Source organism: Pongo abelii, chromosome 12 (assembly GCF_028885655.2).
Source record: "Pongo abelii isolate AG06213 chromosome 12, NHGRI_mPonAbe1-v2.0_pri, whole genome shotgun sequence".
Classification (NCBI taxonomy): Eukaryota; Metazoa; Chordata; class Mammalia; order Primates; family Hominidae; genus Pongo; species Pongo abelii.
Window position 1 is genome coordinate 105,828,786 of NC_071997.2, and position 286,024 is coordinate 106,114,809.

The window sequence follows — 286,024 nt, forward strand, 5'->3', positions numbered from 1 at the left end:
GGAGCTCATGCGTGGGGCATGTGGGTTGAGGTGTCTCACCATAGAAGGATTGCATGGGAACTGGCCAAATTATTACCGGATCCCTCAAATATCAGAATATAAGTATTTTCTCCTCAATGGGGTCAGGAGTCCTAAAGGGAACTCCTAAAGAGTTCTCCCAGTCAGCTTGCCTAGAGAGGGATCCTCAGATTTCTTGCCTGGGGGAATACAGTTCTCTGTATTGGTTATGGTAGACGGCATGGGAAGGAGGCTGGGAATAGGCTGATGTCACTGTTCAGTGTTCTGTCCTTCTCTAAATCCACCTAAATTCATCCTCTCCCCTTGGCAGCCTGAAAGAGAGTGGGATAGTTGCTTGCAGGAGCTGGGGGATCTATGGGTCCAACTGCTCCTCTCAGAGAATTTTAGCCCGTCATCCTGATTTCACTCTCTGGCCTTTGGAGATCCCAGGAGCTGCTACTGGGGATTCTTTATTGGGCTCTGGGGAGCTAAATGGCTTCTCATTGATTGCCCTCATGGCAGGCAGTCATTTCAGCTTTCTCCACACTGCACCCGCTCATCCATTTATTTTATACCTTCCAAATTTTGTTGATATCCCTCATAAGCCATAATCTCATTTCCCATTATCTTTTCCCATGTAGCTTAACCCTTCTTTTTAAATGTCACTTTGGTGAGGATTTGAGAGGGAATATAGAGAAATAGGTGTGTTAATTTGCCGCATATAACCATTAATCTACTCATTGATTTTACGTTTGTTTTGTTTGAAAAGTGCATAAAGCTCTAAGTTTAACTCTAAATGACATTAGCTAGATACCATACATTTTATGTTTTGTATGAAAATATTTCTATTTTGTATAAACATGTCACAATTTACTTGTATGTTTCCTTAATGGTTTCTTGATGTTGTAGTTTATTTATGTCTAATTTCATTGCAATGTGAGCAGAGAACAAAGTCTGTGAAATATTAATACTTTGGAATTTTTTGAAACCTGCTTTGTGGTTTAGTAAATAGTCAATTTTTATAATATAATTCTTTAATTGTGGTAAAAGACATGTATCGGCTGGGGGTGGTGGCTCATGCCTGTAATCCCAGTACTTTGGGAGGCTGAGGCAGGTGGATTGCTTGAGGTCAGGAGTTCGAGACCATCCTGGCTAACATGGGGAAACCCCGTCTCTACTAAAAATTAGCCGGGCGAGGTGGCACGTGCCTGTAGTCCCAGCTACTCGGGAGGCTGAGGCAGGAGAATTGCTTGAAACCAGGAGGCGGAGGTTGCGGTGAGTGGAGATCATGCCACTGCACTCCAGCCTGGGCGACAGAGAGAGACTCCGTCAAAAAAAAAAGAAAGCCTGGCTGCTGGAAAATTGAAGTTTGAAGAAGCCTCAGCAACTCCCACATGTGGTGGCTAGTCCTAAAATACCCGTGATGGAGCCTCCAGATTTCCTCTTCTGTGCATGCCAGGAACCCTTCTGTCAGATGAGTGCAAGATGGGAAGGGGCCGTCAAAGCACTGCCACTGAAGTTTCCTTCCCTTTAGGACTCAAAATACCCACCGTCCTCCCCAAGAGAAGTTGTTCTCCAGCGGCTCTGATTCCTCAGCAGTAAAGGGATCAAAGACTATCCCCAGGGGAAGTCTATTTTACTGAAATTAACCCCTGCAGTGTCTTGAAACTTGGCGGCATTGGGGACTGATCAAAAGACAATAACTCCCTTCAGGGTAAACTTAGACTGTAAAACTTCAGAGGATTTTTTTTTTTGAGACGATGTTTTACTCTGTCACTAGCCTGGAGTGCAATGGCATGGTCTCGGCTCACTGCAACCTCCGCCTCCTGGGTTCCATTGATTCTCCTGCCTCAGCCTCCTGAGTAGCTGGGACTACAGGCATGTGCCACCACACCCGGCTAATTTTTGTATTTTTAGTAGAGACGGGGTTTCACTATGTTGGCCAGGCTGGTCTTGAACTCCTGACCTCGTGATCTGCCCGCCTCAGCCTCCCAAAGTGCTGAGATTACAGGCATGAGCCACTGTGCCCGGCCCAGAGGATATTTTAAAATCAAGAATTCCAATAAAATGAGGCACAGTGGCTCACGCCTGTAATCCCAACACTTTGGGAGGCCAAGGCAGGAGGATCGCTTGAGCACAGGAGCTCTAGACCAGCTTGGGCAACATAGGGAGACCTTGTCTCTACTATAAAATTGAAAAATTAGCTGGGCGTGATGGCTCATGCCTGTGGTTCCATCTACTCTGGAAGCTGAGGCGGGAGGATCAACTGAGCCCAGAAGGTTGGGGCTGCAGTGAGCGGTGATTGCGCCACCGCACTCCAGCCTGGGTAACAGTGGCAGACCCTGTATCCAAAAGAAAAAAAATTCCAATAAAGCAAGAGGCACTGAGCAGATGATGAAATTTAAATATGCATAATTGTAAGCAACTGTTTTCAATGTGAAGCGATCTTTTTTCCCCCTCGAGGTGATAAATTAATGCAGAATGTGAAATCAGGAATTTTGGATATTGCATAAATGATTTCAATGAGAATTTGAGTTTCATGGCTAGAAATATTCCAAAAGGAAAAAAAATTTGAGTTTCTGCACTAAAGCTAATAGCTAAAGCTTTTTGTAAATGTGATGTAAAATGTGGGATTTTGATAGCAGTATAGGATATTGCTACTGAAACGCATCACAGTTGGAAAAATGTGTGCTTTATCAATTCGTTCAATAAAACTCACATAATCTGAAGTTATATAAATCAATAGAGAAGCTTCAACAGCTTTCTGGGTACCATTAAAATAATAAAGTATACTTTCTTAACAGTTGCTTATTAATTTTACCTGGTTAGTCTCTGTTTTGTTTTTTTTTTCCTAGAATTTCAGATTGGATTTTGGAAGTTTGGACTTAAATAGCTTTAAGGTAATGGATACTTGTTATTCGAAGCCTTCACAAAGTTGGTTATGTAGTTAAAATGAGCCTCTCTGTGTGTCTGCATGTAAATGCATGTGTGTGTGTGTGTGTAAAGCCCTGAATTAAAGCCTAAATTTTGACCCATGAGTCAAGAGGATTTCAGATAAAGCCTCAAGAGCTCATATTTATGTGAATATTTCTTGTTACTGCTATCTTTGTGTCTTTGTGCCCCACAGGCAAATAGTCTTTTTTTTTTTCTTTTCTTTTTTTTTTTTAGACAGAGTCTCGCTCTGTTACCCAGGCTGGAGTGCAGTGGCGCAATCTCCATTCATTGCAGCCTCTGCCTCCTAGGTTCAAGCAATCCTCCCACCTCAGCCTCCCAGGTAGCTGAGATTACAGGTTTGCACCACCATACAGAGATAATTTTTTTGTATTTTTAGTAGAGACAGGGTTTCACCACGTTAGCCAGGCTTATCTCGAACTCCTGACCTCAAGTGATCTGCCCAACCTTGGCCTCCCAAAGTGCTGGGATTACAGGTGTGAGCCACCACGTCTGGCCAAAAGTCTTATAACTGATACTGAATTTCAAAAAATTCCTAACTGCGAGAATCATCTAGCAAACAGCTGAAAAACTTAGTATAGCAATACAAACCATATTTAGTTGCTTAAAGAAGTCACATACTGTAAAAAGAGAAGCTTTTAGCTCATAAAAGGGAACATATAAATTTAAAAAGGTAGATCAGACTTTAGCCAGGTGATGAAAGTCAATATCATCAGTAATAGGTCATTTTCATAGTATATACCCTTGATGTGATGTGATATGAGGAAAATGGCACCTTGCTTTTATGGTCTTCCTTTTAAAAACTCTTAACACCAACCTAACCATTTAGGAAAACAACAGATAAATTCCAGTAGAGAGTATTCTATAAAATCTCCGAACAATATTTCTCAAAACTTGTCAAGGTTATCAAAAACAAGGGAAGTCTGAGAAACTGTCACAGTCCACAGAGCCTCAGGAGACATGACAACTAAATGTAATGTGGTGTCCCGGAGGAGATCCTGGATCAGAAAAGGGACATTAGATAAAAACTTAGGAAATCTGAATAGGCATGGACTTTAATTAATGATAATGTATCAATATTGGCTCACTGATTTTAACATGCTAATATAGGATGTTAGTAATACGGGAGGCCGGGTGTGGAGTAGATGGAAACTCCGCACTATCTGTGCGGCTGTAAATCAGACTTTTCTAAAAAGTAGTCAATTTAAAAAAAGCCACACAAGGACAGAATGTGTTGCTTTAAATGTAAGGAAACCTTAAAATACAAAGGATCTAATTTATTCAAACATTTTTAAAGGAGGCAGAACTCACTTGGCTAGAACTGATATATACGCACATTGCACTAATAACTGTCCATTCAGTCATTGTAGATGACCAGGTAGTGGTAAAGTGAAAATTAGGTGCACTGGAAATTTGAGATTGGAGTGGAGCTGGTAAGCAGAACTTCCTTGCACCCTCTAGGAGTTGACTTGTCATCAAGAAAAGACTTGAGACCAGGTGCGGTGGGTCACACCTGTAATCCTAGCACTTTGGGAGACCGGTGGATAGCCTGAGTCCAGGAGTTTGAGACCAGCCTGGGCAACATAGGGAAATCCAGTCACTACAAAAAATACAAAAATTAGCCAGGCGCAGTGGTGCACACCTGGGATCCCAGGTACTCTAGAGGCTGAGGTGGTAGGATCACCTGAGCCTGGAGGTCGAGGCCACAGTGAGCTGTAATCGCATCACTGCACTCCAGTTTGGGTGACAGAGCAAGACTCTGTCTCAAAAAATAAATAAATAAAATAAAAAAGAAAAGACTCAAAGCTAAAGCCCAGTGAGAGCTTATAACTGGCAGGAGGTATAGAATTAAGAAAATAAAAGTTTTTAAAGAACCAAGCCCATAGTGTCAAAATTTTTGTATTAAGAGGAAATCTGGGCATATTTGGTATTTTATTTATTTCTATGAGAACTTTTTGGGGTATTAAAGTAAGCATCTCATAATTAACTTAAAATGTGTAACTTGGCCAAGTGCAGTGGTGCACACCTGTAATCCCAGCACTTTGGGAGGCTGAGGTGGGCAGATCACGAGGTCAGGAGTTCAAGACCAGCGTGGACAACATGGTGAAACCTCATCTCAACTAAAAAAACAAAAACTAGCTCGGCATGGTGGTAGGTTCCTGTAATCCCAGCTACTCAGGATGTTGAGGCAGGAGAATTGCTTGAACCCAGGAGGCGGAGGTTGCAGTGAGCTGAGATCCCTCCACTGCACTCCAGCCTGGGCGACAGACAGAGCAAGATTCTGTCTCAAAAAAAAAAAAAAAAAAAAAAAAGGAAAAAAGTGTAACTTAAAACTTATAAGTTGAAATATTGTTTATTCTTAGCATCAAAACAACTAATAAAGTGTTAAGCTCAGTATATTTATAAGTTTAATTTATTAGATTGGTAATAATTATTTGGTACTCAGGAAAGGTATTTAAAAGGGAAATCGAATTTTAAATGTAGTTGAAAATGTTGCAAGGTGTTTAAGTTCATAACGGAATCAAAGGCACCTTAAAAGCAAATGATAGAATTTGGTAGGCTTACAGCTTTTAATGGAACAATGAGGTCTACGAGGCAAACTGAAAAAGCTTAGAAAAGCATTCCCCGGCCTTCCCCACCCTGTGGCATCCCTGGCTACTGAGACTCATCAAGCCTCCAAGAGCTGTGTGAAGACGCAGGGCTTGTCATGCAAACTCCTAAGTCACCACCCACTGCGGAAGGACCCCTCTTCCGCATCTCTTACGATGCCATGTCTTGTCTTTCAGCAATGGAAAAATTTTTAACTCCTGGACAGGCACAGTAATAGCCCAATGAATGTATATGTATACAGAAAGTGACCATGCAATTTATTACACAAACCACGTCATGTTTGACACAGTGAAAGTGGACACTGTTAATAATTATTCTGGGGCAATAGACTTAAACCAGGATTGCCCTGAGCAAACCAAGACATCTGGTCCCTCTAGGTCTAAATGTATGGTTGTAAATCCACAAGGGAAAGTAAAGAACTCACTTTCCATCATGAGACAGTACCCAGTGTCAGCAAAATGCCAGATCCTTTACTGTTCTACTGCGAAAGCTCTAAGAGCCCTTTCAAATGTATGTTGTTACAACACTGTCAACTAGCCCGTTATTAACTTAGGACTCTAAGGTCTACCAGCCCCTACATATCATGAGGTTTCTTCTTCACACCTGGGTGTCATGAGACCCTGTGTCTTCCACTGACTAAAAAGCAATTAATTTTTTTTTTTTTTGAGACAGTATCGCTTTGTTGCCCAGGCTGGAGTGCAGTGGTGTGATCTCACTGCCACGCTCGGCTAATTTTTTTGTATTTTAGTAGAGCCTGGGTTTCACTGTGTTGCCCAGGCTGGTCTTGAACTCCTGAGCTCAGGCAATCCTCCCGCCTCAGCCTCCCAAAGTGCTAGGATTACAGGTGTGAGCCACCGCACCTGGCCAACTACAAAGCAATTCTTAGCGTTAGTCTCTACCCGTGTACAGAGGTCAGTCTGTAATTCTGAGTTAGAAAATAGAGACTGGTGGCTGCCTAGCTGCTGACTGGTGTGGTTTCTCCAAATCCAGATTCTCATAAATGATCAAGCCTTATTTTGAAGTCTGAGTCTGTGGTCTCTGATTTTTCTACTACATACATAAAAAGGCACCCTATGTCTTCCTGGGTATCTTTTATTTTTTCCCTGTAGACTGCCTGATAGTGTGCCAAATGTGTGGTCATATTTTTTTTTATCCAAACCCAATGGATTTTTGGCAGTTAACCCAATTCTGGTGTGCTCTCCTGTTGTGGGAAAACAGGGTAACAGACACTTTGGCTCAATACATTGCAGGGACTCGGCATCAATCTCAAGCTGGCAAATCCATCTCAACCTTCGAATTTTAATGTTAAGAAATAAGTACAGTGACCCCATAGTACTAGAAGCCACAATTTTTTTTTTTTTTTTTTTTTTTTTTTTTTGAGACAGAGTTTCGCTCTTGTTGCCCAGGCTGGAGTGCAATGGCGTGACCTTGGCTCACTGCAACCTCCACCTCCCAGGTTCAAGCGATTCTCCTGACTCAGCCTCCTGAGTAGTTGGGATTACAGGCGTGCACCACCACACCTGGCTAATTTTGTATTTTTTTTTTAGTAGAGACGGGGTTTCTCCATGTTGGTCAGGCTGGTCTGAAACTCCTGACCTTCGGTGATCCATCCGCTTTGGCCTCCCAAAGTGCTGGGATTACAGGCATGAGCCACAGCACCCGGTCTTAAAAGCCACAATTTTACCCTTTATTGTGAAAGAGTTTAATCAGATAATCCTCCCAACATCTGACTGAGCTCTAGAGGGAAGGTAGAGTGGTCTCAACGCAATGGATGGGGCTGAGAGTACAGAGGGCCAACCCCAAAAGCGGGGTTCTAGACAGCCGGAGAGCAGCTGGAAGGTCCTTCAAAGGCACACTGGCCTTGGGACAGCTCTTTGTCTTGTGATTTTTTTTTATGAGGCCATCGTTCCATCAGCCAAGTGTTCTGCCGAGTGGAGAGGTGGCCATGGGCTTCCAAAATGGTAGCCAAGAGAATAGGTGACTGCAGGTAGATGGAGTGAGTCTAGTTTTTTTCCCTTTAGCATCTAATTCTTCCTCCTAATTATTTCAGATAATTTGGCAACCTTGTCCCTGGAAATCTGGCACCACTGGGGCTCCTGTCTCTCAGAATTTAAAAAAAAAAAAAAAAAAAAAAAAATCCAGTCTCTGCACAGGCCTCCCAATGAGCTGCCACCCAATAGGAGAGACAGATCAAAGCTGCCTTTTCTTAGCAACTGAAGCCTTGCCCAGCCACCGTAGAAGAGATCTCTGCCAAACTCCCTCCTCTTTGAAGAAACACAACAGAGTCCAAGTGAGAAGTAGCTACAGTTTAATACAAACCTGCACCAGAACACAACGTGTCGGGCTGTTTAGTTTTTGCCTCAAACGGTGGCCAAAGCACAGGACCATGTGTCATCTTGGGGTTGACACAGTCTTAGCACCATGACATTTACAGGGGAGTGGGGAAGTCACCTGGGTGCTGGGGTGCTGGAGGCTCCATCCCGACCCCAGGCTGTGCCTGCGACTCAGCAGCTGGAGGGGGTTTGGGTTTCCTTGTGGTTCTGTGACTTCTGGGTCAGTATCGGAAAAGCCCTCATCACGACATCGGCTTGACAGAGACCTACTGTGGACTCCTAGCACTACACACACGCACGCACACGCACACACAGTAGCACAATTTTCTGGCAACTTAACCCCACAAACCTAGAGAGCAGCTAAGGCAAGAACAACAGTATTTATTCAGCAAGTACAAGACCAGTTTGAGAGCTGCATTCAGTGCAACCAGAGACCCTTTCATTCCAACCAGGAGCCAGTGGGGCTGGTGACGAAGCTGGCTGGAGCTCTGCACGGGGCAGGGAGCGCATGGTGGGGGCTGACTGCTCATTCGACTCCTTGAATCTCTCTCTGATTTCCATCTAGAAGCTCCCGGGCAAGGGTAGGGCCTATGTAAGGACTGGGGGTGGATGAAGCGATGGCCTACAGTAGACCACTCCAAGATGTGGTTCCCCTGTGCCACGGGTCACGCATCTCTCGGGCGGAGGCACTCAGAGAAGGTAAAGCTTTCCTAGCCCGAGCAAGGATGCTCTGCCCAGCTGGCCACCACCGCTACTGCTGGGCTCTTTGGCATCTGCCCAAGGCCCATGACCCAGTGAGGGCTGACAAGGACAGAGATGGTGTGCACTGCACCAGGAGGCGGTGTCATGGTTTCCCCCATCCCTGGTGGCTTTCCCAGGCCTGGGTCCTCACCCCTGTTCCAATGGCTGCCACTTGCCATGAGCCCCTTCGCCACCTCTGCTCCCTGGCTGACCACCTCTGTCCTCTCAGCCCCTGAGTGAGGAAAGGGGGAGTGAAGGGAGAAGTGAGGGTGTGGACGCAGCTCACACTGCACGGTTAGCCCCCAACAGGTGACTAGTCTTGGCTCAAACACAGAATGTGCATGAGGTTGTTTATAAGAAAGATGAGAAAAAAAATCTATCTACCTGTGCAAAACAAAGCAGGCTGCCTACCAGGAAAGTAAGTCTTCTCATTGGTTAAACTCTCAGGTGGGATCTACAATAGATGTCACCCCAGACCTCCTCTCCACAGCTGGGGTAGATAGCCAAGGTTGGGAGGGTCATCACAGACACTTCTGGGGTCAGAGGACCTCAACTTTCTGGGCCTTAGTCTCCTCATCTGTACAACGGGAAGAATAATAAGTGCTCCACTGTCATGAGGACCAAGTGAGAGGGCATATATGGAAGTGGTTTGAATACATGAAAAGCACTACAGAGATGTGCAGGGGCTGACTTTTTTGTTTGTCTGTTTTTTGAGATGGAGTCTCACTCTGTCTCCCAGGCTGGAGTGCAGTGGCATGATCTTGGCTCACTGCAAGCTCCGCCTCCTGGGTTCACACCATTCTCCTGCCTCAGCCTCTTCAGTAGCTGGGACTACAGGCGCCCGCCACCAAGCCCGGCTAATTTTTGTATTTTTAGTAGAGACGGGGTTTCACCGTGTTAGCCAGGATGGTCTTGATCTCCTGACCTCGTGATCCACCCGCCTTGGCCTCCCGAAGTGCTGGGATTACAGGCATGAGCCACCGCGCCCGGCCAGGGGCTGACCTTTAACTGAGGGTCCAGAAGCCTCGCGCAAGCCTCGGAGGCTGAAATCACATGTGCAACATGAAGTCACTTCCCACAGGGCAGACAAGGCTTAACAAGGGCAGGCGGCTGGGTCACTTCCCAGATCACTGGAGGTGGGAGACACCCAGCCTCTAGTGTTTCCATGGGAACTTCTGTGGGGCTTCAGAAGCAGGGAGGGCCCACCTGGACGGACAGGGGAGAAGATGAGGCCATGAGCCGGCGAGGGCCTGGTGCCGACCACAGGAGATCACGGCACCTGAGCAGCAATGAGGGTTCAACAGCCAGGTCCTGTGGGCCTGGGGTCTCCCTCTCTGGTGTCTGGCGAGCCCCTCTCCCACTCCTCCTCTCTCAGCAGGCATGAGGCCTCTTGCCAGTCACACAGGAGGAGAGCTGAGTCTCTGTCCAGCATGAAGAAGTTATAGGAAGCTGTGTGTGTGTGTGTGTGTGTGTGTGTGTGTGTGTGTGTGTATGGTGGCAGGCAGAGACAGGGGAAGGCAGAGGGAGAGGGAGTGCTGGGAGTGATCAGGGGCAGAGAGGGGAAAGGAAACCTGCTTCCTGAAGGGCTGGCATCTCCGGGGCTAGCATCCCAGGCCCCCTTTTGGAATGTGGAAAACTAGACAAGGAGGGGAGGGGAAGGGGAAAGGGCCAGGGTCTCCGGCAGCCTGGAAGACCCCAGGCGGGGAGAAGAGAGGCCTGTGAGCCCAGCCCTCTCCACTGCCCCTGCCCTGTGCTGTCTGGTTGGTGTCGAGTGCAGCGTCTCCTAAGGACCACATCTATTCCTGTTGCTATTCTATGCTAGTGACACAAGCACCGTTATTTTTCACAGGATGCACAAACAAGTCAAACCAAACTACTGCGCAAACCAAACGTGCAAAACAAAACCATTTACACGCGCCTGGCACCAGCCTCGAGCCCCGCCCAGCTACCCTTCTGGGTCTGTGACCCTCCGAGGGTGTGGGCGGGGCGCAGGAGAAGCTGGCAAGGGGCACCAGGTGTCCCAGCCACCCCCATCCCTGCCCCTACACAGGGCCAGAGGTGGGTTGGGGGAGATGGGACGTTCTGGGCATGGCTGGGAAGCTGACATCTGTCTGACTTGGGAAATGTCACCGCGGGGCCTAAGGGGTGGGGGAGGAGGCCTTTACTTTGAAACCACATCTGCTAAAGTGCTCTGGACAACTGGCCAGTCAGCCAGGGGGCAGGGCACTAAAGTCTGGGCTTTCCCAAAGCCAGTGGAGGCAGGAGTGAAAGGAAGGGCTGGCCAGGGCTCTATGCATTGGGCTCTGTGCATAGTGTGGGCTTCCTGGGCCCCAGAAAAGCCCGCCGAGACCAAGGCAGAAAGGACTACAGCAGGAGGAACACATTTCAAAGTGCCTGTTAGAGTTGGCTTGAAGCACAGTGAATCGCTTTGCAGACATAGGGAAGGCTCCGTGGGTCCTGGGGCCCCCCTCGGGTGGTGTGCTGCCCAGCCCAGCCTCTCCTGCCCCTGCAGCTGCGGCCGGAGAGTTGCGGGCTGGTGGCGGCGGTGCGTCCTCACTCGGGGGGCTGGGCAATGCCTTTACCAAATGCCACTCGACCTGCCTCCGGGAGGAGCGAGGATCCGAGCTGAAGCTCGCTTTGGAACATGGTCATCGATCTGAGAGCCTGCAGGGAAGGAAGCACAGAGGGTGAGATGGGCTCTTGTGCCTGCTGACAAACCACAGACACCCTCTCCTGGAGGCTCACTGTGTGCACGGCCTGAGTGAATCCTCACAGCCACTCCATCCCATTTTACAGACGAGGAGACCGAGGCTCAGGGAAGTTAAGTGACTTGCCCTGTGTTGCAGTGTGTAAGTGGCAGAGCCTGGACTTGGACCCAGGTTTTCCTGATTCAGAGCCTACCTTATTAACTGCCCACTGTGCTAACTTCACTGCCCCATGCCTGGGCATACAGTCTCTCGTGCATGCAGGTCATTGGCCAGCCTGTTGGCACATGGGCCTTTGTACATATGCCTCAGTGAGTAAGCGAGAGAGAAAAATGAGGGTATGCCATTAAACAATGGAAAATGAAAGAACCACAGCCCAAAGGCCCTGCATCTTGAAATCCCATGACTTAGTTACAAAGGGAGGGTCTATACAGGAGAAGGATTGAAAAAAAAAAAAAAAAACAAAAACAAAACACAAAGGGAGGGAGAGGGAGGGTCTAGTGTCCCGGAGAGCCCAGTGGGACATTCTTCAGCCTGGCCTGCTTAGAACAGACAAGATTTGGGGTGGAGAGGAGGGGACAGGCTGCCTGATGTTTGCTGTCTGGGCAGGTGTTCTGCCCAGTCTTGGCTCTCAGGCAGGAGAGGAGGAGGCTGCTGGTCAGCAGGGGCCCTGCAGCTCTGGGGTCTTTTTGCCTCTCGTGGGTCTGGCTGCAGGAGGAAGGCGGTGGGAGTCCACGCCTCCGGGACTGGCAAGACCTGAGTGTGCATAAACAAGTCTTCCATGCCAGGGTCCCTTTCTGACTCCACTCATGGCCCGCCACTGGTGGGAGTGGCAGTGGCCCTCAGAGTAGTGGAGCCATCATCTCAGCAATGAGACTGGTCCTGAGAGAGGACCCCTCCCCATGGGCTACCAGCACCTCCAACAGGGACCTCATTTCTTCTGCCACAAGCTGCGCCTGGCCCAAAGCAGGGCACACAGGAGCCTGGGCAGGCAGGTGCTGCCCCGTTGGCATCCCTCTGGTTTAGCCCTCTGCTCTCACAGCAGGATGGTTTGTGTATGGGGCTTGTCTCCCCCAGTAAGCTCCAGGCTGTGGGTGGAAGGACCAGGGTCTTGCGCCTCTTGCTGTGCCCATCCCAGCACAGCCCTTACTGAGTGGGTGCTTGGTCTCTCTCTGGGCTTATCCTGAAGGCAGCCTGAAGGCAGCTCAGCTGTGCTCAGGGAGACCCAGGGTCCTAGCCCCCTGCAAGTGGTGGTGACAGTTCCCAGCTAAGCCGCCTGGAGGCCCGAGGCATCTTACAGCCTCTGCTTGTTCTCCACTGAGGGTCATCATTTATGAGCCCGTGGCTCGCAGGGTGATGGGTGGGGGGCGGGGCGGGAAACTGCGGATCATGGCTTTAAGAACTGGGATCGGACCCCCCAAGGAAACCAGAGATTCCGCAGAAGGACTGGGGCCAGGACCCAAAGGACAGAAAGACAAGAGAAAAAACTGGGCATCAGAAGTCAAGAGAAAATATTTTACTTAAAGTTAATAAAATATATACAATACAATTCCAGGTAAAAAAGAAGGTGAAGGTGGGGCAAAGGCGGGAACAGGTGTGGGAAGGTCAGAGGAGGAGGGGGGTAGCAGAAGGAGCACAAAGGCTGGTGAGGAGTGGGCTGGGGCAGGCGAAGGGCCGGTGGGTGCAGTCCCGTGAACCATAGACAGGGCTGACTCTTCTGAGCTCAGGGCATCTCTGGAGCACCCACTGTGTGCACAGCCCTCAAGATGTTTCAAGGGACAAAAATATCTGAACTTAGAAACCCCGAGGAGAGCCCCAGGTGGGCCATGGCCTATTAGAGCATCTGTGCCCAGGGACCAGGACAACCCTCCTGTCCCCACTAATGTCTGTGTGAGTCTAATATCCAAACCAGCACTCATCCCTGGAAATAGGCAACGGGAGGGAGGAGAGGACACAAAAGAAAAGCAGGCGTAAGTCCCACTGCCTGGGTGGGCCACTTCTCCCAGACCCCCGTCCTCCTCCCGTGGCCCCCTGACTCTTACCAGAGAGGCTGAAGCTGGATTCATGAAGGTCCCTCATGCCCCCATGCCGGGTGACAGGCCGGGTAGGAGTGTCTGCGAGTGGGGTTCCCATCTCTTTTTTCCCAGGGTGCACGACAACAGCGACATCCCCCAGGTAGGGAGTGCGGTCCACTCCTCTAACCTTTAAAGTCTAGGGAAGGATGGAGGAAGAGCAGAAGAACAGGACAACACCATCAGAGCTGAGTGATACAACCATGGCCTCCCTGGGGGCCGGTGGGACATTAGACACTGCCACTCTGCCCAAGACCCAAATCACTGCAAGTGACCAAGGCTTCTTAAACCTTGAGTCCAGGGGCTGGAGTTTTCTCGTACCTCCTAAAAAGCATGTGCATATGTGTACGTGTGTGCATGCGTGCATGTATGTGAGTGCACGTGTGTGTGCATGCATGTGTACGGGAGAGATACTGGCTCCCCCTCAACACTGGTGGAAGCCTCACTGAGGTAGCAGGTAGACATCTGAGGAAGTCAACTTTAACCGAATTTCTTTTCTTTTCTTTTTCTTGAGACAGAGTTTCACTCTGTCGCCCATGCTGGAGTGCAGTGGCGCAGTCTTGGCTCACTGCAACCTCTTCCCCCACAAAGTGATTCTCCTGCCTCAGCCTCCCAAGTAGCTAGGATTACAGGTGGCTGCCACGGTGCCTGACTAATTTTTGTATTTTTAGTAGAGACGGGGTTTCACCATCTTGGTCAGCTGGTCTTGAACTCCTGACCTCGTGATCCACCCACCTCGGCCTCCCAAAGTGCCGGGATTACAGGCGTGAGCCACCATGCCCAACCGGAAGTCAACTTTAGAGAGCGCCCTCCCACACAGCACAACGTTATTCCCCACCTTAGGTTCCCACGAAGCCACACTCTTTACTGGTCTGACAACTCTGAGGGAACAGAGGCTAAACACAGCCCCATCTGGAGACGAGAGGCCCCCAGTAGCAATACTAGCTAATTCTGTACTCACAAAGGCAGTAGAGTTAGGAGTCTATATTCTACAACTAGACTGCCTAGGTTCCAATCCCAACTCTGTCACTTGTAAACTGTGTGGCTTTGTGCAAGTTACTTTTCTGTGCCCACAATACTAGTACCTACATGAGAGAGTTGCAGGAGAGCAGATGAGTTAATATGTGTAAAGCTGTTCCAACTGCTCCGGCACATGAGAGGCAACACAGAAGTATGAGCAGTTATTACTGCAGAGGTCATTTATGGTCCTACATCGTATTAAAAAGTGTTATTGGGCCGGGCGCAGTGGCTCACGCCTGTAATCCCAGCACTTTAGGAGGCCGAGGCAGGCGGATCTCTTGAGCCCAGGAATTTGAAAGCAACCTGAGCAACACGGTTAAACCCTGTCCGTCTCTACAAAAAAATAAACATTAGCTGAGTGTGATGAGTGAGAGACCCTGAATTTGCTTTTGGATTTAGCCCTGCGATCACGAAAGTCACGCTTTCTTCATTCAGGCAGCCCAAGCCTGCGCCCCCACGGCAGACCTGGCAGTGGATTTCTTCACTCATTGGCGTCTGGGAGAGAAGGGTCCTTGGTTTCTCTGAAAGCTCTGAGCCCTCTCGTGCGCTCTGTGTGCCAGCAGTGTGGGCCTCCCGTGTTCAGGTGCCTGCTCCTCCTGTGCTTCAGACAATGCTTTGCAAATGCCAGCTCTACCCCCGCTTGCTTCATCAAGAGTGGGAGGGAGCCGAGCCAAAGCAGTATCTCCAGCCCCCAGCACCTCCTCCACCCCAAGCCTGCGTATCCAGAGGAGCTCAGCGGTCGCACACACTCACATTTCCCACTTGTGCCCTCAGCAACTCAGGACTCCTGCTGCCTGACCACTTAAAATGCCACTCGGTAATCAAAGACGGGGAACAGAAATCAGCATTTTCTGACTCTAGCGTTCCCTGGCCCTGCCGCACCCTCCCCTCTCAACGCTGGTGAGAGGGCAATGGAATTGGGTCGAAAACTGGAGTGAACATCTCTTTGAGATTTAAAACAGTCATGGAGGATGTTCCCCGGCAGGGGGCGCCAACACCCCTGCATCTTCCTCCTCCCACCTCACCTTCTCTCTCTGGACCAGCTTCTTGTAGACAGTGTCTGGGAAGGACCTCAGGGGACAGAACTTGCCGGTGCCCTCGGCGCACATGAAGACGCCGTTCTCATACACGACGCGCCCCCGGCTGATGGTGACCAGTGGCACGCCGTGGCAGCGCATGTTCTCATACAGGTTGAAGTCTCCTCCCTGGACCTGCGTGCTGGCTGAGATGGTCCTGGTGGAGAGGCAATGGCGGGAGAGAAAGCGCTGAGGACAGGTCAAAATGTCACAGCTCCATGGGAGGGGTGAGCCCCAAAGGCTGGTTGTTATGGGTTGAATTGGCTCCCTTCAAAATTCTTCTGCTGAAGTCCTAACACCCAGAACCTCAGAACATGGCACTATTTAGGGCCTTTAATGTAATCATTGAGATAAAGTGAGGTCATATAGGTGGGCCCTAATCCAATCTGACCGGTGTCCTTATAAGAAGAGGAGACAGACACACCAGACATGTGTGACACAGAAGAAAAACTGTGTGAAGATGGAGGGAGAAGATGGCCAACTGTAGGCCAGGGCCATATTTTGTGCTAGAAATAGTGCAAAATTATATGCTTTTGGAGATCTGTAATGCAAGTCCTCTTCAAAATCCCAAGCCCCTCTAGCCCTGGGGACGAGCAACAAACTTTACTTTGTGGCTTCTGGGTCCCACACCACCACATCAGCATCGGCTCCGGGGATGATGCGGCCCTTGCGGGGATACAGGTTCAGAAGCTTAGCTGCGTTGGAACTGGTAACGGCCACAAAACGGTTCTCATCCATCTTTCCTCCAACCTGAAATGTTGCAGAAAGTGTCAAATCAACCAGGCTCTGAGGGTGGGTCTCAAACCCTTGGTCACCTTTGATGCTGGCCCATGGACTTAGGGCTTAGGTGGTCAGGACAGTGGTCACAAAGGGACAAGGCCGTGAGCACCATCTCAGATGAGCCAGCCTGCTTGGCTGGGTCCCAAGTGCTCATTTATTCCTTTCTCCCTTCACCCAGCAACTATGGTGAGTGGCCAAGGTTCCATTCAGGCTTCCTGCCCAGGGGCAAATCTGCCTCCTGTTTGTAAAACCAGCTCTGCTCTTGTGCCCACACGGATGAGTCAGGAACCTCCCTTCATCTACTAAGGGTGATATTTTCAAAGGGTTATATACGCTCTAGGAAAACATCTTACTGCCCCACCCATGAGAATACTGTGGACTCTCTTCAAGGGGATTTCCTGAGCCATCTCCTTGGCCTTCCATGAGCTTAGTCTTGAGAACTTCAAATCTCTTTGGGGCTCATACTATTTTGAATCTAATCTGAGATAGATCAAGACCAAAAATACTTATTCTTCATGTGCAGAACAGGTGGTATTCAAATGAAGTCCCAGTTCTTATCTTTTCTGAAAGCAATTAGACAAAATATATCAAATCAAGAGCCTTAAAAATGTTCACATCCCTGGGCCTAAAAATCCACTTCTAGGATGCGGTCTTAAGGAAATAATCAGAAATAATAATCAGAGGCCAGGCGCGGTGGCTGATGCCTGTAATCCCAGCACTTTGGGAGGCCAAGATGGGCGGATCACGAGGTCAAGAGATCGAGACCATCCTGACCAACCAAAATGGTGAAAACCCGTCTCTACAAAAAATACAAAAATTAGCTGGGCATAGTGGCGCACGCCTGTAGTCCCAGCTACTCGGGAGGCTGAGGCAGGAGAACCGCTTGAACCCGGGAGGTGGAGGTTGCCGTGAGCTGAGATAGCACCATTGTACTCCAGCCTGGGTGACAGAGGGAGATTCTGTCTCAAAAAAAAAAAAAAATAATAATAATAATAATCAGAAATGCTGACATACACTCCTGAACAAAGAGGTTTTCCACAGCATTATTTGTAAGTGCAAAAATTAGAAACAGCCAAAAGTCCCAAACATCAGGGAAGGATTAAATAAAGTATGGTACTTTCATTGGAGAAAATATTCAGCCATGAAAAAAGATGTTTTTAAATAATTTTTACTGATATAGGGAGATACTCAGGGTATAGTGTTACATGAAGAAAAAAAATCCTGGTTAGTATAGCAGTTGGTAAAAGAAAAAAATATGAAGCCAGTTATTAAAATAATGTATAGCTGGGTGTGGTGGCTCACACCTACAATCGCAGCACTTAGGGAGGCAGAGGTGGAAGGATAGCTTGAGCCCATGAGTTCAAGACCTGCCTGGGTAACGTAGCAAAAAAGGAAAAAAAAAAAAAAAGTACAGTACATGCACAGAACTAAATGAAAGAAATACACTAAAATGTTAATAGTAGTTTAATTTCTAGGCATGGAATTAAGGGTTTTTTTTCTTATACTTTTCTGTATTTTCCAAATTTCCATAATAGGTCTTACTACCTTTCTAATAGGGGGAAAGACCTTTTGTGTTTTGTGTTTTGTTTTTGAGTGAAACAAAGAGCTGGGATTGAACCAGCCCTTCTAAGAACATTCTTTGACAGGATCTGAGGAGTGAAAACACTTATTGGGATTAGAACGGGGATGAAATGGGGATTAGAGCAGGGATCAGATCGTTGTGGGGGGGGGGTGGCTCTAGGAAACGTACCACTCCTCTCTCCCAGATGACGCTCATGCGGTCCTGCACACCACTCACTCCATGTGGGATCTTGGTGAAGTCTTCCTTGCCCATAGCTTTCTGCTTTGTGGTGAAAGGCCGGTGATCTGATGCCACGATGTTCAGAGTGTCACTGGGTAGAGAAAAGGAGGTGACCAGTAAGGGGAGGGGAGGTGAGGAACCTAGAGGGTGAGGATAGATATAGGGAAAATCCGCCGTGTGGGAACCAGGCAAAGCCGACTCCAATTTCAGCTCTGCTGCTTAGGCCATGTGGCCTCTCATGAGTTACTGCATCTGTGTGAACCTCAGTTTACTCATCTACAGAATGAGTGTGGCACAGTCTGTCTGTGTCACAGGAGACTTCAGTGAAGGCCTTGGGATAGCAATGTTTAAGAGTGAAGATAGCAGAGAAAAGCCGAACTTAGAGTCTAGCTGAAGTGAGATGGTGGAGGTGGTTCTACTCTCATGGAATTGTATGCCAATTCCCTCTCATCAGCTCTCCAACCCCAACCTGCTGGCAACAAGCATTCACAAGTTCAATGTTAAGCTTTGTTGAATAACTTGGACTCATAGCCTTCCTTGGATGTGGGGATTCTAATGGCCCAGAAGGGGAAGGAGGGACAAGCTAGAAGCCTGACTTAATAGACCGAGAGTGGTATGCAAGCCACTCTGTTCTTCCACAATGCCATTCATGACTACGGTCCTCACACATATATTAAGGCTGTCCTCGGGCCAGGTGCTCATGCCTATAATCCCAGCACTTTGGGAGGCTGAGGCAGGTGGATCACTGGAGGCCAGGAGTTCGAGATCAGCCTTGGCAACATGGTGAAACCCTGTCTCTACTAAAAATAGAAAAAAATTATCTGAGCGTAGTGGTGGGTGCTTGTAATCCCAGCTACTCCGGAGGCCGAGGTGAGAGAATCGCTTGAACCCAGGAGACGGAGGCTGCAGTGAGCCAAGATCGCCCCACTGCACTCCAGCCTGGGGGACAGAAGGAGACTCGGTCTGAAAAGAAGAAAAAAAAAGCCATCCTCCATCCAAGGCTGTGGGTGGCTAAGGGACAGGCAGGCCCTTGAGGGGCTCCTGGGTCAGAGAAGACGTAGGGAAGAACAGGGAGAGAGGGCTCATGGCAGCAGATCCTTTGCCCAATGAGGGAGGCAGGCAGCTGGCCCGGATTCAGAGATCTCTACAGGCCAAGGGCTCAGAGGCAGTGAGGGGCGGAGGAGAGAGAATGCCCACGCAAACCAGGCCAGGGAAACCTCAGGAGGAAGTGGCTTTGCAGGGGCAGAGAAAGGCCTGGCTGGAGCAGGGGGGTCAGGTTGGGGAGGGGATGACTGCTGGGACCACACTGTGGGTGCCCTGAAGGTCAGGGGCAGGGGTCCCATTGTACTCTGTAAGAGGCCCCAGAGCCTTGTGAGTGCCTGTGGGCCATCTAAGATGCCCACTCCAGGAGACTGTGGGGGCAGAAAGCATTATCTGACCTGGTGAGGAAGCATATTCTTAAGGCTCTCAGATGATGGCCAGTTAGCTCCATAGGGCTGTCTCCACGGGGGACCTGGCGGGGCTTATCAGTCTCAGCTCCCACCCAGTGACTAATGTCTTTGGCCAAACCCGTGGTGAAGATGCATCGCTCTTCCTGTGCAGTAGGCTGGGCCTTCCCTGGGCCAAAGAGGCTGCTCTGGCCCTTGCAGAGACTCTTTGCAAGAGATTCTCCCGCAGAGCCCCAAGGCTCCCCACACTCTCTGGACCTGCAGAAGCCCCAACAGATGAATGGAATCTTTAGGGTTTCCTTTCTCCTGAGGGGCCCTCTGGATACCTGAGCGGGGCTCAGGGCAGAAGATGCCCATTGTAGTCATGAAGGGCAGGTCAGGGACCCTGAGAGCAACAGGCTCAACTCCTGCTCTTTAACCAGCAAGTCTTCCTGAGCACCCAGCTTTCTGAAAAGGCTCCTATACAAAGGTGCCCACTAAGCAGCCGTGAATGACGGTAGTTACATTCTAGGAGGCCCTCTGAGCTCTCTCAGTGCTGCCCTGAATCTGGGAGATAGGAAGCCCCCATCCAAACCATTTAAAGTTTAAAACATGACTGGCTTTGCCAAGTACTGTACAATTTTATATGATCAAATGAAAAAACTTCTTGTCCCTTTAAGAAGCCAGACTTTAGGCCAGGCACAGTGGCTCACATCTGTAATCCCAGCACTTTAGGTGGCCGAGGCGGGTGGATCAGTTGAGGTCAGGAGTTTGAGGCCAGCCTGGGCAACATGATGAAAAAATACAAAAAATACAAAAATTAGGCTGGGCACAGTGGTGCAGGGTGGCTCGTGCCTGTAATCCCAGCACTTTGAGAGGCTGCACTCCAGCCTGGGAGACAGAGTGAGACCCTGGCTCAACAAACAAACAAACAAAAAACGAGCCAGCTGTGGTGGTGCACATGTGTAGCCCCAGCTACTCAGGAGGTTGTACCACTGCATTCCAGCCTGAGTGACAGAGCCAGACCCTGTCTAAAAACAAAAAACAAAAAACAAAGAAGCCAGAATAAAGCATAAATAGTTATATCTATAGATTGTACTTTTTTATTCCTGTAGGGCCTAACAAATCACAAATCATGTCCTAAAGTAGATAATTAGGAAACAGCTCATATTTCTTATGGGAATAATAATTGGTGTCTGAATTTTCTATCAAGTATCTTGCATCATATAAATTATAACCAATAATGTGTTACAAAAGCAAAATTATAGTCATCATAAATTTCTATAAATAATTAAAATATTAAAATTATGCTCCAAATCCTATAAAGTAGCACCCATTTACAATATGCACTGATTAAAAAGGGATTCAGACTATTCTCATAACACAAAAACTACATTTCTATTTAAATAAATAGAATTAATTTAAATAATTAAAATACATTCGACAAAGTAGGCTAGATATAAAAACTTAAATTATTCAATGATACTTATTCTCCCCCAGTCTATTTGAATTTGTGTGGGTTTGGGCGCTGTAATTTGGGTGGGTTGAAGCACTTATTATCTTTTTTGTTCTTTCAGTAAATTTGCTTGTAGCAAGCAGGGGTGTTTCAAAAGATTCTTGACCTTGGAACCAAGCCCACATTATTATAGTGGAGTCTTGGTAATAGTTTCTTTTATTGTATTGCTGATGATGAAAAGGAGGTTGATTTTTCTCAAAACAAGCTTTTTTTTTTTTTTTTTTTTAAATGAAGTCTTGCTCTTGTTGCCCACACTGGAGTGCAGTTGCGCGATCTCGGCTCACTGCAACCTCCGCCTCCTGGGTTCAAGCGATTCTCCTGCCTCAGCCTCTGGAGTAGCTGGGATTACAGGCATGAGCCACCATGCCCAGCTAATTTTTGTATTTTTAGTAGAGACAGGATTTTACCATGTTGGCCAGGCTGGTCTCAAACTCCTGACCTCAGGTAATCTGCCTGCCTCCACCTCCCAAAGTGCTGGGATTACAGGTGCGAGCCACCATGCCCAGCCAAAACAAGCATTTTTTAAGAGTAAGAGCTGATCTAGCATTTCTCTCTTCATCTTTACCCTCCATATTTATTTACATAATGTAAATATGTAAATATTGTAAGAGCTGCCACCGCCTGGCACCCACCAAGGCTATGGGACAGAATACAATGACCATCCCCATGCCATGGTGCTTACTGCCCTCCACAGAGGTCACTTTCGTCCACGCCCCTATCGATGGCTCTCCACTCCACTCGCATTGGCTAAGCCCCTGCACCCCCCAACTCTGTTTAGGTTGTGAACATAACGGGATGAGAGTGGGAGTTTTCCAGTGGTTGGCAACCAGAACTGAAAGCTAAGGACATGGATGAGACAAGCACCTTATTATGTAAGAGAGCCACCTTCAGTGGGGCCAGTCGCTTCCCTCCACTGCCCCTGCACCATCTTAGAAGAGGCAAATCCCCACCCCCCAGGTCTAGAAAGTGGGACCCTCGGAGGGAGACTGAGGGGTTGGCAGGATGGAGAGTCCTGGCATTCCCTCCCCTCCTCTTTCCTGAGTTGAGTGGGGCTTCCATACCCTCTCCCCACCAGTCCACCCTGAAGACAAGGAGGGCATACTTCAAGAGGTTCACTTATGGAGAACAGAGCTGAGAGCAGTGGGCATCTGCCTGGGCTGTGGGCTATGGACCTGCCTCTGAGCCACAGGGAGCAGAAAGGCCGTGTGGGCTTCCTCTGGGCCTCAGATACTGTAGAAGGTGGCCAGGCATAAGTTGCCTTGTGTGGGTCCTTGTTCACAGAGGCATTGCTAGTGCTGCAAGCTAGGAGGGATGCATGCTTGGGTATGGAGAAGAATCCCCTCGCCTTTTGTCCTAGTCCTCCTACCCCAACCCAAGCTGAGCTGGGGATCAGGAGGGAAGGAGATGGAGTCTTAAACTGGATGGAACTTTAATATCCAAAAGTGAAGAGAAAGCAACGTCTTCTCCCCCAATTTTTTTTTTTTTTTGAGATGGAGTCTTGCTCTGTTGCTGGACAGGCTGGAGTGCAGTGGCATGATCCTAGTTCACTGCAACCTCTGCCTCCTGGGTTCAAGTGATTCTCCTGCCTCAGCCTCCCAAGTAGCTGGGATTACAGGCACACACCACCATGCCTGGCTAATTTTTTGTATTTTCAGTAGAGACAGGGTTTCACCACGTTGGCCAGGCTGGTCTTGAACTCCTGACCTCAAGTGATCCACCCACCTTGGCCTCCCAAAGGGCTGGGATTACAGGCGTGAACCACTGTGCCCGGCCCCAAAACGTTAATAGGAGAGAGAAAGAAGCTGCAAGCAGTTATTGGGATAAAACAAAAACCCTTCCATGATTGGGTCCCACTGAATTCAGACTGTTTCCTTTAGATTGGGATTGCATGGGAAAAAGCAGTGTCAGAAATAAAAGAGCTGGAGAAAGGAGATCTGGAGGAAGGGTGTGGGAAGCAAAGGGGGAGAAAGTGCAGAAGAAAAAGGGAAAGGGGAAGGAAAGGAGGAGAAACCCACAGAAGGAGGGATGTACAGACAAGGGGCACACGGGAGCCAACGAGAAGAGGGAGACGTGAAAAAAAAACAGAAAGGACCCCTACATTCTAGGATAAGTCACAGGCCACGTTTTGCAGCTCCCCACTGGGCTTTAGAGTAAGAGATCAATGTCCTTTGAAATTCCGAATAACCACTGTTCACAGTTCTATATGTGCTCTTCACTCTTACACTTCAGAAGATCTCACTCCATATCAAGCGGTCATAAAATCCCAATAGGATGGCAATTATCTGATGGGCTCAGAGAAGGTAAGAAAAGCACAATCATCCCATGGGCACAATGAAATCAAACCTAGCTCAGATTTGTTTCCTGGGCCCTCTATGATGTCTTCCTAAAGATGTACACATCCCTGCAATGTGCTGCTGAAACGCCTTACTTGGCCAGCAGGCTCATGAGGTAGGTGGAGGTGTTGGTGTCCAGTCTCAGGGGAGGCACCGTGACAAAGGCAGCCGCGTGGGACCAGTCCTGGTGGTAGTAGTGTAAGCCTGTCAGCGTGGCATGTGCAGTGGTGGTCTCAGCCAGCACAACCTTCCCTGGAAGAAGAAAGGTCAGAACCATAACCAGGAAGCCACCGAACCCGAGAGGTGTGCGCCTCTCATTTTACAGGTTTAGGAGCTGAGGTCAGAGAGAGGAAGGGACCTGCCAAAGCTCACAGGGCTTTTGAGAGCACAGCTGGGTTCAAGCCCAGAGAGCTTCCCTATTCTCCTGCTGACTTAGGCAAGGAGGACAGAGGGACATGGGCACCAAGGCCCGGCAGGACCAAGCGGCACTTTGAGGAGTCTGGTTTGGACGGAGCACGGGTGTGTGCAGGGTGCTGTTGGCAGACGGAGCTTGACGGTGGGTGAACAGGCACGCAGGGCCATGAATGCCCGCTAAAGAGCAGTCTAGACTGTTTTCTGGACAGGCAGGTGCTGTGAGCAGATTCAAGAGAATGGTTGAGGTAGGACAGGGACGGCCATAGCAGGGCTGGAGGACAGGGAGACAGGAGGTAGGAGCAGTCACCAGGCTGGGACGACAGTCTAGGTGAGACCCTCCAAGGGTCTTCAGTGAGGGGAGAGGCAGGCGGCGGGATCTAGAGGGTGATAGAGTTGAAGGCCGGGATGCCCTTGCTTCTGATCGATTATAGTTGAAGGCTGGGATGCCCTTGCTTCTGATCTGTATCCCCAGGCTTGTGACTGTGACTTTGTTTCTCCTGCTGCCAGCCCCTCACCAGCACCTGGGGCGGGGCTGGACTCCAAGCATCTGCAAGCCTTTAGGTACTGCCAGGCGATCCGCAACAGAAGCCATACAAGTGCCCCTCGGACTCATACACAGGGTTCCAGGAGGCTAGAAAGGAAGCTGGGCCCACACACTGTTCTTTCTTTAGGGACTTCCCAAACAGCCCCTGAAATGCCCACTGAAACTGGTCCAGCATTTTATGTTAGTTGCCAAGGCAACTGCTAGTAAAATCTATGAGGCCAAAAAAACACTAATTAATGAGTGGGTTTAAAACTTGGAAAATTTTACCAGACCCAGGAGAAGTGACAGACACTTCCGTAAAGCTGTTATGCACACAAATTTGCAGAAGAAAAAGCTCATGTTCTAGCAGACTAAAGCCAGGATAGCACAGGGCGGCTCTGAGGAAGACGGTGGCAGATGAAAGGGAAGGGCTGGCTCAGGTCCTGGTCTCAGGAGCTGGGGCCAGGAGTGAGCAGAGCTGATGGGCCCCGTCCGTCTCCAGTCCCTCCACTTGACCTACTCTGTCCAGCCAAGTCTATGGACTCACCTTGCATCTTAGCAGCTGCGATAACGTCACCAGCCGAGATACTGGACACGTTGACCAGGTAGATTGGACAGTGAGTCTAAAGACAAGAAACAGTGGGAAGTAGGGAGGGTTGACCCATAAACTTCACAAGCATCAGAATAACCCCAGCAAAGTCAGCCCTGGCACCAGCGCCTCCCCCTGCGTCACTCAACCCCACCCTCAAGGTGAGAGTCCTTAAGCAGGGAATGCAGGGCTGGCAGTCAGGGCGAGGTTGCAGGAACTGGATGATAGGGGGAGGCAGAGAACAGCCTCCAGCACCAGAACCCACCAGGAAGCCCAGCCTGTGAAGTTCAAGACTGTCAAGTCTGAACCTCACATTTTCTCCCATCTGACAACCATGACTGTAATTTAAAAGGGGGGAACTCTTTTTCCTATTTTAATTTCCTATTCATTAACATGATGACCTAGAGTTAGTTGTGTATTCTGTATCTAAAATTACGATGCCTGCTGTCTGAAGGCTGCTTATCAGTAGACAGAATGCACCCTGGAGATGAACAAAATACAAGGGGGTTAGGGTTTAGAGTCTAGGCAAGAGAAGGCCGACCTTGCAAATGGACACCTGGACTGTAATACTGGTTAGCTTTTTCCCTACTAAGCTGTGCAACCACTGTCCATGGCTTAACTCCTCTGAGCATATGCTTGAGCTAAAAGGCAAGGAACTGCCTTTTTGTTGTTTGGCTCTTTCCTTATTCTGGGTTAAGTTCCATCAGGAAGTAATTGATAAATAACTATTGTCATGACAATGAAACAATGTCCTTGTCCAGCGGCCAGAGCTCTAAAGTACAATTGGGAAATTCTGTTTCCCCAGATGTTATTCCGATTCTCTTTGCTTATCACATTAGGAGGATGTAGAGTTTAGGAGCTGGACTGAGTTTACATGTGAGCAATGAACTGAGCTTCAGCAGGCTCGGCGGGATGGAATGGAAAGCTGGTGGCGAGAAGGGTGAATGCAAGGACGGTGGGCATGACAGCGCTCAGTCAGCAAACAGTTCTGGGGTCCTGTGGGCCAGACATGGTGCTGGCACCCAGAGCAGAATGGGGCTGCATCGTAGAGGCTGGTTTCGTTTCTTTTCCCTCCCTCCCTCCCTTCCTTCCTTCCCTCCCTCCCTCTTTCTTTCTCTTTCTTACTTTCTTTTTTTTTTTTCTTCAGAGTCTTGCTCAGTCACCCAGGATGGATTGCAGTTGGCGTGATCGTGGCTCACTGCAACCTCCACCTCCTGGGTTCAAGCAATTCTCCTGCCTCAGCCTCCTGAGTAGCTGGGATTACAGGCGCATGCCACCACACCCAGCTAATTTTTGTATTTTTAGTAGAGATGGGGTTTCACCATGTTGGCCAGGCTGGTCTCAAACTCTTAACCTCAGGTGATCCACCCGCCTCAGCCTCCCAAAGTGCTGGGATTACAGGCGTGAGCCACCATGCCTGGCCGAGGTTGGCTTCTAATCCCACAGTGGAGATCGGTGGACTTACCCTGTTAGCAATGGTGATAACACGATGAGTGGCTTCAGCTTCCAGCTGTTAGAAACAAAGGACAGGAGGAAACCAAACTTCACCATCTCCTCCAAGGATACCCACACCATACTCTCCCCTTCGTGGAGCAACTGCACCCACAGGGGTTGGCTCGGGGCAAAGCCTGGGCAGAGGCACTAACCTCCAACCACCTTGGCTCACAGTGAGGGAGAATTCTAGGTCTTACAATATCAGGCACGTCCTTGCTGGATGCTACTTGGGGCTTAATTAAAAGGCAAGGAAACAAAAGTAAATAAAAACCCAAGGTCATGTCTCTCCTTGTTTTCTGGTGTATTCTCTCCATAGCCAACTCAGAACTGCAGCAAAGGAGAAATAGTGGCTGATTTGACTCCGGAAATTAGCCTAGATTAGGGTTTCTGCGCATGGTACTATTGGCATTTGAGTTGTATAATTCATATATATAATATATATTTTTTTTAGATAGGGTCTCACTCTGTCTCCCAGGCTGGAGTGCAGTGGCATAATCATGGCCCACTGCAGCCTCCACCTCTAGGGCTCAAGCAATCCTCCCACCTCAGACTCCTGAGCAGCTGGGATTACAGGCATGCACTACCATGCTTGGCTAATTTTTTTTTTTTCCAGACGGAGTCTTGCTCTGTCGCCCAGGCTGGAGTGCAGTGGCGCAATCTTGGCTCACTGCAAGCTCCACCTCCTGGGTTCACACCATTCTCCTGCCCCAGCCTCCCGAGTAGCTGGGACTACAAGCGCCCGCCACCACGCTCGACTAATTTTTTGTATTTTTAGTAGAGACAGGATTTCACCGTGTTAGACAGGATGGTCTCCATCTCTTGATCTTGTGATCCACCCGCCTCGGCCTCCCAAAGTTCTGGGATTACAGGCATGAGCCACCACATCCGGCCCATGCTTGGCTAATTTTTAAAAATTTTTTGCAGAGATGGGGGGTCTCCCTTTATTGCCCAGGCTGGTCATAAACTCCTGGGCTCAAGTAATCCTCCCGCCGCAGCCTCCCAGTGCTGGGATTACAGGTGTGAGCCACTGCATCCAGCCGAGTTGCGTAATTCTTTATGGTGAGGGGTGTCTGCGCATCGCAGGATGTTTAGCAGTATCCCTGGCTTCTGCTCACTAGATGCCAGTAGCATCTGCCCTGCCCCCCAGGTTGGGACAAGCAAAAATATTTCTACATATTGCCACATTTCCCCTGGGGAGCAACATCTCCCCTGGCATAGACCCAGGGCCCCACCACCTTTAACCAATAAATAATGGCGGTGATAATTATTGGTATTACGACCACAGCCAAAGCCTTGCTCTTTCCCTTGTATTAAGTAACAAAGAAAGTCTAGTGTGTGTGTCCACCCCTTGCTCTCTCCTGTTCTCACAGGCACACCCTCTGTGTTTCAGTCAAATCTGGTGTGTGTTTCTCTACCAATTCAGAAGTGCCAAACAGGACCTATATTCAAGGGCTCTGAAACACAGGCACAGATCAGGATAGTGAGGGGGGACTCCTCAGTGGACCCACTGGTGGGCCAACTTGGTTTCTGGGTAATGGCAGTGCCACCACATCCTGTGTCCTGCTCCTTGTCCCTCGAGGCCTCCCCCTCAATCCCTCATGGATAACCAACCACCCATCTGCATTTTTAGGCTTCGAAGAAATGAGAAGTTTCTCCCCCTCTTCTAAAATAGTAGAGAATGTGTGAACAGGGTAATAGGGCAGGAAGGCGTTATTCGTCTAATGTGGTCCCTCCAGAGCAGAATTCTTTAGCAGGGGGATTGTAGGGGATTTGTGTCAATGCCATGCAAAACTGTGCACAGGGATAAAGCCAGAGGGCAGGCGGAAAACAGAGCTTTGAATGACCATCTCAGCAGGTAATGAGGGGGAGGAGCATAGACTTGTATGTGTCTCTTGTTTCTGGTGGAAAGGGTCCAAAGCAGCAGTCCCCAACCATTTTGGCACCAGGCACTGGTTTTGTGGAACACAATTTTTCCACAGACCAGGACAGGGGTGGGGCAGTGGTGCTGGGGAGTGGGGAGGGATGGTTTCAGGATGAAACTGTTCCACCTCAGGGCTGGGCACGGTGGCTCACACCGGTAATCCCAGCACTTCGGGAGGCTGAGGTGGGTGGATCACTTGAGGTCAGAAGTTCGAAACCAGCCTGACCAGCATGGTGAAACCCCGTCTCTACTAAACATACAAAATTAGCTGGGTATGGCGGCGCATGCCTGTAATTCCAACTACTTGGGAGGCTAAGGCAGGAGAATCGCTTGAACCCGGGATGCAGAGGTTGCAGTGAGCCGAGATTGCGCCATTGCACTACAGCCTGGGCAACAAGAGCGAGACTCCATCTCAAAAAAAAAAGAAAAAAAAAAAACAAAGAAAGAAACTGTTCCACCTCAGGTCACCAGGCATTAGTTAGATTCTCATAAGGAGCGTGCAACCTAGATCCCTCACATGTGCAGTTCACAATAGGCTTCACACTTCTATGAGAATTTAAGGCCACCACTGATCAGACAGGAGGCGGAGCCCAGGGGGGGTCTCAGCTTGCCCGCTGCTCACCTCCTGCTCTGCAGTCCCTTACCGGTTCATGACCTGGGGGTTGGTGACCCCTGGTCCAAAGTATTCCTCACATGCCCAAAGGAATGTCATCCCCCAAAGGCAGAGTTTATAGTTTGAAATTTCTTCTAACACCTGAAGGCCTTTTCAGTCTGTCTTTTGTCTCTTGATTCAGTTTTGGGCACAGCAACCCCAGGTGTGCTGACATTGTATCCCCTAGATCCTGGAAATCAGAATCAAATGGGAATTTCACCCGTGGAGAAAATGATGCAACATATATATATATATATAGACACATACATGTATGTGTGTGTGTGTGTGTGCGCATATATATATGTATGTGTGTGTGTGTGTGTGTGTATGTACATATATGTGTGTATATATATATATACTCTATCACCTTGGCTGGATTGCAGTGGCATCATCACGGCTCACTGCAGCCTCAACCTCCCGGGCTCAGGTGATCCTCCTGCCTCAGCCTCCCAAGTAGTTAGCTGGGACTACAGGTACGCACCACTATGCCCAGCTAATTTTTTTTTATATTTTTAGTAGAGACAGAGTTTCACCATGTTGCCCAGGCTGGTCTTGAATTCCTGGGCTCAAGCCATCTACCCACCTCAGCCTCCCAAATGTTGAGATTACAGATGTGAGCCCTTGTGCCTGGCTAATTTGTATGTTTGATGTCTCCTCCATCCTGGAAGATTCTGTCAATCTACATGAGAGATGCTGACAAAGGCTACAGGAAGTGTTTCTCACCTCCTCTGGACGGCTGATCTCAATTCCTTCTGGGCCTGTGATCCCCAAATCTAGTGCCTCCTTAGCACCCTGGATAACAGCAAGAGAAAGAAAATGGAGAGAATCACAGAGACACCGTGTAAGAAAATACTGAACCCAAGGGACAGTGAAATATGCTAGACACAGCCTGTTTCAATAGGCTTGCTTCTTTTCTCACTTCTGCAGTGTTTGTCGTCTAAAGAAGGCAGAGCATGCACAGGCTGCCCATGCAGTGGGGCTCTCCTGATTCTCACTTCATAATGACTGAACATATCTTGTTCTCTTAAAAATACAGTTAAGTATTATAACTAGCAACAGGCCTGGGACACCAAAGACAAGCACTCTTTACTGATGTCAAACTCAGAATTCCCTCTCTGGAAATCGAGACTAAGCTCTAGCTTCCAGCAACTCCTAGGCTAGCCCTTACCCCAAGACCTAGGAGAATGCACCAGAGGCTTATCCTTCCTGGTGCCATGAATAGATCACTTTAATGTCTCAGATCCTCTGAAGAGGCCAAATGGAAAGCGGATTCTTATTTATTCTGTATATCAAATCTCATTAAAAATATGTCTGAGAGGTGCTCCAAATTCTCTGCTATAATAGAATTTAAATCTCATATCATTAGAATTAAGACATCATCACCTAAGACTTAGAAGCCTTTTTGAACCATAAAAAGAGATTTGTTTTTTACAGACAGTAGTAAAGTTTGGATTTTCTGACCAAGATCTGACAGCTGGGGTGTCCACACCTCACACTTTAACAACTGATTTTGTCTGAATCCTGTGGGATCAGTGACGGGTAGTCAGGAATCCCCTGAGAACTGTCTCCACTGGTGTCCCTCCATCCAACATTCTTGGCTGCAGACTTGCCTCGGCCACAAGCTCCCCATTTTCAGCATGGACGCGGGCGATTGCCCCAATGTCCTTGCAAGCGTGCAACACTTGGTACAGCTCACTGTCTCGAAGCATGTACAGGTCCTTGTAGGTCATGAACATCTGGAACGAGTTGACACCCTTCTCCCTCACCAGTGTCTCCATTTCTGCTTTCACCTGGAGAACAAGTAGAAAGGCAATGCTGCGTGAGGGCAGACACCCAAGAGGCCGACTGGCAGGCACCGGCCCAGCATGGGGGAGATGTGGGGCCTGCCCCAGCTCAGTCTGTCGGGTGACCCCCCACACCTCTCTATCTCACTTTCCTCCCACCCCACAGGCTGCTGTGAGGTCACCTGAGTAGATGGATGCTGAAGTACTGTGAAAATTGTCATCATGACACAGTTTAGGAGCCACATTGTTACCTTATAGGCACGTTTCTCCTGTCACTTAGGCCTGTCCCCTATGTCTGTCTCCAAACCAGCCTTAATGGTAAACATAGGAATAATGATTTTAATTTCTGTGGGCTGTTCCCTGGAATTACAAAGAAGGCCTACTAATGCTAAAAATCCAGAGGTCCTGGGAAAACCGAATTTAGGAACAAAGCCAAACATGAACAAAGTTATGAGAGTTAAGATAGTCCTAACAACATTATTTGTACTAGGAAAAACATAGAAGCAACACTGGCCTGATAACAGGAAAATAAGTTCAGGCTCATCCACTTGGTAGAATATTAAGTGGCCATTATATTGCTGGTCATGAACTTTGCAGCAAAATAGAAAATATTCACACCTATGCAAAATAACTACTCTGTGAAAGCGTGGATGAAAAAAGATGGGAAAGAAAGAAGTTTAACAACAGAAATGGTGTTGGGGGTTACTGGATTATGTACTTCCTTTCTTTTCTATTTTTGACATCTATAATTAGAAACATTTATTTGATTATTATAAAACAGAATTTTAAATTCCTGATGCATGAAAGTCGCCATAAGCTCCAGGAAATTAGGGAGGGTTGGCCTGCCTTCTGTGCTGCTGGGAACCTGAGCAGACCCTCTATTCTAGGCCAGCTCCAGGGGAAGTAGAGAGTGGCTTAGAGGTAGAGGCCCCTCACCCAGGAGAGTGTCCAAAAAGGAGACCCCCATTTGAGATAAGGAATGGCTGACATTCAGTGTGATCTGCACCTCTGGCCCAGAACCGGGAGGAGGTCTTCTATAAGGGCCAGGTCAGAAATAATGAAGAAACCGGGTGAGCCCCCAGCTCAAGGCTAAGACCCGAGGGCAGAAATATAGTGAGGCTTTAGATTATCATCTCAGAAGGGTGTTAGGCCCTTTATACCAGAGCCTGCAACTGAAGAACTTCGTAAAACTTCTTTTTTTTTTTTTTATGATTAGGAACAGAGTTTATTCGAGCTCAAAGCTTGAGGATGGCCACCTGGGAGCACAGAGTCAAGCTGCCCTGAATATACACTCTGATTAGCAGCAGTTACAAGTGGGTTTTTAACAGAAAATGAAGAGGCAGTTCCTAAATTGGTAAAACTAATAATGCTTATTATTTTTATGATTCTGGGGCACCCATCAAAGTACTGGTACATGGGGCTTAATAAATAATTGATGAAAGAATGAACATCCAGACTGCTACCCTGGGCAAATAAGCAGAAAAACCCCAGAAACAAAGCCAAATCGAAATGCCTGTACATCAGGAAGAGCAAGGAAGTGGGAATCCGGGGAGAGGAGTCTGGACTCTGACCCTGGGGCCTGGGCAGGGGGAGGACAGGAAAGCCAGAGGCCAGGGGCACAGACACAAAGGAGGCACAGAGGCTGAAATGAGAAAGGCTCAGGGGGCGCCAGCCTCAGTCACAGACCAGGACAGCCTCGATGCTTCTCAGAGCAGAAGGTGGGCCCCCAGTAGGAAAAAAGCATACCACCTTCCATTCATTCCAGACAGTAATGAGGCAGGATGGGAGCCTCAGTTCGGAGACCTCAGCGCAGTGTGGTGGACTCTCAGTAAACATAGGATATGGGATATGACCCTCTGCACCTGAGCCCTGCTCAGGCCACTGCTCAGCAGCACTGCCCATGACCTATCAGTGGTGCCCCACATTGACACGAGATGGTAAGAGCCTCATGGTCAGAGCAATGAAACTGCACCCCCAAGGCCTGGGCTCTGGCCTTGGCCTCTCTGTGCCTGCCAGAAAATGGCTCCTTAAGTTAAGCAGCACAGGCCCACCCACTCCCCTTATGGAATCCCAAGTGTGTTTTCTTTTGGCATTGTGGGGAGCTAGGATGGTAGTGGGAGGGCTGCCCCACACAAGCAGGAGGCACTGCACCCCAACCAGCCCCTCTGCCTACAAGACCACTTGTGCCTTCTTCTGGGATCCCACCAGCACTGTTACCTTGGGTGCCCACCAGGTGATCCCCACGTGGAGGGCGTAGTCACAGCAGACCTTGGGGTCGGCCAGACCCCGGCACTTCTCATAAGCATCCACAAGGGAGGTCTCCTTGTCGGGCAGGACGTGGCCAATGATCATGGTGGTACCTCCGACGAGTGCTGCCTGGGAAGATGGGAAAAGGCAGTCTCATCACAGCCCTGCCTGCCCCCGAGTCGATGACGTGGTGAGACATGGTCCTCACGGTCCATTCAAAGACAGGCCCTGCCTCACAAGAGGCTGTGAGGACCAAGGGCAGCGAGGTTTGGGAAACTGTAAAGAGCCATGTGGAAGGGCAAGAGCCAGCGCGACCTTCATCATGACCACAGGTCCCCAAACCTGCTTCTTCCTCAGCCAGGGTTTCAGCTTGGCGTGCTGGAAAAACCACATCGTGGGTCACCAGGCCTAAGGCCTATCTTCCCAATGAGGAGATTCTCTCCCCAAACGATTTTTAGCCAATTGACTCTATAGATAACTTGATAAAATGTCTGTATGTAACTATAATATAGTGTTGTATCATATAATAACATAATATTGATTGCATAATCAAATGTCTGTTTATATAATTTACTTAGTTACACACGTATATTTGAACCACGATATATAAAATGTTAATTTGGATATATTGTTTTGTTTTATGCTCTCAAATTTCATGAAGCAATTTTGTTCAAACATTTTGCATGCATCTTCAACCTCAGGGTCTTTGTCTTCAGTTTTTCTAAGCATAGGGGCTTCATTTTCATCTATCTTGTTTGAGACAGGCATTTTTTAGATGCATGTGTGATTTATCAGTGAAAACTGATCCTATTCACAACTCTGCAAGATACCACTTTAAAAAGAAATTGTTAAAAAGCCTCACTCGCAATCATAGAGTGAATCCCCAGGAAAAATGACTAAATCTGTATTAGAGATTCCCCCACTCAACTTTTTAAAAGTGAATTTCATCAGGGGACTTCTGTGACCTTCCAAAACTAGCATCTTTCAAAGGCTATTTCAGGCTAATGTGTTGTTCCCAAACAAAACTTAAAATAGAATTAAAATAAGTGAAAGTGGGTGCGGTGGCTCACACCTGTAATCCTAGTACTTTGGGAGGCTGAGGTGGGTGGATCACTTGAGGTCAAGAGTTCAAGATGAGCCTGGCCAACACGGTGAAGCCCCATCTCTACAAAAATACAGAAATTAGCCGGGTGTGATGGTGGGTGCCTGTGATCACAACTACTTGGGAGGCTGAGGCAGGAGAATCGCTTGAACCTGGGAGGTGGAGGTTGCAGTGAGCCAAGATCGCGGCATTGCACTCCAGCCTGGGCAACAAGGGTGGAACTGTCTCAAAATAAACAAATTAATTAAATTAAATAATTGAGAGATAGTCCTATAACATGAGAGTCTTTGTGAGGGCTCTAAGACAAAGTGACTCTTTTTCTGGTGAAAAATGGTTTGAGTCCTTACAGTGCTTCATAGCTCCAGGTTCAAGTCCCTGCTCTGCTCCCTCGTGGTTGGAATAACCTCTGCCAGGTTACTTAACTTCTCTGGATGCAGAGTCTTTACCTACACAATAGGGTGGCTTCCTTGTTGGGTAGTTGTAAAGGTTAAGTAAAACATTGCTTATGGAACAAATGTGGTAAAGTATTGTCCTAACATGTGTGTTTAGTTACTCAGAACTTAGGTTTTTGTTTTTGTTTGAGACTGGGTCTCGTTCTGTTGCCCAGGCTGGAGTACAGTGGTGCAATCATAGCACACTGCAGCCTCAAACTCCTGGGCTCAAGTGATCCTCCCACCTTGGCCTCGCAAAGTGCTGGAACTGCAGGCATGAGCCGCTGCACCCAGCCAGAATTTAGGTGTTTATCTGTTTTCTGTAGGGGAGAAAAAGAGCTCCATGAAATTGTCTTAATGGTTTCATGCTTCTCTATTCAGTTAAATCCTTGATCACAAATCAAAAATATTGCTGGGGAATAAGGGACTGAAAAAAAATTAGCTTAGTGGCCCAACAGCAATTAAAATGAAAACTCTCACAGCCTTGATGTTCCATGACGCAGGCTGGGCCAGCGAGACTGTTCCCAGTTGTCCTGGGGAACTCAGTGGTTTGACTGCTTGCATAGCTTAAAGCAACCAACAGAGGGTGGTAGTTCTGTGGTACCTGCAGGAGCTGTGATGGGGGCAGCAGAGGAATCGGGAGAAGGAGAGCAGTGCAGATTGTAGCTTTACTAGCAGGCTTCTATTTCCAATTTTGCTGGATCGTGCCAGGCTGATTCATCCTCACAGCAGGTGGTTGTACTCTATTTTGTCCTGAAATGCATCTCTTGCTTTTACACGTGCACATGGGGGTGTATATTGGAGCTTTACACACTAAATTGTTTCATTTTTCTGTGGCTCTAGATTGCTTTCCTTTGCACCCCCACAGTACCTCTACAGGCTTGGATAGGAAAAGAGGACCCTGGAAACAGCACAGTGAGATAAAAGAGCCAGGACCAGTCCTCATAGTGTGGGTCCCAGGGCAAGAGGAGAAAAGGAGGATCATGTGCTGATTCTCTAAACACTCAAAAGTTAGATCAAGCTAAAAAACCGTTACACAGAATATACTCTATCCTCCTACTCTGTCAAATATATCTTCATAAAGGCCAAAAGGGCCTGGCCCTTAGAATCTTCAAGGTCCTTAAAATTCTGAGCTATACTTTAGGGATAGTTGGCCTCAGCCTCTGTGCCTGCCCCCAGCCCACACGCGCCTATCCTGAATTGATCCTGCAGCCTGCAGACCTAAGCTCTGTCCACCTTCTGCAAAAATCCTGTCCTTGAACCTAGTATGCACGCATTGGTGGTCTGTCCCCCGGGAAGAGAGATTCGGGGTTTTGTAGGCTCTGGAATGCTCAGGGCTGTTTCTCAGGGAATTCCAGGGACCCAGAGTGTAGTTTAGGAATGGGTGAGTGGGGTCTGGGTAGACACAATCCCCAGACCTACGGGGCAGGGGTACAAGTTGTTGGAGGGCCCGAAGAGGACCCTAAAGTCCAGAGCCCTGGGAAGAGGCCCCTTTTGCCTGGGTCTAAGGACAGGAACTGAAAAGAGTTCGGGAAGGAGTTGGAAGCATAGGAGGTGGTCTTGACTTTCCCACGTATTGGTTGTAATCTAGGAGCAGCCACGTGTCCCCCGACCTGCACCTTACTTCTCGGGGTCCCCAGAGGGTCAGGTGGCAATGGATGTGAGAGCATCTACGAGCTGGGAGGGGCATGCACATAAGTATTTGGAATAATTATTACCGTTGTTACCCCAGGCCTCGAAACAAGAGTTTCACTGGATCAGCAAACTCTCCCCCAGCTGCAGGCTCGCAAGCCCACACCACACACTGATGTTCAAGCACTTGTTTCCTCTTAGGCAAGACATACATAGAGTTGGCTTTTTGAATATGTACCGTTCCAACCCACAGGATGAATGCTGACAAGCACAGGAAAGTGGTATCACAGATGTGACAGATCTTTTTAGTGTCATCCCCCACAAAACAGCCTTGTAGAAATCGGCAGCAGGGCACAGCCCAATTCTGTTCCCGAGGCTTTCAAAAGGATGATGTTTAGGAACATGTGATTGCTGAACGCTCATGACTTTTTATACAAAAAATGGTGTTGGTTAAGTACGCTGCAGAAGATCTTTAATGGAAGTCAATAAAAATGATGTTCACTAGAGATGGGGTTTCACCATGTTAGTCAGGCTGGTCTCGAACTCCCGACCTCAGGTGATCCACCTCGGCCTCCCAAAGTGCTGGGATTACAGGCGTGAGCCACCACGCCAGGCCAAGCTATTCTTTTAAAGTAAGCTTCCTGACAACATGAACTAATTGGGGGTTTTTGTTGTTTAGTTACGTTAGGTTTTGCTATATCCCCGGGCCAAATAGCATGTGACACAGGACAGCCATAGTATAGTGTGTCACTCGTGGTTGGTGTCCTCTCATGCTTCTGCCCTGTCAAAGGTCCCTATTTAAAATGTGTTGTAATACAAACAATACAAGGAAGCACATTGTGTACAAAATACTTATGTATTTATGAATTCATGACCAAATTAAATATGAAACCTTATATTAAAAAAATGATGTTCACGAAGGCTGTCATAACACAGAAAAAGTTTTATACTGTAATGAGTGAAAAAGGCTTGATTCAAAATGCTTGGAACCATGTTTAAACACACATACTCCCCACACAAGAAATAAAAATGCAAGGAAATAGACCAAAATATTAACAATGGTTTGTTTGTTTGAGACAGAGTCTTGCTTTGTGGCCCAGGCTGGAGTACAGTGGTGCAATCTTGGCTCACTGCAACCTCTGCCTCCCGAGTTCAAGTGATTCTCCTGCCTCAGCCTCCTGAGTAGCTGAGATTACAGGCACCTGCCATAATGCCTGGTTAATTTTGTATTTTTAGTACAGATGGTGTTTCACCATGTTGGCCAGACTGGTCTTGACCTCTTGACCTCAAGTGATCTGCCTGCCTTGGTCTCCCAAAATGCTGCGGTTATCGACGTGAGCCACCACGCCTGGCCAACAATGGTTATTTTTGAGTGATGAGATTATGAGGAATTTATTTTTTCTACTTTTCCAAAATTTAACAGAATATATGAGTTTTATAATGTACACTTAAAAATAAATTTGGAGGAAGTTAAAACTGCAGTATTTAAAATTTTAGCCATTCTTAATGTGTTTAAAATATTTTAAAGTTATGAAATATTTCAGAGTAAAAATACAGAAAATAATAAAACATATACCCATATATACACTACTCAAACTCAACAGATGTTAACATTTTTGCCATGTTTACCTCAGATGCTTTTTTTTAAAAAAAATAAAATGAAATATTTCTGATACAACTAAAGCCCTCCATCCTATTCCCATCCCTCTCTTCCCTGAAGATGGCATACATTCCTCCCATCTATGTTTTTATGCTTTTACTATGTAAACACATAACATTTAAAAATTTATACAATTAAAAAATTTTACAAATAATATCTATCGTACTGTCTATATTCTTTTGCAACTTGCTTTCATGTACTCAATATTATCTTTAAGATTTATTTATGTAGATTTATTTCATTCCTTTTAATTGATTCATTGTATAAACATGCCTCCACGTATGAATGCATTTCCAAGTTCATGGACATTTACAGCTTCACACAGTGCTTGAGCATTCTTGAATGCGTATGAGCAGAGACTACATTCCAGGTGGACACTGCCAGGAAGCAGAATTGCAGCTTTGTAGAACATCCTCATGTCCAGCTATTACAGACCTGATCATGGAACAGCTGATCTCACAACAGCCTCCTTGAGCCTGGTGGCTGACCAAAAGTGCCCATTTATCAACCCAAGCCCTTATTTTTAAAAATATAAACGTTTAAAAAAATCTGTCCAGCTAAGCATTTCCCATTGTGTAGGTGGAAATTTGTTTTTATCCTGACATCTCTCACTATTAAATTAACAGAGACATTAGGATCATTTGTTTAACCAACAGACACTGCACTATTATATATTATTTGGAGGAATATGAAACATCATTTTACAATTTCAAAGGGTCGCTATTATTTTGTTTTTGACATTTATAACATACTGCTGGGTAAAGCTGGATGTATTTGATGCTCATTTGTTCCCTATGAAGACTCAATATATTTAATGGTAATCCATTTTATGACAGTTTCCAGGCACACACTTGGCAAGGTGCAGGAACCTGTACTAGAACTCAGCCTAAACCTTTTATAAACACCATCTTTATACTTCAGAAGTTCATCAGACCACTGTAGGGCTCATGGGGGTCTCCACATTGACCAGGGTCCTGCTCAGCAAGTTGGAAAGACACTTCAGATACTTGTGGCCCTTCAGATAAGATTTATTTGCTCACATCACGGCATTGGAGAGAACAATGCGTTGGTCACTTCCAGCTTTATCAGGACAAAGACCTTTGAAGAGTCACTCTCTTACCATCTTCTACAGGACTGCCCTGCCACTCCAATATGTTTTGCTGAATTTCCTGCAGCGATTGCTCCCCAGCAACCCTGCCCACAAGATTTGGTTCTCTTGCTTCAAGGCCAAGAACCAACTGGTCAAGGCACAAACTTTGTGCTCTGCTATTGAGAAGGCACTTGGGCTACAGCCAATTCATGGAGTTTTTCATTGAGGAAAGGGGAGAGACTTCCTAGAGTATATCTTCATACGAAAATATGCATGGAAAAGGTGTGTATCTTTGAGGAGGCGACTGGAATCAGAAAAGCAGGATCTACTACTACTGGGATGTATATAGATTAAGGCTAACTGAATCTTTATAGAGGGAACAACACTGCACTGAGAATCAAATGACGAGTGGATGTGCTCTGTAAACTGGTAAGCGCAATGCAAACATGTCTGCAGTTCTTAATGCTGCTGGAAAAGCTATCATTTGTTCAGATGGATCTGCCTCTCTTGGAATTGCTGAACCACTTCCTTTTCTTTTCACATTAAAATTATCTTCCATCTTTTATTCTCATCCTCCCGAAGTACCAGAGAAAAAAAAACAACCAGCCCGGTAATTTCTCTATTGCTCATGGTAACTTCCTTCATCTTCAGCGTTCTGTTGGCTACTTATTGGCCCTCTGGAAAGCAAGCTCTGAACATCACCATGGGATGTGAGCAACCCCCAAAAAGGGTCCAAGCATTTCATCAAGTGAGATGATGCATGTATGGTACCTGGAACCATGCCTGGCACGCAGCAAACACCTTTCCCATTCTGAATCACAAGCCCACCATCCAGGCCCGGCTCCACGGGCACGTCGCCCATGCAGCTGCACAAGGCCCTACATTTAGAAGGGCTCTGCACTTGCTTTTTTTTTTTTTTTTTGAGACAGACTCTCGCTCTGTCACCCAGGCTGGAGTGCAGTGGCGTGATCTTGGCTACTGAAACCTCCGCCTCCCGGGTTCAAGTGATTCTCATGCCCCGGCCTCCCAAGTAGCTGGAACTACAGGCGTGTGCCATCGTGCCTGGCTAATTTTTTGTATTTTTAGTAAAGACGGGATTTCACCATGTTGGCCAGGCTGGTCTCGAACTCCTGACCTCAAGTGATCCGTCCGCCTTGGCCTCTCAAAGTGCTGGGATTACAGGCGTGAGTCACTGAGCCCGGCCATTCTGTGCTTGTTTTAATGTTCTGTCACCATCTGGAAATTCTTAATAATTTTTAAACAAGGAGTCTCACATTTTCCTTTTGCACTGGGCCCTGCAAATTATGTGGCCAGTCCAGCCATCAGCTTATCACCTATGCTGGCCTGATGTAGGGGGATCAGGCCTTACACTGGGCTTCATTGTCAACTCAGCTAATTCACGTGGGTGGGGGGTTGCTGAGGACACTTGACCACTTGACCCTTTCTCTGATGATCCCCTTCCAGGCAGCTTGCATGCTGACCACCACTCCATCCTCTTTGCGCCACCCCCTAACCCCACACCCAACCCCAGCACCTTCTGTCAAATACTCCTTAAGAAAACAGCCTCTTCCAGGGCATCCGAGAGATGCATGATTTGTTCTCCGAGGCCCCACTCTCTGTCCTGGCTACAAACAGCCCTCAGGCCTTATCTTGACTGATAATTTGCAGGCTGTTGAGCTCATCCTGAAGCTGACAGGTTTTCCCTAAATTGCACATTTGTAATTGATTGCACTCCTAAACTTCCTTTTACTTTCCACTCCTACCTTCTGGGTCTACAGCCTTTACCACATCATCCAGGGCATGGTCCCACTTCCTGACCTTACTTTGCTCTCACTATAGTATCCTGACAAGAATCAGACATTCAGGTAGGCAGATCTAGGTTTAAATTCCAGCTCCATCACTTATTAGTTGTAAGATCTTCAGCAAGGTACTTAATCTCCTGGAGCTCCATTTTTCCATTTGTAAAACAGAGATAGTAATACCTCCCTCATGGAGTTACTATGAGAATTAAATGACATACAGCATATAAGGCACCTAGCCCAGTGCCTGCACATAGTAGGAGCCCAGTAAATATTCATGAGGAACAAGAAGCATAATTTGTAGGTAGCACTAATGCGCACACTATGTGCCCTCTATTTTGTGTATCAGATGCTCCAGAAGAAGAAATGTAAGCATCTTAAGGAGCTTAGAGTCCAGCTGGCAAACAGGAAAGGAGAAAATTTCAGTTTTAATAGAAATGACTTCAAAATACTGTGAGACTACAAGGCAGCAAGAGATAGTATTCCTCGATGCTGATGGAGAGCAGCAAGTGCAAAAGCAGCCCAGTGGAAGGAAAGGTCACATTAGGATAGGAAGGCTGTGAGCGGTGGATAGGCATGATTTGACCAGACCAGGATGCTCCAGGGTAGGAAATGGTGTAGCAAAGTCGGGGACACAGCCAGAAGACAGAGAACAGGCTGAGGTTCGGGCTGAGGCAGGTCTGATTAGGACCAGACTGTGGGGACTTTGATTAATCGGATTCCAACACATCGGCAAAGTTTGTCAACTTGTGTGGGTGGAGGTGGTGGTAGTGAGGGAGTTTAGGGAAAGTGAAGTTTAGGAGCACATTTACAGAGAGGAGTTGGGCCACATTGCCATCCCTGGACATGTCTGGCCCAGGATGGGAGGCTGTTGGGGGAGCTGGGATGCACTTGATCTCTGCTGTAAGCCATGTGCAGCCACAAGCAGGCTCTGGCCAGAGGAAGAACATGAACACCGGACTTTACAACATTACTCTGGCTGTAGTGTGCAAGCTCAAGGGCAGTGTTGGGATGATGGACCTGACTGGAGGCTGGGTTGGAAGAGACATGTGTGATTCATGTTTCTTGGAAGAAGCAGCAAGCTTTGATGACAGACGAGGAGGTGAAAATAAATAACGGGGGAGGTTTTATGCTTGGGTGGCTGAAAAAATGGCATCAGGAGAGGGAAAATCAAATTTAGGGGGAAGGGAATTTTTAGACACATGGAGATAGAGCTGATTAAGAGACATTCAAGTGTTGATGAAAATTGCTAATAATTAACATCATCAAGCACTTCCTGTGCCAGTTTAATTCTCCCCCAAATAGGGGCCATTATTATCCTCATTATTCAGATGAGGAAACTGAGGGCTCACATTCTCATCTATTAGGCTGGAGGGACCTTCTTCCCATTCATTCAGGAGAAGGGTGGCTAAAGATGGAGGTGATCAGAGGAGACTGGGAGGAGAGCTGAGGAAGCACAGGTCCTTTGTCCCAGACTTCTTAGCAGAACAGGAAATAAAGCCAAAATCCCAGATGGAAGGTTTTGGGGGGAAATCAGGAGTGTTGATCTGAGCCAAGGTGAGGCTTAGGAAAACCGTTTGGAAAATGCACCGCAGAGTCAACCCAGAGAGGCAGTAACAGGGCTTGGCTGAAGTTACCATGCCGTTGTAATGCGCCCACTCTGAACCAGGAGCTGAGGCAGAGAAAACACTCTGGAAGAGCTGAGCGGCTGGGAGCCCAGGGGTCAGAGATGGCCAACAAAGGGGTCCAGGCAGAAGTCCAGCTCAGCCACAAAATGGAAAGGGGTCCCAGGGCATGCTGAGTTTGGTTTGGGGATCAGAGTGACATTTGCATTACTCAGTTTGTTAGAAATGCAGTTCAATTCTCCAATGGTGCATGGAGGCAGGGGCAATGGTGGGAGAAGCCTGAACTGTGGAGCCTGACAGACCTGGGTTTGGTTTCTGGCTGTATCCCTGAGGAGTCCCCTGGTCTTTAGCAAGTAGGCCTGGCTTGGGTGGATGGGGTACCATTCCCTGCAGGAGATATCCCTGGAAGAGGAGTGGGGTTGTATGGAGGACACGGAGTGTGTTAGGTTAGGCTTTGGGGTATCTGAGGCACAATGTCCAGTAGGGAGGTGCACAGAGGTGGCTGGGCTGCAGCTGTAAATGGGAGTCATCAGTAACAGATTACGTAGCGGGAGAGGGTGGGTAAGAGGAAGAGACACTCTGGAATAGGACCCTGAGAGGGGAGAGGATGGGTAAGAGGAAGAGATACTCTGGAATAGGACCCTAAGAGGCCACAGCATAGGAGAGCATCAAGATTAAGACAAGACCAGGAAGGAGACTGGGAAGGAATTGCAAAGAAGTAGGAGGAAGCCCAGGGGGTATGGGGTTATGGAAGCCAAGCAAAGCCTCTTACCAAGGCACAGAAACTTCCTGGGCTCACTGGCTTCAAGAAGAGGTTAGCTCCCCTTAGAGGTTAAGATGCAGGCTCTCCCTGGGAGTCCTGAGTTCCTGCTCCCCATAGGTGAGTAGCCCAGGGACCTTTCTTGTCCCAGGGACAAAGAACACATCTGTTCAGGAAGCCCTGATTTCAGCCTGCCCTGGCTCCTGCTCAACAGGTGGATAGATCCCAGGTGCACCCCACACTGCCAGCAGCCACTGCTGAGAAGTGAGAGAAAGGTCTGTGATTCTGTGTGAAATCCCTGCTTCCCCTCCTCCCTTCAGCCTCATCAATAAAGAACAGGCCTGATTGGTAAGCTGTAGGGAGAAGCCAGGTCATGCATGGGTCAGGAGGCTGTGCAAAAGCCCCTGCCCCTCCTTCCCTTCTGTCACAAATTCCTAAGTACAAAGGGGCGCTGGCTCCAGGGCTGCCCCAGCAATGCCTGGAAAAACTAGAGACCCCCCAGGGAAAGACGGTTGCCGAGGTCTGCGATTCTCACCCCTGGAGGGCTTCAAAGCAGCAAGGGGGTGCTCCTTATAGAAGGCTCTTGGATGAAACTAGACCCAGAGAGAATCTACTGGAAGGGTGCAGACCAGCCCAAAGACCTGGTCCCTTTCTGCCTCCTGCATCAGCGCAGTGAGGTACTCTCCCATCTAATCTTCACAGCCATGTGAAACAGACATGGTCATCTCAGTTTTTGAGAGACCAGCCAAGGCTGCCATCCAGGTATTTTTACTCCATATCCTGCATTCTTCTGTAATACTGAAAACTGGTCTGATGCTGCTGCTGAAATAGTAACTCGGCACAGAACCTCCCAGCCTGGGCGATCCCACCCTAGCTTCAGGGTCTCCCAGAGGGTGTACTTAAAATAGAACACTGATAAGTTAGTATATATATATCAGCTCTAACACTTTGTTTTTTACATTTTGGAACTAGAAATACATGAACACCCACTGGTGAGAGAAATGTAAAAGCATGCATGGTTTTTATGGTGAGACACGAGGCACATTTCCATGCTGAAGACATTTCCTTTAAGCCCTGGAATGAATTGGGCGAATTCCCAGACATGGCAGATCAGCGAGTCCCAGGGATACAGAAGCAGCCTGCTAGCAAAAGTGACATCACTCTCACTGAAGTCATCAGGCCACTGTGGCATTAGCTCCTGGGTTTAACACACTTTCAGGAAAGAAATTAACATTTACCGACAGCCTACTATGTGCAATGTTCTTAATATTTATTATCTTATTTGATTCTCAAAATGACTCTGTAATGGAAAGCAGGAACTCAAATAGGTATTTGTACACCCATGTTCATAGCACTCACAGCAGCCAAAAGGTGGTAGCAACCTAGGTATCCATAGACAGATGAATGGAGAAGCAAAATGTGGTATCTACATACAATGGAGTATTATTCAGCCTTAAAAAGGTAGGACATTCTGACACCCGCTGCAACATGAATGAGTCTTGAGGACCTTATGCTAAGTGAAACAATCCAGTCACAAAACAACAAATACAGTATGATTCCATTTATATGAGGGACCTGGAGTAGTCAAATTCAGAGACAGAAAGTAGGATGGTGATTGCCAGGGACTAGGGGAGGGAGGAATGGGGAATCAGTGTTTAATGGGAACTTCTCATTCATTCACCCTCATCAATAGAGAGCCAGTGGGGAAGATGAAAATGTTTTGGAGGTGGGAAGTGGTGATGGTTGCACAACAATGCGAATGTACTTCATGCCACAGAACTGTACACTTAAAAACAGTCAAAACGGTAAATTTTATGTTGCATGTAGTTTACACAATAAATACTTTTTAAAAATAACTCTGTAGGGTAGGGGTTACTCCTCTCATTTTACAGATAAGAAAACCGGGGCCTGAGAAAATCACATAGCCAGAGTCTAGAGCCCCCTGGTTTCCTTTACACAATGCTTGAGTAGCCCTGGACTGACAGAGGGGCTCCCCAGCTCCAAGATTATTCAAAGAATGAAGAAAAAACCAAGTGAAATCGGACCTAACTGCAGCTTAGAAACAGAGGGGTAGGTGTGGCTTGGGCTTGAATTACAGGGCAAAAACTGAGAATTGTGCCAACATTTAAAATGATGAAATGAGGAGCTCCAGGCTTCTCTCTAATCCAGAATGATTATCTTCACTGCCGAGCATCCAATTTAAATTCATTGTGTTTAATACAAAGCCACAGTACGGAGCCGGCTGGCTCCCGACATGCGGTTTCCATGGAGACTGGAGAGGCTCCTCAGTGGAGCTGTGTGGCATAGGGAATGTGGCTGCCAGCTTCCGGAGAGCTGCTCTGAAACAGAGCCACACTGAGAGGCCCTTTGTCACCCACATCCTTAGCAAAGCCCCTTCTAACCCCAAAAAGGGACGTTTACAGGCCAGCAGGCCATGATGATGTTTATTAAACATCCAGGCTACCCACGGATGCCAGAGAGCAATAAGACACATGTAACTCCGCTTTCTCCATCCCTCAGCTGCCTCAACGTGGCAAGACCCTCATTTTAGTCCCAAAGCTAAGGTGTGACAGTGCCATAAAGCTGCCAAGAGGCCACCCTGGAAACGTGGTCTCCAGGAACGGGGGCTGCCAGTCAATGGGCAGCAGACAGGCCTGCCCTGCACTTATTAGCTTGGCAAGTTATTTCACCTCTCTGGGACCCTGCTTTCTGCCCGCAAAGGAAGGATGATAAGATCTGCCCGAGGGGCCTTCAAAGATCAAAATAAGTGATGAATGGGTGTGAAAGTGTTCTGATGGGTGGGCCTGAGGTCTGGGCCTGACAGCTCAGGTGCATCCGGATTGCAGAGGGGTTGGGGGATGGATGCCTAACCTCAGGTCCTGTGAGAACCATGTGCTGCCATGCACCAGCTCGGGGTCTGGGGTCCCAGATCCCCTCAGGGGCTGAACACACCCCATTTTGAGCACTGTATTTTCCACCTGGTGGGAAAAATATACTCTTTGATGGCCACTGAGTCTAGGGCTTTGAGATTGGGAGTCAAAGTGCTCTCCTAAACCTAAGTCCTGGAGTGTGTTTTGCCTGGCAGTGTGAGAATCAAGGCACTAAACCAGAAAAGAGAAGCTGTAGCCCAGGCCTGACGGTAACAAAGCATACTGTAAAGAATGGAAACCTGACTGAGGGAAAGGGGGTGGGGCGATGGCTCAGTGGTTAGATTCAGTCCAGGAAAAGTTTAATCCCAATCTAGTCCTCTCAGGAGCCCCAGCCTACCCCTCTTCTCCACCAACTCTAAATTTAAGGCAAGAGGAAGCATGAGCTCTTCCCCTTGATGTCATTGTAATTTACTTTAAATTAGACATGGATAATATGAAGACAATATATTTACATCAATATTTATAATCATGTCATAGATTTTTCCCTCCAAATAACTTGAGAAAATTTTAAAGAAAATTCCTAACTTTTAGCCAACAGAAAGGGACCATGTTAAGGACTGAGAATGTTTATCAAGTGCGTGGTTAACGCATTCGTTTCTCTATGTTTTTGATTTGCAGCCTGCACTAAACTATTTGCTTCCAAGGACATAAAATAGTCATACAACTTTGAAAAAGAACAGAGTTGGAAGACCTACACTGCCTGCTTTCAAGACGTACTGTAAAGTTACAATAATTAAGAGACTGTGGTATTGGTGTAAAAATAGACAAACAGATCAAAAGAAGAGAAGAGTCCAAAAATAGGCTGGCACATGTATGGTCAATTGATTTTTGACAAGGGATAATCTTTTCAACAAATGGCTCTGGAACAATTGGATAGCCATTTGCAAAAAAAAAAACTGAACGTAGATGCTTACCACATACCATGTATAAAAATTAACTTAAAATAGATCATAGACTGAACTGTAAAAGCTAAAATTACAAACTTCTAAAAGAAAACATAGGAGAAAATCTTAGAGACCTTGGATTCTGAAAAAATTTCTTGATTATAGCACAAAAAGCTTGAAGTAGAAATAAAAAAATTGATAAATTGGACTTCAAAATTAAAAACTACTGCTCTTCAAAAAACACTTAAGAAAATGAAAAAGTAAGTAACAGACTGGGAGAAAAATTTGCAAAACATATATCTAATAAATGGCTTGTAATTAGACTATATAAACAACTTTTGGGCTGGGTGTGGTGGCTCACACTGGTAATCCCAGCACTTTGGGAGGCCAGGGCAGGCAGATCAACTGAGGTCAATAGTTCAAGACCAGCCTGGCCAACATGGTGAAACCCCGTCTCTACTAAAAAAAAAAAAAAAAGAAGAAGAAAGAAAAAAAGAAAACAACTCTTATATTCAGATTTTTAAAAGCCAACAACTTATTAAAACATGGGTAAAAGGGGTGAGCAGACACTTCACTGCAAACATATAGAAGGCATATAGGCATATGTAAAGACATTCAACACTAGTCACTAAGGAAATGCACATTGTAACCACACTGAGATACCACTACACACCTATTAGAATGGCTAAAATTAAAAAGACTGACCACAAGTGGTGGGAATGATATGGAGTGACTACTGATGGGGAAAAAAAAATTGTTACAACCACTTTGGAAACCAGGTGGCAATTTCTTAAAAAGCTAAATGTAGACCTACCATACAACAGACAAATTCCACTTCTGGGTAATTACCCAAGGGAAATAAAAGCCTATGTCCACACAAATATGTGTATATGAATGTTCACAGTAGCTTTATCTTTAACAGCCAAAAACTTAATACTACTGAGCAAAAGAAACCAGACAAAAAAAGGAATGCATATCGCATTATTCCATTTATATAGAAATGGTAGAAAATGCAAACTAATCTATAGTGACATAAAACAGTGGTAACCTGGGGTGAGAGTTGGGGGAACATTACAGGAACACAAAGAAACTTTCAGGATGATGGATATGTTTACTATATTGTGATGACTTCATGATGTATGTATATGTCAAAATGTATCAAACTGTATACCTTAAAATGTGCAGCTTATCAAACATTAATTATACCTTTTTTTTTTTTAAAAGGTGGCTTCCCAGGTTACCTAATCATGTTCTCCTCTTTCTATACATACTCTTCTCAACAGTAGAGTTCATTGACATTTACCTTTTTTTTTTTCTGTTTTTAGACAGGGTCTTGTTCTGTCACTGGAGTGCAGTGGCATGATCATAGCTCACTGCAGCCTCAAACTCCTGAGCTCAAGTGAGCTCAAACTCCTCCTGCCTCAGCCTCCCTAGTAGCTAGGACTATAGGTACACACCATCATGCTTGGCTAATTTTTGTATTTTTTGTAGAGATGGGGTTTCACTATGTTGCCCAGGCTGGTCTTAAACTCCTGGCCTCAAGTGATCCTCTTGCCTTGGCCTCCCAAAGCTTTGGGATTACAGGCGTGAGCCACCGAGCCACTGAGCCCCGCCTTGTTTAATTTTATTTTAAAATATTAATTGAGAATACTGTGGATCGTTTAAGTCTAAACAGGAAAATTATTTATGAATTAGGGGTAGTATTTATTAATCTCTAACGGTACTTCCAGCTCTAAAATTGTGTGTGTGAGAGTGAGTGTGAGTGTGAGATGGTGTGTGTGATGTGTGTGCAGTATGAGTGAGAAACAATGGTCAGTGAGAACGTTCTTACAGTAGTTGGCCCACAGTTTTATATTCATTTACTTACTAATTAAAGATCCTTATAGGGCTTCAGTTTTAGTCAACAAGAAACAAAAAAGCATCAGAAGGAGAGAAAAATGTGGCTGGCTGCAGTAATAACCCAAGGAAACAATGAGGCTGAAACTATCCAGGGGAGAGGATCCGGCACTTACACAAATTTCTACCTGTAAATGAACCAAGATATGTCCCTTATTTTCAACACAAATATGGCAACTTCAAAGGTAACCTCTGCGAGGTTTGGGAGAACAGATATTTCCAATTGAGAAAAGGCCATATTCAAATATTTCTTGAAATATTAAAAAAGATATGAGCTTAATTTAAGAAAAGAAAAAGAGGAAGAAGGGAGAAAAATGGCATTCATGTGCAATATGTATCATTGAAGTGCACATACAGTATATATTTTTCTTCTTCCTTTTTTCCTTTTGTAAATTCCAGTGGATGACAGCATAAAGCAAAGCTTCTTGTACTAAGCATGAAAGATTTCCAGGACACTTGGCCTCAATCACAGAGGGTGTATTTATTTTATTCTGAATCAAAGGTTTTAAAAATGCAATAATCTGTATTGATAAATTCTTTGCAAACACTATTCTAGAAGTTGAGGAGCTGCTTGGTCACCATAGGAGGTTTTTTTCCAATACTAGAAACAGAAATTTATAAGAAACGATAGATCTCCTCATTCACATCAGTTCTAAGAAGGATCAACCTGGCCTACATTTTGGCCTACCAATTAATGTACACATAGAATGAAAGTTGCCAGCAAGGTTTTGTTAAGCAAGTAGCTGGTTTGAAGCAGGACACCTTTAAATAGCTCCTGATGCCTGCAGGGTTTATTACTGGCTATTTCTGCCTTTAAGAGAAAGACAGAAGACAGAAAATTATCTAGAATTTATCACTATTACTATCAGACTCCGTTCGAAATCTAAAACACACACATATTCTAACGGTAGGAATGAAATCCAGTTCTTTTAGTTCCTATTTGATGCTTAACTGTTTTATATGTATGCTCATGAGGAAACTATAGTACAAATGGATTTTTAAGGGGTCTGACTTTGATCAACATGATCTATTTATTTATTTAACAAACACTCACATAATGCTTAATAAGCACCAAGTATTCTTTTAAGTTCTTTACAAATAATAACTCAATTAGCACTTATAAAGACATACGACAATGGAGGAACAGAGAGATTAACTTGCCCATGTGACATAGTAAGTGAATGTGGAGCTGAAATCCGAACTCCAGCATTCATAGCCCCAGTCTGTGCTGATAACTCCCACTGCATGCTGACGTCCATTTCTTGGATGCCGACTACACCGTTAGGGCTATGTGAGCTCTGTGGCGAGTCACAAGTTAAATCGTGGTCTCTGCTCCTCAAAGGGTCTTCAATCTTGTTGCGAAACAAACTTAACATGGGAAACAATTTGAAAGCCCTAGGATGACAAGTTATTTCAGCTGGCGAGAAGAAAGTGACATCCTGGAGCTGGGGTAGCTGGAGGAGGAGTGCGATGAGAGGCTGTTCGCCTTGAAGGAGGGGCTCTGTGCAGGGGCGGAGAGAGATGGCAACAGGCAGCATGGGATGTCCATGCAGGGCATCTTCCTGATGGATGGGTGCGTGTGGGGAGCAGCTGGCCATGAGGGGTCGATGGAAGGGCAAGGTCAGATCGGGGGTTGCCCAGTGGGAAGATCCATACATCCAAACTTGATGTCTTAGACAACAGGGAGCCATTGCAGGGACACGGCATCAGGCATAGAGAGAGCTGTGAGGTGAAGGGGGGCCAAGGTGATTGTGTATTTTAAAAATGTAAATGTGGGCTAGGCGCAGCAGCTCATGCCTGTAATCCCAGCACTTTGGGAGGCTGAGGCTTGTGGATCACCTGAGGTCAGGCGTTCGAGATCAGCCTGACCAACGAGGAGAAACCCCGTCTCTACTAAAAATACAAAATTAGCTGGGCATGGTGGCGGGCGCCTGTATTCCCAGTTACTTAGGAGGCTGAGACAGGGGAATTGCTTGAACCCAGGAAGTGGAGGTTGCAGTGAGCCGAGATCACACCATTGCACTCCAGCCTGGGTGACAGAGCAAGACTCCATCTCAAATAAATAAATAAATAAATAAATAAATAAATAATGTAAATGTGGAGTCTTAAAAAGGTTTAAGCAGGCCGAGCATGATGGCTGACGCCTGTAATCCTAACACTTTGGGAGGCCGAGGCAGGAGGATCGCTTGAAGCCAAGAATTCAAGACCAGCCTGGGCAACATAGCAAGATCCGGTCTCTACAAAAAATAAAAATAAAAAACTTAGCTGGGCACAGTGGCATGTGCCTGCAGTCCCAGCTACTCAGGAGGCTGAGGTGGGAGGATGGCTTGAACCCAGATGGTTGATGCTGCAGTGAACTATGATCATGCCGCTACACTCCAGCCTGGGTGACAGGGCCAGACTCTATCTCTAAAATAAATAAATAAATTATGATTTAAGTAGTTTAAGCAAAATAGGTAGAGTGGGGATGTACTAGGGCAAAATGACTATAGGATAGCCATGTTTTCGCATGTGACTCCCTGGGGTAGGCAGAATTCTAAGATGACTCCCAGTGACCCACACCCCTGTATAACTGCATCTCACTGAGTGTGGGAGGGATCTTGTGAATAAGATGGGAAAATGTACCCATGATTAGGTTATATTCCATGGCAGGAGATTATCCTCAGTGGGTCTGGGCTAATCAGGTGAGCTCATAAAGGTATGAGTTGGCTGGGCACAGTGGCTCACGCCTGTAATCCCAGCCCTTTGGGAGGCCAAGGCAGGCGGATCACGAGGTCAAGAGATAGAGACCATCCTGGCCAACATGGTGAAACCTCGTCTCTACTAAAAATACAAAAATTAGCTGGGCGTGGTGGCAGGCGCCTGTAGTCCCAGCTACTCAGGAGGCCGAGGCAGGAGAATCGCTTGAACCTGGGAAGTGGAGGTTGCAGTGAGCTGAGATGGTGCCACTGCAGTCCAGCCTGGTGACAGAGCAAGACTGTCTCAAAAAAAAAAAAAAAAAAAGATATGGGTTTTTTTCTTGGTGAAAGAGATTCTAGTCAGAGATTTGAAACAGGAGAGAGACTTGAGGTGAGTCTGTTGCTGGCTTTGAAGATGGAAGGGGCAGGTGGCAAAGGGTGCTGGCAGCCTCCAGGCACTGAGATCCGCCCCAGGCTGACAGCCAACAAGGAAACAGGGACCTCAGTCCTTAACTCCAAGAACTGGAATTCTGCCACAACTACACGAGCTTGGCAGAGAACCCTGGACTCCAGATGAGAATGCAGCCCACTGACACCTGGATGGCGGCTTGCGAGGCTCTGAGCTGAAGACCTAGTCATGCCGTGCCCAGATTTCTACCTACAGAACTGTGAGTTAATAAATGGGTGTTTTAAATTGCTGAATTTGAGACAATTAGTTACACAGCAGAAAACTAATATACCCTCTACAAGCAGACTAAGTACCGATGGAGGGGGTAGAGGGATGTCCTCCCGGTGGCGGGGGAGGGGAAGTCACTTCGTGAAGGCTTCACAGGGCTCTTCACAGCCTACGGATGAGGCACAGAAGAAAGTGGAGAGAAGAGCCCAGCTATGCTAATCCCAGCCCCCACAGCTAGGCCGGAGGGGTGGTGGGGCAGCAGGAAGAACGAGCATGGAAAACGAGCTGGGAGGTGAGGGCCGATTCCCAGAGAAGGCCTGCCAGGGTGCCTGCTGGCCAAGCCCAGGGACACAGGTAGCATGGGCACTCGGTGCACAGTGGAGCAATTTCATCGTGAAGCCAAAGTGGGTGGATCTTTTCTCAAGGAACTGGAAGAAAAGAGCCTGGGGTGCAAGCAGGTAGTCCCAGCCTGGGGGCTAGCATTTATTTTATGTGTATTCTGCGACAGGGACTATGTGAAGCATTTGTCATGCATCATCTCATCTAATCCTTACAAACACCATTTATACATAGTAAAAACTGTTCAGCTCTAAGGCGCTGACATCAGTTATTCCTGCAGGGAGGAACGGCATTTCATAAAGCTACTGTCTTGGGCAGGCAGAGACTTCGCTCAGCTGCCTGCCTGATGCAAATCCATTCTGAGACACCCTCATCTGGTCTAGCAAAATTTGGGGCCACAGAATAGCAAGAGAAATATTTGCATACAGCCAACCAAGAGGCCACAGGCTGAAAGGGGTGATTGTTCAGTCCTGAGGTCTCAGGAGGCTCCGAACAGGGTGATGAAAGGCTGAGAAACCTGTCTTCTGGTCCAACTGGCCCTACGATGTGGGCTACTCATGCATCCTCAAACTCCTGTTTTTGTTTTTGCTTTGAGACAGGGTCTCACTCTGTCACCCAGGCTGGGGTGCAGTGGTGCAATCACAGCTCACTGCAGCCTCAACTTTCCTGGGCTCAGGTGATCCTCCCCACTCAGCCTACTGAGTAGCTGGGACCACAAGCGCACACCACCACACCTGGCTAATTTTTGTATTTTTTGTAGAGATGGGGTTTTGCCATGTTGCCCAGGATGCTCTCAAACTCCTGGGCTCAAGTGATCTTCCCTGCTTGGCCTCCCAAATTGCTGGGATTAGTGGCATGAGCCACAGCACCTGGCAGGTTCATGCATCCTTTCTGGGTCTCCTATCAATGGGTGGGTGGGACTAGGTGATTTCTAAGGTGCCATCCAACTTCTTGCAGGGATGGAGAGATAAGAAAACTTGAGAACATCAATTAATAAGCAAGACCATATGAGTCTGCATCCCCATGAGCAGGAAGTGTCATTGCAGAGCTTAAAGACAGGAAAGAAATTTTGGCCAGAATTTAACAGAAACAGAATACTGGAGTTGAAGAAAAAGAAGAAAGGAAGTGAGCCACATTTATAGGCTTCATTCCACGACAGCGCATTTTGAAGACAAAAGTAGCAAAAGCAACCTGCCAAGCGGACAAACAGGATCCTTGGTGAGGAAGTTGGCAGGGCTGGGCACCAAAAGGAATTTATTTATGTCCTAGCGGCGCATACCTCAGGGCCCCACCAGATGGGGTCCAGTCCTCTGCAGTGGGAGGGCAGGGAGGGGCAGGATCCTCCATGGGGGTGAGGGGTGGCAGGCCACCCTAGCCTGCACGACTGGCTGTACCCTAGGCCGATCCCATGCTGCACAAGCACTCTTGATTAGGATTTGGCTTCTGCCACAGGTTGACTGTAAGATACCCCAATGCTAATTTTGAGTTGGTGGGAAGCTGTCTCTGGGACCAGATAGCCTCTGGCACAGACAAGAGGGAGTCTCTGGACCCTCACAGAAGAGGGCCAGCCCCAAATGGACTTCTGTTTGATGGCATCTCTGCCACTGCCAACTTCTCTCTCACTGATGATTGCCATAGGTACAGACAGGAAGGTAGGACACCGGGTTAGGGAACTTAACAAGCACAGAAGCTCTGGGCCCCGGGCTGGGGTTTGGGAGCCCAACTAGGGGGTGTTGCAATGTGAATAGAGAGAAGCAAATAAGAAAGAGCAGCAAGGTCAAAACAAGACAGGCCCAAGCTTCCCCAAGGCAGACCCAGGGGATTCGGATGTCAGCCCTGGCTCACAAGGTGAGGGTCAGACGGGCAACAGGAGTACAGCCTGTGCCACTCAAACCCCTCAAAGTTCCTCAGAATCACCAAGGATGATGGGGAGGACACAGACCTAGAGTTAACTGGGCTGGGCTGGGGACCGGACACTGGATCTTTCAAAAATTCCCCAAGTGGTTCTGTTCCAGGAAAGGGATCCCTATCCAGACCCCAAGAGAGGGTTTTTGGATTTTGTGCAAGAAAGAATTCAGGACCAGTTTACAGTGCAAAGCAAAAGCAAGTTTCTTAAGAAAGTAGAGGAATATTTGGGAGGCCAAAGCGGGTGGATCACAAGGTCAGGGGTTTGAGACCAGTCTGGTCAACATACTGAAACCCCGTCTCTACTAAAAATGCAAAAAATTAGCCAGGTGTGGTGGTGTGCACCTGTAATCTCAGCTACTCGGGAGGCTGAGGCATGAGAATCGTGTGAACCCAGGAGACAGAGGTTGCAGTGAGCCGAGATCTCGCCATTGCACTCCAGCCTGGGTGACAGTGTGAGACTTCATTTCAAAAAAAAGAAAAAAAAAAGAAAGTAGAGGAATAAAAGAATGGCTACTCCATAGACAGAGCAGCTCCAGGGCTGCTGGTTGCCCATTTTTACGGTCATTTCTTGATGATATGCTAAACAAGGGGTGGATTATTCGTGCCTCCTTTTTTTTAGACCATCTAGGGTAACTTCCCGATGTTGCCAGGGCATTTGTTAACTGTCATGGCACTGGTGGCAGTGTAGCAGTGAGGACGACAAGGGGTCACTTCTTGTGGTCCTCTTGGTTTTGGTGAGACCTGGCCAGCTTCTTTACCGCAAGCTATTTTATCAGCCAGGTCTTTATGACCTGTATCTTGTGCTGACCTCCTGTCTCATCTTGTGACTTAGAATGCCTTAACCATCTGGGAATGCAGCTGAATAGGTCTTAGCCTCATTTTACCCAGCCCCTATTTAAGATGGAGCTGCTCTGGTTCACACGTCTCTGACAGTTCTGATATAATTTGCTTCCAAAGGGTGAAAATCACTGGCCTACACAGCGGTTCTTAAAATATGTTTGTAGGGATAGGGAGGCAGAAAAGGCACATAGGAAGCTTGTTCAGTTGCACGTGTCTGTCCTCTCTATCAATATCTTAGTGAGGGGCTGGTACTTACATTTATTTTTATTTTGCCACATACCTGGTTTGCTTATGAATGCTTGTAGTTTTAAAAACCTGATTCTGATATTTTCACCTGGCCCTGGAGAGCCATTGGTGGGTGGAGCTCAAGAGCCTGTAAGAACATTCTTTACTCTGTAATACTAGATACGTATGAAAGAGACTAAGTGCAACATCTACTAAGCAGAATAATAATAATATGAGACCCCGCAACCAGACTAAAATTCTGGTCTTTCTGAACACAGTTGGTGTCACTGGCTCTCCCTCCTCACTCCCTCTCCCCCTGCCACCCCACGGAGATAACCTCCTTTTTGGAATGAGGTCCGTATTGTTAGCCAGCAGGTGGTCCTGGCACCGTCTGGAAACCCTAGTTCTGGGCGGGGTCTGCAGGTGGTGGGGTGTTGTGGGGGTGCTGCCTGGGGCAGGGAGGAGGGTCAAGTGACCAGGCTGTGAGCAGGGGAGCCAGGCAGAGCCTGCCACAGCCTCTTTTAGTGGCCGGGGCCAGCGAGGCGTGGGCTAAAGAAGTACTGGAGAGAAATCCCCGGAGACCAAGTACAATGGAGGCCCAGATGTTCTCGGAAAGGCCAGGCTTTCAACTGTTTTGTTTTCCTAGTCCGGCTGCTGCTGCTGCCAAATCAACAAGCAGACGCTAGCTGGGGTGGGGCGGGGCGGGGGTGGGGTGTTGTGTGCAGGGTTCAGGGCCCCGCGATCTGTCTGACAAGAACAAAAAGATGCAACTTGATCTCTCCTTCTTTCTTGGCTAATCGTTCGGGTGAGATTTTCCTTGGGATTACTGTTCTATTATAAACCCAGATGCTTAAAGTGAATCAACCTTTCTTAGAGCATACTAAGTAGGTCAGTGGCGGTCCATCAGGGTGCACAGCCTCTGCACGGGTGCCACAGGCGGTGTGAATAATTAAATCCACCCGTCCCCATCAGCGTTTCAGTAGGAGAGCATTTTCTCTGCCCGGGAGATTTTCAGAAACTGGGAAGCCACACCATTCGGCTGCAGGAGCCACAATGTAAACGGGAAATCTTGGTGTGGAGTGGAGGGGTCAAGGGCAGGAATTTCAGGACTCTGGGCAGGATCTACTAATGGAGTCCAGGTAGAACGAGGCCACCACGACAGAGGCTTAATGTGAGGGCTGGGGCACAAGGACAATTACAATCTTGCTTAGGGCATGGATATAACAAAGTGTCAGTTTAAGTGATACCAGCTGCCAGGGTGGCTTGGGGTCTGTGGTCTCTTAAATTCCCTACAACTAGGGCCTGACATGGACTGGGGCTCCTGAGGCAGCCTGAACCTGCAGAAATGGGAGATCTGGGGCCTTTCGTCACACAGGGGCCTTTAGATGTTTTTTGGAGGCAGCTGCTTGCATGGATGAGAAGCAGAAAAGATCAAGAGTTACCCACCACCTTGCAGAAAGACACGTGTGCAGAGCTCTTCATCAGCTGTAAAGAGCTGATGGTTCTCAGGGCAAAACCAGTCACTCTTGGCTAATGAGGCCCAGCAGATGACAATGTGGAAAATGAGACAAAGGAAGCCAGTCTGCCCACAGCGAGGCTGGTAGACAGCATAGTGACAGTGTGGCATCTGACCCTGGCCTAAAGGAATCCTCAAAACAGGGACAGTAACTAGGAAGATGCATTTTTTAGTGCAAGGCCTGAGCATACTACGGAATGGACCCCAGCATAGACTGGTGATGTCAGTGTTAAATACTGTGGCCTCGCTTACGCTACTGCTGGGAGCATAAATTGTTACAACCAGTCTGGAAAACTATTTGGCATTACCTATTAAAGCTGAACCTAAGTGTACCCTATGGGCCCTGCAATTCCATTCCTAGGAGTATGTGCCCAACAAAATGTGTACAGACATGTTTGCTGAAGATATGTACAAGAACATGTTCATAGTGACAATGTTTGTAATATCCTCAAACAAGCAATGACCTAAATGGCCACTGACAGAGAGATAATTGCTATGTGGTATATCACACAGTGGAATAGTATTAAGCAATGAAAGTAAATGAATTTATGAATTTTTGAGCAAAAGAAGCTAATACGAAGGTACATACTGCTTCATTTCATCTACATAGACAAAACCAAGCTGTGATAAATATACCAAAACCACTGACTTACACACTTTAAATACGTGAATTGTATGATACGTAAATTATATCTCGATTAAGCTGTTATTTAAAAAAGCCTATTAGAAGTCAGGACAGTGGTTATTCCTGGTGGGAAACTGTGACTGGAGGAGCTTCTGGGTGCTGGTAAAGTTTGGTGTCTTGACTTGGGAGCTGGTTACAAGTGTATTCAGTGGTGGCAATTCTGTGTACTTACAATTTCTGCACTTCTCTGTATATATGCTATACTTCAGTGAAAATGACAACAATAACCGCAGGCCTGGCCTGGCTCAGTACATGAGGATGGTGAGCTGGATATGCTCACTCACTTCAGAAGGGTCCCGACTGTCACCAGGCACCCTGCAAGAGGATCCTGAATTTATGAGGATGGGGCTCCCCATTTCATAATCAAAACATCACTTGCAGTGCCCGGGGGAATTCTCAGAGGAGAAAGCAAGGAGAGTCGGCCTACGACCTCTCTTCCCTGGACTTGGCTAGAGTGAGCAGGTGTAGCCCTGATGCCAGAGGGTTAAGCCAGGGAGCATCCTTGCCTTGGCACAATTGGGCAATGGCTACTGTGACTCCTCATAGCCCAGCCTTCCAAGGGTCTGGTCTGCAGCCCCTGGATTGGGAAGGGGGCCTGTCCTCAAGGAGACCTTAAGGGCCATCCGCTTGAGGTGGGACTGGTCCATCAAGCTGTGTCCCCAGGCCCAGCCTCTGCCTGCATACTTACGGGACAGCTACTCTAGTTCCAGGTCAGTCCAGGCTCTGGGAAAGCAGAGGAAAATGGCCAGGCCTTGCCCTCAAAGAGCCCACAGTCTGATGTCCAGGGAGAGGCCAGCATGAGAGAAAATCACAAGGAAGAGGGATGACAACAATGACAGAGGTGTCTGGAGCACATGGGAAGGGTAAAAAAGCCCATTCATGGCTCTTTTTGCAGAATGTAGTTTCCTTCTAATTTTTCTTCTGAATTTTTGTACTTGGCGCTCAGGAACTGACAGTAGCTCAGGTCCAGCTCAGTAACTGTTAAATATTGTCCATGGTAACTCACTCTGAAAAGAGAACCCACCACCAGCAATTTTCCAGTTGTTTTTAAAAATAACAAGCAAGCTAGGAGAGGTAATAGAAGCTGTCTCATCATCTAGAAGAAGCAAATTTGTCTTTCAGTCTTTGGGAATTTAATTCAGTTTATCATACATAATGAAGCCCATCAGACCAACCCACTCCCCTACGTAATAACAAACACCAGCTTATTCTCTTCTTCCTCTAGGTTTGTATTACATGACATAAAAATATAAAAATAAAATCAGTTCTCAGCCTGGGTACTTGGGTAAATGATCTGATTAGCAAAACCGGCCTAAATGCCTCCTTTTCTGTAATCATGGAAATCTGTGACGTTAAGCTGGAAATCCCTATTGTAGTTGCCATAGTGGCCCTGACACACCCTTCTCCTGCCAGCGATACACTGGGAGCACCTGGCTCACATGAGTCTAGTCTGGAGCAGCCCCAGAAGCAGAATAAAAAAACCAAAGAGGAAGCCACCTTTGGCAAACAGGAGCATTACCTTGGTCCCATGGTAGAAGTCGTCCACGCACGTGGCATTCATGAAGGTCTGGTGGAAGTGGGTGCTGGTGTCAATGCCACCAGGGATCACCAGTTTCCCTGTGGCGTCAATCACCTTGGCCCCGCCAGGGATCATGAGCTCGCGGCCCACCTGCTGGATGATGCCATTCTCGATGTAGACGTCAGCCTCGTGGGTGCAGTCATCGTTCACCACCTTGCCTCCCTTGATGAGGATCCGCACGCTGGCTGAGTTGGCAAGCATGTTCCTACAAGAAGGTGAGCATGGTCAAGGTCAAAGTCCCTTCTCACTGTTTCCAGTTTCCCATCCCTCCTATCAGAGCCCAAATTCCATGGTCAGGGTAAGTGAGCAGAGAAGAGGAGGAAGTTTCCCCTACAGCCAGTGGGAGTCACAAGCCTCTCACTGGCTTCCCAGAGGGACTTATTAAGAATCAGGACATGGTGGCAGTAAGGGAGAAGCTGGGGCCTACAGAAACATCATGTTTTACTTTCCCAAAATGCTATGTGAGTTCCAAAGCATTTTCACATCTACTATCTCATTTTCTATCTCTCATATGTCATTTCTCATATCTCTACTATCCCCAAAACAACCCAAGGCATTTTACAGATGAGAAAGTTGAAATTGCTAAGGAATTTATGGTTTTCAAGTAGCCAAGTCGAACCCACATGTCTTATACAACAAATGTCTCCCTTACACTGCACGGTATCCTGAAAACACCAGAGCCTCCGGGGGTGTGTCTCAGAGCTGAACTCTCCAAATCTCACAGCTGTTTAATTCATGACATTCCTCAGATGGATTCTGCTTCCTTCATGCTTCTATTTTGGCTTCAAGAAGTCCACAACCAACACTTAGCTCCACAGCTGGTTGCACATTAAGCTCACCTGAGTAGCTTTGGACAACTATGTATGCCCAAGCCCCAGAGATTCAGATTTATTTGGGCCAGATTGGGTCCCCAGCATCAACAGTTTTCAAAAGCTGGAGAAATTTTTCAAACATTTAAAGAAGAATTAATACTGATCTCATCCAGAAAACAGAAGAGAAGGAAACCCTTCCCAATTCATTTTATGAAGCCGGTATTAGCCTTATACCAAAAACCCGACAAAGACACTACAGAAAGAAAACTACAGAGCAATATCTCTCGTGAATATAGATATAAAAAATTCTTGACAAAATATTTGCAAACAGAATTCAGCAACATTTAAAAAGAATGAGACACCACACAAATGGGGTTTATTCAAAAAATGCAAGGCTGGTTCAATATTTGAAAAACAATCAGTGTAATCCACCATCTTAATAAACTAAGGAAGAAAAATCATAAAATCGTATCAACTGATGCAGAAAAAGCATTTGACAAAATTCAACACCCATTCATGATAAAAAACTCTCAGAAAAGTAGGGAGGGTAGCTTCCTCAACTTGATAAAGAACACCTACAAAAAAACCTATAGCTAACATCAGATTTAATGGTGAAAGGCTAAATACTTTCCTCTACAGCAGAGGCAAGGATGTCTACTTTTACCAGTGCTAGGCAACGTAGGTTGTTCTAGCCAGCACTATAACGAAAGAAAATGAAATAAACGGCATATAGATTGAAAAGGAAAAAACAAAACTGTCCCTCGTTGCAGATGACATGATGATCCACATAAAAAATTCCAAGAAATCTACCAAAAAAAAATCTCCTAGAACAAATAAGCAAGGCCATAAGTTACAAGATCAATATACAAAAGGCTACTTTTTTCTGTACACTAGCAATGCACACATGGTGTCACCAGAGAAAGTGAAATAGGCATAAATCCAAGAAAACATGTATAGGCACAGACAACAAAAGCAAAGATAGACAAATGGGATTGCATCAAACTAAAAAGTTTCTACACAGCAAAGGAAACAATCAACAGAGTGAAGAGAAAACCTACAGAATGAGAGAAAATATTTGCAAACTATACATCTGACAAGAGGTTAATATCCAAAATAAATAAGGAATTGAAAGAGCCCAACAGCAAGAAAACAACTCAATTTAAAAATGGGCAAATAACCTGAATAGACATTTCTCAGAAGACATACAAATGGCCAATAGATTTATCAAAAAGTGCTGAACATCACTAACCATCAGAAAAGTACAAGTTAAAACCACAATGAGATTGTCACCACACACCTGTTAGAATGACTATTATCAAAAAGATGAAAGATAACAAGTGTTGGCAAGCATGTGGAGAAAAAGGAACTCTTGTACACTGTTGGTGGGAATGTAAATTAGTACAGCCATTATGGAAAACAGTATAGAGAATCCTTAAAAACTTAAAAATAGAACTACTATATGGTCCAGCAATCCCACTACTGGGTATATATCCAAGGGAAATGAAATCAGTATGTCGAAGGGATATCTGCATTTCCTTGTTTGCTGCAGCGTTATTCACAATAGCCAATATATGGAATCAACCTAAGTGCCCGTCAATGGATGAATGGATGAAAAAGATGTATATATACACAATAGAATACTGCTCAGCCATAAAAAAGGGGGAGGTCCTGTCATGTGTAATAACTTGGATAAATCTGGGGAACATTAGGTTAAGTAAAATAAGCCAAGCACAGAAAGACAAATACCACATGCTCTTACTCCTGTGTGGAACCTAAAAAAGTTGATCCATAGAAATAGAGAACAGAGGCTGGGTGCGGTGGCTCATGCCTGTAATCCCAGCACTTTGGGAGGCTGAGGTGGGTGAGTCATGAGGTCAGGAGTTCAAGACCAGCCTGGCCAAGATAGTGAAACCCCGTCTCTACTAAAAATACAAAAACTAGCCGGGCGTGGTTGTGGGTGCTTGTAATCCCAGCTACTCGGGAGGCTGAGGTAGAGAATTGCTTGAACCAGGGAGGCAGAGGTTGCAGTAAGCCGAGATCATGCCACTGCCCTTCAGCCTGGGCGACAGAGCAAGACTCCATCTCAAAAAAAAAAAAAAAAAAAGAAATAGAGAACAGAATGGTGGTTATCAGTGGCTGGAGTAGCTGGGGTAAAGGGGAGTTGGGGAAATGTTGATGAAAGGATACAAAATTTCAGTTAAATAAGTTTAAGAGATCTATTGTACAACATGGTGACTATAGTTAATAATAACATTGTATTCTTGAAAAATGCTTTGAGTGTAGCTATCAAGTGTTCTAACCTCTCATTATATGAGGTAATTCATCTGTTAATTAACTGGATTTAGTCATTCCACAATGAGTATGTGCTTCAAAACATCATGTTGCACACAACAAACACATACAATTTTATCTGTCAATATAAAAAAAGAAAAAATACACACAGGACTTGTATGCTGAAAACTACAAAATGCCAATGAAAGAAATCAAAGACAATCTAAGTAAGTGGAGAGACATACCATGTTCATGGATTGGAAGATTAAACATAGTGTCAATTCTCCCCAAATTGACATACATGTTTAATGCAATTCCTATTAAAATCTCAGCACGAATCTTTTGTATATTATTGTCAAAATGTATGTGGACTGGCAAAGGAACTAGAACAGCTAAAGCAACCTCCACAAAGAAGAATAAAGTCAGAGGAATCAGTCTACTTGATTCCAAGACATATTACATAGCTATAGTAATCAAGACTGCATGATCTTGACAACTATGGTGAACGGATTTTTGACAAAGGTGCAAAAGCAATTCAATGAAGGGAGGACAGTCTTTTCAACAATTGGTGTTGGATATTCATAGGCCAAAAACCCAGCCTTAATTTAAACCTAAAATCTTATACAAAAATTAACTCAAAATGGATTATGCATCAAGTAACCACATTTGACACCACTGACTACTCCCACCTCTGTAGAGCTCCCTTCCCTTAGCATTAAATGTAGCCATGCAGTGAAGTGGGGGCAAGGACCACAGAAGATCTTGACCTCTGCTTTGGAAATCAGTGAGTCTTTGATGAACTCTGATTGAAGGCAAGTTTGTGGAGACTGCATATACAGCCGTCAAGATCTCTGTGAGTAAAGAAAGCCTAGAAACGGCCCAAGGAGCATGGCTGAGGGCAAGTATCAATCTTAGGACGAATATTTTTCAGGGAGTGAAGAAGCAGCCAAGGGAGAGATTAAAGGTCTAAGAGATCAAGGGACTATTTTTGATGTGAGCTCCCGAAGGAGGTAGCATAGAATAATGGCAACCATCATTAACAGAAGGCCTCAACAAACAAGGCCCTCACTTGTCAATTTACATGGCTTGCTTGATTAGATCCCTCCAACAATCCTGTGGGGAAGGTATTATTATGCCCTTCTCGCCAAAGAGGAAAGAGATACAGAGAGGTTAAAGTCAAAGGCTTGTAGGAGGAGGTGATGTGCAGATGCAGAAGAGACAGGCATATAAGCGAGTTTGCATTCTCTCTGCTCTGCAAAGCTGGGGGCTGAGAGCTCGTGGGAGTGGTACAGAATGAGTGGATTTGAGGAGAGTGTGAAGATGTGGGGGAGCCACTGCAGGGACCTGAGAAGTGAAATGGGGTGCACATAGGAAATGGGGCCAGTGCTGAGGGCAGCTCAGATAGCTGTGGTCATGGTGAGTTGCTTAAAATTCCATCCAGGGGGCACATTTTGATTAATATCCAAAATAAGTAAGGAATTATCTATAATAATAAGGATTTATATTTATAATATAAATTATAATTATATAATTATAAGTATATAAAGTTGTTATATTTATATTTATAATATAAATTCTAATAAGGATTTATAATAATAATAAGGATATGCAACTCTCTTGACCCTTAGGTATCTGAACAGAAAATATTTACATTTAGGCTTAGAAAATATAGGACAAACTCTGACCAGCAGGAAGGAGATTACACCATTGCAGTGTGTCCTTGAGGTAAAATAAAGCCCACTTTTATATGTAGTAAATTTCTCATTCTTCAGGGCCCAATTGTCTCCTCTTCTGAAAAAGTTTTCTCTGAATCTCTTTGTGCCTTCACTAGATCCATTGCCTTCATGGCACTAGATTCTCTCTCCACCTATGGAGTAGGGTCATCAAAGGCGGTCCTATCAGTCATCTTTGTCTCCGCCCGCTCCTCATCCTCAGCATCTAGTACAGAATACTCAAAACTGGTGAATAAACGAATAAATAGCCCCATCTACTTGTTGCACTCTAACACAATCAAAATGGTTTAAAGCAATGAGTAGTAGACCAATTCCATGTTTGTTTTCAGGGATATTTGGTAACTCTATGTCCAGGATAAGGCTCAATTTTCCTAACACAGCTAATTACGGTGAATAGAACAAAGGAAGCAACATATTTTCTCTCATCCTCATCATTTAACTTTGTCTGTCACCAGGGAAGTTCTGGGAAGGCTGTGTCCCAGGATGAAAAGGCCTTGGGGATCTATTAAAGGAGTACCTCTTGTAAGGGCACATGTCGGATATTTGGAGATCATAGCCTGTTCTCCTGGAAACAGTTGGTTTATTTTTTGCCAAGTTGGCCAGGCTCGAGTGCATGGAATCTCAACAACAAATAAGAAAGCTTATATGGAGCCTCAACCACCAGGTTCTCCTGCTGTAAGGAAAGCATGGCCCTTGGACGCTGCTGCCTGAGGGAGTGCTGGGAAACAAAGCAGGTGGCTAGGAGTGACAACTGTACTCCAGGAACATCTGCTCCCTGCAGGGTATCATTCTGACCTCTGGGGAGAAGAGGCCCTGCTCCCCTAGAGTGGAAGGCGCCAGAACAGAGAGGCAGTGGGGAGTTGGGCTGGAGAGACTAGGGAAGAGGGGACAGCCACAGCCACAAGCCTATTGTCTGGAGCTGGGGTGAAGCTGAACACATGTCAAGGGATCTTTTGTCCTAAAATCTAAAAACTGGAGTTTTAATTTCATATGCAATAATAAGAAAATGGGTTTGGTTCTTGGGTGGTGGATAGAGCCACTCTGGCCAAAGGAAGCCCAGAAGTCTGAGATGCAGTCTCTCTCTCTCTCTCTCTCTCTCTCTCTCTCTCATTACAAAGCCAAGCCCAAGTGTGACTAGGAAAGGAGAGATCCAGGTTCTTAGTTGGCTTTAAAAGAGGGAAATGGGCCAGGTACGGTGGCTCATGCCTGTAATCCCAGCACTTGGGGAGGTCAAGGTAGGAGGATCGCTTGAGTCCAGGAGTTCAAGGCCAGCCTGGACAACATGGTGAAACCCCGTTTCTACAAAAAATACAAAAATTAGCCAAGTGTGGTGGCAGGCACCTGTAGTCCCAGCTACTGGTGGGTGGGTGGGAGGATCACTTGAGCCCAGGAGGCTGAGGCTGTAGTGAGCTGAGATCACATCACTGCATTCCAGCCTGGGTGACACAGCAAAGACTCTGTCTCAAAAAAAAAAAAAGAAAAGAAAAGAACAAAAAAAAAAAAAAAAAGAAAGAAGTGATGGTGATAGTAGAGTTTGCTGGAGGAAGAAACAAACCCAGTCCTCTGTGCAAAGATACAATCCTCACCTTAAATTGTGTTTTTTTTTTTTTTTTTTAGTTCTCTACTTCATTGCCCAGGCTGAACTTGAACTCCTGGGCTCAAGCAATCCTCCAGCTTCAACCTCTTGAGTAACTGAGACTACAGGTGCATGCCACCATGTCTAGTTTAATCCTCACCTTTTAAAGCAGGTTTAAGGTAAGAGGAAAACTAGGAATACTTATGCTGGAAAAATTGCTGCATAATCGTTATGTCAATGTTGTAAATGACAAGATGGGTTTGCTTACATGTTCGTAGCACATGCCTGGATGTTGGAGAACCTGAAAGAGCAGTGTGATAATAGCTTACTGAGAATTCTTGTCTGAGCTTTGATGCTAGAATCAAAAGCCAAGGACATTGTCTTCAATAGAAATAAGAGCTCTCAGTAAATAAATACCCTGTGCCTGGCACTTTACATGCATTCACACAGCAACCCCCACAAAGTGGGAACAAAGCAGGAAGTGTTAGCCTCACTTTAAGGAATAAACAGAGGTTTTGAAAATAACAAGTAGCCCATTAAAGGTCACACAACTCCAGGGGGAGGGATGGGCTTCAGATTTAGGTCTATCTGACTTAAGGGAATTAACTCTGGGTAGACGGTTTCCAGGTGAGTTTTATGTCCTTCATAGGTTTCTGTATTTTTCAAATTTTACATAATAAATTGGAGGAGGAACATATAATCTGAAAATATATGTTCAAAAGACTTTTTTTAGGCCAGGCTCAGTGGCTCATGCCTGTAATCCCAGCACTTTGGGAGGCTGAGGCTGGCGGATCACTTGAGGTCAGGAGTTCGAGACCAGCTTGGCCAACATGATAAAACTCCATCTCTACTAAAATTACAAAAATTAGCTGGGCATAGTGGTGCATGCTTGTGGTCCCAGCTACTCAGGAAACTGAGGCAGGAGAATCACTTGAACCAAGGAGGCAAAGGTTGCAGTGAGCCAAGATCATGCCACTGCACTCCAGCCTGGGCAACAGAGCGAGACTCTGTCTCAAAAAAAAAAAAGTTATTTATTTATTTATTAACTAAAAAGAAGCCAGAAGGAATCCAACGTGACCCTTCATTCAGACCCAGCTGGCTCAGTTCCTCCCTCTGCCATCCTTTTTGAAAGGAGATGGGTGAGGGAGGAATAGATGGGGCTGACTACTCTCCTTCTCTAGAAACTTTGGGCTGCCATCACCTCGGCCTGTTTTTTTCCACTTCCTAGTTGGAAGTCTCCAGAGACTAACGAGGCTCTGAAGAGGCTTGGCTCCCTTGCAGAATACTGGGGAGCCTGGAACCTCTCTGGCCCAGGAATCCCATTCACACAGGCCTGGGCTGGTCCTGGAAATCCAGGCTAGACTGCTCTCCTAGGACTACCATCTAGAAAACTCATTCTCAGAACTTAGAGGACTCTATTAATAATGGTAACTAATAATTACTAGACACTGACTATATACTGGGCCCTTCGCTAGGCCCATTGTGTGCATCATCTGATTTAATCCTTACAATGCCTGGAGATAGGTACCATCATTGCCTCCATTTTTACCAAGAAGAACCTGAGGCTTAGAAAAGTTAAAAGAACGTCCTCAAGGTCCCACAACTAGTTTGTAACAGAGCAGAGATTGAAAGCCAGACAGTTCGTCGCTAGAGTTATTATGGACTAGATGTATGTGTCCCCTCTAGTTCATATGTTGAAGTCTTAACCCCAGTGTGGCTGTATTTGGAAATGGCGCCTCTTAGAAAGTTTTAAGGGTTAAATGAGGTCATAGGGCAGGGCCCTGATCTGCTAGGATTAGTGTCCTGGTTAGGAGATGCCAGAGAGCTTGCTTTATCTCTCCAGGCACAGGAACAGAGGAAAAGCCGTGTGAGGACACAGTGAGAAGGCAGCTATTGATCAGCCGGGAGGAGAGATCTCACCACAACCCGACCCGGCTGCACCCTGATCTTGGACTTCCAGCCACCAGAACTGTGAGAAAATAAATTTCTGTAGTTTAAGCCACCCAGTCTGTGGTATTTTGTTATGACAGCCTGAGCAGACTAATACAAGCGTCTAGCCTTGAGTCATACAGAAGGAGGGGTGAGCTGGACCCCAGATCTGAAGCAGCTCAGTAGAGACACCGCAGTGTGAGTGATGGCCCAGCCTCCAGGCCCAATTGTGCTGAATTCCAGCTTTCCACATGGGCTGCTGTTGGAGCAGCCTGCAGGGCTTCAGCCTCGGGGTTCCCAAGGTCTTGGGACCTCTAGGCCTGCACTGGCTTGTTTGGATAATATCGTAGCACAGTTGCCTAACACGGTCCCTACCCAGGGTGCTTTTGGAGAATATCTTTTTTAAATTTTTAAAATCTTAAAAGTTTAGAACATTTCTGTGCACTAAAGTGTTCTATAACTTCACTCCTTTCCACTGGAGACAACTCTGAAAAAACCACAGGCCCTGCTCTTAAGAAACTCAGTCTACGGAGCAAGAGAGATGCAAATAATTGCTTTCATAGGTGACTGAAGTGTAAAGGGGACACTTCTTGCCTAAAGACCTAAAAGTGAACTTGACAGATACTGGTCTAAACTGGGTATCTTTCCCCATGTTACAGAGACCAGAGCTGGAATGGGTAAGACTGGCTTCATGGTGATGGTAGGAAGCCTATTGCATCAGTATCCTCCCCACATATTCCTACTCTTCCAAGTAGCCTAAGTCCCCAAGATGCTAACCCCGTCCAATCCCGCCTCGCTGTGGACTGTGGACACTCATCATGCTGCTCACCTTCCCCAGTAACCTCATTAGCACCTTATTCTTACAGCTTTCCCTGCTAGTCTTTGCTGAATCCAACAAAGGGAAGACGTTGCTGGTCTCTCTCTGCAGCACAGGCTGTCTGTGTGTGCACACGTGTATGAACATAGTGATGGAGTCAGTCAGAGGGTGGGTGAGTGGGATGGATACTCTGGACCTCTCAGGAAAGTCCCCCAGAAGGGAAGAGATTTGAGGGCAATTGTTGTGATGCAGGCTTTTTTTTTTTTTCCCTACGCTATGCAGGTTCTTAAGCACCACAAAGGGACTCTCTTCCCTCTGCTCCAATTGAGGCAGCAAATCCAGGTAACATTTTTGTCAGAGGTTGTGGTCAGAAAGAAGTATAAGCTCTCCAGGCCGGGCGTGGTGGCTCATGCCTGTAATCCCAGCACTTCGGGAGGCTGAGGCAGGCGGATCATGAGGTCAGGAGATCGAGACCATCCTGGCTAACACGGTGAAACTGTGTGTCTACTAAAAATACAAAAAAATTAGCCAGGCGTGGTGGCTGGCGCCTGTAGTCCCAGCTACTCGGGAGACTGAGGCAGGAGAATGGCATGAACTCGGGAGGCAGAGCTTGCAGTGAGCCAAGATCTCACCACTGCACTCCAGCCTGGGCAACAGAGCGAGACTCCGTCTCAAAAAAAAAAAAAAAAAAAAAAAAAAGAAGTATAAGCTCTCCAGAAGGCCAGCATTAGTTTTACCAATTGTTGGTGCTTCAAGTCACCTAGTTTACTCCAAAACACAATAACTGTGTAGCAGACAGAGTCAATATCTGGCCCTCTGGCTCACTACATGCAATGAATGGAATGTTTGTGTCCCATTCATATGTCGAAGCCTAATCCCCGGTGTGACAGTGTTTGGAGGTGGGGCCTTTGGGAGGCCTTTGTGAGCCCTCATGAATGGGATTAGTGTCCTTAGAAGAAGAGACAGGAGAGAGATAGCTCTCTCTCTCTGACACGTGAGGGCATAGCAAGAAGGCATCCATCTGTAAGCCAGGAAGAGAGCCCTCAACAGGAACCCTCAACTTCAACTTGATCTTGGACTTCCCAGCCTTCAGAACTGTGAGGAATAAATTTCTATTGTTTAAACCACCCAGTTTATGGTAGTTTTGTTAAAGCAGCCCAAACTAAGACATCACACTAGACAGAAATGAGCAACATAAGTAACAACTGGGCCTTAAAATAAATGTCACCTCCTTTAAAGACTTCTGGCTATATCCCATATGCCCATATGTTTCGCCAAAAACTTTGATCACCCAGTTATTTCATCTATGCAAACAACAGAATTCTAAAACACATGTCTGTCATCTCAGGCAGAATGGGAAAAAATCCAGACAGTTAAATGCCATTAGAAAGAATAAATCGTGGCTGAGCACAGTGGCTCACACCTGTAATCCCAGCACTTTGGGAGGTCAAGGTGGGTGGATCACCTGAGGTCAGAAGTTTGAGACCATCCTGGCCAATATAGTGAAACCCCCATCCCTACCAAAAATACAAATATCAGCCGGGCATGGTGCTGCACACCTGTAATCCCAGCTACTCGGGAGGCTGAGGCAGGAGAATCACTTGAACCCGGGAGGCAGAGATTGCAGTGGGCCCAGATTGCACTACTGCACTCCAGCCTGGGAGACAGAGTGAGACGAAAGAGAAAGAAAGAAAGAAAAAGGAAGGAAGGAAAGAAGGAAGGAAGGGGAAGGGACGGGACGGGAAGGGAAGGAAGGAAGGAAAGAAAGAGAGAGAAAGAAAGAAAGAATCAGAAGTATGGAATTCTAGAGCTGCATAGACTATTAAGTTTACTTCCAATTTTCACTCCAGTCCCTGGACTCTGTCAACAGTGACTTTGAACTGAAGGGAACCAGCCCAGGACTAACGGGAAGGTGTCACACTGCAAGCATAGGGATCTTATGATGTTTACAATTTATTCAGGGAAGTAATGATGCCTTCCACAGCAAGATGGTGGCTATCTTTGGATATCCCAAATCCTAGATTTATCCAGTTATACACAGCTTGTCTACTCCAAGAGGATTCTGATCCTGTGGCATTATGTTCCTGAACCGTTTATGGGTTCGCGTTAAGGTGATGTGCAAGCTGGGAATAGGGAACTTGGGGTGGAAGTGGGATGGTGGGGAGGGGACAATACTGTAACTAGGGAGTGCAGTCTTTCATGAGAAAGCCTCTCCATGTTTAAAATAGTAACAATTATTGCTATCCAACCACTGTCTTGTGGGAAAACAGAAAAATCCTTCCTTCCATGACCCCCATTTTTACTTTTGTGGAGTAGTTCCAATGCAGAACTGCATAGGAAGCATCTTGCTGAGTGGACAAAGTTATGGCAGCTGCTGCTTCTTGATCATGAAATGCACACACCCTGCACTCCTAGAAGGTACACAGTTTTAGTCCTGCCAAAGAAATGCCAAGCCCGACACTGTGTTTTGGAATTGCCTGCTTCTGTCATCGCCTTCCCCAGCTCCCCTGGGCCTGCGGGAGGTGTGAGACAAGGAGAGCCTGCACAGTCTGGCCTGCACGGCTGCCCCTGCCAACAACTCAGCTGGAGGATGCTGGGGGCCTCTGGAGCTTGGCACAGGCACTTGGGGCCAGGATGGTGCAAGGGGGACCCTTCCTGCATAAAGACCTTAAAGGGAACTTGGAAGGTATTGGTTTAAGACATGCATTTCCTCTTTTTAGAAAGCATTAGTTTAAGATTCACATTTCCTCTTTTGATAGAATCCACAGAAAAACGTATAATTTTACAGATAACTGGTCACTGTGATATCAAAAACGCACAAGACTGTTATATCAAAAACACTGTCATGTGACATGAAGGATCTGTGGCATCTAAGCCAAGCCTAATGGCAACCCGGGTAGCACCTCAAGGGGCAGGTGAGGTCAGCTCAGGTCACAGAGGACACAGGCGGGCTGGCATGGTTTTCCCTTGCTCCAAGCAGGTAACATTTGCTAAAGGATCAAAAGGCAACACACGACAGTTGTGTGGAAAGGAAAATGGAAACCTACAGCTATTTTTCTTATGATCAGCACAAAGGAGAGAGAAACAGTAGGCTGGCATTTTGCAGCCTTCTCAATGGGAGAGCCATTCTTAAAATGGGGTTGTGGAGGATGCTGGCACATAAGGCACCCTGGGGTCACTCAGGGAAGGGATTCTCTTTGAGTTGAAACATGCCAAATCAAAGGTTCAACAGAACACAAAAACCAAAGGGGAGTTTGAGATGAGTGGGAAATGCTGAGGGTTTAAGTTAATAAATTTAAGTTTAAAAAAGTAAATGGCATTCTAAGTAGTAAACAGTAAAAACTTAACTAATATTAAAGCACAGAATAATTTTATGATTAATTCATAATTGATTTATCAACTATTGAGTAGACTTAAAATAATATTTGTTTGCAAAATTGTTTAACTAGTAGTTACTTCAGAGGTGACATTTTGTTCCTTTTCAGGTAAGTAGCTGCAGCTTAATATTAAGTGAATTTTTTATAATTTATTTAGACAGAAATAAAATATTTATGACCTACATGTAAGGCAGGTCATAATGACACAGAGACCTGTGAACTCAGTATGTCATTACTGTTTAAGTCTCCATACCTCATTCATCTGACCATGTCCTATTTCTCAAAGGTATCTACTTTATATGAACTAATGACTAATTAGCAATTAGATGACAAGGAAAAAAGAAAAGGTCACAGCTGTTTCCACTCTGTGACTACTTCTCCCGACATCCGATCAAACTTTACCTGCTCAGTGACTGAGCTTTTCATAACCCCCAGTTCTCTACTTTCTGAAGCAAGCAGGAACCTGAAAGCCTAGCTAATGAGGGAGTGGGAGCATTTTAATACCATCCGAATGCCCACTGGACCATTCTACTGGGTTCCACAGGCAGCACACACTCAACCTGTCCAAAACCAACTCCCCTGTCCCCAGTCACCCCATCCAGAAACCTCAGACTCTTCCCAGATTCCTATCCAGCCCAGGCCAGGGTCGACATCCAGGAAGACTGCTGTGAGAGGTGGTCCTGATTTGGATTACCTGGGAGTTTTGTGCAAAATGTTTTGAGGGATTCTGGAAGTAGAACCCAACCCTGGGGCAAGGAACTGAGGAGAGCAAAAGGGCAGGTCCCCCTTCTTCCATCTGGGCTTCAGGCATCTCCAAAGGCTAGTGGAGAACCTGAATGCCTGGGACTGGCACAGGAAGAAGGACTGGTCAGGCAGAGCAGTCGGAGGCCAGAGAGAGAGTCTCTGTCCAATGTTACATCCACCACGAGACACCCTGGGTCCTTGTCCACAGCCACAAACATATTTCCATACCAAATCGGCTAGTGAGGAGGTCTCTGAATGTCCCACCAGGCCCTGTTTCCATTAACCCAGGGGTGGGGCAGGATCAAGCCTATAGATGGCAGGTGCCATTCTGGGGGAGGGCTGGACTGGGGCGTTTGCACCTGGGGACCATCTGCACCAGATCATGAAGCATCCACATCTGGAAAACTGCTACCACCTTTGTCACTGCACTGGAGAGGAGATAGAATCGGAAGAAGTAGGTCAGGGGGTGGGCAAGACTATAGGTAAGAGCCCAGCACCAGAACAGCCTCTTCAGAGTGCAGGAGTGGGTACGGGGAGGGAAATACCATCCGCATTGACCAGTGCCACGGGTGTGAATATGGTGAACAACGGCTTGCTCCTGAGACAGGTTTTTTTTTTTTTTGAGACAGAGTCTTGCTCTGTCACCCAGGCTGGAGTGCAATGGCATGATCTCAGCTCACTGTAACCTCCACCTCCCAGGTTCAAGCGATTCCCCTGCCTCAGCCTCCCGAGTAGATGGGATTACAGGCACCTGCCACCACGCCCAGCTAATTTTGTATTTTTAGTAGAGATGGGGTTTCACCATGTGGGTCAGGCTGGTCTCTAACTTCTGACTTCAGGTGATCCGCCTGCCTCAGCCTCCCAAAGTGCTGGGATTACAGGCATGAGCCACCATGCCCAGCCTCCTGAGACAGTTTTTAAAAGAAACTGCCACAAGTACAGATCAAGAGCCACCTATCTCTTGGGCCCCAAGCAAGCAGGAGTTGAATGAAACAAATAGCTTCTGGGAAGGTGTATATAAATCCACAGGGATGATTCCTTAACAGGCTAAGATCAAGTAAGAGGTTTTAATTCCATGGGTTCATCTGAGTTGGCCCGGCCCCACGTGGCTGGACTTAGTGAACAAGGACCATCAGTGTGTGGAGGGCAAAAGCTACATTGCAAAGGATTAGCTGTGAGAGGGTGGTAAGAAATGGGAGCTGCCGGCCACTTGTTCAGTGAGATTAGTTCAAAGGCACAGAAGAGGAACAGGGCAGTTGTCAGAAGCCAGAGCTGAGTGTGTATGTGTGTGTGTGTGTGTGTGAGAGATAGGACAAGGTTAGCTGTGTGTTGATGTGTGTTCACGTGTACCTCCCAGCCCAAGTGTGCACAGCACCAGTCTTGGGCGTTCAAGCTGAAGCCTGGCTCCTTGTAAGTGTTGGCTGACTCCCTGAGGCCAGGAGGCTTCATTACTTGAGGCCTGGGCAGGCTGAGGACCCTCAAAAGTAAGTGTGAGTAAATCCCACTTCCATAAGCCCAGCTCCTGCAGGTCCTGGAAGAAGGACAGACAGGTGTACACATGGGAGACAAGGACCCCTGACTCCTGACTGGGGCTTTAGCTGGGGAAGGCCAAGCGTCTGTGACCAGAGGAGGCACCACACCACCACCAGCACCTCGCCTTCCCAGCACCGACTTCTGGCAGATAACTCAGCCCTACTGTGCTTCCCGTGCTCTTGCCAGCTGTCTCCAGGCCCCAGAAATAATTCCATCATCTCCCGTGGAAGGATGGCAGCTGCAGCTCAAGGGTCTCCAACAGCTCTTGGAGTGGCTGCTTCCTAGAACAAGGGCCAAATGCTGGAAGAGGGCTTGCACCCACTGCCAGGAAACGGGGCAGGGGGCTCTTCTCAGCTGGAGACCTCAGGTGTGGGCTGGGGAAAGCAGGAGGAAAGAATGCATTTTCTTAACCATGAAAGGACCACAAACCCAGGCTACCTGATGAAACCTAGATTTAGGGTAGAAATTGAATGAGAATATAAAACTACTTTCTTCTAAGCTGAAAATTAGTATGAACTGACTACAGCCATATACAGCATCTTGCAAACAATAGTTGAGGGAAAGGAGCAGACATAACAGAGTAAATATGAGGCTGGGTGCAGTGGCTCACGCCTGTAGTCTCAGCACTTTGGGAGGCTGAAGTGGGTGGATCACTTGAGGTCAGGGGTTCAAGACCAGCCTGGCCAACATGGTGAAACCCCATCTCTACTAAAAATACAAAAATTAGCCGGGTATGATGGCGCGTGCCTGTAATCCCAGCTATTTGGAAGGCTGAGGTGGGAGAACTGCTTGAACCCGGGGATTGGAGGTTGCAGTGAGCCAAGATCGCACCACTGCGCTCCAGCCTGAGTGACAGAGTGAGACTCTGCCTCAAAAACAAACAAACAAAAAGAGCAAATATGGTATGATTACATTCACATAACCATCAAAAACAAGCAAATGGGAATTATAGTATGTAGGCATCTAGTGCTAAAACCATGGCAAAAAAAAAACAAGGAAATGATAATCAGAAAACTCAAGATAGGGGTTATCACTCTGGCAGTGGTTTTCTACCTGGCAGGGAGGGAGGGGCCCATGGTAGGGGGAGCTTCTTACATGGTGGGAATTATGAAGGCATTTGCTATTAATTATTCTTTAAACTGCACATATATTTTCTGCATGTTGCTGTATATATCTCACCAAACATTTAAAACTTAAAAAAAAATACAAATACATGTCAAATACCCTTACAACCAAAATATGGACTCAAAGCAGATCAGAAGAGGATAAACAATAGTTTCTGTTGTGGGATAACAAGGGATTTCCGCCCCCCTAATTTTCCAGACTTTCTATATGTTACTTTTTTTTTTTTTTTTTTAAGATAGTCTCGCTCTGTCACCCAGGCTGGAGTGCAGTGGCACGATCGGCTCACTGCAACCTCTGCCTCCTGGGTTCAAGTGATTCTTCCACCTCAGCTTCCTGAGTAGCTGGAATTATAGGTGCACCCCACCACGCCTGGCTAATTTACAAAATAATTTTTGTATTTTTAGTAGAGATGGGGTTTCACCATGTTGCCCAGGCTAGTCTTGAACTCCTGACCTCAAGTGATCCACCCACCTTGGCCTCCCAAAGTGCTGGGATTATAGGCGTGAGCCACCACGCTCTGCCGACATTGCTCTTATAATTAAAAATAAATATTGTGCCGGGCGTGGTGCTTATGCCTGTAATCTCAGCACTTTGGGAGGCTGAGGCAGGAGTATTGCTTGAGCAATTGCCCAGGAGTTTGAGAACATCCTGGGCAACATAGTGACACCCTGTCTACACACACACACACACACACACACACACACACACACAATTAGCTGGTCATGGTGGTGTGCGCCTGTAGTCCCAGCTAGTCAGAAGGCTAAGGCAGGAGGATTGCTTGAGCCAAGGGGGTCAGGACTGCAGTGAGCTGTGATCATGCCACTGCACTCCAGCCTGGGTGACAGAGTGAGACCTTGTCTCAATGAATAAATAAATAAGTAAATATTGCACTTTAAAATCATGCAAGTACTTTTATATTGTTTGAAAAAAAATTGAAATAAGGTGGAAAACTTTCCCTCTTATTTTCAGGAAGTCCTGCCCTTGTCTGGGACAAACCAATTTCCTTTCTTTCTTTCTTTTTTTTTTTTTGAGATGGAGTCTCGCTCTATAACCCAGGCTGGAGTGCAGTGGCACGATCTCGGCTCACTGCAAGCTCTGCCTCCCGGGTTCACGCCATTCTCCTGCCTCAGCCTCCCGAGTAGCTGAGACTACAGGTGCACACCACCACGCCCGGCTAACTTTTTGTATTTTTAGTAGAGACGGGGTTTCACCGTATTAGCCAGGATGGTCTCGATCTCCTGACCTCATGATCCACCTGCCTCAGCCTCCCAAAGTGCTGGGATTACAGGTGTGAGCCACCACACCCGGCTTCCTTTATTTCAACTCTTGAAATTAAACAAGATTTCAAAAGGGTACAAGGCATTCCCTTTATTTCTGAGTCGTAAGACCCCTTCAAAGAGGCACCAAATACTTGTGCTTAAAATGTGTTCCCAGGCTCTCTCTCCCAAATGAAGTTGCTTTTACCTGCCTCTGACTTTAAGCCAATAATGCTTCTGCCCAATCAAAAGCAGCCTTCCTCCTGTGCCTGCTCCTGCCGGCTGTCTTTCTTACGGACCTGACACATTCATCACTGAGACAGATATTTTTACACCAGTCCAGAATTCCTAAGCCTGAGAAGCAAATCTCATCAGTGCCCATGGAAATTCATGACTAATGGAACCCAGCTTTGAGGAGATGAGCAGCAAGGTGGGTGAGCCACTGTGACCTTGATCCTGAGACGCCGGGGTGCAGGCAGGAAGCACTGTGCCACAGGGGTGGCAGGCCAGTGGGCACTCTCAGGAGGCTTACAGAAACGTCTGGGGGTGAAAATGACCAACTTCCCTTCTTCTGGGGCAGTGATACCACTAGGCTGATCACGTCTGGATTTCAGGGCCCTGTTTTAGAGGGAAATGAATGGGAGTGAGTGAGGATGCAACAGACACAGAGGGGAGGTGAGGAGGAAATGGGGTGGGCCGCAGCGTGGGCACAGGTGAGGGCAGTGACCTTGGCTGTGCCATGCGACTATGGGCACGTCCTCCCAGGCCCATTTTCCCAGCTGTCAAGTGGGCGTCAACACCATCAGCACCACATCATCTCAAGAGCTCACACACGATTCCCTAGCAATCTTACAGCAGCCCTGTGAGGAAGTGAAACATTATTATCCCCACGTTATGGCTGAGAAAACTGTGGGTGGGAATTCATGCCCAATAGACTGAAGCTTTTCAAAAGCCAAGCCTATGCCTTATTTTGTCCTCTGAGGGTTTGGCACATAGAGGGGACTCATTCAATGTTGGCTGAAAGAAGGCTTGGGCTGGGGAAGTTGTAAGAACCACGGAGATGGCAGTGAGAAAGCAGCTTGCATTTACAGCATCAGCCACAGGAACGGACTCTGTGCTGTGAGTGATGGGAAGAAGTCTTCTCAAAAGAGAGTTCTGTGCTGGTTGTGGGTGTTTGGTCAAGGGCTGGGGGAGAGGAGCAAAGCAGGTGTTCTCTGGCATGGAGAAAAGAGGGGAGGTGGAGGTAGGCAAGTGTGGGCTGAGAATGGCAGCACCCCTTGGGGCTGAGAGGGGAGGCTGGGATGAGGATGCAGCTCGGAGAGACAGAGCATAAATCAGGGGTGCAGAGCAAGAGGTCGAGGCTGTGAATGAGACACATGGCTCCCAGGGTGCCCTGGCACAGCGGGAGCAGGATCCAAGTGTGGTCATAGGATGCAACTGTGAGTTAGGGACTTGCCTTTCTGCTTCCTTACCCTGGCCTGGGTTGACTGGAGGCAGGGAGGGCAGTGACTCTGGTAAGCCAGGCATGGGGGTGCAGTGGGTTAACTGGGTGGTGCCCACGGAACAGAAAAGGAAGGAGCAGAGCTGAGAAAGGGCTGAATACTGGGAGGTTCCCTGAAGGGAAAGGAAAACAGACTGGGAATGACACTAGCAGTGGCAGCATGGGCCTGGCGCAGTGGTGCCTCTGCCTTAATCCCAGCACTTGGGGAGGCTGAGGCAGGAGGATCACTTGAGACCAGAAGTTTGAGACCAGCCTGGGCAGTGTAGTGAGACTCTGTCTCTACAAAAAATCAAAAGTTAGCTGGGTGTGGTGGTGCATGCCTGTAGACCCAGCTGCTCGGAAGGCTGAGGCAGGAGGATCACTTGAGCCTGGGGGGTTGAGGCTGCAGTGAGCCATGATCATGGCACTGCACTCCAGCCCGGGCAACAGAGTGAGACCCTGTCTCAACAACAACAACAACAAATGAGTGGCAGCATAGGTGAGCAGAGCAGAAAGCAGGTGTAGACAGATGTCTAGGCAGGGACTAGCTGTCCAGGGCACATCTGTGGTTTGTGGAAACACAGTAATAAGAGCTGATTTCACCATCTCTCTCTAGGAACCCTTTAGATCAGTTGGAAGATGGCAACTGACCCCACCACCCAAGGTAATGAGGTGGAGGAGAGCAGAGAACAGCACTCACTGACTGCATGTGTCCGGGCCTGGGAGAGCTCGTCACACATGGAAATCACTGCACAGTTGGCCTTGGAGGTCCATATGCTAACTTCACTTGATAATGACGTGGAGGTGATAACTAGGCCAAGTCACAAGAGAAGAGAAGCAGGCATAATTCCAAACAATCAAAAGGTCTGGACCATGTTAATGGGCTTTTTTTTTTTTTTTAAATTTAATAGAGATAGGGTTTTGCTATGTTGGCCAGGCTGGTCTCAAACTCCTGGCCTCAAGTGATCTGCCCACCTCGGGCTCCCAAAGTGCTGGGATTACAGTCATGAGCCACCATGCATTGGGCTAATGTTTTTATTTTCTCATGTATTGAATGTCCAGGAAACATCTCAAATGAAACACTGTTGGTTCTACCTACTAAATCAATTTCTCCTCTGTCCTCTTTCTCCAAACCCATTGCTGAAGTCAGGCCCTTATCATTTACTGGACTATGACCTCACCATTACATGGATACTTCTGGTTGGTCCCCGGCCTCCACACTATTATCAGATTGAGCTTGCTAAAATGCAAATCAGATCATGGAGGCAGGGTTACTGTATTGGGCGCCAGATACTCAACCAACTCTCATGGAGCTCACAAGTTGGTAGTGGAAGGATATGCATCAACCAACATTTCAATAGGAGACAAGGAGCTGGAAGGGCTGCCGGTACTGGAAAGGGTGGGGAAGCACTTCACACTGACTGGGCTGGAGGACTGCTTCTCACAAGTGCCTTGGAGGTGAGTCTGGGTGGTTGCTTATGAGTTCACCAGGGGTCAGGGAAGAAGTCAGGCAAGGATGTTCCAGACAGAAGCCGTGTGGTGCAAGCTAGCTTGGTGCACTCAGGATGGCTGGTGCATTGGATGCATGAGGGTGGAAAGTGGACAGCGGCTGAATCCTTCAAGGCCTGGTGGGACATGGCGTGCCAAGAGTATGGACAAGATGCTGAGTGCAGTGGCAGGGCTGGCTGGCATGGCAAGCAAAGAAGTAGCATCAGTAGGTTTGCATTCTACATTAGAAAAGGAGAGAAAAGTATAAAGTGCTAGAAAAAAACATAGAAGGATATGTTTATAAACTTTGATTGAGTTAGACTTTTTTTATCATAATCCAAAGCCAGAAACCATAAAAAATCAGAGTAATTTAGACTATATAATAGTGAAAAATTATGATACAGCAAAAGATACCACAAATTACTTTTAATAAAGACAAATAAAAACTGGTATGACAGGTGTGTATCATATAACTAAGGATTAATATTTATAAGTAATAGCACTTCTAAATCCTAAAAGACAAAAAAACTGCAATAAAAAAATAGGCAAATGATAAGAATAGGTAACCCACATGGGGAGGAGGGACATAAACAGCTAACAGGCAAATGAAAAGATGTTCACCTTTATTAATAATTAAATAAATGCAAATGAAAACAATGAGATTACATTTTTCACCATTCATAATAGCACACAGAACAGTGTCCAAAGGAAATGTAAAAAGCACGCATTCTTATATGCTGTTAACAGAGTTCAAATTAGTATGTTCTCACCAGAAGGAAATCTGAACATCTGCATGAAAACTTAAAATGTGCATCTCATATCTAAGAATTCCTCCAAAGGAAATAATTGAACAGTTGTACAAAGATGTAGTATGAGGGTATTTGGTAACACTGTTGTTTATAATAACAAAGATTTTGAGACCCAGCTTAAAGTCTGACAATAGGAGGACTGTTTAAATAAATAATGGTATATTCACACACTAGAGGGCTGTGCAGCCATTGAAAAGGATTCTGTAGATCTCTAAGTATTGACATGGGAGGTTATAAGTGAAGAAAGTAATTTACAGGACAAAACCAGAACCCAAGGTATGTTTATCTATATGTGTATTTATATAAGTGAGATTTCATATATATATGAAACTATTAACTGCGGTTTTCCCACAGAAGGAGAATTACAGTGGAACTCAATCTCTTGGTATTATATAATTTTAAAAATATTGTTATAATAAAGTGGCTGTGGGCTGGGCGCGGTGGCTCATGCCTGTAATCCCAGCACTTTGGGAGGCCGAGGCGGGCGGATCACCTGAGGTCAGGAGTTCGAGCCAGCCTGGCCAACACGGTGAAACCCCATTTCTACTAAAAATACAAAAATTAGCCGGGCGTGGTGGCAGGTGCCTATAATCCCAGCTACTCGGGAGGCTGAGGCAAGAGAATTGCTTGAACCTGGGAGGCGGAGGTTGCAGTGAGCCGAGATCGCGCCATTGCACTCCAGCCTGGGGGACAAGAGTGAGACTTTGTCTCAAAAAAAAAAAAAAAAAAAAAAAGTGGCTGTGGAATCAGTAACAGCACTGGTGAATGGGGTAGTTACACCGGACTACACTCTGAGGATGTTTGTGCCAGGTCAGGCAAAGCCACTAGCAAGCTAACATCTCTTGTATATTTCTTTAACAACCATTAATCTGGACATCTTGGCCGGGCGCGGTGGCTCACGCCTGTAATACCAGCGCTTTGGAAGGCCGAGGTGGGCAGATCACCTGAGGTCAGGAGTTTGAGACCAGCCTGGCCAATAGGGTGAAACCCTGTCTCCACTAAAAATACAAAAGTTAACCAGGCGTGGTGGCAGGCACCTGTACTCCCAGCTACTTGGGAGGCGGAGGCAGGAGAATCTCTTGAACCTGGGAGACGAAAGTTGCAGTGAGCCAAGATCATGCCATTGCGCTCCAGCCTGGGTGACGAGCAAAACTCCGTCTCAAAAAATAAAAACAAAAACAAACCCCAAAACCATTAATCTGGACATCTACAGCCAATTAGATCTCCCTACTTTGATATCTTGCTGGCCTTTCTAACCCATCCCATCTAAAACCAAGCTTATCATGCTCTATCTCCACCAGGTTCCTCCTCCAGTGGCCCCCGTCTCAGTGAGAGGCACCCCCACTCCACCGTGCACTGGGACACACCCAGTGAGGGCATCATCTTCACTGAAGAGTGCAAGTGATGGGGCCACCTCCAGGAGGGGTAGTCAATGGTCCCCTTCCTCCGTTCTGTTCACCACGGCCCTGGACAACGCAGCATCTTCTCAAATGGCTACAAAATGGGAGCAGAACACCCTCTGTAACCCGGCCTACTTGGCTGCTACCTTCCTTTGATGAATGAATGGAAACATGAAGCAAATGATTATTTGGGGTTCAAAAGGCTTTTCCTGATGGTTGAGTCTGAAAAAGTGCAGATAAATTCATTCACCTAAAGAAAAAGAGGAAATGGGCCTTTCCTCTGAGATCGATGCTTGACTGTGGAGCACCTGCTGCGTACCTACCGATAAAAGAGATGAATACGTCTACATCTCTTGAAAGCAAGTAATGGGAGTAATAGAATTCGGGTTGCCTGCCTGTCTAATTCATCTGGAATGCCAGCATTTCCTCTTTTTCATGTTTACCTGCTCCTGCTAGGAGAGGTGGAATTGGAACTGATGACAGACACCCAAATTATTTTTATAAGGACGTACAATTTATCCCCCATCTATTCCCTGAAAGGCTCGCCAGATCTCCTTGGTTCCTAGTCCCTGGTAGCCTCTTTCCCACCCCCAGCCACCGCCAGCCCAGGCCAAGAACCAAACCCAGAAGGCAGGTTTAGAGTCCAACATGCTGAGCCTCCAGGTTGGGATGCCTGACAGTGGACAAGCCCTGACTCTGAGCTCCAACTCCTCTTTTGCTGAGGGCAGGCCCAGGACTCCACACCAGATACTGACTCCCTGAGCCCAAGCCTGTTTGCAAAGGGCCTCACATCTCCTTCCCAGTAGACTGGCACACCCTTCTTTGTGGTTGCCCATCACCCTCCTCAGGGAGTCAAGGCCTGCCCACCTGTGGTCCCCCACCTGTTGGCACACTCTCCTGACACCAGCTGCTTGCCTCCCCACACTACCTGTGCCTGCACTCCTGCCACTGTGCTCTCCTGCCTGTTTTCACCCCACATGCCCACTTGGGTTACTCAATGGCTGCTGTCTTTGCCATCACAAGTATTTTGCCCACTGGAATGCAGGTTCTCCAGTGTCTGTGATGAGCTGTCCCTTTACCACCCTCAACCCACTCCAGTCCTAGTTCCTTCCCAATCTGCCTTATTCTGTTGCAGTTAATCAAGTGATCTGTTGCTTTTCTGAGAACTGGAGGAATGAAGGAGCTTATAATATTAAAACATATTTATCTCATTTATAAAGGGATTAGAAAACAGGATGAATTTAACAAAATATGTGCGAAACTTGTACAATGAAAACTCTACAACATTGTTGAAAGAAATTAGAGAACTAAATAAATGTAATTATCATGTTTCTAGATTGCAAGAATAGATATTGTTAAGATGTCCATTCTTTCCAATCTGATCTATAGATTCAACACACCCTCAATCAAAATCCTAATAGGCTTTTTTATAGATATTGATAAGCTCATATTAAATTTATATAAAATATGTAGGACCTAGAACAGGCAAACCAATTTTGGAAAAGAACAAAGGTGGAATCAATCAAGCCCAGAGATCAGCAGCCACACCTCTCACCACCTCCCAGAACGCAGGTCTCCCTGCAAAGGCTGGGCCTCCTGGGACACCTGGAAAATGCCACATGAAGTCAGACACCTCCTGCTTTTTTAAAGCCTTATTTCAAGACATACTGTAAAGCTACAGTTATCAAGACAGTGTGGTATTGGTGTAAGATAGACAAATATGTGGATGATACAGAATAGAGATTCTAGAAATAGACCTACATATATATGATCACTTGATTTTTGACAAAGGTACCAAGGTAATTCAATGCGGGAAAGAGTAGTCTTTCAACAAATGATGCTAGAACAAATGAATATCCATGTGGGGAAAAAAGTGGACTTAAAATGGATCATATACCTAATCATAGATGCTAACCTATGAACTCCTAGGAAAAAATATAGGAGAAAGTCTTCAGGATCTTGGGTTAGGACATAAAAAGCATGAACCCTAAAAGATAAAATTGTTAAATGCAACTTTTATCAAAATTTAAAACTTGTGTTCTTCATAAGATCCTGTTAAGAAAATGAAAAAGCAAGCCATAGACTGGGATAAAACATTTGCAACACATAGATCTGATAAAGGACTTATATCCAGAATATAAAGATAATTCTTACAACTCAATAATACAATGCAATTTAAAAAATGAGCAAAAGATTTGAAGAGACACTTGAAGAGACACTATTTGTATCTACAAAAAAGATACAAGTAGCAAATAAGCACATGAAAAAAATGCTCAACATAATTGGTTATCAGGGAAATGCAAATTAAAACCACAATGAAATACCACTCTATGCCCAGTAGAATGGTATAATGGTTAATTTTATGTGTCAATTTGTCTGCGCTAAGGGATGCCCAGATAGCTGTTAAGACACATTTTTTCTGAGTGTGTCTGTGAGGGTGTTTCTGGAAGAGATTAGCAGTTGAGTCAGTAGACCGAGTAAAGAAGATCCACCCCTCACCAGTGTGGGTGGACTCGTCTAATCCGTTTATAGATGTAACAGAATATTTGTCATGAGATATTATTTTTCTTTTGATTTGTTCAACCATTTAAACATGTGAAAACCATGTGTAGCTTATGGGCCATACAAAAACAGGTGATAAGCCTGGATTTGGCCTGCAGACCATCATTTGCATACCCCACCTGTATCTATAGCAGGGTTCCTCAATCTTGGCACTATTGAAGTTTTTGGCCAGTTAATATTTTGTCCTGGGAGCTATCCAGTGCACTGTAGATGTTTAACAGCATTCCTGGCCTCTCCCCACTAGATACCAGTAGTACCTGCCTAGCTGTGACAACCAAAAATGTCTCCAGACATTGCTATATGTCCCCTGAGAGGCACTGATCTATAGGGACAGTAGACCACTGATTGCCAGGGGGGTGAGGGGGAGCACGAGGGGAGGTGGTGGTAGAGAGGAAGGTGGATCGACTAGAAAGAGGCACTTTTTGGGATAATAGAAATATTCCATATCTTGATTGTGGTAGTGATTACATAGGCATACAAAAATATCAAAACTCTGAAATATATACCAAAAAATTGTTGTGTTTATTGTATATAAATTATACCTCAACAATGTTGATTTAAAAACAACAAAAATGCATTTAAAAGTGGATTGTTGAAAAGAAGTAAAAAAACATATAATTTAGTAGGAACTGCATTTAGCACTAAGCTTCCTAGCAGTTCAAACAAAAGGGGAAATGGTTTAGGAAAGGGAAACCCTTGTTGGATTAAAGGAAGGCTCTGATTCACCCACCAGGAAACATTAAAAAGAGGTTTCAGTCTAAATATTTTAGAGAAAATAAGTCTGTTCTACATGTAAATAAAAATTCTAGAAGGAATTTATGGAATCACTATTTAAGGAAAATAAATATATATTTGACTGCAGTTTTGCAGAAGGTGCGGAAATATTTTTCCAACGGCAATTTTTTTTTTTTTTTTGAGACAGAGTCTCGCTCTATTGCCCAGGCTAGAGTGCAGTGGCATGATCTTGGTTCACGCCATTTTTAATATAGAGTAAACATCAATAAAAGCTGGGAAAATATTATTATTTTTTTTGAGACACAGTCACGCTCTGCCAGGCTGGAGTACAGTGGCATGATCTCGGCTCACTGCAACCTCCGCCTCCTGGATTCAAGCAATTCTCGTGCCTCAGCCTCCCGAGTAGCTGGGATTACAGGCATGCGCCATCACACCCAGCTGAATTTTGTATTTTTAGTAGAGACAGAGTTTCACCGTGTTGGGCGGGCTGTTCTTGAACTCCTGCCCTCGTGATCCGCCCACCTCGGCCTCTCAAAGTGCTGGGATTAGAGGCGTGAGCCACCGTGCCAGGCCCATTAATTTTTTACTTAGTGATGACACTTCTGTGGAGTCTTCTGTGGAATGACAGAGTCCAATTATAAAGTTACTTCTGGTGCTCTAACCTTCACAACAAAGAGAATTCAAATGATGTCTTGTGCATCCTTTAGCTGGCAGTGGTAAGGAAGGTGTCTAACTACTGCTGCCCTAGTTAGGCCCCTGCAACCCCAGCCATCATCTAAGCCAGACTCATGCTCCCTGCTCTCCTCTCTCCTCAGCCCAGTGCTCCAAGGTTTAGAACATGTGTACAAGTGATTTCAGGAGGTACACGTGCCCGGACTTAAATGACACTGAATTATGAGTGAGGAGGCAGTTCCCTTTCCAGTTCTCTTTCTACATGTCTGATTACATCAAGGAAAATATCTCAGCTGGTGGGTGGGTATCTTCTAATACTTCATACTTACTAATCTCTCTTTTTAGCAAAGGAAAGACCAAGGTCTAGTTTGTAATTGGAATTTAATAATACTGTTGGCTTTCATTGTATTTATTTTTCTAGTTATCCATTTATGGCAAATGTTTCTATTTACGATGTTGATATAATGTTTCTTTCAAAAATTTAAGTAAAAAAAATTTCAAAACTTCAAGTAAAAATGTAAGAAATAATGTTTCTTTCAAAAAATTAAGTAATGTTTCTGGCTGGGTGCGGTGGCTCACATCTGTAATCCCAGCACTTTGGAAGGCTGAGGCGGGTGGATCACTTGAAGCCAGCAGTTTAAGACCAGCCCGGCCAACATGGTGAAATCCGTCTCTAGTAAAAACACAAAAATTAGCTGGGTGTGATGGTGCGCAACTGTAATCCCAGCTACTTGGGAGGCTGAGGCAGAGAACTGCTTGAACCTGAGAGGCAGAGGCTGCAGTGAGCCAAGATGGCACCACTGCACTCCAATCTGGGCAACAGAGCAAGACTCCATCTCAAACAATAATAATAATAATAATAATAATAATGTAATGTTTCTTTCAAAAATTTAAGTAAAAAAGTAAGTAAATATTTCTATCTATGATGTTGATATAATGTTTCTTTCAAAAATTTAAGTAAATCTATTTAAAGAAAAATATTAGGTAAACAGTCATACAGATGGTGTTCCATTATAAAAATGATAGGAAGGGGTAGGTAAGCAACTCAAGTTGGGAGACAATGTTCTCAATCAGGGACCACCAGATTTTTTCTGTAAAAGGCCAGAGAGTGAATAGGTTAAGCTCTGGGGGCCACAGTCACAGGCTCTGTCACATTTTTTTTTTAAGTAATCTCTTAAAATGGTGACAACCATTCTTAGCTCACCAGGCCATACAAGAACTCCACTGAACATGGTCTGCTGACCCCTGATTTGCTGTTTAGTGTGGCAGCTACTAGCTACATGTGGCTACTGGGCACTTGAAAGGTGGTTCGTATGACTGAGGAACTGAATTTTAAATTTTATTTCATTTTAATTTAAATAGACATGTGGCTAGTGGTTAAGTCAATGTGCAGAGCAGCTCTAGCCAATAATTAAGGAAATGTATTAACTATTAACTACTACACAGCAGGCTTAAAAGACAAACAGAATGGAAGGATAGCTACCTCTCAACCTTGTTGTTTTGACTTTCCCTGCCTCTGCCAGTCCATCAAGAGTTGTCAAAAAATGACAGTTTGATGACAAGCTCCTGAACTCATTTTAATTTTTTTTTTTTTTTTGAGACAGAGTCTTTCTTACAGTGTTGCCCAGGCTGGAGGGCAGTGGCGGATCATAGCTCACTGCAGCCTCAACCTCCTGGGCTCCAAGCAATCCTTCAGCCTCCCAAAGTGCTGGGATTACAGCCATGTGCATGGCCAATTCATTTTATAAAACCAATATAACCCTAATATCAAAGCCTAATAATGGCAGTACTAAAATAGTAAGCCCTTGGACAAACCTCATGAACATAGATACAAAAGACACAAACTACAGTTGTAAACAATTTGCAGTGTACCAAAAGGATAATACAGTTTGACCTGTCTGGGTTTATTCCATAAGCCAAGGACAATTCATCATGGAAGTTAGCAGCATCATTCTTTACATCCACAAATCAACTGAGAAAAACCAATCAAAATAAATAAAAGTTGAAGACATCTGATGAAATGCCATTCCCGATAAATTCTAAGAACCATGGAACAGGACAAAACGACTCAAGTGTAATAAAGACACGTTACCAAAAACCAACAGCAAATATCATTCTAATGAGTAAAACACTAAAGTCAGTCATTATAATTAAGAATAGAACACGGATGCCTCCCCTGACCACTATTATTAAACAATGTTTACAACTTGCCAGAAAACGCAATAAGATAGAAAATCAATCCTCAGAATAAACATGGAAAAAAAGATACATTATGTTTTTGTTTGTTTGTTTGTTTTGAGACGGAGTCTGGCCCTGTCGCCCAGGCTGGAGTGCAGTGGCGCGATCTCGATCTCGGGTCACTGCAAGCTCCGCCTCCCGGGTTCACGCCATTCTCCTGCCTCAGCCTCCCAAGTAGCTGGGACTACAGGCGCCGGTGACCACGCCTGGCTGATTTTTTGTATTTTTAGTAGAGACGGGGTTTCACCGTGTTAGCCAGGATGGTCTCCATCTCCTGACTTCGTGATCTGCCCACCTCGGCCTCCCAAAGTGCTGGGATTACAGGCGTGGGCCACCACGTCCGGCCGATACATTATGTTATAGTTGTATAATAAGAAAACCTAAGAAAAGTGGTAAGATAATGGATTATAAGATAAATATAATAAAATTAGTATTTTTTGTAGCAAACAGCTAGCAAGAAATAGGAGGAAAAAATGTTCTATTCACAACAGTGAAAAACATTGTAAAGAATAAAACACTAAGAATGACGCAGAAAGGGAATATCTATATATAGAGTTATTTTCTCTATTTTGATCTATTTTGAGCAGTGGCTGCCTAGGGCTGGGGGTGGGAATGGGAAGTGTCTGCAAATGGCCTCAAAGTGTCTGTGTGGGGTGATGGACATTTTCTAAAATTAGACTATATGATGGTTACACAACTGTAAAAATCTAATCATTGGCGAATTATACACTTAAAGCGGGTAATGTTATAGTATGTAAATTACACCTCAATACAGCTTTACAAACAAAAAAGAAAGACAGAAAACTAAGAAAGGCTGGCCATGCATAGTGGCTCACGCCTGCAATCCCATCACTTTGGGGGGCCAAGGCGGGTGGATTACTTGAGCCCAGGAGCTTGAAATCCACCTGGGCAACATGGTGAAACCCTGTCTCTTCAAAAAATACAAAAATTAGCCAGGCATGGTGGCGTGCACCCATAGTCCCAGCTACTCAGGAGGCTGAGGTAGGAGGATAACTTGAGCCCAGGAGGTTGAGGCTGCAGTGAGCTGTGACTGTGCTACTACACTTTAGCCTGGGCAAGACAGCAAGACCCTGTCTCAAAAAACAAACAAAGAAAGGCATAGAATCCTAAAGAACTTCTCAAAGTATAAAAAATAGGATCCAAGCAGAATGAAACAAATATATGCTTAGATGGGAAGACATAATATCGTAAAATGTCAATTTTTTCCAAATTAGTATATAGAGGTGAATTCCCAACGTGTTTATTTTGAAATAGATAATAATGGAATTGAGAGGAGTTGAGAAAATTATAAAAAGGAATAGTGTGGGGAAGATGAAGGGCTTCCTTAGTAGATATTACAATATGCTCTATGAAATCACTGTAGTTAAAACTGTATGGTATCAACAGATAAGGAGAGCAGAATAGAGTGCTTGGTAGCAGATTTCAATTAAATCCAACAGAAGTGATATTTCAATTCAGTGGGGAAAATGACTTATGCAATGAATGATGTGGGCACAACTGGTTATTCATCTGGAAGAAAATTAAATTGGCTCCCTACCTTACAGCATATATCAAAATCTGTAATCCATCTGGAATTTATTTAAATGTAAAATATAAAACAACAAAAAGATTAGAAGACAACCTGGGAGACTATGCGTACCATCAAGGAGTAGGGGATCGCTTTTAACTCAGTCTGCAAACTCAGAGGTCACACACACACACAGACACAATTCCGACTTGATAAAAATTTTAAAATTTTTATCAAGAAATGAAAGATACTATAGAAATAAATCAATAGACAAATGATAAAGAGTCTGAGAAAACATGTGCAGTGCATATGACAGCAAGGAGTTCTTAACATATTGATTGGAAAATGACAAACAACCAAGAGAAAGATGGGCATAGGACATCAGTAAGTGATACGCAGAAGAACACATCTAAATAATCAACAACATATGAGATGATGTTCAGTCTCTGCAGTAGTCAAGGAAATGCAAATACGGGAAGTAACAATGAGGTATCACTTTATGTCCATCAGATGGCAAAAATTCAAGCGTGATACCTGTCATTGGCAGGTCTTGTGGGAGGAGGGGTGCGAATTGGGAGTGGTGGTGAGGAGAATCCATACATGGCTGGTGGAAACGTGAATTATTGCACCCTTCTGAAAAAGTCTGAAAAGGCTCTATTAACATTGTAAAAGGACCTCTGACCCAGCACCTCACCCCTAGGACTCTCTCCATAGAAATAAAAAAAACAGAACATAAAGAGACAGCCACCAAGCTGTCCACTGCAGCACTGTTGGCAGGGCAAAAACAAACAATTGGAAACAAACCGAACGTCCATCAATAGAGAATGGCAGACTAAACTGTAGCACTATCCATGCCATGGGATATTATGCAATTTTAAAAAGATCTGTATCAGTTGGCCTACAGTCTCTTCCAAGGTTAGTGATAAGGCAAATTGCAGAGATGATGTATTTTACCAAAATGTAAACCCAATACACGTACCCTTGACACCCACACACAGACATAACGTTAAATCGGATCCCATTTAGGTAAAATGAACAAGGACAAAAGATATTTACCTAAGTACATATATTTATATACATTGATGTGTATGGGGTAAAGTGTGGGTGGAAACACCGCAGTTTATGTTGGTTACCTAAGGGTGAGCAGGTGGTGTATAGTAGGAGATGATGAGAAAAAGAATCTCATTAATTTTTAGTCCGGGCATGGTGGCTCACACCTGTAATCCCAGCATTTTGGGAGGCTGAGGCAGGTGAATCATTTGAGGTCAGGAGTTCGAGACCAGCCTGGCCAACATGGTGAAACCCTGTCTCTACTAAAAATACAAAAAGATTAGCTGGGCATGGTGGCACACACCTGTAATCTCAGCTACTGAGGAGGCTGAGGCAGGAGAATCGCTTGAACTCGGGAGACGGAGGTTGCAGTGAGCCGAGATCATGCCACTGCACTCCAGCCTGGGCAACAGAGTGAGACTCTGTCTCAAAAAAAAAAAAAAAAAAAAGAAGAAGAATTTTTAAATTTATTTTATTATTTCTTTTATGGATATATCATAGTTGTACATATTTGGGGGTTCATGTAATATTATGATGTATGTATATAATGTGTAATGATCAAATCAGGATAATTGGGATATCCATCACCTCAAACTTTATCTTTTCTTTGTATTGGGAACATTACAATTCTTCTAAGCCTCATTTTTTAACAAAGAAAGAAAAAATAAAAATTACAATGAACATTTTGTGTGTGTGTGTGTGTGTGTGTGTGTCTGCATAATGAGATGCATGAAAGGTGGTCACCAAACTGCTAATGGTGGCTATTTCAGGGTTGTGGGATTTCAGGTGTCTTGTTTTCTTCCTTACGATATCATTTACATTTTCCACAGTGAATATGTATTGTTAATAAAATCAGGGGAAAACTATACTCACCCAGTCAAATTTACTGAGCCCCTATTATGTGTCATGCACAGGACTAGATGTTTTATATATTTCATTTCTTATCCTCACAGCAACACTGCAGTGAATGAGGCCAGTGGGGTTCAGAAGCGTTAGGTAATTTGCTTGATATCACACAGATTATTAGTAAGTGTGGAAGGGCAAGCTCTAAACCCAGGCTTAACTCCTAGACATTCTCTTTACTGCCTTTACTCTGAATTCTCATTTAGGGGCTATGCTGTTCACAGGGCATTTATCCTTCATCTGGCCAACTCATATGTCCCTTCACTCACCATGCAGACAAACACCTACCGGGTGCCGCTCACTGTCCCTGATGGTGGGGTTCAAAATGAGTGTTACAGAATCCTTGCCTTCAAGAATTGCGGGTCTCTATCTGTTAGCATTTTAGTCTGTAATTGCTGGCGGGGGCAAGGGCTGTGTGTTACAGATTTCTCTGTGTTGACATCTGTGTTGATACTTGGCACAGGTCTCTGTAAATGTCCAATTCATTGCTTACAACTGAGGAGTTTAAAGCACACACAAAAAAGCCATGAGCTATGTTTTCCAGCCTTTTGACTCTCTCTTCACCCATAAGGTCTTTCTAATGGGCCACACCTATTATGATAAAATTTTTATACAATAAAGTGTGCTCTGATGACTTCAAGCTCACCATGCATTTAAAAATGAACACAAGCCGGGCACGGTGGCTCATGGTTGTAATACTAGCACCTTGGGAGGCCAAGACGGAAGGATCATGAGGTCAGGAGATCGAGACTGTCCCTGGCCAATATGGTGAAACCCCGTCTCTACACAAAAAATTAGCTGGGTGTGGTGGTGTGTGCCTGTAATCCCAGCTACATGGGAGGCTGAGGCAGGAGAATTGCTTGAACCTGGGAGGCTGAGGTTGCAGTGAGCTGAGATCGCGCCACTGCACTCCACCCTGGGTGACAGAGCAAGACTTCAAAAAAAAAAAAAGAACACAAAAACCTATCTCCACATCTTAACAAAGAACAGAGGACTCTACAGTTAGGAGGAAAGACCATGCTTTCTATGCTATTTATTTGTTGGTTATTTGGAGCATGAAGGATGTGAACAAAGGTTTCCAAAGAAAGGAGGAACAAGAGATGTTATTTTAATACAAAATCAGAAGGAGGAAAAAAACACATTGCATTTATGCACACAGTTTTCTTATTTAAATACACACAGACACTAAACTAAATATATTTTCAAAACTCATCATTGTATTGTCACTGATTTTAATTAGGAAAGAAAAATTGCTGAGGGTGGTCTGGAGGCTTAGGGCAACGAGGGGGTCTGTGAACGAATGTAGATGAATACAAGGTCTCCTCATTTCCGACCCTCTTGGGCCCCCTTCTTTAGACCAGCAGCCTTGGACTCCCTTCAGCACATAGACCCCAAAGGCGAAGAGTCAGGAAGAGGTGGAAACTGGAGTACGGATGTGCTCAGTTGACCCCGGCCACCTTGGGCCTCTGTCCCCCTCTTCCCTGCTGCCCAAGCCTTCCTTCTGTCACAGGCCAGCCAAGTAGGTCCCTCTCCAAGTGCTTAGCCCTTCCTGCAGCTTCACACTCATCCCTCTGCCTAGCGTCCTTTTCCCAAATCCAGCCCAACACTCATCAGTGAAGACCTTTGCTGCATCCCAATGGCCAGGATGGTTCACATTAGTCATTCTCTGTCACTTTACTGACGGTTGGACAATCTACAACCAGAAAGTGACTGAGACTTCTTCAAGACCAGCACCTCCATCCACCTTTTCCTTTCCGTGGTACTTAGATAGTGCCTGGCTAGTGGCAGATGCTTAGAGAATGTTAATCATCTTCCCCACCTTTCCCATCATCTACTCAAATAATCCTACTTTGGGATCTGCACCTGCTCTGGATGGAAAGCCATCTGGATGCTGTCAGCATTGTTGAGGCATAGCCCCTTTCAGACTGGGGCCCAAGGGGTGTGGCATGAGTAACGCACTTCTTCCTGGAGCACTCTTGTGGGGCGAAACATTTAAACTGTGTGTAATTTCTTTTCTTTTATGAGACAGGGTCTGGATTCATTGCCCAAGCTGAAGTGCACTGGAGAGATCAGGGCCCACTGAAACTTCCGCCTCCAGGCCTCAAGTGATCCTCCCACCTTAGCTTCCCAAGTAGCTGGGACTACAGGCACGCACCACTGCACTTGGCTAATTTTTGTATTTTTTTGAAAGAGACAGGTTTTTGTCATGTTGTCTAGGATGGTCTCAAACTCCTGGGCTCTAATGATCCACCCACCTTGGCCTCTCAAAGTGCTATGATTACAAGTGTAAGCCATCGCACCCAGTCTAACTATGTGTAATTTCTGAAATTCCTTGTATCTATTAAAACAAAAAGGAAATACTGTGAACTAGAGTGCAGACAGTGCATTAATTTTCTTAAGATTAAAAAATGCGGCTTCAACAGTCACAAAAGGTCACATATTGTATGATTCTATGTATATGAAATGTTTAGAATCAGCAAATCCCTAGAGACAATACGTAGATTAGTGGTTGCCAGGGGCTAGAGGGTTGGGGAAGAGATGGTAGTGGAAGAAACGGAGAGTGACTGCTAATGCATATGGAGTTTCTTTTGGAGTGGCAAAAATGTTCTAAATTTAGACTATGGTGATGACTACACAACTCTGTGAACACACTAGAAACCATTGCACTGCACACTTAGTATGGGTGAACTCTATGGTATGAAAGTTGTATCTCAATAAAGCTGTTCAAACAGGCTTCAAAGATATTTCCAACTTGTACCAGGGTGCTGCAGGCCCAGCCCACAAGCTCCCAGGGGTATGAGCTCCTTTTCCTTTACCATTCTGGGCAAGATTTGAGAAGCAGTGATAGGAAAGGGATGGAAACTCCAGCCTGGTCCACAAGTCAAGAAAATAGGTACAGGCCTGGGGGGCAGGTCAAGACTGTCCCGCACTCCTGGTCAGCAGGTGAAACCAAGCCAGTGTAAAGGGGGAGGATGCCAACAGCCTGGGGCCCATGTCAGAGCTGTGGCCAAGAGTGCCAGGGCTAGTACGGTTCCACACAGCTGAACACTGGAGGAAGGGGTGGGCCAGGGGCAATGCAAGTGGTTGGCTCGGTGAAAAAGTGAAGGGACATTCTGGTGACATGTGGGAAGGGGCTGGGCTCCCCATATGGATTCTGAGGAAGATAATTATGGAGGGGGGTGGTGGGGGAAGGGGAGCCTCTCCTCCCGCTGTGTTGGAGAGAGGCCCTCAGAGTGCATGTGTCAGATGCTACAGGGTCTATTCCAGAAAGGGGATTCCAAGACGAGGGCACCTCAACAAGTCCCCTCCCCTCCACCTGAACAGAACCCAACAAAAACACCAGGGGCAGGCAGAAACAGCTTCTGGAATAGGCTGTACACATTGAAAATGGCCATGTAATGGGCTGTTGATCACTCCTGCAACTGCTTCTAGTAAATTCCTCTGCACAGCTCCGTCCCAGCCTCCCTTCCCACCAACTTGGTCAATACAGCTTCCCCACTCTGCTGGACCTCCACACAGAGGCTGGATGTGCCTGGCATCCCGGTGACTTCCACCAGCCTTGTCACAGTCAGGCACACAGCGGCTCTCTGCCAACATCCAGGCAGAAGCCAGGGAGCAGGTAGGGATGGGGAGGGGGAAGGAAGAGTGCAGACCCAGAAGAAAAATAATCAACAAACATGCAATGGCTTCCTGGGGCAAAATGAGCCAGGAAAACGTGGACAATAAATGATGAGATTATCATAGCTTGGGGGACCATACCTCCCAGTATGCCTGGCATAGACCCAGTTTATCCCTATAGACATAAGTAGATTATTAATAGCAAATAATAATCACTCTCCAAAGTGCTCTGCTTTGAAATATAAATTATATGACCACCCAAGTGAGAGCACTTCAGGCAATTATTGTGAGATACATTCACGAAAAGAAAGAGAAATAAATTCAGCTCAACATATTCATTGATAACCAACTTGCTGAGGGGCCTTGCACCAAGTGCCCCAAGAGAGCCCTGTATTAGTTTTCTATGCTGTGTAACAAATTATCACAAATTTAGTGGCTTAAAACAACACAAGCTTATTTCCTCACACTCTGTGGGTCAGGAGCCCTGGGTCCTCTGCTTAGAGCCTCACAAGGCTGCAATCAAGATGCTGGATGAGCTGTGTTTTCATCTGGAGACCTGTCTGGGGAAGAACTTGTTTCCACACTCACATTGTTGGCAGAATTCATTTCCACATGGTTGCAGGCTCTCAGCTAGAGGCCACCCTCAGCTCCTAGAAGCCACCAATTCCTTGCCAAGTGGGCTTTCCCAAAATAGCCACTTACTTCATCAAGCAAAAAGAGTCTCCAAAAGGAGTTTGCTAGCAAGATAAGGTATTATATAACATAATAAGGGAAAGGACATTCCCATCATCCCTGTTGTATCCTATTAGTTAGAAGCAGGTCACAGGTCCTGCCACGTTCAAAGGTAGAGTGTGAACACCAGGAGTTAGAGATCATGACCGGGGGATGGCATGAATCTGTCTTCATGTCCTTAGAGAGAAAACATGTCCACAAGTAATTGAAACACAAGGCAAAATGAAATGAATGCTCTACATGAGGAAGCCAATTCTACAGGAGCATCCAGAGGCTTCCTAACCCATCATTCGAGACCAAAGAGGGCAAAAATCACCAGACATTCTCTCTGCACCAATACCACTCACTGGAAGCTAAAGTGCCCTGTGGGTTCCTCCTCTGTGAAATGACTAAATGTTCTCTAAAGTTCTTTTAGCCCCAATATCCTGTGATGACACCTGGCCCAGTGCAGGTATTCATCAAGCGCTTGCTGCCTGGAGGAAGGGATGAAGGGATGAGCAGACACACACATCACACACATTGTGAACCTGTGGGAAGGTTCACAATGCCCAGTTAGTGCTTCTCATCTTCTGTGTCCTACAGTTCCAACCAAGTTTTCCTCTGAATAAAAAAGACTCAAAGGGGAAATATTGGAAAAGGTATTTGATAGTCAGCAATAATGGGTCATACCTACTTCCTGATCCCAGAGCCTTTCTTGTTTGAATGGGCAGTCGAAAAAACACAGTCTGTCTGTTCAGTAAGCCTGAAAGCCCAACTCTGTATGCTTGTGTCTTATTTTGGAGGCCTGCATCTGGGGGTCCATTTGGGAACATAAGCCATCCACATGGGCCCAAGAACTTCACCTTCCTCAAGTCTTCTTGAGTCTCTGACAGGGTGAGCCAGAGCCAGCCAAGGGTGCCAAATTATTATTATTGTTTAGACAGGTAAAACATACACATGATAAACATTTAGAGCCATGTAAATTGTGAGTTTTCCCAGCTCCTCCCTGACCCCTCCAGAGACAAGCAACATCATAGGTTTTGTTGTGTTTCCTTCCATGGACGGTCTATGTATATTTAAGCATATATGTATATATTTCACATTACATAATGTATTACAGAAAGGGTGGCACACATTAAATATTGTTCTGCACTGTTTTCCTCCCATTCAATGATATATATTAGAGATTGTTCTACATCAGAACAGAAATACCTGCCTTATTCTTTGTAATGGCTGTATGGTATTCCTTTGTAAGGACGTGTCACAGTGCATTCCATTCATTCTCCAAAGATAGGTAGTGTCTAATTTTTTGCTAGTACATATAATGCTGCAATAACAGCCCTTCCTATTTTTCATCAAGCACATGTGCTTGTATATCTTTAGGAAAAATTGCTAGCAGTGGTACTGCTGGGTTAAAAGGAATGTGCAGTTTTAATTTTGATAGATAGTGTCAAACTGCAAATCTGCCAGTTTTCACCAATGAAGAATTGTGACAGCTCAGCAGCAACACAGGGTGTCTGTCACAGGACATCAAAGCAGTCAGGACAGCATCCAGTCTGCATCTTCTCATTTGACAGACATGGGAAGGGAGAGGCATTGTGCTAAACTTCTCCTTATGTGAGGGAAAAGTTTACATTCTCCAACTGTCATATTGTCCAGCCTGTGTCCATTTGACAATCATGTCCCTTTGATTGTTTTTATATACATTTATATGTCACAAAGCACCTAATTTAGCATCTGGACAATACCATTAGCTCCACTTAGCGCTTACCACATGCCCACCAGACTCAGTGCACATTATGACTTTAGTCCTCTAGAAGCCTGTGAGGACGATATTAGCATCCCTTTAGTTCACAAGGAAACTGAGACTTGGGGAGATAAAATGACTTTGCCCAAGATCTCTCATGCCTAGGAAGTAGCAGTCAAGATTCCAACTCCATTTCTCTCCCATGCACTAGCTCCTTCCTGGAAATCACGCTGCCCGTTGCAGGCACTCAGGAAATAGGTGCAGCTCTGAGAGGTTCAAGCCCATCTCAAACAACAGCCCAAGGCAAGTTAAGTGCACAGTTATCAGACAGTAAACCTCTCTCTCCCTTGCCAGGCAGCACTAACATTCATTTCCATTTCTGGCTATTTGCACTCTGTTCCCAGATACTCAGAACTTAGCAATGGGTGCGCCTCATAACCGAATCATCTCTCTGCAACACCAAGACCATTTAATTTCTGTCATAATGGCCAACATCAGGTGCTATCTGCCACTGAGACAGCACAATTTTATAGAATTCATTGATAAAAATCAGCTTCACTTGGAATCTTTCGTCCTCCAAATTATTCCTGTTAATGACTGAGTATCTCACACAATTTTATTCCTACTTTCACACAAATACCTCAATGACCAACTTGCCAATTAAGGCTGATTAGAAAGTATTTGCTCATCAGGCAACTTTGTGAAGTTGGTCCTGAAATAAAGGAATTAACATGTATTTGTACATTTCTCTTAATGTGAAAACTATCAGGTACTATAGATAGAATTGTACCCCCTATGCCAAAAACATTAAAAAAAAAAAACACAATCGCTATTCTCAAAAACATATTATCAGCTAGGTATGAAAATGATATATGTAATGTTCACAAAGATACGAATGAGGATTTTTGTGGTTGTACTATCTAAAATAATTAAAAACTTGAACATAACCTTAATGTTCATCAATAAGTAAATGCATAAATAGAATCTAATAACATACAAAAACAAAATGAATTAAAAAAATGGAATCTAGTACCTTCCAATGGAACTGAAGACTGCCATTTAAAAGCTTCCATTTGTAAATTAGGTGGAGACATGGAAAAGTTTTGATGAAAGAACAGAATATGAAATAGTTTCCATGCTGTGGTAACAACTCTGTAAAAATTTATGTAAACATATGGACAAAGGCTTGAATGGAATCAGCCAAAATTACATTAGCTAGGCAAGCAAAATTGTCTATGGGTGGTTTATAATTGATTAAATATTGGAGTATTAGATTTATATATTTTAAAGTACAAAATTAGGCCAGGTGTGGTGGTGGATGTCTGTAATCTCAGCAATTTAGGAGGCCAAGGCGGGAGGATTGCTTGAGCCCAGCAGTTCAAGACCAGCCTGGGCAACATAGGGAGACCCTATCTCTATGAAAAAAAAAAAAAAAAAAAAAAAAAAAGCTGGGTGTGCTGGCATCCACCTGCACCTGTGGTCCCAGCTACTTGGGAGGGTGAGGTGAGAGGATTGCTTGAGCCTGGGAAATCGAGGCTGCCCCAATCATGCCACTGCGCTCTAGCCTGGGTGACAGAGTGAGACCTTGTCTCAAAAAAAAAAAATTAAATCCTGTATTATAAAAGATATGAAATATGAAATATCTAAGTGCTTAAGGGACTCGGAGTTTAAGCAGTAAGTCGAGGTTTTAAAGAAATGTTAAGTCTGGGCTGGGCGCGGTGGCTTACACCTGTAATCCCAGCACTTTGGTAGGCCAAGGCAGGCAGATCACGAGGCAGAAGATCAAGACCATCCTGGCTAACACGGCGAAACTCCATCTTTACTAAAACTACAAAAAATTAGCTGGGTGTGGTGGCGCGCGCCTGTAGTCCCAGCTACTTGGGAGGCTGAGGCAGGAGAATGGTGTGAACCTGGGAGGTGGAGCTTGCAGTGAGCCAAGATCTCGCCTCTGCACTCCAGCCTGGGTGACAGAACGAGACTCCGTCTCAAAAAAAAAAAAAAAAAAGATATCTTAAGTCTAATCTCATTCACTTGCTTGTATAAAGACAAATACCAAACATGGCAGACCACATGCTAAAAAAAACATTTCTCAGGAACAATTTGGGCTGTGAATGGATCACATAAGGAAAAAACCAGCCAAGTTAGGAGTTCATGACTGCCTTGGCAGGCTCCTCTGGCTGCTCGTGTTTCATTACCACCATCCTATAATTATGCCTCAACCACTGTCCTTTATCCACACTGGCCATGCCCATAACTGCCATCTCTCCTGGGCCACATGATGATACTGGCCATGAACATGAGATGCGACAGGCTGAAGGTTAGTGCTCATATCGTTGTGTCTCATCTTTATTTTTTTCATTAGTTGCAGAGGTTCTTTCCATTATAATCCAACTGTAAAAATCACATCTATTTTAAGTTTTTCCAGAAACCTACAGAAAATAAGATATATGTCATAATTCTATTTCTAAATTTAAAAAAGGCAGTGTCCTGTCTGGCCATTATAGGAAATCTGAAATTATTATAAGAAATCTGGCCATTATTAGAAATCAATGTCTTGTCTGGCCAAATAAATCTGAACTCTGTGATTCCAAGCTGACACTTTTGCGGGATTTTTTTTCTTTTTTCTTTTTTTGAGACAGAGTCTTGCTCTGTTGCCCAGGCTGGAGGGCAGTGAAGCAATCTTGGCTCACTGCAAACTCCACCTCCCGGGTTCAAGCGATTCTCCTGCCTCAGCTTCCCAAGTAGCTGGAACTACAGGTGTGCACCACCACGCCCAGCTAAGTTTTGTGTTTTTTAGTAGAGACGGGGTTTTGCTATATGTTGGCCAGGCTGGTCTCGAACTCCTGACCTCAGGTGATCTGTCCACCTTGTGCCCAAAAAGTGTTGGGATTACAGGCGTGAGCCACCACGCCTGGCTGAGACTTTTTTTAAGCAACAGAAATCACACAATTCAAAATTGCTATTTGACCCAATACAAGAAATATAAATTAGTTAACAATAAAAATCACTTGTTAATCTTGCCCAAGGCTGTCAGGACATCTCTGGAATGATATCTGGACCAATGTTGCATTTATAAGATGATTTTCATCTTTTCCTCAAGAAACATGAGTTAAGAAAACTGCGGTAGCAAGACTAAGGTAGATGTACACCGTTTAGTTTAAAAGTGTTCATTTCAGCCAATCAACTGGTTGTTTGTGGACAATTCTTGAAAACTAGTATAATAATATTATATATACATATATAATATTTATTACATATTTATATAATATATATTATGTATGTATATATAATATATATTTATATATAAATACATATTTATATATTAATATATATTAAATATATATAATATATTTATTACATATATTATATATGTATATATAATATATATAATTTTTTTAACTGATAGATTACTGTGGAGTCAGAGATATAGCTTAAAGTTCTACTTTTTGCTGAAGAATAAGAGTTGGAAGTCAACCTCTGATCAAGCCATAATATTGTGACAGTCTTTAGGATTTTGGTTTAATCAGCTGCATTGCATACCTCAGAGGATTTTTTCTTTAATTTCACCATTAATCTTAGCATTTGGCACAATTTACTAAAACAGAACATGTGTGTATCCCTGACCCAGTAATTTCACTCCTAGGTATATATATACCCAACAGAAACACCTACTAGAATGTTCACAGCAGCACTGTCCATGAAAGCCCCAAACCGGAAACTATCCAAATACTATTAGCAACATAACTGACACATTTGATACACACATACAATGGGATGCTGTATAGCAATGAAAAAAATGAGCAAATTAGATACAACAGTAAGAGAAATCTCACAAATATAACCTTGAGCACAAGAAGCCACTGGTGAGAGAATATCAACTACATGATTCCATTTGTAAAAAGTTCAAAAATAGGCAAAGCTGATTGATCTGTGTGTAAGGAGTCAGGATATGGAGGAAGAATACTAAGTAAGTAGAGACTCCCCTTGAGTACTGATAATTCTGTTTCTTTCTTTTTTTCCTTTTTTTAAATAATAAGATTTTGAATCAGGCAGGCTTCTGAGCCTTAGTAGGCTCAGAGACTCCAATTTTCTGTTTCTTAATTTGGTGCAGATTACATGGGTATGTCTCATCAAGCTATACACTTATGGTTTGTACACTTCTCAGTTTATCTGTTATACTTTACTAGTTTTTTTTTAAATGCACCCTCAGCCACTGTACCCCCCAAAAGTGACTGTTTCATGTATGTGTATTGCCACTTGACAATACGGCAAACTTCAAACAATTTAAGTAACGTCATTAAGGTTGAAAGTGTTTCATATATGCTGGAAACAGGAGCAAAAAGATATTAAATGAAAAAATTGGGGGTTGTTTTTGAATTTTATAACAGAACAAACATATCAATCTACAAGGTCAGAAATCCGAAGTAAAAAATTAGAAAGGAGGCGACTTCTGTATCAATAGTGGATCTTGCTCTGCAGAAGGACAAAGGGAAAGACAGGACCAGACAAAAGAAGGGAGAATAAAGACCCAAGGCGTGAGAATTTCGAGTCAGCCCATGGCGGATTTGAAATCAACAAAGGGGCAGCTTAGAAATGGACACTGGAGTGACACAAAGATGGTGTGATTGAGTACTGGGCACTACTAATGTGTGGGAGACACACATTCACAGGGAGTCCAGGCAGCAACAGACCCCAACCCCTTTGCCGAACCAATGAAAGTGGACAGATGTTAGGTAGTGGGGAGTGATACGTGCACAATTCAGAATGCAGAAGTTCTCCTTTCTTCCCAAAAGAATCTAGTCATTCACAAAAACTCAGTCTTCCTTGGGCCAGATGATTTTTTTTTTTTTGAGATGGAGTCTGGCTCTGTCACCCAGGCTAGAGTGCAGTGCCGCAATCTCGGCTCATTGCAACCTCTGCCTCCTGGGTTCAAGCGATTCTTCTACCTCAGCCTCCTGAGTAGCTGGGACTACAGGCGCCTGCCACCACGCCCAGCTAAATTTTTGTATTTTTAGTAGAGATGGGGTTTCACCATATTGACCAGGCTGGTCTCGAACTCCTGACTTTATGACCCATCCGCCTCAGCCTCCCAAAGTGCTGGGATTTCAGGCATAAGCCACCGGGCCCAGCTCAGGCCAGATGATTTTTAATTTAAAAGGGAGGCCAGGCACGGTGGCTCACGCCTGTGATCCCAGTACTTTGGGAAGCCGAGGCAGGCGGATCACCTGAGGCCAAAAGTTCCAGACCAGCCTGGCCAACATGGTGAAACCCCGTCTCTACTAAAAATACAAAAATTAGCCGGGTGTGGTGGTGCATGCCTGTAATCCCAGCTACTTGGGAAGCTGAGGCAGGAGAATCGCTTGAACTGGGGGCAGAGGTTGCAGTGAGCAGAGATCGCACCACTGAACTCCAGCATGGGCAACAGAGCAAGACTCTATCTCAAAAAAAAGGAAAAGAAAAGAAAAAGAAAACAAAATTTAAATGGGGAGCCAGAGGTCTCAGTAGCTGGAAAATCCTGTAAAATATCATCTAAAACCATTCAGTCAGTCATTCTTTCAATATTATCTGTTGAATGGTTACTCTGAGCAATATTTTGGGCTAGAAGCCACCTGGATGAGAAAAGAGGTACAAATTCTATTTTAAACAAGGTGAGGTGCAGCATTTTGTAATGGGATAGCCTATTGCTAAATTATTTAGTTAACTGTGAATCTCACACCCAACTCATAAGGTTTTCAGCTTGAGGTACTGTTTAAAGGCATGGATCCTTTTATGGTTAGGGTTTCTTTCTTTTTTTGTTGTTGTGGTTTTTTGTTTTTTTGAAACAGTCTTACTCTGTCACCCAGGCTACAGTGCAATGGTGTGATCTTGGCTCACTGCAACCTCCACCTTCCCAGTTCAAGTGATTTTTGGGCTTCAGCCTCCTGAGTAGCTGGGGCTACAGGTATGTGCTACCATGCCTGGCTAATTTTTGTATTTTTAGTAGAGACAGGGTTTCACCATATTGACCAGGCTGGTCTTGAACTCCTGACCTCAAGTGATCTTCCTGCCTCGACCTCCCAAAATGCTGGGATTACAGGTGAGAGCTACCGTGCCTGGCCTAGTTGGTTCTTTGTGTCAACTTTGCTAGGCTATAGTACCATTATCCAATAAAAGATTCATCTAAGTGTTGCTGTGAAGGTATTTTGCAGATGTGGTTAACATCTATAATCAGTTGACTTTTTTTTTTTTTAATTTTTTAATTTTTGAGAGAGTCTTGCTCTGTTGCTCAGGCTGAAGTGCAGTGGTGTAATCACAGCTCACTGCAGCCTCGACCTCCAAGGCCCAAGCAATCCTCTGACGTCACCCTCTCAAGGAGCTGGGACCACAGGCATGTACCACCACGCCTGGCTAATTTTTTTTAACTTTTGTAGAGATGGAGTTTCCCTATGTTGCCTAGGTTGGGTGGCTGACTTTAAGGAAAGGAGATTTTTCCTTGATAATGTGGGTGGGCCTCATATGACTAGTTAAAAGGCCTTAAGAGAAAAACTGAGTTTTCCCTGAGAAAGAAGAAATTCTAAGTAAAGAGTGCACCATGAGCTCCTGTGTAGTTTCCAGTCTGCCAGCCTTTCCTATAGATACGGGACTTGCCAGACTCTCCAATTGCATAAACCAATCCTATTGGTTTTGTTTCTCTGGAGAACTGATTTTCTGTCTTTCTAGAGAACTCCAGTTATCCTGGAGAACTGACACAGATAGTAATCAAACCCGTTGGGTTCAAGGCCTGGCTCTGCCATGTCCCCATCTGGGTGTCCTTTTTACTTTTGTTGCCTCATTTGTAAAACGAGGATAATAACAGTAACCTAACGCATAGGAATCAGAACCACCCCTGGCAGAGTGCTTTGAAAGTGTTTGTGAAACAAATAACTGTGGTTCCAAGTTGCACAAAATTCTGTATTTCTTAACTGGAAAACCTGAGTTTTCTTTATTCCCAATAATTTGCCATCAACCAAACACGATGACTCTTCCCCACACCAAGAATTAAATAGCCTTGGGACAACAGCTCCTCACCAGCCATGCCAGCCTAACCCCACTCAAAGGAATGATGCAGCAAAGCTGAGGTCACAGCACTTCTGGAACACTCTTAATTCTCCAAGTTCTCAGCTGCTAAAAACAGCTGAGCTTAAAGAGGCATGCCAGGAAACAGACTCCACAGAGAGCTATTCCTACTATTTGCAAGGGTGGGAGTTTTAGAAAGGAGTCCTAATCATTCCTTCTGTTCCCACTGTTAATCCCTACAGCAATTGCCATGGCCCCTTGGGATGAAAGATTAAATGGGGAATCAAAGTGTTGTTTTTGTGGACACACATTTTAGAGGGAGAATATGATGCTGCTGCTGATGGTGATGATAACTTTTACTGAGCACTTATGAGATGCCAGACGCTGCTCTCAGTGCTAACCATTAACTCATGTAAGCCTCAGAACAACCCCGGACGTAGATACTGTTAAGTTGGTGCAGAAGTCACGGCAGTTTTTGTCATTAAAAGTAATGGCAAAAACAGCAATTACTTCTGCACCAACCTAATACAACCATCCTCATTGCACGGATAAACAGGAAGTAGCCAAGGTGAAATCTGAACCCAGGCTTTCTGGCTCTCCCTCCTGTGCACGCTACCGCTGAGCCTGGATTGTGACGAGGGAGGAGGGAGGCGAGGGAACAAGTACAGAACAGGGCTGTGATTGATGGGAGTGCTTGGCAAGCTGGGGTTCAATCAATGGTTAAATCAGCTTATTTTAAATGAAACAAGTTTCAAAGACTGAAGTAGAACAAATCATACACCATGTTCCTCCCTGAATTTCTTTTGTTCAAGTGTATAATTTGTGCCCACTTTTATACATAAATGCCAAAGCTCACAAAAGATTCATGCTATGGTATTTCAACCTTTCATCTTCATATTAAAAAAAAGCAAGGCAAAGCGATTTTGAAATTATTCCTCATTTATGCACTAGCATGCAATGAAATCAAACACCTGCTTACTTGAAAAATGATAAAACACATTTATTCTTATTTGCTCCCATATTACACCAAGTTTTCCCTACAGGACTTCATGTTGACAGAGATATCTTGTTCTACAGGATTCCTGTGAATTAAGTCTTAGAAGACTTTTCTGGAAGATGTTTTTATACCTCAGAAAACAAAAAAGATACACAGGATCAGAGTCTATCAGAAACTGGTAAATTTTCACATCAGGAAGATAGACTGGGTCTCAGATACTCTTGTTCAACTTCTCTGGCTCTCAATATTTTTCTATGCCCCAAGAAAATGATCTGAACACACAATTCACATTTTTTTTTTTTGAGATAGAGTCTCACTCTGTTGCCCAGGCTGGAGTGCAGTGGCACGATCTCAGCTCACTGCAACCTCGGCCTCCCAGGTTCAAGCGATTCTCCAGCCTCAGCCTCCCAAGTAGCTGGGACTACAGGTGTGCACCACCAGGTCAGGCTAATTTTTTCTGTATTTTTAGTAGAGATGGAGTTTCACCATGTTGGCCAGGCTGGTCTCGAACTCCTGACCTCAAGTGATCCTCCTGTCTCAGCCTCCCAAAGTGTTGGGATTACAGGCATGATCCACCGTGCCTGGCCACAATTTACTTTTATCCCAGAGACCTGCCTATAGTCATGCTGTCCTTTGTCTTACAGTCCCGTGGAGCTAATGCAGGATCATACAGAATCCTGGGTCAGAGAAGCTATTAAGAAGGGGAAATTCTCAGATAGCTCTGGCAGGAGAAGAGACGTGGAAGTACCACAAATAAGTTTACGCCAAGTCCTGAGACCTGATTTTGGCCAACTGTGTAAACTTGCCTTGCTGTGGAACTCTTTCCAGAGATAGAAGCACTGAGAATAATGCAACGACCCTGCTAATGTTTGCACCTAGAGAGGTTATGCTGACAACAGCCAGGCCTTCACGTCCCATGAACATCTTTGTGTACCTAGCCTAGGTCCCCAAGCTCAAGAATGGCACCCCGGAATTCTGGGGACACAAAGTCCTTCTCTGGGGCCACCTGCCTCTCCCCTTTCTGAGTTCTGTCTTCCAGGTGTTTTACTGGAGCAGCACCAGCAGAAGGTGGGAGAAGGAGGCTGCTTTCTCTCCAAGATCCCTGTAAAAACGAGCTGGTCATACCGGCATTCCTTGTCTGTGGATTCCCTGCCATGAGGAACAGACTGGAATGAATGTTCACAGAGTGCTTTAAGAAGATTATGTCCTTTTAAAAATCCATAAAATTATTACAAAAAAGAAGCCAACAAAACACTCCTTCCTGAAATTGTTCCCTTTGGGTAATAATATGAAAACATGTTTCCCATTGGAGCTCTCTTACAAGAAAAAACCTTCACTGTCAGATTTCTAGGTTTCTAATATTGAGATTCCTAGTATTTATGTACTCTGAATGCATGTTTGTGTGTATGCATAAATACACACACGCATATATAATTTAGTTAAAATATAGTATGTGTATATATGTGTGTATGTGTGTATATACATATTAATATATACATATATATAATTCAGTTAAAATATAGTTAAAAACAACCAATGAGCAATGTTCCAGCTAGTCCTTCCAGACCAGTTTTGTAAATTCTGTGAGGCACCTCCTCAAAACACCATCCTTTAAAACCAGCAAGACATAGCCTACTGCTGACTCCTTATGGCCAGAAAGGACACTCAGACAAGAGGCCTTCACTTTGGCAGCTATCATCTGTCCTGGGCAAAAGCCAACAGCCACAGCACAGTCCTTCACCTTACGCACTAATCTTGTTAAGAAAGCAAATCCTGAGATTTCAAGGCTGGGTTAAGAGAACCAACAGGTTCTCAGTTAACTTAGTGGCAAATGTAAGTGGCATCAATGAGTTCTACAATGCCAAGTATCGCCCAGTCTGGGAACAAAAACATTCCTGCCTTTTTTTAAATGAATGGCAATTTAAAATGATAACTTTATGCTAAAGATTCACCTTTAACTTGTCATCTAACCAGTTATCAAAGCAACAGTGCAACACAGAATTCTGGCTTTGGCTGTCACTTCACATGTCAAGGCGCTGCAGCGGTGACTTGCAAGGTGTTTAGACGGCGGGCGAGAGGCTGAGTGCATGGAAAGTCCTGCTGAAAGCCTGTTTTAAGCTTCCATTCGGTTCATCCGCTTTCCCATGGGCAAGCAGCCACCGCCTATCACAGAGCTACCCCAGTCTTAGGTCAGCAGACAATATGGGCGAAGTCTGCAAGAGACGCACTGGCTTGGGTGTGGTCACTGGCAAAGAAAAGCACTGGTCCCCTAGCAGCGGCTCCCAAACCGAGAGCCTCACCCTTGCCGGATCATTTCCACCCGCTTCTCCGCAATTTGACCACAATCTGCACCAGCCGTTACGGCTCCCCCTGAGAAAGCACAGCTGCAGCCCCTAGACTCCGGCCGCCTCGGCAGACAAAGCCGCTGCTCGGGGGAACCCGCGCTGCACCGAGGCGACCTCCAGTCTCTGGCACCTGCGTCGCCGCCCGGCAGCTCCGCGCCGCTAACCACGCCGCGTCTCGGCAAGCGGGTGGACAGCGCGGGGCGGGCGGCGGCGCTGCACCAGAAGGCACCCGAGCCGGAGTGGGGGGGTGGCTGTCTGCAGGCCCCCAGGCCGTGGGAGCGCCTCCCACACGGGATTCCCGGCGTGGCCAGGACCCCATACAACCCCAAAGCCAGCACGTGCCCGGAGGTTCCGCAGGGAGTATTCCCAGCACCAGAAAACTGCACCCTCGCGTCCTGGGTGGCCCTGGTTCGTCGTCGGGTGGACACCAGGGTCGGCTATTGTTCTCCGGGTCTCCCCGAAGGGAGACCCGCCTCCCTGGCAGCACCTGCCGCTGGGCAAAGCCTTTCAGCTCCTCGAGAAAAGGGCGTGCCGAGGGCGCCGCGGAAGATCACAAAACCCTAAGCGAGTCGCTACCGGCTGGTTTCAAGCCTGGAGACAAAGCTCCTCACCAAGCCAGCCCAGCCCGGTCCCGGATCTGCCATCCTGGGTCCCTAGCCCCGGTCCGAGGGCCACGCCCAGCCGGCCACCTGGGCCGCGGGGCCCGGCGCCTGGAGCTGAGGATCCTCGGGCCCGAGACCGCCTCTCAGCTGGTTGCCCCTCCCTCTTCGGGAGGCTCCCCTTCCCAGGAGGCCCCCTCCCCCGCACAGCGCGGGTCTCCTCCTCGCTTTCGTCCTCCCTCCTCAAACCCAGGCGGCCTCCACCCGCCTGCATCCCTCCTCCCCTCCCCATTCTTCAGCAGAACCTGCCTCGCCGGGCGCCACCTGCACCGAGCTCCTTCCCTCGTTCTTCGGACCCGCCCCCGCCCCTTCTCTTTCCTCCTCAAACCCTAGTTCCCACTCCCTGCTCCCCGAGACCCACTACCTGTCCTAACCCAGCTCCCCAGCCTTCCCCATCCCCATCTTTTCTCAACCAAGGCGTCCCCTCGCCCTCTCCCGGCTTCTCTCTAGCTCAGACTCCAGCCCCGTCCACAGGCCCGGGGCGTCGACGTCGGTGCCCGCTGAGATCGATGCTGCAAGGCGGGCTCCTGCGCTGAGCTCCAGCCGAGGGACCCAGCTCGGCGCCCGCTCCCGGCTGGGCAGCCGCAGGAGGCCTTTGTGGCTCAGGCAGGAGGCTCGGAGGCGGCGGGCGAGTCCTCTGCAGGCGTCCGCTCCGTTAGCCGGGCGGGTGGAACAGACAGCCGGGCCGGGTCCAGGCTGGGCAGATCCCAACTCGGAGGCGAGAAGGACAGAGGGTGTGTATCTGGGTGGTGTGTGGGACCGGGGACAGCGCAGATCCTGGGACCGGCAGGACTGGCCCCCGGCCAGAGGCGCCCCCGCCCAGCCCTCCAGCGGTCCACTGCACCGCGCCCGGCTAGGAAAGCGGCCCACTGCGTGCTAGGCGCGAAACCCCTCGGCCGAGCCGCCTCCTCACCCCAGGGCTTTGCAACCCCGCGAGCACGCATCAAACGCTTACTGTGAGCAAGGCCCGGCACGGCGCTTCGTGGGCGTACAAAGAGGACCTCACTCAGGAGCGCCCTGGCTTAGCCCCGAAGGCCACCTCCCAACCCCAAACCACACCTCTCGCCGCGTCCCCTGCGGCCGGGCCCCAGGCGCACCCGGCTCCCCGCCCTTTTGTGCGCCTCACGCAGAAACAGAAGGGGGAGAGGAGGATGTCCTAGCCCGGGAGGGGTAAGCCCACCGACCCCCCTGCCATCACCCACTCCTCCGAGATGCTGCGGCCGCGGGGGCCCGTGGCTCGGTCCGTCTCCGTCTCGCCGCGGCGCGGGAGCTGCGGGTGCTCGGGGCGGCGGCGGCTGCACGCGCGCTCGCTCAGGGGCCGCCTCAGCGCGCCCAGCGCGGGAGTCCAGAGTGGGGAGCGGGGGAGGGGCGCGTGTCGGGGGCTGGGAGCGGCCTCCGCCAATCACAGCGCGGCCGGCTCCTCCCGCCGCTCCCCACCTCGGCTAGCAGGTTAAGGGGAGGCGGGGACAGGCGGCGCCTCGCATCCTCGGCGCCGCGCGCCGCCGCCGGCTGGGGACTACAACTCCCGGCAGGCCCTGCTGCAGGGCCGGGGTCCGAGAGCGGACGGAGGGCGCGGCCGGAGAACTCACCGACCCCCCCCAGCACCCGGCTCCGCGTTCCCTCGGGTTTCCATGGCGACTCAGGACACCACAAAGCCTGGACGCGCTGAGGCACGGGTCCCCGGGGAGGGCCGGGGGCGGTTCCGGAGGACACCCCGCCTCCCCTCCCCCAGCTGGATCCCACCCCAGGGGCTGAAACAATGCCGCGGCCCCCTCTCCTGGGCTGCGGCCGCGCTGCCCTCCGCCGCGGGACCCCGCCGAGGACGCCTGGTTCGCGCCAAGACCCGCTCCGACGCCCGCGGGATTGCAGGATGCAAAGGGCCGGGCGGGCGTTATAGGAAAACTGTTCTCATGAACAAAGTGGACGGCCACTTGGGGCCACCGCAGTTCGCATCTGCACCCGGTGAGGCCTCGAACCCGGAGTGCGTTCTCTCCACTGAGAAGATTTTGCCCAGCGCCACGCGGGTGCTTCCCTGTCCAGAGCGCTCAGGCCCAGTGCCTGTCTTATTTCTGGCTTCTGTCAAGGGACAGCGAAGCCTTTGGAAATTATTCATAACCCAATTTACATTCGCTTCACCTGTTTCTTCATGTTTAAATACATACATAATTTACCAAAATCAACAAATCTAAAAAAGGAGAGGAAGGATCATTCCCGGTTTGTCCCACCTCCCTAGCTAATCCCGGTTCAAGCCTTTGCCATTGATCTGTGTTATTTTCTGCGGTTGTAATAATAGTTTGGATTAGTCATTTGCCTCTTTGTACTTAATGTCACTCCAAAGGCGTTGCGATGCGCGTTAAAATGCAGCATCGAGGACCCCCAAGCTGCAGCTGCAGAATCCCTCCCTCCCCGGGCTCCCCCGCGATGCGGTGGGGAGAGGAGTCCCCTGGCAGCCATGGCCTCGTGAGGTGGTTCTCTTTGCAGGATACTTTCAAACAAAATGGTGTTCACTACTCCGGGGGCGTGGAGGGGGTCCCCTCTCCCCATCTCAGCAAAATCTACCCGGGCGCAGGACCCGCAGAGCCCGCCAAGGCGGGGTTCCCTGTCGTCCTTCCCCAGAGAGCTTCCCAGCCGGCCTTTGAGGGATGCATTTCTGGATTACCCCACCACTGAGTCTGCACTCCTTCTCCCCTTCCCAAATCCCCTCTGCTTGGTAAGCAGAGAGCAGGGAGCCCCCAGAGGAACCTCAAAGCATCCCCAACCCAGTGCAGCCCGGGATGTGGCTGTGAAAACTGCTCCAGCTTGGGTCACTGCCCTATGGATTCTCCAGGGCTTTGCCCGGACAGGGATGTAGGCAAAATGGACTGGGCTTCAGGGAGGTGGCGTGGAGCTCCCAGTAGCCTCCCGGCGGCGAGGTCCCGAGACTACCGCGCGCGGGCGGTGCTGCGCTTTTTGCTTAAGGGAGAGAGAGCCCTCTAGTGACTGTAAATGTTTTCTGCAGCGTCTCGTAGACCTTAAATTTGGACTCTAGCATCTTAGCTTTCTTGGGCTACCTTCCCTTGTCAACGAAACGGCTGCCTCTACGTCATCTGTCAGTTTAGGACATTGATAAAGGTTGCACCCAAACCGGGGGTTGCATATGTCCTCAGTTCTCGACTTCGGTTTGTTGTTGTTAACTTAGGCTCCATTTCCTGGGAAGTAGAAAGAGCACAGAGCTGGGAGTCCCGCATTGCTGGGTTGGAATCCTTGCTCCTTCAGTTTCTGCCTACTTGACCTTGAGAAAGTGACTTACTCCATCTGACCCTTAACTCCACCCAGAATATTGGGGTCATATACATTCTTTTAACCTTGTCGTGGAAATTAAATGAAGAAATGTAGATAAAGGCCATAGCACATTGCCTGGCGTAGTGTGCATGCAACAAATGCCGCTATTATTATTTATCCCACAGAAAGTGGTTATTGAACAGTGTGAGGGATATAAGAATATGTGACACTCCCCACAAAAGGCAATATGTTGTGATTTTTATTATAAAGCTCATATTACTACTCGGTCAGATAAAGTAGAATAAGAATTCAGACGAGAAAGAAATCAGTTCTGCATAACACTGAGAGATGGAGGAGCTAGAATTTGGATTTCACCTGGATATTGATTTGATGGACAGTTGTAAGCAGAGGTCTGAGATTCCGGGGTGAAGGAGCAAAAGCTTATGGGTGGGGAACCCGAGGGGGTATTTGGAAGACAGCAGAAGAACCCAACATGTCTTGAAAGTCAAGTCCCTGAATGAGGGTGATGGGAAGAGAATGGGGATGGTGAGTTAGGCAGGGGTTGGGGGTCAGACCTCACAAAGCCCAGGGCTACTGTTTTTTATGAGTAAATGTGTTCTGAGTTCCCAACAGCCTTAACAAACTTCAGAATAAAGGCAAGTTAAAGAACACCATGAAAGGAGGAGGGAGGAAAATCACAGTCTGAACTCCTATCATGAGCCCGGGTCTATTTGGTGTTTTACAACACATCATTTAATCCTTGCTACTCCACACAGGAGGTAGCATTGCTCATTTCTTACAAATGAGGCTATCTGGACTTAGAGAGGTTAAACGATTTGCCTGGGAAGTCACACTGCTGTAAGCAGCAGAGCCAGGATTCCAAAGGACATCTGCCTGGTGCAAAGCTGAGCCCTTCCTACTTCAGCACGTCCTCCCTGCCAGCCTCCAGAAGGCCGGATCTCCAGTGCAGAGAGAGCCTGTGACGGTGAGTGACCCTCAAGGAGAGCCTGTTGCCAAGCCATGGAACCCAGACGTTCCTTCCTCTGCAGCGGCAACCTGTTCATCCTTGAAGTGCCCCCAGGAAAGGGGCTCTCCAGTATTCCCAGGAGCTTTGTATAATATTAAGTTTCCTCCTCATCCTTCTCTTTTCACTTTTTTTTGCTCCTTATACTTCTCAGTGACAACCCTAGTGTGGGGAACACATTGTGAAGTCTAGTTAGCCATTAAAAAAAAAAAAAAGGCCAGGTGCCGTGGTTCATGCCTGCAATCCCAGCACTTTAGGAGGTCAAGGTGGCAGGATCACAAAGCCCAGGAGTTTGAGATCAGCCTGGGCAATATAATGAGTCCTTGTCTCTGCAAAAAAATTTAAAAAATTAGCTGAGTATGGTGGCAAGCGCCTGTAGTGCCAGCTATTCAGGAAGCTGGGGTGAAAGCATCACTTAAACCCAGGAGGCAGAGGTTGCAGTGAGCCCAGATTGCTCCACTGCACTCCAGCCTGGGTGACAGAGGGAGACCCTGTCTCAGAAAGAAAAAATAGGCCAGGCATGGTGGTGCATGCCTGTAATCCCAGCACTTTGGGAGGCTGAGGCGGGCGGATTACCTGAGTTCGAGACCAGCCTGACCAACATGGAGAAACCCCGTCTCTACTAAAAATACAAAATTAGCCAGCCGTGGTGGCGCATGCCTGTAATCCCAGCTACTCGGGAGGCTGAGGCAGGAGAATCACTTTAACTCGGGAGACAGAGGTTGCGGTGAGCAGAGATTACGCCATTGCACTCCAGCCTAGGCAACAAGAGCGAAACTCCGTCTAAAAAAAAAAAAAAAGAAAAAATAGGCCGAGTGCGGTGGCTCAGGCCTGTAATCCCAGCACTTTGGGGGGCCGAGGCAGGTGGATCACCTGAGGTCAGGAGTTTGAGACCAGCCTGACCAACATGGCGAAACCCTATCTCTACTAAAAATACAAAAAAATTAGCTGGGCGTGGTGGCACCCGCCTGTAGTCCCAGCTACTCGGGAGGCTGAGGCATGAGAATCACTTGAACTCGGGTGGCAGAGGTTGTGGTGAGCCGAGATCGGGCCACTGCACTCCAGCCTGGGTGACAGGGCGAGACTCCGTCTCAATAAAAAAAGAAAAAAAGAAAAAAAAAATTTGGCTGGGTGTGGTGGCACAGGCCTGTAATCCCAGCTACTCCAGAGGCGGAGGCCGTAGAATTGCTTGCGCCCGGGAGGCAGAGGCTGCAGTGAACTGAGAGCTTGCCATTGCATTCCAGCCTGGGTAACAGAGCAAGACTCCATCTCAAAATAAATAAACAAACAAATAAATAAATAAATATCAACCAGCAGTCAAACCTGTGTATTCAAGACAGTGCCACAAAGCAGGAGCCAAATTTAAAAAGCACGGGGCCGGGGGGCAATAAGACAGACAAACAGACTTTGGGAGAGGGAGACAGGACAACAGAGACAGCATGAGGAAGATCTAAAGACATAGAGATACTCAGATACACAAACAGGGGAATGAGACTGGGAGGGTTCCGGGCCCCAGAGCAGTAACTACCCAGTCAGACACAGGGGATGGAGGAGGAGGCCTGGGGAGGCTGAGGGGGTGCTGTGCTAGAGCTGAAACTTCAAAGTAAATTCCAATGGTTTATCACTACCCTTGAAACGCCGAGGAGCTCTCCGAAAATTTAAATCATTCCTTCTGGCCTAGGGAAGTTTTGTTTTTGTTTTTGGTTTTTTTTCATGCTTTTATTTTTAAATTTCAGAGTTTAATTTTGAAATGCAAGTTTGTCTTCTCTTGGAATGAGAATGGCCACAAACCAGCATAAAGGAGGAATTGCTGGATGATTCCAGCTGCCTCAGCCTTGTAGCAGAAATCTAAAACGTTAAATTGGCATTAATTTCACGCACATATAGAGGTTCTTTAAGCCAAACAAAGCAAGAAATTGCATAGTCTCACAATGCCAACATTATCCAGATGAGGATAATGAGGCTTTGTTTTAAGCCTTTTTTCTCTCTTAACAAATAAAATTCGAGTATTAGAAAGAATAATAATGAGTACAAGAAACACAAGTCAAACAATCACCTTCAGGGAACAAAAGAATTACTCTAAGAGCCAGATCTTTAATCACCTTTTGGTTCCCCACCTGTCATATTCCACAACACAGGGCTTTACTGATCCCCTACTGGTGGAGGAGCTGAGAACACAGGAAAGAATCCTCTCACCCATGCCCCCAAATTGAATTTTTATTTATTAAGCGAATCCAAAGAAGTAAGCCAGTAAGGCCAGGCGTGGTCCCAGCACTTGGGAGGCCAAGGCGGGTGGATCACCTGAGGTCGGGAGTTTGAGACTAGCCTGGCTCACATGGCGAAACCCTGTCTCTACTAAAAATACAAAAATTAGCTGGTGTGATGGTGCACGCCTGTGGTCCCAGCTACTCGTGAGGCTGAGGCAGGAGAATTGTTTGAACCCTGGAGGTGGAGCCAAGATCACACCACTGAATTCCAGCCTGGGTGACAGAGTAAGACTCTGTCTCAAAAAAAAAAAAAAAAAAAAAAAAAAGACAGTAAGAAATACCGTTACTACCTTTCCCTGATATTCTTTTTATGAAGCCAGTTCCTCCGTTGAGCTTTCTTTTGTTTTTGTTTTTTAGAGATGGGGTCTTACTCTATCACCCAGGCTGGAATGCAGTGGTACAATCATAGCTCACTGCAGCCCAGCTCATTTTAAAAATCGTTCTGGGGAGATGAGGTCTCACTATTTTGCCCAGGCTAGTCTCAAACTCCTGTCTTTAAGTAATCCTCCTGCATCAGCCTGGGATTACAGGCCACTGCGCTTGGCCCTAATTTTTCTTTTTTTAGTTGCATTAATCAGAACTTACCTAAATAAGAATTAAAGCTAGGCTGGTGCCGTGGCTCACACCTGTAATCCCAACACTTTGGGAGGCTGAGGCGGGTGGATCACTTGAGGCCAAGAGTTTGAGACCAGCCTGGCCAACATGGTGAAATCCCTTCTCTACTAAAAGTACAAGAATTAGCCGGGCATGGTGGCAGGCATCTGTAATCCCAGCTACTCAGGAGGCTGAAGCAGGGGAATCTCTTGAACCTGGGAAGTGGAGGTTGCGGTCAGCCGAGATTGCACCACTGCACTCCAGCCTAGGCTACAGAGTGAGACTCCGTCCCAAAAAAAAAAAAAAAGCAAAAGCTAGTATTTATTGAGCATTTCCTGTATACTTTATGTGTATTATTCATTTAATCCCACAGCACACCTGTGAGAAAGAGATCATGACATTCACTTTATGGAGGAGGGAAACAGGACCTTGAAGTAACTTCCCCAAGGTCAAACAGCTCAAAGGGGCAGAGCTAAGATCAAAGTCCCAGTTTGACTCCAGGTTCCGTGTCTATTCCATTAGACCACACTACCTGTTACTGAACATTATTCCATTTACAGTTTCCCTTTTCTCAAGTCTATTATGGTTACTTTGATTTTTTTTTTTTTTAGTTGGTGGTATTTTTTTCTTGTTGGATTGTATGGATTGGAAGTTATTTTCAGTTATAATTTTCAAGGCGGCATCCACTGTGTGATGGAGTAGAATTTGGTGATTTGTAGAATTAGATTCATTTGCTTCCCCACTTTCAGGTAAAAAGCCCTGTAAGGCACCCAGGTGACCAGGCATCCTACTGTTCAAACCTCCAGTGTCTCAGAGGGCTTGGCCCGTGTGGCCAAGTGGGGCAAGTGCTTGTGTGACCTGGGAGAAGTCACCTCCATCAGGGGATGTTCTATTCCCCACTGTAGTGCAGTAGTGACCAGTTCTGTTATTTTGAGGATCAAAAAAGGCTGGATAAAGTCCCAGAGTGTGGAGATAGTGGGCCTCCTTTTGACACCCCCCTGAATCACTCTCTCAGCTGTGGAACCTGGTCAGGTTATGCAGCCTCTCTACGTCTCAGTTTCTTCCTCTGTGCAAGTAGGGTAGTTCAGCTCCTACCCACAGGGTGGCTGTGGGGAGTGCATGAGGAAATGTACATCAGGTGCCTGTGTATGAGACACATGCTCAGTGTTTGGTCAATGGTTTATAATGAATAGGCTTAAAATTTGACAATGTAAAGCACCGTGCAATTGAAGTATACTGTTAGAACAGAGCACCTACCTTTGGAGGTGTAATGAGGATTAAAGAAGTCACATGTGCCAGGCGTGGTGGCTCACGCCTGTAATCCCAGCACTTTGGGAGGCCAAGGCGGGTGGATCATCTGAGGTCAGAAGTTCAAGACCAGCCTGGTCAACATGGTGAAACCCCATCTCTACTAAATATACAAAAATTAGCCAGGCATGGTGGCAGGTGCCTTCAATTCCAGCTACTCAGGAGGCTGAGGCAGGAGAATCGCTTGAACCCAGGAGGCAGAGGTTGCAGTGAGCTGAGATCACGCCATTGCGCTCCAGCCTGGGCAATAAGAGCGAAACTTCGTTCCAAAAAAAAAAAAAAAAAAGCCACATGTACTGCAATTAAAACTGTTAGCAATTACAATCGTTATTATCTGTTCAGTGAAATAAATGTCCGTGAAGCATGAAGTTACAGTAGACAGATCACAGTCCTGGTAGAAATAAAACAACTCTACTTGGTTTTATCATACACCAAGTGGAAATCGTCCTTGAGATCTTTGCCATCCCTCTCCTGGGAATCTTGACCCACCAAACTTGCCAGGTGTTTAGCCAGATTCCTAACAAGATCTGGGTACCTTATTACCAGGTGCCGGGGTACCAGGAGTTGTAGTTGGACCGAGGTCCCTCAAATGAGCTTTGGATGTTTTGTTCTGTGTGTCCAGAATCCAAAACTAGAGCCTACCTGTCTCCCTCTCCCATCCCTTTCTGGCATGGACACAGTATGCCAGGATTGTGCACCTGTAATTCAGTGCCCCACTCCCTGAAGAGGGCCAGGCTACCCACAGCCAGGGAGTCTCCGCTCAACAGTGGGTGTTTTACCACACGCACCTGGTGTGCCAGAACCAGAAGGTGAATAAATACATCATCCCCCCAACTCACCTCAGCTTTTTTTCTCTTGGGGAAGAGAGCTTGTACTCAGACTGGCTATAATTTAGGTGTTCTTTGAGATGTGTCAGCAAATATTTGTGCTGGGAATTGAACTCACTTGAGTCGAGGCAAAGTGCCTGAGGATCAGATAATGCCTTAGGGCACCTGATCAAATGAGATAACATTTCAGAAATTGTCCAGCCTGGGCAGCATAGTGAGCTCCCATCTCTAAAAAAAATTTAAAATTAGCTGGGCATAGTGGTGTGTGCCCGTAGTCCCAGCTACTTGGGGGGCTGAGGTGGGAGGATCTCTTGCGCCCAGGAGGTTGATGCTGCAGTAAGCCCATTATTTGTGCCACTGCACTCCAGGCTGGGTGACAGAGTGAGACCCTGTCGAAAGAAAAGAAAGAAAGAAAGAAAGAGAGAAAGGAAAGAAAGAAAGAAAGGAAAGAAAAGAAAGAAAGAAAGAGAGAGAGAGAAAGAAAGAAAGAGGGATGGAGGGAGGGAGAGAAAGAAAAATTGCTTAGCTTTTTGTTGAATTGCATATAAAGCATCATATCAATGTGAATTATTTTTGTTATTATTATTTGATCTGAGGCTTAAAGAGTTGTCAGGTTTTGCTCTTTCTTTGTGTGTATGGATAGTTCTTAGCAGCCATTAGCCTTGAAATTGCACATCACCTGGATTGATGGAAACATGATAGTTGTGGTGTATAAAATCTGCCATTCCTCTGGATTCCAGGTATAGAAAGATGAGTTAAAGAATTAAGTTTAGGCCGGGTGCAGTGGCTCACGCCTGTAATCCCAGCACTTTGGGAGGCCAAGGTGGGCAGATCATTTGAGGTCAGGAGTTCAAAACCAGCCTGGCCAACATGGTGAAACCCCATCTCTACTAAAAATAGAAAAAATTAGCCAGGCTTGGTGGTGGGTGCCTGTAACCCCAGTTACTCAGGAGGCTGAGGCAGGAGAAATTGCTTGAGCCTAGGAGGCAGAGGTTTCAAGGAGCAGAGATCGTGCCATTGCACTCCAGCCTGGGCAACAGAGTGAGACTCCGTCTCAGAAAAAAAAGAAAGAAAGAATTAAGAAGTTTATTGAAAACCTTTCCAGACAAATACTGGCATAACTTCATCTGGAAATACAGTTTTAAATTGCAAGCTGATGTAAGATAGAGAAGGAGTTTCATTGCTTGTTTGAGAATCCTTCCTCTTGAGTATGGAGGGAAGAAAATGGCCAATAAAAATAGAACTCTGTGATTCCATGACCTGGGTAGAGGGAAGACGTTGTACTGATCCAAAGTCTTTGAGAAAGACCAGGAGGGTCTGGTGGCAGAGTCTGGTTGTAAAATTATGTATGCAATTTGTAGTTGTGGTTCAGAGAGCCAGTGTTTTGTCTTACTCCTTATGGAGATGGAAGTTCTAGAGTTTTTAACTTTTGTCTTCTCAAAAGCCCTCATGAGGCAGAACAAAGAAAAGCATAGAACTGTCCAAACCTCTAGTGCTGAAACTTATAATAGGTATAGTTCTTACAGTAAACTAGGAAAATTAAAGTAGAATTTACCATAATATTAAGAGAATGCCAAATAACAAAGAGAAGTTCTGTAAAATAAAGATATTTATTTGGGAGTAGAGCATTGCAATGGAAATACATGTGCCATAGTAAACTATGTGCATATTCTGGAAGGTAATGGAAGACAAAGGTTTTTAAAGGGAAAAATGAGGATTACATGATTATTTTGAAATGATTTTCCTTGGCTACAAAGATCAATAACAGCATGGAGTTAGACAGGCAGTTTCTGAGCAGATGTCCTTGTGGAAATAGTTTTCTGTGTGTAAGGTAGCCATAGCCTTTGTGCAAGGTTGTGGTTTTGCAGTCTTTGTGATAGTTTTTATCAGGCATATAAGCATGAGAGCCCTCTCTTCATGGCCTCTCTTCAAACCCAGCTCTATTTGTCAGGGTTTTTTTTTTAAATTAGTGACTCCATTTTGATTCTGACAACTTTCACAAGAAACAGCCCTAAGGATGAGGACTAATCTTGTGTCTGGAGTTCTTTATTCACCTAACAAATCCTGTGATCTTATTTAACTCTGCAGAAGGATAGGACCCCTTGCCTAACAGTCAGCATGGACAGGTGGCATTTACACTATAAAGTGCCATCTGTGGCTTGCTCTCTTGAGGAAATGTACTCACATTAAGCTCTGTAGGCCCACCCTGGGAGAATAGCCCACATGCTCTGTGCAGGTCTCTCAGCCTAGTTCCTGGACTAGCCTGGCCAAAGATTTAGCCCTCTGAGCAATGTGATGACCAGGAGGTACCAGCCATGCAGCCCTCATGTAAATTTAGTAATTCTTTGTCCTTGCTCTTGTTTTGTTAAGGTCTTCAGCCCATTCCTATCATCTTTTTCTGATGTAAACTCTTTAAAATAAGTTTCTCATAATGCATATTTTTTTCTTAATCATTCTGTGATTTTTTTTCTCTAGCAGATATAGATTTGGTATGGCAAAGATTCTTCTTTATTCATCTCTGTCAAATAAACACTTATTGAGACCCTAGTAAGTTCCAGGTGTTATATCAAGAACCATATGAAATACAAAAACTTTTCAGGTTATCCTGACCTCAGGGAACATAAAATCTTGTGGAGGACACAGACAACTATTATAAGAGATGAACGAGGGTATGAGATATAATATAGGTGTAAATAAAATGCTATTGGTAAAAGGCTACACAAAGAAAAAATCCTGGACAGAAATTTAGCAAATTGTAAATGCCAGTTGTCTGGATGATGGGTCTTCAGGTATTTTTTTTTTTCTATTTTTCTGACTTCCAAGTAAAACAATCTACCTGCATTACTTTTTAAGAATTAATAGACTTTATTTTTTGGACCAGTTTTAGGTTTATAGAAAAGTTAAGCACATATTACAGAAGGCTCCCATACCCCCTCCCCACACACATACACACTGAATTTCCTCTATTCTTAACATTGTACATTAGTGGGGTACATTTGTTACAACCTTTTTTTGAGACAGGGTCTTGCTCTATCACCCAGGCTGGAGTGCATCGGTGTCATTGTAGATCACTGCAGCCTCGACCTCCTGGGCTGAAGCAGTCCTCCCATCTCAGCCTACAAAGTAACTGGGACTATAGGTGTGCACCACCACACCCACTTAATTAAAAAAAAAATTGTTTTTGTTAGAGACAGGGGTCTCACTATGTTGCCCAGGCTGGTCTTAAACTCTTGGCCTCAAGTGATCCTCCCACCTTAGCCTCACAAAGTGCTGGAGTTACAGGCATGAGCCACCATGCCTGCCTATTACAAATAAATATTGATACATTACTATTAACTAAAGTTCACAGTTTACATTAAGGTTTACTCTTGGTGTTGTATAGTTCCCTGGGTTTTGACAAATCCCTAATGTCATGTATCCACCATTAATGTATCAATAGAGAATAGTTTTACTGTCCCCCAAGCTTCACCTGTTCATCCCTTCCCCTTGCATCCCCTGCCCTGCCCCCTAATCCCTGGCAACTGCTGGTCTTTTTATTGTCTCTATAGTTTTGCTTTTTCCAGAATGGCATATAGTTGGAATCATATAGTATGTAGCCTTTTCAGACTGGCTTTTTTCACTTAGCAGTATGCTTTTTAGGTTTCTTCATGTCTTTTTGTGGCTTGATAACTGAATAATATTTCATTGTATGGATATAACACAGTTTGTGTATCCATTCGTCTACTGAAGGGCATCTTGGTTGCTTCCAGTTTTTGGAGATTCTGAATAAAGCTCTTAAAGACATTCATGTTGAGGCTTTTCTGTGACATAAGTTTTCTTACCCATTCAGTTGCGTAAATACCTAGGAGTGCAACTGTTTGATGTACTGTAGGATTGTTTAGCTTTGTCTTCCTAATCTTCTTCCAAAATGGCTGTAGCATTTTGCACTCCCACTAGCAGTGAATGAGAGTTCCTGTTGCTCCACATCTTCATCAGCATTTGGTATTGTAAGTTCTTCATATTATACTCATTCCAATAGGTGTGCAGTGATATTATCTCAATCTGTAATTCTCTAATGATATATGATGTTGAGCTTCTTTTCATATGATTATTCATCATCTGTATATCTTGTTTGTTGAGGTGTCTGTTCAGATCTTTTGCCCACTTTTAAATTGGGGTTGTTTGCTTTCTTTGTTGAGTTTTAGGAGTTTTTTAGATTTAGATATAAGTCCTTTATCAGATATGTTTTGAAAATATTTTTTTCTAGTTTGTGGCTTGTCTTTTCATTCTCTTAAGTGTCACAGACCAAGGAGAAGATTTTAATTTTAATAATGTCCAGCTTATCAATGTTCCTTTCGTAGTTCATGCATTTAGTGTTGTATCTAAAAACTCATTGTCAATCCAAAGTCACCTAGATTTTCTTCTATGTAACCTTCTAGTTTCATAGTTTTGCATTTTACATTTATGTCTATGATCCATTTTGAGTTGATTTTTGTGAAAGGTGTAAGGTCAGTGTCTCAATTCATTGTTTTTGCATTATGTATGTCCAATAGCTTTGTTGAAAAACTATCCATTCTCTACTTAATTGCCTTCACTCCTTGTTAAAGATCAGTTGCCTTGTTAAAGATCTGTTGTCTTTTTCTGGGCTTTCTATTCTGTTCCATTGATCAATTTGTCTATTCTTTCACCAATAGCACACTGTCTTGATTCAAGTAGCTTTATAGTAAGTCTTGAAGTTGGGTGGTGTCTACCCTTAGATAGTCTTCAGTATTTTGTTGGCTATTCTGGGTTTTTTGCCTTTCCACATAAATTTTAGAATTGGTTTGCTGATATAACTTGCTGGTAATGTAATAGGGATTGTGTTGAATCTATAGATCAAATTGGGAAGAGTTGTCATCTTAACAATATTGAGGCCAGGTGCGGTGGCTCATGCCTGTAATCCCAGCACTTTGGGAGGCTGAGGCAGAAGGATCACCTGAGGTCAGGAGTTCGAGACCAGCCTGGCCAGCATGGTGAAACCTCGTCTCTACTGAAAATACAAAAATTAGCCAGGCATGGTGGCAGTTGCCTGTAATCCTAGCTACTCGGGAGGCTGAGGCAGGAGAATTGCTTGAACTGGGAGGCAGAGGTTGCAGTGAGCCGAGATTGCACCACTGCACTACAACCTGGGTGAAGAGTGAGACTCCATCTCAAAAAAAAAAAACAGTATTGAGTCTTCCTGTCCATAAACGTAGAATATCCATTTATTTGGATAATCTCTTATATCTTTCATTGGAGTTTTATAGCTTTTCTCATATAGATCCTTTACATATTTTGTTAGATTTATACCTAAGTATTTCTCTTTTTTCTTTTTGTTTTTTCTCTTTTGGTGCTAACGTAAATGATACTCTGTTTTAAGTTTCAAATTCCAATTGTTCATTGCTGGTATATAGGAAAGCAACTGCCTTTGTACATCAACCTTGTATCTTGAAGCCTTGTTATAATCACTTATTTCTGGAGTCTTTTTGTTGATTCTTTGGGATTTTCTACACAGACACTCATGTCATTTGCAAACAAACATTTTTTATGTCTCCTTTTCCATTCTGTATCTTTTATTTCCTTTTCTTGTCTTGCTGCATTAGCTAGTACATCCAGTATGATGTTGAATGGGAATGGTGAAGAACATCGTTGATCTTAGAGGGAAAGCATCTGATTTCTCACTATTATGTATGATGTTAGCTATAGATTTCTTTTCTTTCGTTTTTTTTTTTTTTTTTTGAGATGGGAGCTTCCCTCTTGTTGCCCAGGCTGGAGTGCAATGGTGCAATCTTGGCTCACTGCAACCTCCGCCTCCAGGGTTCAAGCAATTCTCATGCCTCAGCTTCCTGAGTAGCTGGGATTACAGGCACCCACCACCACACCTGGCTAATCTTTTGTATTTTCAGTAGAGACAGGGTTTTACCACGCTGGTCAGGCTGGTCTTGAACTCCTGACCTCCGGTGATCCACCCATATTGGCCTCCCAAAGTGCTGGGATTACAGGCATGAGCCAATGGGCCTGGCCTAGCTGTAGATTTTTATAGATGTTCTTTATCAAGTTGGGGAAATTCCCTTCTATTTCTAGCTTGCTGAGAGTTTTTGATGATGAATGGTGTTAGATTTTGTTAAATGCTTTTTCTGCTTGTACTGATATCATATAATTTAGCATGTTGATGTGATGGATTACATTAATTCATTTTTGACTGTTGAACCGGCCTTGCATACCTAGAATAAATCCCACATTGTTGTAGTGTATAATTCTTTTTATACATTGTTGGGTTCAACCTACTATTTTTTTGAGGATTTTTGCATCTATCTTCATGAGAGATATTGGTCTATAGTCTTTCTTATAACCTTTATCTGGTTTTGGAATTAGGGTAATGATGCCCTCACAGAATGAATTAGGAAGTATTCCCTCTCCTTCTATTTTCTGGAAAAGATTGTAGGAAAATAGTATTATTTCTTCCTTGAATGTTTGGTAGAATTCTTCAGTAAAGCCATCTGGACCTGGTGTTTTCTTTTTTGGAAGATTATTAGTTATTGATTCAATTTATTTAATATATATATAGGCCTGTTCAGATTACCATTTATTTTATTTTATTCACTTTATTTTTTTGAGGGGGGGGGGTCTCACTCTGTTCCCCAGGCTGGAGTGCAGTGGCATGATCACTGTTCATTGCAGTCTCCACCACCCAGGCTCAAGCAATTCTCCCACCTCAGCTTCCCAAGTAGCTGGGATTACAGGCATGCACCATCATGCCAAGCTTATTTTTGTATTTTTTGTAGAGACGGGGTCTCACTCTGTTGCCCAGGCTGGTCTCAAACTCCAGGGTTTAAGCTATCCTCCCACCTTGGCCTTTCAAATTGTCGGGATTACAGGCATGGGCCACTGCATCCAGCTAGACTATCTATTCCTTTTTTAAAATTGTTTAAAATACATGTTAAAATTTTAAAAATAGAGATGATGTCCCACTATGTTGCCCAGGCTGGTCTCAAACTCTTGGGCTCAACTGATCCTCCCACCTCAGCCTCCATAAGTGCTGGGATTTTTAGGCATGAGCCACCAGGCCTTGCCTCTATTTATTTTTGTGTGAGTTTTAGTAGTTTGTGTCTTTCAAGTAATTGGTCCATTTCATTTAAGCTATCAGATTTGTGGGCATAGAATTTTTCATAAAATTCCTTTATTATCCTTTTAATGTTCTTAGGATTAGAAGTGATTGCCCCCACTTTTATCTCTGCTATTAGTGATTTGTGTTTCTTCTGTCTCTCTCTTTTGTCTTTTTGATTTGCCTGGCTAGAAGTTTATCAATTTTATTGCTCTTTTTGAAGAACCAGCTTTCGGTTTTATTGATTTTCTCTAGATTTCCTATTTTCAATTTCATTGATTTCTTCTCTAATTTTTATTATTTCTTTTCTTCTGCTTCCTTTAGGCTCACACTGCTCTTCTTTCTCTAGTTTCCTAAGCTGAAAGCTTAGATTATTGATGTTAGATCTTTCTTCTTTCCTAATATATAACTTCGATACTATAAATTTCCCTGTAAGCACTGCTTTTACTATATCCCATAAATTTTGATGTTTTATTTTCATTTAGTTCAAAATATTTTAAAATTTCTCTTGAGACTTCTTTGACTCACATATTATTTAAAAATGTGGTGTTTTATTTTGTTTTGTTTTTTTGAGATGGAGTCTTGCTCTGTTACAGGTTCATGCCTGTAATCCCAGCACTTTGGGAGGCCGAGGCGGGTGGATCACCTGAGGTCAGGAGTTTGAGAACAGCCTGACCAACATGGTGAAACCCCGTCTCTACTAAAAATACAAAAATTAGCCGGGCGCGGTAGCACGTGCCTGTAGTCCCAGCTACTCAGGAGGCTGAGGCAGGAGAATCACTTGAACCCAGGAGGCGGAGGTTGCAGTGAGCCAAGATCATGCCACTGCACTCCAGCCTGGGTGACAGAGTGAAACTCCATCTAAAAAAAAAAAAAAAAAAGAAAAGAGGTCCAGCCGCAAACTAACATTATCATTCATATGGTGGGGGGTTGGGGAGATGCTCTCCTGTGCAGAATATGGAGGGTTGTGTCCAGCATGTCCCTCTGGAGGGGCTGCACCATCAACTAGCGACATTTCCAGGCCTACCACTGCAGCAGCTCTAGCTCACAATGTCTCCTAAAGCTCACCCGACAAGCTCAGAGTAAGTTTCGGGGGCGTGGGTCACATGGCAGAACGGGCTGGCTAAAGTGACAGCTCAAGCAAAGACCAGACAGGGAGGTGTGAGTAAAAACTATGGAGCAGTCTCCTTTTTACAGAAACTGAAAAAATAAATGGAACATCTTTAACAGTTTAAGAAAATAAAATAAAATAAAATAAAAAAAGCAGATGTGGCATTTAGCACAATGCCTGCCTGCCAGCCAGTAAGTGCTCAGTGAATGTCCACTGTGATATCCAGGATGATGCAGAGAAAGGCATCTCCACCCACTGCGGCCGCCTTCAGAGGGAGTCTACCAGAGAACAAATGAGTGTCCTCAGCACCCACATTTTCCAATGTTTATCTCCCTGCACCCCAGACACTCCACTAATCCTGCTTCCAGGCAAATAGGTGGCCTGTGGTACCCTGAATATGGACCAGAGGCCTGGCACCTCTGTGCCTGTCTCATGCTGAACTTCCTGGCTGGAATTCCCTTCCTTACCCTTCTCCATCCAGCTACCAAGACCCAGTTTAAAGGTTGCCTTCCAGACTGGACACAGCGGGCTCATGCCTGTAATCCCAGCACTTTGGGAGGCTGAGGGAGGCAGATCACTTAAGGTCAGGAGTTGGAGATAAGCCTGGCCAACATGACAAAAACCCGTCTCTACTAAAAACACAAAAATTAGCTGGGTGTGGTAGCGCATGTCTTTAGTTCCAGCTACTCAGGAGACTGAGGCAGGAGAATCACCTGAACCCAGGAGGCAAAGGTCCCAGTGAGCAGAGATCACGCCACTGCACTCCAGCCTGGGTGATAGAGCGAGGCTTTGTATCATAAATAAATAAATAAATAAATAAATAAATAAATAAAGCCTTCTCTGCAGTGGTTTCCATAGTAAGAATGCTCCTGTTGTATTTAATTTTTTACTCTTTTTCTCATTGAAAAGTAATATAGGCCTTCGGTTGCAGCTCTGACATGTTAAGAGCTTGGAAACCATCACTCCCATCCTCACAGGAGAAAAGCTGAGCACAGTGAAAATTAGCTTTTTTAAAGATCATCAGGGCTGGACACAGTGACTCACACCTCTCAGCTATTTGGGAGGCTGAGGCAGGTGGATCACCTGAGGTCAGGAGTTTAAGACCAGCCTGACCAACGTGGTGAAACCCCATCTCTACTAAAAATACAAAAGTTAGCCAGGTGTGGCGGTGTGTGCCTGTAGTCCCAGATACTTGGGAGGCTGAGGCAGGGGGATCGCTTGTGCCTGGGAGGTGGAGGCTGCAGTGAGCAGAGATCACGCCGTTGCACTCCAGCCTGGGCAACAAAAGCGAAACTCTGTCTCAAAAAAATTAAAAAAAAAAAAGAAAAAGATCATCAGAGGATTGAGGTCATAGCGCAAACCACTACCTTGAAATACGAAGATGCCGTGAAGACAGAATCACAGCTGAGAGCTGCCTACCTGAAGGAGAAGCCACGGGAGCCAGGAACTGGCAGGAGCACTGAGTCAGGAATGGACTAAAAGCTGGAGGCTGAGCTGAGACTAGCTTGAGAATTAAAAATCCCTTGGGGCCCAGTGTTGGTCGGGGGCCCACATTTTCATGGATTTTACTTCCAGGAGCCCCACAAGGTTCTCAGAGTGTATTTTTATTAACTGCTTGTCACACATTTATAATACATTTCCCCATCAGTTTTGATGGTATTCTGTTTGTTACCTCATCACATGGGTTTCTTTCTTTTTTTTTTTTTTTGAGACAGAGTCTCGCTCTGTTGCCCAGGCTGGAGTGCAGTGGCACGATCTCGGCTCACTGCAGGCTCTGCCTCCCTGGTTCAAGTGATTCTCAGGCCTTAGCCTCCCAAGTAGCTAGCATAACAGGCACCTGCCACCATGCCAAACTAATTCTTGTATTTTTAATAGGGACGAGGTTTCACCATGTCATCCAGGCTGGTCTCCAACTCCTGACCTCAGGTGACCTGCCCCTCTCAGCTGCCCAAAGTGCTGGGATTACAGGTGTGAGCCACCACACCCGGCCTATTTTTCTTATATAACAAGAAGCCTGGAGGTAGGTAGTTACTGATGTCTCTTCAGCTGCTCCAGGATACCATAGATGTTTTTCTGGTATTTGGCTCCACCACCTTTAGTTTGTTCCCTTTATTCTCAAGCTTGTTGCCTCCCAGTTGCAAAAGGGCTGCAATAATTTTCTGTTCTGCAAACATTTTCTATGGCAAAAATAGACAATTAACTTTTTTTTTTTTTAGCATGATTGAGCAAAGTTTGGCTGTTGTTGATTGTTTAGAATTTTTTTCCTCACCTTTACCTGGTTATGTTGATATCAGGTAAATTGTTTAATATTGTTTTTGAATTTGGGGAAATTTAAGCACCATTTAGAACAAATAAGTTTTGAACAGTTCTGGTGGCAGAATATTTTCCTTAGTGCAATTCCTAAATATAAGTTTCAAGTCAAATAGACCGTGTGAGGAAGTGTCGTGGTATATTAGGCTGAGAGGCGCCCTGAGTCGACACAGTCTGAGAGCTGGAGTTGGGACAGTAACCTCCAAGTGTCAGCGGGCAGCTGGGCTTTCAAACTCTCCTCCTGTGTGGTGACTCACACCTGTAATCTCAGCACTTTGGGAGGCTGAGGGGGGTGGATCACTTGAGGTCAGGAGTTTGAGACTAGTCTGGCCAACATGGTGAAACCCCGTCTAAACTAAAAATACAAAAATTAGCTGAAAATCACTTGAACCTGGGAGGTAGAGGTTGCAGTGAGCCGAGATTGTGCCACCGCACTCCAGCCTGGGCAACAGTGCGAGACTGCATCTCGGTTGGGGGAGGGACACCTCTCCTCCTGGAGCCATACCCTTACCCTGCGACCACCCGAATACTCATGCTAGTAGCCAGGCCCTGGGCCCCGCATCTTCAACAGATGTGCCTGTCCTTCATTTCACTCTCTGCTCTCCACTTCACTGACTGTCCAAACATGGGACAAACAGTACTGTAGGCTCCCTCCCTGGACCATCTAGAAGCTACTTTGGGGGCAGCTCCTGGCTGTCTTCTGGTCTGATCCTCATCTCAGCCTCTACTCCGAAGAACATGAAGTCCAAGGTCAGTTTTACTCAGCTATGTCCAATCTTCCAGCCAAAGGGGAGGGAGTCGGTTCTTGGGTCACCCTCTGGCATCCTGGGGCAGAAGGACAGGTCTCCCCTTGCTCAGAAGCTGCCCACCAGGCTGAGGTTGGTGCCAACTCTGGCTTCACCTAAAAAGAAACGCTGGGGCTTTGTCTAGCACCATTTGGGATGAGGTTGCTGACTGTAAGGAGTGTTTTCAGAGGAAAGAATGAGTGCCCTCTCTTCAGTACTGCCCCCGCTGCTCCTGTGGAGACAGTGCTCAGTACAAATAACATGAACAGCCAACACTGAGTGCAGATTTCTGTGTATTGGGCTCCGTTCTTCGCACTTCCTATATTAACTTAACATTGACCAAGAGGACACAGACAGAGAGGATGAGCCATGTGCCTGGGTAAGTGAACACGGGACAGGATTTGAACCCACACACTCTAGCTTCAGAGTTCCTAAACGTTGCCCCGCAGACCCAAACAGAAGAAGGACCTGTTTTTTTTGTTTTTGTTTTTTTTTTGAGATAGAGTCTCGCCCAGACTGGAGTGCAATGGTGCGATCTTGGCTCACTGCAACCTCCACCTCCCGGGTTCAGGCAATTCTCCTGCCTCAGCCTCCCGAGTACTAGCTGGGATTACAGGCGTGCGTTACCACGCCTGGCTGATTTTTGTATTTTTAATAGAGACAAGATTTTACCATGTTAGCCAAGCTGGTCTTGAACTCCCAACCTCAGGTAATTCTCCTGCCTCGGCCTTCCAAAGTGCTGGGATTACAGGCATGAGCCACCATGCCTAGCCATGGGACCTGTTTTCACCATGACAAGAGAAGGGTTCTCACCAGCTTGCCAGTGAGATACGAGAGTTGATGCTGGATTCCCCAGCAAGTGTTCCCCGTGGTTTACAGTGTCCACAATGTGCTTAAATCCACATAAGTCCTAATCCCTGCCCAGAGGGCAGATTCTGCATGAGGAAGGAATTGCTCCTGGGGCCAGAATCCTACAAGGACCTTAGCTGTGCCCGCCATCCCTTTAGCTTGGAGGATGGTGTCCTGGGGAATAAAACGAACACCCAACTTGGTGATGATCACTTGGAGAGGCTCAGGTGCGCACGTAGGTCAGACTCTACACCCAGAACAGCTTGTAGACTGTCCATGAGGGACGGTGGTCAAGAGAAGCCACAAGGACATGTGACATGGGACATTGACCTTCAAAGGCCATTTGACCTAGTCAAAGGCTGAACGGAAGGAAAGGAGAGAAGAAAGGAAAGTAATATTTGCTGAGCAGTCCTGAAGATCCAGGGCCTGGCTGCTGGAAACATTTCATTTTCATTTCATGATACGAGTTTAATCATTCTCTTCAGTCTTTGTTGTTCTCATAAAATCCTGGGTTTAAGAACAACCCCAGGTATTATTTCAGGCAGATAGATGCCTGGGAGAACTCAGCTTGCTAGTACATCAAAATTTGCTCACAGTAAATAAAATTCAGGTTAGTGGCCTTTAAATGTTGTCTTTTTAAAATTACATTTTATTGACTTCTTTTTATTATAGGAGTAGGACACATTTGCTGTGGAAAAAAGAATTTTAAAAAAAGCATCCACAATTTCACTATCCAGAAAGAATCACAGTAAATATTTTGGGATATATCTCTCCAAACTTTTTAGCATAATTTTTTTTCACAAAAAAATGAAATATTAAAAATGGCTTTCAGCCAGGCGCAGTGGTTCATGCCTATAATCCTAGCACTTTGGGAGGCCAAGACGGGTGGATCACCTGAGGTCAGGAGTTTGAGACCAGCCTGGGCAACATGGTGAAACCTCGTCTCTATTAAAAATACAAAAATTAGGGCGGCGGGCACCACGGTTGGTGGCAAGGTGGCCACCGCGGTGGAGGAGCTGGTGTCAGGGGTGCGGCAGGTGGCAGACTTCGAGGAGCAGTTCCGCTCCTACTCAGAGAGCGAGAAGCAATGGAAGGCCCACATGGAATTCATCCTGCGCCACCTGCCCGACTACTGCAACCCACCCAATGGCGGTGGCCGCCTGGACCAGCTGATGCCCTTTTTCATGGTCTGGGCCAACCACCTCTTCCTGGGCTGCAGTTACAATAAAGACCTTTTAGACAAGGTGATGGGAATGGCTGATGGGATGGAAGTGGAAGACTTGCCACAATTTACTACCAGAAGAGAATTAATGAAAAAGCATCAAAGGTAAACCAGAAGATTGATCACATTTTCATCATCAGGTGCAGGATTAGAAAGGAGGCTGGGATGAATGTGACACAGACCACAGCAGCTCTCTTAAGACTCCTGGTATTACCAACATAAAGAGGCAGGTGGAATGAGAAGGACTCTGTCTAGATTGGCTTTTTAACATTCTCATTTTTCCAGTGGTCATCACTGCAAAAGTATGTATGGTTATGTATTTATAAATCATGCACTCTAAGATGAGTTCATCAACATAGTAAAAGCCCTCTTTCTATTTTTTTTTTTTTTCTTACCAACAAGGTCTCACTCTGTCGCCCAGGTGGGAGTACAAAGGTGCAGTATTGGCTCATTGCAGCCTCGAACTCCTGGGCTCATATTTTCAGTTTTTAAGTATCAGAATTTTTGCTTAAAATGCCTTTTTGGGCTGGGCGCAGTGGCTCACGTCTGTAATCCCAGCACTTTGGAAGACTGAGGTGGGCGGATCACCTGAGGTCAGGAGTTCGAGACCAGCCTGGCCAACATGGTGAAACCCTATCTTTACTAAAAATACAAAAAAATTAGCTGGGCATGGTGGCACACAAAATTAGAGACAAAATAAAAATAAATAAATAAAAAAAGATTTTTCAGGATTTTTTTTTATATAAGGTCTCTCTCTGTCCCCCAGGAGGTTTAATATATTTTGTATGTTAGAGAGGCGCTATATCTTTGGGGTGTTGTAATGAAGGTGTTCATTTTTGCTACACCAAGGTGTAAAAGGGATATGTCTGGCTATAGAAAGTTGTGTTATATGTTGTCAGAATTTTGTTTGTCTGCAAAAATACTTCTGTATAACACATTTCTTAATTATCTAGCCCTTAATTTTCCTCGTGAAATAGAAGTTCATTACTTTGGTTAAAAGTTATAATTATTATGCACGGTTGAGACTATTCTAGGAGCAGTAGCAAAAGAGAAATACAACTGTGAATGTGCTTGTTTTTAAAGGAAAAAGAGGCCTGGTGTGGTGGCTCACGCCTGTAATCCCAGCACTTCAGGAGGCCGAGGAGGGCGGATCACGAGGTCAGGAGTTTGGAATGAGCCTGACCAACGTGGTGAAACTCTGTCTCTACTAAAAATACAAAAATTAGCTGGGCATGGTGGTACGTGCCTGTAATCCCAGCAATTCAGGAGGCTGAGGCAGGAGAATGGCTTGAACCCTGGAGGTGGAGGTTGCAGTGAGCTGAGATCACCCCACTGCACTCCAGCCTGGGTGACAGAGCAAGACTCTGTCTCCAATAAATAAATAAATAAATAAATAAAATTTTTTAAAAAGGAAAAAGAGTAGTTTTTCCTAAAGCAGCAATTCCCAAACTTTTTGGTCTCAGGACTCTTTACACACATAAAAAAAATTATAGAGGACACCAAAGAGATTTTGCTTATATGAGTTATATCTGTTAATAATCCCCACAGAGGCTGGGCACCAGGCTCATGCCTGTAATCTCAGCACTTTGGGAGGCTGAGGCAGGAATATCACTTGAGCCAAGGAGTTCAAGACCAGCCTTGGCAACATAAGGGAGATCCTGTCTCTATAATAATGATAATCATAATCACCAGCATCATCCCCACACAGAAAACTAAAATAGAATTTTTAAAAAATCCATCTGAAGTAAGCAATGATGGAATCGTTGCATGTTAACATATTTTTATGAAAAATATTTTCCAAAAAAATGAGAAAAGCGGCATTATTGTCTGTTTGCAAATCTCCTTAATGTCTAGCTGAACAGAAGACAGCTGGGTTCCCATAGCTGCTTCTGTCCTCAATCTCTTGCCATTTCACATGTCATTGTAGCCTCATTCTATGCTCATGAGAAAATGAGAAGGGAGAAGTCATGTCTTAGTGTGACTATGAAAATAGTTTTGGTTTCAAAACTGAAAACCCCCCTGAAAGGGTCTTGCAGACTTCTTGGGGGTCCCCAGACCACACTCAGAGAACTTGTGTCTTAAAGTGTCAGTTTGTTCCAGAATATAAAAGACCATAACAAAGGACAAAATTCAGAAAGTGATTCTTATTTGCCTGAAAATAAAAGTGATTTTTATTTGTCTGAAAAGAGGTTATATGAATATATGTTAGCATATGAAATATGTTTAAAATTTGACAAAATTCATTTGTTTTCTTGGTTTTGCTTACTTGATGTATTAATTATTGCCTTCACATACAATAAAAAAAAGGTAATTATTTTATTTTTCTTTTGGAGACAGAGTCTCACTCTGTCGCCCAGGCTGGAGTGCAGTGGTGCGATCACAGCTCACTGCAACCTCTGCCTCCCTGTTTCAAGTGATTCCGCTGCCTCAGCCTCCTGAGTAGCTGGGATTACAAGCGTGCACCAACAGTTCGACTAATTTTTTTGTATTTTCAGTAGAGACGGGGTTTCGCCATGTTGCCCAGGCTGGTCTGAACTCCTGAGCTCAGACAATCCACCCGCCTTGACCTTCCAAAGTGCTAGGATTACAGGCATGAGCCACCATGCCTGGCCTAAAAAATGTAATTCTTTATCTCTGTGAAATCTGCCTGCATATAAGGGATTCTGTCAGTATAATTTCCCCCACTCTATTTTGGCTTTCTTATGTCCTTGATTATGTAAACATAAGAAAAAAAGAACAAAGTTTTCTCACAAAAGCACTAAAATTCTTTACAATTTTCTTTTTTTACGATTGTGTTGCCTTCTGTATTTATTTTTAAGTATTTTGTTGTGCATTTTGATTAAAGAGGTAACCAAGTATCATTTCCCGGTCACTCATGATTCTATCTTAATCATGTACCCAAATCTCCTCTGACAACTCTTGATATTTTGCCTTCAGAAATCAGACAAAAAATTAAAAAAAAAAAAAAAAAGAGGAAGAAGAATTTTTCAGGATACTTTATTTATTTATTTATTTTTTTGAGACAGGGTCTCTCTCTGTCCCCCAGGCTGGAGTGCAGTGGTGGTGTGATCTTGGCTCACTGCAGCCTTGACCTCCTGGGCTCAAGTGATCCTCTCGTCTCAGCCTCCTAAGTAGCTGGGATTACAGGTATGCCATCACCGCACCTGGCTAATTTTTGCATTTATTTTGTAGACGTGGGGCCTCGCTGTGTTGTCCAGGTTGGTCTCAAACTCCCGGGCTTGAGCAATCTGCCTGCCTAAGTCTCCCAAAGTGCTGGGATTACAGGCATGAAATGAGGCACTGTGCCCACTTTTTTTTTTTTTGAGACAGAGTCTCACTCTGTCACCCAGGCTGAAGTACAGTGGTGTCATCTTGGCTTACTGCAACCTCTGCCTCCCAGGTTCAAGCAATTCTCCTGCCTCAGCCTCCCAAGCAACTGGGATTACAGGCATCTGCCACCACACCCAGCTAATTTTTTGCATTTTTAGTAGGGACAGGGTTTCACCATGTTGGCCAGGCTGGTCTTGAACTCCTGACCTCAAGTGATCCACCTGCCTCAGCCTCCCAAAGTGCTGGGATTACAGGCATGAGCCACTGCACCTGGCCCCACCTTTTTTTTTTTTTTTTTTTTGATACATGGTCTTGCTCTATTGTCCAGGCTGGAGTGCAGTAGTACAACCACAGCTCACTATAGCCTCAATCTCCCAGGCTCAAGTGATCCTTCCCACTCAGCCTCCCAAAGTGCTAGGATTACAGGCATGAGCCACCATGCCTAGCCTAAAGGTATCTTTTTTTTTTTTTTTTTTTTTTTTGAGACAGGGTCTCGCTCTTTCGCCCAGGCTAGAGTGTAGTGGCATGATCTTGGGTCATTGCAAGCTCCGCCTCCTGGGTTTACGCCATTCCCTGGCCTCAGCCTCCCGAGTAGCTGGGACTACAGGCACCTGCCACCATGCCTGGCTAATTTTTGTATTTTTAGTGGAGATGGGGTTTCACCATGTTAGCCAGGATGGTCTCGATCTCCTGACTTCGTGATCCGCCCGCCTCGGCCTCCCAAAGTGCTAGGATTACAAGCATGAGCCACCACGCCTGGCCGCCTAAAGATATCTTTTACACCTAAAACTATCTTTGAGATTTCCCAGAGGACACCCTGGAAAGTCACAAAATTTGTCTGGTTTCCTGCCTATAAAAAGAGAGGTGCTAAAAATAAGTTTGATGTGTTACTATTCTGAGTTGCATGGGAAATGTATAAATATTTCAGAAACTGGTATTCTTTATGGGGAAGTTTCTGGAAATGTTTCAATGTCCTCATTATCTATAATATGCTTTTATCAGCTGGGTACAGTCGCTCGCACCTGTCATCCCAGCTACTCAAGAGACTGAGGTTGAGGATGGCTTGAGCCCAGGAGCTTGAGGCTACAGTGATCCATGATCATGCCACTGCACTCCAGCCTGGGTGACAGAAGCAGGCCCTGTAGCTAAAATAAATAAACAGAAAAATAAATGCTTTTATCCTCAGGGAAGAAACACTGATAAAAACTCTTGCGAAACAGTTACGTACTATATTTCAATAGAGAACTCTACTCTCCTCCATCTTGACTTTATTGGTAAAGTAGTAAGTTCTCCATAGCCATTAAGAATCTGCCATTTGCCAATAGGTTTTCTTTTGTTTTGATGATTATCTGAAGGGTCAGCCATAAGCTATAGGCCAGAGTCCATGTCTCTAACAAAGGAGAGACTCAAAGTCTGTGGAAAAGAACTGTACCAGGTGTTTTAACCTACTGCTACTTCATTTATTTTTATTTTTATTTTTTTTGAGACAGAGTCTCACTCTGTTGCCCAGGCTGGAGTGCAGTGGTGTGATCTCAACTCACTGCAAGCGCCACCTCCTGGGTTCACGCCATTCTCCTACCTCAGCCTCCCAAGTTAACTGGGACTACAGGCACTCACCACCAAACCTGGCTAATTTTTTATTTTTTAGTAGAGACAGGGTTTCACCATGTTGACCAGGCTGGTCTCAAACTCCTGACCTCAAGTGATCCACCCACTTCGGCCCCCCAAAGTGCTCGGATTGTAGGCATGAGCCACCACACCTGGCTCCTATTGCTATTTCAAAGAATAGACTCTTGAGCACAGACAGCTGAGACCCCTTAGACAACTTTGAGACTTCAGAAGGCAATGCTCACAAAACTCTCCCAGGAAAACTAACTACCTGCCTTATGCCTTATGTAGGGTCTCAGCCTTGTTGGTGGTATGGAAGGTCACCTAAGGTCTGACCAGGAGGCTTAACAAACTTTGGAACCTTAAGTAGAAAGGGATTCATTCAAAGTTATATGTACTATTGATGAAATGTAGTAGAACATTTTGGGGAGGCTTTTCTAATTTCAGGGAAACAAGGAATATAGATTTTTTAAAAGGTCATCCAGGCATGGTGGCTCAATGCCTATAATCCTAGCACTTTGGGTGGCCAAGGCAGGAGGATTGTTTGAACCTAGGAGTTTGGGACCAGCTTAGGCAACATAGTGAGACCCTGTCTCGACAAAATATACAAAAATTAGCCAGGTGTGGAGGTGACTGCCTGTAGTCCCAGCTACTTGGGAGGCTGAGGTGGGAGCGTTGCTTGAGCCTGGGAGGTTAAGACTGCAGTAAGCCGTGATCACGCCACTTCACTCCAGCCTGGAAGACAGAGCAAGACCTAATAAATCAACAAATTAATTAATTAATTCAGTCTTTGATTCCCAATGAAAACTTAAAGACAGAAGTTAATTTTCTGGCCTTAGATGCTAATACTATATGGCTCTGGATTTGCAAAGCAAACTGAAAGAGGCTTATGTGATTAATTAACACTCTTGTTGCACCCATGTAAATAATTAGCACATATCTAGTGAGACTGGTGTTTTGTGTATTGCCATCAAGAAAAATCTTGGAGATTATTATGATCAAAAAGAGGGCAAGGGAAGTCGGGAAAATTGTAGAAAATTTTTTACTGGACAAAAAGATTACTGGGTATCTATTATTACATTAAGTTAACCCTAAAGCTCCCTCCTTACATATTTTAAGTTTGGCCTAAGGGTTTCTCCATAGATAGTAAACTCCAGCCAAACTGGATGTGTAAAGAGACTGTAACCTACTCGTGTGCCAATCACAGAGTTTCAGCCAATCACAGGTGGCCAACTATTCAAACCATGCTCAAATAAGGCAAACGTTGAGCTGTAACCAATCGGCTGTTTCTGTGCCTCACTTTCATTTTCCGTACATCACTTTCTGTTTTTGGTCCATAAATATGGCAGCCCTGGAGAGTCTCTGAACCTATTCTTGTTTGGGGAGGCTCATGATTAGTGAATCACTCTTTGCTCAGTTAAATGCTATTCAATTTAATTTGTCTTCAGTTTTTAACACTTTTTTTTTTTTTTTGACAGAGTCTCGCTCTGTTGCCCAGCCGGAGTGCAGTGGCATGATCTCAGCTCACTGCAACCTCTGCATCCTGGGTTCAAGCGATTCTTGTCCCTCAGCCTCCCGAGTAGCTGAGATTACAGGTACACACCACCATACCCAGCTAATTTTTTTGTATTTTCAGTAGAGACAGGGTTTCACCATGTTGGCCAGGATGGTCTCAATCTCCTGACCTCGTGATCCACCTGCCTTGGTCTCCCAAAGTGCTGGGATTACAGGCGTGAGCCACCATGCCCAGCCTCTTTAACACTCTTATGGGTTAAATTGTGTCACTCCCCAAAGTGACATATATTGAAGTCCTAACCCTCAGTACTGTGAATATGACCTTATTTGGAAATAGGGTCTTTGCAGATTTAATCAAGTTAAGATGAGGTCATTAGAATGAGCCTTTATCCAATATGACCGATGTCCTAGTAAGTGGGAAATCCGGACATGAGGAGAATGCCATGTCTATGGAGGCAGAGATTGCAGTGATGCATCTACAAGCCAGTGAAAGCCAAGGATTGCCAGAAACCAGCAGGAGCCAGAAGAGGCAAGGAAGGAGCCTTCCCTGGAGCCTAGAGCGAGCCAGGCCCTGCCAACACCTTGATTTTGCACTTCTAGCCTCCAAAATTTTGAGACAAATTTCTGTTGTTTTAAACACCCAGTCCAGGTGAGGTGGCTCATGCCTATAATCCCAGCACTTTAGGAGGCTGAGGTAGGAGGATGTCTTGAGCCCAGGAGTTTCAGACCAACCTAGGCAACATAGTGAGACCCTGTCTCTACAAAAAATACTAAACAACCAACCCATTCTGTGTTGTGATTCTCAGACCTGGGAAACGAATACATATCTTTTCTGTGGAAAGCAAGGCTTAGAGACTTTACCGGGTTATCTGATTCTATATGGTCTGCACCTTTCACTGCCTGTGACTGCAAATTATTCCAGCTTATAAATATGTAAATACATTTTCCATTAAAGATGCAATTCACTTCATTCAGTGAAAGAGGCCATCTCTTAGTAATTCATTTCCGCATTCCTGGTCATCTACATATGTGTTTGTTTTTTGGATTCTCCTTGGAAACAGTTTTTATATCTTACTGGTTCTCTCAGTAATTAACGAGTTAAATAAAGTCTTTAAGATGTGTTCATTCTGTATTAGTATGAGTTATGATTTTACCTTTCTGAAAAAAAAATTGGCAACAGGTATAGTCAAGGGATATTATTATCATATATTTTTTGAGACAGAGTCTCGCTCTGTCACCAGTCTGGAGTACAGTGGCACAATCTCGGCTCACTGCAACCTCCGCCTCCCGGGTTCAAGCGATTCTCCTGTCTCAGCCTCCCCGAGTAGCTGGGACTACAGGCACGAGTCACCACACCCAGCTAATTTTTGTATTTTTAGTAGAGATGGGGTTTCACTATGTTGGCCATGCTATTCTTGAACTCCTGACCTCATGATCCACCTGCCTTGGCCTCCCAAAGTTCTGGGATTACAGGCGTGAGCCACCATGCCCAGCCAAGGGATATTATTTTGAAACGTCTGCTCCAATTTCTCGGTTCTTTCCCAGGTCGGTCAACCAGGGCATTCTCTATTCACTGTCCCATAAGAGATTAATATGGCTGGGCACGGTCTAGCTGCGCCCCTGGGAAGAGCAGAAAGAACTCAAGCATAATCAATAGATTTGGCAGAATATGAGTCTGAGCAAGTCCTCATGCTTGGCACCAGATAAAGGCTTCTAGGTATGGGTGGAGGAGAACGAGAACAGGAGTGAGGAGCGTGCAGCACAGCTCATGTGGATACTAAAGCAAGGGTGCCCTGTGCCTTTCCCCAGCCCAAGTCCAACTGTCAGGGTGGGACTCATCACAATGAGCCAATTTACAGCAGAGGATGCTTGCTGTTGCACTGTGTAAGACCCAAAAATTTAGATACACCCCACAGAAGAATCACAACTCCCTGAGATTAATTTGCCATAATTACTCCCACTCCAGCTGAATGAGCACTTGGAATAAAAATCACGTATTGATAGAAAAACCAAGTTTGTAGATTTAGATTCTGCTCCCTTACAATATCTCACCTGTATTCAGGTAGTATAATTTCTTTTTCTTATTTCTTAATCTAGTGCACATTTGTCAGTCTTTTTGGCTTCTCAGCATCCCAATTCCCTTCTGGTGGAAGCCTCCCACTGTAGGAGCTGAAAGCCCCAGGTCAGTTTTCCTGACTCTCGTCACTAGCTTAACAGGCATGGGATCCAGTCCCTGCCCATCACATGCACCCACGCCAGGCTTGGAACTAGGAGCTGGGGGTGCAAAACCAGAGGCCCTGGAGGAACCCAGTCTGGCAGAGGCTTCAGCAAGATGGTGCATCCCTGAGCAGCTGGTGGCTGTGGGGCTGGTGGTGATGAGCAGTGTTTGGCGCCTGTAGGGTTGGAAGTGCACACTGTAGAAGTGAGTCCACTGCCCCAGTCCTGCCCAGCCTTTCAGGCACCCGCCATTCCTGGCTACACCACCTAAAGCCATATCCTGTCCTTTTAATAAATCCCTTTCCTGTCTACCTCAGTCAGCAATGATTTCTGTTGCTTGCAATTAAGAACTCAGATTATTTCTGGGCTTCCAAGTTGTTTGCCTTTTTTTTGCTATTATAAACAATCTGGAACAAACATTTTTGAATATCTATCTTGGTATCCTTGTCTAATTATTTCCTTAAGGGGAACCTGATGACAGAATTGTTGGGTACTCATATTTTTAAGGGTTTTGGTATAGAAAATGTTAGATTACATTCCACTTACAGTCTGTAAATATGCCTGTTCTCCCTATACCTTCGTATTATTCCAGAGTGCATCTTAATAAGGCTTATGTGCTTGTGTGCGTGTGTGTGTATACACACATGAACCTAGACCAGTTGAAATCTGCCTCCCTTTCCCCTCTTGCCATCATTATGAAGCCAGGTAATACCTTTATCCATGCACCCCAGACCCCACAGAACAATGGGTAAGTGTAATTGAAGTAGAATATTCTTCATTTTGTGGTTTTGGGCTACTCTGAACTCAAATTCACTAAAATAATGAAACTGGAGCATGAAATGAAGAAAAGGAAACAAGTCATGAAGAAAACCTCTGTAAGGCCAGGCGCGGTGGCTCACACCTGTAATCCCAGCACTTTGGGAGGCCAAGGCGGGCAGATCACGAGGTCAGAAGATTGAGACTAGCCTGGCCAACATAGTGAAACCCCGTCTCTACTGAAAATACAAAACAAAAAATTAGCTGGGTGTGGTGACGGGTGCCTGTAATCCCAGCTACTTGGGAGGTTGAGGGACAAGAATTGCTTGAACACGGGAGGTGGAGGATGCAGTAAGCTGAGATCCCGCCACTGCACTCCAGCCTGGCAACAGAGCAAGACTCCATCTCAAAAAAAGAAAAAAAAAAAAAATCTCTATAAGACTCTGACCAGGGGCGAGTCCTGTCTTGTCTTCATGTCCAGGGGGCATTTTATCAATTAGCCAGTTACCAATAATGAATTCAAAGAAACTCCCATTCAAATCATATTTGAGATGACTCTTGAATCTCCTGGACACAGAAAAAACAATTTGCAGTGCACGATTCTCTATAAATTGACCTGTGGGTCACAGCCCTGGGGCACCTGTTGGGCGTGAGAAGGGAAATAAGGCCACTGTGGCAGTAGCTCAGACCTATGGCACAGCTGGAAGTTGAGAAGGGGAAGGAGCCTGGGCCTGGCTGAGTCCCTGAAAGCACTGGGGTGGAGGGAAATAGCCAGCTCCTCCCATGGGAGGGGCTGCAGGGCTCAGCCTGTGCCTAGGGGAGAGGCCAGCTCAGCCTGCCCCCAGCCCTGCATCACTAGGGAGGAAGCGGCTCTTCTCTGCTTCCAGGATGAAGGCTTGGCTGCCACCTGAGATGATGTTGCTTCTCAGGCAAGTAATTCTAAATCCCCCCACCCCCTTGGCATTAAATGGATTTTCACTGTTGTCACATGCTCTCCCCTTATCAGAGGCTCCGAAACTCCTGAGACACTAGCTTCCCTCTTCTGGTTGGCCCCTCTATGTACATTAGAGTAATTTCAGAACACTTGAGACCATCCTCTGTCCCCTCCCCTATGTGACTGACGCTTGAAGTAACACAAGCTCTTTAGGGCTAAGGCTTATGACTCCTCTAACCTGCCCCTCAAAATATTATAGCAGTTTAAAAAGTACAGTCATTTACTATTGAGTATGAATGAGCCACTAATCTAGATAAAGAAAAAAGGTGAGGCACCTATCAGACCAAAAGGAAAAGGAAAGACAATAGAAGACTAAGGCCAGGAGCGGTGGCTGTACTCCCAGCTACTTGGGAGGCTGAGGTGGGAAGATCGCTTGAGCCCAGGAGTTCAAGGCTGCAGTCAGCTATGATGGCGCTGCTGCACTCCAACGTGGGTGACAGAGTGAGACCCTGTCTCTTTTTTTTTTTTTTTTTTAAAGAGAGAGATAGGAGAGATAATAGAATAGAGCACTTTGGGAGGCCAAGGAGAGCAGATCATCTGAGGTCAGAAGTTTGAGACCAGCCTGGCCAACATGGTGAAACCCTGTTTCTACTAAAAATACAAAAATTAGGCGGGCGTGGTGGCGTGCGCCTGTAATCCCAGATACTTGGGAGACTGAGGCAGGAGAATTGCTTGAACCGGGGAGGCGGAGGTTGCAGTGAGCTGAGATCGCACCACTGCACTCCAGCCTGAGCGACAGACCGACACTGTCTCAGAGAAAAAAAAAAAAGAATAGAAATATAAGGCTCATTAGTGTCCATGCTTCCTTTAACAGGTGTTCTCTCCTCCTGGGGCTTCTCAGGCAAGACCCGTTTTGTTTTCATTTGTAACACCGCTGTTTTTTTCTACACCCGGGATTCAAATCTGTCTTTAGATAAGCACTATAATTCTGGTCTTCACTTCTGAAACACGCACACACGTAAAACAACAAACAAAAAACTCCCCCCCGCCCCGCCGCAATTCTCTTCTCTCCAGCTACTCCCTCACTGCGGTTGGGCCTGGCAGGACCCCCGCCTCCCGCTCTGCTTGTGCACTTCCTTCTCTTTCCCATCAGAAAAGTAGAAAACTGGGCCTCACCTCCTCCGACCTGCTAAAGCTGAGTGGGATTCCGTTTCCGTTTTTTTTTTTTTTTTGAGACGGAGTCTGGCTCTGTCGCCCAGGCTGGAGTGCAGTTGTGTCCGGAATTGGTGGGTCCTTGGTCTCACTTCAAGAATGAAGCCGCGGACCCTCGCGGTGAGTGTTACAATTCTTAAAGGCAGCGTGTCTGGAGTTTGTTCTTTCTCGTGTTCGGATGTGTTCCGAGTTTGTTCTTTCTGGTGGGTTCATGGTCTCGGCGGCTCAGGAGTGAAGCTACAGACCTTCGCGGTAAGTGTTACAGCTCTTAAGGCGGTGCTTCTGGAGTTGTTCGTTCCTCCTGGTGGGTTCACGGTCTTGAGGGCTTCAGGAGTGAAGCTGCGGACCTTCGCGGTGAATCTTACAGCTCACGAAGGCAGTCTGAACCCAGAGAGTGAGCAGCAGCAAAAGCCATTGCAAAGAGCAAAACACCAAATCTCCCACCTCACGGAAGAATAACCCAAACGGCTGCCACTGCCGGCGCGGGCAGCCTGCTTTTATTGCCTTATCTGGCCCCACCCACATCCTGCTGATTGGTCCATTTTACAGAGAGCCGATTGGTCTGTTTTACAGAGAGCTGATTGGTCCGTTTTGACAGGGTGCTGATTGGTGCGTTTACAATCCCTGAGCTAGACACAAAAGTTCTCCAAGTCCCCACTAGATTAGCTAGATACAGAGTGTCAACACAAAGGTTCTGTAAGCCCCCACCAAAGTAGCTAGATACAGAGTGTCGACTGGTGCATTCACAAACCCTGAGCTAGACGCAGGGTGCTGATTGGTGTGTTTACAAACCTTGAGCTAGATACAGACTGCCTATTGGTGTATTTACAATCCCTTAGCTAGACATAAAGGTTCTCCAAGTCCCCACCAGACTCAGGAGCCCAGCTGGCTTCACCCAGTGGATCCCCTACCGGGGCCGCAGGTGGAGCTGCCTGCCAGTCCAGCCCCGTGCACCCGCACTCCTCAGCCCTTGGGTGGTCGATGGGCGCGGGGAGGCTCAGGCGTGGCGGGCTGCAGGTCCTGAGCCCTGCCCTGCGGGAAGGCAGCTAAGGCTCGGCAAGAAATTGAGCACAGCAGCTGCTGGCCCAGGTGCTAAGCCCCTCACTGCCTGCCGAGCCCATGCCCACCCGGAACTCGTGCTGGCCCGCAAGCACCACACGCAACTTCTGTTCCCGCCTGCGACTCTCCCTCCACACCTCCCCGCAAGCTGAGGGAGCAGGCTCTGGCCTTGGCCAGCCCAGAAAGGGGCTCCCACAGTGCAGCGGCGGGCTGAAGGGCTCCTCAACTGCCGCCAAAGTGGGAGCCCAGGCAGAGGAGGCGCCGAGAGCGAGCGAGGGCTGCGAGGACTGCCAGCACGCTGTCACCTCTCACAGTGGCCTGATCTCGGCTCAGTGCAAGCTCCACCTCCCGGGTTCGAGCCATTCTCCTGCCTCAGCCTCCTGAGTAGCTGGGTCTACAGGCGCCCGCCACGGTGCCCGGCTAATTTTTTGTATTTTTAGTAGAGACGGGGTTTCACCGCGTTAGCCAGGATGGTCTTGATCTCCCGACCTCATGATCCGCCCGCCTTGGCCTCCCAAAATGCTGGGATTACAGGCGTGAGCCACCGCGCCCGGCCTGGGATTCTGTTTCTACAGGCGCCTACAGAATCCCACAGTTAACCCTCTGATTAACCCAATACATGTTTGCGGAGGAGGTGAGTGAGTGAGTGAGTTCCAGCTCTCCCTTTGAGCTATCAGACTTAAGAAGCCCTGGCCTGCCGTGGATGGTGAAGCCAGTGGTCTCAGGAGAAGCGAATTCACAGACTAGCTGGAGGCCAGTCCAGGGCAGATGGCTGTTTCCGTAGAGGGATTTGGTGGGTGTGGCGCCCAAGTTGGGGAGCTGGGGTTATGTTGGGAGGCCAGCACTGAGGAGTGGGTTCCTTTGGCCCACCTCCAAGAAGGTCAGTTCCAGGACTTGTACAGGAGATGTGAGGATTCAGAGCTGGAGGTCACCCCGGGGCCTTGCAAGTTCTATGACAGTAGATCAGTTGTGAGCAGAGGGGGTGAGGAAGGAAGCCACTGTTTTGAGAGAAATAGGAAGAATGATGCTTTTGTGGAAGGACCAGGCTTGTAGAAAAGCTCAAGATGCCTGAGAATTCCAGCATCCTTGTCAGAAGTCAAGGAAGAAGCTTCTTGGAAAAGCTGCAAGATGGAGACTGGTCTGAGGAGAAGACGAAGGGTCTGGGTTTAGAAACATTGTATTGGGGCCGGGCACGTAATCCCAGCACTTTGGGAGGCTGAGGCTTGTGGATCACCTGAGGTCAGGAGTTCAAGACCAGCCTGGCCAACATGTTGAAACCCCGTCTCTACTAAAAATACAAAAATTAGCTGGTCATGTTGGCGTGCGCCTGTAGTCCCAGCTACTCTGGAGGCTGAGGCAGGAGAATCACTTGAACCTGCCAGGCAGAGGTTGCAGTGAGCCAAGATTGCCCCACTGTACTCCAGCCTAGGCTACAGAGTGAGACTTTGACTCAAAAAATAAAAATAAAAATAAAATAGCAACATTGTATTGGAAGAGCCCAGAAGTTGAGCAGCCAAGGAGCTGAGACCTCCTGGATTTAGAAACATAAACCTCAGGCCGGGTGCGGTGGCTCACGCCTGTAATCCCAGAACTTTGGGAGGCTGAAGAGGGCGGATCACGAGGTCAGGAGATCGAGACCATCCTGGCTAACACGGTGAAACCCCATCTCTACTAAAAATACAAAAAATTAGCCGGGTGAGGTGGCGGGCGCCTGTAGTCCCAGCTACTCGGGAGGCTAAGGCAGGAGAATGGCGTGAACCCCAGGGGGCGGAGCCTGCAGTGAACCAAGATCGCGCTACTGCACTCCAGCCTCGGCGACAGCGAGACTCCGTCTCAAAAAAAAAAAAAAAAAAGAAACATAAACCTCAAATCTGGGACGGGGATTGGAGCCAGAGGGATGGGCTTGGGGACCATCTGCACAGAGTCTTGGCTGAAGCCAGTGGAGAGTGGAGGAGTGAGGCGAGGGCGATGAAGGAAGAAGCTCGGGACATGCTTGGGTGGAGGCAGAAAGCGGGCGCTGGAGGAAGGGGAGGGCTGAGGTCTACCTATGCCAGGCACATAGTGAAGGCTGAGGCCGGGAGGAGAAGCCCTGGCTTTAGACTTGGACTGTTGAGAACTTGAACCCAGATGCTTACTGTGAGCCTCCATTGCCTTGTCTGTAACCTGGCTTAACAGTACCTATCTCACAAGGTCATTTTAAGGTAGATGGCATAGCACCTGCGGCTGTAGACTCCTCAGTATGCAGCAGTTATTATTTAGGAGAATGGGAATGGTGATTGGTGAGCAACGGCAGTAAAGGGTTAGGGTGAAAGTCTGCTTGGAGGACTCAGTAGCGTGTAGGGAAAAACTAGAAGTGATCACGTAGATCAATCCAGGGGAAGCATGTCAGGAGAGGAGGGGGTGGGAGGGGCAGGGGGCAGTGACTAAGCCGAGGGATGACAGGGTCTGGGGAGGGTTTTTCCCAGGTGGGAGGACATGGCCACATTTATAGACAAGGAGAAATGTCCTTAAAAGATGCAAGAAGCCCAGTGCAGTAGGGAGATAGAGGTGTGGGGGACTGAACAAGAGCCCTGGGTGAGTGGAGGGGGAGGGATTGAGGGCACAGGAGGAGTATGGGGGTGCCACGGGAGGGAGAAAATAGCAGACTCAGCAATGCAGGGAGGATGCCTCCCCAGCGTGAGACTTAGAGTGGCTAGGAGATCTGCCTGTCATTCAGGCTTCAGAGGCCCAGGAGGCCACTTCCATTGTACTTAGGCACCGGCTTCTGGAGTTCAGAGAGTGGGGCATTTGCAGCACTGTTGTGAGCTGTTGATTCAAAGGCCAATCTCATCCTGGCCTTCCAGGACCTGGCCCTGTTGTGGTGTGTGTGGGTTTCACAGTGGGCCATGGATATGCCAGTGTGCTGTGGCCATCTGTGAGGGGCAAGTCCTCACTTGGGAAAGGCTCTCAGGCTCCCTGGGCTCCCACTTACCCGTCTGTAAAATGGGTCAGTCCCACCGGTCTACCTCCCAGGGTGCCACTGAGGCAGCATGCCAAAGCCTTTTGGAAACAGAAAGAACTCTACAATCTCAGAGATGGTGACTGACACCAAGCGTATCTCGTAGATGAAACAGGTTTTCCTCCCTGGCTGTGCTTCTCAGGAGAGTCTGCAAGAAATGATTTTGAAGTGCTTTGATCTCCTTTGCAGAGAGACACTGAATCCATTCAATATGTTACGGCACATTAGCCCTTCTGCTTTGGAACCGAGGGTGACCAATTTTATTCAATGCTGGTGACAACCTTTTGGAATTGCCTAAAACCCCTGAGCCCCATGAAGTCCTGGCCCCTATACTGGCCTGAGTATTGTTTCTGCTTCCATCCCCACAGAGGACCCTGAAATAGGCCCGGGCTCCCTGTGAAGGCGATTCAGGGGCTGGCCCCCTGCTTATGCCGTCATGTTCCTCGCTTTGTACCAGGGTGCCCATTCTTGGCAATTTTTCCCGTGACTTGGGTCTGCTGGCCATGTTCAAGTCCCAGTTCTGCCTTGTGGTTACTCTGCCTCTCCGAGGAACAGGAATAATCCTTGTTGCCACCACTTACTGGGTGCTGGCACTTTCCCCACATTGGTAGGATCGATGCTCACAATACCCCAGTGAGGAGGTCTCTCATCTCCATCTTCCAGACCAGGTAACTGAGGCTTAGAGGGAACGAGTGCCTTGCCTGGGTCACTGAGCTACTGTGTCAGAGGCGGGGTTCACACCTGGGGCTGTCCCATGCCAGGCCTGTGTTCTTTCCACTGTTATTACCTCCTATGGAAGCTGGGGATCCTACTCACTTCAGAGGAGTGTCATGAGCAATAGGTGAGCGTTGAAACATAGAAGGTGGGCATGGTGGCACGCACCTGTGGTCCCAGCTCCTCAGGAGGCTGAGGTGGGAAGATCACCTGAGCCCAGGAGGTGAAGGCTGCAGTGAACTGAGATTGCACCACTGCACTCCAGCCTGGACAACAGAGTGAGACCCTGCCTCAAAATAAACAGAAACGAAAAGAAACCTAGAAAGCTCACGTATATATGAGCCTTCTGGGTTTCTTTTCATACATATATATGTTTCCCAGGTGGGAGGACATGGCCACATTTGTAAACAAGTAGAAATGTCCTTAAAAGATGCAAGAAGCCCAGTGCAGAGGGGAGATAGAGGTGTGGGGGACTGAAGAAGAACAGCCCTGCATGAGTAGAGTAAGATTCTCAGTCAGACCCTTTGGTGAGCCCAGGTTCTGGGCCCCTGAACGTGCTCTCCCCCCATGCTCTGTCTGGTTGGCTCAGTGATTTCTGCAGCCCAGTGTCTCCTCTCCCACCTTCTTCTGGAAATCCTATGGCTTGGAGACCGACCATTCAATGCCTCCTTTCTGGTCCTGTCCGGTGTATTCAGCAACACAGTGATGTGGTTTTGTCTTTCCTTTCCATGCTGGGCTCTGCGACTCCCCATTGTGTCTTCTGCTCTGGGACACCCTTATCATGCGACAGCGAATGTGAAGAACCTATGAGAATAGGATTAGCCACATCCCCCTTTCCGTTTCCCCCTAGTCAGAGGGCAGGCACACATTCAGCTGTCAGGGAGAAAACAGCACTTCTCCTCAACCCTCGCAAGTTCATGGTTGGGACACAGCCCTTTAACAGAAGACAGATTAATAAAGAAAAAACAAGCAAGTGTATTAACATGTGCACTGCACATCCTGTGGGAGAAACCTCGATGAAAGGTAACTCAAAGCAGTGGCTTAGAACTCTGCCCTATAAACCATCTTCAAAAAGAACAATACATTTTAGAGATGTGACAAGACAAAGCAAAGCAGTTCTAGGCTTCCGAGGGCAGGAAACTGTGGGAAAGTAAATATATGAAAGTACACTAATGGGGCAAGATTTGTTGGCAGCTTCCTCTGGTGCCCTCTCTGATCTGGTAAGAGCTGTCTCCAGTAAAGAAGAGTTTATATCCTGTCTTCAGGTGGAAAAGTGGGGAGGACAGAAAGAGCTCTTTCTCCACTTCCTGCTTCTTTTTTAAAAATTTAATTTAATTTAATTTTTTGAGACAAAGTTTTGCTCTGTCGCCCAGGCTGGATTGCAATGGCGCGATCTCAGCTCACTGCAACCTCTGCCTCCTGGGTTCAAGTGATTCTCCTGTCTCAGCCTCCTGAGTAGCTGGGATTACAGGTGTGTGCCACCACACCCGGCTAATTTTTGTATTTTTAGTAGAGATGGGGTTTCACCATATTGGCCAGGCTGGTCTCAAACTCCTGACCTCAAGTGATCCACCTGTCTCAGCCTCACAAAGTGCTGGGATTACAGGTGTGAGTAACCATGCCCGGCCCATTTGCTGCTTCTTAATTGCCTTTAGCTCAAAAGTAGTTATGTCAAAGAGACGTATCCCGGGGTGACACATTCTGGATTCCCCCAGTGGTGCTGGGCCGCCCCTCCTCTTCACCTTGCTCAGTGCCTCTGCCCTCACTACCACCCCACTGCACCAACTGCACACAGGTCACAGCCACACAGGAGTCACATCCTTGGGATGTGTTGTCCTGAAGAACAGGGGAACAAGGCTGGGCATGATGGCTCATGCCCATAATTGCAGCGCTTTGGGAGGCAGAGGTAAGAGAGTTGCTTGAGACCAGGATTTCGAGACCATCCTGGGCAATATGGCAAAACCCCATCTCTATTAATAAAAAAGTTTTAAAAAATTATCCAGGCATGGTGGTGTGTGCCTGTAGTCCCAGCTACTGAGGAGGCTGAGGTGGGAGGATCCCTTAAGGTGGGAGGATTGCTCGAGGCTGCAATGAGCCATGATTGTGCCATGGCACTCCAGCCTGGGAGACAGAGTGAGATCCCAACTAAAAATAAAGAGGAGCTTTAAAAATGTAAATTTTGAGTCTTAAAAAGGTTTAAATAGGCCGGCTTGATGGTTCACACCTCTAATCCCAGCACTTTGGGAGGCAAAGGCAGGAGGATCACTTGAGCCCAAGAGCTGGAGACCAGCCTAGGCAACATAGTGAGATGCTGTCTCTTATAAAAAATAATTTAAAAAACGAGCTGGGCACGATGGCTCATGCCTGTAATCCCAGCACTTTGGGAGGCTGAGGCAAGAGGATCACTTGAGTTTGAGACCAGCCTGGCCAGCATGGTGAAGCCCCATCTCTACTGAAAAAAAAAAAAAAAGAAAAAGAAAAAAAATTAGCCAGGCGTGGTGGTGTGCACCTGTAATCCCATCTACTTAGGAGGCTGAGGCAGGAGAATCGCTTGAACCCCAGAGTCAGAGGTTGTAGTGAGCCAAGATGGTGCCACTGCACTCCAGCCTAGGTGACAGAGTGAGACTCTGTCTCAAAAAAAAAAACAAACAAATAAATAAATAATTAAAAAATGAATAAAGGAAATGCTCAAGGGCCTACAAGAATCTGTCACCTCCTTCCATACACATCGAACGAACATTTTCCAATCCATAACAGAAAGATGCAGGTGAGAGCCGTGGATCCCTTCCTGTAGAATATTCGTGTCCACCAGAGATTTCAGGCCTCCCTGGAACAATAGTGCTGTCTAAGTAAGCCCTGCCCTTTGAGTTTAACCCTGGAAATAAAAGTGCAGGTAGGTTTGGCAGTTAGACTGACATCAGACTTAGAACCAGGCTCCCTGCTTTTCTAGACAGTGTCTGGTACCCAGAAGAGCCCTACCCCTGGGGCATTCCCTGTGCAGCCAGAAATGGGAAGGGGGGTGCTTTCCCCTTACCTTCTGTGGGATGGAGAAATGGGGTCTCCAAATGCACCACCTTAGCTTCAACAAAGACTTTGCCCCAGAATATTCTCTGTTCTCTCCTGGCATCTTCTGCTGCTGCCCCTGGCTGGCCTCATTGCCATGGAAACAGAAGGGGAGGATCGTTTTGGACTGGCTCAGCAATTCCCCTGTGCTTGCCTCCTTGAAGGCAGCATAGAAGGCAAGGGGATGTTATCTCAGAAGGATTCGCCAGATCCTTGATTTTCAACTTTGAATCACTATGATGTATCTATTCTACTTTATGTAGAAAGAAGTATAAAAATCTTGGAAAATTCCTGCTGCTTCCATGGCTCTTTGATGTTTATCAAAAAGCATGCTCTCCTGGCTGTCAGGTTGGCTGCACAGCTTCCTGTTCTGCCCTTTTTTTTTTTCCTCTTCATTTAGTATTAATAGCGCACTTACATTTTTATGGATGAACATAGTCACATACTTGTGATCTTTTCAAGTTTTATTATGAAAATATTAAATGCCAGCCTGGGCAACATAGTGAGACCCTGTCTCCAAAATTTTGTTTTGTTTTGTTTTGTTTTTGTTTGAGACAGGGTCTCACTTGGTCACCAGGCTGGAGTACAGTGGCACGATCTCAGTCCACTGCAGGCTCGACCTCCTGGGCTCAAACAGTCGTCCCACCTCAGCCCCCCAAGTAGCTGGGACTACAGGAATGCACTACCACACCCAACTAAGTTTTTGTAGAGACAGGGTCTCACCATGTTGCACAAGCTGGTCTAGAACACCTGAACTCAAGCGATCCACTCATCTCGGCCTCCCAAAGTGCTGGGATTACAGACATACGCTACTGTGCCTGGTCCACTTTTTTTTTTTTTTTTTTTTTTTTTTTGGTGTAGACAGGCATGGTGGTGCACACCTGCAAAGATCATGCTATTGCCCTCCAGCCTGGGCAACAGAGTGAAATCCTGCCTCTTAAAAAAATTTTTTTTATAAGTTTATTTTTCTTATATATATTTTTTTACTTTCTTCTTAACTGCTTCCTCAGCATTAAAAAAAAAATTTTTTTTTTAAAGAAAATAGGCTGGGTGCAGTGGCTCACACCTGCAATCCCAGCACTTTGGGAGGCCAAGGCAGAAGGATCGCTTGAGTTCAAGAGTTCAAGGCCAGCCTGAGCAAAGTCGGGACACCCTGTTTCTATTTTAAGTTAAAAAAAGAAAATATTAAATAAGTCATAATGTTTATGTAACAGGTAAAAATGTATATAAATGTTCAATAAATTGTAAAGAAGAAAGAAGTTCCCTTGTGATCACACTTCCTACCCAATGATGGTTTGCATTTTACAGAGTTCTTCGTCCATGGACACACAGGTATTGGTGGTGTTGCCGTGATTATAACAATCCCTTTTGCTGGCTGCCTTGTATCCTGTCCCATCAAGGACCATGTGTTTTGAGGCAATTGATCTGTCCTGCTCCTTCCCAGTGCCAAGCTTGGCATGCACCAAGCATGCGGTGCTTGACAGAGGAAGGTAAAGATGCTATTCAGTTCAAGGCTCCAGGAAGGTGATTTGGGAGGTGGGATGAGTCTTGAATGGAGAGACAGAGAGGGCAACCTTTGTGCCAGGAGGAAAGGAGAGGCTGTGGGGACCTGGGTGTGGTCCTCCGAGCCCCTGTGGTTGATCTCCACTGCCTGTCCCATAGCCTCTGGTCCCCTTCTGCCTTCTCTTTGGGCGCTCTCAGCCTGGATCCTTCTTACAGTGAACCCTAGGAAACCACTCTAGGCACCCATCCTAGGGTGATGCTTTTGGCCACCCACTGGTGCCAGATGTGCCTGTCCCTGGGGGCAGACAGGTGGACAGGGACTGTGGGTTGCAGCCACCCAGAGCTCTCACCAGCTGGAGGAGCAGCACTGCCTCTGGGGCAGTTCAGGTGGAACATCCAGATCTCTTTTCCCAAACAACATATGCCAGGAAATCATAAACTACAAACATTGTGAGTGGCTGTCATCCAATTCTGAAAGTAAAACTTCCTACTTCAGTAGCAGAAACCAAAATTGGACATGAGAGGATCACCATTAGGTGCCAACACCATTTCAAGTGGAAGCCCCACCTTCTCTGGCTTCTGGTAAAAGTATGTACGCATCTCTTTTTAGTTCACAAGCACTTGGATGTATATTACCTTAATTCCCAAATCGACTCTGCAAAGTGGGGCAGTATTCCTTATTTTGAAGATTGATATGGTTTGGCTGTGTCCCCACCCAAATCTCATCTTGAATTGTAGTTCCCATAATCCCCACCACGTGTCATGGGAGGCACCCAGTGGGAGGTAATTGAATCATGGAAACCGTTACCCCCATGCTGCTGTTCTCATGATAATGAGTGAGTTCTCACGAGATCTGGTGGTTTTATAAGGGGCTTTTCCTCCTTTTGCTCAGCACTTATCCTTGCTACTGCCATGTGAAGGACGTGTTTGCTTCCCCTTCTGCCATGATTGTAAGTTTCCTGAGGCCTCTCTAGCCATGATGAGCTGTGAGTCAGTTAAATCTCTTTCCTTTATAAATCACCCAGTCTCAGGTATGTCTTTATTAGCAGTGTGAGAATGGACTAATACAAAGATGAATATCCAGACTTAGGAATAAGACTTTGACTATGAATCCTACATTCCTTTCCACGTATTTTTCCCACACTACCTACTTTAAGAAGGGCAGTGATGAGTCAAACTGTGTCATGGGGTGAGAGGCCCTGAACCACATAATAACGAGAACAATTGAAGAAAGTGGGGCCTGTAATCCCAGTGACTCAGGAGTCTGAGGCTGGAGGATTGCCTGAGGCCAGGAGTTTGAGACCAGTCTGGGCAACGTAGCAAAACCTGAATAAGAAATTAGCTGGGCATTGTGACATGTGCCTGTAGTACTAGCTACTCAGGAGGCTGAGGCTGCATGATCAAATTCCTTGAGCCCAGGATTTCCAGGCTGCAGTGAGCCATGATTGCACCACTGCATTCCAGCCTAGGCAACAGAGTGAGCCCCCAACTCAAATATGGAAGTAGGAATGATTCACCTGTGGAAGGTGTGAAAGTTGCCAGAATCAAAATGGAGTCACTGTGTTAAAAAACAAACAAACAGTCTGGGCTTGGTGGCTCATGCCTGTAATCCCAGCACTTTGGGGGGCCGAGGTGGGTGGATCACCTGAGGTCAGGAGTTTGAGACCAGCCTGGCCAACATGGTGAAACCCCATCTCTACTAAAAAGACAAAAATTAGCTGGGCGTGGTGGCAGGTGCCTGTAGTCCCAGCTACTATGGAAGCTCAGGCAGGAGAATGGCGTGAACCCCGGAGGCGGAGCTTGCAGTGAGCTGAGATCGTGCCACTGTACTCTAGCTTGGGCAACAGAGCGAGACTCCATCTCAAAAAACAAAACAAAATAAACACGAATAAACAAAGCCAGAAGGCCATGAAGAGAGGGTTCTTATGCATAAATGCCTGAGAACAAAAACTATCATAAAAGATGCTACAAAAACCAAAACCTTACTTGGGCCATTGTAACCTTAACACACACAAAAATTCTTCAAGGACATCTGCTCAGCAACTGCCTGTTCAGCCTCAGACTGCTGCCACCCTTGTTATTGATCCTTGTAGCCAAGGATAATTATCTCAAAACAATATGTAATCCTCATTTTTCCTTTAAAAACCTTTGTCTTTCTTCCCTTCCTGAATATGCAGTTTACTGTGGCACGTGTATTCCCATTGCAATGCTCTATTGCTGAATAAATATTTTATTTTAGAGACAGCCTCTCTCTGTTTTTTTAGATTGACACAGGTAAGACAGTGGGGACCTGATGACTCTCTTCAGTTACATGGAAGATAAATTAAAATCTCTGGTGGCTGGGTGCAGTGGCTCACGCCTGTAATCCCTGCACTTTAGGAGGCCAAGGCAGGTGGATTGTTTGAGCCCAAGAGTTCAAGACCAGCCAAGGCAACATGGTGAAACCCTGTCTCTTCAAAAAATAGAAAAAAGAGCTGGGTGCAGTGGCATGCACCTATGGTCCCAGCTACTCGGGGGCTGAGGCGGGAGGACTGTTTGAGCTGGGAGGTCAGCGTTGCAGTGAGCCAAGATTGAGCCACTGCACTCCATCCTGGGTAACAGAGTGAGATCCTGTCTCAAAAATAAATAAATAAGATAAATTATTCTCTGAGGTACCAAAGGCATAATTAATGAGGTTAAGACAAAGGAAAGCAAAATTGAGATATATATGTGAGTGTGTATCTTAAATATATATACCTAATATATATTATCTCCCTATGTATAATATATATGTATATATCTCCCTATATATATAAAATAAATACTTAAAACTTTCTGAAACGTAATTACTTGAGTGACTGGTGAGTTTTTTTTTTTTAATCACTGAAGGTATTCAAATAAAGGTTGACTGTTACAGAAGACATTCAAGTAAAATGACTTTTTATTTATTTATTTATTTTGAGGCAGAGTCTTGCTCTGTCGGCCAGGCTGGAGTGCAGTGGCACGATCTCAGCTCACTGCAACCCCCGCCTCCTGGGCTCAAGCAATTCTCCTGCCTCAGCCTCCTGAGTAGCTGGGATTACAGGCATGTGCCACCATACCCGGCTAATTTTTGTATTTTTTTTTTTTTTTTTTTTTAGTAGAGACAGGGTGTCACCATGTTGGCCAGGCTGGTCTCAAACTCCTGACCTCAGGTAATCCGCCTGCCTTGGCCTCCCAAAGTGCTAGGATTAAAGGTGTGAGCCACCGCACCTGGCAGTAAAATGACTTTTAAGATATGTTTTGAGGCCGGGCGTGGTGGCTCACACCTGTAATCCCAGCACTTTGGGAAGCTGAGGCAGGAGGATCACCTGAGGTCAGGAGTTTGAGACCAGCCTGACCAACATGGAGAAATCCCGTCTCTACTAAAAATACAAAATTAGCCAGGTGTGGTGGCGCAGGCCTCTAATCCCAGCTACTCGGGAGGCTGAGGCAGGAGAATCACTTGAACCTGGGAGACAGAAGTTGCAGTGAGCCAAGATCACGCCACTGCATTCCAGCCTGCAACAGAGCAAGACTCCGTCTCAAAAAACAAAACAAATAAACAAACAAAGCCAGAAGACCATGCAGAGAGGGTTCTTATGCATAAATGCCTGATAACAAAAACTATCATAAAAGATTCTACAAAAACCAAAACCTTACTTGGGCCATTGTAACCTTAACACACAAAATAATGGTCCGTAGGCCGGGCACGGTGGCTCACACCTGTAATCCCAGCACTTTGGGAGGCTGAGGCTGTCGGATCACTTGAGGTCAGGGGTTCAAGACCAGCCTGGCCAACATGGTGAAACCCAGTCTCTACTAAAAATACAAAAATTAGCTGGGCGTGGTGGCGGGCGCCTGTAATCCCAGCTACTCGGGAGGCTGAGGCAGGAGAATTGCTTGAACCTGGGAGGTGGAGGTTGCAGTGAGCTGAGATTGCGCCACTGAACTCCAGCCTGGATGACAGGGCAAGACTTTCTCTCAAAAAAAAAAAAAAAAAGGTCCATGAAGCACTTTCAGACCCAGTGCCTTAGACCTAGTGTCATCCTGGAAGTTGCCATAACCCTTTCCTTTCCCCACTTGGAGATTATCACTGCCTCTTAGCCCACTGCTGGACGAGACTCAGCTGTCCTCCTCCACTCCTCTCTCCAGAAAACTCCACTGCCATGAGCATGGAGGGAAACAGCCTTGTCCCCCAGGACCACAGCCCTGTAGAGTTCCTGTGAATGTGCACAACTCAAGCAGGCTCTCCCCACAGCCTATGCCAAAACACAGGGCTGGAGACACCAAGGGCTCCAGCCCAGCCGAGGATTTCAGGGCTCTCAGGAACGGATGAGCAATGACTTTTTAAAAAGTGATCAGTAAAGTGAAGCAGCTGAAGATGTGCTGAGTCCCAGTGGTGTTTGAAGGGTGCTGGTTGGGGCTTGGGAGAGGATGAGTATTTTTGGGGAGAAACAAGGATGATTTGGGGCTCCCTGGATTTGGTGGGCCAGGCCAAATAGAAGTGAGTCAGGCAGGCTGCTGGTAAATACAGAGCAGACAAATAGGCTTCTCTAAACAGCATGTAGGGCCATGGATTTGGAGGTTTGTAATAAGAGGTTGCAGAAAAGCAGGGAACTTAAACTGATCCTAGAAACAATTAGGAATCTACTTCTACCCTTCTGCTCCCGCGTGGTGTAGCAATATTGGCCCAGTGCCAGGAAGGGAGGGGAGAAATTCTCAATTCAAATGCTTCGGCTGCTCCTTCAAGATGAATTTGGTTTTTCAATCCACTCAATGTCTTGGGAGCTCTAAATCTGTCTTGTATAAGTGATGTGTTGTCTGCAGTTGAGAGCATCAAATCAGTGCTGAAAGAGCATTATACACTGAAAATCTGTATCAGTGTAAGGCATTATTATTACTGTGTTACTCAAGTGGAGGGATGTCCTGCGGGATGGAAAATTGAGGCAATTGAGGCAAATATTCAACAAATATGTGTCAAATGACTTTGTTACACATTTCTTAAAAATCTATGCAAAAATATGCAATATACTTACTGAGAATATCAATGTGAGGTTGGAGGCAGAATAACTCATAGAATTTTAGAAGGGGGGTTTATAACCATCTATGGAGGGTGGACTTGAGGATCTCATGGAAATCATGGCTCCTCTCAGAAAAGTGCGCAAAACACAGATTTATGAAGTTACACAGAATTTTTATTTATTTATTAAAAAAAAAAACAGAGACAGGGTCCGAGAGGCTGAGGCAGGAGAATCGCTTGAACTTGGGAGTTGGAGGTTGCAGTGAGCCGAGATCGTGCCACTGCACTCCAGCCTGGGTGAGAGAGTGAGACTCTGTCTCAAAAAAAAAAAAAAAAACAACAGCAAAAAAACAAACAAAAAAAACAGAGACAGGGGCTTACTGTTGCTCAGGCTGGTCTTGTCTCAAAGTCCTGGCCTCAAGCAATCCTCCTGCCTTAGCCTTCCAAAGTGCTGGGATTAGAGGTGCTCAGTCGGAATTTTTAAATATATATATTTAAATATATACACAAATATATATATATTTGTGCACTGGAAATTAATTTCCTTCGCACATTCAGAACATTTATAAAAACTTTACAAAGAACTGCCTCTCAGGCTGGGTGCAATGGCTCACACCTGAAATCCCAGCACTGTGGGAGGCTGAGGAGAGGGGATCACTTGAGCCCAGGAGTTTGAGACCAGTCTGGGCAACGTGGTGAAAACCCGTCTCCACTAAAATAAATACAAAAATGGCTGGGCGCGGTGGCTCACGCCTGTAATCCCAGCACTTTGGGAGGTCGAGGTGGGCAGATCATGAGGTCAGGAGATCAAGACCATCCTGGCCAACATGGTGAAATCCCATCTCTACTAAAACTACAAAAATTAGCTGGGTGTGGTGGCATGTGCCTGTAATCCCAGCTACTTGGGAGGCTAAGGCAGGAGAATTGCTTGAACCTAAGAGGCGGAGGTTGCAGTGAGCCAAGATCGCGCCACTGCACTCCAGCCTGGTGACAGAGTGAGACTCTATCTAAAAAAAAAAAAAAAAATTAGCCAGGTGTGGTGGCATGCTCCTGTAGTCCCAGCTACTTGGGAAGCTGAGGTGGGAGGATCACCTGAGCCTGGGGAGGTCGAGGCTGCAGTGAACTGTGATCACACCAATGCCCCTCTAGCGTGGGTGACAGAGTAAGACCCTGTCTCAAACAAATAAACCCCCCCAAAAAATGCATCTGCAAGTCTCTTTTTTTTTAGTTTTTGAGGCAAAAGTCAGCAGCCAATATTTGTAATCCCCAAACCTGAAACTATCCAAATGTTCAAATGTTCAACGGAATGGAAATATACAAATTTAGGCATAGGCTGCTCTGCCTACAGAGTGGCTATTCTTTATTCCTTCACTTTCTTAATAAACTTGCTTTCACTAAAAAAAAAAAAATTTAGGCATATCCACATAATGAAACCCTATGCAGCAGTAAGAATTAACACCATAAACACATGAGAAAATATAAATTTCACAAACATGTTGACTGAAAAACACAAAAGAATATATGCTCTATAATTCCACTTACTACAACAATCAAAATGAATCTATGGTATTAAAAGTCAGGATAGGCCGGGCGTGGTGGCTCACGCCTGTAATCCCTGCTCTTTGGGAGGCCGAGGCAGGTAGATTACCTGAGGTCAGGAGTTTGAGACCAGCCTGGCCAACATGGTGAAACTCTGTCTCTACTAAAAATACAAAAATTAGCCAGACGTGGTGGTGGGTGCCTGTAATCCCACCTACTCAGGACGATGAGGCAGGAGAATCACTTGAACCCAGGAGGCAGAGTTTGCAGTGAACTGAGATTGTGCCACTGCACCCCAGCCTGGGCCACACACCCCACCCAGCCTGGGCGACAAGAGCAAAACTCCGTCTATATATATATATATTTAAAAAAAAAAAAAGTCAGGATAACAATTATCCTTGGCAAAGTAAGTATTGACTAGAACGGGGCAGGATTCTGAGATGCATTGATTTCAGTTTGTGAAAACTAAGTGAGCTGTAAAATTGTAATCCGTATACATTTGGGTTTTTGGTATGTATGTTATACTTTAATTAGAAAATCTTTTAAAAAGAATGGAGCTTTTCAGTTCCTGTAAACAGCATTAAAATAAATCCAAAGTATATAAAATAGAATAAAACTCTAATGCTGCTCAAAGTATATTACTAGGTTGGTGCAAAAGTAATTGCGGTTGTTGCCATTGAAAGTAATGGCAAAAAAAAAAAAAAAAAGTAGGTGCCATTTGGCTTTTAAAAATTTGTAATTGTGACACAGTGCTTCATTCATATGGTGTGTAGGGAGAACTCTAACCATGTTTTTCCTCTCACAGCACAACAATCATCCATGTAGAAGATTTCTGTGACCAAAAGTTGGAGGTGGTTTCCCCATACACCAAGCAGTGGACACCAGCTGGGTGTCCTCTAATTCATTTCTGACACTGTCTACCCAGAGATGGTGTCAGATCCCATAGGCTGAGGGTTCAGTCCCCAAGACTGCCCACCCCCCAAAACTGGTCACAAGTCTGGGCCTCTAGAACTGACTGGCTTCAAGTTGGGGTTCCCATGATCCCCTCTTTGATTAATTTGGTGGAGTGGCTCACAGAGCTCAGGGAAACACATTTACCAGTTTGTTATAAAAAATACTATAAAGGATATAGATGGCCGGGTGCAGTGGCTCACACCTGTAATCCCAGCACTTTGGGAGGCCGAGGTGGATGGATTACCTGAGGTCAGGAGTTCAAGACCAGCCTGGCCAACATGGCGAAATCCTGTCTCTACTAAAATACAAAATTTAGCCGGGTGTAGCGGCCCACGCCTATAATCCCAGCTACTTGGGAGGCTGAGGTAGGAGAATCGCCTGAACCTGGGAGGCAGAGGTTGCAGTGAGCCAAGATCGCGCCACTGCACTCCAGCCTGGGCGTCAGAGTGAGACTCTGTCTCAAAAAAATAAATAAATAAATAAATAAAAATTTAAAAAATGCATGAAAAACAAAAAAAAAGGAAACAGATGAAGAGACGCGTGGGGTGAGGTATGGGGGAATGAACACAGAGCTTCTAAGCCCTCCGTGGGGGGTAGGGGGTATGGGGGCGCCACCCTCCAGGAACCTCCCCCTCAGGTTCAGGTATCGGGAAGCTCCCTGAATCGTCCTCATGGGTTTTTATGGAAGCTTCAGGACCTCCGCATTCCTTCCCCCAGGGTATAGGGGGAACCTCTCTGGGGAGGATCTTAAGACCCACAATCTGAAAGCCTGAGAAAGATTAGAGTCCTGTCTTAGGGCAGGGGAAAGGAGGGCAGGAGAAGGAGACATTCTGTTTCCTGAGGCCTGACACATACCCAATATTACAACAAAAGAACTAACAAGGGCTATGGGAGTTATGAGCCCGGAACTGTGGACGAAAACCAATGTCTATCATAACACCACATGTGGTATAGTAGACATCTGTTATTTTTGTCTGCCCTGTCTACATTCTCTCTTACCTGTTAAGAAGCCTCAAATTTCCTTGGGAAACCACTTGTATTAGTTTCCTATTGCTGCTGTAACAAATTAGCAACAACTTAGTGGCTTAGATAAAACACAAATTTATTCTTACAGTTCTGTAGTTTAGAAGTCTGACACAAGTTTCGCTGGGCTAAACATCAAGGTATTGGCAGGCCTGTTTTCCTCTCTGGAGGTTCCAAAAGAAAATCTGCTTCCTTGCCTCTTCGCGGCTAGAGGCCACCTAGACTGGTCAGTCTGTGGTCTCTCCCTCCATCTGCAATGCCAGCAATGTTGCATCTGCCTGACCATTCTCCTACTCCTATCTCTAACACACTTCTCTCTCACTCTTCCATTTTTAATGGCACTCGTGATTCCATTGGGCCCACCCAAAATTCCAAGGTACTCTCCCCATTTTTTCCTTTGTCCTTTTTTTCTTCTAAAATCTCCCTATTTTAATGTCAGCTGATTAGCACTCTTAATTCCCCTTTGCCATGTGACATGCCAAATTCACAGGTTCTGAAGGCCTGCCTGAAAGTGACACTAACAGAAGCAGCGAAGGGTGAAGAGAGAGATCAAATCTCATGACTTTGTTACAGCCCTTCGATTTGACTGTAGCGAAACCAGAAATGTCTCTGGGCTTTTCAGTTACATGAACCTTCTCCTCTTAAGTCAGTTTGAGTTGGGGTCCCCAAACTTGCAATTGAGAGTCTTGATTGTCATATATGACAGCATGTGTTATGTTTGATGTTGAATACATTTAAGTTATTTTTGTTTTATTTTTAATGGCAATAAGTACATACTAAAGTAATGATGAGTATGAGAATATCAAGAGACAAATCAAACTTCAACTTCCAGTAATGGTAGAAAAGGTCATTTGGACCACTCTCCTATCAAAGAAAACTAAAAAAGTTGGAGATCGCACCACTGCACTCTAGCCTGGGTGACAGAGAGAGACTCTGACTCAAAAAAAAAAAAAAAAAAAAAAGAAATCCATACTGAAGACACATCAAAATGACATTGCAGAGCCAGCCAGGCATGATACAATGGTCAGAGTTGGGGATCCCGACTTTGCTCAGCAGAAGTGGTACAGTTCAGTGCAATGGTGGCAGGGCTATGCTTCCAGCAGAGCAGCAGTGGGGGTGGGCACTGGGAGCTTCCTGATCTTTGGGCAGCATCCTCTTCTCTTTGGCTGATCCAGCCTTCCTGACATTACTATAGCCAACCGCTTCCACCAAATCCCTTTTTGCTTAAAATATCTGGAGTTATTTCTGTTTTTTTTTTTTTTAAGTGAATGCTGACTGATTGGAATACTATAAAAAAGAAACATTCCCAAAATAAGGAGTTAATTGGATATTAAAAACATGAAATCAGAAATAAAAAATTCAATTGAAAGGTTAGAAAAGAATGTTGATGAAATCACCCTGAAAGTAGGGAAAAACAAAATACAAAAATAAAACAGGGGCGTGGTGGTGAGCATCTATAGTTCAAGATACTTGGGAGGGCGAGGTGGGAGGATTGCTTGAGCCCAGGAGTTTGAGGCTGCAACGAGCTAGAATTGCTCCACTGCATTCCAGCCTGGGTGACAGAGCGAGAACACCCTTTCTCTCAAAAATAAATATGGCCAGGCCTGGTGGCTCACACCTGTAATCCCAGCACTCTGGGAGACTGAGTCAAGCAGATTGCTTGAGTTCAGGAGTTCGAAACCAGCTTAGGCAACACGGCAAAGCCTTGCCCCTAAAAAAATAAAATTAAATTAAAAATTAAACAATAATAATAAAAAAATACATAAAACAAAAACCCAGCCAGGAACAGTGGCTCACGCCTGTAATCCCAACACTTTAGGAGGCCGAGGCGGGTGGATCACGAGGTCAGGAGTTCGAGACCAGCCTGGCCAACATGGTGAAACCCCACCTCTACTAAAACTACAAAAATTAGCTGGGTGTGGTGGTGTGGGCCTGTAATCCCAGCTACTTGGGAGACTGAGGCAGGAGAATTGCTTGAACCCAGGAGGCAGAGGTTCCAGTGAGCCAAGATCATGCGACCGCACTCCAGCCTGGGCGACAGAGCAAGACTCCATCTGGGAAAAACAAAAAACAAAAAACCCAACAACATCCTAAGTGCTCAAAATTTATAGAAACTGTAACAATATCATGATGTAAACCACTTATTCTCATGTTATCATGTAAATACTATGTGGTGCTGAGAGCCCGCATCCTGCCTGACATTTGAATGTGATGTACATGTACTGCAGCAGTATATTGGTTAATACAATTTCAAGAGAGCTGAGAAGTGTCAGTTTAAAGAAAACTAGAGGAAGATTATACTCTTCTAACTAATGACACTGACAAGAACATTAAATATATTTGTGGCTAGATAAGCTTTATTCGAATGCCTGTATAAAAATAAGCTGATGTCAAAAAGGAAGAGGTTTTTCCAAAGGCTTAAAATTTATTAAACAGGCTGGGTGTGGTGGCTCACACCTGTAATCCCAGCACTTTGGGAGGCCGAGGTGGACAGATCACTTGAGGTCAGGAGTTCCAGACCAGCCTGGCCAACATGGTGAAACCCTGTCTCTACAAAAATACAAAAATTAGCCAGGCATGATGGTGGATGCCTGTAATCCCAGCTACTAGGGAGGCTGAGACAGGAGAATCGTTTGAACCCAGGAAGTGGAGCTTGCAGTGAGCTGAGATCGCGCTACTGCACTCCAGCCTGGGCGACAGAGAGAGACTCCGAGTCTCGGGGAAAAAAAAAAATTATTAAACAATAGAACTTGGTGCATCTCTTTAATCTGTCTCTGAACTCAGTTGACTGACACATCATTATTAGTAGTCTGCCCTCACTAATCATTTTCACCACATATAGATCTCATATCTTTGGGTGACACTTCCCATGTCTCTGGAAATCTTTTAAATTGCTTTCAGTTACAACAGAAGGGCAAGGTTTTCAGCTGGTCATACTCTACTCCACCAGAGGCAAAACCACCTCCCTTAATTATCTTGCTTAAATTGTGGCTGTTTGCAAACAAATAAAGAACTTATTGTTAACACATAAAAAGTACAGTATAATCTCTATGCTGTAACAGTAAGTCCATTTTCATTAAATAATTATTTTGATTTTTATTATCTCTCTAAAAAGAAACTACAAAAATACCCGTAAAAGCATCGAAAAGGTACTTTAAAATCCTGAACTGATATGATACATCTTCTATGATTTACAAGAGTAAAATGTTAAATTCTCCAAGTTAGAATTTCTGAATTGATTTTGACAGGAATTTACTAGAAGGAACCAGAACATCAAAGCTTACAGATTTTCTATTCATCCCCAATTAAGTTTCTGAAAAGCTACACATCTGTTGACAAGCACAGTCCACTCAGTTACTTGATGCTGCCACTAATGGTGAGGATACTCTGAAGGGCAGAGGTCTATATGCTGGAAATGCCCAGCCTTCCAGGCAACTGCTCAAAGTGGTCTTATTTTTTCCCTTATGTGTAAAATAAAAGTACAAATGTACATATGGTAAAAAATGTAAATATTACAGAAAGAGCTAAAATAATAAGTACATATCCTTTTCTCCCATACCACAGCAAATCTGATGTTTTCAAAATCCTCAAATAGTCACATAAGTAACTCACAAACTAAAGTCAACCTTGGAGTCTCTTTATCTGAAAATTATTTTCAGGCCTTTGGAATGGTGTTGATTGTCTCATATATTACCTCTGTTACAGAGGAAAGTCATGCAGTCTTCTCCTTCTCAAAAAAAAAAAAATGTTTAAAGCAACACACACATACTGTTCAGAGACAGCATCGCAGAATCCGTTGGATCTAGTCATGGCTCTGGAGAGTCCCCGGTATCATCCCTGAAATTAAGGAAGCACACTTACTAACAAGCCATTTTCCAAAGTAAGAAAACCTTCTCTTAATCAAAAAAGAAAAAATTTTTATTAGAAAGTTTTCTCTTTTATTAGAAAGTTTATTAGAAAGTTTTCTCTTAATCAAAATGAGGTCATCTGATTCTTGTAATCTCAACACTTTGGGAGGCCAAGGCAGGAGTTGCAGTGAGCCACAATGGCACCACTGATGACAGAGACCCTGTCTTATAAAAATAAAACAACAACAATAACAACCAAAAGAAATTGGGGTCATCTGATCATTATTTAATAGAAAGATATCTTTTATCTAACATTGTACAAAAGGGCACAAACCACATAGTCCCAGGCAGTCAAAACTAGATCAAACCTTTACTAGAGAACAAAGGGAAGGTGAGGTGGCAAGGGACTATGGATGGAGAAAGGAAATTCCTTGAGAAATTCCAGCCCCAGTCCTGTGAAGAGGATGAGCTTACCCCCTGGCTGAGCAGGAAAGACTGACAGAAACACTGGGCGCAGGAGCTCAGCCGAGTCCCTCCTCAAGGCCCCGGATCCTCCGGGCCAGTTGCACATCCTTTGGGAAGAGAGTAACTCGGCCGGCATGTAAGGTGAGGAGATAGGCGTCCTCAAAGAGATGAACTAGAAATGCTTCTGCTGCCTGGAGACAGAAAGAGAAAAAGACGGACACAGATGAAGGGCCATGGGCTGCTTTATCTTGGAGACCTGCTAAATTTAATCTCTGAGGGCTCAAAGGATTGTAGGAAACTGTTCACAGAATGAGACTGAACTTTGCCAGGGAATTCTGCTATCACCACACAAAATCCAGCCACCAAACCCTCAGGGGTTACCTCGTTGTTCTTTTCCAGAGGTCAGATTCAGCATGTGACACTCCAGTCAGCGTTGGAGAATTCTAGGCTGCCTCTTTCTCCCACTCAGCCCTCACCCAATTGTGCCTTGGTGCCTTCTTACCTCTTGTAGGGCCAATAGGGCCTGGGCTTGCCAATTGAAGTCCACACCACGAGTGAATTTAACACATATTTCTCTTGCCTGTGAAGGAGTGGGGAAGGGGAGGAGTAGGAGTAGGGAGTAACAGAAGAGAGATTCAAGGGACAATGATGCTCTCCATGAGTTCCAGTGAATCCTCCTTTCCAATATTTTTTCCTGGCCCTTAATCTTAGGACCCAATTAGGAGCAGGTGTTGACTCCTGGGAGCTTAGGAACTGGCGGATCTCTTACTGGTGATGGGGAAATCACCAGTAATTGGGTGATGGGAGGCAATCTCCCAGGATAGGAAAAGGGATCTAAGGTGGACAAACGAGAGAGTTCCTATTTATACAGTCAAAAACTACAGTTTTAAAGAGGTAGTAGGGGTTAGAAATCAATTCCATAAAGAATTACAAGGTGCTTTTGGAGGGCTCATGTTTTCAGAAAAGATTCCCCTACCAGGTTACAGAAGAGGTCCCTTGGCCATTTAGTTAAGAGACAGTAGGGTCCCTAATACCTGGGAAAATTTAAAAAAAGGAGGGTGGCATAGGGGTTGGTGGGAAGCTCCCAGAGCTCACCAGGCGGCTGAAGGGGAGCTTCCTTATCAAGAGGTGTGTGCTCTTCTGAAGCTTTCGGATCTCCTTTAGCCAAGCTTGTCTCCGCCGACTGTGTTGATGGGAGGAAGCGCCTGAGCAAAAGAAAGGTAAGTTCAGTGGAAAATAGTTGGTGCCTCGCAGCTTGGCTGAGTCAGGTAAGCTGTCAAATCGCTAGACTATATCTATGTGCCTACACTCCATAGAGCAGGGATTTTTGTCTGTTTTATTAGGTGGCTGCAAAAGTCATTGCAGTTATGGCAAAAACCACAATTACTTTTGCACCAACCTGATATATAGTCATTTTGCTGCTATCTTCAGCAACTAGAAAATGGCAGATAGGTGCTAAATAAATATTTGTTAAATGAATGAGTGAATGATCCTCTGTGGTTGATTTTAAATGCTAACTCTTGCATGAAGTCTTTCCCGAATCCTGATCCTTCCAAACAGATGGGTGACCGCCCTCCTCTGGGCTTTGCAGGACTTTGTGCAAGTCTTAGATCTTTCCCACCTAGATTGGAAGCTCAGTTATTTTGTTTTTAGATTTTTTGTTGGTTTGTTTTTTACAGCTGGAAAGAATCTGAGAGACTAGTACAATTCCCTTGTCTTGATCATCCTGAGGCCCAGCGAGGTGAAGATGGTTGGCCAGCCCTCACTAGTGGCCAAGCTGAGACCTGTATAAGGAGTGGCCTAACTCAGTATCAGTGTCAGGCACCTGGGCTGTGGAGACAGAGCCTTTGGCTCAAATCCTGTTTCCAACAAGAACAAAAAAGAAAATAATTTTAAAAACATTCCCAAAAGTAGAAATCAAAAAAGCCAAATTCTCTAATTGGAAATTAAAAACTCATGAATCAAAAACCAGTTCCTTCTAACTAACCCTGTGTTGAAGAGGAAACTTAATTGAAATTAGACTATTTAGAAATGAATAACAATAAAAAGCTCATATCCCAAAACTTAAGAGATACAGCCAAAATAGTACTAGAGGAAAATGCATAGCCTTAAAGTGTTCCTATTAGAAAACAAGAACACTAAAAGGTATCTGAGCTAAGCAGTCAAATTAAGTATTAGAGAGTTATTAAAGTAAACCAAAACAAGATAGAACAAAAGAAATATTAGATAATAAGTTAGTGAAAGTGAAAGTTAAAGAAAAAACAGCATTGTTGCTCCGTAATTACAATCAAGGATCAAGATGAGTGAGCCTCTGATAAGTTGAACAAACAAATAAAATACAAAAATAACATTTTGAAGGATAAAATTGTTTCGGAAATGTTATTCAGGATCCAGCCAAGAAAAGAGACTCTACACCAAGTTCAATAGAAGGCATTTAATACAATAAACTCATCACAAAGTGTTAGAAGAGCTGCAAGAGCAAGTAGGGTAGGTGAGACAATCCAGAGATGGCCTGTGCCAGGCAGCCGGCAGAGGAGACCATCCCTGGGTGAGGCTAGAGAACATAGGCCAATGAAACAGGGCAGTGTCCAGGAGACTGATGACATTTAAAACAGGGAAGACCCATACCCAGGAGACAAACTACTGACACCTCCCTCCCTCCCCACCACCAGCTGGCAATCCAGTCACTGGAGGCAGTCTTTAATAAACAGACATAGGGCTGGGTGCGGTGGCTCACGCCTGTAATCCCAGCACTTTGGGAGGCCAAGGTGGGTCAATCACCTGAGGTCAGGAGTTCGAGACCAGCCTGATGAACATGGAGAAACCCATCTCTACCAAAAATACAAAAATTAGCTGGGCATGGTGGCGGGCACCTGGAATCCCAGCTACTTGGAAGGCTGAGGCAGGAGAATTGCTTGAACCCAGGAGATGGAGGTTGCAGTGAGCCGAGCTCGCACCATTGTACTCCAGCCTGGGCAATAAGAGTGAGACTCTGCCGCAAACAAAAATAAATAAATAAATAAAATAAAATAAAAAAATAAACGACATAGCATGCACAGAAAATGTGAAGATGAACACAACTAAAGATCACCCAACAATTTAAGAAGGCCAATACCATGAAAGAAAGGAACCAAACTCAACAAACAAAATAACCAATACCAGAGGAAATTGAGTTAATAGAGAAAAGAGATAGAAACTTTGAGAGAAAAATGGATAATAACCTCAGAGAGGTAACAGAGATATGAAATCCATGACCCAAGAACAAGTGGTTATGAAAAGTAACCAATTAGGGAGATCATGGAAAAGAACTGGGATCAAAAATTTAGTAGCTGGGTCTTGAAATGCCAACATGAGGAGATGGAATTTAATCCTAATGTAATAAGAAGCCAGGGAAGAGTTTTATGCAGGATAGAGATGTGGAAGGTCATTCCAGCTGCTGTGTAAGGAAAGAAGTAGAAAGGGACAGAGTGGAAGTGGAGTGGCAGCTGATTAGGAGGCTCTCACAGTCGCTCTTGAGAGCTGCTGGTAGCTTGGACTAGGCTAGTGGGAGCAGAGATGGTGAAAATGGAGTGATTAAGGATGCAGTTTGGAAGTAGAATTATCTGGACCTGCATTTGTATTGGAGATGGGGGTCTCCCAGGCTTGTGGTTTGAACAACTGGGTGGGTAGTTGTGCCATTTACTGAAATGGGGAAACTGAGGATGAAGGGGCTGGAGGGGAGTAACCAGAAGTTCAGTTTTGGGTGTGTTAAGTTTAACATAACCAAGAGCCTTCAGGTAGAAAGTCAGTTAGATATAGGTATCTGGGGTCAGAGGAGAGATCCAGGTATACATAAATTTGAGAGCTGTCAATGTATGAGTGGGATTTAGAGCCACGGAGAAGATGAGACCATCTAGGGAGGGGGTAGAAAGGAAAAGGATATCAAGGAAGTCCAACATCAAGGAGCTGAGGGAGGCAGCACAGGCAGTAGAGAACACTAAGCAGAACTGCCAGAGTGCACAGTGGCATGGAAGCCAAGGGAACAGAACGCTTCAAGGAGAAAGAGGCCCACTGCATCAAATGCTTCTGAGACACAGTAAGAACACAGACCCGCCTACTGGATTTGGCACTACAAAAGGTGCTAGTGACCCTGACAGGAGCAGTTCAAGCAGATTAGAAGTGGGGGTAGTGGTTGTGGGGAGTCAGATTGGAGTGGGTTGTAGGCTCACTAGGAAGGGAGGAATCAGACGCAATGTATGTGGACCTAACAAGTCTGGCTATTTTAAAAGGAGAGCTATGAAGGGAAGTAGAGAGAAATGGGAGGTATAAGGAAGTGAGAACGTGGGGTCAAGGAAACACTCCTGCCCTTTCTCTTAAGAGCGTAAATACGGCCGGGTGTGGCGGCTCACGCCTGTAATCCCAGCACTCTGGGAGGCCAAGGTGGGCGGATCACTTGAGGTTGGCAGTTGGAGACCAGCCTGACCAACATGGTGAAACCCCGTCTCTACTAAAAATACAAAATTAGCTGGATGTGGTGGTGCATGCCTGTAATCCTAGCTACTCGGGAGGCTGAGGCAGGAGAATCACTTGAACCCGGGAGGTGGAGGTTGCGGTAAGCCAAGGTCACGCCGTTGCTCTCCAGCCTGGGCAACAAGAGGGAAACTCCGTCTCAAAAACAAAAACAAAAACAAAAACAAAAACAAAACAAAACAAAAGATCATAAATACTAGAGCACATGTGCCAATGCCAGTGTGAAGTGTCTAGATTTATCTAAGCACAGGTAGAAAGCTCCTTTGTAGGTGAAAGAAGGATATGACCAAGACCCCATGTAGAAGGAAGGGCTTTGATAGGAAGGGGGACACCTAGTCAAGGCCATTATTGGCTAAGAGTGAGTGGGGGGAATGGAGCTGTAGGAAGTTGAGGGGGGAGAAAAAGGTAAGAAATAGTCATGGGGAGAATGGAAAAGCAAGAATTCCAGACAAGCCAGGCATGATGGCTGTTTTTTTTGTTCTGTAGAGACAAAACAATTTGTCTCTACAAAAAAGGTTTAAAAATAGTCAAGCATGGTGGTGCACGTCTGTCATCCTAGCTATTCAGGAGGCTGAAGCAGGAGAACTGCATGAGCCCAGGAGGTCAAGGCTGCAATGAGCCAAGATAGCACCACTGCACTACAGCCTGGACAACGAGTGAGATTCTGTCTCTAAAACTGAAGAAAGAATACCAGACAAAGGTGGTAGGACTGCCAAGAAGTATTGACTGCCCATTTGAGATAAACCTTCCATTTAACCAGGAGTAGAAGGATGCTTCTACCTTGGAAAGCAACAGCAAACATCATACTTAATATTCCTGTTAAAATTACAAACAAGACAAAGATGACCAAAACACCACTCTTAGTGAGTCTCAGGGCCTTACTAATACCATACAATAATAAATAAAATGTGTAGAAATGAAAATGGAAGATTCAAAAGTTATTTGCAGATGACATAATAGTCTACTTAGAAATTCCAACTGGAGCAACTAAAAAAGACTAGGATGAACGAGAATTCAGCAAGTTGGCTGGAAGCAAACGTTAAATGCTCGTGTTTTGGGAAAGAAAAAAATCCCATTCGCAACAGCAACATCTAGAAACAACCTACTCCAGCCTAGGCAACATGGCAAAATCCCATCTTTACTAAAAATACAAAAAATTAGCCGGCATGGTGGCATATGCCTGTAGTCCCAGCTACTCGGGAGGCTGAGGTGGGAGAAGCACCTGAGCCTGGGAAGTTGAGGCTGCAGTGAAACCTCGTGGCATCACTGCACTCCAACCTGGGCGATGGGTCTCAAAAAAACACAAAAAACCAAAAACCCGGCCGGGCGCGGTGGCTCACGCCTGTAATCCCAGCACTTTGGGAGGCCGAGGCAGGAGGATCACGAGGTCAGGAGATCGAGACCATCCTGGCTAACACGGTGAAACCGTGTCTCTAATAAAAATACAAAAAATTAGCCGGGCGTGGTGGTAGGCGCCTGTAGTCTCAGCTACTCGGGAGGCTGAGGCAGGAGAAGGGCGTGAACCCCGGAGTGAGCGGAGATCGCGCCACTGCACTCCAGCCTGGGCGACAAAGCCAGACTCCGTCTCCAAAAAAAAAAAAAAAAAAAAAAAAAAACAACCGAAAAGCCTATAGGCACAGTGGCTCATGCCTGTAATCCCAGCACTTTGGGAGGCCCAGGCAGGAGGATCACTTGAGGCCAGGAGTTTGAGACCAGCCTGGGTAACATAGGGAGACCCAGTCTCTACAAAAAGCAATGAAACAAAGAAACTACAATACACTTCCCATCTTCCTCATAGCTACGTAGCAAGAGTTAAGAGATAAGTAAAGCAGCTGTTGCCACCGTGTACCATACAGGCATCTGCCTCCTCCTGCCCTTGGGTCTCCCATCCACCAGCCCACCATACAGACAATGAAGACACAGACTTCGGCCCCTTTTCCCGGACACAAGCTCTGGAAGGAAACAGAGTGAGCAGCGCAGAGGGCCTCGGTTCAAGGCCTAACAGCCTCTCCCGGGAGGGGAAAAAAACCTGAAAGACACCTCCTAAGAGGACTCCTGTTTGAAATCGTCACTGAAAGCAGTCAATACTTTTGCAATTTAAAAATGCACAAACACAGAGGATTGGAAATCCCGTGTCCGCCAGAACAACAAGTTGCGTGACTCTGCTCAAGCTCTCTGGCCTGTGCCTCGGCTTTCTCATTAGCTGTAAAATGGGCACGATATGAAGCTGAGATAACGCACGAACAGTGGGAGGCAATGCCTGGTTGGCGGTGGGCGGTGGGCGCTGGGTAACCACTAGTCCTAACAAGAAGACGGCGTTAGGAGCCAAGTGGCTACGCCGGTCCCTTCCCGCTTTCGGAACTGCCTGCTCCAGCCCCTCGCAGGGCTGGCACCGCCCGTGCCCGGAGCGGATGCCGGACGGCGGAACCGCGTTGTCCCCCAGCAGGGAAGGCCACGGGATCGGGACTCGGGAGATCCGGGCTCCGCCTGCGAGCCTCGGTTTTCTCCTCTTCGAGATGAGGCCGCGGCCGGTTACCTAAGGAGGGGCCCCGCCGGGAGGGGCCGGGGGTCGGGGTCGGGCTCGGGCTGCGCCTCCTCGGGGCCTCGGGCTTGCGGCTCCGGCGGCGCGGGCCCATGGCACGCCGCGGAGGGTGCTGGCGCCCGGCCCCACGGCTCCTGCTTGGGCTGCCGGGTCCGGGAGCGAAAGGCTGGCTTCTGGGGAGCTCAGAGAGCGCTGGGCCGCGAGCCTCACAGGAGCCGGTGCTTGGCCGAAGTCCGCGCCGCTCGCGTTCAAATCGCTCGCTCCGCCCACTTCACGGCCGGCATTTTTTAAAACCCGAATCCAGCGACTCCCAGTGGCTGACTCTGGAACGCCCCTTACTTAGAGCGACTGCAAGTAGGGCCAATGAGAGTATGCACCGAGACACAAATAGCGGCGATGATAGGAGGATAGGGGAGACTGATGGTAAAATCAACCAATAGACACCTAAAGAAGAGGGGGCGGGAAATTCTCCTGCCCCCGGCTTGCCAATCTGGTTGCTGGTCTTCGCGGGACCCTACTGACGTCCTCAGGTGCCCTCCAGTCAAAACACCGAAGCTCAGTTTGGAACGTGGATGGTGTGTTTGTAGAACGTGCTTTTCTAGACAAGTCGCTTTCCTCAAACATTTTATGCTTTGCCCTAGCAACGCAGAGATGGCTTTTAAAAATGAGGAAACAGACCCATAGAGAATGTGACAACTCCATGTCGTATCTGCGACCCTCCCAGAACTATCCACAGATATACTCAGAAGCCAGTTCAACTGCATGAACTTTGCTGACGCTTGGGGTCGCGGGGACGGCGGGATCGGCGGGGCTTTGAGGATCAGGTCTGGGCAGGGCAGGCCTCGGCACTATAGCAACGCAATCGTCCCAGAAAAATGCTCTCTTCCCTTTGTTGGGGATAATTAAAATTCAAGTCATGTCCCGGTAGGTAGAGTAAGGGGAATTTTAATTTTCTAAATTTTATTTCTTGCATTTTCTAAATGTTCTACAGTGAACATGTACTGTAATCAGGAAAAATGTTAGTTATAAAATTAGTGATTTCATGGAACCCTTGTGCATTGCTGGTGGGAGTGTAAAATGCTGCGGCTGCTGTGAAAAATAGTATTGGTGGTTCCTCAAAAAATCAAAAATAGAATTACCAGATGATCCAGTAATTCCACTTCTGGCTAAATATCCAAAAGAATTTAAATATAGCCAGGAAGTTGAACAGATATTCTCACACCCATGTTGATAGCGGCATTCTTCACAACAGCCCGAAGGCAGAAACAGCCTGAATGCCCACCAACAGATGAATGGATAAACAAAATGGGGTGTATACCACAATGTTATTCAGCCTTTAAAAGGAAGGGAATTCCGACACCTGCTGCAACATAGATGAACCTTGAGGACGTTATGTTAAGTGAAATAAGGCAGTCCACCAAGGGACAAATACTGGGCCGAGGTGCGGTGGTTCACGCCTGTAATCCCAGCGCTTTGGGAGGCCAAGTTGTTCGGAACCCCTGAGTTCCAGTTCGAGTCCAACCTGGCCAACATGGCGAAACCCCATCTTGCCGAGCGTGGTGACTCATGCCTGTAATCCCAGCACTCTGGGAGGCCGAGGCGGGCAGATCACCCGAGGTCAGGAGTTCAAGACCAGCATGGCCAACATGGCGATACCCCGTCTCTACTAAAAATAAAAATTAGCCAGGTGCTGTGGGGCACGCCTGTAATCCCAGCTACTCAGGAGGCTGAGGCAGAATTGCTTGAACCTGAAAGGCGGAGGTTGCAGTGAGCCGAAATCATGCCACAGCACTCCAGCCTAGGCGACAAGAGTGAGACTCTGTCTCAAAAAAAAAAAAAAAAAAAAAAAGAGAAGGAGAAGGAGGAGAAGGAAGAAAGAAACCCCACCTCTACCAAAGATACACACACAAAAAAATTAGCCCGGGCGTGGAGATGTATGCCTGTCTCCCCAGCTACTCAGGAGGCTGAGGTGGGAGGCTTAACTGAGCCATGATTGTGCCACTGCACTCCAGCCTGGGCGACAGAGTGGGACCTGTCTCAGAAAAAAAAAGACGAGGCCGGGTGTGGTGGCTCATGCCTGTATAATCCCAGCACTTTGGGAGGCTGAGGCCAGTGGATCATGAGGTCAGGAGATCAAGACCATCCTGGCTAACCTGGTGAAAACCCGCTTCTACTAAAAATACAAAAAATTAGCTGGGCGTGGTGGCACGCGCCTGTAGTCCCAGCTACTCGGGAGGCTGAGGCAGGAGAATTGCTTGAACCTAGGAGGGGAAGGTTGCAGTGAGCTGAGATTGTGCCACTGCACTTCAGCCTGGGCAACAGAGCAAGACTCTGTCTCCAAAAAAAAAAAAGACAAATACTGTATGAGGTACCTGGAATAATCGAACTCATAGAGACAGAAAGTAAAATGGTGGTTGCCAGTGAGTAGGGGAGGAATGGGGAGTTAGTATTTAATAGGTGGAGAGTTTTAGTTTGAGAAGATGAAAAATTCTGGATATGGATGTTGGTGATGGTTGCACAACACTGTGAACGTGCTTAATGCCACTGAACTGTACACTTAAGACTGGTTAAAATGGTAAATTCTATGTTGTGTGTGTGTGTGTGTGTGTGTGTGTGTATATATATATCTATATATATATATCCCCCCTCCCCTGCCCCACAACCGGGTCTTGCACTATTATCTAGGCTGGAGTATAGTGGTGCAATCACAGCTAACTGCAGCCTTGAACTGCTGGACTCATGCAATCCTCCCACTTCAGCCTCCTGAGTAGCTGGGACTAACAGGAATGTACCATCACACTTGGCTAATTTTTTTTTTTTTTTTTTTTGAGATGGAGTCTCACTTTGTCACCAGGCTGGAGTGCAGTGGTGCGACCTCCACTCACTGCAACCTCTGCCTCCCGGGTTCAAGCGATTCCCCTGCCTCAGCCTCCCAAGTAGCTAGGACTACAGGCGTGCGCCACCATGCCCAAAGTGCTGGGATTACAGGCATGAGCCACTGCGCCCTGCCACTTGGCTGATTTTTTAAAAAACATTTTGTAGTGCCCTGGTAACTCTGGCTTATCATATAGCCCTTATTATAGTCATGTATATATAATAAAGGCATTACATAGTTCCCATGCTTAACAATGGGGATATGCTCTGCGAAATGTGTTGTTGGACAATTTTGTCATTGTGCAATCATAAAGTGTACTTACACAAACCTAGATGGTATAGTGTATTACACACCTTGGCTATATGGTATAGCCTATTGCTCCTAGGCTACAAACCTGTGCAGCATGTTCCTGTACTGAATACTGTAGGCAACTGTAACACAATGGTATTTGTGTATCTAACATATGTAACCTAGAAAAGGTACAGTAAAAAAACAGTATAAAAAATGGGCTGGGTACACTGGCTCACCCCTATAATCCTAAAATTTTGGAAGGCCAAGGCAGGAGCATTGTTTGAGCCCAGTAGTTCAAGATCAGTCTGGGCAACGTGGTGAGACCCCATCTCCGCAGGAAATAAAAAAAAATTAGCTGGGCATGGTGGTGCATGCCTGTAGTGCCAGCTACTCAGGAGGCTGAGGCAGGAGGATCGCTTGAGCCCAGGAGTTTAAGGCTACAGTGAGATAGGATCATGCCACTGCACCCCAGTGACAACAACAGAGCAAGACTCTGTCTCTAAAAAGAAAAATTTTCCTTCTTCAATAATAAATTAACCTTAGCTTAATGTAACATTTTAACTTTATAAGCTTTTGAACTGTAAAATTTGACTGTTTTGTAGTAACACTTAGCTTAAAACACACACTGTGCAAGTACACAAAAACATTTTTCTTTATATCTTTATTCTTCAACTTTTTTTTCTTTTTTGAGACTGAGTCTCACTGTTGCCCAGGCTGGAGTGCAGTGGCGTGATCTTGGCTCACTGCAAACTCCGCCTCCCGGGTTCAAGCGATTCTCCTGCCTCAGCCTCCCAAGTAGCTGAGATTACAGGCTTGTGCCACCATGCCCAGCTAATTTTTGTATGTTTGTAGAGACAGGGTTTCGCCATGCTGGCCAGGCTGGTCTTGAACTTCTGACCTCAGGTGAACCACCCACCTCGGCTTCCCAAAGTGCTGGGATTACAGGCGTGAGCCACCATGCCTGGCCTCTGGCTGCAGTATCTGTGGCAGAATGGGACAGGCAAGGACTGAGAACCAGGATATCTGGCTTTTGCCTGTTAACTGACTGTGTGACCCTTGGGAAGTCCCTTCTGCTTTTTGGGTTTCTTCATTTGAACAATGAATGGAAGACTAGGTAACTGGTATGCTTTTCAAACATTGGAGAGATTTTCCACACCAACATTCTAGAGGCTAGCTCCAGACATCCTCTTGTGCCCCTTCTCTCTCATGAAGAATGTCCAATACTGCTGATATAGTTTGGATGTGTGTCCCCACCCAAATCTCATATTGAAATGTAATTCCCAATCTTGGAGGTGGGGCCTGTGGGAGGTGACTGGATCATGGGGGTGAATTTCTCATGAATGGTTTAACAGCATTCCACTTGGTACTGTCCTCTTAAGAGTGTTCTTGTGAGATCTGGTTGTTTAAAAAAAGATGTGTCTGCTTCCCCTTTGCCTTTCCACTATGATTGTAAGTTTCCTGAGGCCTCCCCAGAAGCAGATGCTACTATGCTTCCTGTATAGCTTGCAGAACTGTGAGCCAATTAAACCTCTTCTTTATAAATTAAATTACCCAGTCTCAGGTATTTCTTTATAGCAATGCGAGAATGGATTAATACAATTGCCAATTTTCCTTTTCTTTTTTTAAAAAACAAAGCCAAAATAACACTCTTAAGATCCCAGGTTTTAGACAAGGCAGCTGTAGTCTCTCCGTCATCCTCACTGTCCATTTGCTTCTTCCTGGGACAGACACTGTGGCCCAGTGAAGCTGAGGGGACCCTGGGATTCAAAGCTGGTGGAATGGACCCTCCCTTCCCCCACAAGCTGTAATAACCTGCTGGAATCCCACACAACCTGAGGGCTTCACTTGTCAACAGCTCCCTTCCCTCAGAGGCTATTTTGAGGCAGGCATTCGGTGTTTTATGACCGAGCTGCCCAGGAGAACGGTTTGAGGCTACACTCAACTGTTCCAAGGAGCAGCACTGGACCAAAGGCTGCTCGGTTCCCTGTGGTTCCTGATGCCACCCCTTCTCTTCAGGGTGGTTACCTAGAGGACAACAGTACATGAGGCTTCCAGCCCAGCCCTAGGAGATCCATCCCAAAGACCCCACAGAGACCTGCATGGGAGGTGGGGCCACAGGTCTGGTATCAGGCAAACCTAGGTTGGAATACTGGCTCCATAAAGAGGAAGTCACTTAAGCTTCTCTGGGGCATGGTTTCTTCATCTGTTCCCACCTCTGAAGGCTATCGTAAGACAGAATGAAAGTTAAGCAACTTAACGCAATGCCGAGGATACCAGAATTACTCTAAATGGCAGAATCCTGGGAAGTCTGTCATCTTGGGGTTCTCTAGGCAGGCAGGTTACCAGGGGTGGGGCTGAGATCCAGATGTGCTCTAGGTCCCAGTCTGCTACAGAATCATGTGGCTGCTGGACCTGGGGGTCCCCCAGGTCCTGCAGGAGCTGAGGGTAGGAAACTTTATTTGCCAAACAACTTAGAACTTTGGGCCTCAGTTTCCTTGTCTTTAAAGGAGCAGGTGAAGAATTCATAAAAACAATTGACAAGGGCTGCCTGGAATTTCCCTGTAATCTCTCCCAGGCAGAGGAGGCCTCGGAGGTGAGAGTAAGAGCAGGAAAACAGGGACAGGTCTCACTCTGTTGCCCAGGTGTGGTGGCTCAGGCCTGTAATCCCAGCACTTTGGGAGGCTGAGATGGGAGGATCGCTTGAGGCCAGGAGTTTGAGATCAGCCTGGGCAACACAATGAGACCCACCTCTGCAAAAAAACAAACAAACAATAAACCAGGCATGGTGGTACATACCTGTTAGTCTTAGCTACTTGGGAGGCTGAGGCAGGAGGACTGATTGATCCCAGGAGTTCAAGGCTGCAGTAAGCTGTGCCTGGGTGACAGAGCAAGACCCTGTCTCTTAAAAAAAAAAAAAAAAAAAAGGCTGGGCGTGGTGGCTCATGCCTGTAATCCCAGCACTTTGGGAGGCTGAGGCAGGTGGATCATGAGGTCAGGAGATCGAGACCATCCTGGCCAACATGGCAAAACCCCGTCTCTATTAAAGAATGCAAAAAATTAGTCGGGTGTGGTGGCACACGCCTGTAGTGCCAGCTACTCAGGAGGCTGAGGCCGGGGAATTGCTTGAACCTGGGAGGGGGAGGTTGCAGTGAGCTGAGATCACACCACTGCACTCCAGCCTGGCAACAGAGCAAGACTCTGTCTCAAAAAGAAGAAACAAACAAACAAAAGAGAACAACAACAACAACAAAAAAAACAGCACAGAAGGGTGGTGCTGTGGGCAGAGGGGTATTTCCAGTGGATGGGCTGTTACTGTTTGCTCAGGTTGGTCAAGATCACAGGCCCGTGGAATGCTGGGGCCAGAAGGCACTAAGGCCACAGCATCAACATCTACTTCCCAGAGCATAACACCAAGGCCCAGAGCAACTGGGTAATGTGCTGGGAGCTACAGTGAGTTTGAGGCAGAGTCTGGGCTAAAACCCAGGCCTCCAGAAGGGTTTAGGGAGGATCTTAGAAGTTTTAGAAAACATAATGCTTAGTTATGGCTGGGCGCAGTGGCTCACGCCTGTAATCCCAGCACTTTGGGAGGCCGAGGCAGGCAGATCACCTGAGGTCAAGAGTTTGAGACCAGCCTGGCCAACATGGTGAAACCCCATCTCTATAAAAATTACCCAGGTGTGGTGTTATGCACCTGTAATCCCAGCTACTCGGGAGGCTGAGGCAGGAGAATCATTTGAACCTGGGAGGCAGAGGTTGTAGTGAGCTGAGATCGTGCCACTGCACTCCAGCCTGGGCGACAGAGCGAGATTCTGTCTCAAAAAAAAAAAAAGTTTAGATTCCCACCTTTTACCTTAATGCTTAGTTCTGGTTTAAATTTGCTCACTGACTTTTCTTCTTTGGAGAATCAAATCTAGCTTATGACTCATAAACTAGATAACTATGATAATCTAGTTTATGATTCAGATACACTAGGGTGGTAAATTCCTACAATTCAACTTCATGATTTAGCTCTAGTGCTGTAGGAGGGGTCCAGAGAGCTGAGGTCTGCCACTGCACTCAGGCTTGTGGGGGCTGGGTAACACCACCCTGCAGGTGGTAGTGAGAAAAAGAGGACTTGGGTGTTGTTATCTTCTGTGGCAGCAGCTGCCCTGGGGGTTCTGCAGGGAGCGGACAGGGTGAGGCCTTGGGGACAGGGCATTTGGGGCCCACCAGCCTGTGTGGCCTCAGTCTCAGGGTGAAGGAGCACCCGGGTGGCAGTAGAAACCTCCAGGGAACCTCAGCTGGCATCATTGATGGGAGTCCGGCTGCCACCCAGCAGTCTCTCCTGCTCGCTCTCCTCTGCCGGGGGCCGGCCCCTGGACAGGCGGCCCAGCAGCGGACGGTGTAGCCCATTGTAGAGGGCAGTGCCTATAAGGAGTATGAGGAAGCCAAGGATCTGCAGTGCATGGAAGGCCTCCCAGCCCAGTGCCAGGCTCAGTGCCCAGATGACAACGGTGCGCAAGCTGTCCAGCACCATGCGGGTGGTGGCACTCAGTTCCTTGGTGACGCTGATGCCTGCGAAGTTGAAGAAGGCAATGCTGCTGATGTTGCCCAGCAGTGCCACGGCAATGAGTGGCTGTCGGCCCACCTGGCAGAAGGCATCCAATGCATCCTCTAGTGTCCCACGAGGGTTTCCACTGAAGGAGCCGGCAGGGATGTAGTACATGGGCACCAGCAGCAGGGAGAGGATCACAAAGCCAAAGAGGCCTGGGGAGTAGAGGAGACAGTTACACTCTCCATCTTCCCCCAGACCCCCAGCACAGCCCACCGACTTGGCCTCCTCTGATCTCGGGTCATTCCCTCCCAGTGGTCCTCATGCCGGCTCCCTCCTTTCATGTCCCTCAGTCTCTCATCAGGAGCTTGTGGCCTATTAGATGGGTTCTAGCTGTCCCTTCTCCACTTTTACTCAGGGTTTTTTTTGACTGGATCAAGAGTAAGAAATACATTTTATATTGTGACCCAGTACACGTGTGCACAGGTTCATGGACACACACACACACACTCATAAAAACAACTACCCTTACAGTATACAATGCTCTGATATTTAAAAATTCTATTCATTTAAACAAAGAACTGCCAGCTGCAACTGACTACATTATTTTCACAAGTTTGGAAAAACACAGCTTTCTAGTTCAGTGTGTTACTGGTCTGTGACAAGGAGCTTGTGCCAGAAGGTAAGTCCATGCACTGCTTCACTCATTAAGGTCTTGCTAGAAAACAGAAATGAATGGAAATAGACTGCATGCTCGGTGACATACTGATTCACATTCTGCCTAAGTCCCTCAGCTCACTGGGGGCCAGACAAGAGCTGCTCCCCAACAGGCACTAGCCCCCAGGCCATTCTTTGAAAGCACAGCTCTATCTTGCTAATCTCATAATTTTGATAGTTACTTCCCTGCTCAAAAACTTTCAGAGATTCCTCCCTGTCATTTAAAGTCTAAATCTACTTGCCTGATGGTAAAGTTCTCTAATGACATGACCCTGACCTACTTAATTCCTGATTATTTCCCCAACATCAAACCTATACTGCGCTCAAATTATTATTATTTTTTGAGATGGAGTCTCGTTCTGTTGCCGAGGCTGGAATGCAGTGGTGCAATCTCGGCTTGCTGCAGCTTCTGCTCCCCCAGTTCAAGCGATTCTCCTGTCTCAGTCTCCTGAGTAGCTGGGACAACAGGCATGCGCCACCACGCCCAGCTAATTTTTGTATTTTTTTTAGAGACGGGGTTTTGCCATGTTGGGCAGGCTGGTTTCAAACACCTGACCTCAAGTGATCCACCCGCTTTGGCCTCTCAAAGTGCTAGGATTACAGGCATGAGCCACCGCACCCGGCTACACTCAAAATTATTCCTCACTGGTTTTCAAATTCACATCCAGTCCCCCGTGCCTTTGCTCTGTTTGGAGTTGCTCCTACTACTGCCTGTTGAAATTTGCAGCTCGAATGCCACCCTCCCTTGTCCTGAGAGACTCAGATAGGCATGGCCAATGAGACATCAGTTGAGCACAAGTGGTCCAAACTTAAATTCACTGACTGCCCTTTCTTCCTGCTGGTCACCTCCTCTGAAGGGCTTGCAGCTCATTCATCTCTGTCCTTGGTCTCCTCTAGTTCCTGGCACAGCAGGTGTCAGAAGACTTGCCAAAACACATCTGGAAGGCAAGGGGGGGCAGGAAGTTCACCCCCTACAAGTGAACCCGGGCACCTTGTCCTGTGCTCAGCTCTCCATGCTCCCTTCTACCCCACTCCTTCCAGGCCCCTGTGCCCACACACACCCTCAGTGCCAACTGCCCGCAGTGGGTGCACATTGTGTTTGTAGACGAACTTCTCCTCTAGCACCATCTGGATGGCGACGATGATCTGGGCCATGATGATCAACAGGTCCCCTGTGGGGAAGGAGGGACCCAGATGAGAACAGGGCTGCACTGGGGCTGGGGGCCAGGAGAGCATGGCCACAGGGACAGAACATGCCAGCCCCTGACCTCTGCAGGGCTCCCTATAGTTCACAGGCACAGTCACCACTGCCTGTCCCTGGTTCCCTGGTCCCTGAGGGGCATGCCAGCAGCGCCAGGCTAAGGTCCCAGAGGCCTGCCTGTGTCTAAGAGCTGCCCCACGGGGTATGACGCAGGTCTTTCAAGAAGCAACAGGTTTTGAGATAGACATTTCTTGGTTGATCCTGACCCTAAGTGACCCAGGACAGTCACTTCATTGTAAAATGGGCTGTGATGCATCCCTTTGGGGCCTGTGGGAGTCACTGTGATGATGAACACACAGTGCTCAGCACCAGGCTGGGCACTTGGTAAGCACCCGTTCCTTTCCACTCCCAAATCCAGTAGTTTGCATGTCTGCATTTGTATCAAAGGACAAGCCAGCCCCTCGCCCTGCCCGGCCTGCCACTCATCCTTGGTGGAGCCACATCCCTTTGCAGTCTTCCCTACATTCTATCCATCACCTCCAGAGCTACCCGCCTCACCCAGGGCCTGGCATATGGCACATGGCAGAGCTTGTATGAGTCTGTGCTGGGCTCCCAAGGAGGACAGGGCAGGATAGGGCAGCCCCGTGTCCCTACCCCTGGCCGCACCTGTGATCACTTCGCTGAGCTTGTGCTGACTGTCGTGCTTGCTCAGGAGGTCAGCCAGGCCCACGACCACCAGCCCTGCGATGGTGGCTAGGATGCCCAGCCACTGGCTCAGCACAAGCCTCCTGCCCAGGAAGGCAACTGAGAACAGGCCAGTGAATATGATCACTGCACCCCGCAGCATCTGGAAGCTGGAGGCACTGGTCATGTTCAGAGCTAGGAAAGGAGAAACAAATTACAGTTAGCTTCCCAAGGCGAAGGCCATCTGTCACTAAGGGGTCTTTGGTGATAGAGACATGCCAAGGTCATAGTAAGTGCTCGATCAGTCCTGCCTGCGTGCCTGTGCGTGTGAAGTCTGGGGGAATGGTGGGATGAAGTGGAGGTGGGTGGCATGGGGCTGTTTCACCAGCAGCGCCTTCAGCCACAGCTTCCCCTGATCCCTTCTCAGCCTGGCCTGGTTACTCACCCACATACATGAGGCTGGTCCCTGTCATGTCACAGAGCGCTGGGGGCAGGAAAAGAAGAGGGTTGAAAGGCTGTTGGGGGTCTACGCTGGAGTCTGATTGCCCTGTGGCTCTGCACCGGAGGAGGTAGAAGGCAGCCAGGCAGGAGAATTCTCCCAGGAACATGCCCACTGCCTGCAGGGATGAAAACCCAAGGACTTCAGAGCTGGAAGGGATCTTGGGGATCATCTTTAACTATTTTTTTTAATGCAAACTTCTGTCAAACAAGAGCTTACCCAGAACCCCAATATGTACAATAGACAAATGCAGAGCTGCCATGGAGGCTAGAGACAGCCTCCTAGGTCTGCCCCAAAGCCCCCATACATCCTGATGAACCCTAAGGCTGTGCAGAGCCCTTTCTGAAAACCATCCATCTAGGCCAACCCCTAGTCAAATCGCAGGTGGAGAAACCTAGACCCAAGAGAGGCTCAAAGACTTATGTTAAGGCCACAAAGCAAGTTGCTGGTAGAGCTGGGGCTGACATTTGAGTCTCCTGATTCTCAGTTCAACAAATAGTGTCTTCCATTTATGGTATCTGCCCTGTCCCAATTGGGGTCTGGGATCCCAGTGGATAGAGAGCCGACTTTTGTCACTAGGGTTGATGTTTTCCACGTGTCCTGACTTGGATGTGGTGAGGACATAACCACTTGCCAGGACTTTCACAGAGGATGGTGCTCTTTGCCCTCTTCTAGACCTTGGATTCTGCTCTGGGGAGGGAAAGAGAGAAGTGGATGGCTCTTCTGGGAGCAGGAGACGCCTCCACTCCTAGGTCAGGAAACAGCCTGGCCTCATGGGTGGGGGTGGCGCCTGGTCTGAGGCCTGGGAGACAGGAAGTAGGAGGGTCAGGGCCAGATACCTGGAGGAAGGGATGCTGGAAGCTGTGCTCCTTGCTCCCTCCGCAGCCCTCGGCCATGAAATTGTCCGCCCATCTGTAGGAGAGAGAGGGAAGGTCAGACCCTGGAAGCATCCTGCCCTGGTGCTAGTGAAGAGGCTCACACCTCTCAATGTCAAGAGGCTCAGACCTGGGTGATTCGGCCCCAGAGTGCGGCTCCCTCTCAAAGGGGCCAGTCTTCACCTCAAGGAGTTTTAACTTGGCATTTCCTCAAGTTACTGTGTCTGTGCCTCTGTAATGCATAGAAATTACAGATACTCTCATGCTCACATTATAGTCATTGTATATATCGTGAGGTATCATTTACACTCATCACTCATGAAAATTACAGTAGTCAGACCCACTTATAACTTAATGTAGTAGAAAGCATTTCTATATAGCTGGGCGCAGTGGCTCACGCCTGTAATCCCAGCACTTTGGGAGGCCGAGGTGGGTGGATCACTTGACGTCAGGAGTTCGAGACCAGCCTGGCCAACATGGTGAAACCCTGTCTCTACTAAAAATACAAAAATTAGCCAGGCGTGGTGGTGCAAGCCTGTAATCCCAGCTACTCAGGAGGCTGAGGCATGAGACTCACTTGAACCTGGGGGGCAGAGGCTGAAGTGAGCCAAGATTGCACCACCACACTCCAGCCTGGGTGATGGAGCAAGATCCTGTCTCAAAAAAAAAAAAAAAAAAAAAAAAAAAAAAGCATACCTATATATATTACTGTATCACAAATTTGCTTTTTTAAGTGTTTGATAACTGTATTTCAATTTAATTGACTTCTTTTGTAATCGTTGGTTTTTTTTTTTTTTTTAATGGAGTCTCACCCTGTCGCCCAGGCTGGAGTGCAGTGGCAAGATCTCGGCTCACTGCAAGCTCCGCCTCCTGGGTTCACGCCCTTCTCCTGCCTCAGCCTCCAGAGCAGCTGGGACTACAGGTGCCCGCCACCACGCCTGGCTAATTTTTTTTTGTATTTTTAGTAGAGACGGTGTTTCACCGTGTTAGCCAGGATGGTCTCGATCTCCTGACCTTGTGAACTGCCCTCCTCGCTCCCAACATGCTGGGATTACAGGCGTGAGCCACCGCGCCCGGCCCAATCCTTGGTCTTATTTACACGTCTTAAAACATTACTGTAAGAAGAGGTCCATAGGCTGTGCCAGACTGTCAAAGAGTCCCATGGCATGAAAAATATCAAGAACCTCTGGTCTACAGGAGTATTTGGGCCCTGGGAAATGACCACTTAATACAGACCACCTGCTCACCTTCAAAGAGCCTGAATGGTTTGGAAGATCTTTCTAATGCTGACTTTCAAGCAAGTGGCAAAGACATCACACTCATGGCATGACCTCCCAGTCAGCACCTGGCAGATGGTGATGACTGATTATGACATACTTCCCCGATGAGCCTAGACACAAGCCCAGAATCCTTTGCGGCATAGTGCTTTGGGCAGCTTAACCACCAATCACTCTGAACTGTCTGCCATCTGTGCATGAAAATTCTCTGTCTTGAATTTCATCTTTGCTGGGCTTGGTTAGGTCTGTGGAGTCTTGTCTAATCTTTCATTTGAAAGCCCTTTAGGTATCTGTGGACTTGTTGACCTTCTTCTGAATCTTCTCATCTCCTGGCTAAACAGCTCCAGCCTCTCCTAACCTTTCACCCCTGGCCACCGACTTCTGGAAGTACTCTGGTGTACCCAGGCTCAGAGCCAAGAGCATGTGATCTGGCCCAGACTGAGGCTAGCAAGGCGTGGCCCCTCCCTCATGTTGACACCCTGGGTTCGTTGACACAGCTCCAAATGCATCAGTCACATCATGTGCTGACTGAAGTCAACACCCACCCAGAGCCGTTTCCTGTGGGCCACCGACCTGCTCCCACTGCAGCATACCCTGCATAGGCAGTGGATGTCTCTAAAGTGCAAGACTCGGGACTTCTTTTTATTAAATGCCTTTCCTTGAAATGTCTTTCCAGGGCAGTCAGATTGCAGTGCACAGCCCTGCACTGCCATTGGTTCATCTCTGTAGCGAGCCTCAGCTCCCAAAGGGCGGGGGAGTCCTCTGGTTCCTGTACCTCCCCCGCAGTGCCCAGAGCATGTGCCACTGGTTGTGCCGCAGTTAGGGTCTAGGTTTGACAAAGTCCCTGTCCAGCTTTGGCTTCTCTATATGCCTCTGAGTTTGAGGAAGAAAACAGGGCTATGGCAAACCTATTCCACAGTGAGAGACCCCACCAGCTCCTGGAGATGTGGAGAAAGAGGGGTAGTTAAGATTGCTTGTGGTTCTTGGGAATGGCAGGGGCAAAGGAGAGTTGAAGGGAGAAGTTCGGACAGAACTGTTTAGAAGGCAGAGAGAAACCTGGAGCCTGGCATGGCTTGGGGACCAGGCTGTAACCAGTCCCAGTACCAGTGGGGCAAAGAAAGCGCCTGCTATGGAACAGGGAGTCTGGGAGCTGGGGAAGCCTCCACCCCAGGTCAGGAAACACCTGACCTCATGGGCTGGAGTCTCATTTCTTTCTCTTTTTTTTTTTAGAGAGAGGGTCTCACTACGTTGCCCAGGCTGGTCTTGAACTCCTGGGCTCAAGCAATCCTCCCGTCTCAGCCTTCTGAGTTGCTGAGATTATAGGCATGAGCCACTGCACCCATGGTGCCTAATTTCTGCCTGATATGCTGTTGGCTCTTGGATCCCTGGCCAGGACAGGACATGGAACGTGGGTAAGGGCCACAGACCCAGCAGGGCTGCTCTCAAACCCAGTCTTGCTTTTGCAGATAGAGCCCCCTGAGAAGGCCTGCATAAGGCAACTGAGTGAAACAGAGGCAAAGCAAGGAAGAGAGAAGAGGTCAAGCCTTACCAAGAGCACAGAGACAACTGCCCAGAGCAAGTGAAGTCAGAGAGATGGGAATCCCCAGGCCAGGAGCCAAGTCTCCTCTAGGAGGGACAAGGGAGCTATTGCCAGGTCCATGAAGGTCGACCAGAAGCTTCAGGCAAGGATTATTATTTATTTTATTATAATTTTTGTCTGTAGGGGGCAGGTATGGAAGCTGAGGCCATGTTTCCATGAGTCCTACTTCCCACCTGAGTCTGAGGGCCCCCTGCTGGTAGAACAAGTTGGTCCATAGGGGAAACCCCTCGGGGCCTGTCCTTCCCCAAGGTTGGGGCGCTTCTTGGGGAGCTGACTGTAGGGCTGGTGCTGAGCTCCCCACCTCCCACAGGGGTTGTCTTCGCTTTCTCCACGGGTAGGTCTGCCTAGACAGGCCTGGCTGGCAGTGCTCCCGGCTGGGGAAACGGAATCTCTTTGTATCTGAGGGCCTGGGGTAGGCTGACAGCCCAAGGGATTGGGTGTCAGCAGCATGGGCTGCCTTGCCCAGCCTGAGATGCTCAGGCCTGCAGGTACCTTGGGGCAGAAAGCCAGGCTTCTCATCCTGGATTGGAGACAGGTTTCGACTCCTGGCGCAGAATCAGAAAGACCCCAGCCTCACAGGCTAGAACAAAAATCCAGCCCCAGTTTGCCTGGGGATGACAGCAGTGACCCCTAAGGTGGGCAGCACTTTGCTGTCAGTTCTTCACAACGTTTGTTGTTTGTTGTCTTTTGTTTTTGTTCTTGTTTTTTTTTGAAACGGAGCCTCCCTCTGTCACCCAGGCTGGAGTGTAGCGACGCGATCTTGGCTCACTGCAACCTCTGCTTTCTAGGTTCAAGTGATTCTCCTGCCTTAGCCTCCCAAGTAGCTGGGATTACGGGCACCCACCAACATGCCCAGCTAATTTTTATATTTTTTGTAGAGACAGAGTTTCACCATGTTGGCCAGGATGGTCTCGAACTCCTGACCTCAAGTGATCCACCCGTATCGATCTCCCAAAGTGATGGGATTACAGGTATAAGCCTCTGCGTCCGGCCAACAACGTTTGTCTTTTTGTTTTGTTTTTTCAGACAGGGCATTACTCTGTCGCCCAGGCTGGAGTGCAGTGGCACAATCATGGCTCACTACAGCCTCAGCCTCCCAAGGCTCAGGTGATCCTCTCACCTCAGCCTCCTGAGTAGCTGGGACTACAGGCATGGGCCACCATGCCCGGCTAATTTTTGTATTTTTTGTAAAGATGGGGCCTTGTTTATGCTGCCCAGGCTGGTCTCGAACTCCTGGCCTCAAGAGATTGACCTGCCTCAGCCTCCCGAAGTGCTGGGATTACAGGTGTGAGCCACTGCACTCAGCCCATGTTTCCTTAAATGCACAATTCATAGGATACTTCATGCGGGCTGTCCCGTTAAGCCTTACAACAAGGATCCTCATTTTAGATGGGGACTCTGAGGCTTAAGGCAGATCCAGGGTCAAACCTTGCTTGAATTTATACTCAGAAAAGGCAGAATACAGAGAAAACCCAGAGTTTTGAGTCCCACAGGTTGGACAAGTTACAGGGTAATCATACCAACACTGACAAACTGTCAGAAGCAATACATGATATAAGGATATATACATGACCTGGCACATGGCAGGTATTCAGCAAAACTCATTTTCTGCCCCTTCTCCTTTCCCTTCACTGAGCAGAAGCCATCTCCCCCATGTTGGGGTCAACATGGCCCCAGCTCCGCTTCAGCCTGAAAGCTACTGGAAAAACGTCTGGAACCTGTCCTGCTGGCTGAGGCAGAGGTGGCTGGAGGGACCTCAGGCTGTTGTCCCTGCAGTTCACAAAGCCACAATGCTGAAACAGAAGAAACTCAGCCATCAGCTGAACGAAACTCCTTATTTGACAAACAGGAACCCAGGGGCCAGAGAGGGCTCGAGGGGCTCGCAGCTCCTCAGATGTTGAGACAGGGCCAGTACACTGGAAGCTCAGCAGGCAGTCATGCGCCCCCTCCCTGACGCTCTGAAGCTCTCCTCTGAGTTCCTGCTCCCCTAGCTGGTGGGAGGAGAGGGGCAGCCCAGCAGGTGGGCCTGTCTTCTCCGCAGACACTGTATTCTAGGGGAGATGACTTCCAGGGCAGGAGGCCCGAAGGGCCCTAGCGGGGACAAGCTGAGGCCACTCCTTTTGGCGGGCAGGCTGGGGAGTGGGCTTTCCGTGCTGGGTGGTGAGTCACTCCCTAGCATGGCCAGGCCCAAACTCAAAGCTCAGCATTCTGGGAGGTGTGCACGTCCACGTGAGCGGTGGTGGCGAAAATAGACTGAGGAAGTGGCGATGGGGCTGGCTTGGGCAGATTAGCTGTGGCCATTCCCGAATCTCTGCCACTTCCTTTTGTGTCCCCAGCTTGTCAAGCCCAGTAAGTCCCCTTCTTTCTCCTGCCTGTGACCTACAGAAGGGCCAAGGCTTCTCCACTCTCTGGGGTGCCACAGCAGGTGGCCCTGGCTCCTGAGGTGACAATGGTGAGCCCTCTCATCTCTATGGACTAGAAAACTTTCCTTAAGCTGGGTGTGGTGGTGCATGCCTGTAATCCCAACACTTTGGGAGGCTGAGACAGGTGGATTGCTTGAGCCCAGGAGTTTGAGACCAGCCTAGGAAACATGGCAAGACGCTGTCTCTACAAAAAATACAAAAATTAGGTGGGCATGGTGGCGGGTGTCTGTGGTCCCATCTACTTGGGAGGCTGAGGTGGAAGGATGGCTCAAGGCTGCAGTGAGCCGAGATGGCACCATTGCACTCTAGCCTGGGCAACAGAGAGAGACTGTGTCTTTAAAAAAAAAAAAAAAAAAAAAAAAGGCTGGGCGCAGTGGCTCACGCCTGTAATCCCAGCACTTTGGGAGGCTGAGATAGGCGAGGTCAGGAGATAGAGACCATCCTGGCTAACACCATGAAACCCTGTCTCTACTAAAAAAATACAAAAAAATTATCCGGGCATGATGGCAGGCACCTGTAGTCCCAATTACTCAGGAGGCTGAGGCATGAGAATGCGGGCACCCAGGAGGCGGAGCTTGCAGTGAGCTGAGATCACACCACTGCACTCCAGCCTGGGGTGACAGAGCCAGACTCTGTCTCAAAAAAAAAAAGAAACCTTCCTCAGTAGATCTTCAGTGTCCAGGAAGAAGGTATGGCAGGGATCACCAAGTCCATTTTACAGATGAGAAAACTGAGGCTCAGAGAGGTCCAGTGGCTCATCTATTCCCCAGCTCCCAAGCCTCATGAACTTCCCACTCTACTACACTGTCCTCCTGAGTTAAGGCTTCCACAAGCTGGCCCAACAACCCCTTTGAAGCAATTATCCCACGCCAGTTCATGGAACCCAAGGGTGGTGGGGGCAGCTGCCAAGGGCAAACATTGGAGCTGGCACAGAAAGGACACAGAAGAAGAGCGAACAGCTCTTCTCTAGTAGAGGCCTAGTGGTTTCCAGGCTTCCTGCCACTTTCTTGGCAGGGTCCCTGGCCTGGGCATGAAAGGAAGTCAGGCTCATATCTCTGCCTGGCTGGGAGGGCCCTACAGCCTGCAGAACTTAGGAGGGGAGCTGAGACTTACTTAGTGAGCATCTACTTGACCCTGGCTCTATTAATTAATTATTTACTATTATTATTTGTAGAGAACGAGGTCTCCCTATGTTGTCCAGGCTGATCTGGAACTCCTGGGCTCAAATGATCATCCCACCTCAGCCTCCCAAAGTGCTGGGATTACAGGCTGGAGCCACAGTGCCCAGTTGACCCCGGCTCTTCATATGTAGAACCTCAGTTGGATTCAGGAGACTGGGGTTCTGACATGAGTACTTGCGGATGGGGCACTGGCTCAGGCAGACAGAAATGGCTTGGCCTAAAGAAGATGATCGACAGAAGATGCTAGTGAGGAGGTTTTGAGAAAACAGCCAGGGAAAGAAGAAGCCACTTCACAGGGAGGGGCCGCCTGCCAGGACCCAGGGATGGGGCCACAGGGCCAGCATGGCTGGTGGCAGTCTCCCAAAGCCTGCTGAGCCTGCAGAGAGGAAAGCTGATCTGCGGCCCCAGCACAGCAGGCAGCACGTGCTCAGATGTGCTTCCTCATCCACTGCCTGTCATCCTCCCAAGAACCTGGGAAGGGAAACATCACTCTTGTCACAGGCCAAGAAACTGCCAGAGACAACCATAGGCTGTCAGTCTGAACCTCGAGTGGCCTGGACTCCAGCGAGAGGACAGCGGGAGGACCCTGTCAGCAGTGTCTCTGGGCTGGCTGAGAGGCTTGCCGCCCAGTCCTGGAGAGAGGGCACATCAAAGGCTGGGAGGGCAGATGCCACTTACAGGTTTACAACTTCCACAAGCACAGGCTTGTCTGTCCTGGCCTGGGGAGCTGTGAGAGGAAACCCCCAGGAAGGAGGGACTTTGGGGTATCACAGTCATAAAAGAACAGGACTTAAAGTCCTGAGGCCTGGGTTCCAGCCTTCATTCAGACACCAAACAGTTGAATCACAGAAAGAAACTTCTCCTGAGGCCTCCTTTGCAAATTGTGGGGATTAGACTGGATGATTTCTATGCTTTTAACAACTCTAAATGACCCTAAAATGACTGGAGAAGTCCCCAGCCACACCCTCCAGTGGTGGTTAAGAGCATGGATGCTAGAGCCAGACCATGCTGGCTCAACTATAAACTCTGCCACTTAGTAGCTAAGTTGAACTTGGGCAAATAATTTCCTACCTCAGTTTCCTTATACAGGGATATCAGCCCCCATCTTTGCCTGATAGGGTGGTTATGAGAATTCCCTGAGTTCACACATGAAAGGGTAGAGCAGGGCCTGGGGCATGAGAGGTGCTCTTTATGCATGAGATGCTTCTGCTAGTTGTCAGCACATGCTTGTCTGTCTGTGCCTGCTGGAAATCGTGGGTCAAAAATGTGATTTCCTTTTATTTTTTTTTTTTTGAGACCGAGTCTCACTCTTTGTCACCCAGGTTGGAGGGCAGTGGTGCAATCTTGGCTCATTGCAACCTCCGCCTCCCGGGTTCAAGCAATTCTCCTGTCTCAGCCTCCCGAGTAGCTGGGACTACAGGTGCACACTACCACACCCGGCTAATTTTTGTGTTTTTAGTAGAGATGCAGTTTCACCATATTGGTCAGGCTGGTCTCAAACTCCTGACCTCAAGTGATCCATCCGCTTCTGCCTCCCAAAGTGCTGGGATGACAGGCGTAAGCCACCATGCCGGGCCAGAAATGTGATTTCAAATCCATACTTCACATCGGGGTGCATGCAGCTGCTCCCACATGTTCTTTCTCCCTAAGAGTATCCCTTCTTGTGGTTTGACCTTAGAACACTGTTTAGGGTCCAATTTGGGGGCCCGTCTTGGGGTGGGAGGATCCTGAGAGGCCCCACACCAGCTGTCAGGCAGGGGACAGGACCAAAAGTTGGGTCTGTCACCTGGGAGCCTCTTTCCTGACTCTCAGGCAGCCTTTAAAGGTGACGCCTTCTGGGATTGAGGATCTCTAAGCTTCCTACCTGACTGGTTTGGAGTTTTCTAAGGAAGGAGGTGAGTTAGCACAGTCTACCCCAGCAGTAACTGGCAATCTGGATTCTCCTTGTGGGCAGCAGCCCTGGTGGACTTAAATCCGCTCTCTAAGCACTTGACAGAGGCCCTGGCTGGCATGACAGAACAGAAGACTTGCTTTGCTGCGTTCAGATCCTGAGATGGGAGCCCTCAGGCTGGGGCCTCTGAACAGCTAAGGATTCAGCATGAGAAGTGATCCTCAGGAGGATGCAAGGCCCGGGAAGCTAGCAGTTCTCCACAAGGCACAGTTGGCCAGAGGTGAACCAGAGGAACAGGTGGGGCTCACCCAGGACTCCACTGACTGTGCCCACCGTTTGGGGAAGGGAGAACACTGTGACTGCCCTGTGCGTACACGTCTGTCTCCTCCACCTCAGATTCCAGGCATCTCAAAGGCAGGGATCGCCTTTTGGTCACTTCTGTCTCCTTCCTTCACACACCGTAGGTACCTTATACATGCCTGATGAGGCACTTTTCATACCACTGATGGAGTTTGCTAGGTATAAATGCCTCAAAAATGAATAAGAAATGGCCATTTCCCTTTAAAAGGCTCACAGTTTCTCAAAGTGTGAAGCAAGATAGAAAACCCAGGGGACCTGGAACACCACCTTCAGAGTGGAAAAGCTCCTGATGAGAGCTTTTCCACACCACACCAATCCCACCTCGCTCTGGAGCCTGACAGGGCCCAGATGGACATGAGGTCTAACTTGGAGAGGGCCAATGTCCACTGTTCTCCATGTAATTTGGTATTATTTCAGACAAAGGCCAATGGGCACTGCAGCTCTTATGGTGAAAAGGAGGGGCAGGGGCCGGGCACTGTGGCTCACACCTGTAATCCCAGCACTCTGGGAGACCGAGGCGGCGAATCACCTGAGGTTGGGAGTTCAAGCCCAGCCTGACCAACATGGAGAAACCCCATCTCTACTAAAAATACAAAAATTAGCCGGACGTGGTGGCGCATGCCTGTAACCTCAGCTACTCAGGAGGCTGAGGCAGGAGAATCGCTTGAACCCAGGAGGTGGAGGTTGCAGTAAGCCGAGATCGTGCCATTGCACTCCAGCCTGGGCAACAAGAAAAGGAGGGGCAGGAAGGCCCTGCCCTGAGATGGAGACAGAGAGAGACAAAGAAATGCCATCCTGCCCACAACAGAGGCGAGGCTAGGCCCTGTCCCTCAGCCTCATGACTGCCCTGGGTCCTTAGTCCCTAACCTCCTGGGAACTGTCCCCCCTGTCTCACCCCCATACATCAGAGCTGAACTGGCCACTTGCCCTCTCTGTCTGAGTTAATGGCACTTCTCTTCTCCCAGGCAGAAACCCTGGAGTGATCCTTGTTTCTTGCTCATGTGGGTCAGGCCTGTGGCCATTCGGCACCTGGTCTCTGCCACCAGTTGTCCCTTCCTTTCTCTTCTCACTGCCACCTCCTAGTTCCCCTCATCTGCTATGCAGCAGCCTTGGAGTGGTTTTTCCTGCACCAAACGACTCTTCATGTCATTGAGTCAATCATATCACTTTCAACACGTCATTCCCCAGCTCAAATGCACTTTTCTGATTATGGGAGAAAATCTAACCTGGGCATTTGATGCTGGTTACAATCGACTTTGATCTGGCCTTTCCGTAGACTTTCCTTGCCTTAAAGTCTCAGACACATTCCGAAATCCCACCTAAGCTTCAAGACGCAGCTCTAACCCCTCATCCTTGAAGGGCCGTGCGGCACCTCCCTGTCTGCCGCTTGAGGCCTCCACGCTCACTGGGTCACTCGGCCTGCACAGCCACTACTGCGGCTCATGTGCACAAGTCCTGGGGTCTCTCCCAGCTCGTGGAGGGAGGTGCTCAGGCTTGGACGCCAGCACTGGAAGGGCCGCGGAAAGGAATCGGCCAACCCTCCTGTTAAAAGATGTGGAAACAGGGGCGGAGGCTGTACAGCAAATCAAAGCCGGGGCTCGGATCCCCCCGCCCGGGGCGCAGCCCCGCTCCGCATTTCCCCGGGCCTCGCATCCCTTGGGTGGTCATAAAGCACGCGAACTGACCGGAGCAAGTGGGAAAGCAGGAGAAGCCGGGAGGGCAGGGCCAAGAAGGGGGAAGGCGTAGAACGAGAGCGGGGGTCGCCAGGGTCCGCACGCCCGGCAGGGCCCGCACGCCCGGCAGGGCCCAGACTCACTTTGCCGAGAGCGTGTTGATGGAGCCGGTAACGAGCATGAGCCCGGCCAGGAACAGCTGGTACTTGGTCCAGGCCATGTCGGCGGACGCTGGGGTTCCGTCCAGTTAGCGGCGCCGGGCCCGTCACCCGGGGTCTCCGGCGCGAGCGCTTCCGGGCCGGGCGTCACGTGACCCCTCCCGCTCGCTCCGCCCCCGGGGAGCGCGCCTGAGCCACGGTGCCCGCGCTCTGCAGAGTCGTCCTGGAGCGCTTTGGTGGCCAAGCCGTGGCCCTGGCAAATCACGGCCCAGGCCTTCCAATTTTTTTTTCTTTTCTTCCTCGCTCTCCCCCCCTTTTTTGGGTTTCTTTTTTCTATTTTTTTGAGAAGGAGTCTCACTCTGTCGCCCAGGCTGGAGTGCAATGGCATGATCTCGGCTCACTGCAACATCCGCCTCCTGGGTTCAAGCGATTCTCCTGCTTCAGCCTCCCGAATAGCTCGGATTACAGGCGCCCTTCACCACGCCCAGCTAATTTTTTGTATTTTTAGTAGAGACAGAGCTTCACCATGTTGGCCAGGCTGGTCTCGAACTCCCGACCTCAGGTGATCCGCCCTCCTCGGCCTCCCAAAGTATTGGGATTACAGGCGTGAACCACCGCGTCTGGCCTTGGTTTCTTATTTTTATCTTTGGGTCTTCCTATTTGTAAAAGGGGCGGATGGGACAGTGCAGTGAGGGTGCATCGTGGATATTACAGCATTTTGTGAATCGTTTTGACAGGTTGAGCTGAGCGGTGTCAGAAAGGAGCCCTGAAGTGGGCCTGCCGGGAGTTCCTTGGGGACCTTGTAGAGAGGAGATTCCCACGCTGGACGTTTCCACTTCGGGGCTCCTCTCTGATACCTCCCACCTTGGGCACAGTTCGTATCTTTCAGCAAAGTGGGGAAGGCATCTAGCTCCAGTTGCCGAGGAGACCATTTTATAGCTGAGGACAGTAAATTCAGCGAAGCAGAGTGATTTGCTTAAGAACCTGCTAGTGAGCAGTGGGGTAGGGATTTGTTCTTGGGTTCTCCAGTCCCCAAAAGTCCGTGCTTTCCGCATGGCCCCTGCACCAAGCCCTGCTTCACTGCTCCTTTGTGGACTTTCTGGTCGCAGCTGAGGCACCCAGGCAGAAAGACCATCCCTAGGTTTTTTTTGAAGAGGGTGTTGACGAAGAGTCAAACTCTAAAATATTTGAAGGGATTTATTCTGAGCCAAATATTTGTGACCATGGCCCGTGACACAGCCCTCAGGAGGTCCTGAGAACATGTGCCCAAAGTGGTCGGAGCGCAGCATTTGAGAGAGACACGAGACATCAATCAAATACATTTAAGAAATACATTGGTTTGGTCCAGAAAGGCAGGACAACTCAAAGCTGGGAGGAGGGGAGAGGGTGGGGCAGGAAAGGGGAAAAATATCTATCTATGTTAATAGAGATTTTTTTTTGAGACGGAGTCTTGCTCTGTCGCCCAGGCTGGAGTGTAGTGGTGCAATCTCGGCTCACTGCAACCTCCACCTCCCGGGTTCAATCAGTTCTCTGCCTCAGCCTCCCGAGTAGCTGGGACTACAGGTGCCTGCCACTACGCCTGGCTAAATTTTGTATTTCTAGTAGAGATGGGGGTCTCACCATGTTGGCCAGGCTGGTCTTCAACTGATCCACCCGCCTTGGCCTCCCAAAGTGCTGGGATTACAGGCGTGAGCCACCACGCCCGGCCGGTAATAGAGATTCTTTACAGATGCAAATTTTTTCCCACAAAAGACAGATTTGCAGGGCCATTTCAAGATATGGCAAAGGAACATGTTTTGGGGTAAAATCTTTTGACTTTCTTCTTAGTCACATAATATTATGCCAGAGTCAGATTGGAAAGTAAGTCATGATATATAGGGTTAAATAAAACCCATCTGATGAGAATTTATGGTTTGTAGGGCATGACTCTCCAGACCTCTTACGTAGGAATTTGGGCAAGGTAAAAAAATCAGAGCTTAGTCCTCAAAGGGTTCTGGCTTTTAAAATCCTACTCTTGGCCGGGCGTGGTGGTTCACACCTATAATCCTAGCACTTTGGGAGGCTGAAGCGGGCTGATTGCTTGAGCTCAGGATTTCCAGACAAGCCTGGGCAACATGGCAAAACTCAGTCTCTACTAAAAATGTAAAAATTAGCTGAGTGTCATGACAAGTACCCGTAATCCCAACTACTCAAGAGGCTAAGTAGGATTGCTTGAGTCCCTGGAGGTGGAGGTTGCAATGAACTGAGATCATGCCACTACACTCCAGCCTGGGTGACAAAGTGACACCCTGTCTAAAAAAAAAAAAAAGGCCAGGCGCGGTGGCTTGCACCTGTCATCCCAGCACTTTGGGAGGCTGAGGCAGGTGGATCACCTGAGGTCGGAGTTCAAGACCAGCCTGACCAACATGGTGAAACCCCATCTCTACTAAAATACAAAAAATTAGCCGGGTGTGGGGGTGCATGCTTGTAATCTCAGCTACTCTGGAGGCTGAGGCAGGAGAATCGCTTGAACCCGGGAGATGGAAGTTGCAGTGAGCCAAGATCGAGCCATTGCACTCCAGCCTGGGCAACAAGCACGAAAACTCCGTCTCAAAAAAAAAAAGAAAGAAAAAGAAAAGAAAAAAACTGCTCCTAATATGCCTTTCCCAGTGCTCTAGTCTGTACCCATGCCCTGTCACGCCAGCGACAAGACCCTCTTGTTACCAGAAAGGGGCTCTGATCCAGACCCCAAGAGAGGGTTCTTGGACCTGGCACCTTGTGGGGAATCCATAAAGTGAAAACAAGTTTATTAAGAAAGTAAAGGATAAAGAATGGCTACTCCATTGGCAGAGCAGCCCCGAGGGCTGCTGATTGGTTATTTTTATGGATATTTCTGGATTATATGCCAAACAAGGGGTGGATTATTCATGAGTTTTCTCGGAAAGGGGTGGGCAATTGCCAGAACTGAGGGTTCCTCCCCTTTTTAGACCATGTAGGTTAACTTCCAGTTGCTGCCGTGGCATCTGTAAACTGTCGTGCACTGGTGCGAGTGTCTTTTAGCATGCTAATGCATTATAAATAGCGTATAACGAGCAGTGAGAAAAACCAGAGGTCACTTTTGTCGCCATCTTGGTTTTGGTGGGTTTTGGCCGGCTTCTTTACTGCATCCTGTTTTATCAGCAAGGTCTTTGTGACCTGTACCTTGTGCCCACTTCCTATCTCGTCCTGTGACTTAGAATGCCTAACCTCCTGGGAATGCAGCTCAGTAGGTCTCAGCCTCGTTTTACCCAGCCCCTGTTCAAGATGGAGTTGCTCTGATTTAAACGTCTCTGATACTTTGGAAAACGACTTCAGACCCAGCCAACACACTTCCCCTATGCTGCAGATCTTGTTTCTGTGGTGAGAAAAGAACTTTTACCTGAAGAATGCGAGTCCTTTAAGTTATTAGGCCCAGAGAGACATTAAAATGAGACAGCAATCACGTCCTACTCCCACTTTGAGTTATGTATTTATGTCTTGAAACTGCTTGCTATTGCCACAGGTAGCTATAACCTAACAATGCTGCACCGGACACCGTATCTCACATCCTATAGCTTAACACTGTACAGCCAATCACTAATCAATGTTATTTCTGTAAACCAATGAGAATTTCTGACAAACAACTTTGTATCAGCCCACTCCCTGTCCTCCTTTTTCTGCCTCTAAAAACCTGTTTGTAACAAAGAGGGAAGGGAGCTCACATCCAAGATTACTTGGGTCTGAGTCTTTTGGGCAGCTGTCCTCATTTTGGCTCAAGTAAACTCTTTAACTTATATTTTGTGCCTTGGCACCTTCTTGTTTTTTTAAGACGAAGTCATGCTCTGTCGTCCAGTCTGGAGTGCAGTGGCACAATCTCAGCTCACTGCAACTTCTGCCTCCCAGGTTCAAGCAATTCCCCTGCCTCAGCCTCCTGAGTAGCTGGGATTACAGGTGAGCACCATCATGCCCAGCTAAATTTTTTGTATTTATAGTAGAGATGGGGTTTCGCCATGTTGGCCAGGCTGGTCTTGAACTCCTGACCTCAAGTGATCCACCTGCCTTGGCCTCCCAAAGTGTTGGGATTACAGGTGTGAGCCACTGCACCCAAGTGGCTAGCAACTTCATTTTAGATGAACAGGAGGTGGCCCGTGTGGTGGCACACACGTTATCCTAGCACTTTGGGAGGCTGAGGCCTCCTGATCCCAGGAGTTTGAGAGCAGCTTGGGCAACATAGCCAGACCCTCATCTCTACAAAAAAATTTAAAAATTAGTCAGGGTTGGTAGTGCGGGCCTGTGAGCCCAGTTACTGGAGAAGCTGAGGCAGGAGGATTGCTTGAGCACAGGACTTTGAGGCTGCAGTGAACCGTGGTCACACCCCTACACTTCAGCCTGGGCAACAGAGCAAGACCCTATCTCACACACACACAACTTTTTTTAATTAAAAAAATAGATCAACAAGAGGTATAGAGATAGGACCTGTCTGCCAACTCCTCCTACTTGCCCTAAGACAGCCTTGAACTTGTGAAAATGGCCAGAGTGGACTCAGAACTCTCAAGAGGCTGCACCAGACCCCCTTATTGCAGGAAGACCTACTGGAGAAGGTGTGTAAGTGGGATCCTGGAAAAAACATAGGAGGTCCCCAGATAGACAGCGGAAGGGCTTTCTTACAGATGGACATGGCATGTACAGCGTTGCAGAGGTGTGAGTGTGGAGCAAGTCTGGGACCCACAGAATGTTCTAGAATTTTCTTTAATTGGAGCGTCTTCTCCTTTCAGTCAGTGAGGAGTTGGAAGACCCAGAAAAGGTTTCTTCTGAACTTTTGTTTTTTGAGATGGAGTCTTGCTCTGTTGCCCAGGCTTCTCCTGCCTCACCTTTCCAAGTAGCTGGGAGTATAGGCGTATACCACCAGGTCCAGCTAATTTTTGTATTTTTAGTAGAGATAGGGTTTTACTGTGTTGGCCAGGCTGGTCTCAAACTCTTGACCTCAGGTGATCCGCCCACCTCGGCCTCCCAAAGTGCAGGGATTGCTATTGCCACAGGTAGCGTGAGCCACTACGCCTGGTCTCTTCTGAACCTCTTGTCTCCAACAACACCTCTAGTTTTGTGTAATTTCAAAGGAGTTCATTGATTTATCAAAAAATGTTTATTGAGATGTAGGATGAATAAAACACAGTTTCTGTCCCAAGGGGCAGACTGGGGCAGCCCACAGCAGCAGACACTAATCTCTATCAGAGGCCGTTCCTATAGGGCACAGTGACTCAGTCGGTGAGGTTCTGGACCATTTTCCCCACATGTCCAGGTCAAGGGCACTGTCCTGAAGTAAACGTTACTAATGATCATTATTAATTACCAGACTGACATGATGTCACTAGCAGCACAGTCTCTCTGTCTATAGCCACATCATACAATGAATTTTAATTTATCACAATGTCCTGACCATTCATCAAACTGCTGTCTGTGGATCCCAGGAGACAGAGTTTATTGGCAAATATATAGGGAGTCCACTAAGTTTAAGGCCTAGAGCCAGATATGGGGTCCTAAGGAAGCAAGACAAGGTCACTGCCCTCAAGGAATTTGAGATTCATCGGAGGAGAGGGGTCAACACTGCATTAACCATGCAGCAATGTGAGAATGTGTAAGAGGCAGAGGGAGGGATGGATTACCTAAGGGAGTGGGCAAGGAGAGGGGACAACAGTGACAATCAGAGCTGTCCTGGACCAGGTGCCCCATCTGTGTCAGGCCTGTGCCTGGAGCTTGACCTCCATGGCCTTGGTTTTCACAGTAGCCCTGTAGAACTGGAATTCAGAGGACACCTGAGTAGGGAGTTAAAGGAGGAGCAGGATTGCTCCAGGTGTGGAAGGCAGGGTCACCCCAGGCAGAGACAACCATGTGGACACCATGGGGTGGCTGATCAGCCCTCACGCCAGGGTGTGACCTACAGTGAGGCTCCAGGTCCCTGCCACCTGGCTAGAATGGGCTTTAGGGGAGAAAACTAGGATTGCATTAGTGCCTCCAGGTAGCAGTGAGCCCCAGGCTAAGGTATCAGGGCCCAAAGAGACAGGAATTCTGAAAAAAATACAGAGGAATTGTCAGAAGCATTTGAATGAGAGCAACTCTATCTTGAATAGGGGCTGGGTAAAATAAAACTGAGACCTACTAGGCTGCATTCCCAGGAAGTTAAGCATTCTTAGTTACAGGATGAGTCAGGAGGTTGGCATGAGATACAGGTCACAAAGACCTTGCTGATAAAACAGGATGCAGTAAAGAAGCCGGCCAAAACCCACCAAAACCAAGATGGCGACAAGAGTGACCTATGGTCAAAAAGGGGGAGGAACCCTCAGTTCCAGGAAATCCCCGCCCCTTTCCTGGAAAGTTTATGAATAATCCACCCTTTGTTTAGCATATAATCAACGAATAACTATAAGTATACTCAGTCAAGCAGCCCATGCCACTGCTCTGCCTATAGAGTAGCCATTCTTTTATTCTTTTACTTTCTTAATAAACTTGCTTTCACTTTACTCTCTGGCTTCACCTTGAATTCTTGTGTCTTGCTCAAGATCCAAGAACCCTCTCTTGGGGTATGGATTGGGACCCCTCTCCAGTAACAGAATTAGGGTGAATATGTACATGCATAGGCTTTGCAAAATCTATCTATCCACCTGAAATAATCAAAAGGTTCAGAATTCAATTTTAAAGAGTTTATGCAAGTGAAAAGCTGGGAGTAGCCACCTGAGAAACACAGTCACCAAAGAAATGGGGCCAGTGCTCTAAAGTTCAAAGTTAAGGTCTTTCTCATCCTGGTCGGCTTGGGGAAAAACCAAAAAAGTTAAGGTTTAGCTTATATAGGCAGGAAACAAATACATTTAGTAGGATTATAACATTTTCTACAACAGGCTGGTTTATGAGTTACAACAGTTAGTTTTTCTTTTCCATAGAGCTTGTTTTCTTTACAACTTTTTATTTCCTTTCCAATTGAGAAGAGTGTATTTAACATCCCATCTTAGACAACGTGATAGTCATGAAGTCTTTGTATAGAAAGTTAATCTGTAATGGCCGGGTGTGGTGGCTCACGCCTGTAATCCCAGCACTTTGGGAGGCCAAGGTGGGTGGATCGCTTGAGGTCAGGAGTTTGAGACCAGCCTGGCCAACATGGTGAAACTTTGTCTCTACTAAAAAATACAAAAATTAGCCGGGCATGGTGGCGGGTGCCTGTAATCCCAGCTACTTGTGAGGCTGAAACATGAGAATCACTTGGACCCAGGGGCGGAGGTTGTAGTGAGCTGAGATCGCACCACTGCACTCCAGCCTGGGCAATAGGGTGAGACTCGGTCTCAAAAAAAAAAAAAAGTTAATCTGTAATGAAGATCAACAGTGAAGCAAGGGGGTCTTCTTTGGCACCCTTTAGTCATCTATATTTTACAAAACAATGTAGGTAAGGAAAAAAGCTAATCTAATTGGAGAAACAGAGGTTACAGCTGCCTGTCATGTGACGCAGGCCTCATAATCGTATTCCCTTAAGGCTCAATAAATATGTTAAAGTTCCAACAGTGTAAATTTTGAATTACTAATTTTCACACATCAGATTATTATTTGATGGAATTTAGGGATAGAACTTAACCTGTACGTTGGATAAAAATTTGCCTTATATTTTTGTAAACCCTGATTTCCGGGGTAAAATATTATATCTGCAAACCAGCACAAATGTTAACACTTGGCCTGTATCTCCACCCTTCTACATTCCTGGTATCCTTGAGGACAGAGCCCGGAGAAACCAATTGGTGGCTGCGGCCTGCAGTCAGTGAAGACAAGGGCTAGGGCGAGGTGGGACAGGGTTCTCCTTCCTTTTCTGAGTCTTTAGAAAGTGAAACGTCAGTCAGCCTTGGTTGTATGGTGACCTCAGCCATCAGAAGAACAAGTGTCTCCTGATTGCTCACATTTTTTTTTTTTTTTTTTGAGAGGAAGTCTTTCTCTGTTGCCCAGGCTGGAGTGCAGTGGGGCAATCTCGGCTCACTGCAACCTCCACCTCCTGGGTTCAAGCGATTCTCCTGCCTCAGCCTCCTGAGTAGCTGGGATTACAGGCACCCGCCACTAGCTAATTTTTGTATTTTTAGTAGAGACGGGGTTTCACCATGTTGGCCAGGCTAGTCTTGAACTCCTGACCTCAGGTGATCCACCCACCTCAGCCTCCCAAAGTGCTGGGATTACAGGCACGAGCCACTGCACCCAGACGATTGCTCACATTTGATTTGTTAAAGCTGATAAAAGACAACAGCTTATGTAAAGTTACAGATCATGCAAGGGAGCGAATTCAGCAAATTTTTAGCAAAGGAAGGAATTTTACTGTTAAGGGCGCACCTGCCACAGAATCCTCAAGTGTGAATGGGGTGGTGGGAGGACACAGGAGTTTCTTCATGTATCCCTAAGAATGCAGAATCTTCAGACATGCAAGGACACCTACGCAAGTTGTCCCTAACTAGGGAAAAGCGAGAGGAGGCTCTGGCTGGGTTTGCCACTTTAAGCAAGGTGACAATGTTTGGGTCACTGAATCACTCAGAGCCCCACTTTCCTATCTGTAAAATGGAAATGACATTCATAGCTTGTGTAGAGAGAGGACAGATGTGGAAGTGCAGTGCAAGCCCTGCTGGGGAGAATTACTACAGCTGCTGTAAGACCAGAGCCCACCCGATAGGGGGTATGGAGAAAGCCCTTAGCCCACTGTGCCTTCAAAAGCACTCCTCGTGGTTTGCATACGAGTTTGATCCAGACTTCCAGCCTTTTCTCCCAAAGTTGGGGACATTTTGAACACATTTGCATGCTACCTGCAAGCAGGCTCTAACTTCCAGTCACTGCAAACCCTGCATTTGTATTCAATGCTTACTGCCAGCCTGTGGCTTGTCTGAAAGACTGAATGCTTTCCCAATCAATGTAATCACATTCTGGATTAAGAGAGAGTCGCTTTACCCTGGAAAGGACAGAAAGATGTGGGCAGACAAGCCAGGTCACACCTGCTTTTGTTTTTTCTTTAAACAAGCTTTTGCTGTGTATCCTTGGGCCGTTTCCCTCCTGTGTAGTCTACTCCCTGGCTAGAATGTGACTTCCTCCTGGGCAAGGACTGGGTATCTTGCTGCCTGTCTCTCCCAGTGGGGTTGGTATTGATGGGCAGCCACCTGAAACTGTGGCTGGAAAGAGGAACAAGAGGCTTGAGGGGAAGAGGACTCGGGTAGATTCCAGCTGGAAGCAGGTATGACAAGAATAGGTCTTGGAGGAAGGGAGTGTGGACTGTCTACACTGGCAGAGAGGCATAGATATTGGAGCTCATCAGCTCATTCTGGCTGAACTTACAGCTGGTTTCTATGGTGACCAGAGATGATCACATTATAACTCACCTGCTCCTTCTAGCTGCAGGCCCTCCTAAAGTCATTCTCAAACCTTCTCTTTTTTCTTTCTTTTTTAATTTTTTTTTTTTTTTTTTTTTAGATGGAGTCTTTCTCTATCACCCAGGCTGGAGTACAGTGGCACGATCTGGACTTACTGCAACCTCCACCTCCTGGGTTCAAGCGATTCTCCTGCCTTAGCCTCCCAAGTAGCTGGGATTACAGGCGTGCACCACCAAGCCTGGCTAACTTTTGGATTTGTAGTAAAGACAGGGTTTCATCATCATGTTGGCCATGCTGGTCTCAAACTCCTGACCTCAAGTGATTCGCCCGCCTTGGCCTCTCAAAGTGCTAGGATTACAGGCATGAACCACTACATCTGGCCTCTCTTTTCTTTCTTATCATCTCCTTTGGTCTCTACCCACCTCCCCGCTCCCACCTCTCACCCCCATCAGTGCTGATCACTAATCTTCTTTTTTTGAAACAAGGTCTCACTCTGTTACCCAGGTTGGGGTGCAGTGACACGAACTCGGCTCACTGCAACCTCTGCCTCCCAGGTTCAAGCAACTATCCTGCCTCAGCCTCCCGAGTAGCTGGGACTACAGATGCCTGCCACCATGCCCGGCTAATTTTTTGTCTTTTTAGTAAAGACGCAGTTTCACTATGTTGGCCAGGCTGGTCTTGAACTCCTGACCTCAGGTGATCTACCCGCTTCGGCCTCCCAAAGTGTTGGGATTACAGGTGTGAGCCATCACGACCAGCCCTGATCACTAATCTTGAGGTGGTCATTGGATTCTGGAAGCTTGGTCCTCTAAGAGCAGGATCAAGTCAGATTCAGATAAAACAGAAACTCCTAGGTAAATCTGATCTCAGATAAGCAATGAGTCACTTTGTAGTATGAGTATGTCCCTAGTGTCTAGGACATACTTATGAAGCTGTCCTCACAGGGTTAACAAGAATCCTGGACAGAAATATAGTTATAATTAAGCATTAATGAGGCTGCACTTTCACCCACTTCCTTGTAACGGAAAGTCACATAGCACTAGATACTGACCACTTGAATCCCCATTGTTCCTTTAGATTGGATCTCTGACATTAGAATCATAAGGCTTGGCTGGGCCTGTGATCCCAGCATTTTGGAAGGCTGAGGCAGGTGGATCGTTTGAACCCAGTGACCAGCCTGGCCAACATGACAAAACCCTGTCTCTACAAAAAAACAAACAAAAAATAGCCAGGTGTGGTGGATTTGTGCCTGTAGTCCTAGCTATTCGGGAGGCTAAGGTGGGAGCATCACCTGAGCCTGGGGAGGTTGAGGCTGTAGTGAGCCATGATTGTGCCACTGCACTCCAGCCTGGGCAACAGAGTGGGACCCTGTCTCAAAAAAAAAAAAGAAAAAAGAATCATAAGGGTTTTGTTAAAGAATTGCTTAAGATGTTTTTCAGGTCCCTGAATTCCAGTGAAACAGCTAATGCCAACCAGTTTGAAGACCTCCACAGAGGAATGAAAGCAACATAAGAATAGTTTCTTCATTTCCTTGTCCCATGACTTCATGCACTCTTTGCCTAATCAATGATCTCCACACTTCAGCCCTCTTCAAAACCCTTAAAAGCCCCAGCCCCAGGCCAGGCGAGGTGGCTTACACCTGATATTCCAGCAGTTTGCATGCCAAGGTGGGAGGATTGCTTGAGCCCAGGAGACCAGTCTAGGCAACAAAGTGAGACCCTGTCTCTATAAAAAATAAAAAAATTTAACCAGGCATGGGCACACGCCTGTGATACTAGCTGTAGGGGAGGCTGAGGTAGAGGATTGTTTGAGCCCAGGAGGTCGAGTTCCAGTGAGCCATTTTTGCGCCACTGCACTCCAGCCTGGGTAATAGAGAGAGACCCTGTCTCAAAAAAACAAAAAACAAACAACAAAAAACCTCCAGCCGCTGACTCCTTGGGGAGATAGATTTGAGGTTTCCTTCCTGTCTTCTCATTCAGTGGCCCTGTATTAAACCTCTTTCTCTGCTGCAACCCCGTGTCTGGGTGTATTGATTTGACAGGAGTGTCGGGCAATTAACCTATTACAGTTACGCTTAGAGTAAAAAATGATTCATTATTTATCTAAAATTCAAATTAGATATGCATCCTGCATTTCATTTCTCACTCTGGCACCCTGCTGGTCTGGCATCCAGCTCAGAGCCCTTGCTCAGAGACAGTGACTATGACAGCAGCTAATTGAATTAGTGCATTTCAGACACGTTTTCCTTTCTAATATGCTGTTGACTAAGCTTATGATATTTTCTCCCTCTGACTCAGTTACATCTCTAAATTGACACCAGCCCCCTTGGACATGGCCTTCACCCTAGGGAAGTCTAGGTTCCTGTATTTGACACCCTTCTCTTTTTCTAATTTTTAAAAAATGTGTTATTTTTTAAAAAATAGAGACAGGGTGTTGCTATGTTGCCCAGGCTGGTCTTGAACTCCTGAGCTCAAATGATCCTTGTCCTTTGGCCTCACAAAAGTGCTGAGATTACAGGTGTGAGCCACTACACCCAGCCCTGTGTTTAACACCCTTCTGACGCAGTTCATCAACTCCAGTAGTCTGGGGCTGGGCATCTAGAAAATTCGGAGCACAGACAGATTGAGAACACTTTCCTCTTTTGCATACAGTTTCAGATCTCATGAAGCCCAGGCGTGGATTGCCCCTGAGATAACTTCTTATCCAACCCCCTGCTTTTCAGAATAGAAAACCCTGGCCTAGAAAGAAGGTGACTTGCTCAGGTCAATAGCAAATGACTGTGAGCTAGTCAACTGCATGTTTTTATTTATTTGGCTTAGATTTATATGAACTAGTTTAAACCTGATAGTAATAAAAGAATTCACTGGCCCTACAAATGCTTAATTATATTTAAAGTAATACAACCTATGAACAAATGAACTGTAAAAAGATATTTTTGGCTAGGCGTGATGGCTCACGTCTGTAATCCTAGCACTTTGGGAGGCCGAGGCAGGAGGACCACTTGAGTCCAGGAGTTCCAAACCAGCCTGGGCAACATGGTGAAACCCCATCTCTGCAAAAAATAAAAAATTAGCCAGGCGTGGTGGCACGTGCCTGTAGTCCCAGGCTGAGGTGGGAGGATCACCTGAGCCTGAGCCTGGAGAAGTTGAGGCTGCAGTCAGCCATGATCATGCCACTGTACTCCAGCTTGGGCAGTAGAGTGAGACCCCCACCTCACCAAAAAAAAAAAAAAAAAAAAAAAGTTTTTTTGAACTTTTGGGAGAAAGTAAAAATGATCTGTAGAACGAGTTCTCGCTGGTTTTATTGGTTGTATTAGCTTCCTGTTGCTGCTATAATTACCACAAACAGAGTGAGTGGCTTCCAGCAACAGAAACTTATTATCATACAATTCTGGTGGGTAGAAGCCTGAAATTGAGTCACTGGACTAACATCAACGTATTGGCTGAACTGTGCTTCTGGAGGCCCTAGGGGAGCATCCATTTCCCTGCCATTTCCAGCTTCAAGAGGCTGCCTGCATTCCTTGGCTGCTGGCCCCACATCACTCTGACCTTTGCTTCTCTAGTCACATCTCCTCTGACTCTGACCCTCTTGCCTCCACAGAACCTTTGTGATTACATTGGCACTACCTGGGTTATCCAGAATACTCTGCCCATCTTAAGATCTGTATCTGAAAAGTCCCTTTCGTCACATTAGGCCACTTATTCCTGGGCTTTGGGAATTAAGGCATGGGCATCTTCAGGAGGCCATCATTCTTCCTACCACAGTTGTGATAAGAGGTATCGTGATTACATTTTTTGAAAAAGTCCTTAGCTGTTAGAGAGTGAACTGATTATAGGTGAAATTATTTGCTTTAAAATCCTCTAGACCAGGCGCAGAGCTCATGTCTTAAATCCTAGCACTTCAGGAGGCTTAGGTGGGAAGATTGCTTGAGTCCAGGAGTTCCAGACCAGCCTGGGCAACATGACAAAACCCCATCTTTACAAAAGCAAAACAAAGATTAGCCAGGCATGGTGGCATGGATCTGTAGTCCCAGCTACTTGGGAGGCTGAGGTGGGAGAATCACCAGAGCCTGGGGAGGTTGAGGCCTCAAGTCAAGCATGATCCTAGGTGACAGAGTGAGACCCTGGCACTCCAGCCTGGGCAACAAAGTGAGAGAATGTCTCAAAAACAAAAAACAAAAAACAAAAGAAAGTAAGAATGAAAGAAGAAAATTGAAGGGATGGGTTGCCCCTCCACACCTGTGGGTGTTTCTTGTTAGGTGGACCGAGAGACTTGGAAAAGAAAGAGACACAGAGACAAAGTATGGAGAAAGAAAAATGGGCCCAGGGGACCGGCGCTCAGCATACAGAGGACCCGCGCCGGCACCAGCCTCTGAGTTCCCTTAGTATTTATTGATCATTATCAGGCGTTTCCCAGAGAGGGGGATGTGGCAGGACAATAGGATAATAGTGGAGAGAAGGTCAGAAGGTAAACACGCGAACAAATGTCTCTGCATCATAAACAAGGTAAAGAAAAAAGTGCTGTGCTTTTGATGTGCATATACATAAACATCTCAATGCCATAAAGAGCAGTATTGCTGCCAGCATGTCCCACCTCCAGCCCTAAGGTGGTTTTCCCCTATCTCAGTAGATGGAATATACAATCGGGCTTTACACTGAGACATTCCATTGCCCAGAGACGAGCAGGAGACAGATGCCTTCCTCTGATCTCAACTGCAAAGAGGCGTTCCTTCCTCTTTTACTAATCCTCCTCAGCACAGACCCTTTACAGGTATCGGGCTGGGGGACGGTCAGGTCTTTCCCTTCCCACGAGGCCGTACTTTAGACTATCACATGGGGAGAAACCTTGGACAATACCTGGCTTTCCTAGGCAGAGGTCCCCGCGGCCTTCCGCAGAGTATTGTGTCTCTGGGTAGTTGAGATTAGGGAGTGGTGATGACTCTTAACAAGCATGCTGCCTTCATGCATTTGTTTAACAAAGCACATCCTGCACAGCCCTTAATCCATTTAACCCTGAGTTGACACAGCACATGCCTCAGGAAGCACAGGGTTACAGATTAACAGCATCTCAAGGCAGAAGAATTTTTCTTAGTACAGAACAAAATGGAGTCTCTTATGTCTACTTCTTTCTACACAGACACAGTAACAATCTGATCTCTCTTTCTTTTCCCCACAGAAATAGAGAGGGCAAAAAAAAACCCTTAGAAGACATAAATGGCAGAAAGTTGAGATGGAGTCTTGCTCTGAGGCCCAGGCTGGAGTGCAGTGGCGTGATCTCATCTCACTGCAACCTCTACCTCCCGGGTTCAAGCAATTCTCCTGACTCAGCCTCCCAAGTAGCTGGGATTACAGGCACGTGCCACCACACTCAGCTAATTTTGTATTTTCAGTAGAGACGGGATTTCACCATGTTGGCCAGGCTGGTCTCAAACTCCACACCTCAGATGATCCGCCTGCCTTGGCCTCCCAAAGTGCTGGGGTTACAGGCATGAGCCACCGTGCCCGGCCAGTGATTGTTAAAGCTGAATTATGTGTACATGGAGGCTCATTGTACTATTTCCTCCAATTTTTTGCATAGTTGAAATTTTCCATTATATAAAGTTAAGCATTATAGATCTTTATGTTGTGGTACTGGTCCATGGACAGATGAGTAACTGTGAAAGAATAGGAAGTCCAGAAATGCACCCTAACACATGCAGAAATTTAATAAATGCAATACAAATGTGGCATTTCAAATCAGTAGGGATTATTTAAATGTTACTGGAACAACTGGGTAGATATCTGTGAAAAATAAGTTTAGAGACCGGGTGCCGCGGCTCATGCCTGTAATCCCAGCACTTTGGGAGGCCGAAGCGGGCAGATGGACTGAGGTCAGGAGTTCAAGACCAGCCTGGACAACATAGTGAAACCCTATCTCTACTAAAATACAAAAATTAGCTGGGCATGGTGGCGTGCCCCTGTAGTCCCAGCTATCCCAGCTACTCGGGAGGCTGAGGCAGGAGAAATGCTTGAACCTGGGAGGCGGAGGTTGCAGTGAGCCGAGTTTGTGCCACTGCACTCCAGGTTGGGCGACAGAGCAAGACTCCGTCTCAAAAAAAAAAAAAAAAAGTTCAGATTCCCACCTTTTGCCTTACACCAAAATAAATTCCAGCTGGATAAAAGATGTGACTGGAATAAAAAAATTAAATTGTAAAATCTCTAGAAAGGAACGTGGAAGAGCCATTTTGAAGACATTATAATAGTTCTGGAGTAGGAAAGGTCTTCTGCGTGTGATAAAAGAAAACTTGCGTGGAGGAAAAAGCATAAATAAAATAAAAGATATATGACAATCTGTGAAAAAGATTTGCAGTTCACACCACAGACACAGGTCGAATTTCCTTGACATATAAAGAGGTCTGTATGGCATAGCCATACAATGGAGCATCATGCAACAATAAAAAAGAATGAAGTACTGATACATGGTACAACATAGATGAAACTTTATTTATTTATTTATTTATTTATTTGGAAACGGTGTCTTGCTCTGCCGCCCAGGATGGAGTGCAGTGGCGCAATCTTGGCTCACTGCAACCTCCACCTCTGGGTTCAAGCAGTTCTCTTCCCTCAGCCTCCTGAGTAGCTGGGACTACAGGCGCACGCTGCCATGCTCGGCTAATTTTTTGCATTTTAGTAGAGTTGGGGTTTCACGGGGTTGCCCAGGCTGGTAACTCCTGAACTCAGGCCCTGCCTGCCTTAGCCTCCCAAAGTGCTAGGATGACAGGCATGAGCCACCTTGCCCGGCCAGATGACCCTTGAAGCCATTACGTGAAGTGAAAGAAGCCAGCCACAAATGACTACATATCGTATAATTCCATTTATATGAAATGTCCAGAATAGGCAAAACTATGGAGACAGAGAGTAGATTAGTGGTTGCTTAGGTGTGGGGGTGTTTGGTGGGGGAGGCATGGAGGTGTATGGTGTATGCGTGGTGGGGGTGATTGCTAATGGGTACTGGGTTTCTTTTGACAGGGAGACAAAATGTTTTAAAATTAGATGTGATGACAGTTGCACAGCCCTGTAAACATACTAAAACCACTGAATTGTACATTTCGTATGGGTGAATTTTATGGTATGTGGACTGTATCTTAATAAAGCTGTTAACAAAAAATCAATACAAACAAGGCCAAAAACACAAAAGCAAAATGGACAATGAATATAACCAGACAATCCATGGGAAAAGAAGTACCTCTTAGGCCCATGAAAGATTCTCAACAGTGCTCATAATAAGAGAAATACATTAGCCGGGTGTGGCGACACGCACCTGCAGTGCCAGCTACTAGGGAGGCTGAAGCAGGAGAATCACTTGAACCCGAGAGACAGAGGCTACAGTGAGCTAAGATTGCGCCACTGAACTCCAGCTGGGGCGACTAAGTGAGACCCTGTGAAAAGAAAAAAAAAACAGATAGAGAGAAAAAAAATATAAGACTGAGCATGGTGGCTCATGCCTGTATTCCTAGCACTTTGGGGGGCTTAGATGGGAGTATTGCTTGAGCCCAGGAGACCACTTTAGGCAACAAAATGAGAAGGGTATCTGTACAAAAAAATCAACAAAATTAGCTGGGTGTGGTGGCACGTATCTGTAGTCCCAGCTACTGAGGTGGGAGGATTGCTTGAGTCTGGGAGGTTGAACCTGCAAAAATGATATAAAAGTACAATGAGTATCATTTTCACCTGTTCAGCTGGGAAATTTCAAACAAAGTGTGATAATGTGCTGTTGGTCTGACTGTAAGGAAACGCTGTACACTGATGGTGGAAATCAAGACAGTTCAGCCTCTGAGAAGGGCAATTTGGTAATATCTATACAATTAACACATTCATACCCTTTGTCCCAGCCTGGAGCTACCATGTGCCCATGAACTGTCTTCTTCTAGGCTCGTTTGCTATGAGATAATGAGGCCTTACATAATTAAACTCTTATTATGTTGGGTTTTCTGGTCTGTGAGACCAAAATGAAAACTGATAATTGTAGCAATTCCACTTCCAGGAATTTATTCTAACATGTTTTCCCTACGTGTTTTTCATAGCAATGAATTGGGAACCACCCAAATTTCCATCTAAAGAAGAGTAGTCAAATACATTATGGCGCCTCCATATACTGCCATGCAGGAAATACAGTACTGCTTTACAAAGGAAAGACAATGCTCTTCATGTGCAATGGACAATGATCTTCAAGATGTGTTGTTAAGAGCCCCATGTATGGTTGGGCACAGTGGCTCATGCCAGTAATCCTAGCACTTTGGGAAGTCAAGATGGGCAGATCGCTTGAATTCAGGAGTTCGAGACCAGCCTAGGCAACATGGCAGGATCCTGTCTCTACAAAAAATACACAAAATTTAGCCAGGTGTACTGGCATGTACTTTTAGTCCCAGCTACTTGGGAGGCTGAGGTGGGAGGATTGCTGGAGCCTGGGAGGTGGAGGTTGCAGTAAGCCAAGATCACACCACTACACTGCACTCCAGCCTGGGTGACAGAGTGAGACCCTGTTTAAAAAAAAAAAAAAAAAAAAGAAAAGAAAAAGCCCTGTGTATGATGTGTATGATATGCTACTTTTATGTAAAAAGCTAAAATCTATGTATATATTATACTTGTAAATATAGAGAAAATCTCTGGGTGGAGATGTGGAAAGTGATAATTGTGTGGTGGAGGGCTAGGGTGTGAGAGACTCATTTTTCACTGCATATCCTTTTTGTGCCTTTTGAATTTTATACCATGTGTAAATTGACCTATTCAAAATGATAAGCAGAATAAACGATGCCGCGCCAGGAAGATGGTGCACCCTGAGAATAGGACTGTCTCTACCTGCACTTCACAACTATCAGATATGGCTCCAGATATGCAGCTTCTCCAAAACACCAGGGGAATTCGAAAAGCACAGTCTTGTTGCCCAAAAGCTGGGTTATAGTCCTGGAGATGGATTCCAATTTGCCATGTGCCTTTAGGCGGGTTAATTCCCATCTCTGAACCTCTGCTGGACCACCTGACTCCTAGGGGCCTTCCAGATCTCAGGCTCTGCTTCTGCCGCTCGGCCAATACAAGGCTCACTAGATAGCCACCAGATGGCGCGCTGACCCTGCTTCCAAAGGGAGATGAGGCTGGGCCCATCCAGCTTTTACAAATGATGGGTGTCACTGGAGGGAATTTTAATATTGGAAGTATCAAAAAGGTCACTTCTGTAATCCCAGCACTTTGGGAGGCCGAGGTAGGGGGATTGCTTGAGCCCAGGAATTAGAGACCAGCCTGGGCGATATAGCAAGACCCTTATCTCTATTTATTTATTTAGAGACGAAGTGTTGCTCGTTGCCCAGGCTGGAGTGCAGTGGTGCAATCTCGGCTCACTGCAACCTCTGCCCCATGGGTTCAAGGGATTCTCCTGTCTAAGCCTCCCAAGTAGCTGGGATTACAGGTGTGTGCCACCATGCCTGGCTAATTTTTTTATTTTTTATTTTTAGTAGAGACGGGGTTTCACCACGTTGGCCAGGCTGGTCTTGAACTCCTGACCTCAAGTGATCCACTCGCCTCCACCTCCCAAAGTTCTGAGATTACAGGCATGAACCACCCCACCTGGCACCCCCATCTCTATTAAAAAAAAAAAAAGAAAGCATCAAAAAGGGTGTGATTCAGGGAGCTGCATAAAACAAAAAGAGGTGCTGAGGGCTGAGTTTCTCCAGGAGTCAGATGGTGGAGGACACAGTCAAGTGCCCTCAACCAGGAGGGCAGGGTGGCCTAGCGTAAGAGGCTGGCAAGACTGCAGGCTGGCAGGAGGTTTCAGCCTCCCTGTGAGCTGGGGAGGCCTTGGCTGGGGCAGAGAGCCATGAAGGGCATGGGCTGTGGAATCAGGGGCGGGCAGGTCTGTTGACGTCTCTGAGCTTGTTCCTATCTGTAAAATGGGGTAATTCTGTCACTTGTGATATTGATTGTCATTCTTTTAATAGTGTTTGTTCTTGAAACATTAGAAAGCTCAGTAAATGTAGCTGTTATGTCTATATATAACAGGGAAGCTGCCTCTACAGAGGACACATTTTCTTGGGGCTTGATGTCTAGGCTCCTAGCCCAGAGGGTAGGCATGAGGGCTTCTTGGAGGAGGGAGATCCCCCGTGTGAGGCAGCGGTACTCTGTAGGAGCTGATCATTGCTGGGCTCAGAAAGAATTCCCTAGTTGTCTAATGTATGGCAAACACCGCAATTACTTTTGCACCAACCTAACAGATATCTCCTAGTTTTTCCTTTTTATGTGGACATGTGAGAAAAGTCCTGTGTATCTTTGCCTTAAAATGGTTCTGTTTAAATGTTATAAAATATAAATGCTATGGATTAAAAAGAGCGGGTGGCCTTTTTAAGACATTTCTGGCTGAAGCCGGCATTGAAACTGCTGGAAACCACTAGGGCTGTTAATGTGTAATTTTTAGCGACTCCGGGCAAAGTGACCTTTTCTCCAGAGCAGAGATTGGTGTTAGTGGGGAGGGGTGCCGGCAGGATAAATGCTGCAGTGGGACACTCTTCTCCGGAGTGAAAGTGACCAAGTAGGAGGAGCGGCTGCCTCAGGCCTCTGCACTTCTTCCTCTCTTTCTCAGCTGAAGGAATCTTGGAACTATGTGCTTATAGGAAGGGAAACCTTTTCTCCCCCCCACGGAAAGGGGCTCTTTGCTCACCACATGAGGTTGTACCTCCTGGAAGAGGCTCCTTGTTAATTCCATCAAGGGGGCATATCAGCTGGCTTTGGCCCTGGTGGAATAGAGTGGAAATTGGTTTTCCTTCCTCAAAAACAGAACCAAAGTCTTTCCTGAGAGCAGCAGATCCCAGTCTTTATTTCTCCAAAACAGTGCTTCCAGAACCTTCCTGTTAAAATGCAGATTCCCAGTGGCCATTATGCAGCCCTCCAGCAGGGGCTGGGGGATGACATGGACATGGAAAGACCCCAGAGCATGGATGGGAGGGAGCTGGCTCAGGGGCCACAGGGCCTAACCTCAGGGGTGCAGGCTGAGCAGGCAGGTAGGGCAACACTACCCCAAAGCAAATAGCAGGGCGGCAGCTAGGTCTGAGGAGAAGGAGGTGGAGTGGGAGAACATTGCATTTGCAGTCCAAGCTCTGCTCCTTACCACCTGGGTGACCTCAGACAAGTCACTCAGCCACTTGGTCCTCACCTGTGAGTTGGGCATGGTGGTTCCTGCCTGGCATCTGATAGAAACTCAACAGAGGTAGTGGTTTTCTTTCTTGCATTAGATCATCTGAACTTGGCCCGCAGGCCCCTCGGGGAACAGGCCTCAGAGTGTCTCTTGTGCTGTGAGAATAGGGGAGGTAGTGAGCTAGGCCTATGCCCCTTGTAACAGTATCCACACATACCCCTGCCCCTGCTGTGGATCTCCTTGGCTCACCTGTCCCGATTGGTCCCAGATTCTTGGTCTCTTATGGCAACTGAAAGTACAGATGGTCGTGACCGCCTCCTGGGTCCTTATCAGGCCTCAGTTTCCCTAGGGGTGAAATGAGGCAGGCTGAGATGCCTTTGGGGCTCCTTCCAGCTCTGGCCAAATCTTGCATGAGGATTTGTTCTGCTCTGTGCTGACTGAGGCGGGGAAGGGGAGCCATGTCATCCTTCATGGCCCTGCTGCAGGTGTCCCCTGGGGACCTCGGCTGACTTCCTGACTGCTTTCAGTGTCTCCTCATGGACATGAGGCTTTGTCTCAATGCAGTGGTCAGATTTTTCACCATGAACCAACCAGAAGGAAGGGTAGAAGTCCTCTCCATGATTGTCCAAATCAGAGTAGCTTTTTGGCTTTAGCCTGGCTCTGTTACTTTTCTGGTGTGACTCTGAGCTTATCTGAGCTTTCTGTATCGAGCTTCCTTATTAGCAAATGGAGGGGAGGAAGAGGTGGTCCTTGTAGGTCCTTTCTATAAAGGCAGACATACTTGGTTCCACTGTGAGACTCTGTACATTTCCACTGAAGATCCATTCCTCATGCTTTGAGGGCCCTTTTTGAGGCTGGCTGGGGAGCCGAAGCTCCCTCTTCCTAAGCATTTTAGCCGTGGGGTTTAGACAGGTCCACTGGCCTAGTGGAAGCATGAAGCCCTCATTCACAGAGTGGGCACGATTTTGACTGCCTTGCCCACTTCACAGGTTCAGAGAGTGGACAGAAGGGTCCACTAGAAAGTAAGTACTGTGCTGGTATGGTCTATTACGAGGTCCATTTTTGCAGTCCAGAGCAGGGGGAAGTGGGAGCTGCTGTTCACTTTTGATGCTTGGATTGGGATGGCCTGACAGCAGCCTGGCCCCGGCAGTGATCTGCCCTCAGCAGCCTGGAGCCCCTCAGTGTGCCCCCCCAACCACTCCCAGCCATGGGCTGACCCTACGGGAGGTGGCGTCCTAGGGGAGGGTCGTGGGCCTTCCGAGGCTCCTGAGCTGTTAAGTGGTGAGGGAGCCAGGTGGACAGGTGGTACCGGCCCATCCCCAGCCTCAGCACACTCCTGCCCGTCACGGCTCCTGCTCCCTGCCCTGAAGGCAGGGCTGCTGGGGCCACCGAGGCCACTGGCATGACTATCAGGACATCTGATTCTTGAGTTGGAGGCTGCTGTGCAAATGCGAGGCCGAGGAGAGCCCGGAAGATTCCATTACAGTGTTTTGACAATCTTCTCCCTTGGCTGTGCCACAGGCTGTCCTTGGCCTCCCTGCCAGGCAGGGGAGTAGCTTGTTCTCAGCTCTGGAAGCAGCAGCTGGGGCATCCCAGGCCCTCCCAGCCCACAGAGAAGGGCTTGCTATGTGCCCTCCTGCCGTTCCCCTGCCTAGGCTGGTGTAGAGAGAGTGATCTTACAGAGCGCAGGCATTGGGCTACGAACATCTGTCAGGAGTGAGTGATGCCAGGTGAATATTCTGGAAACTCTAAATTCCATGAAATTTTCCTCCACTCTGAAATTTTGCTGGCTCCCTGTTGCCTGTGAGTAACAGCTAAGAGCTGAACATCCTGTCTGGTGGATGCCTCCAACGTCTCTTCCATTCTCCTCTGCCTTTCCTTACTCCTTCCCTCCTCCCCACACTTTCACAACCATCTTTGATGCCTATTAAGTGTAGGTATGGCACGAAGCTCCAGAGATAAAACCACAAAAGAGATGGACACAGCCCGGACTCATGGAGCCCACTCCCTCCCTTTCCTAAGGAGATCCCTGGGCTCTTCTCATTGTTCTCCAGCACTCTGGGAACATTCCCCTATGGGGCCTTTGCTCAGTTTCCTGCACCTGAAATGCTGTTGCCATGTGCAAGATCCCACCGTTCCTTCCAGGCTCAGTCAGGCCCAGCCCCGGCCCCATGTCCACACCTCCCTAGCCTTGGAGCCCTCTCTGTCTCACTTGGCACTCAGCCCACACACCTTGACCTTCATTTCTCTCTGCAAAGCTCCATCAGCCCTGTGCTCACACTCATGGTGGCACGCAAGAGCGGGTCCTATCCAAGTCCCTCCCTGGGGCCCAGCTCCTAGTACTGGAGAAGGGTGTGGGGGTCCCCATAGGGTCAGCATTGGGCTCATCCAGGAATGCAGACCTGACTGGCCGGGCTGAAGGGCTTTAGGGGCAATTTTGCATCAGGATCTGTGGTGCTTCTTGGCCAGCCTCATCTGAAAGGAAGCAGGCAGACCACAAGGGAAATAAAAGCATAGCAGAGCATAGCACTGAGGTTTGTATGGTTCCTGCCACATAGCCCAGTCCTCATGCACTCAGGAGAGAGGGCTAAGTCACAGAGAGGGGGGCTGTGAGTACAAATCTGAAGCATTTTCACTAAACCCACCATGAAAGTTTGGAGCACCAGACAACATGCTCTGAAGTTGCAGGAGGGAGTGTCACAGTAGGTGGGTGGGGTTTGAGGACTGTGCTCATTGGGGCAGACTCTGCAGCCTGAGCAGCAGGATGGCCCACCTGTCTTGACTGCTGTAGGCGAGGAGGAGCCTGTCTCCTTGAGCAGCTCCAGCCCCAAGCGGCAGGTGGCAGAACGATTGGGCCACATGGCGCCTTGTCCCTCACCCTGGTGTGCGTGCCAGCCTAGGCGGAGGTTACCCCATAGTGGTTTAGATGGGATGAGACCCTTTGGGACTCCTGGAAAAAGATGGGAGAGTAATTTTAATAGGCAAAGAAACAGCCAAAGAAATGGGGTTTCATGGGCTCTGGGGATTTTCCATTTACCCTCAGCCTGCTAGTGCCAGAGAGACCTTGTTTCCCTAGGCAGAGGCACAATGTTTTAGATTAGCTCCTGCCCCATTGACCTTTGCTTGATGTCTGGCTTGTGCCAGCAACACCCCATGGGGACCTCATGGTTGCTTGTTACATCCATATACTGATATGTGTCCAGCTTCGAGTGACACTAGTGACACCTGTGCTGACAGCTGGCCTGGTCTGGGGTGGGCAGAAGTTGACCAGAAGCATTGGTGGCCTCCCCGCTGACCCTCTCATAAAGAGGCATGGGGGACTTACACCCCCCACCACGGCCATCAGAACAAAACGGGTGTGGGTGGGATTGCTTAGCTCATCTGCTAGGCCGTGTGCAAAGCCTCTATGGTTTGTTTTTTCCTAAACAGCTTCTTTGAGATAAAACTGACATAAAATAAACTACACATATTTAAAATGCAGAATTTGGTAAGTTGACAGATGTATATACATGTGAAGCCATCACAGGGAGCAAACGCATCCTTCGCCCCAAACCTTCCCTTGCTCCCCTCCTGCTCCCCGCCCCCCGCCCCCCCCAGCTGTTTTTTTTTGAGACAGTGTCTCACTTTATCACCTAGGCTGGAGTGCAGTGGCACAATCATGGCTCACTGCTGCCTAGACTTCCTGGGCTCGGGTGATCCTCCTGTCTCAGCCTCCTGAGTAGCTGGGACCATAGGCGCGTGCCACCATACCTGGCTAATTTTTTTGATTATTTAGTAGAGATTGGGTCTCACTATGTTGCCCAGCTGGTCTTGAACTCCTGGGCTCAAGGAATCCACCCGCCTTGGCCTCCCAAAGTGCTGGGATTACAGGCGTGAGCTACTGTGCCTGGCCTGCTCACCTTTTTAATCCCTGCCTCCTCCCCTGGGCCAGGGCAACTGTTCATCTGCTTTCTGCCTCTCTAGACTGGCTTCTGTTTTCCAGAACTTTAGAGTAATGGAATCCTTCCATATGTGTCCCTGTTTGTCTGACTCCTTCCACTTTTTGTGTGTTTCAATAGCTTCTTCCTTTTCATGGCTGTGTTGTATTCCTTGCCACACATATACCCAGCTAATGTATCCATTTCCCTCTGGATGGACACGCAGGCTGTTTCCAGTTTTGGCCTGTTACAGATAGAGTTTTGAAGCTGGTGCAGATAGGGGAGAGCGCTAGCCAGGGAGCCCAGAGGCCCATTCCCTCCCATTTTTTGTGAGATGGAGTTTCACTCTTGTCGCTCAGGCTGGAGTGCAATGGCGCATTCTTGGCTCACTGCAACCACTGCCTCTTGGGGTCAAGTGATTCTCCTGCCTCAGCTGCCCGAGTAGCTGGGATTACAGGCGCCCACCATCACGCCCGGCTAACTTTTTTGTATTTTTAGAAGAGACAGGGTTTCACCATGTTGGCCAGGCTGGTCTCGAACTCCTGACCTCAGGTGATCCGCCCGCCTCGGCCTCCCAGAGTGCTAGGATTATAGGCGTGAGCCACCGCACCCATCCTCCCTCCCCTCTTTGTCTTACTGTTCTCTTCTGAAACATGAAGCATTGGACTCACAGTTCCTAGGGGCCCCTTGGCTTTAACAGTTGGCTTCCTTCATTTTTCTCTGTTATTGCTGTGCTCCTGTAACAGTGAGGGCCAATGGCAGAGGCTGGGCCTGCTCAGGACCTGGGGCTGCTGGGCTCTGCACTACCCAAGCCTCATTCTGGAATTCAAGTGGTAAGTTTGTAGACCCTCAGCTCCGGTGAGCTTAGGCTACAGAATTTGGAGCTAGAAAGGACCTGAAGCATTGTCTGTATGGTCGCCTGACTGGTGCATGGGTCCCCTGAAATGCGTGTTGAGGATCTGCTGGAGCCAGCCCACTGTGGCAGCAGAGCGCTGATGCTTGAATCCCATCCATCCTGGGGGCCTAGGGAAGGGTGGGGTGGGGCTGGGTTTGTCCCACCTCTACTGTCTCCACTGCCCCCTTCCCCCGCCACGGCCGACTGGCCTCCCTCCCTGCCTCCCAGCAACCTCAGCAGTGCCCTACTTAGGCCCCGGAGAGGGGTCTGCCCATCTGTTCACCATGATGAGGCTGGAGGGGGCGGTGGCAGTGGGTTCCTATTGTGTCTGTGGCACTAGATTTGGAGATTAACTCCAAATCACTTTGGTCTCAGGAACAATGAAGTGGCTCCCCCACAGCCTGATGTCACCCCACCAACCTGCTGCTCCCTCTGGGAAGGGAGGATCAGGAAGGGATGGGCTCTGGCTTACTCTGCCTTCCAGAAGCTGCTGAAGCAGCATCTGGGATCCCCATTTGCTCAGGGGCAGGGGTGTGGTTGGGGGGCACACCTGGGAAGGCAAAAAAAACAATGTGACCCCAAGGGCCAGAGAGTGTGGCGGCTGGATGGATGTGGAAGGTGGAGCCATGTGGCCTTGGGTTCGAAACCTGGTTCTGCCACTTGGGTGACCTTGGATAAGTAAGGTGACCTCCCTGAGCCCCAGTCTCCTCACCTCTGGATGGGGATAATTATACCTCCCTCTGCAGGGGTGTTGGGAGAATTGAGTAGCACTCCCAGCCCAGCTCTTTGCACATGCTTCATATCTATTGTTTGCTCCACTCACCTCAGCCCCAACTGATCTAAGAGCCCTGGCCATCAAGTTTCCAGTGGCACATTTCAGCCCTTGGAGGCTGTCCTGAGTGATAAGGGACAGCCCTCTTGCTCCCTCTCTTCAAGGACAGGACAGGTGCCTGAGAGAGGAAGGGGCTCAAGTCTGAGCTGGGAACGGGCTGGGAAGGGCCATGCCCAGGTCAGGAGCTAGGGATGGGGTTTGGGCTGGGCAGAGCTTGGCTAAATGAAGAAGCCCAGATAAAGTGGTGGTGGCTGGGGGAGAAAGGGTAAAAGCTTAGTCAGGGAAGGAAGCACATTTTTAATTTTAATTTTAATTTTTATTTTTGAGACAGAGTCTCGCAGTGGCGCAATCTCGGCTTATTGCAACCTCCGCCTCCTGGTTTCAAGCAATTCTCCTGTCTCAGCCTCCTGTGTAGCTGGGATTACAGGCACGCATCACCACTCCCTGCTAATTTTTGTATTTTTAGTAGAGACAGGGTTTCACCATGTTGGTCAGGTTGGTCTCGAATTCCTGACCCCGTGATCTGCCCGCCTTGTCCTCCCAAAGTGCTGGGATTAGAGGCATGAGCCACCGCGCCCAGCCAGGAAGCACCTTCTGTCTTTACCAAGTTCAAATCTCCAGGTCACTGACATCTAGGGTCTAGGAAGCTGTGCTGATGTGACTGGAGCCCAGCCACCTGCTGGCTTTGATTAAACAGATAATTTTCAAGAACAGATAAAAGGAGTGATGAGTAGCCAGAGCCAGCAGCAGTTCACCAAGAACACGCCAGAATAAATGTCACCCTGAATTAAGGGTCCCTTATCTGATTCTGTCCTCTGATATTTTCATCAAAGGCTTGAGTAATGGCACAGAAAGCTATATTACCAAATTAGTGGGTGATGTGGGGCCAGGAGAGAGCAGGAAGAGATTTAATGTGGAACCAGGCTTCAACACCTGAAGCATCATCAAAGGCCTGGAGCTACTCAGTGGCACTGAAGTGCAGTCTGGCGCTGATATTAAAAAGGGTAACTGCTCAGCTTCGGCACAGGAGAGGCCTGGCTCAAAAGGTAACAGGCTGGGCATGGTGTCTCACACCTGCAATCCCAGCACTTTGGGAGGTGGAGGTGGGCAGATCACCTGAAGTCAGGAGTTCAAGACCAGCCTGGCCAACATGGTGAAACCCCGTCTCTACTAAAAATACAAAAATTAGCCAGGTGTGGTGGCAGGTGCTTGTGATCCCACCTACTCAGGGGGCTGAGGCAAGAGAATTGCTTGAACCCGGGAGGCGGAGGTTGCAGTGAGCTGAGATCATGCCACTGCACTCCAGCCTGGGCCACAGAGTGAGACTCCATCTCAAAAAAAAAAAAAAAGAAGTTAACAGACACTGATTTTTTCTCTTGTCTTGGAATTTGCCACCAGTATGCACAGCCAAGGACAAAGAGATGTTCTCAGTTCTCCCCAGACTGGATAACTAAAAGAAAAGAAGGAGGATCCCTCTAGTTGTGGGTTGTCAGCCTCGGAGAGAAAACCTGGCAGAGTTGGAGCTGCAGGCTCCCAGGCATAACTCATAGAAACTGCAGGAAGGGGAGATGGCATCTTTTTCCCAGGTTGGATGTCTACTTTGAAATGAGCTCACTGCCCTGCTCCCAGTGCCTCTTTGAACAAGGGCAAAGAGCATGGGGAGAGGTGGCAAGGGTTCCTGGGGGCCGTCTCATTCCCATTGTCCAGCATGTATTCCATAGTCAGTAGTGGCCTGGTCACGTGTTTCCTCTTCCAGGAAACAACTGTGGGAGAGTGTTGATTTGGGGAGTCAGCCTGGTCAAGGGCATGACCTTTTCCCCAGGAACCTTGGTCTCCTCCAGCCAAAGGGCAGAGGTCATTGGCTGAACATTTTGCTGCCCTTGGTCCCGAGTCTAGGCTCTGGGCAGGGTTTGCTCAGGACATGTGGTGAAGTGGGTGAAGTGTTCCGAACTCCTGTCTCCTTTGGATGATGGGTTCTGTGAACCATGTCTACCTGGGGGCTCCTCCACCCATGGGAACCTGCCCAGTGAGCTGGGAGGCTGGTGAACAGTGGGACACTGCTGGCCCAGAGCTATTGTGACTGGGCTGCAGCCCTGGCCCAGCACATCCATCACCACGGAAATGCTTGTGGCTCTGCCCAGTGCTTCACATACAGGGTGAATGTAGAACAGTCCCTGCTTGCAGGACCTTGGGTCTTTCTAAACTGTAGTTTTGTAATCTGTAAAACAGGGGTATTAATCCTCACTTAAACCACAGTGTTGTTCTTTTTGTTTTGGTTTGGTTTTTGTTTTTGAGACAGAGTTTCGCTGTTGTCACCCAGACTGGAGTGCGATGGCACTATCTCGGCTCACTGCAACCTCCGCCTCCTGGGTTCAAGCAATTCTACTGCCTCAGCCTCCCGAGTAGCTGGGATTACAGGTGCCCGCCACCACGCCTGGCTAATTTTTGTATTTTTAGTAGAGATGGGGTTTCACCATCTTGGCCAGGCTGGTCTTGAACTCCTGACCTCAGGTGATCTGCCTACCTTGGCCTCTCAAAGTGCTGGGATTACAGGCGTGAGCCACCGCATCCAGCCCCACAGTGTTGTTCTGATGATCAAATGAGAGAGTGATGTGAGAGCTCTGTAAATGCAAAATGCTGTTAATATGGATTCTCGAGGGGGTGCTGTTCACTGGCCAGAGAGGGTCACAGAGGTCAATTCCATCACAGTCCTTGCCCTAAGGGGCTGGCACCACCCACGAGGCCCTCCCCTGCAGCTGGGAGACTGAGGGGCAGGAGTGTGAGTCTCTGTTTGTCCAGATGTGGATGTGGTAAATTTCCAGCATCAGAGTGACTCAACCTCAGAGATTAGCAGTTTTCATCTGAAATCAGAGTCAGAGAAGGCTGGGCCCTTACTGGTGTGTGTGTGTGTGTGTGTGTTTGTGTGTGTGTTGGAAAGTTGGGCTATGTGGATACTAATTCTGGCTACACCATTATCTCACTTCATGACCTTGAATATGTCACTTCCACTCTGAACCAAAATCCCTTTCTCTGAAACAGAGGAGCTGGAACAATTATCTGAGTGAGTGAGTGAGTGTGTGTGTGTGTGTGTGTGTATCTTTGCAACCTTTGAGAAAAGGTAATGGCTGCCGGGCTCGGTGGCTGATGCCTGTAATCCTAGCACTTTAGGAGGCCGAGGCGGGCAGATTACTTGAGGTCAGGAGTTCAAGACCAGCCTGGCCAACATGGTGAAACCCTGTCTCTACTAAAAATACAAGTATTAGCCAGGTGTGGTGGTGGGTGCCTGTAATCCCAGCTACTTGGGAGGCTGAGACAGAAGACTTGCTTGAACCTGGGAGGTCGAGGTTGCAGTGAGCCAAGATCATGCCACTGCACTCCAGACTGGGCAACACAGCAAGACTCCATCTCAATAATAATAATAATAATAATAATAATAATAATAATAAAAAGATGCTGTTGTTCCAGCATCAAGGCTCCTGCCTCACTGGGCAAGAGGAAGGTACTGAGTCCACGACAGATTGAACTTTTCAGGGGTTACTTGAGAAACAGAGTCATTCAACCTTCTTACCTGAATCCAGCTTTGGGATGGAGAGGGGGCCACAGCTTTGTGCTGCTCGATGGAGATGGTGATGTGAGTTGCAAGGGAGGGAGCCTGGCTTGGTCACTGTCGGCAGTGCTTCTTTCTTCTGCCAACATGTCTGTCCTTTTAAACACGTCCTTCCCTGGCCCTGGACAGCCCTCTCTTGCCTCTAGCTTCCTGAGATAAGTTATGGGAAGGCTATTGGGCTTTTGGGTAGGGGGAAATGCTGAGCCTGCAGAAAGAGCTAAATGTGGGAATGTGAGGGCCTGAGGTAAAATAGGATTTCTTTTCTTTCTTTCTTTCTTTTTTTGAGACAGAGTCTCACTCTGTCTCCCAGGCTGGAGTGCAGTGGCATGATTTCGGCTCACTGCAAACTTCTCCTCCCAGGTTCAAGTGATTCTCCTTCTTCAGCCTCCTGAGTAACTGGGATTACAGGTGCACACCACCACACCCAGCTAAGTTTTGTATTTTTGGTAGAGACAGGGTTTCTCCATGTTGGCCAGGCTGGTCTCGAACTCCTGACCTCAGGTGATCTGCCCACCTCTACCTCCCAAAGTGCTGGGATTGTAGGGGTGAACCATCGCACCTGGCCAGAATAGGATTTCTTAGCTCCAAAGGAATCTGCCATCTTTGAAGGATGACATCTTAAGATTACAGCCTCTTCTCTCACCGAGGTTCTGAATAAGAAATGACCGCATCATAAATAGCTCTGAACTTCTGCCAGACCTTTGCTGAAGATGTGGATCATCATGGGACAGTACACAGCAGGTGGGTAAGAGCATATACCTCGCAGCCATTGGTCTGTGTTCAAATCCCCGCTTTGCCATCAATTCACTGCCTGATATTGAGCAAGCGGGCTGCTTTGAGCCTTGGTTGAATCTGGCACGTAATTGAGAATAACATATGTATTTTATATTGTTGTGGTCTTCACTTATAGAAAGACTTGCAAGCTAAACTTCTTTTATAATTTAGTGTGGGGTGAGGAGGAAGGATCAGCCTTCTCTCTTCATCAGTGAGATTTCGATAGATCAGCATTTCCCAAAGCATGTGCTGTGACATACAGGGCTTGGAGAGATGTGCAAACAGAGGCTCTGGTATTTGGAATGAGTTTGGGCAGTGCTGGGTTAAGCAGGGGTAAACAGCATCTTTGCTGCAAGACTTTTCATAACCTTTATTAAGCTAAGATGCCTTGCGAAGCTCCATGAGTCGGTGATATTGACAGCATTTTCCCAAATTCATTTGACCAACGAACCCTTTTTTCCACGAGGCATACCATGGGACACGTTTTGAAAAGAATTGTCGTTACATCCCTCTTTCTCTCTTGGCCCCCGGAAACTTCTATTTCCATCTGATGCTCACCCCGAGTAACCAAATCAGCGGGGATCTGGGTATATTTATACCCCACCTCCACTCTGCTGTGCTGGTTTTCTATTTTTGTTTTGCTGTACATATATCTTTTAGTGCAGGATGCCTCAGATGCTGTGTGGAAATGAGGGGGGTGGGGATGGCATCATCTGGAGAGAAGGAGCCCACGCTAGAACCTCAGGCAATTCTGAGATCTTAGGAGATGTGAGCAGGGACATGGGTGCAGTTCACCACTGCTCTGCCCAGCTGTCACAATGCTGATCACCCCTAGGGAGATGGGGATAAATGCAGCCCCTTAGGGGACTCCTCCCAGGTCTGTTTGTAAAGTCTGTCCCAGGCAATAAAGAAAGGAGGGCAAGTGTCATCACGTTTATGTCCTGCAAGCACTGCTTAAGAAAATAAGAGTCACCTTGAACTGGTCATTGCCAACCTCAAAAACAAGCTAATTTCTGCTATTGTTGCATTTAGCTGTTTTAAGAAAGACAGAGGCAGGTGGGCCAGGGCAGTAAGCCTCAGATTTTGATGTGGTGGCCTTAGGAGTGGGTGAGTCAATGGCAACTAAGCCCCCTGAGGGCTGCAGGCCAACAAGGAGCTGCCAGGAGTGCCGTCACAGGAGGGCTAGCTGTGTCCTGCCTCTGGGGGCAGGGAGTGCTGGTGCCATCATTTCTTCCTTTGAACTCTGAACCCCCCATCAAAGCTTCCCTCTCTGTATCTTTCAGTTGACCTATGCGGGTAAGGAGGGGTGGTGGGGGCACTGGGAGAAAGTGTCCCTACTCCCACTCTCTTTATTTCTCCAGTATATTTCAATCTGTAGGTATTAAACCATTAGCAGGTAGAGACATCAATTTAGTGGATCATGACCAGCATTTTATAACATGTAATAGAACAGAACGTATTAGAGTCATTGGCTGTAGCAGGGTTGCTAAGAATTATTTTGTGAAAGGTAGGCAGATAGATAGGCATGGAGCTAGATAGGTACAGAGCTGTGTGCTATTACTGTGGATTGTACTCTATGAAGTTCGGGGGTCGCTGTAGCTGACCTGGGGAGCTGGCACCAGATGGATAAGGTGGGTCTGCTCTCAGGGTCTGTCCTGGGCTCTGAGGCCCAGTCCCAAGCCTGAGGTGTCCCTCTAGACCCAGAGAAAAATCTACCCCAAAGAAAGGTGCTTGTGAAGCACTCTCCTTCAAAGACATATGTTTTAGTCAATCAGGCCACTCAGCCAGGGGGCCCCTACTGCAGGAGAAGGAATCCATACTCCTGGCTGACTGGGAGGTACCACTGTCAGCTAGGGTGTGTCCAGGCGGACTGCGCAGGCTGTGTGAGGATGGGGAGCACTGGAATAGGAATCCCCAGTTCTAGTTCTTAGCCTAGGTCTGCCACTCACTGCTGTGTGACTCAGGCAGGTGATTTGCTCTCTGTGGGCCTCAGTTACTCATGTACAGGGGGGACAATAGGACCAGGTGATTTCTAAGGTGTTTCTTTCTTAGTCTGTTCCAAGGGGACTTAAGAAAATCTGGATCTTCTGGGAAATCCCAAAAGGGAAACCAGTGTGGCCCACAGGCCAGCGAGCCCATGGCGAGTCAGCTAGGTATGTTATTTTATTTTATTATTATTGTTTTTTTTAGACAGGGTCTCACTCTGTCACTCAGGCTGGAGTGCAGTGGTGCGATCTCAGCTCACTGCAACCTCCGCCTCCCAGGTTCAAGCGATTCTCGTGCGTCAGCCTCCTGAGTAGCCGAGTAGCTGGGACTGCAGACACGCGCCACCATGCTCAGCTAATTTTTGTATTTTTAGTAGAGACGGGGTTTTACCATGTTGGCCAGGCTGGTCTTGAACTTCTGACCTCAGGTGATCTGCCCGCCTAGTGCTGTGATTACAGGTGTGAGCCACGGCACCCAGCAGCTAGGTATGTTTGTAGACCCCGGCAGGGGAGGGGGTGGGAGATGGCCCCTCCCTGGCAGCAGCAAGGGCATACGATGACAGAGGCAGCTGGAGCCTGAGCCTGGTCTCCGTGGATAGCATTTATTGGGCGCCATTCTCAGTGTGAAGACAGATAGGCAGGAAGAGCTGAAGGGAGGCTGTGGCAGCCACGACCTTTGGAGTCCGGGGGCTGCCTGGGGTGGGGGTGTGGTCGTGAGGGCATGGTCACCCACACATATTGCATATTCTGTGGCAGTGTGCCCAGGCATAAGGCATTGGGGAAGCAGAGAGGCTGCCTGCAGTGAAAGGGACTGAGGGGGAAGCAACTGGCCTTCCAGGTCCCTAGGAAAGACCCAGCAGAGACTGAACAGTCTGCCACGCTGTGCCCCACGGCCATTCCGCACCCTTCCCCACCTTCTCTCCGCAGCTTTGGTTGTGGCTCCCTCGGGACTGACAGGACAGGACCCTTCGAGGGCAGGGTCACACACAGGACAGAGGCAGCCAGCACTGCCCCCCCACCCGCAACATAAACACAGAGGGCACCTTCAGGTCCCACATGCAGCCAGTTCCTCCACACTGAGACGGGACTCACAAGCAGGGTAGACTTCTTCCCCCCAGGGGTCCCCAGAGACTAGAGGACACAGCTGGGGTGGGGCCTGAGGCTGGCCACCCTATGGGTGCTGCCCTCCAACTTCCCTGAATGCCAGGGCTGGCCTTGGTCGGCAGTGTTAAGGAGCTGGCAGGGGAACAGCACGGGAAGGCGGTGTTGCGGGAGGAGAGGCCCCTCATCCACCCCTTGATGTTGTCCCAGTCACCATACCGGTTCCAGCTGTGGGGCCCCAAAAGTGAGCCTCAAGCATCACCTTCATCAGCTGCGTTCCATCTGGGCTTCTGGGTTGCAGGTGTGGTGGGCAGAGGGCACCTCTGGTCCAAACTCCCCAACCTGGGAAGGGTGTTTCTTGCTGCAGCCTCAGCTTATCGCTAGCTACTTGGGACACAGGCACCAACAATGACAATGGTGCCAGGTGTGATGTCCCATAGGATATGCCTGCCAGCTTTCTTGGCCACTCTGCCCAATTCCCAAATTCCTAGAGCCCCAGATCCTGGCCTTTCTGCCATGAGACCCAGCCCTGCTTATCTCGGTCCCAAGAACTGCACTGTTTGTAAGCATGCACCCCAGTGACAAAGGCCCCTGTGCAGCCTCAGGGGCCCATTCAGAGCTGCTGCCTCCTGGCCAAGAAGAGAAGAGGCTGAGCCTTACTTAGCAGTGCCCTCTGACCCGGGACTTCTGATTCTGGTTTAAAACCCAGGTAGCCACACAATGCCAGGATGTACACTGCAGGAGCTTTGCTTTTAAGAGCAGGCCAAGCTGGAAAGAAAGAACACTTCGGCTAGGAACAAGTAGGCTGGGCTCTTGTCTCCCTTTGCCTTTTTTTTTTTGTTTTGAGACAGAGTCTTGCCCTGTCACCCAGGCTGGAGTACAGTGGTGCAATCAGGGCTCACTACAGCCTCGACCTCCCAGGCTCAAAGCATCCTCCCACCTCAGCCTCCCAAGTCGCTGGGACTCCCAGGCACGTGCCACCACACCTGGTTAATTTTTTATTTTTTGTAGAGATGGGGTCTCACTATGTCGCCTAGGCTGGTCTCGAATTCCTGGGCTCAAGTAATCCTCCAACCTCAGCCTCCAAAAGTGTTGGGAATACAGGTGTGAGCCACTGCACCCAGCCCCCACCCCTTTGCCTTTTGCTCTCTGGTCACTTCACCTGTCCAGGCCTCAGTATTCTCATCTGTAAAATGGGAGTGAGAACTCCTGCCCTGATGACCTAAGTAGGGTTTTGTGAGACTCAAAGGAATCAGTGGCCAGCACAGAGTTTTCAGAGGCTAAAAATCACTCGACAAATTTAAGAGTAGGTAATTATCAGCAATTATGGTGAGTCTGAAGTTTTCTGTTCCAGATTCTAAGGGCAGTGTCTGGAAGGCTGAAGTCCTACATGCTATGAGAATGTGGCTGGAGGCCAGTTAGCTTGAACCTCCAGTGCGACCATTCTGCAGACTGACAGGCCGCTGCCTCCTGCCTCCCAGCTGGCCCCTCCTGCTGCCTGTCTGTCCCTCCTTCTTTCTATCCTGCTTTCTGGGGACCAGCTTTAGGGACTGCTGGGTTTCCACTTTCTCCATAACTGCAAAGCCATGCAAAACAACACGAAGGGAGGTTGGGAGACACAGCTGGGGATGAGGAAGGGGAGTGGGGCTGAGTAGGGGTGACTTGGACAAAGACACCCTGGCTTTTGGAACCAAGGGAAGGTGGGAGACCTAGCAGGACAGAGGTATAAATAGAGATGCAAACGTACACGGAACATGAAGTCCCCTCCGAAGGTGGGGGTCTGGGTACCAGCAGGGTCTCTGAGGACTGGGAGCTTCTTAGATTTTCAAAGGGAAGGGAGGCTCCCAGCTTCTGCCTTTCCTCCCTGACCCCACCAAGTTTCACATTTCTCGGAATTTGCAGGGCTCCGATGGGGGCCCCAGGGGTCCTCAGAGCCCGGCCTCCTGCCGGCTGGTGCAAGCAGGCACAGTCGGAGATGGGGGTGCTGGGGAGAGAGTGGTGAGGGATGTTGTGGGGGGGTCCCACTGGGCAGAAGGCAGCAGGGGCAGTCTCCTGGCCTCCCAGCAGAGGTCCCCCGCCCGCGCCCCCAGGTGCTCCAGGCCCCTCGGGGCAGTCACACGGAGCTCCTGCGCTTCATGAGGCCGCGGAAGGTGGACAGGCTGTGCAGACCCGTGGACACCGAGCTGATGGCGGAGCGTGGCGCCCCGCTGCACAGGCAGCGTCGCGAGGGCGTGTCGCTGTAGCGGCCGCCCCCTCCCGGCGACGAGTGGCTCTGCTCCACGCACGTGTCGGACGTGGAGAGGTCCCGCGGGATGATCATGGGGATGGAGTACTGCAGCTTCTCGCGGCTCTTGTACCACAGGCACGAGCACATGGACTGGAAGTGCAGCACCTCCGCGTAGACGTTGCGGAAGCCGCCGCCGCCCGCTGCCGCCGTGGATGAGGCGGTGTCCGTAGTGTGCGCGCTGCCACCCCCTCCGCCGCCGCCCGCCTGCCCGTTGCGCGTGAGCAGCGCGCGGTGCTCGGCGTCGCGCTTCTCGTCCTCGGCGTTCATGGTCATGAAGCGCAGCACCACGAGGTTGAGGAAGGCGCCGATGACCGTGAGGCCGGTAAGGATGTAGACGAAGCTGAAGGCCACGTACTGCGGCTGCGTCTGCAGGGCCTGGTCCTTCTGCAGCGCCACGTAGTCGCCGAAGCCGATGGTGGTGAGCGTGATGAAGCAGTAGTAGTAGGCCTGGAAGAAGGTCCAGTGCTCGTAGTGGGAGAAGGCGGCGGCGCCGATGCACAGCGTGCTGATGCACGAGAAGAAGCCGATGAGCACCATGTTGGCCATGGACACGTCGGCGCGCCGCATGCCCAGCCCCTTCTTGGCGCGGTGCAGCAGGTACCTCACCAAGGTGTTGATGCGCTCGCCCAGGCTCTGGAACATGACGAGCGTGAGCGGGATGCCCAGCAGCGCGTAGAACATGCAGAACACCTTGCCGCCATCCGTGCTGGGCGCCGCGTGCCCGTAGCCTGGGGGAAAGTGGGGGAGAGGAGAGAAAGCACATGTTTTGGGGCTGCTCTTCCAGAAACCCTCTTCTCCCTCCCCGTCGCCCCGCCACCTCCCCCACCTTGTGGGTCTGGGCCCACAGTGATGGGCGCTCCTTATCCCCACGCACTGTGCTAGGCCTGGCTCATGCTTTCTATTGTATTCTTGTGACACCTGCAGAAGGTATGTAGGAAGGAACAAATAGGGAGGGCTGACTTCCAAGGTCACACGGCTTGGGAGCAGAACAACCGTGTTTGAACTCGAGTCCGTTTGACCTCAATGACTGGACTGTTTTGTATGCCTAGAGACGAGGTGGCCTGGGTGCTGCTGAGAACTCGTCCAGAGGCACAGGGAGAGTGTGAGGGCACGGGTCAGCTGGGAGAGCTGGATTCTAGTTCAGTGTCCTGGGCTGCAGGCGTGGTCCTTGTCCTCTCCATGCCTCAGTTTCCTTGACTACAAGGTGAGGTGGTTGCCCTGAATGGTTTCTGACATCCTGTGATCCAGTGTACAGGAAGGGAGACTGAGGCAGGGCTGGCTTCTTGGTGGATTCCCCGCTGCCAGCCAAAGCTTATGTGGGGTTGGTTGGCAACAAGGGCCCTTCAGTCTCCCTGGGGCAGCTGGCCCGCTGTGCCACAGAAGAAAGGAGACTGCCTGCCCCTCCCTGCAACAGCTGGATGAATGAGTGTTCTGGGGTCCTCATCAGCCTCCAGTTGGAGGCCCTGGGGTCATCCTCTGTACTTGACCTGATGTAGGGTCTGTCCTCATGGGGAGGTGGTGTTACCCTTGGCAAAGCAGGAGCCCTCGGTGTCTTTCCAGGTGTGTTACTATCATCAGTCAGATAACCTCTCTGTACCCCGCCCCCACCCTGGCCCACCCTGAGCCAGGATCAGGGCAGAGGCAAAGGTTCCCTCTGCACCAGCCATTCAAAGGCCTAAGTTGAGCATTCTTCCGGCTAACTGGAGGGAAAATGACCCTGGATGGGAACTCGTCCCTAGTGACAGGGCCCTAGTGGCTGTGTGACCTTGGGCAAATTACTCCCCCTCTCTGAGCATGTTTCTTCATTTGTAAAGTGTGTTTACTGGTGCTGGCCTGCTTCTTTTATTGTTGATATATTTACTACTTTTATTAATAGAATTACGATAATAAAATGATGCTGGCATTTTCTTCCATTCTAAGCCTTATCAAATCTTAACCAAATGTTTCTTCTTCCGTGCAGTCCTCCTGGATTCCTCACAGCTTATGATCTCTGCCTTATTTGAGTGGCACCGAAAATGTTCAGCTTGTAATTCCAGGGCCAATATTACCACCACCCTCTGTCCTCTAGGATCCCCAACTACATAGAGCTAAACACTAGCTTTGGGGGGAAGGGGTGGCACTGATGGGTCTTGTCACTTTCCTCTCTAGCTTCCACCTCCACATTGCCAGCCATACCTATGGAGGCCCAGAATATGTTTGATAACTAAATTGCAGGGCAGGATACTGTGTGACTCTGTCCTGGACTTGCTCTGTCTCTCTGTCTCTCTCTCTCTCTGTGTGTGTGTGTGTGTGTATGTAGGAGTTCTCTGAACCTTAGTTTCCACATCTATAAAATGGGGTTAATAATACACTTGCCTCACAGGACTTTGGGGAGGAATAAGTAAGATAATGTGTGTAATGCACTTAGCCCAGAGCCTGGTACATATCAAGTGCTCAATAATGGCTCCCTGTGATTAATAATGAGTGAAGTGCCAGATTACTCTCATGTTTCCAAGAGAGCAGCCAGGCTTGAGGGCAGCTCAGTTCCAGTAAAGCTGGCACCTCTGTCAACCCAGGGCCATTTGGCTCTTAAAGCTCAAGGAGCTCTGGGGACAGCTGCTTGGGGCTGCCCTTAGAACCAGCTCCCCTGCCCCCCTCCACAGCGTCGGGCCAGTAACTGTGTCACCATTTGCTAGGGAGCTGGACAGCTGAGCTGTAGAGCCACTGTGCTTAGGACGTCTGTGCTTCAGCAGGGTGAGAACAGATTGTGCCCGCCAGCTGGGCCATGGCAGCCAGACCACAACTCACCTCGACAACTGGGCAGGCCCTGAGCCAGAGCTGCTTCTCATCCCGTCCTTCCCTGTCCCCCAGGCCGGCACTACTTGGTGGAGAGGGGAGGGCATGGCACCATGGATGGAGCTCAACAGGGAGTAGGGAGCGTGGACATAGCCCCAGCTTGGCCACGTGATAGCTGTGTGACCTTGGGCAAATCCCTACCCCTCTCTGGGCTCACTTGTCTTTCCTGCACTCTGGAGGATTGAGCTAGAGCTGTTAACCCTCACCCTCGCTGCCCGCCAGAGCCGTCTGCAGGAGCACAGGAGAGACTGGGCTTTAGAGCTCTTTGGAACCTGTAGCTTGCGAGATGGAAGCAGTGGTTCTGGGATCTCACAGGGGAAGGGTGACCTGAGAGCATGGGCCTGGGGGCAGGGCCATCTCTGTGGAGTCAGGCAGACACATACCACCATCAGGGGCCCTTACCCCCTCTCTGCCACCACTGCTCCCTTGTCCTGTGTTTGTCACAGGCCGTGACTTCCCTGGGCCCATTGTCTCTTAGGAAAAGCCAGTGCCCGCCTGTCTGGCAGCCTCACTGCCCACTGTGACTGTGCTCACAAAGCACCCAGCTTCAAGGAGCTACACATTCCTTCCTTGCCCTTCTTTTGCTATACCCTGCGGCCACCCCAGAGACCTGTCCTTATCCCATACCCAGCCAAGCCGGCCCCTCCTCTCCACAGTGCTTCCCACACTGCCTCGTGGCCCTCCTCCGCCTCTCCTACCCCAGCCCACAGAGACCCAGCTCCTTAAGACCCAGCTTCAGCTGCAAGTGACAACCCCTTCCTCTGCCCTTCGTCCTGTTGACCTTAGTGACTTTCAAAGCAAATGACACATCCAGGCTTAACCAGAGGCTCTTATCCCAGGCAGCACCTCATGCTCCACCACAGCCACTGCCCTGTCTAGGCAGCCCTGGCCTCGATGTGCCTCCTCTTTGGGGTCAGATGCCCCCAGGGCTCAATCTCACTTCCTACCGCAGGCTGAGGCTTAAGAATAATAAGTTCTTACCCTTCAGATGTATTTTTAACTTAATCCTCAAAAACTTCTTACAAGGTCACTATTATGACTATCTCCATATTACAGTTGGTGTCATGAAGTCCAGAGAGGCCTTGGGTGTTGGCCAAGGCCACTGGGCCTTTCTGACTCAGCATTCATTCCGGTACATGGGAGCCAATGCATCACCCAGGAAGGGCGACCAGGCCGGGAGGCCTTGGGAGGAGAGCATTTCACTTGGGCATCAGCCTCAGGCGTTGCTCTGAGCCAGATGCAGCAGAGGTGGTAACAGGAGGGTCATGCTCAGGCAGTCAGATGCTTCTCCAAGTATCCGGCTTAGGGTGCCCCCCGCCCCATTGCCTGTCCTATTGTCATTGGGTGAAAGGGCAAGGGAGTGTGAGGACCTGCTGACGTGGGCGCCCAACTTGGAGGGGTGCCAGCTGGGTGGAGCCAATCCCAAGGGGCCCTGGAGCTTCTGGGAAGTAAGTGGGAGTTTGGCAAGACCCGTCTGCCTGCCAGCAGGCCCTCTGCCTGCCTGGTCCTTGCCCACGTCGGGCTTGGCTTTATGAAGCAGGGGGCAAAAGGTGTTCTCTATCTTCTCTTCTCTGTCCAGCCCTTCGAGTCTCTGGGTGAGGGGCTGCATCTGTCCTTCTGTGTGGCTGACTCTCTGAGGACCCTCTGTCGCAGTACCTGCTGGGCTGATCAGCCAGAGCGCATGTTCTGACAGGGAGACTCTAGCCACTGCCTCTCAGAAAACTACCAGGACTATCCATACCGCCTCCTCTCCCAGACTCCTTTCCCTGAATCCAACATAGGTTTTAAGGTTCTCAGAGCCAGAAATACACTTAGCCATCATTTGGTTCAGTCTTTACATCGTACAGGTGAGGAAAGGGAGGCCCAGAGAGGGAAAGCAATCTGTTCAAGGTCACACAGCTTGTGAATGCCAGAACCAGGATTATAACCCAGGATACTTGGTTCTAAAACCAATGCTCTGTCCACTGCCCTCCAGCTCAAGTATGACCAGAGTTGTGCCTCTTCGATCATGGCCCAGCAGCTCCTACTTGGGAGCAACTGAGCTAAGAGATGGCCTGGGACCCTGGCTGGAGGCACAGAATCCACCTAAGGAAGCCAGGTGGCTGGACATTAAAAATTACTTATTAGTGTAAATATTTTAGGGCAGCAGGAAAACCGAGAGATGGGAGGCAAACCCTGGGCCACCTCAGTTCCTCTGTTTTCCTCCCAGAATCACCAAGGAGGTCAGAAACTGGCTGAAGCTGTCTTCCAGGGAGATGCTGGGTGGGGATGGTGGTGTTGGAATGGCATTGGGTCTGGTCCTCCCTTTTACTGGTCTTTCTCTCCCTGTGGCTTATTTCCTTCTATTCAAAGCACAACTAGCCACTCTGAGCCCTTGGTCATGGCCTTGGCTGGACTGGGCTTGGCTGTTTTTTCCACACTGGCCTCCTATGCCTGCTAGCCTGCTTGCTTGACCTCCTACCCCTGGCCTAGCTAGCCACAAGGCCAGGATGCTGGCCATAGCCTTGGGCAGAGGAAAGAGCATGGGGCTAGGAGGCAGGAGATCTGGGGTCTGACCTGACCCTGATCAAAGACAGCTTTGTGTCTTGGCAAGCTCCTTCTGGGCCTCAGGTTTCCTCATCTGTGACATGGAAGATAGGGCAAGAGATGAGGTTCCCACCTTTTCCCACTGCCTTTTATTATTTTCTCTGTTCACTCACCCATTCACAGAGTCAACATTTTGGAAGATTTTATTTATGAAGTTCGATGTGGTGATCAGTGCAGTGTGGATACTCTCTAGAGCAGGCACTGAATAAATCATTGTTAGAGCCATAATTAATTTCTTTCCCCATCAAAATTAATTAAGAACACATCTGCCAGTCAGAACGTCTGATTAGCCTGAGATAACTGACTCTTTGAGATGGAGTTAAGTTATTGTTGTATGTTTGAAATACTGAACACAGGGAGAGGATCTCTGTAGTTTAGTGGAGTAGAGAAGATCACAGGCTCTGAAGCCAAACAACTTTATCTTTGGCCACACTGCTTAATCCACTATGCCTCAGTTTTCTCATCTGTACAATGGGAATAATGAAGTATTCACTTCATAGACTTGGTGTGGGGACTTGATTGAGTTCATAGACTTAACATGCTTAGGACATTGAGATCAATAAATATGAATTATTAATATGAATATTTTGGGGAGCACCAAGATTTGATGATCTTTAAAGTTCCTTTTGGTGCCAACATTCTATGATCAGTGTTTACTCAAGTTATTTTTCTGAAATACCAGTTCCATGGAATGTTAACAACTGTTGGATGAGAAAAGAGTTGCTTGGCTCAATTAAATTGGGGAAATGCTGAATTTAACAGGATTCACCATCATTTGATTTGAGCCTAGGCTTTCTCAGGGCTATGTATGTGTTCATGTGCAAGGTCGATCAAGGCTGGGAAAAGGTGCCTGTCTTCCCACTTCCTTGACCGTGGAGCACTTTTCTCATAGTGCACATTACCGAGCAAGTGTTTCTGGGAGCACAGTTTGGGAAACGCTCCTGTGCAGTATCAAGAACCTCTAAGGTCCTTCCCCCAGGTCTCTGACGATGTGATTCTTTGATCTCCTTCTCTGGGTGGCCCAGCCCTTCTGTAGATTAGAAACCACAGCCCTTGGCAATGCCAGCTGTGCCTGTCTCCGGGCTGACCTAGTTATCTAATGTAAATAGGCAATGGCTGGGCTAATGTTTGTCCTGAGGGAAGGTGGATGAGGGACCTGTGGCCTGAGGTGCCCAAAGGCCGTGAACTCTGGGCTGATGCCGAAGTGACCTCAGTGTGGCTTGGGGCTGGTGTGGCAGCCAGAGAGGAGTGCGGGCTTGGGGGAGACAGAGGCAGCTCTGGGGGCTGCAAGACACAGGGAGGGCCCTCAGAGGAAGGCTGGGCTCCTCTGCTGGATGGCAGAGGGCAGCTGGGCTCAGAGGGCACCTAGGGGAGGGCCCACGAGGAACCAGCTCAGGGGCCTGAGGCACAGACAGGGAGCCGCCCCTCAGTGTGGGGATGGCAGCAGTGTGGAGCCAGGGAATGGGACTGCAGGCTCTGAGGGAGCCTAATTGGCATGTTAAAGGAGATGAGGCGGAAGGAGCCCAGCTTCTGTGCCCAGGTCTTGGGGGAGGAGAGGAGGGAGGGGCTGCAGCTTGGTGGAGACGGGAGGAGGGCGCAGGTGCTCTTCCTCCTCCTGTGAGATGCAGCTCAGACACTGCCTTTCCCGAGAACCTTCTGGGGACCTTCTCTGGGCACTGAAGGGGCCTCTCCTCCCTCTGCCCGTCTCAGGCCCCCACACTGTATTTGGGCACTCATGTCCACAGAGGAGTCCTGCAGGGCTGGCTTGTCCCCTCAGTGTCCAGCACAGGCCTGGGGTGGGAGGGCTGCAGAACCCAGAGGCTCCAGTTCTGAAGGACTCTGAGGTCTGGGATGGTGATGAGAAACCACCCCTTAGACATCCAGGATGGGGACGGGAGGTGGCCCTCGGCAGGAGGGCCTCGGGTGACTCATAGCTCCTGCCTTCACTGTGGCCTCTGGCCCCTTCAAAACGAGGTCAGCTTCAAGGTTCAGAAGGAATCCCCCCTGCACTGGGCCTGGGCAAGCCTCTAGCTAGGCCTGGGAACCACCGGGTCTCATGGAGCTGGGGTAGGGGTGGGACCAATGTACAGAGTCTGGAGTTTGTCCCTCTTCAGGCCAGAGCTCCTGGGAAGGACAGCTCTGAAGCACAGCACCTATCCGCTTCCTCTGCCCTGCCCCTTCCCGAGGCCTCTCTTCCCATTGTCCCATCTCCTCTCCCAGCTTTTCCCCCCACTACCCCCAGCAGCTTCTCTCCCTGCCCCACGCTTCTTCCTGGACTCCCCACTCTTGGGCCCACTGCTCTCTCCTCTCTTGCCTTGAGCTGCCTCCCATCCACAGGTGGCCCTAGTACTGATCTGGGGGCCTCTAATGTAGGACAAACCCCCAAAGCCCCCATCCCCCACCCTCCTCAGGCCCATGTGTGATGCAGGGAGCTCAGAGGGAGGGTGCTGGTGTCATGGAAAATCCCTGCGGCAGCCAAGGTCAGTGTTTGCAGACACAGCCTGGCCTAGAGCCAGGCCTGCCTCCCTGGCCGGCTCCTTCTGGCCCATCCCAGAGGCCGGCTTTGTGCAGAGGCCCTCAGAGGCACCCCAGGGCTGCTCTGGGTGCCTGGGGACAGGGACCTTAGGAGCGATCAGTCCTGGTGTGACAATGTAGTTCAACCCACTCGTTTTTTGTTTTGTTTTGTTTTTTGAGACTGAATCTCACTCTGTTGCCCAGGCTGGAGTGCAGTGGCATGACCTCAGCTCACTGCAACCTCCACCTCCTGGGTTCAAGTGATTCTTCTGCCTCAGCCTCCCGAGTAGCTGGGACTACAGGTGTGCACCACCACATTCGGCTAATTTTTAGTAGAGATGGGGTTGCACCATATTGGCCAGGCTGGTCTCAAACTCCTGATCTCAAGTGATCCACCTCCCTCGGCCTCCCAAAGTGCTGGGATTACAGGCGTGAGCCACGGTGCCCTTCCCCCCACTCATTTTATAGATGGGTAAACTGAAGCTGAGAGAGGAGTAGGGACTAGCCCAAGGTCACAGCAACTCAGTGACACAGCTAGGACTGGAATCCAGGGCCCTCTTGTCATCTTTTACTGCCCTATGCTGCAGAAGGGAGCATCCTGAAGTCTGTTCTGATAGGCCAAGGAATAACAAAGGCTGGTTAAACACTTCTGTTACACAAGGGCTAGCTTGAGGTTGTGCTGGACTTGAGTTGGTGATGTAGCCAGGAGAAATAGACCTAGATGATCTATTGATGAGGTCCCTGACCTCAAAACACTTTCCATCTGGGATTGAATCAAATGAAATCTCTCAGTGGAAGCACTTTGAAAACTTCAGTGCCATGTATAAAGCAGAGGTTATTATTACACAAATTATTAAAATGCATGGCAAAGGTGGGAAATGTTTTAGGAGGGATTTAAGACAGAGGCTGAAGGAGGGCTGGAGATACAGAACTTTGGTTGGGTTATCAGAGAGGGCTTCATGGAGGAGGTGACATTTGCTCTGAGCTCTGAAGAGTGGATAGGAAACGCAGGGTTCTGATGAGGGGAGCTACTGAGGCAAGGATACAATGTTAGGATGACACATGATGTGTTAAGGTCAGAGAAAATAGACCTGTGTGGGACTGGTGGGTGTGCTCACAAATGGGGTTGGTGTGGGGGCCAGCGGACTCTCTCAGAAAGGCAGCTGCATGATGCGCATCAAGAAGCTTAGAAATGTGTCTACCCAGTGGCCCTGCAGTGGCACTTCTAGGAATCTCTGCTCAGAAAATAACCAGAGATCAGAACAAAGATTTATGAACAAGGATGTTTATAGCAGCATTTTCATTGTGAAAAATTGTAAACGGTCCAAATATCCACCAATAGAGTTTGGTTAAACATATTAAGGTATATTTATGTGGTGGGATATTGTGCGACCATTAAAGTGCAGTTCTTGAGCAGTCTCTTGATTACATAGAAAACTACCACATCATGTTAAATTAAAAGGGTAGGAGACAATGCTTTCTGTATTGTGGGATCCCACGCTAATATGAAAATATGAAAAATGTGGCTGGGCACACTCGTTCATGCCTGTAAACCCAGCATTTGGGGAGGCTGAGGTGGGAGGATCGCTTGAGCCCAGGAATCCGAGACCAACCTGGGCAACATAGTGAGACCCATCTGTAGAAAAAACAAAAAATTAGCTAGGCATGGTGGCGTGTGCTTGTGGTCCCAGTTACTCAAGAGTCTGGGGTGGGAGGATCCCTTGAGCCCGGGAGGTCGAGGCTGTGGTGAGCAGTAATTGCACCACTACACTCCAGCCTGGGTGACAGAGGGAGACCCTGTTTCAAAAAAAAAAATGTATATTCACATATACATTTTGTATGTGCACACACACATATATAACTGTAAGGAAATATTCTAAAGCTCATATAGCTTATCTCTGAATAATGGGCTCATGATTAATTTTAATTTTCCTCCTATAAATTCTACACTACAAAAAACTATTACTTTTGTAAGTAGAAAACGATGAATATTATAAACCTAAAAACAGCACAAGTTCTTCTGGCGTTCTTGGAGCAGGAAGTACAGTTGAAAAGTGAAGATTGTCAAGGTGAGAAGGGGCCAAAATTTGAGGAGCTTTCAAGGGTGGGTTCAGGAATGAAGTCTTCATTTTAAGGCAATGAGGAGCCATGGATGGCTCCTGAGCAGGGGAGGTCTGTGCTCAGAGAGATATTGAGCTGAATGCCTGGCAACCCTGGGCAGGGGCGTGGCTGTGGGAGATGGGGGCAGGTGGATCCCACTGGGGCCTCTGCGTGGTCCAGTTGTCAAGTGCTCAGGCCTGAGCTAGAGGGAAGCGGAGGATCCAAGAGTTCGGGATGAGAGGAGGAGGTAGGGGTGAGGGGCCAAGAAAGGAGAGGACAGGAAGGGGCGAGGGGAGGAGAGTGGATGCATGGTGTGTGGGATGCCCTGCATTCATGGGTGAAACTATAAGCCCCACGAGGACAGGGGTTCTCATCTCTTTTGTTTGCTACTGGATCCCTCACACCTGGAAGGGGGCTTGGCACAGAGCTGCTGCTTCATCAATTTCTGTTGAGTGAATGACTGAGGGAGAGGGAGGCATCAGAGATGAGCCTGAGGTTTGAACAGAATGAAGACAGAGAGGATAAGCAGAGTGAGGCCTAAAGCGGGCAATGCCATGCCACAAGCCAGTTATCCTGGGGGTCCTGGGCAGGGCCCTGGCCTGGGGCCGGTGGGGCCTGTTCTAAGCTAGCCATTGAGCCAGGTGCCATGGCCCAGGCCTGTGGCCTGTCTGCATCCTCATGACCAGCTGGACAGGGCATCTGTGAGCTCAGAGCTTCTAACAGATTGGATCTGGTGGGGTTTTAATTAAATGAATCCACCAGGAACAGCCTGGCATTGAGAAAGGAATTCCACAGCACAATTTAAAGTGGACTTGGCCCTCTTCGCGGATGGCTGAGGTGCCAGTTATCCCCCACATGCTTTTTTCAAGGCCCTGTCCATGACGCTGGCATCTGGCTGGCCCGAGTCTTACACATTTACACTCCCAGGCCTTTCCTGTTGAGCCCATTGAGGAGAAACAGGGGTGTGTTGGCATCTCCTTGCCACAATCCCCGAAAGGGAATGAACTTCTCCCAACTGGAAGCCCTGTTGGGTCTGAGGAGCAGCAGAGGCCAGCCTAGGTGTGGGCCCAGAGTCTGGCTGCCTGAAATCTCACCCTGTGGGCAGTGTTATGGGGGCAGGGCGGGGCCCAGAGGGTGATGGTGCATAGGAATTACAAAGTACTAGTAGTCAGGAGGCCTGGCTACCATCCTAGCTCTACTATTACCTTGCTGTATGACAGGGGTCAGCAAACTGTTTCCTGTAAAGGGCCAGATAGTAAATACTTTAGGCTTTATGAGTCTATGGTCTCTTGCAACTACTCGACTCTGCCATAGAACCAAGAAAGCAGCCATGGATACTATGTGACAATGGGCATGGCAAATTTAGTGTTCCGATAAAACTTTATTGACAGCAACAAGTGGTGGGCCAGATTCAGTCCATAGGCCCTAGTTTGCTAAGCCTACTGCAGGGTGTTTGTTAAGCCACGCCAGCTCCCTGAGACTTATCTGAGTCAGTTTTCTTATTTCAATTTTTCCTACCTTCAAAAGAGAAGCTAGATTAGAAGATCCCTAATGTCTCTTCTTCCCTGAAAAGTTGTGTTTTAGCATTGAATAAATTGCTAGTTCCTCCTATTCCATGTACCATGCAGAGGCCCTGAGGAGAGGGGTATATTTTGAGCAGGGTCTGGTGCCTAAACCTGGCTGCAGGCATGGTGTCAGCAGCTCTTGGGAGGGCCCCTTTCCACATTTCTGGACACTGCTCGTGCTCTTTGTTCTGCCTGTTAGGCTTCTACTCCTCCATCAAAGCCATTTCAAAAGTTACCCCCTCTCTGAAGCCTTCCCTGATGTCACCCACCTAAACAAATCAGTGCTCCAGGGGCCCTTTGTTCATTACTCATCATCCTTCAAACATTCCTCCACTCCAACCAGCAGGTGTTTTTGAGTCCTTAATATGTGCTGTGCTCCAGGTTCTAGAATAATAATCCCTTGTATTTCATTTGTGCAGGACTTTATCATTTACAAAGCAATCTCTATACATTCTATTGTTTGAGCTTGCATTGCTATCCTTTAGAGGAGGTGCTATTATTCCTATTTTACAGATGTGGAACCTGAGGCTCAGAGAGAGAGACAGTGTTTTATCTCAGGCCATAAATGCTAGAATCAAACTTGAAATTCAAAGGCAGTTTTTTTCTGCGGCACTTGGCTGCCCCAGAACTCTTCACACCAAGATGGAAGTCAGAAGACCTGGAGTGTGGTTCTAGTTGTGCCACTGTGTGATCCCAGGCAAGACGCTGCCCCTCTCTGGGCCTTGAGTGCTTCCTCTGGGAAATGAAGAAATTAGAAGATGTTCTTGAGGCCCTTCAGCGTTCTAGGATTGTGGGCTTTCAGAGGGACACGTTCTCTCCTCCGCAAACAGTGGAGACAGCAATAGTTTCAGTCAGACAAAGGCCACCAGGAATGTCAGCTGGCCCAAAGCAGTAACACTGGGCATTTGGGTGTATGCCAGACCAACAGTCCTGGTGGGCACTGATCAGGTGCTGTGGAGAGGGTGAGGGACCTGGGGCCGGCCTGCCCAGCCCAGCTCTGATTGTAACATTCCTCAGCTGAAGCAGAGGGGCAGGCAGAGCTAGGTGGAAAATCCCCGACCCGGCCCCATACACCCTCCCGGCCCTCAGGGGCACATGGAGTCAGGGAGGAGATGGCCACGTGTCCCTGCCTGAGTCTCCCATGCCAAGACAAGCCAGAGCATTTGGGAATCGTGTTGGTACCCAGCTTCTCCTCTACTCCCTGCCACTCATCTCACGCAGGAGACCAGGATCCTGGGGACTTGAACCTTTGCTTTCTTTCATTTATTTAGCTGCTGCTGCTTTTTATTTTGGGTGTCATTTTGTCCTGTAAGTCTAGATGCAGAGGCTTTGGAGGGCAGGGGTACTGCCTTGTACTTCTTAGTGGCACAGTGCCTGGCACACAGCAGCTAATGGTGGTGGTGGTAATAACAACAGCAGCAGTAGTAATAATAAAACTCACATTTATTAAGCACTTCTATTCCCGACACTGTACACTGTACTAAGTGCTTTCTGCGCATTAGTTTATTTAGTCTTCACAAACATTTTAGATGAGTATTATGTCCACTTTGCAGATAAGAAAACTGAGACACAGAAAGTTTCCATGACTCATTCAAGCCCACACAGCTAGTGAATGTCTGAGCCAGGGGACAAGCTCAGGCCAGTCACCTTGTCCAGTCTAACTAATGTTAGTTGAATGGATGCTGCATTCCGGAAGGCAGGTGCCCTGGCTTTTCAGCTAAGGAGACTGGGCTGAGTGAGTGGCTGGTGATTTGGACAAGGCCATGCAGGTATGTGGCCTCCAGGGCCTCTGGGCTGGGGTCCAGGGATCAGGATCCATGGCCCATCTAAGGGGACCTTGATGTAGCCCTCCTTTTTTGTTTATTTATTTATTTTTTTGAGATGGAGTCTCACTCTGTCACCCAGGCTGGAGTGCAGTGGCGTGATCTCGGCTCACTGCAACCTCCGCCTCCTGGGTTCAAGTGATTCTCCTGCCTCATCCTCCTGAGTAGCTGGAATTACAGGTGTGTGCCACGACTCCTGGCTAATTTTTGTATTTTTAGTAGAGGCAGAGTTTCGCCATGTTGGCCAGGCTGGTCTCGAACTCCTGACCTCAAGTGATCCGCCCACCTTGGCCTCCCAAAGTGCTGGGATTACAGGCCTGAGCCACTGCATCCTGCCTGCATCCCTCCTCTTAAGTTTGTTCTGGAAAGTGATGGCCTGGGGAGGGCAGGCAGGCAGGTGCTCTCTCCAGCTCTGCTTCCTGATCCTTCCTGCTCAACCCCTCCCCAGCAGCAGTTGGGCCTGAGAGTGCACTGGGTCTCCACAGAAGACCCATCCACTGGCCTGAGCCAAATGGCAGGAGGCCGCAGGCTGAGGCTGGCCACAGGCTGTTGGGGGCTCATGGCCAGCCCTGGAAGAAGACACCCTGCCTCTGGCAGAGGGAGCTGTGGTACCTGGGGAGGCTGAGTGGGAAGCAGGGTCCCCAGGGAGGCTGTGGCACTCGCCTGGTCTCAAGAATATCGTCTGGAAAATCAGCAAGGCGAAAATGGCTTTATTCCCTCTTAGCTTGTCTTAATTAATTAATTGAGCAAACATTTCTTAAGCACCTACTACTCTGTGCCAGGCACTAGGCTAAGTGAAGAGAGGATGCAGAGACAGGCCAGCTGGATCTTGCCCTCTGGGAACAAAGACTTGTTGAGAAAGGCAGGGAGGTCTTTGCACTAACTCTAGAAATCTGAAACTGTTCTAAAACAATTGCCAGCAGGCAGGTGGGAAACGGCTCTGAGCAAAGATTTGCCCCAGGATATGATACATCTGTGCCAGAGGGGCCCATTCGGTGAAGGCGGGACCCAGGAACCTGGAAAGGGAGTCAGAAGGCCCAGGCATCTTGCCAGCGTTCCTGTGGCTGGAAGCATGGCATTTTCCAGTTCTTGCAGCCTCAGAAGATGACCCTGGACACCTGGAAACATTGTACAGGGTCAGTGTGAACACCTGGCTGGTGTGCAGAGCTGCTTGGCCCTGGGTGTCACTACAGATTGGATCAAGGTCAATGTCTGAGGCTACACTCTCTCTTTTCCTCCTTCTTTCTTTCTTTTCTGGTTTGTTTGCCATTTACTATTTTTTAAAAGCAACTTTTAAATTTTAGAACAGTTTAAGATTTATAGAGTTAGTGCAGAGACTTCCCTTCTTTTCTCAACACTCAGCACCTCTCCTACGTTGATGCAGTGCTAGCTGCTGTTTCTCCCCCTGCACCTTGCCTTCCCCCAGGAAGCCTCCTTCCTGCTGTGGCCCCAGGAGCCTCCTCTGCTCTCCCCACATAACATCCATCTCTGCCACTCGGTGGGCCTCTCTTGGCAGGCACTGGCTGGCCTATTTACCCATCTCCTTATGCACAGCGGTGCCTCTATGAGCAAAGCTCCTTTTAGTCAAGTCTGCCTACACAGCACGGGGGATGAGGGCTGGCTCACACGGAGGGGTGCTGGGCACTGGACAAGCCTTTTGGGAGGTGGTCAGGGCTCAGGCCTGGACCCCTGGGTGGGTGCTGTCCTGCTGGCCTCCCCCGTGTGCAGCTGAGTCTGGGCTGCAGGTGGGAATGCAGAGGATGGAGCATAGGAAGTAAGGGCGAGAAAGGGAGGCATTCACACGCCAGAGTGGAGCCTGTGCTATGGGATCCTCTGCGAACAGTGGCAATGGTGGCAGGGAACCTGGATGCCCTCACACTTGTTACCCTTAATGTTCCCCATGACCTGAAGGTGGCCATGATTTGCTCCTTTTTGATGGGGAAACTAAGGTTCAAGAAGGTTAGACACTACTGGCCCAAGGTCACACAGATAAAAATTGGCAAAGGTAGGATTCAACCTTGTCTGACCCCCTTAGATGTCCCCAGGACCACTCCCTTTGTCAAAGCACATAGAAAGCATGTCCAACAGGCCAACATCCCAAGACCGCTGTACTCCACTCTAGGCAGAATCTGGCCTTGCAGTCTTGGTGCCATGCACACAGCAGGTGCTCAAACTATGTGAGGATGGAAGAGGCCTTCCTAGACAAAGCCCCTCTCTCCTGAGCCTCGCCCCACCCTGCTTTCTGCCAGGCAGATGCACCCCGAAGTTGGGCAGCCAGTCATTTCTCTCCTAGGTATGTGTCAGTGTGGCCCTGAGCCAGACAGAGCAGGAGGTGAGAGGGGGAAGCTGGAGTGCAGGGGTCAGGGCTCCAGGGAGGCTGTCTGTGGTGGGCATACTTGCGGGGTCTGCCCCCTTCTACCTTGTTGGAACTGTCCATCCTACAACAACCCTAGTCAAGGGTGGACCTAGGCAGCCCCTTTGTACCATGTCATCCTGGCACCAGAGCAGACTGGACCAGGGTTGGACACCTGGGCCGAGAGGACTTGGCTGGGCTTAGCAATTCACATTCTCTCTTCCAGGAATTGTGATGAGCTGAGGGGCTGGGTCAGCTGCGAGGGGCTGAGCTGCAGGGATAGAAAGAGGTGAGTCCTGGCTGGGACCAGGGTAAGCCAAAGCCACATGCGGAGGAAGAAAAGCCCCGAGAATGGCAGAGCAAGGCGGAGACAGGAACAATGCAGCCTGAGGGACGGGAGGGAGAGGCCTGGGCTTCTGCCTGCTGGCCTTTGACATTAGCTGTGTGGCACTGTTTCCTTTCAGAAGTCCCCTATACTTGCTCTGGTCCAAAGGGGCACTGTGCCCTGTCTATGCCCCAGCCACTCCAGACGGAGGGCCCCAGTCCCCAAGCACTGCGTCCCAGGGGTCCCCAGCATAGTGAGCAGTGCAGGGCCATTCCTGTTGAATCCCTGTGGCTCACTGGGCGGGGTGGTGTCCATTCAACAGTCGGGGACACCGAAGCCTGGAAACATTGGGTGTGTTGCCCGCAGTTGCAACTCCTGAGCTGGACCTGGGACCCCAGCCTCTTGATTCCGGGCCTGCTGCTTCCCCTCCACCCACACTGCCTCTCTGAGCCCATCTCTTGCTAGGTGGCTGGGTGACCTTGCGGTTAGAAGGCAGCATGTAAAATAAAGTGTCCAGTACAAGGCCTGGCATGTGGAGGGTCTCACAAAGTGGGAGCTCTTATTAACACATACATGTTTCTTTCTTTTTCTTTTTTTTTTTTCAAGACAGAGTTTTTGCACTGTTGCCCAGACTGGAGTGCAATGGCGCGATCTCAGCTCACTGCAACCTCTGCCTCTTGGATTCAAGCAATTCCCCTGCCTCAGCCTCCAGAGTAGCTGGGATTACAGGTGCCCACTACCATGCCTGGCTAATTTTTGTATTTTTAGTAGAGACAGGGTTTCACCGTGTGGGCCAGGCTGGTCACGAACTCCTGACCTCATGTGATCCACCCATCTTGGCCTCCCAAAATGCTGGGATTACAAGTGTGAGCCAGAGCACCCAGTCCTTTTTTTTTTTTTTGAGATGGATTCTCGCTTTTTCGCCCAGGCTGGTGGTACGATCTTGGCTCACTGTAACCTCCAGCTCACTGCAACCTCTGCCTCCTGGGTTCAAGCAATTCTCGGGCCTCAGCCTCCCAAGTAGTTGGGATTACACACCCAGCTAATTTTTTGTATTTTTTAGTAGAGATGGGGTTTCACCATGTTGACCAGGCTGTTCTTGAACTCCTGACCTCAAGAGATCCGCCCGCCTCGGCTTCCCAAAGTGCTGGGATTACAGGCATGAGCCACCGTGTCTGGCCCACATACATGTTTCTAAGTCCAGCTCTGTGTTGCCATTCACCACTCAGAAGCCTTCCTTAGTCCCCCCAGTCCACACAATACAGTCTGGCGGTTTCCTGGCCAGCAAGTGGACTCTCCATCCACCACCTGATTCTGCCCTACTGGCCTGCCCTCTCCTGACTCCCTCACCATTTCTGGTCCCATCTGTCCCATGCCTCCCCTCTGAGCACTTCCACTGCTGCAGAGTCACTGGAGTCGCTGCTGCCCTGACTTCCCTCCCTCATCTCTTCTGGCCTCCAACGAAAGCCCCAGGGCTGCCTCCTCCTTTCGCTATCTCCCTGGAGAATGGCATCTTCTGCCCTTACCACCATCTGCCAGGTATTAGGTTTTGCGTGGAGATGGCCCCTCTCCTACTGGCCTGCCTTGCCCAGTGCCCACAGTGGAAAACTAGCAGATCCATGAAGCTAGTCTTGATGAATGGGTTGGGTGTGGTGGGGGGAGCTTGGGGCGTGTGTGGCCCCATCTCCATCTTCTGCTCCTCACTCTCCATTCTGGTCATGGCCCAGACAGCTCTGGGCTGGCAGGGAATTTGGAAGCAGATGCCAGGAGATGTGAAAGGAGGCTTTTCTTAGGCTCAGCACCCTCCCCAGGGCTCAGGAGCTCAGATGGTGTAGGTTGGCATAGTGCCCAGGAAGAGAGGGACTCCAGGCAACAGGGACTTCAGCCTGGAGGCAGCTGCTGGGACCTTCTCTCCTTCGGAGCCAGCCTGCAGACATGGGGTCCCCACCCCCAACATTCACATGTGTCTGCGCACTCCTACACACACACACACACACACACACACACACACACACACACACACACACACACACTCCAACACCCAGCCTCTCCCCTACTGTGGCCTCTGGGCACGCCTTTGCCCACCATCCCGATAGGTTACAGGGTGGACAGACCCAGGGAAGGGGGACATCTGCACAAAGGGATAGGCAGCACCTCACAGGACCTGGCCTCTGGGCCTCCCACTCCTCCCACTGTTCTCACAAGCTCCAGGCCCTTAGGGATCTAAAGAAGCCACTGAATTCAGCCTCCCCTGCTCTCCAGCCAAGGGGACACAGACTCTTCTAGGAGGCTAAGATTCCATTACTCTCCATAGAAACATACTCACTCAACCCTGTACCCTATAGGAAATGCTCTTTCTGCAGAATGAAGTGAACAAGGCTTTGGCTGCTTGACTCAGTCTGTCCTCCATGGAGACAGCAAACAGCTGTCCCCATCCTTGGGGACACTGCCCTTTACATGGAGACAGGGAGGCAGCTGCCCACCCCAGCCTGTTTCTGAGACCTGACTTGCCCTGGGCTTGCTGCTGTCTTCTGACCTCTGATTTTCCAGCCTTTTCAGTGGCCTCGGCCACCCTGAAGCCCTCCAGCTTCTCTGTTTGCACCCACTGTTCACAGTGCAACATTGGCAAGAGATCAGCCAGGCCAGGGTATAAGAGGAGAGTGACTTCCTGGATCCTGTGATCTATAGAGGCTGCCTGTTTATGCACTGGTGTCCTGAGCTTGCTTTTTATGGTGCCAAGAGCTCCAAGCTGGGCAGCCTCCCCAGGACCCAGGCAGTCTCCCCAGGACCCAGCTCCCCCCAGCTGCAACTTACAGTGCTACCCTGCTCCCTCCCCTCAGCCCCGATATGGAATCTGGGCAAGCTGGCTTTCCCTGCACTTGACTTTATTCGAATGATTAAATGCCTCTGTCACTGATCCTCCTCTCCAATTCAAAACAATACTAGCTAACATTTATAGAGCACTTACTACGTGCCAGGCACTGCTCTAAGCGAGCTAATATATGTACGTTGTGTAATCTTCAAACGACCCTATTGGTATGTATTATTATTATCACCATTTGAAGATGCAGGAACCGAGCCACAGAGAGGTCAAGCAGTTGCTCAAGATCACACAGCAAGTAAATGCAGAGCTAGGTTCTCCCTCATACTGTCTCCCCTATACTGTCTCCCTTCACCCCAGGCAGCCTGGATTAGGGTTCAGCCAAACAGAAGATGTGGAGGGCAGGTCTCAGGGCTGGTGGGAAAGGGAGAAATGGGAGAGGAGCCTTCCAGACCGGGAGTCACTCCTCTAGGGAGAAAGACGTGCCTTGGAGGGGACTTAGTGGCAGAGTGCAGGGCAGCATGTTTATATGGGAGTTAATCACGCTGTTCCTTGATGTCTGTGCACCAGTTCAGTTTATTGCACACTTCAGAGTGTTTTCACGGTGAGTAAGGCAATGTCACTTTCATTCATCCCGCTGAGAAATGAGGAGACGATGCTGGGACAGGTGAGGTGACTCGGTCAAGGTTAGGCAACACATGTATCAGCTTCATGACAGAGACGTGGTAATTTCCCAGGGGTCTTCTGCTGCCAGCCCACCTGCTTGCCACAGGCTGGACACTGGGCTTCAGTGCAGCAAGAACCCCCCTGGAGCCAGTCAGTGAGGGGCTGGTTAGCTCTGGCACTCAGGGCGGGACCGTGAGGGAGGGGGCACATTTTGCCCTGCTCCATTACTGGCCCAAATTGGCACAGGCACCTGGGAAGGGCAGCCGGCCAGCCACGTGCCAGTGTTACTTTAAAAATAAACCAGGGGAGAATGAGACAAAAATAACCCCGGGGATATGTGGGGAGCTAATTACTACTGCAGCCCCCTGTCAGGCTTTCGGGAGAGCGGCTGGACCTCCGTGGTGTCTGGGTGTTGGGTCTGCTCTATTCATCTCTCCCAGCTGAGAATCGGGTGCCAGGCCCTCCCAGAGAAGCTGGGAGCAGCAGGGCCTCTGAATCCCAAGTCCTTAGAATCCCAAGGGTCAGAGCTGGAGGCTGCTACAGACATCCCAGACAGCCTCCTTTTTCCCAGAGACCAGGGTAGGGAAGGGGAGCCAGGCTGGGCAGGCCCCTATCTCCTGCCAGGGCTTCCCTCTTCTCCCCTATACTGTCTCTGGGCCTTCCACGTGACTTCCCACTGGAGTCACCTGGCTCCAAAAGGGTCTTTGAGTTCCCAAGCCCCTCCCCTCTTCTCTGAAGCCTGTGTGGTAGTGGCGGCAGGCACCGGTGGGTGTTGCCGGCTACCTCTCCCTATTTAGGACTTGGGCCCACTGCTCTTCATCTGCACCCTTCTCGAGAAGCACCGAGGCCCTTCTTGACCCATCAGGGTAAGGAGGCACGGCCCGGCCAGCTCGCTCCTGGCTGCCTCTGGAGGCATCGATGGACTGTGCGCTTGCATCTCATCTCTGGGCCTCTGTGCTGAGCCCAGCTAGGCCCAAAGAGCCCCAAGCTCTTTCCCAAAGAGCAGTCGGGGGACAGGGGCCACACTTCTGTCTCGCAGGCCCAGGTTCCCTGCAAAGCTCTTGATTACTCTTCAGCCCCCCACCCTTGGCAGAGGGTGCGGGAACATCTTGCAAGGACAGGGTGGGAGGGACATGGGGCCCAGCTGAGGACACAGCAGAGGACAGACGTGCAGGATCAAAGAGAAAAAGCAGAGCTTTCCCGGAGGAGGGAGGCAGAGGCCAAGACGGCTGGAAGCTGACAGAAATGATCAAAGGACAAGGATGGATGAGGTGGGAGGGAATGTGGAAGGCGGCGGCAGGGTAAGACAGGCGGAGCTCGTGGGGCTGGGGTGAGGGACTGCTGAGGAAAAGCGGGGGCTTTGGAGTCAGACAGGCCCGGACTCGGCTTCCTGGCAGTAGCCCTGCGCCCATTTCCTTGCTGGGCCTCAGGCCTCATTTGCTTGAGGGATATAAGGCTAACTCCCTCGTGGGTCTCTGCAGGGGGAGGGTGTGAAGCATTTACGGAAAGACCTGAAAATAGGGCGAGCTGTAGTATAGTTGCTCTTTCCCTGCCTCTCCTGGAATCTGGCCTCACTGTTCCACCTCTGGCCGACTCCCACCACCCTCCCCTTCCCTCGCTTCTGGAGCGAGCTGTTGAATGTTGCACTGCTTTCACGGCCGATGTCTCCGGTGACCGCCATGCTGCAGATCTACTGGTGGTTTCCATTCTATTTGACCTCTCAGCAGTGGCCAGCTTGGTTGACTGTTCCCTCTTTAGAAACACTCCCCCTGGCCTCTGGGCCACCACAGTGCCCAGGTCTCCTTCCCGTCTCCTGGCAGGCTCCCTTCCTTGCTTGACCTCCCAGTACTGGAGGAAGGGCTGGGCGCTCTGCTCTTCTTGCCAGCTCTACCCGCTTCCCAGCTGATCTCATCTGGCACATGACTTTCAATATTATTTCTATCTGATAACTCCTGAGTTGATATCTCAGCTTTGACTTCTCCCTCAAGCTGCAGACTTATCTGTCTAACTGCCTTCATGGATTTGAAATGAGCATCTCAAAATTAAGCTGGGTATCCAAAACAGAAGTCTTGAGTCTCTACCAAACCTGCTACTCTCTGGGTGTTCTTTTCCATCTAGTAAATGCACATCCTCCACCTGGTTGCTCACATCAAAAACTGAGGACCATTGTCGATTGTTCTCTTTCCCCAACTCCTACAGCTCTCTCCCCCAACATATGTATCGTACCCCTCAGCCAGTGCTGTCTCCTCTGCCTCTCAAACATAGCTCAATCCACCCACGAGCTCTGTCTCCACCGCCACCACCCTGGTCCAGTCCGCCACCATCCTCTCTTTGGAGGGGTTGACCTGTGGGTGGCCTGGTGACCTGTGGCCTGGCAGTCTCCCTGCTTTTCCTTTGCACTGCCACCATCCGATCTTTGCAGAGCAGCTAGAGTGCTCTTATAAAAATTCAAGTCATGTCACATCACAACCCATTTAGACCCTTCCAGTGACTTCTATCATTCTTAAAAATCCAAACTCTTTCATTTTTATTTTTTATTTTTGAGACGGAGTTTTTGCTCTTGTTGTCTAGGCTGGAGTACAATGGCGTGATCTCGGCTCACTGCAACCTCCGCCTCCCAGGTTCAAGAGCTTCTCATGCCTCAGCCTCCCGAGTAGCTGGGATTACAGGCACATGCCACAATGCCTGGCTAATTTTTTTGTATTTCTTTTAGTAGAGACAGGGTTTCACCATGTTGGCCAGGCTGGTCTCGAACTCCTGACCTCAGGTGATCCTCCTGCCTCAGCCTCTCAAAGTGCTGGGATTACAGGTGTGAGCCACTGCGCCCAGTCAAAAATCCAAACTCTTGACCATGGTCTCCATGGCCCTGCAGGGTCCAGCCCTTATAGATTTCTGCCTCTTCTCCCCACTTCACTCAGCATGCCACAGCCACACTGCTCCTGTTCCTCAACCCACCCGGCACTGGCCTGCTTGAGGCCTTTGCATCTGCTCTTCCCCTGCCCAGAAGTCTGTTCTCCCACCTCTGCCTTCTACAGGCCCCTCCTGGAAGGCAGCTCTCCCTCTCACTCTCATCCCCTGGTTTTCTTGTCTTGCTGGCACTTATTACCATTGAGATGATGTTGTTTATTTTTTACAACATAATTTAGTTTGTTGACTCTCTACTTCCTCTAAAATGGCCCCATGAGAACAGGGGCTGCTCTTTTTCCCTGCTGAGTCCCTGGGGCCTAGAATGGGGCCTGACACAGGGAAGATGCTCAGAGAGGCCGAGTGGGTGGAGGAATGACTGCGTGGGTGCCTGAGGGGAGTGGAAAGAGTCGGGGGCCTGAGTTCAAGGACTGCTTTGTCACTGGACTGCTGTGTAGTGGGGGCACGCCATTGCCCATCTCCCCTGCACCCTGCCTTGGGTCTCATCCCCTCATCTGGAAGAGAGAAGGGTTGGGCTGCATCAGTGGTTCTCAAAGAATCCGAAGCATCTGCAGGACTCTGGGAATTGCCCGAATGCTATCTGCTGTCTGCCCAAGCCTCTACTCTGCAGGTGCGGACCATCAGCAGCACCCTGAACTCACCCCATCCTGGCCAAAGTTTGAGTACGTGACTGTGTAGGCTCTGCAGCAGGGAATCACACCAGGCCGCAAAACATTCTGAGTGATCAAACCACAGTGGGGACCCCTAGGGCTAAGCCCTGACCCTGAGAAGATCCAGCAGGTCACTGGTCAAGGTGAGATGTTAAAGGCTGGTGCATGAGCGGAACACAGCTCCCGGTACCCTGGCAGCCTTGGAGCAAGCCCAGGGCCTGGATGGCAGGACTGGCCGCCAGTACACTCATCCTGGGCTGGCTGGGCTGCAACAAAGCTGTGTCTGCAGCCTCGCTCCTGGCCACTCCCTGTCAGAAGGCAGTGGCTGGGATCAGCCTGCCCTCAGCACCAGTTCTCCCTCCCGCACTCCATTCCAGGGACTACTGTGGGAGCCGTGAGCAGCTGACCCTGTCCGGGTGGGAGGCTCCTGCATTCCAGCAGCCCCAGGGGCTGGGGCAGTGGACTTGCTGTGCTGATAAGCAGGACCTCGGCCACACTCAAAAATGCTCTCTTTCCAGCAAGGGGTGACTTGGAGGTCCTTGACAGAGCTCTATTCTTGGGACTGGACACAGAGGAAGTCCCTCCAGGGCTCGGACAGCATGGGGTGAAGTGGGGACAAGAGCGGAATCCTGGGTAGCATGCTTCTCGGGAGGGCTGGAGGGGAGGCCAGGGCAGGTGCAACAGAGATGGCCCCAACTGGAAGGGCTTTAGATGCCACCAGCCCAGTCCCTCACAGACAAGGCCAGGGACAGGTATGACTCGCCCCAGGTTTCACAGCCAGGTGGGAGCAGAGGAGCAGTGGAGGAGGCTGGATCCCCTCTTTCCTTGGCCCAGTCACAGCTCCAAGAAAGGATGCGACGCCTGCCTCTACGAGTTCACTGGCCCACCCCCTGGAAGCAGGCAGGGGACAGCAGGGCCTCTTTGGAGCCCAGGCAGATGAGTGCTCGGGACTCCAGGGCACTTAGCTGGGCACGGCATGCAAGAGGAGGGCTGCCCACTGAGTTTGGTTCCAGGTTTTCTCTCTCTGGCCCCTCCTGGAGGTGGACCAAGGACAAGAGGGGTCCCTGCTCCAGAGGCCCAGGAAGCCCTGGAGGGTCTTACTCTGCCTGACCCTCACGGTGGAAAATCCATGACTCAGAGTCACGCTGAAGAAGGGGGCACCCTGGCTCAGCCTGGCCCCAACCCCAGATTTGTTCCCAGTGGAGGGGGCCTCCCCTGGGTTGACCCCCTTCCCTGGGGTTGTTTGAGAGCAGGCAGTGAGAGCTAAAGCAATGAAGCGAAAGACAGACCTGTCCCCAGGACCCCAGGACCCCAGGACCCCAGGACCCCTACTGAGGCCCTCTCCAGCTCCTCCTCTGGAGGGAGGGGAAACGACCTTTTCCGGGGGCCACCCACTGACTCCTGATGTCTTGGCCACCTGGCTCACCCCGGGAGCTTTGGCTTGAGGATGAGCAAAGATCTTCCTCAGCCACCTTTGCATGTTTCTGAGACGCCAAGGACAGCCAGAAAGAAAATTCTAGCAGCTGGTGAGTGGCCCAGCCTCCCAAGTATGGAATACAGATCCCAACAAGCTCTCTTCTCCATCATCCCCGATCCAGGCTGCAGATTCCAGTCACCTGGGGGGGGGTCCTTCAGACTTGAAGCCTCCTGGGCTTACCTCAGCCCTAATGAATTCACTCCCATGGGCAGGGTCCTCACACCCATGATTCTGGCTCCAGCAACTGCTGCTACTGGGGCAACCTCCCTACTCAGCACACAAGGGCCGTCTGACCTGCCCCCCACCCCCCTACCTCCATACCAGGGAGCAGGTGAGTTGCCCAAGTCATCCTCATCAAGGCCCCCTCTCCGCTCAGTGGCCACTCTTAAGAACTGTCACTCTGTCCCTATTCTGGTCTCAGATTCCCATCCTGTTCAGTGGGATGGTGTGGACAAAGGCCAGGAACCAAGGCCATTTTGTGACAACTGCCCGTGCCCCCAACGCTGCTTTTTTGCCCCTCATAGGCCAACATAACCCTCTGTGACATCTCTAACATCCCTACTACAGGAATGACCTATTTTCTGCCACTGTCAAGGGGGCAAGGGCACTTGTGGTTGGGGTGGGTGGGGGAGAAGCTCGGTGTTAAGGTTGGGAAGTCTGGACTGGACTCTGGCTTCTGCATTCACTGACCCTCAATTGCAGGAAGTGACCTTATCTCTCAAGTCCAGTTTCTTTGTTGGCAAAGTAGGAATAATGATGCCTATACCTTGGGGTTGATATGAGGCTCAGAAGAGACACTCGATGATCGAGTGCTTAACATATCCCTGTTCTGCCATTTGCCAGCTGCATGACTTTGGACACATCCTCTGACCCCCCGAGCCTCAGTGTTCTCATCTGTAAAATGGGTATAATAATCCTGTCTCCAGGCCACATGCAGTGGCTCACACCTGTAATCCCAGAACTTTGGGAGGCTGAGATGGGAGGATCACCCAGGAGTTTGAGATCAGCCTGGGCAACATAGAAAGACCCTGTCTCTACTTAAAATTTAAAAATTAGCTGGGTGTGGTGGCACATGTCTGTGATTCCAGCTACTTGGGAGGCTGAGGTGGGAGGATCATTTGAGCCAGGGAGGTCGAGGCTGCAGTGAACCATGATTGTGGCTGCCCTCCAGCCTGGGAGACACAGTGAGACCCTGCCTCCAAAAAAAAAAGAAAGAAAGAAAATAGTGCCTCACTCCTAGGGCAGCCATGAGGATTGGATGAGGTAATGCCTGTAAAGGGCTCAGTCCAGAGTAACCTCCTGATGAATGCCAACCTTAGTTCATGACTCTGGTAACAGAGGAAGGCTCCCTGAGGAGTGGCTGCTCCATGTTGGGCGTAAGATCTGCGTGGAACAGCCCAGGGCAGATCCATCTGTTGCGCTGATCGGAGGTTTGCTTTGCCTGGAACTGTCTGTACCGTGCCTGCCCCGAAAGCCCCAGGGAATCTCCTCTGCACCGGCAGGGGGACTAGACCTCGTCCTGGAGGAGCGGGCCTGCCCTTGTCTGAGTGCCTGTGTAGATCTCTCCAGGCTGCCCCACTGGGGCCTGACAGTTCAGTTCCCTGGAGAAAGCCCTGGATGGTCCTATGGCTGGAGGGCTGGAATGTGACTCTCAGGATGTTTCCAAGATGGTTATTTCTGAATCGGAGTTGTGGTTAGGAGAGGCCCTGCGCATTCCTGATGAGGGACACTGAGTCCATGCCAAGCCTCGGAGCCCGGAGCAGAAATCAAGGAGGGTACACTTGGGATCCAGAAATTCGGACTTGTGGGAGGGTGTGTGGGAGAGAAAAGGGGTCTGAGAGCAGGGGCCTGGGGTTGTCCATGCAGAAGCTATGCACTCAGTGTTGGATGACAGCATCATCTTCAGCTCAGCACTGTCCCGGTGCTCCTGCAAGCCGTCAGTAAAACTGTGCTTGGTGTGAGCTCCAGAGTGGACCTTTGGTCCAGAAAAGGAAATGGGGTAGGGGAGTCAAAAACTCCCTGGGGGCTGACTGAGGGCTGCTGGGTGAGCAGGGTGGGTGAGAATTGAGGCAATCAGGATTCAGGTCACCATTACCCTTGGGTTCAACGGGAATCACAGGGCACCCACTGCTTCAACTGGGGTCATGGGGGAATTCACTGGTCAGGACTCAGGCAGGGGCACATAGATCGGGCCTATCCTCTGTCTTCCAGTGCTTGTCCACTCAAGTCCACCCACCAGAGTCCAGAGCCCTCCAGGGTCTGCTCACGAGTACCTTTCCTTGGGCACGCTCATGCCCTGGCATGTGTCATGCTCACCCCAGAAAGCTCTGGCTGCTGATCTTCACCTCCTGAAGTCCTCACTCATTGTTCAAGCCTGCCCCTGGACACCTTCTCAGACCCCTCTTTGGGTCACTTTACTTGGATTTAGCATGTGCACCATGCAACTTGTGCTTTTCAGGATTCCACTAGACCCAAGGCTCCTTGGGGAAGGCTCTAGGTCTTAGTTTTTCATTCTCTTGATGCCTCACATAGTGCCTGGCACACAGGAGATCTCGGGACATCTCAAATGATCTTTGATTAACTGAACTGAAAGGAAGGCTGAAGCCAATTTGATTTGGAAGGGGACCCAGAGGGCCTGAGGGCCCCAAGGACACTCCTGAGTCCCACTCTGGGTGTTCAAACTCTCCAGGATGCCCCTTTGAAGATCAATAAATCAAAGCATCTCAGGGTTGGGAAGAATCTTAAAAGCCATTTATTGTGACCCTTAGCGGGATATATGGGTGTTGTGATGGTCTTTTTGATGTGTCATCTTGGCTAGACTAAAGCCCCTAGTTGTTCAATCCAACACCAATCTAGGATTGCTGTGAAGACATTCTGTAGATGTGATTAAAGTCCATAATTGGTTGTCTTTAAGTTTGGGAGATTATCCTACATAATCTGGGTGGGCCTAATACAATCAGTTGAAAGCCATAAGAGTAGAGCTGAAGCTCCCTCGAAGAAGAAATTCTGCCTGTGGACAGCAGTTTTAGCACATACTGAAGAGAGCTCCGGCCTGCCCTTCTTTTTTTTGAGACAAGAGTCTCACTCTGTCACCCAGGTTGGAGTGCAGTAGTACAATCTTGGCTCACTGCAACCTCTGCCTCCCAGGTTCAAGCAATTCTCCTGCCTCAGCCTCCTGAGTAGCTGGGATTACAGGTGCCCACCACCATGCCTGGCTAATTTTTGTATTTTTAGTAGCAACAGGATTTCACCATGTTGGCCAGGCTGGTCTTGAACTCCCAACCTCAAGTGATCCACCCGCCTTTGACTGCCAAAATGCTGGGACTACAGACATGAGCCATCACGCCCGACCCAGCCTGCCCTTATTGATGGCCTGCCATATGGATCTCAAATTTGCCAAGCCAGCCCCTACCAGCCTATATGCCAATTCCTTGCAACACCTCTTAATATGTATCTCCTACCAGTTCTGCTTTTGTGGTGGAACCCTGGCTGATACAAGTGGCTTTTGCAGTACGTCCATCCAGTGTCTGCTTGTATATTTCCTGTGATGGGAAGCTCACTACCTCTTGAGGCAGTGCAATTCATCTTTGGTCAGCTTCAATTTTAACAAGTTCTGCTTTACAGTGAACTAAATCAAGTCTTTCTATGAACTTTACCCACTGCTGCTGGTTCAACCCCTTGGACACACTCAGAACAAGATTGGACCTTTCACCTCACCATAGCCCGGCAGGTATTTGAAGTTGGGATTCATGGTGTCCATGCCCGCCCTACCAAGTGTCCCTCATTTGGCCTGCTGCTCCCCTCCTCTGACAGTCCCCCAGGTTGTTGATGTCCCTTTTAAAGTTTGCATACACACATGGCCCAAAGAAAACAGGTCTTGTGCTACTATCTGCATTCCACAATGTAGCCTGCAGCAGGGCGAGCGTCTGGTAGCACTCTCTCTCATTCTCTCTCTCTCTCTGTCATGTGAGGATGTGAGGACACAGTAAGAAGATGGCTATCTGTAAGCCAGGAAGCCAGCTCTCGCAGCCACTGGATCCACACGCACTGGGGCCTACTCGAGGGGGGAGGGTGGAAGGAGGGAGAGGATCAGGAAAAATAACGAATGGGTCCTAGGCTTAGTACCTCGGTGATGAAATAATCTGTACAACAACCCCCCCCCCCATGTCACAGGTTTACCTACATAACAAACCTGAATGTGTATCCCTGAACTTAAAATAAAAGTTTTTATTGATTGATTGATTGATTGAGACAGGGTCTCTCTCTCTTGCCCAGGCTGGAGTGCAGTGGCGCTTTCTTGGCTAGCTGCAACCTCCGCCTCCCGGGTTCAAGTGATTCTCCCGCCCCAGCTCCCTGAATAGCTAGGACTACAGGCATGCGCCACCACGCCTCACTAATTTTTGTATTTTTAGTAGAGATAGGGTTTCACCATGTTGGCCAGGCTGGTCTCAGACTTTTGACCTCAAGTGATCCCCTGCCTTGGCCTCCAAAGTACTGGGATCACAGGCGTGAGCTATCGCACCGGGCAAAATAAAAGTTTTTAAAAAATGTGTGTTGTTCAAGCCCCCGGTCTACAGTAATTTGTGATAGCAGCCCAAACTAAGGGAGGCTGATGCTATGAGGGAGGAGCCAGTTTCCCGCTCTGATGTTTAATCTCTGGGGTACTGGTTTTCCATTGATCTAAGGTGCCTTCCTGGCAGACAGGGGAGGAAATGGCAACAACTGAGGACCAGTGGTCCCCTGCTCCCCAGCCTCCTCATGGGGCAAGCCATTCTCCACTTCTCTCCTCCCTTTCCAACCACATTCTCCACTTCCCTTTCTTCTACCTCATGGTGCCAGCTACAGCACATGGCTCCACCCAGGCTCTGTAGCTGGCTCCTATGGGGCAAGACACAGCATTGCTCCAGCCTCAGGAAAGGGGCCACAGCCCCTGGGCCCTCAGCTCTGACATTTTACCACCAGATTCCCAAGGTCTTTTCCAGCTGCAGACGTTCTTTTTCTTAAAACTGTGGTCCACACACCTCATGGCTATTCCCAGATGTCAGGTCTCCAGGTTCTTTAGAGCCTTGCTACTCAAAATGTGGACAATGGATCTGATCCACAGTATCAGTGTCCCTTGGGGGCTTTTTGGAAATGCAGAATCTCAGGCTCTGCCCCAGACCTGCTGATTCAGAATCTGCATTTACACCAGATCAACCAGGTTACTCCCTGCACATTACAGTTTGAGAAGTATTGACTTAGAGAACTCTGCATTGCTGAGCTGGCCTCCTCTGTTCCCTCTGTGGACTGCTTCCTCTATACAGATGGGAGGACTGAGGTACACCAGGGAAGTGTCTGCTCCTTCCATGATCACAGAGCCAGCAAAGAGACAGAGAGAGTGAGAGAGAGACAGAGAGAGATATGATGATGATGATGGTGATGATGATGATGATGATGATGATGATGATGGTGATGATGATGATGAAGAGGAAGAAGCAGAAGCAGCAACAGCAAACAATTTGTCTAAGACCTCTCTAGCATGAAGGCCAGCCTCCTGCCCCACACTCCTGGCAGCAACATGGCCCCTTCACTAAGGGATCTTTGCTGTGTCACTGGAGGAAGCGGGGGTAGTAAGGAACTTGCTTTTGTGAAGGGTGAGGATGGGATGTCAGGCCCAGCCAGAGAGGCCACCAGCCCAGGAGAACTGGAGCTGCAGCTCCAGGCCACAGTTGAGGCTGGCTCTAGTAAATGGGAAAGTGAAGCTGTGACTTGTGGCAGTAGCTTGGGGATGCTGGCTTCAGCTGAGGGGAAGGTCTCTGGGAGCCACCTGGGAGCTGCTGTAGCATGGGCAGTTTCTGGACAATGAGAGAACGTGGACAGACAGGGAAGCAGTGGCATCAGCTGGGCGGTTGACTGCTCTTTGTGCTGCCACGAAAGACATTTGTCATGTGGCTCTCTGAGGACCAGAGGCTGGCGGAGGGGTCAGGAAACAGGGCTCTATGCCCAGCTCCGATGATAGCTGTAAGCATCACCCTTTTCCAGCCTGAATTTTAGTCTCCAAACTGTGAACTGAGACGATTGGAGCTAAAATTCTGTTCTCTCTTTGGGCTAAATGCTCTATCCGTAGTTCTGAGGGCAAGAGACCCTGAAGCTGAGCCCACAACTGAGTACCCTGCATAGACCCTGGTACCCATCTGCCACCGCTAGCTGTGTTCACATAGAAGGAATCGCAGAGGCTCCATGGGGAGTGGGGGTTGCATGACTCCATGAAGAAATACTCCCTACAGACCTGGGTGCAAGTCCTGGTGCTGTCATTTTATATTTGTAGGGTCCTGCCCAGATTTCTGAACCTCTCTGAGCGTCCTTTTCCTTGACTGTGCAGGATGATGCCGCCTGCCGTCCTCGAGCAGTGTGGAGATTCTGGTGACAGGAAATGTTGTGGACAGCACCCGGCCTGTTACAGACACTTGTCCATTCCCTGTGTCCAAGGTGGAGAGGGAGTGGAGGAGGAAGTGTCCGTGCTGGGTCTCCACTGAGCTTGGCCTAGACCCACAGTGGTCTCAGTTAGAGCCTGGTCTCCACTTGCTTGCGGCTGACTGCAGGGAAATCATTTCTACATTTTTTTTAAATTACAAAATCAACTCACAGATTCACCGTTTGTGCAGCCAGCTGAAAGCTGTTTATAGTGGTGATTTGCACTACATTCATCTGTGCTTGTTTATGTTTGCTTTGAAAATACTTATTGTGTTTGTCCTGTCCCCACTGTGGCCAGGCGTGTGTCTTCTATTTTTGTCCTGTTCTCACCCCCACTCTCTCCGTGCCTCCAGCCCCTAACGGTAATGCGTGGAAATGGGACCTGCAGACAGGAGGCATGGCAGAGTCAGAAAGATCTCTGGCCAAACACGCTCTGTAGTTTCTCCTACCACCGTGTACCTTTCTCCTTGGCTGGCTTTCTTTCTTTCTTTCTTTCTCTTTCTTTTCTTTTTTTTTTTCTGAGACTGAGTCTTGCTGTGTTGCCCAGGCTGGGGTGCAGTGGCACGATCTTGGCTCACTGCAACCTCTGCCTCCCAGGTTTAAGTGATTCTCCTGCCTGAGCCTCCTGCGTAGCCGGGATCACAGGCGCGTGCTACCACACCTGGCTAATTTTTGTATTTTTAGTAGAGGCAGGGTTTCACCATTGTTGGCCAGGCTGGTCTCGAACTCCTGACCTCACGCGATCTGCCCACCTCGGCTTCCCAAAGTGCTGTGATTACAGGCGTGAGCCACCACACCCAGCCCCTGGCTAGCTTTCTGCAAGGTCTGCCCACCTCAGCCTCCCAAAGTGCTGGGATTACAGGTATGAGCCACCACGCCCAGCCCCTTGCTAGCTTTCTGCTCTGAGGAGGAGCAGGAGCCTGGACAGTTAAGGAGACACCAGGCATGGCTGAGGAGTGGGGAGATGGGGGTGGGGAGTGGGATTGGGAAGATAAGGGGAAAGGGTGTGGCAATCTCCTGGCCCTCAGCCTCACTGTTCCCACCTATTAGGAAGCAGCAGAGGTAGCCGTGGGCATGGTAACCCTTGGGAGACAGAGCAGTTCCTTGGTAAGGCAAGTGATAATACACAAACAATAGTATTAATAACAATAATAATGGCAAATTATTAAGTGCCTTCTCTGTACCAGGCACTTTCTTTTTATGATCCCATTTAATCCTGGCAGGCACATATTATTATCCCCACTTTGTAAATGACAAAACAAGCTCAGAGAGATTAGATAATGTGTCCAAGGACATACAGCTAGTGGCGGCAGGGGAATGGGGGTAGGGTGGATTGAGATGAACCCAGGCACTCCAGCTTCCAAGTCAGTGCCTATGTTCCTCCGCTGCCCTGCAGTAATTGTGGGGTCGAAGCATGCCCATGGGCTAGCCTGTGGGCAGGAAGGAAATGCCGACTGAGGTGGGTGCCGGGACTTTCCTAGGCTGGGCTACCCTTCCTTCACCTTGGAAAGTCGAAAGAGGCCTCGAACAATGGAGTGATGAGCTGCCAGAGGCCTGAGTGCTAAGAGAGATGGTGGGGTGTGGGGGACAGGCTGGAGGATGCAGAGAATGCTAGTGTGGGCACCGGAAGGCCTGGCTTCTAATCAGGGTCATACTCTCAACTCCCTGTGTGAGTGTGGACAAGCTGCTCACCTCTCTGGGTGTTTGGAAGATTGCTAATGTCTCCTTCTCTTATTTTAGGACCTCTGGGATTTTGGGGGTGGCAGATCACATCTGTACTTTCCTTCTTGAAAAGGTGTAAAAAGTATAGGTTTCTTCATGAATCACCTGCTTGAGTTCACAGTCTAAGGGTTCTCAGGCCATGTGGTGGGCGACGGGAGGTGGTGCTCAGCTGAGCAAGGCTGGAAGCTGGGGAAAGAGCAGAACAGAAGGTTTTCTGCCCCAGCCCCATCAGCAAATCAATCACCTGGTCTCTTTGTTGTTGCCTTAGAGCCAAAAAGATTCCCAGGACCTGCAGTGGGAGAATGGGCACCTGCGAGCCCATGGCAGGTGCCCATGGCGGGTGCTGGGCACAGCTGTGACAAGTCATCTGGTTTGGTCAGGGGCCAGGGTGTGGGAAGCAGCAGGCCTGACTGGAGTGTGCTGGAGCAGGAGGCCCCGTGCTTCTGGGGAGGGCTTTGCTGGGGAAAAGGCAAGCCTTGGCTTCTAGGTTCCCTAGGCTGGAGTGCAATGGTGCGATCTCGGCTCACTGCAGCCTCCACCTTCTGGGTTCAAAGTGATTCTCATGCCTCAGCCTCCTGAGTAGCTGGGACTATAGGCATGAACCACCATGCCTGGCTAATTTTTGTATTTTTAGTAGAGACTGGGTTTTGCCATGTTGTCCAGGCTGGTCTTGACCTCCTGGCCTCAAGTGATCTGTCTGCTTCCGCCTCCACCTCCCAAAGTGCTGGGATTACCGGTGTCAGCCACTGCACCCAGCATGGAATGGGCTCTTGAAATGGAGAAAGAATTCGTGAAAAATTCAGGGCAGGAGAGTCAGGGAGGTCCAATCGAATCTGGGCAAGTGCCGTGCTTTCAAGTCCTGAGGCCATGGGGGAGTCATCTACCCTCAGAGCCTCAGGTTCCTCAGCTGAAAAATGGGGGTAATAATGCCCATCTAGAGAGGTTGGTGAGAGAATTAAATAAGGGAGTACAAATGAAGCGTCTAGTATAGAGCCTGCCACAAAGTAAATAATAAATGTTGGTTGCCATTGTTATGGTTGTTGCTGCTGCTGTTGTTAATAAAAATAATAAATAAGTATCCTGAACAAGTAGAAGGAGTAGGGGACTGGGGGTAAGGTTTTTGCTACCCTCTGACTGTGTGTGATTTCTGTCACCTCTCTGACTCCTTATCTGTAAGAGCAGGGGGTGGTACCAGCTGATCTCCGAAGCCCCTTCCTGCTCTGACAGCCTCTGGGCTATGAATAGATGAGGCTTGGGCCCTGGAGGAGTTTAATGACTCAACAGCTAAAGTGGTTAAGACTTCCTAAGAAATGACTTTCTATTACTGTTGGGTGAACTTAGGGCACCAGCAAAGGAAGGGTTTCCTGGCTGGGAGACCAGGGATAGGGAGCTGGAGGAATCCTTCCAGCCAGTGGAGACGGTGACTAACCAGGTGAATGACTAAGAAAGAACCTGCTGACCTCCAACCAATCAGGGCTGCCCATGAGCACCCTGTGAGCTGGCATCACTAACCACGGCTTGGCTGTGTCAGGCCTGGCTGGGTTTGAGCTTCATAGCATATGGAGGCAAAGGAAGCAGCCAAAAGACCAGCAGGGAAAGAGCACTGGGCTTGGAGTCAGAAGACCCAGCTTCCCACTCTGACTCTGCTGCTTACCAGCTGGGTGACTGGGGGAGCCGCTTCCCTTCCCTGAGCCTTCATGCCTTCATCCATGCAACAGAGCTAACAATACCTGCCCAGCAACTTCGCCAAGTCGTGAAGACTGAGAATCATGACATGCGATGCAAGTGCATTGTGATCACTAAGGTACCAAATGATGGGAGGTGCTGTCATTATTCCATCCCAATGGGACACCCGGTATCTCAGAATGAGACTCATTCATGTATTCAAAGAGGTCAGGTGAACACAGGCTGCTGCCCTTGGGTTTGGGGCCATTATCAGCCTAACTTAGGGCCCCTTCCAACCACCTGATCACAGCCCAAATAGGTTTTTCTTAGAGAAGAGCCCCTGTGGACAGCTTCCAGCAAGGTGGCATAGCTGCAGTGGAAGGCAACACAAAGCCAGGATGGTCAGGTGGGGCAGGGAGGGAGCAGTGCCAGGCTGGGGCCCCCACAGAACCAGGGTGGTGGTCTGATGTTGTCTTTCCTCTTGCCCAGCACTTTATAAATAATCACCAGAACCGCACTCTGTCTGCCTCTCCCCCCATGGCTTTAGCACCTCTCTTGGTGAGGACTGCAAGCACTTTGGGAAACGGCAGGGGTGGAGGGAAGGATGCTGCCCTTTCATTTCTGCACACCTTAAACCCATCAACAGCATTCTGTGTGTGCTCACAGCCTCTGGGTACTATGCTGGCACTTGGAGCACAGAGACAGGAACTGCAGGGCCTGCCCACATGGAGGTTAAGTACAGTGTGGTCAAAGAGACAAAACACTTCACCTATAATGTAAATAACCATTCAAAACAGCCAACAGTGTGTCACCCAGATCATCCTCACAGTGAGACCTGCAGTTGTCCAGAGCAGTGGATTGGGAGGCTTTGAGGAGGAGGTGGGATTTAAGCTGGACCTGGAAGGTTAGCATGGACAAGATAAATAGAAGGTAGAGCCAGGTGCAGTGGCTCACGCCTGTAATCCCAGCACTTTGGGAGGCCCAGGTGAGAGGATCGCTTGAGGCCAGGGGTTTGAGGTTGTGCTGAACTATGATTACACCACTGCATTCCAGCCTGGGTGAGACAGAGTGAGACTCTTTCTCTCAAAAAAAGAAAAAAGAAAAGAAAAAGGGTAGAGAAAAAGGCATGCCAGACAGGCATACTTAAGGTATTTTCAGAGGACAGGTTGGCAGCTATCGAGAGGGATCACATAAGTAAGAAGTGAGACATGAAGTCAGACATAGAGGTTGGAGCCAGGTATGGAGATCCTCAAAATTTGAGAGAAGGAGCATAGACCAGATTCCATGGACAGTGGAGAGCCACTGAGGGATTCCAAGAAGGGAATTGGTTTGGTGACAGCTGAGTTTTTCTTTCTGGCAGCATTGTCCAGGGGAGCATGCCTTGTTGTGGGGTAGGCAGGGAGGTCAGTTGGGAGGTTACTATGAAGCTGGCGACCATGGGCCTGAGAAGGAAAGGGGACACGCGCGAAGGCTTGATGTGTGGAAAAGAGGGAGAAAGAGAGTCCGAGGATGTTCAGTCTGATTTTTCTGATTCTCCAGACGCTAAACAGCTACTGAAACCCTGGCAAATAGTAGTGGGGTGTGAGAGTGGAAGAGACTGCAGACCAAATCTGGGCTGGTCTTTTTCAGGAAGCGGGCTCCTCTTTGGGCAGACCTAAGTCTCATCATCCTTTCCTAAACTCACAGGATCAGTAGGACCCAGAGGTGCCCCAGCTGGGCCACATCCACTCCCAGGGCCCTTTCCTCCCTCTTCCAAGAGAAGAATCCAGAAACGACACAGCATAGCTCCCCATGGTCCCCAGGGAGCCGTAGATTCTTGGAACAGCGTCCTGCAGTGGATCGACCGCAGGAAGAGCGTCTAGTCCTGCCTTTTGCTCCCTCAGACCCTGTTGACTCCCAGGAAAACAATGCCATCTTCATGGGCTGTGCTAAGTGGCAACGAACCCCTGGGAGTCTGACCAAGGCAGGGAAGGGGACTAGGGAGAGGAGAGGGAACAGTAAAGACAGAAGAAACTGCTTCTGGAGGCATCTCAATGGGCTTTGGGGGAAGGTGGGGTTCATCTCAGAATCCAAGCACGTCAGGGCTGGGGAGGAGCTCTTGAGATCATTTTGGCCACCCCTCCTCGTCTGGAGGTGAGCCTGAGACCCAGGCAGGGGAAGGGACTTGCCCAAGGTCATATAGCATGGTAGTGATGGAGTTGGGCTGGAATCGTAGGGTGTTGGGGACAGGTAAGGTGTTACTCCCGTCTGGACAGTTTTGAATAGCACCACCGAGGGCCTGGCTAGAGATTCCTTTCCTGGGCAACGTTTGTTCTCTCTCTCTCTCTCTCTCTCTCTCTCTCTCTCTCTGTCTGTCTCTGTGTGTGTGTGTGTGTGTGCCCGCCCTGTGTGTACCCTGTGAGTGCCTGTGTATCTGTGTGCGTGTGTGCCTATGCCTGTGTTGTCTAACAGTCTGGGTGTACGTGTGGCCTCCTACATGGTGATCTGCTCTGGCTTGGAAAGAAGAACTGGGGTCATTCCTGTGAGGTGACTGTTTTGCTGGGACAGCAGAGAAGAAGGCTGACAAGGCCAGATCTGGCTTCCCGCACCAGTTCTGCCGCTCTGAGAAAATCACAGGCACTGACTGGTGGTGACCAAACTCCTGGAGCTGAAACACGCAGACACACGTACACTCACAGCCGCCGTTATAGGGTGGCCCCGAGTGCCCCGAAGTGCCGCATTCCGGCATCCTCATGCCTCCCCGGAGCCCAGCAGGTGTAGACCTGCTAGGCTGTGGAAGCCGATCCGCAGGGATACGGAGCAGTGGCGCGCTCCCGCCGCTCACACTCAGCGCCCTGTTCCAGGGCCTGGCCCGGCCACACCCCTCCTGCCCGAGCCTCCGCCGGTCGTCCCTGCCCCTCTCACACACTTCGGAGTCCCTGGGGGCCTATGCAACATGGCAGGGCCAAGTTAGAGCTGGCCCGGCCGGAGAGTCAGGTCCGGAGCCAGGAATCGACGCCTCCCCGAGTTCCGTCCCCGCGGAGCACACACGCCAGGCTGAACTCGGGTTTCTGCGAGCGCAGGGTTCCGCGCCCAGCCCCTCTCGGGGGAGCCCCCGCCCCTGGCCCCAGCCGGCCCCGGACGACTCCCGGAGCCCCGCGCCCAGTCCTGGGTTCCCGCTCCCCGCCCGGCGAGCCGTTACCGATGGTGGTGATGACGGTGATGGCGAAGTAGAAGGAGCCGGCGAAGCGCCACTGCACGCCGGCCTTGTGCGGCTTGAGGCGCAGCACGACGCGCTCCAGCTCCTCGTAGCCGCCCTGGCTGAGGTTGTAGCGCGCCCGCAGCTCCTGCTGCCGCAGCTCCAGCCGCTGCCGCTCGATCAGCTCGGGCTCCGACTCCAGCGCGTCGAAGACCGCGGCGCCCACCAGCAGGTAGGTGAAGGTGCACACGATGAGCGCCAGCGTGCGCACGTTCTGCCGCTTCATCGTCCCGCCCGGGCCGCTGCCGGCCCCCCGGCGCCCCCGGCCCGCGCCTCGGCCCCAGCCGCCGCTGCTACTGCCCCGGAGGCGGCCTGGGGCATGGCTGCGCTCGCCGCTCTCCGCGCCGGGCACCCGCTCCGCGCCCGGGGCCGCCGCCGCCGCCGCCGCCGCCGCGGAGCTGTCCCTTCAGCACCACCCACCGCCCTCCTCCGCCCGGCCCCGCGCCCGCCCCCCGCCCCCCGCCCGCAGGCCGCCTCCTCCCGCCAGCCCTCCCGCCCAGCCAAATAAGGACTGGGGAGACGCGCCGAGGAGGGAGGAGGGGGGCTGGCGGAGGGGACGGGAGGGGCGGCCGCGGGAGAGCCCGGGCAGGACAGAGAGAGAGAAAGAGAGAGAGAGAGAGCCCGGGAGACAGAGAAAACTAGACAGCGAAACGCTGATAACTACGGAGAATGGGAGAAAGGCAGTGTAGGACTGAGGGAAGGGGGCTGTGTGACAGAGGAGGAGATAAAATCAGAGGTGCACTCAGACAGAAAAAGAAGAGAGGCGGGCAGAAAAATACAGAGCAAAAGATGGAAACAGAGAGAGCAACAGACTGAGACAGAGAGGCCTGGATTGCTGGAGATAAACTAATGACAGAGAAACAGACAGGAAGGCAAGGAAGGCAGAGCGAGCCCCTCCCCACCCCACCCTCCATCCTCATCACAGCATATTGCAGCCAGGAGGCACTTGGGGCCTCGCTGTCCTGCCCTTATCCTATGGATGAGGAAATGGAGGCCCAGAGAGGTCAAGTGACACGCATGGGCATGCAGTGATTTCGTGACAGCACTGGGACTCAGCCAAGCGTTCCTTCCTCCCAGGCCACACTCCTTCCTCCCTTGGGCCAGACTCTGGCTGTCTTGGAAGCAGGCAGGGCCCAGCTGTGGACCTGGGCACACATGAGCTGACACCCAAGGGAAAGCCCTGTTCTCAGGCAATGTGTGCCTTCCCAGGTCAGCACAGTTCTTGGAACTGGCTGAGAAGGCACAGGCTGGGAGTCTAGGCCTCCTGCTTCGCTCCCAGGGGCTTCTAGGCTGTCCCGACTCCCATGGTTCCTGTCCTGCACCCGTGCACCAGGCTGGGCACAGGCTGAGCTGCCAGAGATAGCACCTGCCACCACCTTAGGGCATCCCAGCAGAACCGGGATCTAGCTGGAATTGGGCAGGTGGGGCCCAGAGCAGGAGGCTCACTGGCAGACTGTGGGAACTGGGGCAGGAGAGGGGGTCCCTATGCCTCAGTTTCTTCATTTGTCAATATGGTGGCTATGGTGGTGAGGTGGGAAGGGCAGTGGAAACTCAGGCATTACTGACCCTCTCAGAGCCTTGTTTCCTTATCTTTTCAACGAGGTGTCATAGCAGATGATCCCATAGGCCTTGCCCAGCTCCAAACAACTCCAGACTTGGATGGGCTGAGTGAGCAGAATGATTGGAATGCAAATCTCAGTGCCAAGGAGGGTTAAAAAGTCCTTCACAGGACCCTGGCATGGGCCACGCAGAGAGACAGGGAAGAGACACCAAGGCCCCTGACTGAGAGCAGACTCAGGAGGCAGTCAGCCAGAAGCTGGAGCACTATCTACGCACAGGCTGGGCTGACCTGTCACTGCCGGACACTACACTCCTCCAAAGACACCCCAGAAGTGCCACCAACCCCTTCATTCCTTCAACAAGTATTTATTAAGCATCTGTTGTGTGTCAGGGATTCATCATCTCTGGTCCTCACCACAATCCTGAAAGGTAGGTGTGGTCATGCCTATTTTATAGATGGGGAAACTGAGGCTAAAGGCAACATAGAGAATCAGTAAATTTCACTCAGCTGGGAAGAAGCTTCAGTCTGTCTGCCTCTTAAGCCCATGCTCTTTGCCATGACTCCTTGAGTCTCTCTTTTTTTTTCAATTTGTAAAGTGGAATAGATAATAATATTAGCTCTACCCACATCTTGAACCATTTGTTTTGAGAGATCAAAGAAGAACACATGTGTGCACATCAGATGATATGAGGCTCTCTAATGACTTCAGAGCCCGATGGGAGGGTCCTACATTTATAGCACCATGTTCCCCCTCCCCCTTCAAGGGAAGATCTTTGTTTCTTTGCAGGCACAGAATTTCTGGTCTTGTCCTCTGACCAGCAACTCAGCCTATTGCAGGCTTTTCCCCTTTGCATCTTCTGGCTCCCTGGAAGGAAAGTACTGCCTTTCCCAGCTTCTCAGAGGTGAAGGTACAAGTTAGGTTCTATGTATTTCTGATGTATTGGCTCCTGGCGACAGTCACCCCAGAAGCCAATTCCCCCAAAGCCTGTCTAGATGAGCAAGAGGGTTGCTAGACCAGGTTTTCAAGGTGAAAAGGCTGTGTCCAGGTTCTGCTTGCTTGTGACTGCCAGGCCAGACAGCTGTACCGATGAAAGGTGATATTATGAGCGAAAGAGCTTTGGAAAAGGGAAGAAGCTGTCTTTAGGGGCAGGGCATATATTATTAATCATGATGAAGCTTTTTCTCTGAGCACTTCAATACTGAAAGGACCTTTAGAGATCATTTAGCCCAACCTTCTTGTGTTACATATGAGGAAACTGAGGCCCAGAGAGTAGGAAGAGTGTTGTCCAAGGTCACACAGTGAGTGAGGGGGGAACAGGACTCATGTTCCAAGGCTGGTACTTTCTTGTTGCACCTGTTACGTGTGGGACCAGGGCACCTGTCGGTGGGGAGACCCTGAAGCCCAGAGGGCAGCCTGGGTCTCCTTCTTCCTGCCCCTCCTCTCTCCTTCTCTTGGGGAGAAGGTTCTGGAGTAGGAGCCGTGTTGGTACCAGTCTAGGTTTCTGAGTAGCCCCTGGGACTTGTAGGCAACCTGGGTCAGATTGTGCCAAAGATATATCAGCTTATCCCATTTCTTCCCATCCTGGGCTCCTTAGACCTGACTGTGCCTGCCCAGTGTCAACCTGTCTCTGCCACCTGTTTGCTCTGGCATTGGGGGCCAGTCGCCCCTTCTCCTTGGGGCTTGCTGCACATCCATCAGTGGAGGGGTCTGGACCAGGAAATGTCTACACTCCCTTCATTTATAGCATCCCATGACCTTCCCGGACTCTGTTTCTCTAGTTCTCCCAATAATCAGACAAAAAGAGGAAATAGCACTACTTTTAAGATTCTAGTTTGTGAGGAAAGGGACACAGAGTTAGGTAGGATAAACTAAACAGAATGTGTCATTAGTTACTATATTTTTTGTATACTAACATCATACACAATTATTAACCAGCTTTATCTTCCAGTCCATTCCTCTCTAAGTTCTAAACACATCCAAGTATTTCCATGCTTCACATGTCTCATGTGGCTCCCATAACCTGGGATGCTGGTGCCTCCTTGCCTTTCCCATCTGTCTGTTGAGCTCCTATTCAGGCTCCAAGGCCCAGCTTAAAGACCACTCCCTCCATGAAGCATTTCTCAGTTTCCTCTGATCAGAACCACTGGCTCTTTTTGTGCTTCCGCAGCACCCTGTCTAAGCATCAACTCAGCAGGTATTCCTCCTGCCTAGAAGATTAGCTGTTCTTTCATGTCCGTCTTCCCTGCTGGCTCATTATCTTCTCCAGGGTGGAGGAAACCCTTCTCACTCATGCTACTCTCCCCGCAGTGCTTTGCACCTTAGAGCTGCTCCACATGTTTCCTTGGGTGACTCACTCAAATGAAGGCTTTCAGGAACTCTATACCTGACTTAGAGACCATCAGTGTCAGAGGGAGAGGGGCACAGATGGCTGAGTCTGCCCGCAGAAAAACCCTGGCAATCTGCTTCTGTGGATCTCTGAAGAGAGATAGTTCTAAAGCTGGAACAAGCCCTGTCTAGCTTAGGAGAGGAGGATAAAGGCAGATGTGTGTCCCAAGGCCCAAGGAAGCATGTGGGAGACAGCATTGAACTAGGAGCCCAGAGGCTGGAGTTTGGTCCCAGTGCTGCCATCAACTACCACCAACTAGTTGGGTGGACTCGGGAAACTCACGTGGCCTCTATGTGTCTCAGTTTCCTTTTCTACAAGACAAAAGCGTTGGCTGTATCCAAAGGTCCCTTCCTGCTCTGACATTCTGGGATGTTAACGAGAGCCCTGGCCATTTGACCAGCAGTGGTCATTGGACAATGGCCAAGAATGTGGCCGGAAGGATGAGAGACCCAAATACTTCCCCGTCCATTGCTTTCCAGCCCCATGTATTGGCAGTTTGGCTGGAGGATGGGGGCAGGATCAATGAGGTAGGACCCTGAGTCAGACAAGGTGAAGTTCAGATCCTGACTCCATCAGTTCCTAGACCAGATCCTCACGTGAAATTCAAGTTCGTTCTGTTTAGAGCAGACCATAAGCTCCTGTAGGGCAGGGGTAGGGCCTTACTCATGTCTGTAACCCACAGCTCCTGGCACAGCAACTGACACAGAGAAGGTGTTTGTAAACACCCCTCTATTTGGTCCAGTTGGCCTGGTGGGCTCAGGTGGGTCGGTAGGGCCTGGGGCCCATGGTTCGTGTAGGAGGCAGGGTCCAGAGCCATCTTGACATGAAGCCAGGGACAGGCCTGAGAAGGGGAAGAGAAGCCCAGAAGCTGCTGCAGAAAAGCCCGGGAGGACATTGCTGACACCGAGCGCTGCGCCAGGGATCATGGTCTCTGACTGCAGGTTGATCAGATTTAGGGTGCTTTGGGTATGATTGGGGATGTTTCTTGGTGTATCTCTGTAGGGAGAGAAGTCAGGGGATTAGCCTGGTTTTATGGAGCATAACTGGTCCCAGTGCAGCCGGCTTGCGTTTGTCAAGAGACGCTATTTGTTTAACATCTCAAGCCCAAATCAAACACAAAAGGCAACTGTTAACAAAGAGAGGCTCTGCGGGCTGTCGGGGAGAGCACACGGGGCTGGGAGGTTGGACACCTGGCCCTGTTCTTAGCCCTGCCCAGTCATGCCGTGGGATGGGGAGAAAGGGTTCTCACCTGGGAATGAGGGGTCAAATTCAAAGATCTGTGAGGCCAGCCCTAGGCTGGGACTGGGCTTGGCTCTCCTACTAGTGAGAGTGAGGAACAGCAGGGCTTTGTGGAGTTGCTGTGGGGTCAGGCTTGCTCCTGCTCATAGCAGCCATGGACAGCATGAAGCCGTAGCCCTTATTTCACAGTCTGCATCCCCCATGTGTGATGAACCCTTGCCCCTAGAGTGGCCTCCTAAGTGGCCTCCGTTTCCCTGAGCCTGTGATGAGCATCCTTGTGTATGCGTGCTTAAGGATCTGCAGGGAATTGTTCAGTGGCCACAGTGCTTATGCCCGCTGAACTGGCCCCCAATGCCACAGCAAACATGTGGCAGAGACAGGTTGACACTGGGCAGGTGCAGGCATGTCACTAAATACTGCCGGGCTGTCTTTGGCATGGCTGTCTTGGTTTTCATTCTCCCCAGCAGTGCACAAGATTCCCGCTCTGTCCTCACCGGCACTGGGATGATTCACTTTTCTGACTTTATTTACCATTTGTGTGCCTCCCTCCCCACTTTCTACTCATCTCACCCTCTTCCCCCTTTACCTTTCCTCTTCAATGCCTTCCCCTTCCCACACTTGGGGCAGGGGCTGGGACAGACCCAGCCATTACTGGGGTTTCAGGAAGGCCAGCAGGTGATACAGAGCCAGACCTGGGAGGAAATCAGCCTTTGTTCTCCAGCCTGGAGTGTGTGTGTGTGTCTCTGTGTGTGTGTCTGTGTGTGTCTGTGAGTCTGAGAATTTCAGCTTCAGTCCTTGTCTCCTCTTCCCCCCTGCTTCTGTCTCCTGGCCCTTTGCGTTTTCCCCTCCATGCCCAGTCTTCTCTGTATTTGGCCAAGGATCACAGAGTAATTAAAGCTGGAGAAAAGCGTAGAACGCCCAGTGCCCATGAGGAAACTGAGGTCTGGCAAGGGGAGTGAACACCTCCAGGCCTCACATCTATGCTACTTCCTAACCGAATACCACAAGATAAGCTCGCTAAACTCGCCCTCTTCCCACTGCAAGAATTAAGTCCCTTAAGCTTGTCCTCTGCAGAGGTTCTGGAGTGGCCACAGCTTGTATTTCCTGACAAACACATTGTTGCTAAGGAAGAAAGTGAGCCCAGAGATCGTGTCAACAGCCTCACAAATCTTGAAATCCTTCTGTGCAGGTTTATGGCTTCTGAGAAGCAAGCAGAGGCAGCGTGTTCTCAGCACCGAATGCAATAATTACAAGAACACTTGCAATGATTAATCAGCCCGTGCGTATTGAGTGGTGCCTCTGAGCACACACGGCAGTGTGTGTCTGTGTGTGTGGGGGGGTGGGGGAGGCAGGGGAGAGGGCAGCAGAGGAGACTGCTACTGGTGAGCAGGCTGCAGGTGTTCTTCCCTCAGTGGACAGGCTCAGGCAGCCACGATGGTGCTCCTTGGGTAGTGTCATGTTCTGCTAGGGCTGTAGTTGTTTCTGCCAAGGGAGGAATCTTGACACCTGTGGCCCCCACTGCTGGGCTCCAGACCAGCATGCTGGGAGGAAGGAATTGACAAACAGAAGCAGGTTCCAGGCCTGTCAACCAGATTAACGAGGGGCCTTGCCAGCATGATGTACGTGGCACAAAGGAGGGGCCTTGGGATGTTCAGCCAGAAGAAAAGATGCAGGGGACATGAGAGCTATCACCTGAGGAGGGATTGGCTTTCCTCTGTGTAGTCCAGAAGGGGCCAGTGATCTGTGGGGATGATGCAACAGGGAAAGAGCTTTCAGTTCAACATAAGATGGAACATTCTCCATGTCCCTGAAGAAGGAGTGAGCTTTCCAGGATGGTGATGAGCACTTGGTCACCAGAGGTATGCAAGCACAGTTTGGGTGGCTTGAGGCTGTGTTAGAAGGATCCTAGGAACTAGCAGAGTGCCTGGCACATTGCAGGTCTGCAAGGATTGCCTTTTGACTTGACTGTTGAATATTTGGAGTTTGGGGCTGGTCTAGATGCCCTTTGTGGATTTGTTGGGCTCAGTTTGACATTTATGGAGCAGTCTGTCTATGCCAGACTCTATCCCTCCCACCTGGAAATGCTGTATTTCCTGGCTCCAGGCCTCAGGAAGGGATGCATCTGGAGTTCTTGCATAGCCTCCACAGCAGTGCTTTCTTCCAGCTCTCCAACCCAAACCAGAAGCCCACCCACATACACTGTACACCCTGTTACCTGCAGAGGGAGGTCCATCACGCACAGGTTGCAGTGAGGGCCTGGAGGCCCTGGACTCCAGCAAGGGAAATGGGCCTCTGGCAGGCTAATTACTGGGAGCTGATACTACTAAGCAGATAGCTCGCTCTAGGCAAAGCAATTACATCTAATCAGCCCCTTGCAGCGGTCCAAAGGGATAGCCGTTTGAGCCAGACACATGCGCGAGTAGGAGCATCAGAGCAGCCTGAGGTCCAGGCCTGGGCAGGCTGGTCTAAGGCCAGGGGCTGCTCAGAAAGCAGTTCCCTGGCCCCTTCCACAGGCTTCCCGGATCTCAGAGCACAGTGCACTGTAGAAACAGTATCAAAGGGGCACTCAAAGACCTGGGTTGAGGCTTGGCTCTGCCACAAAGGAGCTGAATTTCACTGAGGAGAGCACTTCTCTATTCTGAGCCTCAGTTTCCCTATCTGTCAAACAAATAGGATGGACTAGAGAAGATCCATTCTAATCTTGAAACTCTGGTCTATCCAGCCCAGCTGGCTTGAATTCTGGTTCAGGTTAAAGTGAGCTGACCGGCTAGAGAAAAACCTGTTTGAAATCCCCAAACACACAACACACACACTACAAGATCTAATTATTCAGACCGTGTTTTAAAAAATAACTCAAATAACACATTTTTAAAATAAAAATACAGATGTCCTGGTAGTATTCTTCTTTTTCTGTAGAAATTTTATGAAATGTGTGTTCCCCCAAAAACAGCTGTGATATTTTGGACCATGATTTAGTGGCTTCGGAGTCCTAGATTTGTCGAGGAAGTTGGGTGGGTCATGTTAGAGTGTTAACAGACGGGAAGGGGGGTCCCTGGAAATGAAGGGTGATGAGCATGATGGAAAGAGATGAGGTGTGGGCCACGATGGCATCTGTTCTATCCACGCTGCTTCACATGGCATTCTCCTTTTCCAGAGGAAGAACTCCCTGGAAGATTTTCTGAATGCTGCCCCCTCCCCATGCTGAAGGGGGATTTTAAACAGAAGTTCTAGAACTCTGGATCAGTACCAAACAACTGATGTGAAGCAAACTCACCAGATGGGCAGCCCAGTGGAAGGGACCAGAAGGCAAGAGGCCTCTGTGGTGACCTTGGGCAGGCCACAGCCCTTCTCTGAGCCTCAGTTTCCCCTCTATAAGTGAGAAAATGGAGACAGCAATGTCTGCATAGCCCACCTCACACAGGGGTGGGGAGACTGCCAGTGTGAATGTGAAACTAATATAATATTTTGTTAAAAGGTGAGAATGTTATTAATAGCTGGGCTTCAGGTCTCCCTCTCCAACCTCGCCCTTCTCTCTGTTTTGATGGTTTTGAGAGCCAGCTGGCCTTGCTGGAGCAGACGGTGGGAACTACCTGACTTTTAGCTTTTTCTGGCCTTGGTGATCTCAGATGCCTCAGAAGCCTCAGTCTGTCCTCAAAGAAGAGCCCTGGTGCTGATTGGCAACCATTGGCCTTGCTGAGCGACACACAACCTTTGGGTGGTATTTAGTGGGAGTGGGGCAGGGGGCAAGAAGCAACCCTGATTCAGAGACTGGGGCTGGGGAGAGCGGATTCTCCTGGATCAGGCCCAAAAGAGAAGAAAAGGAAGGAGGCAGGATGTGGGGGCTGGAGCACAGAGGCAGGCCCGGGCTGTCCTGCTCCTCCGCACCCAGCACTAACCATTCACCGAGAAAGAGGCTGTAAAGAAGATGCCACTTTATTCCCCATCTTTTTCAGAGTGTGATGGGAGAGAAGGCTAGACTGGATGCTTGCTGGAAAGCCTCAAGGGTTGGTCAAAGAAACCTGCACTGCCACTTGGAGGCAGCTGGGGGACATGAAGGTGTTTGGGCAGGGGTATGACATCATGAGCTCCTGGCTTTGTTGGCTCTGCCTGGCCTGGGTTCCTCGGTTGGTCCTCCATGCCATGCACCATTCACCGAGCTGGCCTCTCCGGCTGCACGCCCTATTGCTCCCCTAGGGCTCCTTGGACCTGCCATTCTGTATTCTTTGCAGTTCCTCCAAATACCAGCCTCTTTCTTGCCTTTATGCCAGAAATACACATTGCACCACATACATATGTGAATGCACTTAGTGCTCCCAACCGCCTTAGCAATGGCAGCATTCCTAGCTGACAGATGAGGAAACTGAAGCTTCCAGTGAAGCAACTTGTCTAAGTTTTCATAATTAAATAGACAGCATGGCCAGGCTCGGTGGCTCATGCCTGTAATCCCAGCACTTTGGGAGGCTGAGGCAGGCAGACGACTTGAGGTCAGGAGTTTGAGACCAGCCTGGCCAACATGGTGAAACCCTGTGTCTACTAAAAAAATACAAAAATTAGCCAGGTGTGGTGGCAGGCACCTGTAATCTCAGCTACTCAGGAGGCTGAGGCACCAGAATCGCTTGAACCTGGGAGGTGGAGGTTGCGGTGAGCCGAGATGACGCCACCGCACTCTAGCCTGGGTGACAGAGTGAGACTCGGTCTTAAATAAATATATAAATAAACAAATAAACAAACAAACAGATGACAGATCTGGGACTGAAACCCAGATAACTCTGACTCCCAAGTGTGTGCTTTGCCATCTGTGCCACACTCCCTCATTAGAAAATGGTGGGGGCCAGAGCTATCAATGACAGGGAGTAAAACAGAAGGTGCTGGCAACACTGGGCCTGGCACATAGTGAGAGCTTAGGAAAATACTGGTCACATGCATGAATGAGTAGATCAGAGAGGAAGGCTGTTGGGAGGGCCAGGACCCAGCACCTGGATTCACCCAGGAGGAACCTATGCTTAACTTGGAATAGGAAGTATGTAGAGCTGTGGGTGATGCCAAGTGACTTGAGCTTGCAAAGGGACTGCGAGAGAAGACTGCCAGTGAATGTGCTAGTGACCCATGTGAGGTGGAGATGAGGGAGAGGAAGAGTTGTCCATGGCCCAACCTGACATCCAGCCCAAGCAGGGACTCATAAGGATCCCCATATCTGTGCACAAGTTAAAGGATGCTTTTGAGGCTTTGAGCCGGGTGCCTGGAGAAGATCTGTGTCTCCAGGGCACCCAGTGATTTGAAGGGACAGAGACCATCCAACCACATGGACAAGGTTGGTCATGGTGTTGGGTCACCATGGGGAGGCCTGGGGTACTCAGACTCTGAGCTTCACAGATCTCAGATGATCCAAAGATGATGCCCTCCAGCGATCCATGGAAACTACAGCAAGTCAGGGAGATGGAGATCAGCTGGGAGGCAGTGCTCAGGCGGAAGGGCACGATGCTTTTGGGAGATGGAAAAAGTGATGTCGTTAAGGAACAATGTGGGCCAAAGGAATGAGCTGTAACTTGCTGGATCCAAAAGAACAATTGGGAAAGCTGCTGCCAGAGGCCCACGGGTGTCTGACGATGGCCTGACACTGCCCTGGGGGAGGGACCAAGGCCCAGCCCAGGGGCTGGAAGGAAATCACCCCATAGGTTCTGTGGTCCCTTTCTGTCCCCTAACACCATGCCAAGCAAACCTTCTGGTCTATTAATAAATATTTGATGAATTGAGTTAAGGCAGGACTCCCGGCCAAAGAATTCTGCCCTGCTTTCCCAGAGGAGACCTAAGGAGGCAGCACAAGGCTGAGGAAGGAGCTCAAGCTCTGGAGTCGGCACCTCTGGGTGGGGTCTGCCCTGCCTCTTTTTCTTAAAGTGGGGTTCCTGGCCCCATCTGCCTCAAGAGGATGGCAAGATTAAGGGAGATAAGGGAAGCTGCAGTCATTACAGTAGGACTGGCATGCCACAGCCCTCTGTTCCCTCTTTTCTTGATAAGGGCTGGAAACCAACCCCTGCCAGAGCCCGGGAAGGAAGCTAGCCTGAGGCTTAGATGATCTGCTTGGGTGACAGGGACTGCCAAGGGAGGAATCCTGACACCCATGGCCCCAGCTGCTGGGCTCTGGACCAGCATGCTGGGAGGAAGGAATTGACAAACAGAAGCAGGTTCCAGGCCTGTCAACTAGATTAATGAGGGACCTCACTAGCATCTAACCTGGGGTTGGGGGGTGGGCTGTGGAAGGACTGAGTTGATGAGAGGCAGGCAAGAGCCTTATCAGGACTCAGAAGTCTAGAATCTTGAAACGAGCACCACAGGGAACTTGCATGTGGTGCAGGAGGTCATCTGGGCTGAATTCCCATTTAACAGGTGACAGAACAGAGGCCCAGAGTGGGGAAGGGCAGAGAGCTAACATGATGATGGCGCCAACACTTGATTGAGCTCAAAACCCATTGCTGAGTTTCCTAATAAGAAAAATTGAGGCCTAGCAAAGGGATGATGGTATTCCAGGCAAAGGCCAGGGCCCTGGACTGGAGCAGATACTCATGTTGACCTTGGGAATCTGGAGGAACTGGGACCTGCTTTTTTGTTGTAGTCAAAATTTCTGGGAACCCAATTAGCCCTGGGTGAGGGTGCCAGCTTACCTTGTGCTACCCTGGGGAGTCCAGCCTTCTGCAAAGGGGAATTCTCTTTCGGGATTTTTGGGGCCAGGAAGCTACTGAGTCTGATGGGCTGGGACCCCAGGAGGTGGTTGGTCTCCAGTGGCTTGACGTAGGTTGGTGGGGACCACAGATGGCCACACCAAGGCCTCTGTCCACCTACCAATGCTGACCTTAGAAATACACTCTCATGTTTGCCCCAAAACTCAGCAGTTGTAAGAGCATAGCCAGTGCAAATATGGCCCCACAGCCACCCCCATTTTTCCAAGGAGGAAAGGTCACTCCAAGTTTCACCCACACAGTAGATGGGGAAGATGGGATTCCTGGCGAGTTCTCCACAACACTCTACTGTCTATGTATCTTCCCCCTCTCTCTGCTTACACCTCAGAGCCTCCCTCAGAGCTTATTGTCCTCTCTCAGTTGCCAGGCCAGGTCCCCTAACTTCAACTGTGAATCCTGCTTCTCATCTCCTGTGTCTGAGCCCTTTTGCTCTTGGGTTGGACAAACAACCCTTGGGAAGAGGGATAGAAAGGGAAGCCCCAGGCCTTTGTATGGAGGAAAACTGAGGCATGGAGCTGGCCTGAGTAGAGACCAGGTTCCAGGCATCCCTGTCCTCAGGTCCAATAAAAGAGGTCTAGAGCTTCAGGGATAGACCGAGGCCGAAAAATGCAGATCTGTTTTCTTAAGCTCCCAGCTGGGGCTGAGAACAACAAATCCTCTTTGAATAAAACAGAAAAGGGATTTAAAAAAAATCAAGATATTAACCTTCTGAAACTGGATCCCCCCACCCCCATGTAGATTAACTGCTTTCCTAAGCATTTTTTTTTTTTTTCTATAAACATCTTAATTCATGTCGACATCATGGCCATCCTGGATTACGGATGGATGGAGAGACAGATGATCTCATCTCAGCCACGTATGTGTGCGCGTGCACACACACACACACACAGCATGCACATGTGCATGCACACAGGGACCTGTGCACACACCTGGAGCAGTAGGAAGAATAGCGGAAAAGAAGCTAAAGAGCTGGGCTTTATTTCCAGTTCTGCCACTGAACCCTGGACCTTCGCTTCCTCATCTGTAAAAGGGGTAGTTGGACCTGCTGATTTCTAAGATTCCTTCTCAGCTCGCTCTCTGGAGCTGCTCTCGCTGTGTGGGCCAGTTCCTCTTGCTTACTTCCTTCTCCTCCTCCCCTCCCGCTCCTCCAGCTTCTCAAGGGCCCTGCCTGTTTCTCCCAGAAGCTCCCTGACAGCCTTCAGGCCTGGAACACCCAACTCATTGTGGGGTGGGGGGAAGCAAGCACCCCAGCTTTAAGTGGGCCAGGGCTTCTTTTCTGGTTATTTCAGCTCTGCTGTAAATGCAACACCACATGTGAAGCACCCAGCATGCTGCCTGAGCACACTGTAGATGCCTCCCAAAATCCATCCTTTTCCTTTTGCCTCCCTCTTTTTAGTTCACCTGGACCCCAATCCCCACCTGAGGTGAGGTGAAGAAGCCACATCCGATTTTATAGTTTCAGATCCCCTCAGCCTTATGTCACATGGCTCTGATCCAAACCCTCCAATTATTCCTTTTGCTTTCAGGATGAAGACCTGGATCCTTGAAATTGCCTGCAAGACCCTTGTGGATCTGGCTCCTGCCTACCTCTCCAGCCCAGCTTCAGGTCCTCTATCCTGCCCTGCCCTAACCCTGGGCTTCTGGAGCCTTCTTTCAGGACCCAAACCCTCCTACTCCTTCTATCTCAGCCCCAATGTGGACCCTTCTTCACCAGGCTCACCCCTCTTCCCATCTGCTCACTTCTGCTCCTCTGATGGTCCCATCCCCAGGAAGTCCCCCATGACCTCAGAGAGTGTTACACCACGTATATTCCCCCAGCTCTCACTCTCTTCCCCAGTGATGAAACAGCATTATAATGGAAAGATCAGTTGCATCTTAAGAACTGGGTATCTGCCTTCCTGACTAGATCTCAGGCTCTAGGAGGGTAAGGGCAGGTCACCATGCCTGCTTTCTTCAACACTGCCACCCCAGCACTTGTTTAATGTCTGGTTCTTGATACATATTTGTTGAGTAAATAAATGAATGTCATTTAAAATTGCTCTCTTTAAACATATCTGAAACTGGGCTCAGCATCTTCCATGAAGTCCAGATATAAAATCCCCTAAAATAGCTTCACTCTTTTCTAGGTAGATATCTGAACTTCCCCAAAAGTCTCCCTCTTTTCCCTCCTGACTTCTTAAATTCTTAAAACCTCAAGTTTCTCTTTAAACCTATCTCTGGTTTGCCAGTATCATCACCCCAATCAGGCATCAGAGTTTCCAGTTTCTTCCACCTTCTTCTGATAAGCCCAATCATTTCCACACCTTGATTGTGTTTTGATTTTTGAGTCTGCAGCCAGCTGCAGTTATTCTCAGCCCTTGATGGCATGGAAGAGGAGGGTAGTTGTGGGGTATCCCTGACTCAGCTACAACCGGGAGAGAGATGCTGATGTCCTCACTGGTCCTGGACCTCTGCCGGAGATGGAGCTATTGCAGTGGTCTGGTCTGGCAGGAGCAGAGGTTATGGGAACCCCTATTTGACTCTCATTTTGGCCAATATACCTTAAAGTATGCTCATAGCACAAAGGTTCTTTGAGATGTTCTGCAAAAGAAAGAATCCCGTGCCTGCTCTCTGGTCTCGGCCACAGAAGCAAGATGATGAAGGGAACATCATCATTTGGAAAGCGTCGCAGTAAGACACACGTCGTGCCGCTGCTGTGGCTCTAAGGCCTATCACCTTCAGAAGTTGACCTGTGGCAAACGTGGCTACCTCGCCAAGTGCAAGAGAAAGTATAACTGGAGTGCCAAGGCTAAAAGACGAAATACCACCCGGACTGGTTGAATGAGGCACCTAAAAATTATATACCACAGATTCAGGCATAGATTCCATGAAGGAACAACACCTAAACCCAAGAGGGCAGCTGTCGCAGCATCCAGTTCATTTTAAGAATTTCAATGATTACTCATGCAATAAATGTTCTGGTTTAAAAAAAAAAAGAATCCTGTGCCCAAATACACTTGGAGAACTCAGTACCACCCAATTAGTTCTTAACTGCAAGCAACGGAAGCTGACTTTCCTAATTTAAGCTTAAAAAGGATTTATTCTAAAGATCTTGGGTAGCTCACAGAATCTCCTGTGGGGTCAGAAAAATCAAGGTCAGAGGCAAAGTAGCCAGGAACAACACCCAAAGTCACATTGTATGATGGATCCCGGGAAGACCCTACTGCTGCATAAACACCTTAGCTTGTGCCACTAGCTCCATCCACCCTGGGTGCTGCCTCTAGGACCACCATAGCCCCTGCCACCACAGCTGCTGCCACCTCCCTCACTGCTACACAATAGGCTCTGCATAGTCTCACTTTTCTGCATCATGAGTTTTGGATTCAAAGCCTGGGGAAAATGCATGTGACTGGTGGAGGGAGGTCATGTGCCTCCCACCTAGCTGCAAGAGAGGCTGGGACAATGTGGATTGGCTTCATAGAGCTTCCATTCTGGGTTCAGCTTCTGGCTCAAAACATGGGGCAAATCCTCAAACATGGGAAGGGAGAGCAGATGCTCGGTGGCCCAAAAGAATGACAAATGTTCTTTACACTGTGGTCCCTGAACACCTCCCTGGAGTTCTATGCAACACTCTAGGACGAAGTTTCTCAGTCTCAGCACTATTGACATTTGGGCCTGGATACTTCTTTGTTATGGGGTGTCCTGTGCATTACAGGATGTTTAGCAGCATCCAGGCCTCTACCCATTAGATACCAGTAGTACCCTCCCAGTTGTGACAACTAAAAATGTCTAAATACATTGACAAGTGTCCCCTAGGGGACAAATTCACCCCTGCTTGAGAACCACTGTCTAGAAGATCTGAAGGAAATTTGTAATACATTTGGGAATCAGAACGGGTTTGGCCTGATTTCCCAAATTTATTTGACCATGGAAAAACTTTTTTCTCTAACACAGGAAATGCTGGGCTGGTCAAAGGGAAGCTGGCCGTAGGAGTGTCTTTGTCCATTTTTTGTTGCTTTAAAGAGAATACCTGAAACTGAGTAATTTATAAAGAAAAGGAATTTATTATTTTATTTTTTATTTTTTTGAGATGGAGTCTTGCTCTGTCACCCAGTCTGGAGTGCAGTAGTGCAATCTCAGCTCACTGCAACCACTGCCTCCCGGTTTCAAGCCATTTTCCACGTCTCAGCCTCCCGAGTAGCTGGGATTACAGGCACCCACCATCACGCCTGGCTAATTTTTGTATTTTTAGTAGAGACGGGGTTTCATCATGTTGGCCAGGGTGGTTTCAAACTCCTGACCTTAGGTGATCCACCTGTCTCAGCCTCCCAAAGTGCTGGGATTACAGGTGTGAGCCACTGTGCCAGGCCAAGAAAAGGAATTTATTTCTTAAGCTATGAAGGCTAAGAAGTCCAAGGCTGAGGGGCCGCTGAGGGTCTTCTTGCTGGTGGGAACTCTGTGCAGAGTCCCTTGGTGGTACAGGGCACCACAGGGTGAGGGGCTGAGCGTACTAGCTCAGATCTCTCTTCTTCTTATAAAGCCACCAGTCCCACTCCCATGATAGCCCATTAATCCACTAACCCATTAATCTATTAATCCATGAATGGATTAGTCCATTCATGAGGGCAGAGCCCTCATGACCTAATCACCTCCTAAAATCCCCACTTCTCAATACTGCCACATTGGGGATTCAGTTTCCACGTAAGTGTCAGAGGAGAGAAACATTCAAACCATAGCAAGGAGTTTCATGGGGGTGGGAGGTTGCACAGGCCAAATGGCACCCCAGATCTTCCTGCCATCACCTTCCCCACTTGCCCGCCTCTCTGAATGGGCTGGAGTCTCCTTGAGGTCAGCTTTGTGGAGGCCCAGGCTCTGGGCAGTTGGTGATGATTCTAGGAAACATTTCCAGGGTCCAAGGGAGGAGCCCAGAGAATGCCATTCAGCGTGTTAAGTTGGTCTTCTCTCCTTGGCTCTGAACTTGCCCTGCAGGCACAGGTACCTCCCCAACCACCAGCCAGGAACACTGTCTTGGGAACAAGCAGCAGCCTGTGGCTGCCCACTGCGGCCTCCTGTGGCCCTCCTGCATGGCTTGACAGAGGCCCCACAAGACTCAGGCTCCAGCCCAGCTGGTCTCTGTCTGTAGGCCCAGCCTCTCAGGCTGTCCTCCCCACAGGTTCCAGGTCAAAGCCCTTATTGCTGCCCAAGGAATGCTCTGGATGCAGGGTCAAATGTGTCGGTCCCAACCCAGGAAAAAGCCCTACCACTGTGATGCAGGATGAGGGGTCACAGGCTCCTAAAGTGTGGACCCCGGCCTCCTGGCCTGGCCTTTGGGAAGGAGCTGTTGGAGTTGCTTCTTCCAGGCTGGAGTGACACAGCATGGGGATGCGTGCATTGCTGGCACACTCAGCTGTCCATTCCAGGGACTTCTGTGAGCTGGCAGTGTCCCCACATGGATGGGCCAGCTCCCTCCTGCAGCTTTTTTTTTTTGAGATGGAGTCTTGCTCTGTTGCCCAGGCTGGAGTGCAGTAGCATGACCTCGGCTCACTGCAACGTGATTCCCCTGCCCCAACCTCCCAGGTAGCTGGGATTACAGGCGTGCACCACCAAACCCGACTAATTTTTGTATTTTTAGTAGAGACAGGGTTTCATCACATTGGCCAGGCTGGTCTCGAACTCCTGACCTCAGGTGATCTGCCCACCTTGGCCTCCCAAAGTGCTGGGATTAAAGGCGTGGGCCACAGTGCCTGGCCGCAGCTTCATCTTTGAAACTCCCCCTTGCAGTGTCTTCCGGTGACCTTGGCTCTTAACCTTGGGAAACTGGTTCAGTGGAAACAGGATGGTGCCAGGCTTAGACAAACCTGTGTTGGCTCTACCTTGGATATGTCACCTTCTCTCCGAACTTTAATTTCACTATCTATGTAGATTTATTAAAAGTGATTTTCCTTTCCTTCATTCTGTATTTTAGGTACTGACTGATGGCTTCTGGGTCATAGAAGGGGGGGCTCCCTGAAGCCTCTCTGAAGATTCACGGCCCCCACGCTCTGGCCCCCAGGGCGCATCTTCATGGGGCAGGGGAGACAACTGGAGTGAAACAAAAAGGCTCGAAAATGCTTTGGATCCCAACCAGCCAGAGGATGCGCCAGTGGAAAATTCCTGCTGTGTGTCAGAGGCCCACCTGGCCCGGGGGACAGCCAGCCAGACGCACAGGCCTCAGAGCGTGTTTAGACAGCGCTTTTCCTGCTTCAGCCAGAGCTCACCCTGGCCCTCACCAACGCTCATCCTGGGAAAGTAGAGTGGACCAGGTCCTCGCCTAGGCTCAGGAAAGCTTCTGCAGCTCCGTATCTGGAGCAGGGTCTTGGGGACAGCAGCATGAACTT

The 286,024-nt window shown here is 48.1% G+C and overlaps 5 protein-coding genes and 1 pseudogene across 8 annotated transcripts; 2 read left to right on the forward strand and 4 right to left on the reverse strand.

Moving 5' to 3' along the window:
- Positions 1 to 7,850: 7,850 nt before the first annotated feature.
- Positions 7,851 to 109,747, reverse strand: DPYSL5 (dihydropyrimidinase like 5). 3 transcript variants are annotated; one of them, XM_054547735.2, is made up of 14 exons: positions 109,595 to 109,734; positions 72,861 to 72,929; positions 59,183 to 59,447; positions 32,958 to 33,116; positions 30,567 to 30,746; positions 29,680 to 29,748; positions 26,355 to 26,399; positions 24,848 to 24,923; positions 23,459 to 23,615; positions 18,037 to 18,178; positions 16,114 to 16,256; positions 15,456 to 15,663; positions 13,381 to 13,549; positions 7,851 to 11,297 (listed from the first exon to the last, which is right to left on the reverse strand). In XM_054547735.2, exons 2-14 carry the CDS (start codon positions 72,896 to 72,898, stop codon positions 11,212 to 11,214), a joined length of 1,737 nt encoding a protein of 578 aa, XP_054403710.1. In that variant the 5' UTR covers positions 72,899 to 72,929; positions 109,595 to 109,734; the 3' UTR covers positions 7,851 to 11,211. The 3 variants fall into 3 exon arrangements, with proteins under 3 accessions (XP_054403710.1, XP_024098513.1, XP_054403711.1); XM_024242745.3 differs by lacking the exon at positions 72,861 to 72,929 and having other exon boundaries at positions 109,595 to 109,747; XM_054547736.2 differs by lacking the exons at positions 72,861 to 72,929; positions 109,595 to 109,734 and adding an exon at positions 109,348 to 109,441.
- Positions 109,748 to 129,920: 20,173 nt separating this feature from the next.
- On the forward strand, positions 129,921 to 131,161 carry LOC100454384 (CDKN2AIP N-terminal-like protein). Its single transcript, XM_054546852.1, has 2 exons — positions 129,921 to 130,057; positions 130,798 to 131,161. The coding sequence occupies exons 1-2, from the start codon at positions 129,921 to 129,923 to the stop codon at positions 131,159 to 131,161; spliced, it is 501 nt and encodes a 166-aa protein (XP_054402827.1).
- Positions 131,162 to 163,567: 32,406 nt separating this feature from the next.
- CENPA (centromere protein A) lies at positions 163,568 to 172,136 on the reverse strand. The gene is made up of 5 exons (XM_002812203.6): positions 171,856 to 172,136; positions 165,906 to 166,015; positions 165,313 to 165,390; positions 164,820 to 165,001; positions 163,568 to 164,334 (listed from the first exon to the last, which is right to left on the reverse strand). The coding sequence occupies exons 1-4, from the start codon at positions 171,953 to 171,955 to the stop codon at positions 164,867 to 164,869; spliced, it is 423 nt and encodes a 140-aa protein (XP_002812249.1). The 5' UTR covers positions 171,956 to 172,136; the 3' UTR covers positions 163,568 to 164,334; positions 164,820 to 164,866.
- Positions 172,137 to 176,582: 4,446 nt separating this feature from the next.
- On the reverse strand, positions 176,583 to 194,242 carry SLC35F6 (solute carrier family 35 member F6). 2 transcript variants are annotated; one of them, NM_001131106.1, is given in 6 exon segments: positions 176,645 to 179,773; positions 181,337 to 181,447; positions 182,143 to 182,355; positions 182,606 to 182,777; positions 183,499 to 183,571; positions 194,083 to 194,205. In NM_001131106.1, coding segments are annotated over 6 exon segments (1,116 nt in total). In that variant the 5' UTR covers positions 194,160 to 194,205; the 3' UTR covers positions 176,645 to 179,303.
- A 32,987-nt stretch (positions 194,243 to 227,229) lies between these two features.
- On the reverse strand, positions 227,230 to 268,127 carry KCNK3 (potassium two pore domain channel subfamily K member 3). The gene is made up of 2 exons (XM_002812204.4): positions 267,691 to 268,127; positions 227,230 to 230,757 (listed from the first exon to the last, which is right to left on the reverse strand). The coding sequence occupies exons 1-2, from the start codon at positions 267,971 to 267,973 to the stop codon at positions 229,856 to 229,858; spliced, it is 1,185 nt and encodes a 394-aa protein (XP_002812250.1). The 5' UTR covers positions 267,974 to 268,127; the 3' UTR covers positions 227,230 to 229,855.
- A 13,953-nt stretch (positions 268,128 to 282,080) lies between these two features.
- Positions 282,081 to 282,620, forward strand: LOC112132053 (large ribosomal subunit protein eL37-like; annotated as a pseudogene).
- The last annotated feature ends 3,404 nt before the right edge of the window (positions 282,621 to 286,024 follow it).

Coding starts and splice junctions, on each gene's coding strand:
- DPYSL5 (XM_054547735.2), bottom strand. CDS start 72,898: ATGTGGATGCTTCATGATCTGGTGCAGATGGTCCCCAG. Junction 18,179..23,458: donor CTCATGAGCCTGCTGGCCAA/GTAAGGCGTTTC, acceptor TTCTCTACCCAG/TGACACTCTGAACATCGTGG. Junction 15,664..16,113: donor TGGGACCCAGAAGCCACAAA/GTAAAGTTTGTT, acceptor CCTCTCCACCAG/GACCATCTCAGCCAGCACGC.
- LOC100454384 (XM_054546852.1), top strand. CDS start 129,921: ATGAGGAAGGAATTGCTCCTGGGGCCAGAATCCTACAAGGACCTTAGC. Junction 130,058..130,797: donor GATCACTTGGAGAGGCTCAG/GTGCGCACGTAG, acceptor TACAAAAATTAG/GGCGGCGGGCACCACGGTTG.
- CENPA (XM_002812203.6), bottom strand. CDS start 171,955: ATGGGCCCGCGCCGCCGGAGCCGCAAGCCCGAGGCCCCGAGGAGGCGC. Junction 166,016..171,855: donor CCGGCGGGGCCCCTCCTTAG/GTAACCGGCCGC, acceptor TCTTTTGCTCAG/GCGCTTCCTCCCATCAACAC. Junction 165,391..165,905: donor AGCTCCCCTTCAGCCGCCTG/GTGAGCTCTGGG, acceptor ACTCCTTCACAG/GCAAGAGAAATATGTGTTAA.
- SLC35F6 (XM_054545188.2), bottom strand. CDS start 183,571: ATGGGCGGACAATTTCATGGCCGAGGGCTGCGGAGGGAGCAAGGAGCA. Junction 181,448..182,142: donor GCTCAGCGAAGTGATCACAG/GTGCGGCCAGGG, acceptor CCTTCCCCACAG/GGGACCTGTTGATCATCATG. Junction 179,774..181,336: donor GCGGGCAGTTGGCACTGAGG/GTGTGTGTGGGC, acceptor TCTACTCCCCAG/GCCTCTTTGGCTTTGTGATC.
- KCNK3 (XM_002812204.4), bottom strand. CDS start 267,973: ATGAAGCGGCAGAACGTGCGCACGCTGGCGCTCATCGTGTGCACCTTC. Junction 230,758..267,690: donor CACCGTCATCACCACCATCG/GTAACGGCTCGC, acceptor ACTTTCCCCCAG/GCTACGGGCACGCGGCGCCC.